We start from the raw sequence: 283279 nt of genomic DNA, 5'->3' as shown, positions 1-283279 counted from the left end.
CAGCAATGTGAGGAGAGCCCAGATGAGAACATGAGGCAGGAAACAGAGGGCCTGTGTGAGGACGCTCAGAGGCACGGGCTGGCCAGGGTGGGTCTAGGGTAGTGCTCCCAGCCCTAGATGGCCCTGGTAGAGTGCTCCACCTCCTCCAGAGACACCCTCCTGCCTCCTGACAGCTCTAGCTCCACAAGCATGAGGAGAGGAAAAAAAAAGGAAGGGATCTCCCTCTATCTGCTCATTGTCCCCAAGGCCCAATCAGAATACAGAGGGTGTATAATGACTAAATAGCTCAATTGCTTTAATTAGATTAGGGAAACAAGGTTAGTCAAAGAAAACGTCCTTTTAGTGATCTTTTCTTGACCAACACAAGGATGCCTTTTTTGATGGCATCATCTGGACCCCAAACAAGTCAATATAAATGTTGCTTTTCTACAGGGGCGGAAAACAGCACGCACAAAAGACCTCACAGACATGACTGACCCCTGCATTTCCTTTGTCAACTCATTCCCCATCATTCAATCATTATAAGAAGACCTTTCACAAATTCCCTATGCACTCTGTTCTGCAGAAGCAATTTATATATATTGTGTAATTTAATTCTACCAGGTGGAATTGTCATCTCCGTTTACAGAAGAAGGCTTCAGGGATGTTAAATACTCTTCTCCAATTGGACACGGGGTCAGACCAAAGGTTTCTCTGCCCCAGGTCTGCGCTGTCTTCACCCTCTTCAGGAAAGCAGCCCTGCTAGATCCTGCAGGCATGAGAGCTGCTGGCTTCTTCCAGGGGCAGCATCCCCTGCCAGTGCTCTGTGCTGCTTCTGTCTCCACCTGATAGCCTCTGACCTGTTTGGAGCCAGTGTGAAATAAATCTATCTAAAGCCAAGGGGAAGAGATCCCTCTCACTTTGTTAAGTCGTGCTCCCTTTGTAGGTCATTTAAAAAAATTGACAAATCAAATGCTTTAAAAATAAAAAATAAAACTATTTCATTCATATAGCCTCCAATTGTACAATGCCTTGTTTTTCATTGTTCTAAAGGGGGAGAGGTGGAGATATTTGGAGTTTCAAACCTGATGGATTAGATGTGGGACAGAGTAACTGGATGGAAATTGCTCAGCAGGCATGGCGCCTGCAGGAGCTCATAAGGCACTGGTAGTTTCTCCCAGGTGCTTGACCACTAACTCATCACCAGGGCATGCTGGTACCTGCTGAGGAGTAAACCAAGTCTTGTGTGTTGAGTCCTTTTCTTCTCCTGGCTATTGGTGGTCATTGTCTTCTCTTCTGAACTAGTATCTTATGACTGGGATTGAGAAAGAGCAACTTAATCATTTTCCCTTTCTTCCTTATCAATCAAACCCAGATTTAATCCAGGAAAGCAATGTGTCCTACTAAAGAGCTACATTTTCCAGCCACAATGCTGTGTGGTCCTCTGACAGTTTTTAAAAGAAAATTAAATGGAAGACCTTGGGTGAAACTTCTAGGAAATCTCCTTCTGCCCTTTAATGTTTCCTTTCTTTCTTCCTGGAACAGGGGTAGGATGGCTGGAGCTCCAGCAGCCATCCTGTGACTACAAAGGGCAAAAAAAACACCCATGCCAGGGATGGCTGTAAGGAAGCACAGACGGGTCTCTGACCAGCTGCCAAATCCATTATGGAATGCCCTTTACTGGACTTCTTTTGCCTAATATAAACATACATCCCAGTCTTCTTTAAGTTACTGTTATTTATATTATCTGTATATATAAACAACATTACATTAAGGAGACATCAAAATGATAATACCATATTAAATAGAAAAAGGGGAGATTACAAACCCTAGATGTTGTTCCTCAATCTTGGAGCCATCATCTGTAACTGGCTCTTCCATTGACTCTCTTGGCTTCAGGTTAGCTTCCAGGATGACTCCTTCCCTCATACCTCACAAGTAGGGGAATCTCAAAGGGAGTACTTGAACACTCCCCAGGGTATGTGGGAGCCAGGATGCAGCCACTTGCCAGAGCCAGTGGTGTGCCTCTCTCCCCACTATATGTTCAATAGGTGGGTAGCCTGAAATCAGTTGTGGTGGGAGCATTTGTGCCACAGCAATGGAAAAGGCTTCACATCAGGGCTGTTTCCTGGGAGAACTATTCATAAACATTTACCAGCACACCACCAGCTGCTCCTCTCCGTAGATCACCAATATGACCATAAATGGTCTTTGGAAACAACACTCAGATAGTGGTTTCCAAACTTGGCCATGCAACAGAATCTGAGGAGCTGTTTGAAGACAGCATCCTCAATCCTGCCTCTAGTAGTTGTGAACCAGCAGGCTCCATCCATGCGCCACAGACAATGACAAAATGGGGATCATTTTGGGTGTGTGCTTGAGTGGATGAATGGGTGGAAGAAACTTTGAATAATGCTGCAGTTCCTTGGAGGAGTTATACAGCATCACCAAACTCTCCACCTATTATGATAATTGTACCTTCCTGAGCTCTTCTAGAAGTAGACAAAGCTCCTTCCATTTGGCAAAGATGAGATATACCTAGGGAAATTCTTTGCTCAAGCTATCAAAGCATGACAAGTTGAAATAGATTTTCCTGCAAAAGCGTTATGGAAGAGGAAGACCCCATTAGTTCAGATTAGAACAATTAAAAGCGTACTTCCTTCACATGTCCCAGTTGTAGTCTGACTACATAAGAAGCTTCATCTGGGACCCAGGACATTGGACTTCCCCCGGGAACTGGTTCCATCCAGTGGCCACATATACCATATATTTGATCCTCCTCTTTATCTCACAGACCCTACACAGGATAAAAGTGCTCACGGGAATTCAAAGGATAGAATAATCAAGCAGAAGAAGTGGGCCTCATCTTTCATGGAAGAGGTGACTTTAAAGGATGGTAACAGTGTCCAGGAAGAGGGAACCACTAGGGCACATTGAGGGTCCTGGCCCGGATAAGGTAAATAATGTTATTTGGGGCTAGACTGGTGTGGGTGTAATTTGTGTAAAATAATGCTGTCCTTTAACTTGCATAATCTCCCCCTACCCCCAAAACATAGAATCTTAGACTACTAGAGTTTCAGGTTTAGATATTTTATTTCAGCATTGTCACAGACAAACTGCATGTTTTATTGCTGGGCCGGCCATGCAGGGGCTGAGAGGCTGTCACATGGCCAGGGCCACACGGCCAGTCAGTGATGGAGCCAGGCTGGCCCTCAGGTTTCTTGAGGCCTCCTTAGCTCAGGTTTCTTTCCTCTGTCTAACAGCAGTGGCTTCATGCCTGTTCCCTCTGTGAAGCATCAGCTTCAAACTCTATCCTGTGAGGACCTTGAATGTCTTGAATGTGCATGAACTTGGAGTGAACTTGGTCTATGCATGGAGGTTTGTGGCTCAGCCTGCCTGCTGGGCAGGCTGTCTCTAGAGGGGACAGTGATGCTTTCCCCATATAGTAATTTTCATTCGGTGTCTAATGGATTTCATACTGATAAACTGGAGCCACGTACTGGGGTTTGTCCTATGCTTAGATGGACAGTAATTTGTGGGCTATTATAAGGCCCTGTCTGCTCCACATTATCCTTAGGAGTTATTAAGATTGTCCTGTAGGAAAGATTGCTGAGGTCCTGTGGATAATTCCTGGGAAGGAAGTGACAGGCTGACTCGTCACACAGGCTCCGTATCTGTGACTTAGCAGGGTGGAGCATGCACACGGTGGTGTGGAGGACAGAGAGTTCACAGCCTGTGTGAGGGCGGGTGCTGGGCTGGGGTTTCTGGCACTGGCTAAATGCCTGTTCATCCCCTCACACTGCAGGCAGGTATACCCGGGCTGGTAGTGGAGCTGGACACAACGCCATCCAAAGAGAAGGACAGGGCCTCCTAAGGATGCTGCAGAGGATCCCCGAGGGGCATGGCCAGAGAGAGGCCAGCCTGAAAACACTCTTGTAAGTTTCTAAATTTTTGCTTTGGGCCGATCTTGCTCAGGATCTGTGAGAAGAGTGTAGGAACATTGGGCTGCCTTCTCCTGCCCATCAAAATGCTTCATGCCATGGCAGAAGGAGGACAGGGTTTAGGGTCAAGTCTGGGTGGACATCTCTTCCCATCTGTCTCATTTTCTTATTTGGAAAATTTACTTACTCACTTGAGCCTCAGTTTTACCATCTGTAACATGAGGAAAATAATACCTACCTCAATTGCTTCATAGGGTTTTATAAAACTAAAACGAAATGCATGATCTCCGTAGGGGCAGAAACTCTGAATCATTTTCAGCATTTAACATGCTGACTGACACAAAGTGGGCATGTAATGTTTATTGGCTAAAACTCTGTAAACTGTAAGGAATGTTACACACATAGTAATTATCAGTGATAATTCAGCTAATGGTATTTGACCACAGACTTCTTGCCTAGGCACGGGGAAAGAGAAGGAAGAAAGAAGATCTTTGCTCTGTTTTTCCTAGGGCACACAGAGTTTCTCATGATGCCCCAGGTACCACGCATGACTTTGGAGATGAGAGTGGGGGATTAAGGATGCCAGACACAGGACCCTTGGGCAGGGAATGGGGCCCTGGATCTTTAATCATTTACGAAGGCCTGGAAGATATAGAGTGCTTTCTCATTCCTCAGGGGCTACAAAAAGATGCAGGGCACATTACATGGCCCCCAGGGAGAATGCAGCATGGTGGTCTTTCATTCAAACCAAGGCCACAAGTAACTATCAGATGAGGTTGGAAGCAGAAAGCAGAAAGCACCCAGAGAGGAACAAGGAAAGGGCTATGGAGCTCAGGAACTCAATCAGAACCAGGATGGAGTGGAGGTGTCTCCATCTCTGAGATATTGCAATCTTCTGTTAATCTGCCTGATAGAATTAAAGTATAATTATTGGAGCGGAAAAGGGTCAAAGAGATGAAATTCAGCACAGCCACCATGGGCCAGCTGTGAGCAGTGCTGGGTCCAGCAGAGTGGAAATACAGAAATAGAGAAGACAAAGGCCTTACCTTCAGGGAACTTAAAACAGTAAGCTATAAAAAAGGCAAGGTGACAGTTGTATTTCTTATGGAGACATGATGGGATCCGAGAGCAAGTAGGCTGACCAAAGAGGTGGCATTTGGATGGATCTTGAAGGATCTGTAGAGTTTCAGTTGGAGACAGATTAGAAGTGAGAAAATGCACTGTGTGTGGAAGCCCACGTGTTCTTCAGGGAATAAGAGGATGCGAATGGAGTGTGGATGGCTGACAAAGGGATTGTGAAGGAGAGTTGGGAAGGAGGAAAAGGGCCAGAGTGTTCATTGTCACATCAGGAGTTCATTCTGGGAGCAGAGGTGGGCCTTGGTGCTTTCCCTCCATTCACTGGATTTAAAGAGAAGGGGACTGAGGCCACGAGGCCGAGGTGGCGCTCGACTTCAGTCCTGCTCCTCCCCACCTTCCGGGCTCCATCTGGCTCAGTGCTCACCTGTGGCAGCCGTAGGGGACCTGTCCTCCCCATGGGTGCCCAGACCTCAGGAATCTGGCTGAGGCTGGCTGGCTTGCTGTGTGGGTCTGGGCACAAACATGTGGAAAAATTGAGAATCTCGAAGCAGAACAGCTATCCCTAACGTCCATCAAGTGGGTTTCATATGTTTAATGAATAGGGATAACTTATGCATTTTGGGCTTTGGAATGCATGACCTCATCTGATTTTCCCTTTCCTCCATCCAAGCTGGTGGGTCCGGGACTCACTGACCCTTTGGAGGAGGTGAAGGGAGCAATGAGGGAGCTCACCTGGTTGAATTCCTGGGGTCTTTCCTAGGGACCTTTGATTTCGTGATGGGGAAGTAGAATGGCTGGGAGGACAGCGTGGCAAATGGGTTGCCTTCGGGAATGACACAGGAGGAAGGTGGCTGTGGCCGAGGGTGAGGAAAACTGCCAGGAAGGAAGACTGAGTGGGAGTTTCCTGGCAGTGATAAACAGGAGCAGAGATGGGCCTGAGGCCACTGAGAGGAGGCTTTAAGAATGGGAAGTGTCCCCATCTCTACTAAAAATACAAAAATTAGCCCTGTGTGGTGGCAGGTGCGCATCGCCTCACCCGGGAAGCGCAAGGGGTCAGGGAATTACCTTTCCTAGCAAAGGGAAGCCGTGACAGATGGCACCTGGAAAATCGGGACACTCCCACCCTAATACTGTGCTTTTCCAACGGCCTTAGCAAATGTCACACCAGGAGATCATATCCCGTGCCTGGCTCGGAGGGTCCTATACCCACGGAGACTCCCTCACTGCTAGCACAGCGGTCTGAGATGGAACTGCAAGGCAGCAGCAAGGGTGGGGGAGGAGCGTCCGCCATTGCTGAGGCTTGAGTAGGTAAACAAAGCCTCCAGGAAGCTCGAACTGGGTGGAGCCCACCACAGCTCAAGGAGGTCAGCCTGCATCTGTAGACTCCACCGCTAGGGGCAGGGCATAGCTGAACAAAAGGCAGCAGAAACTTCAGTCTTAAACGTCCCTGTCTGATAGCTTCTCCCAGCACAGACTTTGAGATCTGAGAATGGACAGACTGCCTCCTCAAGTGGGTCCCTGACCCCCGAGTAGCCTAACTGGGAGGCACCTCCCAGTAGGGGGCTGACTGACACCTCATAAGGCTGGGTGCGCTCTGAGATGAAGCTTCTGGAGGAAGGGTTAGGCAGCAACATTTGTTGTTATGCAGCCTCCGCTGGTGATACCCAGGCAAACGGGGTCTGGAATGGATCTCCAGCAAACTCCAACAGACCTGCAGCTGAGGGTGCTGACTGTTAGAAGGAAAACTAACAAACAGAAAGCACATCCACACCAAAACCCCATCTGTATGTCACCGTCACCAAAGACCAGAGGTAGATAAAATGACAAACATGGGGAGAAACCAGAGCAGAAAAGCTGAAAATTCTAAAAATCAGAGCGCCTCTTCTCCTCCAAAGGAACGCAGCTCCTTGCCAGCAACGGAACAAAGCTGGACGGAGAAAGACTTTGACAAGTCGAGAGAAGAAGGCTTCAGATGATCAGTAATAACAAACTTCTCCGAGCTAAAGGAGGATGTTAGAACCCATTGCAAAGAAGCTAAAAACCTTGAAAACAGATTAGACGAATGGCTAACTAGAATAAACAGTGTAGAGAAGTCCTTAAATGACCTGATGGAGCTGAAAACCATGGCATGAGAACTACGTGACCCATGCACAAGCTTCAGTAGCTGATTTGATCAAGTGGAAGAAAGGGTATCAGTGATGGAAGATCAAATGAATGAAATGAAGTGAGAAGAGAAGTTTAGAGAAAAAAGAGTAAAAAGAAATGAACAGAGCCTCCAAGAAATATGGGACTATGTGAAAAGACCAAATCTACATCTGATTGTTGTACCTGCAAGTGACAGGGAGAATGGAACCAAGTTGGAAAACACTCTTCAAGATATCATCCAGGAGAATTTCCCCAACCCAGCAAGGCAGGCCAACATTGAAATTCAGGAAATACAGAGAAAGCCACAAATATACTCCTCGAGAAGAGCAACTCTAAGACACATAATTGTCAGATTCACCAAAGTTGAAATGAGGGAAAGAAAGTTAAGGGCAGTCAGAGAGAAAGGTTGGGTTATCCACAAAAGGAAGCCCATTGGACTAAAAGTGGATCTCTCAGCAGAAATTCTACAAGCCAGAAGAGAGTGGGGGCCAATATTCAACATTCTTAAAGAAAAGAATTTTCAACCCAGAATTTCATATTCAGCCAAGCTAAGCTTCATAAGTCAAGAAGAAATAAAATCCTCTACAGACAAGCAAATTCTGAGAGACTTTGTCACCACCAGGCGTGCCCTAAAAGAGCTCCTGAAGGAATCACTAAATATGGAAAGGAACAACCAGCACCAGCCACTGCAAAAATATGCCAAATTGTAAAGACCATCAATGCTAGGAAGAAACTGCATCAACTAACGAGCAAAATAACCAGCTAACATCATAATGACAGGATCAAATTCACACATAACGATATTAACCTTAAATGTAAGTTGGCTAAATGCTCCAATTAAAAGACACAGACTGGCAAATTGGATAAAGAGTCAAGACCCATCAGTGTGCTGTATTCAGGAAACCCATCTCACATGCAGAGACACACATAGGCTCAAAATAAAGGGATGGAGGAAGATCTACCAAGCAAATGGAAACAAAAAGAGGCAGGGGTTGCAATCCTAGTCTCTGATAAAACAGACTTTAAACCAACAAAGATCAAAAGAGACAAAGGAGACCATTACATAATGGTAAAGGGATCAATTCAACAAGAAGAGCTAACTATCCTAAATATATATGCACCCAATACAGAAGCACCCAGATTCATAAAGCAAGTCCTTAGAGACCTACAAAGAGACTTAGACTCCCAAACAATAATAATGGGAGACTTTAACACCCCACTGTCAACATTAGACTGATCAACAAGACACAAAGTTAACAAGGATATCCAGGAATTGAACTCAGCTCTGCACCAAGCGGACCTAATAGACATCTACAGAACTCTCCACCCCAAATCAACAGAATATACATTCTTCTCAGCACCACACCACACCTATTCCAAAATTGACCAGATAGTTGGAAGTAAAGCACTTCTCATCAAATGTAAAAGAACAGCAATTATAACAAACTGTCTCTCAGACCACAGTGCAATCAAACTAGAACTCATGATTAAGAAACTCACTCAAAACCGCTCAACTACATGGAAACTGAATAAACTGCTCCTGAATGACTACTGGCTACATAACGAAATGAAGGCAGAAATAAAGATGTTCTTTGAAACCAAGGAGAATGAAGACACAACATACCAGAATCTCTGGGACACATTTAAAGCAGTGTGTAGAGGGAAATTTATAGCACTAAATGCCCACAAGAGAAAGCAGGAAAGACCTAAAATTGACACCCTAACATCACGATTAAAAGAACTAGAGAAGCAAGAGAAAACACATTCAAAAGCTAGCAGAAGGCAAGAAATAACTAATCAGAGCAGAACTGAAGGAAATAGAGACACAAAAAACCCTTCAAAAAATCAATGAATCCAGGACTTGGTTTTTGAAAAGATCAACAAAATTGATAGACCACCAGCAAGGCTAATAAAGAAGAAAGGAGAGAAGAATCAAATAGATGCAATAAAAAATGATAAAGGGGATATCACCACTGATCCCACAGAAATACAAACTACCATCAGAGAATACTATAAACACCTCTATGCAAATAAACTAGAAAATCTAGGAGAAATGGATAAATTCCTCAACACATGCACCCTCCCAAGACTAAACTAGGAAGAAGTTGAATCCCTGAATAGACCAATAACAGGCTCTGAAATTCTGGCAATAATTAATAGCCTACCAACCAAAAACAGTCCAGGACCAGATGGATTCATAGCCTAATTCTACCAGAGGAACAAGGAGGAGCTGGTACCATTCCTTCTGAAACTATTCCAATCAATAGAAAAAGAGGGAATCCTCCCTAACTCATTTTATGAGGCCAGCATCATCCTGATACCAAAGCCTGGCAGAGACACAACAAAAAAAGAGAATTTTAGACCAATATCCCTGATGAACATCGATGCAAAAATCCTCAATAAAATACTGGCAAACCGAATCCAGCAGCACATCAAAAACTCATCCACCATGATCAAGGGGGCTTCATTCCTGGGATGCAAGGCTGGTTCAGCATATGCAAATCAATAAATGCAATCCAGCATATAAACAGAACCAGTGACAAAAACCACATGATTATCTCAATAGATACAGAAAACACCTTTGACAAAATTCAACAGTGCTTCATGCTAAAAACTCTCAATAAATTAGGTATTGATGGGACATATCTCAAAATGATAAGAGCTATCTATGACAAACCCACAGCCAATATCATACTGAATGGGCAAAAATTGGAAGCATTCCCTTTGAAAACTGGCACAAGACAGGGATGCCATCTCTCACCATTCCTATTCAACCTAGTGTTGGAAGTTCTGCCCAGGGCAATCAGGCAGGAGAAAGAAATAAAAGGTATTTGATTAGGAAAAGAGGAAGTCAAATTGTCCCTGTTTGCAGATGACATTATTGTATATCTAGAAAACCCCATCGTCTCAGCCCAAAATCTCCTTCGGCTGATAAGCAACTTCAGCAAAGTCTCAGGATACAAAATCAATGTGCAAAGATCACAAGCATTCTTATACACCAATAACAGACAAACAGAGAGCCAAATCATGAGTGAACTCCCATTCACAATTGCTTCAAAGAGAATAAAATACCTAGGAATCCAACTTACAAGGGATGTGAAGGACCTCTTCAAGGAGAACTACAAACCACTGCTCAAGGAAATAAAAGAGTATACAAACAAATGGAAGAGCATTCCATGCTCATGGGTAGGAAGAATCAATATCGTGAAAATGGCCATACTGCCCAAGGCAATTTATAGATTCAATGCCATCCCCATCAAGCTACCAATGACTTTTTTCACAGAATTGGAAAAAAACTACTTTCAAGTTTATATGGAACCAAAAAAGAGCCCAGATTGCCAAGTCAATCCTAAGCCAAGAGAACAAAGCTGGAGGCATCATGCTACCTGACTTCAAACTACATTACAAGGCTACAGTAACCAAAACAGCATGGTACTGGTACCAAACCAGAGATATAGACCAATGGAACAGAACACAGCCCTCAGAAATAATGCCACATATATACAACTATCTGATCTTTGACAAATCTGAGAAAAACAAGAAATGGGGAAAGGATTCCCTATTTCATAAATGGTGCTGGGCAAACTGGCTAGCCATATGTAGAAAGCTGAAACTGGATCCCTTCCTTACACCTTGCACAAAAATTAATTCAAGATGGATTAAAGACTTAAATGTTAGACCTAAAACCATAAAAACCCTAGAAGAAAACCTAGGCAATGCCATTCAGGCCATAGGCATGGGCAAGGACTTCATATCTAAAACACCAAAAGCAATGGCAACAGAAGCCAAAATTGACAAATGGGATCTAATTAAACTAAAGAGCTTCTGCATAGAAAAAGAAACTACCATCAGAGAACAGGCAACCTGCAGAATGGGAGAAAAATTTTGCAATCTACTCATCTGACAAAGGGCTTATATCCAGAATCTACAATGAACTCAAACAAATTTACAAGAAAAGAACAAACAACCCCATCAACAAGTGGGTGAAGGATAGAACAGACACTTCTCAAAAGAAGACATTTATGCAACCAACAGGCACATGAAAAAATGTTCATCATCACTGGCCATCAGAGAAATGCAAATCAAAACCACAATGAGATACCATCTCACACCAGTTAGAATGGTGATCATTAAAAAGTCAGGAAGCAACAGGTGCTGGAGAGGATGTGGAGAAATAGGAACACTTTTTCACTGTTGGTGGGACTGTAAACTAGTTCAACCACGTGGAAGTCAGTGTGGTGAATCCTCAGGGATCTAGAACAAGAAATACCATTTGACCCAGCCATCCCAGTACTGGGTATATACCCAAAGGATTATAAATCATGCTACCATAAAGATGCATGCACACGTATGTTTATTGTGGCACTATTCACAATAGCAATTACTTGGAAGCAACCCAAATGTTCAACAATGATAGACTGGATTAAGAAAATGTGGCACATATATATCACGAATACTATGCAGCCATAAAAAAGGATGAGATCATGTCATTTGCAGGGACATGGATGAAGCTGGAAATCATCATTCTCAGCAAACTATTGCAAGGACAAAAAACCAAACACTGCATATTCTCACTCATAGGTGGGAATTGAACACTGAGAACAAATGGACACAGCAAAGGGAACATCACACACCAGGGCCTGTTGTGGGGTTGGGGGACGGGAGAGGGATAGCTTTAGGAGATATACCTCATGTTAAATGATGAGTTAATGGGTGCAGCACACCAACATGGCACATGTATACATATGTAATAAATCTGCACGTTGTACACATGTACCCTAAAACTTATAGTATAATAATAATAAAAAAAGAACGTTCAATATTGGCCCTACTCTCTTCTGGCTTGTAGAGTTTCTGCCAAGAGATCTGCTGTTACTCTGATGGGCTTCCCCTTGGGGGTAACCCGACCTTTCTCTCTGGCTGCCCTTAACATTTTTTCCTTCGTTTCAACTTTGGTGAATCTCACAATTATGTCTCTTGGAGTTGCTCTTCTCGAGGAGTATATTTGTGGCCTTCTCTGTATTTCCTGAATTTGAATGTTGCCCTGCCTTGCTAGGTTGGGGAAGTTCTCCTGTATTATATCCTGCAGAGTGTTTTCCAATTTGGTTCCATTCTCCTCATCATTTCAGGTACACCAATCAGACACAGATTTGGTCTTTTCACATGGTCCCATATTTCTTGGAGGCTTTGTTCATTTCTTTTTACTCCTTTTTCTCTAAACTTCTCTTCTCGTTTCATTTCATTCATTTGATCTTCCATCATTGATACCCTTTCTTCCACTTGATCGAATCAGCTACTGAAGCTTGTGCATTCATCACATAGTTCTCTTGCCATGGTTTTCAGCTCCATAAGGTCATTTAAGGACTTCTCTACACTGGTTATTCTAGTTAGTCTTTCATCTAATCTGGTTTCAAGGTTTTTAGCTTCTTTGCAATGGGTTCGAACTTCCTCCTTTAGCTCGGAGAAGTTTGATCATCTGAAGCCTTCTTCTCTCAACTTGTCAAAGTCATTCTCCATCCAGCTTTGTTCCATTGCCGGTGAGGAGCTGCGTTTCTTTGGAGGGGGAGAGGCGCTCTGATTTTTAGAATTTTCAGCTTCTCTGCTCTGTTTTTCCCCATCTTTGTGGTTTTATCTACCTTTGGTCTTTGATGATGGTGACGTAGAGATGGGGTTTTAGTGTGGATGTCCTTTCCGTTTCTTAGTTTTCCTTCTAACAGTCAGGACCCTCAGCTGCAGGTCTGTTGGAGTTTGCTGGAGGTCCACTCCAGACCCTGCTTGCCTGGGTATCAGCAGCGGAGGCTACAGAACAGTGAATATTGTTGAACAACAAATGTTGCTGACTGATCGTTCCTCTGGATGCTTTGTCTCAGAGGGGTACCCGTCCATGTGAGGTGTCAGTCTCCCCCTACTGGGGGGTGCCTCCCAGTTAGGCTACTCAGAGGTCAGGGACTCACTTGAGGAGGCAGTCTGTCTGTTCTCAGATCTCAAACTCTGTGCTGGGAGAATCACTACTCTCTTCAAAGCTGTCAGATGGGGACATTTAAGTCTGCAGAGGTTTCTGCTGCCTTTTATTTGGCTATGCCCCCGGAAGTGGAGTCTACAGATGCAGGCAGGCCTCCTTGAGCTGCAGAGGGCTCCATCCAGTTCAAGCTTCCTGGCTGCTTTGTTTACCTATTCAAGCCTCAGCAATGGTGGGCGCCCCTTCCCCAGCCTCGCTGCCGCCTTGCAGTTCGATCTCAGACTGCTGTGCTAGCAATGAGCGAGGCTCTGTGGGCGTGGGACCCTCCAAGCCATGTGCGGGATATAATCTCCTTGTGTGCCATTTGCTAAGACAGTTAGAAAAGCGCAGTATTAGGTTGGGAGTGACCTGAGTTTCCAGGTGCCATCTGTCACAGATTCTCTTGGCTAGGAAAGGGAATTCCCTGACCCTCACGCTTCCCAAGTGAGGTGATGCCTCACCCTGCTTCAGCTCATGCTCGGTGGGCTGCACCCACTGTCCTGTACCCACTGTCCGACAATCCCTAGAGATGTACCCAGTACCTCAGTTGGAAATGCAGAAATCACCCATCTTCTGCATTGCTCCCACTGGGAGCTATAGACTGGAGCTGTTCCTATTCGGCCATCCTGGAACTGCCTGTAAGAAATTATTTTAAGCAGATAGTAAGTGTCAAGGTTCTTGGTGGAAATTTTCCTGTAATAAGAGACAACCCCCAAACCATCCTTTTCTAACAGAAATGGCAGCTTGAAGGGCCAGGCCAGCAAGCTTTGATATGTAAATGCCAACCCTTTGAAAATGGGTTTACTTAATATGGTAATTTCTGCCATCTTCTCTTTGTCACCAAGGTGTACCAAGTGTCATGACCACCTCCAGATAACACCATGTGTTCAGAACGTCATGGCGATCCACATTTGCATATTAAAGAGCTAAGGTGGGAGGACCAGGTTTGTCATGGGCTACGTAAATAACACACCTGGTGAAACCAATCCCTTGGACCCTATGCAAGCCAGACACCGCCTCTTCCAGTGTCCCAATATAATCAACTACTTTTCTGCTGCACACAGGGTTTTCTCTTTGACTGAATCTCTCCTCCCTCTGTCTCTGTGGGGAGAGCTGTTTTCTTCTTCCTTCCTCCTATCTTGCCTATTAAACTTTTTGCTCCTTAAAAACCACTCCTTGTGTCTCTGTGTTGTTAATCCTATTGACTTGAGACCAAGGACCCTGGTGTTCCCCCAGTCATCAGAGCCATATAAACAACATTCTGGCTAAGAAACAGACAAGCTTCACTTTTATGGTTATGCCTTCTATCTTTATTTCTCTGTTTTCTTCCCTTCACTCCTCAGACTGAACACATAGCAGCATTAAATCTTGTCTTTGTTTTTAGGACTCAGCATTTTGGAGTATGTAGGTCCATTCTTATTGTGCCTGCTGATGGGGTCCTCATGCCCTTTAGTGAAGTTTCTGGGATTGCAGTCTCTAAAAGTCACGTGATCTTGTTTGCATCCTTGTGCTCCTTTTTTAGAAAACAATCCCTGCTGCACACAGAGATTGGCTTTGTGTGGCTCCTCAGCAACAGGAACTGAGACACAAATGCCGAAGAAATAGCAAGACTAAAGATAGCAGTGCTTTCAAAAACCTAGGACATTCATGTCTCAGTTCCTGTTTCCCATCCAAAATACTTGGCCCTATTCCCCTATGATGGAATGGGAAGCAGAGAGGAGAAAAACCCAGAATGGGGAAGGGAGAAGAGAGGCAGGAAGGAACCACCAGTCTTGCTGAGGAGCGACACAAAGCCAATCTCTGTCTTCCTGCTTTGGCCATGCCTGCTCCCACTTTGCCTTCTGCCACAACTGAAAGTTCCCTGAGGCCTCCCCAGAAGCTGCTATTCTTCTTGTACAGCCTGCAGAAAGTGAGCCAATTGAACCTCTTTTCTTTATACATTATCCAGTTTCAGATATTTCTTTATAGCAATGCAAAAACAGACTGATACACATTTGAAATGGTTGAAAACAATTATTTTCCTCGGAAATACTTGAGACACATCCTCACCTCTTGTTTTTGTGAAAAACCTACTCTGTGAAACTTATTTTACAATCTGAAGGTCTGCCTTAGATTGTTCCTCAGAATTAATGAGGAACAATTTAATGAGGTTTGGCCAGAATTAATGAGGTTAATTTAATGAGGTTCCTCAGAATTAATGAGGAACATTAAATGAGGTTCCTCATTTAATGAGGTTTGGCCAGATGTGGGCTGCTGTGCAGGTCCTGCTCAGGTCTTCATGATCCGTTAGATTCTTGCCTTTGTTTAAAGTTTTCACATGAAATTTCTGGTAAAGTCACCTTTTCCTGCCTCTCCTAGCTTGAGTGCAATTTTCATTTTGGGAGCAGGTGTAGGTGAGTGCCTGGTCTGCTTGGAGATCTCAGCCTAATGGATAGACACCTTTGCTTCCTGGAGACTCTCAAGCTTTGTTATTTTTCATTGCTCTAAGATTTCAGTGCTGTTTTTTAAAATTTATTTTTTATTTTTGTGGGTACATATTAGGTGTATATATTTATGGGGCACATGAGGTATTTTAATATAGGCATGCAATGCAAAATAATCACATCAGGATAAATGGGGTATCTTTAACCTCAAGCGTTTATTCTTTCTTTGTGTTACAGACATTCCAATTATAAATTTTTTCATTATTTTTAAATGTGCAATAAGGTATTGCTGACTGTAGTGTTGTGCTATCAAATACTAGGGCTTATTTATTCTATTTAACTATATTTTTGTACCCATTAACCATCCCTACTCTCCCCCTCCCATCCCCACCTCAACTACCATTCCCAGCCTGTAGTAACCATCCTTCTACTCTCTATCTCCATGAGTTCAATTGCTTTAATTTTTGGCTCCCACAAATAAGGGAAAACATGCAAAGTTTTTCTTTCTGTGCCTGGCTTAATTACCTTAACATATTGATTTCCAGTTCTATCCCTGCTGTGGCAAATGACAAGATCTCATTCTTTTTATGGCTGAATAGTACTCCATTGTGCATAAGTACCACATTTTCTTTATCCAGTTATCTGTTGATGGACACTTAGGTTGCTTCCAAATCTCGGCTATTGTGAATAGTGCTGCAATAAACATGGGAGTGCAGGTAGCTCTTTGATACACTGATATCCTTTCTTTTGAGTATATACTCAGCAGTAGGATTGCTGGATTCTGTGGTAGTTCTATTTTTTGTTTTTTGAGGAAACTCCAAACTCTTTTCCATAGTGGTTGTACTAATTTACTAATTTACATTCCAACCGACAGTGTACCAGTGTTCCCTTTTCTCTACATTCTCACCAGCATTTGTTATTGCCTGTCTTTGGATGTAAGCCATTTTAACTGGGGTGAGAAAAGTTCATAAGAATTTTTCATAAACCTGTTTGCCATTAGTATGTCTTCTTTTGAGAAATGAGTATTCAAATTTTTGGCCCATTTTAAAATCCAATTATTAGATTTTTTATTGAGTTGTTTGAGCTCCTTATGTATTCTGGCTATTAGTTTCTTGAAATAGAGATAGTTTGCAAACATTTTCTCCCATTCTATGGGTTGTCTCTTCACTTTTTTGACTGTTTCCTTTGCTGGGCAGAGGCTTTTTTAACTTAATGTGAACCCGTTTGTCAGTTTTTTCTTTGATTGCCTGTGCTCATAGGGTATTACTCAAGAAATTTTTACTCAGACCAGTGTCCTGAAGAGTTTCCCCAATGTTTTTTTGTAGTGGTTTCATAACTTGAGGACTTAGATTTAAGTTTGTAATCTTTATTGATTTGATTTTTGTGTATGGTAAGAGATAGGGTTGTAGTTTTATGCTTGTGCATGTGGATATCCAGTTTTTCCATCACCATTTATTGAAGAGACTGTCTTTCTCTCAATGTATGTTCTTGTCACCTTTGTTGAAAATGAGTTCATGGTAAATGTATGGATTTACATCTGAATTCTCTGTTTTATTGGCCAGTGTGTCTGTTTTTATGCCAGTACCATGCTGTTTTGATCGTTGTAGCTCTGCAGTATAAATTTAGGTAATGTAATTCCTCCAGTAGTGCTCTTTTTGCTCAGGGTAGCTTTGGCTATTCTGGATCTTTTGAGGTTCCAGATAAATATTTGGATTATTTTTTATATTTCTGTGAAGAACATCATTGGTATTTTGATATAGATTGTATTGAATCTGTAGGTTGCTTTGGGTAGTATGGACATAGTAACAATATTGAATCTTCCAATCCCTGAATATGGAAGATCTTTCCATTTTTTTGGTGTCTTCTTTAATTTCTTGCATCAATGTTTTATAGTTTTCATTGCAGAGCTCCTTCATTTCTTTGGCTAAGTTTATTCCTAGGTATTTTATATTATGTGTAGCTATTGTAAAAGGCATTATTTTCTTGATTTCTTTTCCAGATTGTTCACTGTTGGCATACAGAAATGCTACTGATTTTCATATGTTGATTTTGTATCCTGAAACTGTAATGAATTTATTTATCAGTTCTAACAGTTTTTTGGTAGAGTCTTTAGATTTTTCCCAATATAAGATCATGTCATCTGCAAACAAGGATAATTTGGCTTCTTCTCTTCCCATTTGAATGCCATTTATTTCTCTATCTCATTTTTATAGCTAGGTCTTCCAGTGCTGTTTATAAATATAGTTGGAATAAGAGTTTTTCTAGCACTCAGTCTTTTTTTTAAATTTAAGTTCTGGGATACATGTGCAGAATGTGCAGGTTTGTTACATAGGTATACATGTGCCATGGTGTTTTGCTGCACCTATCAACTCATCATCTAGGTTTTAAGCCCTGCATGCATTAGGTATTTTTCCTAATGCTCTCCCTCCCCTTTTCCCCCATGCCACGACAGGCCCCAATGTGTGATGTTCCCCTCCCTGTGTCCATGTGTTCTCATTGTTCAACTCCCACTTATGAGCACTCAGTCATAAACAATCATTCTAGCTTCCCCTCCTGACCAAGTTTAATCTTAAGTATCTATAAATATGCAGCATAACGAAGTGTGTGTTTCTTAGTAGGGAGGCAATTGTTCTTCCTGCTTGCAATTTTAATTAAAAATTACCTCTGTCACCTACGACACCTCTATTTCCAATCTATTTAACAATGTAGAAAAGCAACAGTTAATGTTTATGCATGCCTCCCTGAGTTCAGGAAACCTCCTTTCCCTTTAGTAACAAAGGTAGAAAAATCCATAAGGTGACATATATTTATAAGATGTTTATGCAGTAAATGATCAGGGAGGAGTGTATCCCATGATGTAATATGGGAGGAATTTTGTCAGAGTTCACTTGTGTTAAGTGCATGTTGTCTCTGATCAGCTTTCCACATTGAAATATACCACCATTTCCAGTTACATGTTTTTTGTTTGTTTGTGTGTGTGTGTGTGTGTTTGTTTGTTTTTACAGGAAGGGTCATTCTCTGTCATCCAGTCTAGAGGGCAGTGATGTAACCATGGCTCAGTGCAGCCTTGAACTCCTGTGTTCAAGCAATCATCCCATCTTAGCTTCCTGAGCAACTAGGACTACAGGTGCATGCCCCCATTCCTGGCTAATTTTTATTTTGATTTTTTGTAGAGAAGGGGTCTCACTATGTTGCCCAAGCTGGTCTCAAGCTCCTGTCCTCAAGCATTCTTCCTACATTGGCCTTCCAAAGTACTTGGATTACAGGTGTGAGCCGCCACACCTAGCCTTGTCCTCATGTTTTTTTAGCATGGTTGAGCCAAACTCCTATAGGGACAAGATCACTCTGTCACCTATAGGAGTATCAGAGGCAGGATAGCAGAAATTTGGCAGAGAAAGGCAGAACATATCTCCGTGGTTGGCTTTTCCAGAGTGTCTGCTGTCTGGCATTAGCATCAAATGGCTTTTGAAGCATGGGTTCCAGCCATTTTCCTTATCTGTGGGTAGCCTCTCCCTGAATGCTTTTCCTACTCTCCTGATCTGTTACTCTCCCAGTGGCCTGAGTAACCTTCAAGCACAGCTCTGCCCTCTCCCATCTGGGTGGCACCATTGCCTGGAATTTGAGTCCCTGTCTGTGTTTTGGGCTCATATTCCTTTACTTAACTACTTCTTGAGTCCTGTTCTATGGCAAGGTCTCTAGTAGGCATTGGGGATACAATGAAAAAACATCAGTTGCTGACCTTAGAGTAGAGCATAAAAAAAAAAAGAAAAACTAAAAAGAAGCAGTAAAATTAATTTTATTGATAATTTCTGCAACCTAAGATATCTGATATAGTATTTTATCATGGGCCACTAAACACATTCCAAGTGCTCAGAGGACACATGTGCTAGTAGCTATTATAGTGGACAGAGCTGGTCTAGAGGCAGAGCTGGACAAGTGAAAAAGCAGTGCAGCATATGTGGTGAGTGCTGGACTTTTGTTTTCCTAGTGAATTTGTGTTTGTGTAGGAGATCATTTTTTGCTACATTGTGAACTCCATGAAGGCATGGGCATTGTCCTTTTTCCTCACCCTGTATCATTAATACTTGGTGCATAGTAGGTGTTCAGTCAATTTTATTATATGAAAGTGCTAAGCACAGGGCATTATAGGATAATCTGGGATGAGTACCTGCCTACTCTGGAGTGGGAGAAGGGTGGCATCAGAGACATTCTCAGAAGGAGGAGACACCTCTGAGTCAACTTGCAAAATCAGAGTATGAGTCTGGGGTCAAGAGGAGGCAGGAAGGATATTCTAAGGAGAGAGGAGTGTGTACAAATGCTGGGAATTAAAAGAGAAGACAACAAGTTGAGGGGAACCCCAAGAGTTCATTATGAGGAAAGCTCAGGAAAGTGGAGGAGAACATCAGAAGATGACATTGGAGAAGCAAGCAGTGCTCAGATGATGTATTAGTCCATTCTTATATTGCTATCAAGAACTACCTGAGAGTGGGTAATTTATAAAGAAAAGATGTTTAATCGGCTCACACTTCTGTAGGCTGTACAGGCTTCTGCTTCTGGGAAGGCTTCAGGAACCTTACAATTATGGCAGAAAGCAGAGGGGAAGCAGACATGTCTTACGTGGCCAGAGCAGAAGGAAGAGAGTGAAGTAGGAGGTGCTAAACACTTTTAAACAACCATATCTTGTGAGAACTCACTCATTATCATGAGAACAGCAAGGGAAAAGTCCAACCCCATGATCCAATCAACTCCCACTAGGCGTTTCTTTGACATGGGATTTGGACAGGCACACAAATCCAAACTATTTATTCTGACCCTGGCCCCCTACAAATATCATCTTCCTCTTACATTACAGAACACACTTATCCCTTCTCAACAGTTCCCCAGTATTAACTCATTTAATCATCAACTCAAAAGTCCACAGTCCAAAGTTTCATCTGAAACAAGGTAAGTCCCTTCTGCCTATGAGCCTGTAAAATAAAAAACAAGTTAGTTACTTTCAAGATACAATGGGAGTATGGGCACTGGGTAAACATTCCCTTTCTAAAAGGGAGAAATGGGCCAAAACAAAGGTGCTACAGGCCCCATGCAAGTCCAAAACCCAGCAAGAAAGTCATTACATAATATCCTTTGACTCCATGTCTCATATCCAAGCAACACTGACCGAGGGGTGGGCCCCTAAGGACTTGGGAAGCTCTACCCCCATGGCTCTGCAGGATTCAGCCCCCATGGCTGCTATCAAGGGCTGGTGTTGAGTGCCTGTGGCTTTTCCATGCTCACAGTGCAAGCTTTTGGTGAATCTACTAGTCTGGGGTCTGGAGAATGGTGGCCCTTTTATCACAGCTCCACTGCGCAGTGCCCCAGTGGGGACTGTGTGGGGGCTCCAACCCCACATTTCCCCTCTGCATTGCTCTTATAGAGGTTCTCCAATGAGGGCTCCACCCCTGCAGCAGACTTTTGCTGGACATCCTGGCATTTCCAGTTCTGTTGTCAACCATGCAATTTTCTCAGCGGTTACTTCTGAAATTTTCTCAGCAGTCTTCTGAAATTTTCTTTCTGTGAAACAGTCTATTGTGACAGAAGTTTCTTTTGACATTCACACTTGTTAGATATTCCTTCTATCAAGCATTCAACATTGTCAGATGTCTAATCTTCTTTCTGTTGAACATGCAATCTTCTTAGATAGGAGTTCTGCCAAACATTCCATTGAGGCCTGTGTTTCTTTTCCAAAACATGTAAGCATGTTAGATATTCTTTCTGCCAAACCTGCAATATTGTCAGATGTTTCTTCTGCCAAAGCTGCCATCTTGACAGATGTTTCCTATGCCAAACATGCACTCTTGTCAGATTTTCCTTCTGCCAAATGTGTACCCTTGTCAGGTGTTCTTTATCTATAATATGCAATATTCTTACATGGAACTTCTGCCAAACATTCCATTGCATCGGATGTTTTTTTTTTTTTTCTTTTTTTTTTGGCCAAGATTCAAAACTCTCTGATGTCTCTTTGTCAATCTCGCCACGTAATTTGTGGATCAAACACCCAGGCTTTCAAGTGTTACTTTTGTAAGACATTGAATGTTGTCAGATGTTACTGCTGCCAAACATGCAAGCTTGTCACAAGTTCTTTATGCTAAGCCTGCAATCTTCATAAGTGTGAGTTCTACCAAACATTCCACTGTGGCACATGTTTCTCTTGCCAAACATGCAAGTATGTCAGATGTTCCTTCTGCCAAATCTGTAGGTTGGTAAGTTCTTTCTTCTGCCAAAAACAATCAATCTTGACAGATGTTTCTCCTGCCACACATGCCATTTTGACAGATGTTTCTTCTGCCAAACACACAACCTTGTCACATATTCCTTATCCCAAACATGCAACATTCTTAAATAGAACTTCTACCTAATAGTCAATTGGATTAGATGTTTTTCTTCTTTTTGGCCAAACTTTCAAAATTCTCTGATGTCCTTTTATCAAACTTTCAATCTTGTCACATGATCCTAGTGTGAAACACTCAGAATTGTCAGACAGTACAACATTCCACGTTGTCAGATGCTACTGGTGCCCAACGTGTAACCTTGTCATATGTTCCTGCTACCAAACATGCATGCCTATCTGATGTTCTTTTTGCTAAACAGGCAATCTTATTAAGTGTGAGTTCTACCAAACAGTCCATTGAGGCACATGTTTCTCTTGCCAAACATGCAAGTAAGTCAGATGTTCCAAACCTGCAAGCTGGTAAGATGTTTCTTCCACCAAACATTCAATCTTGACAGATGATTCTTCTTCAAAGGAGATTGAATGTTTGGCAGAATATGTTCAACTTGCAGTCTTGTGACATATTTCCTCTGCCAAACATGCAAGCTTGTCAGATGTTTCTTTGGCATAATATTCAACCATGTCAGGTATTTATTGTACAAAATATACAGCTTTGTAACATGTTCTCTCTGCCAAACATGCAACGTTGTCAGATTTTCCCTCTGCCAAACACACAATCTCCTCAAATTTTCTTCTGCCAAACTTCCAACCTTTTCAGATGTCTTTTCTGCCAAACGTGACATCTTGTCACAAGGTCCTTCTGCCAAACATGTAACTTTGTTGGATATTCCTTGTCCCAAGCATGCAATATTCTTAAATAGAACTCCTGCCAAACATTCAACTGGATCACATGTGTTAATTTTTTTCTGTCAGACATTCAAAATTGCCTGATGTCCCTGACTCAAACTTTCAATTTCTTCACCTGAGCTGTGTGCCAAACATTCAGCCTTGTCAGATGTTAATTCTGATAAGCATACAACCATGTCAGATGTTCTTTCTGCCAAACATGCAAGCATGTCAGGTGATCTTTCTATAGAATATTAAAACCTTTCAGCTGTTTTTTCTCTCAAACATTAAAACTTGTTAGATGTAGTTACTGCAAAACATGCACTCTTGACACATATTATTTTCTACCAAACATGTACATTTCTCATTTTTTCTGCCAAATATGCCATTTTGTCAGGTGTTTCTTCTGCCAAACATGAAACCTTGTCAGATATTCCCTTTGCCAAAGATGCAATCTTCTCAGATGTGCCTTCTGCCAAACATACAAGGTTTTCAGTTGTTCCTTCTGCCAAACATGCAAGCTTTTCAGATGTTTCTTCTGCCAAACATTCAGTCTTGGCAGATGTTTCTCTTACCAAACATAAAATCTTATAAGATTTTTCTTGTGCCAAATGTTCAATTGAGTCAGAGATTCTCGTGCTAAATTTTTAATCTCATCAGATGTTGCTTTTGCCAAAAATTCAACCTTGGCATATAATTCTTCTGCCAGAAATTCAGCCTTCTCAGATGTTTCTTCTGCCAAACATGCAGCCTTGTTAGGTATTTCTTTTGCCAAGCATGCAAGTTTGTCATATTTTTTTTTCTGCCAAACATGCAACCTTGTCAGATCTTCCTTCTTTCAAATAAGGAACTCATTGTCTCCTGCATGGCAGAATGGAAACTCAATGTCTGCAGTCTTGCAGAAGAAGACCTCAACCTCTCCAGCCTCTCAGAGGAAGAGATCGCCATCTCCAGCATCTCAGTGGAGTACCTTGCTGTGTGCAGCATCACAGAAGTGGACCAGGTCCGTGGGGCCAGGACAGTGCACTTGCTCCCACCCTACTTTTATATGTTCTCCCCTCATCCTCACTCCTCCATAGTTCCCAAGCTGTGAATTTGGTGCTTCTCTCACAGCTGCCAGCTACTCCTGCCATCCCCAGCCCCCAACAGGCAGTTCCTTTTACCTCTTTCCATTGTCTGTTTCATTCAAGTGCTTCTATTGAGGACAAGGATCTGCTGCACCTTCCATAGTTTCCCCTGGATGGCAGCTTTGTGAAGCTTCCCAAGATCCTGATCTAGGCTCCACAACCAGGGGTCTAAGTAGACACAATTACTGAAGAAGTTCAGGGGCACCTGGCTTTTCTGGCTTTCCACAGCAAAGATATTCTTTGTGGCTTTGGCTACCAGCTGAAGACTCTGCAAACTCACCCTCCCCTTCACCACACTATCTCCAACCAAGCATCAGCAATCAAAGCTCTCTGGCCAATAGCTCCAACAGAAACATTGATCATGTCTATCCTTTCAGAGAAAAGAGTCATCATCAAAACCCTCTCAGAGGAGGATCTTGTTGTTAGAGGAGACTCTCAGAAGAGAAACCTTTTGTTTCCAGCCTCTGACATTAGGACCTCACCACCTCCAGTCTCTTAGAGAAGAAATTCACCATGTCAAGCATCTCAGAAAAGGACATCAGGGTCCTCAGCATCTCACGGGAGAAACTCAGCATGTCCAGCCTCTCAGACTAAGACCTCACTGTCAGTCTCCTGTCTCTCAGAGAAAGACGTCATCATCACCAGCCTCTCAGAGGAGCACCTTGTGGATCTTCCATCCTGGAGGTAAAATTTACCATCTCCAGACTCTTAGAGGAGAACCTCATTGTCTCTGCCCTCTCAGGGAAGCAACTCCCTCTCTACAGTTTCCTAGAGAAAGACTTCAACCTCTACAGGCTCTCAGAGGAAGACTTCACCATCTCCAGGACTTTGCCATCTCCAGGCCCTCAGAAGAGTACTTTGCCATCTTTAGCCTCTCAACAAAAGACCTGGCCATGTGCAGGATCTCAGAAGAGAATCAAAGCCCCGGAGGCCAGGAGTGCTTCCCTGCCTCCACCCCGTTTTTCCACATCCTTCCCTCACCACCACTCCCCAAGAGACCCCCAACTCTGAAAAAGGTGTTTCTCACACATCTGCTCACCTCTTTCAGTCCTCAGTGCTCAGCACACAGTTCCTGTTATCTTTTATTATTGTCTGTTTCATTCCAGGGCTGTCTTTGGCACATACAATTGTGTACCCTCCGTATTTTCTCCCAGACGACACTTTTGTGACTCTTCCAGAGATTATCAACACAGCTCTAGTACAAAGGGTCTCAGAAGACATGGTAACTGAAAAAGCTCAGAGGCAACTGGTCCTTTTGGTCCTCCACAGCAAATAACTTTTTTATGGCTGTGACTACTGGCTTCAGAGACACCACACTCACCCTCGGCCTTCCCATCTCCCCCACCCTGTCAAGCACCAGCAGAAACCCAGTCTGGCCAAGACATTTGACAGGGACATTCACCATCTCCAGGCTCTCAGAAAAGGACCTTGCAGTCTCCAGTCTCACAGAGAAGGACCTCACCATCTCCAGCCTCTCAGAGAAAGACCTAGACATCTCTAGCCTTTTGAAAGGGAACCTCACCTTCTCTACACTCTCAGAAGGGGGACTCCCAGTCTGCAGCATCTCAGCAGAAAAACCTGCAGTCTCCAGGCTCTTGGAGGAGGACCTCACAGTCCCAGGCTTCTCACTATGTCCAGCTTCTTTCTTTCTGCAAACATCAAACCTTCTCAGATGTTGTCTCTGAGGAGAAACTCACTGTTTCCAATTTTTCAAAGGAGGATCTCACCAGATTCTCACAAGAATGTTTTGTGGGGTTTTTTTTTTCATCTCTGAATATGACTTCACTGTCTTTTGCTTTTTGGCAGGGAAACTTCCTTTCTCCAGGCTTTTAAAGCATGATTTTTTTTTCTTTCACATCTCAGGAGAGTCTCACCACCTCCAGCCTCTCAGAGGAAGACCTCACTTTCTCCTGCCTCTCAGATGAGAAACTTGCCATCTCCAGTTTCTAAGAAGAACTCACAGTTATCAGTTTCTAAGAGAATGACCTCTTATCTCCAGTTGGTTAGAGAAAAAACTCACCTTTTACAGCCTCTCAGAAATAGACTTCATTATCTCCAGACTCTCAGCAATGAAACTTGCCATCTGCACCTTTTCAGAGCAGACGTTAATTATCTTCCACCTTTCACAGGACAATTCAAAATTTTTCAAATAATTTATGGGAAACATGCAACCTTGTGAGATACTTTTTGTGCTAAACATAAAAGCTTGTCAGATTTGTCTACTGCCAAACATGTAAGCCTGTCAGATTTTATTTCTTCCAAACATGCAAGCTTGTCAGATGTTTCTTTGGCCAAACATGCAATTTTTGTCTATTTTTGTTTTTTTGTCTAATTGTTTTTCTGCCAACATAAAAGCTTGTCACATTTTCTACTGCCTAACATGCAATCCTGTCAGATGTTCTTCCTGCCAAACATGCAATCTTCTCAGATGTTTCTTTTGGGTAACATTGAAACTTGTCAGATGTTACTTCTGCCAAACATGTAATTTTTTCTTCTGCCAAACATGCGACTTTATCAGATATTACTTCTGCCAAACATGTAATATTATCAGATGTTCATTCTGCCAAACATGTGATCTTTTCAGATATTTTTTCTGCCAAACTTATGCAATGTTTTCACATGTTCATTCTGCTAAACCTGCAAACTTATCAGTAGCTCCTTCTGTCCAACATGCAAGCTTGTCAGAAATTCTTTCTGCAAACATCAAACCTTCTCATATGTTGTCTCTGCCAAACATGCAGTCTTCTCAGATGTTTTGTTTTCTGTTAAACATGCAAGTTTGGGAGATGTTTCATTTGCCAAATATTCAATCTTGACTTTTTTCTGCCAAACATGCAGACTTGTTAGAAGTTCCTTCTGCCAAACATGCAACCTTCTCAGATGCTCCTTTTGCAAAACGTTCAAACTTGTCACATGTTCTTTCTTCCTAACGTGCAGCCTTGTCAGATGTTCCCTCTGCCAAATGTGCAATCTTCTGAGATGTTCCTACTACCAAACATGCAGTTATTCTGATAAACATGCAGTCTTGTAAACAAATTTTGTGCCAAATATTCAGTTGAATCAGATCTTTCTCTTGCTAAATATTCAAACTTCTTACATATTCCTTTTGCCAAACATTCAACCTTGTCTGATGATGTCTGCCAAATATTCAGCCTTATCAAATATTTATTCTGCCAAACAGAAACCTCATCAGATGTTTCTTATGCCAGACGTGCAAGCTTGTCAGATGTTCTTCCTGCCAAATGTGGAAACTTTTCAGATGTTCCTTCTGCCAAACATACAACCTTGTCAAATATTTCTTCTTACTAACATTTTTTATCAGGTGGTTTCTTATGTCAAATATTTTATCTTTTAAGTTGTCTATTTTGCAAGCCATGTAATCTTCTTAGGTCTCTCTACTGCCCACCACACAATCTGCTTAAATGTTTCTGCTGTCAACCATGCTATGTTTTAATATGTTTTTTTTTTCTGCCAAACCTGCAGTCTTCTTAAATGTTCCTTCTGCTAAACCTGAAATTTTCTAAAATGTTTCTTCTGCCACACATTCAGTTGTATCAATTGTTTCTTTTGTCAAACATTCTAATTTGTCAGATGTTTCTTCTGCCAAACATGCAACCTTTGTCAGATGTGATTTTTTGCCAATCATTTAAACTTTTCAGATGTATTTTCTGCCAAATATTCAAACTTTTCACTTTTCAGATGTTCTTCCTCTTTAACATGCAATCTAATCAGTTGTTTCTACTTCCAAACATGTGAGTTTGTCAGATGCTTCTTCTCCAAACATTCAACCTTTACAGATGTTTCTTCTGTCAGACATTCAATCTTGTTTGCTGTTTCTGTTACAGTAGTTAGCTAGTCAGATGTGATCGGACAAAAAAGCTTTTTCATCCCCACCAAAAATGTCGGTTGTCCATGAGTTGATGGTCAGGTAGTTGTTAAACTGCTTCTATGAAATAATAGTTAGTCGCACCAAGGAAAAGCAGTGTTTCAATAGATAGAAACACCTACACTTGTTGATCAGCAGTTTCCCAATAATCTCAAGAGTTGAGTGAATAGGCTTATGCATGCACACTAAGGGGCAAAATGGTGGAGTTTAAAACATTTATGACCTTTCTCTGGGAACATTCAACTGGCAAAAAAAATCAATAAAAATGATTAAAAAAGAATAAAGAAACTTAATTGAACGTGCATACAACTCCAGTAAACACACTGTACATGTGCTGATAGGCCACTATGCATGCAGACAGACTGGTCCAAGAAAAGAGTCAGAAAAGTAATGCAACTTCAGAATCCTGCCAACCTATACATCCCCAAGTAAAAGGTCAAATCATGAACTTGATATCTAAAGTCACATGTTTGGCCCTCTTTAAGTGTACTTTACTTCGTTTCTTTCTTGCTCTTACTTTTTAATAAATTTTACTCCTGCTCTAAAACTTGCCTAGGTCTCTCACTTTGCCTAATGCCCCTCAGTTGAATTATTTCTTCTAAGGGGGCAAGAATTGAGGCTTCAGCAGGCTTCTACTGATCCACAATCACTAAAATTCCTATTGCCAAACATTAGATCTTGTCAGCATTTTTCTTGGGAAAATATTCAATCTTGTCAGATGTTTTCTTCTGCCAAATATTGAATTATTTTACATGTTTCTTTTACAGGTCATGCACATTTTCAGGTTTTCTCTCTGCCAACCATGCAGTCTTCTTGGATACTATTTCTGCCCACCATGAAATCTGTTTAAATGTTTCTGCTGTGACCATGCAATCTTCCCAGATGTTCCTTCTGCCAAATGTGCAATCTTCTTAAATGTTCCCTCTGTCAACCATTCTATTGTCAGTTGTTTCTTCTGCCATGTGTTAAATTTTATCAGAAGTTTCTTCACCCCAGCATTCAATCTTGTCAGATTTCTTTTAGACCAAACATACAATCTTGTCAGCTGTTTCTCTTGCCAAACATTCAATCTTGTCCAATGTTTCTTCTAACCAACATTCAGTCTTGTCCAGTGTTTCTTTGGTCAAACATTTAATCTTGTCAGATGTTTCTTCTGCCAAACATTCAATCTTGACCAATGTTTTTATTACAGTAGGTAGTTAGTCAGACATTAGCAGGGCAGAGAGGGCCTCTTCTCACTAGGAATGTCAGGCAACCATGAAGTGATGGTCAGGCCTCTCTAAAATAATAATGGGTTGCCACCAGCACCAGTAAAAGGCAGATTCCCAATAAAGGGAAACATCTGAAGCTAGTGATCAGTTTCCTGATAAGATTTCAAGAGTTGGGCTAATGGGCTCATGCATGCACATTAAGAGGCAAAATGGCAGAGTTTAACTGGTATATGACAATTTTCAGAAAAATTTCAACAGGTAAAGGTGGAATGCCTCAAGTGAGCATGCATAAATCTCTAATAAAGACTCTGTACAAGTGGCCCCTTCCAAGTACTGACAGGCCACTGCACATGTGAGAGCCTGCTCTGAGGGAAGGATCAGAGAAGTAATGCATCCCCCAAAGTCTACCAACCTATAAAAACCCATGTCAAGGGTCAAACTGTGCACTTGGATCTCTCAGGTTGCATGCCTGGACCTCTTCCAAGTGTACTTTACTTCCTTTCATTCCTTCTCCAATACTTTTTAATAAACTTTCACTCCTGCTCTAAAACTTGTCAGTGTCTCTCACTCTGCCCTATGCTCCTCAGCTGAATTCTTTCTTCTAATAAGGCAAGATTTTAGGTTAGGGCAGACCTTTATCCATCCACAGACACTAAAATTCCTCCTTCCAAACATTCAGTCTTTTCAAGTGTTTTCTCTGCGAAGTATTTAATCTTATCACATGCCTTTTCTCCTAAGTCTTCAATCTATTCAGGTGTTTCTTTTGTAGACCGTGCTATTTTCCTAGGTCTTCCTCCTGTTAACCATGCAATCTTCTAAGATCTATATACTCCTTCTGCCAAACAATGACCCTTTTCAGGTGTTTTTTTTTTTCTCTCAGTCATTCAATATTGTCAGCTGTTTCTTTTGTCAAAAAATTACTCTTGTCAGATGTTCTTTCTGACAAACATTCAATCTTGTCAGCTTTCTTTTGCCAAACATACATTCATCTCAAATGTGAGCCCCTCTAGTGTAACACCAAACCTGGAGGTGGTCTTAGGAAACCCTGACAAAATTACATTATGTCAGATTTCTTTATTTAATTAATTTGATGTGTTAAATGTGACTACAATCAGAAGGCTATTTCACATAATACTTTTAAAATCCGTTTTTCTTGATATTTGCCTCTCAAATTTCTGCCTTTCTATATTTATTGCAATAGCAGAATAAAAGGGATAAATGAAACAATGATGTATAAAAAAAGGGAAACATGCACAAATCCTATTTCAACCAGAAAAAAAATTTTCCTAATGCACAGTATGTTCTACAGTATAAACATTTGTACTAAAAAGTGTGAAGATTAAGTCAATATTTTACAACTCAGCAGGGTTAATTTCCTTTTCATAATAATTGTGCATAAGAGCAGGCATGGTGGCACATGGCTATAGTTTCAACTACTTGACTGGCTTAGTTTGGGGAATGGCTTGACTTTAGGAGTTGAAGGCTATAGTGCCCTATGATCACTCCTGTGAATTGCCACTGCACTCCACCCTGGGCAACATAGCAAGATCCTGTCTCTTAAATAGTAAATAAATAAACACATACATACCTACATATGTACAGCAATAAGTGTGCTTAATTTAGATAAGTGAGATAATTGTAGAAAAACATATATCCACGGAATAAAGTATAATAGTGTTTAACTAATAATAGAAATCACTGTTTTTAATTTTTTTCTTAATTTTTTATAACACTAAAAACACAGTGGACCTGTTTAAGGCAGTTCTTCTCAGAAAAGTCAAAGAGTCAAAAGAATTCCTCCCACAATGTAAGATGATTTATCTACTGTTCCCCATAAATTGTGGATTTAACCATCAAAAATCAATCAAACTTTCAACTTATTTATAAATATGGTAATTGAATTTTACCTCATAATCTAGTTAAATCACAGATTACCAATTTCTGAAGAAATATAATACCAGAAAAAAACTTCATATTAAAACTATTTCAGATAAAACAATTTGAGCTTGACAATTGAGAAGACACTTAAAATCTTGGCAGAGCATTATCAGTGACACTGTCACTATGGTATGCATATAAAGAAATTCAGTTTCAGAAACATAGAATACCAGATATACTTTAGGATATGGAGTATATTATTTTAAAAGGAAATAATACACATTTGTCAAACATACATATCTTAAAAATGTGTTCTAAAAGTACTTTCTTTAAGGATGAAATTCAAAAGGAAGCAGTAAAAGCAGAGATAACAGAAGATAGCAAAATAAAGGGGAGTTGCACTAACAAAAAGACAGGTACTAACTTTTCTACAGATATCCCTAAAATTCCCAGAATACTGAAAACTAGTATATAAAGCATATCTCCATATTTCCCTCCATATCTCCCCATATGACATTATATTAGTTGTCTGCAATATATTATTATTAAAATGTCAATTTCTCCAAGCTGCTGGTTTGTAAACTACTTCTGATTCAAATGTGAAACTCTCAAAACACGGTTGTATTGAGGAGGGGTATATGTGCATCTGACAGTAGCTTCTAGTTGTTGGTACCAGGTTTTTCTTTTAGAGTGACTGAAAGCATTCTTTCTTTCAGGAAATACAAATGAAGTATTTCCACAAGAAGCAGCTAAGAAAGACAAGATCTTTCTTCACACCTGACCCTTAGGTTTTGACAGTCCTGGAAAATGTTGACACATGTACTCATTAGTCTAGATAACATTCTCTGACCCTGCATGTAGCTGCAAAGAAGTTGGTAACTTTTGGCATCTTGGTAGATTCTTGACCACCAGAAGTATCAATCATATTAATAGTACACCTAAGAACTCTAAATTTTTTTTAAAAAAGGGTACCACCAAAGAGCTTTTAAAAGCTACATCCAATTTACTTATTGCTGTTAGTATTGATACTTCGTGCTTGAAATACTCATCTTTCCAAAAATGTTTGCAACATCACTCCCTCTGACTTTGCTCCTACTTTTCTCTTGCCACTGCTCAGTCTCTTTTACCAACTCTTTTTCCTCTGAAAAATGTTAATATTCCCTGGGTTTTGTCAAGGGCTTTCTTCTACTTCTTCTACATATTCTGCATTATGGACAAGCTCATTAAGATCTATGGCTTTGTCTAATAATTATAATAAAATCATTCTAAGTCTGCAACTTCAACCATAGAGTCTAGCTTCAGCTCTAAATGCCTATTATCCAATTACCAGCTGAAAATATCCTACATGAATATTTCTTTGACCTCAACATGTATAGAAATAAGTTAATCTATCACATTGTACCAATTATTATTCATATTTCTTAAGTTAAAAAAATTCAGCAAAAAAAATGAAGATAGAATAATGCCAAGAAAAAATCCCACATGTTTAAATGTGTAATCTTAGCTTCTAACTTATTTATTTTACCCTGGATGGGTCAAAATTTTATAATAGATTGATACTAATGCACAAACTGGTGACACAAAACAAACAAACTACAGCATGAACTACTGCAAAACTTCCTTTGTTTCTCAACCTCTTTACATGGCTACCCTCCATATGAAGAGTCAGAAAACTACAGGCCAAAGGTCAAATGCAGCCTTCAATATAGCCTTGTATATGAAGTTTTACTGGAGTACAGTTATGCTTATTTGCTTACTACACTTTATGATTTTTTTCACACTGCAATGGCAGAATTGAATAGATATGACAGAGACCGAAAGGTCTAAAATGTTTCCTATTGAGCCCTATATGGGTAAAGCTTGCCAATCCCTACTTTATACAATGCCAAGAATGCCTTAATACTCAAACCTAATCTTGTGACTCCGCTGCTTAGCATTTTATTAGATTATTCTTAGCTAATTAAAGTGACTACATTTGCTTTCATATTGACTGGTTTAGGAATTAGCATATTGTGCACTAAATTGTTACAGGAAGATCACTGCAAGCTTCTGACTTTACTCCCTATTTAAAAGAAACATGAAGAAAAGCAGACTTTCCAGCCTTTACATATTGTCTTGAGAGAACATGATGACTGGAGTCATTGCTAATTAGCCAACCATGGACAAAACACTGCCAATAGCACAGCTGAAAGAGGAAAAGTAAGTGCTATGCTATGATATCCTTGAACCACCAAAATAACTTTGGTTCCCATGGTTTTAGCCACTGTTATTATAGTTGGGTCAGCTAGTATTCACAGCCAGAATTCACAGAGAATTTTTCCCTGGCCCACAGAATAAGGTCTACTCATTTATATACTCTTAAAAGGCTTTCTGAAGCTTGCCTTATGTAGATATTCATTCCACACCACTCCCATGCCACATTATTTCCACTAGCAAAGTGTAACTGCTCATAAACACTACAAAGTTGAATCAAGCATACAACACTTTGCACTTGCTCTTCCTTCTGTCAAACGTGAAATCATCTCAGATGTTTATTCTGCTTAACATGCAAACTTACCAGATGTTTCTTCTGCCAAACAGTCAATCTTGTCCGATGTTCCCATGACATTGGGTACCTAGTCAGATATGAGCAGGACAGAAAAGCCCCCCTCCCACCTTCACCAGCAATATAAGAAAACCATGAAGTGAAGATGAGGTGGTTATTAAAGTACTTTTTTAAAATAATAATTAGTTGCAGCCAGCCCAGGGAAAGGCAGTTTTCCAATAAATAGAAACACCTAAAATTGGTGATCAGCAGCTTCATAATAATATCTCGGGATTTGAGCTGGTGGGCTTAGATGTGTGCAGTAAGAGGCAAAACGGTGATTTTAATTGATTTGTGACCTGTCTCTGAGAACACCTTACATTTTGAAAAAACAACACCCTATCGCTTCTCAGCCTTTTGGCTAAGATCAAGTGAAAAAACAACACCTTAAGTGAGCAGGCATACAACTCCAAAAAACACACTGCAAATGCATTCTCCCAAGTGCTGGCAGGCCACTGCATGTACGGACAGCACACCGTAAGGGAAGAATCAGGGGAGAAATAACGCAGCCTGAGAAGGCTACCAATGTATAAAACCCCAAGTCAAAAGTCAACCATGGACTTGATCTCTCAAGCCACCCACTTTGCCTTCTTCCATGTGTACTTTATTTTCTTTTGTTTTGCTCTAATGCTTTTTAAGAAACTTTCACTCCTGCTCTAAAACTTGTCTTTGTCTCTCACTCTGCCATATGTCCCTCAGTTGAATTCTTTCTTCTGGGGAGGCAAGACTTCAGTTTGCTGCTGACACATGCAAATCTGCCACCGCTAACCTTTTTACTACCAAACATTGAACCTTGTCAGATGTTTCCCCTGCCAAATATTTAATCTTTTCAGATGTTTCTTTTGCAGGCCATGCACTCGTCCTAGGTCATCCTTATGCAGACCGTGCAATTTTCAGATACTCCCTCTGCCTACAATGCCATCTCCCTTGGGGTTCCTGCTGACCATGCAATCCTCTTAGATGTCTCTTCTGGCAAATATGACATCTTAGATGTTTATTCTGCCAAAAGTTCAAATATGTCAGATGTTCTTCTGCCAAGCCTTCAATCTTGTCAGATGTTCTTGTTACCATAGGTAGCTAGTCAGGCATGAGCAGGGCAAGAAAGGGTGTCCCACCACCAGGAGTGTCAAGCAACTATGAGATGATGGTCAGGCAGTTTTTAAGCTGCCTCTCCAAAATAATAATTGGTCACACTCAATGCCAAGGAAATGCAGTCTCCCAATACACAGAAACACTGGAAGCTGTTGACCAGCAGCTTCCCCATAAGATCTTAGGAGTTAGTTGAGTGGGTTCACACATGTGCCCTAAAAGGAGAACTGCCAGAGTTTAACTGCTCTCTGACTTTTCTCTGGGAACATTCTACCAGTACAAGAATGTTTCAAGTGAGCAGGCATACAACCCAGTAAACACGCTGTACATGTGGCCCCTCCCAAGTGCTGACAATCCACTGTGCATAGGGACAGCCTGTCCCAGTGGAAGAATCAGGGGAAAAATAACACAAACCTAGGAGCCTGGCAATGTATAACACCCCATCAAAGGTCAAGCCATGCAATTGATCTCTCAAGTTGCCTGTGTTGCCCTCTTCCAAGTGTATTTTACTTCCTTTCATTCCTGCTCCGAAAATTTTAAGAAATTTTACTCCTGCTCTTAACTTTGCCTCAGTCTCTCACTCTGCCTTACACCCCGCCGTTGAATTCTTTCTTCTGAGGAGGCAAGAATTGAAGTTGCTACAGAACTTTACAGATTCACTGCTACTAACAATGCTGTGTTGTTTTGACTCAAGTACAGTCCCCTATGGTGAGACACTTCTACACCTCATCTTCTTCGGACAAAGGAATTCAGCTCATATACTTGGGTTTTGTCTCTCCTTTCAATCTCCTGCTTTCTAAACCACCCCTAGAACAATTCCACTGGCCACAAGTGGCTCTGCTCCTCCCGGCCAATCTCAGCTCACGCTGATAAGTGGCTTACAGGAGTGGGAAGGTACTCGGAGTCTGTACCACGTAGAACCAAGGCACTAATGGCCCTCCTGGACAGGATGCTCATGAAAGCTGTGAAGCTAAAACCTAAGACTGTGCAATGTCTGGGGCTTCCTCTCAGCTTTTACAACTAAAATCAGCTCTTTCCAAAAAGTCCACACCACCTATTCCCTCCTTTCTCTGTGTGTATTCTGCAATGGCCTTGTCACCCACCATACCTTTTCCAATGGAGGCCAGTCTGCCTTTTCTCTGGTTTCACTTTGCATACCATGTGACTTCTCTGCCTGAAATACACATGCTCCTGGTCACTTGCATGCCCATGACTCTTGCTGTGTTGGCTCAAAAGCAGAGACATGAGCTCTGCTCATGAGATATTCCCTTGTGAATATTCCCTGAGATTTATATTTGTTTTCACCAGCTCAGATGATGTTCAAGCCTTTCCCTATCTGCTGGCACATTGCTGGGAAAGATGTTAACTGGAACCCCGGGGCTCTGCCAGTTTCTTATGACTTACCACATGCTTTTCCTTGCTGTTATGCTCACGGCCCAGTTCTTCAGTGGCTTTTGAAGCCATTTGTTCACCTGCATACAGCCTCATTCTGTGGCCTTTTAAGAACCCTACCTACTTGCTTTTTTTGGAAATAGTACCCCTATGGGAGGAGGGAAATTCTTCCTCTACCCTTTCGGAGTTTTTACCCTAAGGCCCAAATCCTCTGGAGGTTACTACCTTACGTCAAGAGGGCAAATACATATAGCCCTCTCAAATTCAAGGGTGGCTGTTTTGGGGAGCACAGGGAGGCTTTCCACGAGTATTCCTCACTTGCTTCCTCCCACTTGCTCCTGTAGCATCCATTTCTCTAATCACTTCTATGCCCTTCTCGATATGCATCAAGGTCTTCAAGGTCAAATTCAAATGGAGTAAAGTCAAGCCCCCTTGCAGCAGTTAGCTGAAAAACAGGCTTCTCATCTGGTGAAAGAAGATGAGAAATGGGAATTTGAGTAAAGAGATCATCATTTTCCTGCTAGAATGCTCTGAGTGAGAGTCACTCTAAGGTCACGGAGACATGGATAGAGGCCAGGCCAAGATTGAGGGCATTGGTCCCAGGCTAGAAGATGAAGGCAAGGTTAGTGGTACACAGTAAAACTGGTTCATTCTGGAACCCCAGGAATAAACAGGGAGTCCTCTGTTCACTTCATATGTTTTATGTTCTCAAGGGGGTAATTGTGATGAGATGGGACCAAGGTTAGGGACACACAGTAATAACGATTTGCTCCAGAATACTAAGGATGAATGGGGGGATGCCCTATTGAGGATCATAGGAAATTTAAGAAAGTTCAAGCATCTTGTAGATGGTCTGTGTGAGTCATGAGAAAGCTTTGTGAAAGGAACCTTAGGAAAGAAATACAACTTTAAATGTTGTTATGTCTATCAAATGCTTCAGGAAAGGAAGCTTTACTGGAGCACAATCATGCCTATTTGCTGCCATATTATTTCTGACTCCTTTCACACTGCAACAGCGTGAAAGGGTTGAAAACATACAACAGAGACCACAAGGCCTAGAAATGTGTGCTATCTGGCCCTTTACAGGAAAAGCTTGCCAATCCCTGTTTTATACCGTAACCAGAATGCCCTAATACTCACACCTCCTCTTGTGACTCCCCTGCCCAAAATCTTCCCATGAATCCCTGCAGAAAACCTCACTGGCTCCCTATCTATGGCCATTCTTCCTTCTTTCTCACTGGAGAAACACAAGTTTATTTGGATACTTATCATTCCATTATCCCACCTCAGTTCCAAAAAAAAAAAGAAAGAAATGATTGTTCTAAGCTAATCATAGGAATTATGTTTGTTTTCCTACTGACTGGTTTAGGAATGAGCATGTGGTGTCATCTGGCCACTAAAGTGTTACAGGAAGATCACTGAAAACTTCTGAGTTGGCTCCCTGTTTTAAAAATAAAAACAAACAAAAAAATCATGAAACAAAGCAACCCTTCCAGCCTTCAGATATTGTCTTGAGAGAACATAATGACTGGCTACTCATTGGCTACTTAGCCAACCATGAAAAGAGACATTAACAAAATACTGCCAATAGCACAGCTAAAAAAGGAAACATACATGTGACACTATGATATCCCTGAACCAACAGAACAACTTTGGTGCCTATGGTTTTAGCCATTGTTAGTTAGGTCATCTAGTATTTATAGCCAGATGTATTCTGGGAACTTTTCAATGGCCTACTGAATAAGATCTACTCCGTTCTATACTATTCAAAAGTCTTTCCTAAGCTTGCCATATCTAGATATTCACTTCATTTCCAACAACTCCTATACCACACTATTTCCACTAGCAACACTGAATTTAACATAAACCCTACAAAACTCACTCAAGAGTCTGACCTTTCGTACTTGCTGTTCCTTTTGCCAAACATGCAATCTTGTCAGATGTTCCTTCTGCCTAACACACAATCTGGTTAGATTTTCCTTTTGCCAAATTTTGTTCTTCTGCCTCCTTACCTGGAAAACTTCTACTTACACTGCATGCTTTCCTTAAATCCTACCAATCTTTTTAAATCTTTAATTCTTTGCCTTGGACATAAAGTGTCTGTCCCACATTAAATATGACAAATACACAATAAATAATAATTGTAAACTCCCAGCAAGCAACTGACAGAGTAAGCACTGAATATGGTAGTAAATAATAAAAAATGACACTGATAGTAACAAGATAAAAATGCTTAGTACCTTAAAGATACTTTACAGTTATGTCTACGCAGAGAAGTGGATAGATGAATAAAGGCATTTCCTTTGACAATTCTATTGAAAAAACATGAAAATTAAATAGGGAAAGCTCTATTGCATTATGAGCACATTAAAGATTCAGACTATGTGTATTCTTTATCCCCGTGACATGCAAAACCTTACTTACAGAAGTTTCTTTGATAAATATATAATAGAGGTATGGTCATACAGTTCATATTGTACAATGTACATTGTATATTGTACATTGTATTACTTCCAGGCAGTATAATACCATTTTTCTTATTGTAAAATATTTTGTACTTTTATTGTAATTTATTGAGCCTAGAGTTGGGCTATTTTAATATTCATTATAATAATATTTTGGCTAATAGTAACAGAACATATCTTGTTGTAACAAAATTACTATTATGACAATTACCCACCAGATAAAACAACACACCTTGTTTTAATGAAGTAAATATTATCTTAGTTGGTTTCAACTGAGGGGTAATGAAGCCAATAATAATGAGACCTTCTTGGTACAAGAGTATGTAACACAACCTGTGCTTCTCAACAAAATATTGCTCTTCTGACTTCTGCACTAAGCAGGTATCTTTAAAAACTAATTTCTTATTGGTACTTATGTACCCTGAATAAGTTTTACAATTCTTACTGACATATGATTATGGTACCAGAAAATTATTATTAAGTTCCAAGCTCTAAAGAAATTTCCTTTTTTAGTGACACAAATCATGATGTCATACAGTTGATCCTTGAACAAGGGTTGGCATTGCAGGACCCCCCTTATAATATATAGATTTTCTTCACTCCCACAGCCACACTAAGAAAGCAAGACAAATTTCTCGTCTTCCTCATCCTTCTCAGCCTACGCAATGTGAACACAATGAGAATGAAGACCTTTACGTATGATAATGCACTTCCACTTAGTGAACAGTAAATATATTTTTTCCACCTTATAATTTTCTTCATAAGTTTCTTTTCTTCAGATTGCTTTATTGCAAGAATACAGTGTACAATACATATGACTTTATTGCAAGAATACAGTATACAATACATAACTGTTTATGTTTTCAGTGAAGCTTTAGGTCAATACTAGGCTATTAGGAGTTACATTTTGGGAGAGTCAAAAGTTAAATGCAGATTTTCAGCTACACTGGGGATCAGCACCCTAATCCCCATGTTGTTCAAGAGGTTACTTGAACATTTGTAATTCTCATTTGTTAAACACTTGTAATTCTCATTTGCTAAATGTAAACCATTTATTATAAAAATTAAATAGAAGATATATTGTACAACAAGCCTAATTTTTTATGACTATAGAGGAAACATACAACATGATAACTTAAAATTTTTTATTTATACAAAAAAACTATATAGAATTTTAGGTACCATAATTAAATATTTTTTTCAGACAATACTGCTTGAGATTATAAACTACCTAAAACAACATTGTTAACTAATTGTGAATTGTAAGCAAAAAATTAAATCAAAGAAATTTTTATATATCTATATATATTTAAATTTACACACCCACATGCTATTTATACATTTTTAATTGCTCTTCTGTGATCAAAACTTCCATAATATTATGGTAGTGTCACAAAGAGTAGTTTACTGTCAGAAGTCTTACCTGGGTTGAAATTTTGAGGATGTTTAGACATATTTTATATTCCAAAAGTTGTTGGTGAATACTATGTAAAACTGTCTCTCAGACCACAGTGAAATCAAACTAGAACTCAGGATTAAGAAACTCACTCAAAACCATTCAACTACGTGGAAACTGAACAATCTGCTCCTGAATGACTACTGGGTACACAACGAAATGAAGGCAGAAACAAAGATGTTCTTTGAAACCAATGAGAACAAAGACACAACATACCAGAATCTCTGGGAAACATTTAAAGCAGTGTGTAGAGGGAAATTTATAGCACTAAATGCCCACAAGAGAAAGCAGGAAAGACCTAAAATTGACACCCTAACATCACGATTAAAAGAACTAGAGAAGCAAGAGAAAACACATTCAAAAGCTAGCAGAAGGCAAGAAATAACTAAGATCAGAGCAGAACTGAAGGAAATAGAGACATAAAAAACCCTTCAAAAAATCAATGAATCCAGGACCTGGTTTTTGAAAAGATCAACAAAATTGATAGACCACTAGCAAGACTAATAAAGAAGAAAAGAGAGAAGAATCAAATAGATGCAATAAAAAATGATAAAGGGGAGATCACCACCGATCTCACAGAAATACAAACTACCATCAGAGAATACTATAAACACCTCTATGCAAATAAACTAGAAAACCTAGAAGAAATGGATAAATTCCTCGACACATACACCCTCCCAACACTAAACCAGGAAGAAGCTGAATCCCTGAATAGACCAATAACAGGCTCTGAAATTGAGGCAATAACAGCTTACCAACCAAAAAAGCCCAGGACCAGATGGATTCACAGCCAAATTCTACCAGAGGTACAAGGAGGAGCTGGTACCATTCCTTCTGAAACTATTCCGATCAATAGAAAAAGAAGGAATCCTCCCTAACTCATTTTATGAGGCTAGCATCATCCTGATACCAAAGCCTGGCAGAGACACAACAAAAAAAGAGAATTTTAGACCAATATCCTTGATGAACATTGATGCAAAAATCCTCGATAAAATACTGGCAAACCGAATCCAGCAGCACATCAAAAAGCTTATCCACCATGATCAAGTGGGCTTCATCCCTGGGATGCAAGGCTGGTTCAACATACGAAAATCAATAAAGGCAATCCAGCATATAAACAGAACCAAAGACAAAAACCACATGATTATCTCAATAGATGCAGAAAAGGCCTTTGACAAAATTCAACAACCTTCATGCTAAAAACTCTCAATAAATTAGGTATTGATGGAATGTATCTCAAAATAATAAGAGCTATCTATGACAAACCCACAGCCAATATCATACCTAATGGGCAAAAATTGGAAGCATTCCCTTTGAAAACTGGCACAAGACAGGGATGTCCTCTCTCACCACTCCTATTCAACATAGTGTTGGAAGTTCTGACCAGGGAAATCAGGCAGGAGAAGGAAATAAAGGGCATTCAATTAAGAAAAGAGGAAGTCAAATTGTCCCTGTTTGAAGATGACATGATAATATATCTAGAAAACCCCATCGTCTCAGCCCAAAATCTCCTTAAGCTGATAGGCAACTTCAGCAAAGTCTCAGAATACGAAATCAATGTGCAAAAATCACAAGCATTCTTATACACCAATAACAGACAGACAGAGAGCCAAATCATGAGTGAACTCCCATTCACAATTGCTTCAAAGAGAATAAAATACCTAGGATTCCAATTTACAAGGGATGTGAGGGACCTCTTCAAGGAGAACTACAAACTACTGCTCAAGGAAATAAAAGAGGATACAAACAAATGGAAGAACATTCCATGCTCAAGGGTAGGAAGAATCAATATCGTGAAAATTGCCATACTGCCCAAGGTAATTTATAGATTCAATGCCATCTCCATCAAGCTACCAATGACTTTCTTCACAGAATTGGAAAAAACTACTTTCAAGCTCATATGGAACCAAAAAAGAACCCGCATTGCCAAGTCAATCCTAAGCCAAAAGAACAAAGCTGGAGGCAAAACACTACCTGATGTCAAACTATACTACAAGGCTACAGTAACCAAAACAGCATGATACTGGTACCAAAACAGAGATATAGATCAATGGAACAGAACAGAGCCCTCAGAAATAATGCCGTGAATCTACAACTATCTGATCTTTGACAAACCTGACAAAAACAAGCAATGGGGAAAGGATTCCCTATTTACTAAATGGTGCTGAGAAAACTGGCTAGCCATATGTAGAAAGCTGAAACTGGATCCCTTCCTTACACCTTATACAAAAATTAATTCAAGATGGATTAAAGGCTCAAATGTTAGACCTGAAACCATAAAAACCGTAGAAGAAAACCTAGGCAATACCATTCAGGCCATAGGCATGGACAAGGACTTCATGTCTAAAACACCAAAAGCAATGGCAACAAAAGCCAAAATTGACAAATGGGATCTAATTAAACTAAAGAGCTTCTGCACAGCAAAAGAAACTACCATCAGAGTGAACAGGCAGCCTACAGAATGGGAGAAAATTTTTGCAGTCTACTCATCTGACAAAGGGCTAATATCCAGAATCTATAGTGAACTCAAACAAATTTACAAGAAAAAAACAAACAACCCCATCAACAAGTGGGCAAAGGATATGAACAGACACTTCTCAAAAGTAGACATTTATGCAGCCAAAAGACACATGAAAATATACTCATCATCACTGGCCATCAGAGAAATGTAAATGAAAACCACAATGAGATACCATCTCACACCAGTTAGAATGGTGATCATTAAAAAGTTAGGAAACAACAGGTGCTGGAGAGGATGTGGAGAAATAGGAACGCTTTTACACTGTTGGTGGGACTGCAAACTAGTTCAACCATCGTGGAAGTCAGTGTGGCGATTCCTCAGGGATCTAGAACTAGAAATACCATTTGACCCAGCCATCCCATTACTGGGTATAAACCCAAAGGATTATAAATCATGCTGCTATAAAGACACATGCACACGTATGTTTATTGTGGCACTATTCACAATAGCAAAGACTTGGAAGCAACCCAAATGTCCAACAATGATAGACTGGATTAAGAAAATGTGGCACATATACACCATGGAATACTATGCAGCCATAAAAAATGATGAGTTCATGTCCTTTGTAGGGACATGGATGAAGCTGGAAATCATCATTCTCAGCAAACTATCACAAGGACAAAAAACCAAACACCGCATGTTGTCACTCATAGGTGGGAACTGAACAATGAGATCACATGGACACAGGAAGGGGAACATCACACACCGGGGCCTGTTGTGGGGTGGGGGGAGGGGGGAGGGATAGCATTAAGAGACATATCTAATGTTAAATGACGAGTTAATGGGTGCAGCACACCAACATGGCACATGTATACATATGTAACAAATGTGCACGTTGTGCACATGTACCCTAAAACTTAAAGTATAATTTAAAAAAATTCAGTGAAAAGGCTGAGAAAAAAAGAAATATGCAATCAATAAAAGTACTATTTTAACACTGATATGAAAAAATTTACTGAATATGTTAAATTATTAGAGTATTCCAGACAATATTAGAGCTAATCTGAGAACTTTACTCATTTCATAGGCTTCAAATTTGTGAGCTCTGTGAACTTCTTAAACTTTTAGTTAAAGAAGAAAGTAAGGTGAAATACTCATGAATTGAGGGCAATATAGCTCAGTAAATGAACTAGAGTTAGGCTGACATAACGGAAAATGTCCTCAACTCAGAATAAATCTCAGCTCTGCAACCAATTGGTTCTTGATTAAGTTGCTTCTCTTAGGCTCAATGTCTTCCTCTAAAAGTGAGACTTGTAGTGCCTTATTTAACTAGGTTATTATAAAGACTTCACAAGACAGCATTTGAAAAAATGCTCAGAGAAGTAGTGAAGCGATGGAATAATTTATTCTTGAACCTTACTGCTGAAACTATTTTAAAATCCCAAATAAAACCCAATGTGTTTGTCAGATGCAGAGGCTCATGCCTGTGATGCCAGCACTTTGGGAGGCTGAGACAGGAGGACTGCTTGAGCCCAGGAGTTCAAGACCAGCCTGGGCAACATAGAGAGACCCTATCTCTACAAATTAAAAATAAATTTTAAAAAAAGTGTATTTCTTCATAGGTTCTAGTATTCAAATGTTGCAGTTTTCAGAAAATGTTATTAAGTCCTACTCTTGATTATTAGATGTTCTATTTTTATGGCTTGTAATTCAGGGCATCTATTTCATAATTTGTAATAAAAATTATTTATAAATATGTTAATTCATCAAATCAGACAACATGATTATCTCCTGTTGCTGAGTTCATCAATCACACCCAGGGCAGAAAACTGTTGAATGTCAAGACCTGGCTTGGACTCCTAATATTCTTTACCAAACTTCCCAAACTCTGAACCAACAAATCTTTGTTGAAATAGTGCTTACTCCCCATGTTCATCTCCAACTGCTGTGGAAGAAAAAACCTTACCTTTATTTTTTTTAAGTTCCATGATGGGGATGGAAGCTGATATTTTCTCATTTCCTAGATGCCTACTAGCAATATATTGCACACAACATCCCATGTGTTTCCCGGCACAATCTCATTCCATAGATCATCTTACATAAATATTTTTGTGTGAAAATCACAGTTTCAATATTGGGTGTCACCATTTTTCATTGACTCACACCATTTCCTTGGAGCTAGTAAGATAGTAGTCCAAGGTCCTTTTGGGGACTGCAAGAAATATAGAACACCTCACAAATTTGTGTGTCACCCATGTGCAGGGATCATGCTGATCTTCTCTATATTGTTTCAATTTTAGTGGATGTGCTGCCATCTATTTTTTTTTTAGAAGGAGTCATGCTTTTATTGCTCAGGCTGGAGTACAACGGCACGACCTCAGCTCACTGCAACCTCCACCTCCTGGGTTCAAGTGAATCTCCTGCCTCAGCCTCCCGAGTAGCTGGGATTACAGGTGCCCACCACCATGCTTGGCTAATTTTTGTATTTTTAGTAGAGACAGTGTTTTGCCATGTTGGCCAAGCTGGTCTCGAACTCCTGACCTCATGATCCACCCACCTTGGCCTCCCAAATTCCTGGGATTACAGGCGTGAGCCACTGTGCCCAGCCACAGACTTCTACTTTCATACATGGATACTGATGTGTCATGGATGAGGCTTAGCTCTGTTAAATCTAACTTACTTGAGATTTCGTGAATTCTTTCGAATGGCTTCATTGTGAGGTAGAATTTTAAAATATTTTAAAAACTCAAGATACAAACACAAGTAGTTTGGGAGATTTTTACTTTTACGGAAAACAGATCACTTGAGGGAAGAACCACTACTCTGGGGAAGCAGAATATTGGTCCTTCCAGAATAATATGGGACCCTCCACTACCTACAAAATGGTGCCACACAGAATCTAAAGGGGCCAAGGGCATAGATCTGGTAGGAAAGAAGAAAGGAATCTCTGATTTCTTCCTGTAACATTATTTAGACCTCACAGTTTCAAACTATTCCAAGGGATTCAGAGGATAATTTACCTTGAAGGTCCAGGACAAGTCCAAGCTAAAACGTGGGTTTCATATCAGGTTTTGAGTGTGAGAAGAAGGGTCACTATGAGTGTGGCTAAAGCTAGGAGGCCCAACTGTCAGAGCAGGCGTACAGGCACTTTGGAAATAATGGCTGAGAATATCTATGTGAACTAAAACAAAAAGTAATAACTTTGAAGTCTATATGTGAATCACCAGGAAGACTGAGGGATCCAGATAAGTGAGGTCATCCTGGTAGCAAAGGTCAATTGTTAACAGACTGAAGAAGCAATTTCAATGGCAACGATGCAGCAACAGAATCAGAGGGAGCAACACAATGATTAGAAGGGTCTTTTCTCCCCCCTCATCCTGACTGTAAAAGAAGGCTGTCTTCCTTGGACTTAGGGAACCCCTTAAGTTCCTTTAAAAATTCAAGGAGGAAGGGTATAGAGGATAGCGCCCAGAGGCAGTACTAAATTTTTTTGCTAAAGTGGACGTTTTAAGACCCAAATTACTAATTACAAAAATTAAAAATGTGACACTATGTTTATCCCATGCATTGGGATTATACTTGGGATCAAATAGACAACATTGGTATCTGTAGGGATAAATGTGTTAAAAGCCCTAAAATAAAGAATCCTGGACCCGCTGCTCCTTCTAACTAGTCTAGCTTTTTGCCTGATTTCTGGCTGATGAAGTGAATTAACTCACTGCCCTTCAAAAACTACTTGAGCCAAGCTATGAAATCTCACCTAGACTTTACATGTACAAACATAGATTAAAAATATTAACAACAGCGTAATCTTCTGCAGTCATTCCACAAATACTTGAGTAAATATGTCAATATTTTTCTGAAGAAGAATGCTATCCCTGATGATCCATGACATACTGCAAGCATCAGGGCTGTGCTAAACAGAGAGAGAACTTCATTCTTAGAAACTTTACAAACTTAATATGTGCCTGTCAGTGTAGAATTAAACATTTACATGAACTAACAAACATAAGCATCCTGGGTGCTCAAGTGTTCATCTTTGTAAATAACCACAAAGGCTTAAAGGAAGGGACAAAAAAAATTCATGTCCCACTGGGGTATGGCATAGTAGAAGTGATTAACATAAAATCCTTTGATGGGCAAAAGACTATGCTCAGGTCACTCATCTACAGGAGGCAAAGATTTAAGTGAAGAATTATCCATTTCTTCTCTAGTCTGATATATTGTAATTCAAAATCAGTTAGGAGTCAGATAAATAAGAGCAATCTGCAGGCTGAAAACAATAATGTAAAGAATAATGATATTAGTAGTAGTTGTTCAGTTAATGATACTGATAAGCATGTGTGAAGAACTGAATTAAATGCTGTATACACATAATCTAATTTCCACACAATCACCCCTGAAAGAAATATTATTATCCTCATTTTCATATAGGAAAGCATACTTGGTACTAAGTAATGTATGCAAGGTCACCCCTAACAAATGAAGAAGCTAGAAATTAAAACCTGTCTTTTGTGAATCTAAGGCCTCTTTTCTATCACTCACCTACAGCTTATCTTCATTAAATAAAAAGTTAATTTAATTAAACATATCTTTCTTCCCTCTACACATACCGATTACAAATTAAAAAATTAAAATACACCATAAGTTAAAAAGAAATAAAATGATGAATTCACAGTGGTGGTAACAATTAATAGTCACTTAGGGATAACCTAACATTAATATTTTTCAAATAAATCACCTTAAAGCAAACAGTCATCCAAAACACAAAATAATTTTCAATTCCTATTTATGATTCATATTACATTTTATAGAAAAAGTATATAAAAAGCAGAAGGTAGAGAAATACTATAAAATACTTAATAATTCAATATTGAATCAATAAGCAAACTGAAAGTTAAAGTTCATATTTTATAAAACTAATACAAAACCCTTTACTAATAGAAGATAATGTGACCAAAAACAGATTGCAAATAACATCAGCCAATATAATAAGAGAATATAAATCCTATCATATACATATGTTCTTTATGTTGCCCAGTCCAAGTAATTGCTTTTCTACCTAACTGGTGATTTGTTTTGATATTTTCCACTATAATCCAATAAATATAAGCTAATCTGCTGATTAATTTAATATTTCCAACTTGAATGTTACGACTCTAGAACAACACTCACTTTAAAAAAATGACTAAACCTTTATCAATTGCATTTACATTTGCATTTTTTGTTAGTAAAAATTATACCATTTGCTGTCTTCTTTTAGTTATGGCAAGTAAAAGTGGTACGAGGCCATCCTGTAAAATGGCAAAAACAATTTATAATTCATAAAATTACATATTTGTCAGCTGAGCTGAATACCTTATATAAGGTCTTATGAACTTAACACATAAAATAGAAAGCAAATAAAATCTGTCCCTTCCTTCTCACTCCTCTGTGCTTTCCCATGCACTCCTCCTCCACTTGAAAACATCCGGCCTCTGACTCACATTAACTCTGGTCAGCTCCAAAAATGATTTGAAACAGTCACTGGTTTCAATAATCTTTGTTTCTAGCACAGCATTTCACATGGTATATTGTAATAATTTTATTGATTTCTATCTAAACCAACAGATTCTTGAGGGCAGCTGCTGTATCTTTTATCTGTTTATCCTCAAACCCTATGACATCGTAGTAAATACTTTAAGTATTTTTATTAAATTAATGATCTAAATTATTACCTCTAGAGTAGTACTTCTTAAACTATATTCCAAAGAATATTTACTTTGCCAGAATTTAAAGACTGTACCTGAATAGGAAGATCCTATGATCATCTATGTTTGAGAAATATTATAAAACTGTGAATTATATGTCCAGTATTCAAGAAATGTCTTGAACTTTGCCTAATCCTTATTTGACAATAGGTTTTGTGGCAATATTAACATTTGAGGAATTAAAGTTTCAGGATTACAGTTTTTAAAGCTTTCCAATAAAGGTAGAGGTTTCCTCCAAGTGATACAAACTCACTTGATTATTTTCTATCAATGGGCCCAGGATCCCAGCTGCCAAAGTCAGGTGCTCCTGCTCCAAGTAGGTCACTAAGGAAATGGGCTCTAAATTAAAAGAGATAGGCTTCAAATGAATTTTGATTGCTTATTATTAAATGGTCCATTGGGTTTCTCCTATTACAGGGTCACAGAATTTTAGCTGTTACAAAGTTCAGTATGAAATTTTATTCTCAATTATAATGATATTTATAATCCTAGGACCCTAATGCAAATCTACTTCTTAAAATGCATTAATCCATTTTTATTCTGGTTTCCATTTTCATTGCTACTTAAAATTATTTTTTATTTTTGGCAAAATATCAGAAATACAAATGCAATGGCTTATCAATACAATTTCTAGCTGAACTATATGGGTTATTTTAGCATAATAAAAGCCACTAAATCACTTCCATTTTCAGAGACAATGCTGAGGAGAAAGATAAAATGTGTTCTGCAATATGCATAACCTATCCAAATATAACCATAATTAACCTAAAAAGGCCTATAGGCATTTCAATGTGATTATTATTTATGGTATATATAAAGAAAAATCATTATTTAAAAAACAACTTCTAAATTCTATAAGTCAAACCCATTATTAAGGAATTAATACAAAATATAGGCTATATATTATAAATAACTATCAACTGTCTTGAAAACCTTGAAATCTTTATCAAAATATACTATATGACAGGAGTTGTTAACTAAAATATTTACAGAGGCAAAGGGTATGACCTGAGTAAGTCCCTAGGTGGGCACAACGGCAAACTGGAGACCACAGACTTTGCGTGAAGCTACAGCCTCTTCATAGCACACCAAACAGTAATATGGGCTCAAGGGAAACCAGATTTCACTATTTAAGAGGAGCCTGAAATACAGATTTTTGCAGGTCTCCTAAATTTTACACGTTGGCTTAATTTATGCAGGCCAACTTTGCTTTCCTGTGTTGTTGTACACTACTTTGAAAGAAAAAAAATACTTCAGTCAAAAAAAAATTGAAAACAAAAGTTTTACCTATAACAAATTCAAATATGTACCATAAATGCATAAAAGAAAGCCATACTCTCTAATACTTTTTTAAAGATATTAGTATTTAAGGTAAAATCTTAGACCATTATTTCAAATTATTTTTATTCAGGGATTGCTTAAGCTTCCAAATAGGAAAAACTGACCCTTACATATGTCAATGTTAAAACAAGTGGATTTCAAATATTTTGAAAATAACGTTGGTTGCTCTACATTGTTTTTCACTTTGATGTTTGTCTTGTGTGAAAACAGTTTTGCTACCATTGACATATTCTCATTATAGAGAGCATATGGAGAGCAGTGTTGCCATAGACATCGGTAATATTTGGATCAGCACCAAGGTCTAGCAGAATAGTTTCACATCTTCTTGGCATGTTATAGCCTGTCAGTATTAGAACAAGAAATAAATTGTAAATTGTAGGAAATTAAAATAAGTATTCCACAGGTTTCACAAACTAGTTATATTTCAATGAGACAAATTCATTTTTATTCTATGTATTTAAGCCAAATCCATCTCATGCTGAAAGAACTGGCTACTATATACCTTCGTTAGAGGTGTCTTGTTTTCACTGTCACGGATGTTAAGCTGGCATTTTCTGTGCACCAGAAAAGTTACCACTTCTGGGCAGCCATTGGCACAGGCCAAATGTGGAGCCATCCTACGAAATTGAGAAGACATTGAGAGAAGTTTAGTCCACTATCTCAAAACATACAATGATTCACGTAATTGCAAACAACAAATAGCATGCTATTCCTCTGCTTTCAAAACAAATATTAATTTCCTCCTGAAAAGGGACAATATTTATTAGCTCTTATTATTCACTGCATCAATGAAAGAGTGACCTATTTGGATAGAAAGAGCTTGGCCTGTCGGTTTAGTTGACCTTGCACTTGAATACTATTTTAAGATCTTTCGCTTGCTAGATATTCTAATTATTACTACTACTTAATAAAGACAACATTTTAATTAGGTAAAATGGTACCATTATACTTCCTTTGTGCTATGATTTAATGGTTCGAGATAAGACTGTATTTCAATGATTCTAAGATTCTCATTTTCTCATATTTCAACAACTCTGACATTGAAATGCTACTTATAATTCATTATTTATTACAACTATATTTTTCAGCATTTTAAACATTATTTTATTGATACATAAAATAAGGCAGCATCACACAATCCATGGTGGCTACATCAAGTGGAATACGGTATATACAATAGGACAATGGAAGTCCTAGTCGTATGATTAACATTTAAATCAATTTTAAGCACTTAAATGTACTATGGAAAAGGAGCGTTGAAATAAAAGCAAATTTTTAAAACAAAGCAATTCCTTCATTTTTAAAAACTTTAAGCCTAATAGAAGACAGGATTCAAATAAATAAATATGGCTCATTTAATTAAATATTTAGATTTACAGAATCTAAATGTATGCATGTATGTAAATTAGTATTTACATGTATAAAATGCATGTAGGGTAAGTATTTATGATAATTAATATCACTGTTTAAGACCTATACATTTTCAAAGTGGCTGCTGATGTTATCTTGCACTACTTTCCCACATCAGAAATGATTTTTTTTTTTTTTTTTGAAAGATGAGAGGACAAGCTTCAGTTGAGATTCAGTCCTAATTCTCTAATTTTAAATCTCTCAGCTTGCTCAGGCTGGGCAGGTACACATGAAATTTTTAAGAATGGAAGGGTCTTGATAGTTAGTATAATGTGTCTTTTACATAACAGGTATTCAGCTTGTATTTGATGAATAAATAGATTTTAAAAATGAATAAATACAGTTGGGAAGTTTAATATTTTTAAAACAGCTACAAATAAAGTGGTATTTTTGCAATGGTAATAGTTACTTATATTCACTATTTTTATTTTCATAATAATAACACTAAACTAAAATGATTAATATATAATTATTGGCATATATGTAATAAATCTATACATAATAAAAATATGTTTAATAAAATATGTACATATATAAAACCACTATCACAGATAAAGTTTATCTTCACTTCTGAAGACACTGAAAGTTCACAGACTATACTAATCCATAGAAATAAAAATCTAAAAATAGAAAGTGAGAAATTACTTTTATCTGCAAAATTCATATTTCTGCTCTTCCTAAGGATTATTTTATTAGTAATAATTATGCTATATGCTATATACCACAGATCCCCAATCCCCTGCTCAGTGAAGAAATCACAAATCTTAAAAAGGAAAAACAGTTCATTATAATACAATTGTCCCCAAATAACAAATTTGATCACATTTGGCACATATTTTCAGATAAAGCAAGAACATAGTCAGTTTGTATGTGTAATCAAACTGAATGTTATCTTCACCTGATACACCAAAATACATTTTCATATGTCAACATACTTTTGTAGATATTACTTTCAGTGGTCTCATATTATCCCATACTATATATTCACTGAAATTTATTTATGAAATTTGTTATATGGATTCTCTTTAATACAATCATATTTTAAGCACTGCTGAGAAAAACAAATTGCATGTATCTCTCGCTTCCTAAATGTATTTTACTATAATGGAATTGATCAAGAAAGGGCATACGCATAGTTTAAACATGGTACTTACCACCAAATTGTCTTTTTGAAAAGTCATCAGCAACTTAACTTTAAGCAGAAGTGTAAATATCACTGCTCCTCATCCTCACAAACTTAGGATAGAAAACGGCATTTCATTCCTTTTTTAAATTAAATTCCTTCTCTTATCAGACACATTAAGTATTTTTTCCTATGTGCATAGGTGACTTGCAGAGCTGGAAAAGGTACTTTGCCCAGTTTTAGAGGTATTTTCATATTGATTTGGAATAATTCTCTGTAAAATGAATAGCCATTTTTAATATGTACACACACAAAAACACGTGGTAAATATTATATAAGTATAATGTCTTTTATTTTATCTTTTTCTCATAAGCAGTGTGATTTAATTTTAATTTTGCAAATAAACTTTCAGAATGCTTGCTTGAGAGGTTCCTAGGAAGGTCTTTGTCAACACAAAATTGTATTTGTATAAATAGGCATTTGCGTTTTCTTCTGGTATTTTTCTCATTTTGCATATTTAAAATAATCTATATTCAATGAGAAACTTATTTTTGTGACATAAAAATCTAGCTAGTTTCTTCCAAAAAGCAGGCATTTCATTTATAAAAATAACTCTTTTCTTACTAGTATAAAGTCTCACCGTTACCCTGTTATACATTCTTACATATATTTGGGTGTTCCTGGATTTTATATTCTCTTGCATTGATTTATCTATCTTTTCAGCTGTTAGCAAACTATTTATGCAAATTAATAGCACATTTTGAAAGGCAAGACTTTTTTTCTCCATTACAAAAATGTTAAGCCATCTTAATATTAAAAGACAGCATGTGTAATTCAAAAATATTAACTTTGATAACTGTGATTTATGTAAAATTAATAAAGATCTCACACCTCGAGAAAAATGAATCTTCTTATTTAAGAACGTGAAACTTCTTCCTACTTCAAAGTTTCCTTCTAAGGTCTTTCAGCAAAGAACATATTTACGTAGGTATTCATTGATATAAAATATTGGATTTTAGCCAAAAAATTCTTAGCCCAGAAGGTGATATATTATGGGAATTATTTCTTTCATTATGTACCTTTCTATAATGTATCTAACATTATCTTTTAAAATGTGTGCATTAAAAATAAAACGATATATACTTAATTTTGTTAAATCACTTTAAAGTTCTCTCTAAAGTGCTCTGTAAGAGAAACTGTGGGTGAAGGAACCAGCTAAAGTTTTGGGTTTATTTTGCTGCTCATAAAGATGGCCTGGGCCCTCCACCCCCAAGGCGTCCACATCCCAGGCGCTGCGGAGTCCTCCTAGGAAGAAAGCCCAGCGCCCTGGGGACGAGGACGGCCCACCCCGCACACACTATTCTTTCCACGCCTCCCCTGGCCCCCACTCCCCAAGCCCCCAACTCTGAAGGAGGTGCTTCTCCCCACCTGCCCACCTCCTTCCTCAACCCCCAGCCCGCAGCCCGCAGTTCCCGACACCTGTTCTTGTAGATTTCAGACTGGTCTTTTCTCTTCAGCGGGAGCCTCCGCTGCAGCTCCCACGCGTTCCCCTGGACGCAGCTTTGTGTATCATCCCGACATCCTCATCTGGGGTCTGGTACAAGGGGTCAGAGAATATGCAGTTACTCCAGGAGCTCAGGCGCACCTGGCCCTTCTGGCTCTCCACAGCCAAGATCATCTTCATGGCCCAGCTATTGGCTTCAGAGACGCCACAACTCGCCCTCGCCCTTCCCCCAGTCCAGCCCCCACCCCGCCCCCATCCGGCCCAGCACCAGAAAGCAAGGCAGTCTGGCCCAGACCTCAGACAGGGACCCTCCAACTTCTCGGACAGGGACGTCTCCAACCTCTCGGAGAATAAATAATATACGGAGCAGAGCAGTTGGGCCCCAGCGCCCATGGGACCTCAAAAGGCAACCGCCTTGCGCGTGGCCAGAAACTGCGTGTGGCCAGAAACCGCCCTGAGCCGAGCACTGGCCGGCACCGCATGCAGGTGGCAGCTGCTGCTGAGACGCCTGTGGACTGGCCGAGCTCCCTAGAGCGGAGCGCGCGGTCCCAGCTGTCTCAGGGCCCGCCTAACGACGCTGCCCCCTGCAGCTGCTCCTCCCTTGCCCTCTTTTGAGCACGAGCTCTTGAGTGTTGGGCACTGTGCAGCCGCCTACATGGGGCTGAGCCACTGGTTCCCCCCTCCTGCAGCTGAAGGGCCGGCCGCCCGAATTAGGCGCTGCTGGAGCATCTGGCCAGGGGTCCGCGCTGCTGGTGGCTCGGGCAGCCTTGAGGGTTGCCACCCCTGCTGCCGCGCGACATATGCAGATGACAGCTGCAGCTGAACCCAAAGCGGAGGCTGGCAAGGCTGGTCCCAGAGGGCCTTCAGGTCTCCGAGTGCACCACCCTCCCAACTGGGGTCCTCTCTTCCTTGCCCTGCGCCCGGAGAACGAGGTCGCCAGTGCTGGGGACTGTGCAGCAGCCTAAATCCGATGGCTGAGCAGCAAGTTCCCGCCCTGTAGCTGCCGGGCCAATCGCCTGAATTAGGCTCCTGGTGACGTCTGGCCCTGGGTTTCACGCTACTGGTGGCGTGGGCACGGTGAAAGGTTGCCATCGCTGCTTCCCCGCACCGTGTGCAGGTGGCAGCTGCAGCTGAGCCCACGATGGAAGTTGGCAGGGCTGGTCCCACACAGCTGAGGATCGCTTAGTGTACATCCCTCCAACCCCAGGTTCCACTCTTTTTTGTCCCACGCACAGAGTGTGAGGTCCTGGGAGCTGGGCAATATGCAGCAACCGGGATGGGGCTGAGTGGACATTTCTCACTCTCCTGAAGCTGCAGGGCCCACCGGGTGAATTATGCGGCCGACCCTGGGATCCTCATTGGTGGTGGCAGTGGGCAGGGCAGCGGTTGCCACCGCTGCTGCAGGGTGCCATGTGCAGGTGGCAGCTGCAACTGTGCCCATGGTGGAGATTGACTGGGCTGGTCCCAGAGGTCCTGAATGTCACCGACTGCATGGCCCTTTCATCATAGGGTCCGATATGGAATCTTGGCCAGCTCCGAGAGCTCGGCGTCATGGGTCCTGGGCACTGTGCAGCCACTGGGATGGGGCTGAGCACCGGTTCCCATCCTCCGGCAGCTGCGGCACGGACCGCCTGAATTAGTTGAAGTGGCAGTGTCTTTCCCTGGGGTCCAGGGCTGGTGGTGCGGGCAGGGTATTGGATTGCCATCTGTGCTGCCGTGCGCCATGTGCAGGTGGCAGCTGCAGCTGAGCCCAGGCGGAGGCTGGGAGGCCTGGTCCCAGAAAGCCTGAGGGTCGCCGAGTGCACCTCCCTCCCACCCTACGGTCAGCTCCTCTTTCTCCCGCGCCCTGAGCTCCGGGTCGTGTGCGCTGGAAACTGTGTGGCCGCCAGGTTCTCTTCCTGCAGCTGCCGGTTCCCTTCTTGCAGCTGTCCTGCCAACCTCCTGAATTAAAGCCCTGGTAGCCTCTGGCCTTGTATTTTTCACTGCTGGTGGCGCGGGCAGTGTTGGGGGTTGCCATCTCTGCTACCGAGCCCTATGTGCAGGTGACAGCTGCAGCAGAGTCCTTGGTGGAGGCTGGCAGGGCTGGTCCCAGACAGCCTTAGGGTCCCCGAGGACACCAGCCTCCCATTCTAGGCTCTGCTGCTCCTCCCATTCTAGGGTGTGCCTAACCTCCCATTCTAGGGTGTGCTCTTCCTTGGCACGAGGTGGCGGGTTCTGGGCACTGTGCAGCTGCCAGTATGAGGCTGAGTGGCCTTTTCCCGCCCTCGTGCTGCTGCAAGGCGGACCACCTGACTTAGGCGCGGCAGTGGCATCTGACATGGGAGTCTGCGCTGCTGGGGTCCAGAGGGGAAGCGGGAAGTTGGAGGCTGCAGGGCCACTTCTATCAGTGCGCAACCTGCACGTAGCGGCTGTAGCTCAGGTACTGGCTCCGGATATGGGGCTTCACTCAGAAGGCCTCCAGGTAGCTAAGTGTGCGTGCTGCCAGGCCTCAGGGTCCACTCCTCCTTGACCTGCATCTGGAGAGCGGCCCTGTTGCTGGGTAATCTGCAGCCAAAGACAATGGGGCTGAGCTGTGATTTTGCCCATTGTTCCACAGCCCAGCCAGCTACCTGACTTAGCAGCCTCCATGGCATCTGGTCAGGGGATCAGTGCTCCTGGGGATCACTGAAACTAAAGTAACAATTGAATATGAGTTACCACCTACCTGCTTGGAGGTGTGAAAGAATGTTTATAAAGCAGTTAGGAGATCTCCAGAGAAAGCCAACTTAATATAAAGCAAGACTTTCTTACTAATGGGTCAGAGCCTCACCTTTAGGAAGTCCATGAATTTTCTCTGCAGTGATGCAAGAAGGGAAAAACAAGGCAGCTCCAGAAAGGTGAGATGTGTGAAATTAAACTGGTTATGAAGTCAGCCCAGTTTCAGGAGTTCTTTTCCTCTTCGCAGATGGATGTGAAAATCCTGGAAAGACTCCAAGGGCCACCTCTGTACTGAGAAGTGGCTTTCTAATGGACAGGTTTCGGAAAGGTTCATTATAGATATGTAGTCTCTGTCTCTGATGTCAGAGATTTTTAGTGAAAAATGTCCTTTGATCTGCAGAACCTGCTCTACCTGAAGACCAGCAACCGTTTGAAAGCAGGGGCCAGTGGGTGTTGAGCTAAGGATGGAGTTGCAGCATGAGATCCGAGGTGACAATGGGCTGAGGAATTTCCTCAACTACATGGAAAGAGGAACCTGAAAGCTCTACCAACCAACATGTGTATCAGTCATCATCTGTTTCTTTCTTTTTTTAATACAAATGATGTGAGTTAGAAGACATTATAGCTAACCTTACCAGGGAACTAGTAAGATTCTATTGGGATGACCCATAGCTTGTGGCTTTGTCCATATGTGCTGTGTCTAGCAGAGAGGCATCCTTGCCTGGCTCCACTGGTAGTGGTACAGCAAGACTCTCTGCCCAGCACTGTCAGGCTTAGGTTAAGTATGAACTGATTCTCATTTTTAATAAAGCTTATCTCATCACTTAATATAGAGATCTAGCTAGCAGAGATTCTCACCCTCAATACTTCCACAGACTTTTTAACTTCTTTTATTAAAAATGTCTTATATTTTTAATAAAAGACCATCCAGCCCCATACTGGCAGCTGCACCGAGCCAGGTGTGGGGGCTCACAGCTGTAATCCCAGCACTTTGGGAGGCCGAGGCAGGTGGATCATCTGAGGTCAGGAGTTTGAGACCAGCCTGGCCAACATGGTGAAACCCCATCTCTACTAAAAATACAAAAAATTAGCCAGGCGTGGTGGTGGGCACCTGTAATCCCAGCTACTTGGGAGGCTGAGACAGAAGAATTGCTTGAATCTAGGAGGGGGAAGTTGCAGTAAGCCGAGATCTCACCATTGCACTCCAGCCTTGGTGACAGAGTGAGACTCTGTCTCAAAAAAAAGTCTTATATTTTTTAATGTATTACATTTTATATTGAACAATAATCACAAGTTCATCTTTTTGGGAGGAAGATTTAAGTCACTGTTTTGGGCATAAACTAATGAACTATGCTGAAATCTAGAGACATCCCAATGGCTTATTGTATATGGTAATATCTGCCCTTAGATTAGTCCTGGACTATTTGACTTCCATTTCTGACAGTTGTTTGTTAATATTCTGACTCTTTCCTAATGGTTGCCCTTTTTACTGCTATCAATGCTTGCCTCTAATGTCTCCTGTTTCACAGTGCTGTGAACTGAAAAACAAGATGATGTGGCTTGTTAGACTTGTGTGCAAATTAGGAGTCCATAGGCTTCGAGTGAGGAGGACTTGAGGGCTAGGGCACTTCTATAGGAAGAGAGAGACAGAACATGAATAAACTTGCTGACAGTCACTTTGGACACCGAGGATACCCAGAAACCTCTGCCATTTATGTTTTAGTATGGCTTCATTTATAGTTGGAAATTCCTTGTCTAAGACTCAAAAGACTTAAACACTAAGCTGTGTCCTATACTCATGAATCTCTTAACTAAAGATGAAAGCACATGCTTACCTTGATCAACACAATGAAGAACAATAAGGCTGACGTCAGAGATCTATGTTTTGATTGTAGCACAGCCACGTAATTAATAGGTTTACATTGGACTTCGATACTATTTCTTTTGCGGGTTGGGGCAATGCTATGCCATTGTAACCCCACTGTCTCCACTGAGAGGCTGGAGGTGGGGAGCTTCTTCTCTGAGTAGCAGGAGATGGCTACTCAGCCATCTTTGGCTACTTCAGCCTACTTTGAGAGGCTGAAGACAGTGAGCTCCTCCTCTGAGAAACTGGACATGGTGACTCTCTCCTCTGAAAGGCTGGAGACAATGAGTTTCTCCTGAGAGGCTGGAGATGGCAAGTCTTTTTTTTTTTCCTGAGAGGCTGGAGAAAATTACGCCCTTCTATGAGAGACTGGAGATGGTGAGTTCCTCCTTTGAGAGGCCGGAGGCAGCAAGTTTCTTCTTTCAGAGGCTGGAGATGGTAAGTTTCTTTCCTGAGTGACTGGAGATGAAGATTTCCTCATCTGAGAGGCTGCAGACAGTTTCTTCTTTGAGAGGCTGGAGATGGCAATTTTCTCCTTTGAGAGACTGCAGACTGCAAGGTACTCTTCTGAGAGGCTGTAGATGGTGAGTTTCACCTCTGAGAGGCTGAAGATGATTAATTTATTTTCTGAGAAGCTGGAGATGGTGAGGTCCTACTCCGAGAGGCTAGAGACAAAAAGTTTCTCCTCTGAGAGGCTGGAGACAGCCAGTTTCCCTTCTGAGAGAAGGCTGGAGATGATGAGTTTCTCCTCTAAGAGGCTAAAGACTACAAGTTCCACCCTCTGAGAGGCTGGAGAAGGAGAAGTGCTCCTCTGAGATGCTGGAGATGACCAGATTTTCTTCTGAGAGGCTGGAGACTGTGAGCTTTTCTTCCAATAAAGTGGAGATGGTGAGTGTCTTCTCTGAGAAGCTGAGAATGACAAGTCTCTCTTCTGAGAGTCTGGAGATGGTGTATCCTCATTCTGAGAGGCAGGAGATGGCCAGTTTCTTTACTGGGAGGTTGGAGATGGTAAGCTTCTCTTCTCAGAAGCTCAGCTTAGTGAGTTTCATCTCAGAGAGCCTGGAGACTGTGAATTCCTCCTCTGAGAGGCTGGAGACATTGAGGTCCTCCTCTGAGAGGCGGGAGATGGCCAATTCCATTTCCGAGAGGCTGGAGATGGTGAGGTTCTTTTCTGAGAGGTAGAAGATGGCCAGTTTCTTTGCTGGAAAGTTGGAGATGGTCAGTTACTCTTCTGAGAGACTCAAGATGATGAGTTTCTTCTCTTAGAGCCCAGAGACTGTGAGTTCCTCATCTAAGAGGCTGGAGAAAGTGAGGTCATCCTGTGAGAGGCTAGAGACATGAAGTCCCCCTGTAAGAGGCTGGAGATAGTGAGATCCCTCTGCAAGAGACCGGAGATGGTTAGTTTCTTTTCTGAGAGGCTGGAGACAGTGAGTTTTTTCTCTGAGAGGCGAAGACAGTGAGTCTCTCCTCTGAGAGGCTGGGGAGTGTGAGTCTCTGTGATTGGCTGGATACGGTGAGTTCTTCCTCTGAGAGGATGGAGTTGGTGAGTTCTTTTTCTGAGAGGCTGAAGACAATGAGGTCCTCTTCTCAGAGGCTGGAGATGGCCGTTTTTTTCCAAGAGGCTGGAGACAGCAAGGTTTTCTTCTTCTAAGAGGCTGGTGACCGTTTCTCCTCTGAGAGGCTGGAGACAGCAAGTTTCTGTCTAGGAGGCTGGAAACAGTAAGTTTCTTCTCTGAGAGGCTCAGGATGATAAGTTTGTCCTCTGAGATGCTAGAGACTGTGAATTCCTTTTCTGAGAGGCTAAAGACAACCAGTTTCTCCTCTGAGAGGCTGCAGATGGTGAGTTATTTTCCAGAAGCTGGACATGGTGAGTTTCTCTTGTGAGAGGCTGGAGATGGAAAGGTCATTCTCTGAGAGGCTGGCGACAGCCAGTTTCTCCTCCAAAAGCTGGTGATGATGAGTTTCTCCTTTGAGAGGCTGGAGACATTGGGGTCCTCTTCTTAGAGGCTGCAAAAGGTAAGTCTCTCATCTGACAGTCTGGAGACAGTGAGTCTATTCACTGCGAAGTAGGAGATGGCCAGACTCTCCTCGAGAAACTGGAGATGGTGAGGTTTATTTATTTATTTATTTATTTATTTATTTATTTTTTTCTGTGAGAGGCTGGAGACTGTGTGTTTCTGCTCTGAGAGGCTGGAGATGGTGTGTTTGTTCTCTAAGAGTCTCAAGACGATGAGACCTCTGTCAGAGATCTTGGCCAGAGAAAATTGCTTGCTGGCATTGGGGTTGGAGGGAAGGTGAGGAAGAGTGAGGGTGAGCTGTGGTGTTATTGAAGTTGGTAGTCACAGCCATGAAAAAGATCTTTGCTGTAAAGAGCCAGAAGTGCCAGGTGCCCCTGAGCTCCTTCTGTGATAACATCTTCTTATAACATCAGTGCAAAATTCCAGTTGAGAACTTCAGGAAGATTCACAAATCTTCCATCCAGAAAAAAAAGTATGGAAGCTGAAGCAGATCCTTATGCTCAAGAGAAAAAACTTGTATGAAACAGACAATAAGAAGAGGTAACAGGAACTGCCAACTGGGGGCTGCAGACAACAAGAGGAGCTGGGTGGATGTAAGAAAAGCACCCCATGGAGGCTTTGTGGGAAGAAATAGAAAAAGAAACATCTGACAAGATGCAATATTTGGCAGAAAGAACATTTAAGAAGATTGCATGTGTGTCAGAAGAAACATCTGAGAAGACTGAATCGTCAGCAGAAGAAATATCAGACAAGATTGAACATTTGGCAGAAGACACATCAGATTAAATATTTGGCAGGAGAAAAACCTGACAATATTGAATGCTTGGGAAAAGAAACATCTGACATAATTGAATGTTTGGCAGAAGAAGGGCATCCGCCATTGCTGAGGCTTGAATAGGTAGTTTTATCCTCACAGTGTAAACAAAGCCACTGGGAACTTTGAACTGGACAGAGGCCACCACAGCTCAGCAAGGCCGCTAAGGCCAGACTACCAGATTTCTCCTCTCTGGGCAGGGCACCTCTGAAAAGAAAGGCAGCAGCCCCAGTCAGGGACTAATAGATAGAACCTCCATCTCCCTGGGACAGAACACCTGGGGAAAGGGGTGGCTGTGGGCACAACTTCAGCAAACTTAAACGTCCCTGCCTGATGACTCTGAAGAGCGTGCAGTGAACCTCCCAGCTCAGCGTTCGAGCTCTGCTAAGGGTCAGACTGCCTCCTCAAGTGGGTCCCTGACCCCTGTGTATCCTGACTGGGAGACACCTCCCAGTAGGGTCTGACAGACACCTCATACAGGAGAGCTCTGGCTGGCATCTGGCATGTGCCCCTCTGGAACAAAGCTTCCAGAGAAAAGAACAGACAGCAATCTTTGCTGTTCTGCAACCTCCACTGGTGATGCCCAGGAAAACAAGGTCTGGAGTGGATCTCCAGGAAACTCCAGCAGACCTGCAGCAGAGGGGCCTGACTGTTAGAAAGAAAACTAACAAACAGAAAGGAATAGCAGGTCCACTCAGAGGCCCCATCTGAAGGTCACCAACATCAAAGACCAAAGGTAGGTAAATCCAAAAAGATGGGGAGAAACCAGCACAAAAAGTCTGAAAATTCCAAAAGCCACAACATTTCTTCTCCTCCAAAAGATCACAACTCCAGCAAGGGAACAAAACTGGATGGAGAATGAGTTTAATGAATTGACAGAAGTAAGCTTCAGAAGGTGGGTAATAACAAACTCCTCCTAGCTAAAGGAGCATGTTCTAACCCAATGCAAGGAAGCTAAGAACCTTGATAAAAGGTCAGAAGAATTTCTAACTAGAATAACCAGTTTAGAGAAGAACACTAATGACCTGATGCAGCTGAAAAACACAGCATGAGAAATTTGTGAAGCATACACAAGTATCAATAGCTGAATTGATCAAACAGAAGAAAGGATATCAGAGATTAAAGGCCAACTTAATGAAATAAACTGAGTTGTGGAGAATGGAACCAAGTTGGAAAACACTCTTCAGGAGATTATCCAGGAGAACTTCCCCAACCTAGCAAGACAGGCCAACATTCAGATTCAGATTCATGAAATACAAAGAATACCACAAACACACTCCTTGAGAAGAGCAACCCCAAGGCACATAATCATCAGATTCACCAAGGTTGAAGTGAAGGAAAAAAGGTTAAGGGTAGCCAGAGAGAAAAGTCAGGTTACCCACAAAGGGAAGCCCATCAGACTAACAGCAGATCTCTGCAGAAACCCTGCAGCCAGAATAGAATGGAGGCCAATATTCAACATTCTTAAAGAAAATAATTTTCAACCCAGAATTTCATATCCAGCCAAAGTAAGCTTCATAAGTGATGGAGAAATAAAATCCTTTACAGACAAGCAAATGCTCAGAGATGTTGTCACCAACAGGCCTGACTTACAAGAGTTCCTGGAGGAAGCACTAAACATGGAAAACAACTTGTACCAGCCACTGCAAAAACATACCAAATTGTAAAGATCATCAACACTATGAAGAAATTGCATCAACTAGTGGGCAAAATAACCAGCTAGCATCATAATGACAGGATAAAATTCACACATAACAATATTAACCTTAAATGTAAATGGGATAAATGCCCCAATTAAAAGACAAAGACTGGCAAATTGGACAGAGTCAAGACCTATCAGTGTGCTGTATTCAGAAGATCCATCTTACATACAAAGACACACATACGCTCAAAATAAAAGGATGGAGGAATATTTATCAAGCACAAGGAAAGCAAAAAAAAAGCAGGAGTTGCAATCCTAATCTCTGATAAAACAGACTTTAAACCAATAACGATCGAAAAAGACAAAGAAGGGCATTATGTAACAGTAAGGGGATCAATGCATCAAGAAGAACTAACTGTCCTAAATACATATGCACCCAATGCAGGAGGACCCAGATTCATAAAGCAAGTTGTTAGAGACCCACAAAGAGACTTAGACTCCCACACAATAACAATGGGAGACTTTAACACCCCACTGTCAATATTAAACAGATCAATGAGGCAGAAAATTAACAAGGATATTCAGGACTTGAACTCAGCTCTGGAGCAAGCAGACCTAAAAGACATGTACAAAACTCTCCACCTTAAATCAACAGAATATACATTCTTCTCAGCGCCTGATTGCACTTATTCTAAAGATGACCACATAAGTGGAAGTAAAACACTCCTCAGCAAATGCAAAAGAACAGAAATCATAATAAACAGTCTCCCAGATCACAGTGCAATCAAATTAGAACTCAAGATTAAGAAACTCACTCAAAACCACACAACTACATGGAAACTGAACAATCTGCTCCTGAAGGACTATTGGGTAAATAACGAAATGAAGGCACAAATAAAAATGTCCTTTGAAATCAATGAGAACGAAGACCAGTGTACCAGAATCTCTGGGACACATTTAAAGCAGTGTGTAAAGCGAAATTTATAGCACTAAATGCCCACAAGAGAAAGTAGAAAAGATCTAAAATTGACACCCTAACCTCAAAATTAAAAGAACTAGAGAAGCAAGAGCAAACAAATTCAAAAGCTAGCAGAAGACAAGAAATAACTAAGATCAGAGCAGAACTGAAGGAGATAGAGACATGATAAACACTTCAAAAAAATCAGTGAACCCAGGAGCTGCTTTTTTGAAAAGATCAACAAAATACAGCACTAGCCAGACTAATAAGGAGAAAAAAGAGAAGAATCAAATAGATGAAATAAAAAAGGATAAAGGGGATATATCATTACTGATCCCACAGAAATACAAACTACCATCAGAGAATACTAGAAAACTCTCTATGCAAATCAACTAGAAAACCTAGGAGATATGAATAAATTCCTGGACACATACACCCTCCCAAGTCTAAACCAGGAAGAAGTTGAATCCCTGAATGAACCGATAATGAGATCTGAAATTGAGGCAGTAATGAATAGCCTACCAACCAAAAAAAGTCAAGGACCAGAAGGATTCACAGCCGAATTCTACCAGAGGTACAAAGAGGAGCTGGTACCATTCCTTCTGAACTATTCCAAACAATAGAAAGAGATAATCCTCCCTAACTCATTTTATGAGGCCAGCATCATCCTGATACCAAAATCTGGCAGACACACAACAAAAAAGAAAATTTCAGGCCAATATCTCTGATGAACATCGTGGGAAAATCCTAAATAAAATACTGCAAACCTAATCCAGTAGTGCATCAAAAAGCTTATCCACCACAATCAAGTTGGCTTCATTCCTGGGATGAAAGGTTGGCTCAACATATGAAAATGAATAAATGTAATCCATCATTATATGATAGAATCAATGACAAAAACCACATGATTATCTCAATAGATGCAGAAAAGTCCTTCAATAAAATTCAACACCCTTTCATGCTAAAAACTCTCAATAAACTAGGCGTTGATGGAATGTATCTCAAAATAATAAGAGCTATTTATGACAAATCCACAACCAATATCATACTGAATAGGCAAAAACTGGAAGCATTGCCTTTGAAAACCGGCATAAGACAAGGATGCCCTCTCTCACCACTCCTATTCAACATGGTGTTGGAAGTTCTGGCCAGAGCAATCAGGCAAGAGAAAGAAATAAAAGGTATTCAAATAGGAAAAGAGGAAGTCAAATTGTCTCTGTTTGCAGATGACATGATTGTATATTTAGAAAACTCCATCGTGTCAGCCCAAAATCTCCTTAAGCTGATAAGTAACTTCAGCAAAGTCTCAGGATACAAAATAAATGTTTTAAAATTACAAGCATTCCTATACACCAATAATAGACAAACAGAGATTGAAATCACGACCAAACTCCCATTCATAATCGCTACAAAGAGAATAAAATACCTAGGAATACCACTTACAAAGGATGCGAACAACCTCTTCAAGGAGAACTACAAACCACTGCTCAAGGAAATAAGAGAGGACACAAACAAATGGAAAAACATTCTATGCTTATGGATAGGAAGAATCAATATTGTGAAAATGGCCATACTGCCCAAAGTAATGTATAGATTCAATGCTGTCCCCATCAAGCTACCATTGACTTTCTTCACCGAATTGAAAAAAAAATTACTTTAAACTTCATATGGAACCAAAAAAGAGCTCACATAGTCAAGATAATCCTAAGCAAAAAGAACAAAGCTGGAGGCATCAGGCTACCTGACTTCAAACTATACTACAAGGCTACAGTAACCAAAACAGTATGGTACTGGTACCAAAACAGATATATAGACCAATGAAACAGGACAGAGGCCTCAGAAATAACATCACACATCTACAACCATTTGATCTTTGACAAAACTGACACAAACAAGCAATGGGGAAAGGTTTCCCTATTTAATAAATGGTGCTGAGAAAACTGGCTAGCCATACGCAGAAAACTGAAACTGGACCACTTCTTTACACCTTATACAAAAATTAACTCGAGATGGATTAAAAACTTAAACATATGACCTAAAACCACAAAAATCCTTGAAGAAAACCTAGGCAATACCATTCAGGGCATTGGCATGGCCAAAGACTTCATGTCTAAAACACCAAAAGCAACGGCAACAAAAACCAAAATTGAAAAATGGGATCTAATTAAACTAAAGAGCTTCTGCACAGCAAAAGAAACTATCATCAGAGTGAACAGGAAACCTACAGAATGGGAGCAAATTTTGCAATCTACCCATCTGACAAAGGGCTATTGAAACACTGCTCTCCATTATGCTGCCTATAATGAAAATGTGTTAATGGCAGTAAGACTATTTTCATACAATGCAAACATTGAAGTGAAAGGAAAATGTTAGAGATCAACCAATGTTATCTTCAAAATATTTTTCTTAATATTGACATACGAAAGAAACAGTTATTCATATTTTGAAGCCCAAACATTACCTAAATGAAAACATTTTGAAATAACTTAATTTCAAAGATTTTACTTTAAAGATTAATATTTTTAAACAAGTATTAGAGAGCATGGCTTTCTTTTATGAATTATATAAAATATTTAAATTTGTTAAAGGTAAAACATTTTTTCAAATATTTTTTACCACTCAATTTTTTTCTTTCAATTTAGTTTAAAACAACACAGGAAATAAAAATTTGCCTGCATAAACAGAGTCAAAATGTGAATATTTTGATATTCATTATTAATTAAATACATTGTTTGGCAATTTATGAAAATTTTTAGTGTGTGTGCCCTTTGACCTAGAAATTCTTTTCCCAGGAATTTATTCTAAGAAGATAATCACAAAAGTTTACAAACATGAATAGAAAAGAAGAGTCACTGCAGAGGAGTCACTTGTAAAAGTGAAAAATAGCAACAGCCCAAATGTCATGAATAGGGAATTAATATATGGTACATCTATGCAAAAATACTGTGCAGCTATTAAGCCTATAAACCCAAAGTTTCTGACACGGATAGCAACAGACTAGAGAGTGAAAGCAATCAGGTTATAAAGCATCAGCATAAAAGATCTATTTATACAGATTAATTTTTTGAGTGCATACATAGGGATATATAAAATATATCTAGTTAAATGCCAAAGTGGTTATCTTCACTTAAGTAAAATTTAGGGACAATTTTACATTTCTTTTATATATATTTTCTTATATTGACCAGCTTTCTTAAAAAGTATGTGGTATTTTTATGATCATAAAGGAGCAACAGAGGATCTCTCACACATTCCTCATTCACAGAAGGTCTGTATTACATAGTTGACATAGTGAATTTCTTTACAAAATTAATATTGAAGAAAAGGTTTCATGGCTTCAAAATAACAACCTGAAGGCTACTCTTCTAAATTAGATTCTGGGCAACTAAAATTTTAGACACGTAAACAACAGCAAGCACTTACGGCTTGAGAGCTTTAGTTTGAGAAAAATGGCTGAACAACTTTTTGTCTTCACCCTTGAAATCTGGATGATTGAACAATTTTAAATATTTTTTTTTTTTGGTAGACATGGGGTCTCACCATGTTGCCCAGGTTAGTCTTGGATCCCAGGGCTCAAGAGATCCTCCCGTTTCAGCCTCCCCAAGTGCTGAGATCACAGGCATGAGCCGTGGTGCCTGGCCTTTTAAAATGACTTAATGGAGCCAATCTAATTCACTTCAGAGTTGGATTCTCAAGTAAGTGCATTTCAAATGCACTTTCTCACCTATGGAAAGCTCTTCACAGCTCATGACCATTTGGCTAACTTCTACATTTTATATCAGATGTCTTCTCCTCTGTAAACTCCAAGTTCACTGTTAGATTAGCTCATCTCAGCTTTTTTGCTGCATATAGCACGTCTCTCATTAAACTAAAACATTAGTGCCTGATCCCTCCAGCTGTCAGCTCTGCAGAAACAGGGGCCCACACTGCTTGGGGAATGCTGAAAAGTTTGCCAAAGTCTATGACTTATCGGCACCATCTACGTGGTGTGTTTTCATTAAAATAAATTACCTAATCAGTCAACAGTATCCAGTCACCTGGACACAGAAGAGGAGAAGTAATCACTGCAAGGTGCATAACACAGAAAGCAATGATCGGGAACCAGTTATTTCTCAAGTCAAGGCTATGATCCTAACATGTTACATGAATTTCAAAATTTAATAAACATTTTAAGTAGTCTTACAGAATTTAGGTAAATAGATTTCATACTAACTAGCCCAAAAAAGCATGACCTAAACACGTACACACACCCTTTCAAAATTCATTTTTTGTGAAACACTACTACTTAATTTCACCCTAATTTTTTTTTTGAGATGGAGTCTCACTCTGTTGCCCAAGCTGAAGTGCAGTGGCACTATCTCGCCTCACCACAACCTCCGCCTCCCAGGTTCAAGCGATTCTTCTGCCTCAGCCTCCCAAGTAGATGGGATTACAGGCGTGCACCACCATGCCTAATTTTTGTATTTTTAGTAGAGATGAGGTTTTACTACGTTGGCCAGGCTGGTCTCGAACTCTTGACCTCATGATCCACCCTCTTCAGCCACTCAAAGTGCTGGGATTACAGGCGTAAGCTGCCATGCCCATCTCACACTGATTTTTAAACATTGCTCCAGTACTTAATTAGAAACAATACTTTGTGTTTGTATAACACACAGTGGTTTCTCAGTCTCTGTCTCATACTGTCTCACTGATTTCCACATCATTCTGTGAAGTAGGCCAGGAAGGTAGTATTATATGTGATGTACGTTTACCAAAAAAGTATAAAAACATCCATTCTCCTAAGTACAAGAATCTTTGAGTTTAGTTAACTTTTTAAATATTCACTTGATGAAAAAGCAGTAAAGGAGGAATAAAAGAATAAAAAAATACATGAAACGTTAAAAATAAAAAGGAAAATAGAAGTAAATCCAAGCATATCATAGTAACATTAAATGTAAATGGATTAAACAATACAATCAAAAGGCAGAGATTGTCAGACTGATAAGAAAAATGTGATCCAACTATATATATTATTTATAAGAGACACACTATAGATTCAAAGATATACATGGATTGAACGTAAAAGGTGCAGATAGTAGCCAAGACAGCTAAAGTGGTGATATGGTTTGAATGTGTTCCCCAAAAGTTCATGTGTTGAAAACTTGGTCCCCCAAGGTAGCAGTGTTGAGAGGTAGAACCTTTGCAAAGTGACTGGTAGAACCTTTGGGAAGTGACTAGTAGAAACTTTGAGAGGGAGAACTTTTGGGAGGCAGAACCTTTGGGAGACCAAGCCCTTATGAATGGATTAATTCATTCCTGGTTGTCTCTTGTGAGGCCACCACCAAGTAATACCCAGCACTACCTTGAGACTCTGTAGAGTCCCCACCAGGGAAAAGATCCTCACCAGATAAGCCCTGTAACCTTGGATTTCCCAGCCATCAGAGCTGTAAGAAATAAATTTATTTATAAATCACTTAGTCTCAGGTATTCAGTTATAGCAACAGAAAACAGAGTAAGTCAATATAGTCAATCTTATAAATATGTTTAAATATAAATATATAACACATATATATTTATATTACCATAAAAATACATGATAAATATGTATATATATATAAAGGCTAAGCTACTCTAGCCCTTAAAAAACCAAGCTCCCCAAATCAAAAAGTGCCTCCTGGATTCGTTTTGCCACTAATTGCTCACAGTGAATCAAGAACTGGACAAAATCAGTTTCAATGCCTGTCACTGATATCACCTATGCATTTTGTAGGTAAAATCTAGGTTTGTTCTCAACAAATGCAAAAGAACTGAAATCATAACAAAAAGTCTCTTGAACCACATCACAATCTAATTAGAAATTAAGACTAAGAAATTCACTCAAAACTACATCATTACATGAAAACTGAATAACCTGCTCTTGAGTGAACATAGGGTAAATATTGAAATTAAGGAAGAATGCAAGAAGTTCTTTGAAACTAATGAGAACAAAGATGCAACCTACCAGAATCTCTGGGACACAGCTAAGGTAGTGTAAAGAGGGAAATTTATAGCCCACAAAGAGGGAAACGAAATGCCCACATCAAAAAGCTAGAAAGATCTCGGGTCAACAACTTAACATCACAACTAAAAGAGCTAGAGAACCAAGGGTGAACAAATCCTAATGCTAGCAGAAGACAAGAAACCAAAATGAGAGCTGAACTGAAGAAGATAATGACATAAAAAATCTTTCAAAAGATAAAAAAATCCAGGAGATACTTTCTCGAAAAAGTTAATAAAATAGACAGACTTGCTAGCTAGTCTAATAAAGAATAAAAGAGATAAGATTTGAATAAACACGATCAAAAACAAGGGGGATATTAACAGTTACCCCAAAATATGCAAACAATGATCAGAGAATATTATGAACACCTCTTTGCACATGAACTAAAAAATCTAAAAGAAATGGATACATTCCCGGACATATACGCCCTCCCAAGGCTGAACAGGAAGAAATTAAATCCTTTAATGGACCAAAAACAAGCTCTAAAATTGAGGAAGTAATAAATAGCCTACTAAGTAAAAAAAGCCCAGGAATAGATGAATTCACAGCTGAATTCTATCAGTTGTACAAAGAAGAGCTGGCATCATACCTACTGAAAGTATTCCAAACAATTGAGGAGGAGAAAAATCCTCCTTAACTCATCATCCTGATACCAAAACCTTGCAGAGATAACAAAAAGAAAAAAGAAAACTTCGGCTAGTATCCTTGATGAATGTCAATGCAAACATTCTCAACAAAATACTGGCAAACTGAATCTAGTAGAACGTCAAAAAGCTTATCCACCAAAAGCAAGTAGGCTTTATCCCTGAGATGCAACAACAGTCAAGCTAAGAGCCAAATCAGGAATGAACTCACATTCACAATTGCCACCAAAAGAATAAGATACCTAGGAATACAGCTAACTAGGGAGGTGAAAGGTATCTGCAAGGAAAACTACAAGGCACTGCTCAAAGAAATCAAAAATGACAAAAACAAATGGAAAAATATTCCATGCTCATGCATAGGAAGAATCAATATCATTAAAATGGCCATACTGCCAAAAGCAATTTATAGATTCAATGCTTTTACTATTAAACTACCATTGAGACTCTTCACTGAACTAGAAAAAAATATTTTAAAATCTATATAGAACCAAAAAAGAGCCCAAATAGTCAAGCCAATCCTAACCAAAAAGAACAAAGCTGAAGGCATCATGCTGCCTGACTTCAAACTACACTACAGGGCTACAGTAACCAAAGCATAGTACTGGTACAAAAACAGAAACGCAGGCCAATGGAACAAAATAGAGAACTCAGAAATAAGTACACATACCTACAACTATCTGATCGTTGCCAAACCTGACAAAAACAAGCAATGGGGAAAGGATTCCCTATTCAATAAATGTTGCTGGGATAACTGGCTGACCATATGCAGAGGATTGAAACTAGACCCCTTCCTTACATCATATACAAAAATTAACTCAAAATAGATTAAACACTTATTGTAAAACCCCAAACTATAAAAACACTGGAATTCAAGACCTTCAAATTATGAAATCGCATGTATCTCTCATTGTCTTCTAAACAGATTTTAGTATAATGGAATTGATCAGTAAAAGGAATATACATTTTAAAAATGTAATGCTTACCACCAAATTGTCCATTTGAAAGGCCATCAGCAACTTTAAGCAGCAGTATAATATCACTGCTTTTCATCTTCACAAAATTTGTGGACAGAAAACAATATTTTATACCTCTTTTAAATTCCTTCTCTTACCAAGAACACAAAATATTTTTTCCTATGAGCATAGGTCACTTGCAGATCTGAAAGAACTGCTTTGCTTAATGTTAAATTAGAGTCTTTTTTTTTTCAGGCAGATTTGAAATAATTCTCTGTAAAATGAAAATCCGTATTTAATCTAATATGTGTACACGTATATGGTAAATATTTTATAAGTATGTTACCTTATGTTTTGTTACTTTTTGTTATATATAGGGTGATTTAATTTTATTTTGCTAGATCAACCTTCAGAAGGCTTGCTTGTGAGCTTCTTAGACAGGTTTTTGTCAACACAAAAATGCTTCTGTATAAATAAGGCATTTGTGTTTTCTTCTGATGTTTCTCTCAACTTACATATTTAAAATTTTCAGTCTATATTGTATGAGGAACTTATTTTTGTGGCATAAAAATCTAGCTAGTTTCCTCCAAAAAGCAGGCCTTTCATTAATGAAAATAATTCATCTTTTCCTACTAGTACAAAGTATCACCGTTATCAAGTTCTGAATTCTTACATATATTTGAGTGTCCCTGGATTTTCTATTCTCTTATATTCATTTATCTATCTTTTCAGCTGTTAGCAAACTATTTGTGGAAATTAATAGCACATTTGATATCTAGAAAGGTAAGACTTTTTTAACCGTTACAAAAATTTTCTTAATGTCATCACAAACGTAATTCAAAAACGTTAAAAATTTTGATAGCTTTATTTGGTTTATGTAAAATTGATAAAGAGCTCACATCTTGAGAAAAATGAGTCTTCTTAATTCAAGAACATGAACCATCTTCCCACTTCAAAGTGTCCTTCTAAGGTCCCTCAGTAAAGAACATATTTATGTAGGCATTCATTAATATAAAATAAATATTGGGTTTTAGCCAAAGAATTTCTAGCCCAGAAGGTGATATATTATGGGAATTATTTCTTTCATTACGTTCCTTTCTATAATGTATCTAATATTATCTTTTAAAATGTGTACATTAAAAATAAAACACTGTATATACTTAATTTTGTTATACCTCTTTAAAATTCTCTCTGAAGTGCTCTGTAAGAGGAACTGTGGGTGGAGAAACCAGCTAAAGTTTTGGGTTTGTTTTGCTGCTCATAAAGATGGCTTGGGCCCTCCGCCTCCAAGGCGTCCACATCTCAGGCGCTGCGGAGTCTGCCAGGGAGAAAAGCCCAGCGCCCTGGGGACCAGGATGGTCCGCCCCACACACTCCATTCTTTCCAAGCCTCCCCTCGCCCCCACTCCCCAAGCCCCCAGCTCTGAAGGGGGTGCTTCTCCCCACCTGCCCACCTCCTCCAATAGCCCCCAGCCCACAGCCCGCAGTTCCCGACACATGTTCTTCTTGTAGGTTTCAGACTGGCCTTTTCTCTTGAGCAGGAGGCTCCGCTGCAGCTTCCACGCGTTCCCCTGGACGCAGCTTTGTGGATATTCCAGATCCTCATCTGGGGTCTGGTACCAGGGGTCAGAGAAGATGCGGTTATTCCAGGAGCTCAGGGGCACCTGGCCCTTCTGGCTCTCCACAGCCAAGATCTTCTTCATGGCCTGGCTATCGGCTTCAGAGACGCCACAACTAGCCCTCGCCCTTCCCCCCGCCCAGCCCCCACCCTGACCAGCACCAGAAAACAAGACGGTCTGGCCCAGACCTCAGACAGGGACCCTCCAGCTTCTCTGAGAGGGACGTCTCAAACCTCTCGGAGAAGAAATATACAGAGCAGAGCCATTGAGCCCCAGCGCGCACTGGCACCTCGGAAGGTAATGGCCCCGCGTGTGGCAGCAAACTGCGCGTGGCCAGAAACTGCCCTGAGTCGCGCTCTCATGGGAACAGCATGCAGGTGGCAGCTGCAGCTGAGGCGCCCACCACAAAACTGAGCTCACGGTGCGGTCTGCCCCAGGCCCCAAGTGACTGAGCAGCCCCAGTCCACTGCTCCTGCTCGACCCGCACCCAAAGTTGGGGGTCCCTGGAGCTGGGCACTCTGCAGCCACCAGGATGGGACTGGGCACTGCTTTCCACCTTCCTGCAGCTGTGGTTGCAACTGCGTGACTTAGGCGCCACGGCAGCGTCTGGCCCTGTGGACCGCGATAGTAGTCACGGAAATAGCCCGGGTTGCCCCAATTGCTGACCCCGCCATGTTCAGGCGGCAGCTTCAGCTGAACCCATGGCAGAGGCTGGCAGGAATGGACCCAGATGGCCTGAGGGTCGCCGAGTGCTCAGTGCCCCAACCTAGGGTCCGCACTTTCTTGGCCCCCCGCCCATATTGTTAGGTGGCGGGTGCTGGGCTTTGAGCAGCCACAGGAATGGCGCTGAACGTCAGTTGTAGCCCTACTGCAGCTGCGAGGCTGACCGCCTGAATTAGGCGCCTAGAAGGTATCTGGCCCTGTGGTCCCTGCAGCTGGTGATGCCTGCAAGGTCAGGGGTTGCCAGCTTTGCGGCTGCCCGCCATGTGCAGGTGGCAGCTACAAATGAGCCCACGGCAGTGTCTGGCATGGCTGGTCCCAGATGGCCTGAAGGAGGCCGAGTGCTCAGCCCTCCCACAATAAGATTGGCCCTTTCTTGGCCCGCGCACCAAGCATGGGGTCACGAGCATTGGGCACTGCTCAGCCGCTGGGTTGGGGCTCAGCAGTCACTTCCCGCCCTCCTGCAGCTATTGGGCCGAACGCCTGAGAGGCAGGGTCTGCCTGCCGGCAGTTGGGGGTTGCCACTCCCACGGCCCCGTGCCATGTGCAGGTGGTAACTGCACATAAGTTCAGGGCGGAGGCTGTCAGGGCTAGCCCAGACGTCCTGAGTTTCGCCAAGTTCACTGGGCCGAGCCCAGAAGTCTGAGCCCAGGGCGCTGGGTTCCTTGCAGCCATCGCGATGGGGATGAGGGCCGGTTCCCGCCCTCCTGCACCTGCGGAACAGACTACCCAAATCAGGCGCAGTGCCTAGCCCAGCCAAGCCGAGCCTATAGCCGAGCCGAGCCTATAGCCGAGCTGAGCCTATAGCCGAGCCGAGCCGAGCCTATAGCCAAGCCGAGCCTATAGCCGAGCCAAGCCGAGCCTATAGCCGAGTCGAGCCAATAGCCGAGCGGAGCCTATAGCCGAGCCGAGCTGAGCCTATAGCCGAGCCGAGCCTATACCCGAGCTGAGCCGAGCCTATAGCCGAGCCGAGCCTATAGCCGAGCCGAGCCGAGCCTATAGCCGAGCCGAGCCTATAGCCGAGCAGAGCCTATAGCCAAGCCGAGCCTATAGCCGAGCCGTGCCGAGCCTATAGCCGAGCCGAGCCTATAGCCGAGCGCACCCGAGCCTATAGCCGAGCCGAGCCTATAGACGAGCCGAGCCGAGCCTATAGCCGAGCCGAGCCTATAGCCGAGCCGAGCGTATAGCCGAGCCGAGCCGAGCCTATAGCCGAGCCAAGCCTAAAGCCGAGCCGAGCCGACCCTATAGCCGAGCCGAGCGGAGCCTATAGCCGAGCCGAGCCTATAGACGAGCCAAGCCTATAGCCGAGCCGAGCCTGTAGCCGAGCCGAACCGAGCCTATAGCCGAGCCGAGCCTATAGTCGAGCCGAGCCGATCCTATAGCCGAGCCGAGCCGAGCCTATAGCCGAGCCAAGCCTATAGCCGAGCTGAGCCTATTGCCGAGCCGAGCCGAGCCTATAGCCGAGCCGAGCCTATAGCCAAGCTGAGCCGAGCCTATAGCCGAGCCGAGCCTATAGCCAAGCTGAGCCGAGGCTACAGCCGAGCCGAGCCTATAGCCGAGCCGAGCCTATAGCCGAGCGCAGCCAAGCCTATAGCCGAGCCGAGCCTATAGCCGAGCCGAGCCTATAGCCGAGCCGAGCCGAGCCTATAGCCGAGCCAAGCCTATAGCCGAGCCGAGCCGAGCCTATAGCCGAGCCGAGCCTATAGACGAGCCGAGACGAGCCTATAGCCGAGCCGAGCCTATAGCCGAGCCGAGCCGAGCCTATAGCGGAGCCGAGCCTCTAGACGAGCCGAGCCGAGCCTATAGTCGAGCCGAGCCTATAGCCGAGCCGAGCCGAGCCTATAGCCGAGCCGAGCCTATAGACGAGCCGAGCCTATAGCCAAGCCGAGCCAAGCCTATAGCCGAGCCGAGCCGAGCCTATAGCCGAGCCGAGCCTATAGCCGAGCAGAGCCAAGCCTATAGCCGAGCCGAGCCTATAGCCGAGCCAAGCCGAGCCTATAGCCGAGACGAGCCTATAGCCCAGCCGAGGCGAGCCTGTAGCCAAGCCGAGCCTATAGCCGAGCCGAGCCGAGCCTGTAGCCGAGCCGAGCCTATAGCCAAGGCGAGCCGAGCCTGTAGCCGAGCCGAGCCTACAGCCAAGGCGAGCCGAGCCTGTAGCCGAGCCGAGCCTATAGCCGAGACGAGCTGAGCCTATAGCCGAGCCGAGCTGAGCCTATAGCCGAGCCGAGCCTATAGACGAGCCGAGCCTATAGCCGAGCCGAGCCTATAGCTGAGCCGAACCGAGCCTATAGCCAAGCCGAGCCGAGCCTATAGCCGAGCCGAGCCTATAGCCGAACCGAGCCTATAGCCGAGCTGAGCCTATAGCCGAGAGGAACCGAGCCTATAGCCGAGCCGAGCCGAGCCTATAGCCGAGCCGAGCGTATAGCCGACCCGAGCCGAGCCTATAGCCGAGCCGAGCCTAGAGCCGAGCTGAGCCGAGCCTATAGCCGAGCCGAGCCTATAGCCGAGCGCAGCCGAGCCTATAGCCGAGCCGAGCCCAAAGCCGAGCCGAGCCGAGCCTATAGCCGAGCCGAGCCTATAGCCGAGCCTAGCCGAGCCTATAGCCAAGCCGAGCCTATAGCCAAGCCGAGCCGAGACTATAGCCGAGCCGAGCCGAATCTATAGCCGAGCCGGGCCTATAGCCGAGCCGAGCCAAGCCTATAGCGGAGTCGAGCCTATAGCCAAGCCGAGCTGGGCCTATAGCCGAGCTGAGCCTATAGCCGAGCCGAGCCGAGCCTATAGCCGAGCCGAGCCTATAGCCGAGAGCAGCCGAGCCTATAGCGAAGCCGAGCCTATAGCCGAGACGGGCTGAGCCTATAGCCGAGCCGAGCCTATAGCCGAGCCGACCCGAGCCTATACCCGAGCCTAGCCTATAGCCGGGCCGAACCGAGCCTATACCCGAGCCGGGCCTACAGCCGAGCCGAGCCAAGCCTATAGCCGAGCCGGGCCTACAGCCGCGCCGAGCCGAGCCTATAGCCGAGCCGGGCCTATAGCCGGGCAGAGCCGAGCCTATAGCCGAGCCGGGCCTATAGCCGAGCCGAGCCTATAGCCGAGCCGAGCCTATAGCCGAGCTGTGCCTATAGCCGAGCCGAGCCGAGCCTATAGCCGAGCCGAGCTTATAGCCGGCCCAAGCCTATGGCCGAGCCGAGCCTATAGCCGAGCCGAGCCTATAGCCGAGCCGAGCCGAGCCTATAGCCGAGCCGGGCCTATAGCCGAGCCGAGCCGAGCCTATAGCCGAGCCGGGCCTATAGCCGAGCCGAGCCTATAGCCGCGCCCGGCCTATAGCCGAGCCGAGCCTATAGTCCGGCCGGGCCTATAGCCGAGCCGAGCCGAGCCTATAGCCGAGCCGAGCCTATAGACGAGCCGAGACGAGCCTATAGCCGAGCCGAGCCTATAGCCGAGCCGAGCCGAGCCTATAGCGGAGCCGAGCCTCTAGACGAGCCGAGCCGAGCCTATAGTCGAGCCGAGCCTATAGCCGAGCCGAGCCGAGCCTATAGCCGAGCCGAGCCTATAGACGAGCCGAGCCTATAGCCAAGCCGAGCCAAGCCTATAGCCGAGCCGAGCCGAGCCTATAGCCGAGCCGAGCCTATAGCCGAGCAGAGCCAAGCCTATAGCCGAGCCGAGCCTATAGCCGAGCCAAGCCGAGCCTATAGCCGAGACGAGCCTATAGCCCAGCCGAGGCGAGCCTGTAGCCAAGCCGAGCCTATAGCCGAGCCGAGCCGAGCCTGTAGCCGAGCCGAGCCTATAGCCAAGGCGAGCCGAGCCTGTAGCCGAGCCGAGCCTACAGCCAAGGCGAGCCGAGCCTGTAGCCGAGCCGAGCCTATAGCCGAGACGAGCTGAGCCTATAGCCGAGCCGAGCTGAGCCTATAGCCGAGCCGAGCCTATAGACGAGCCGAGCCTATAGCCGAGCCGAGCCTATAGCTGAGCCGAACCGAGCCTATAGCCAAGCCGAGCCGAGCCTATAGCCGAGCCGAGCCTATAGCCGAACCGAGCCTATAGCCGAGCTGAGCCTATAGCCGAGAGGAACCGAGCCTATAGCCGAGCCGAGCCGAGCCTATAGCCGAGCCGAGCGTATAGCCGACCCGAGCCGAGCCTATAGCCGAGCCGAGCCTAGAGCCGAGCTGAGCCGAGCCTATAGCCGAGCCGAGCCTATAGCCGAGCGCAGCCGAGCCTATAGCCGAGCCGAGCCCAAAGCCGAGCCGAGCCGAGCCTATAGCCGAGCCGAGCCTATAGCCGAGCCTAGCCGAGCCTATAGCCAAGCCGAGCCTATAGCCAAGCCGAGCCGAGACTATAGCCGAGCCGAGCCGAATCTATAGCCGAGCCGGGCCTATAGCCGAGCCGAGCCAAGCCTATAGCGGAGTCGAGCCTATAGCCAAGCCGAGCTGGGCCTATAGCCGAGCTGAGCCTATAGCCGAGCCGAGCCGAGCCTATAGCCGAGCCGAGCCTATAGCCGAGAGCAGCCGAGCCTATAGCGAAGCCGAGCCTATAGCCGAGACGGGCTGAGCCTATAGCCGAGCCGAGCCTATAGCCGAGCCGACCCGAGCCTATACCCGAGCCTAGCCTATAGCCGGGCCGAACCGAGCCTATACCCGAGCCGGGCCTACAGCCGAGCCGAGCCAAGCCTATAGCCGAGCCGGGCCTACAGCTGCGCCGAGCCGAGCCTATAGCCGAGCCGGGCCTATAGCCGGGCAGAGCCGAGCCTATAGCCGAGCCGGGCCTATAGCTGAGCCGAGCCTATAGCCGAGCCGAGCCTATAGCCGAGCTGTGCCTATAGCCGAGCCGAGCCGAGCCTATAGCCGAGCCGAGCTTATAGCCGACCCAAGCCTATGGCCGAGCCGAGCCTATAGCCGAGCCGAGCCTATAGCCGAGCCGAGCCGAGCCTATAGCCGAGCCGGGCCTATAGCCGAGCCGAGCCGAGCCTATAGCCGAGCCGGGCCTATAGCCGAGCCGAGCCTATAGCCGCGCCCGGCCTATAGCCGAGCCGAGCCTATAGTCCGGCCGGGCCTATAGCCGAGCCGAGCCGAGCCTATAGCCGAGCCGGGCCTATAGCCGAGCCGAGCCGAGCCTATGGCCGAGCCGGGCCTATAGCCGAGCCGAGCCGAGCCTATGGCCGAGCCGGGCCTATAGCCGAGCCGAGCCGAGCCTATGGCCGAGCCGGGCCTATAGCCGAGCCGGGCCTATAGACGAGACGAGCCGGGCCTATAGCCGAGCCGGGCCTATAGCCGAGCCGAGCTAGCCCTATAGCCACGCCAGGCCTATAGCCGAGCCGGGCCTATAGCCGAGCCGCGCCGAGCCTATAGACGAGCCGGGCCTATAGCCGAGCCGAGCCAGGCCTATAGCCGAGCCGGGCCTATAGCCGACCCGAGCCGGGCCTATAGCCGAACCGAGCCTATAGACGAGCCGAGCTGAGCCGAGCCTGTAGCCGAGCCGGGCCTATAGCCGGGCCAAGCCGAGCCTATACCCGAGCCGGGCCTATAGCCGGGCCAAGCCGAGCCTATACCCGAGCCGGGCCTACAGCCGAGCCGAGCCGAGCCTATAGCCGAGCCGGGCCTACAGCCGCGCGGAGCCGAGCCTAAACCCGAGCCGGGCCTACAGTCGAGCCGAGCCGAGCCTATAGCCGAGCCAGGCCTAGAGCCGAACTGAGCCGAGCCTATAGCCAAGTCGAGCCTATAGCCGAGCCAAGCCGAGCCTATAGCCGAGCCGTGACTATAGCCGAGCCGAACCTATAGCCGAGCCGAGCCGAGACTATAGCCGAGCCGAGCCTATAGCCGAGCCGAGCCGAGCCTATAGCCGAGCCGTGACTATAGCCGAGCCGAGCCGAGCTGATAGCCGAGCCGAGCCTATAGCCGAGCCGAGCCTATAGCCGACCCGAGCCTATAGCCGTGGCGGGCCAAGGCTATAACCGAGCCGAGCCTATAGCCGAGCCGAGCCGAGCCTATAGCCGAGCCGAGCCTATAGCCGAGCCGAGCCGAGCCTATAGCTGAGCCGAGCCTATAGCCGAGCCGAGCCGAGCCTATATCCGAGCCGAGCCTATAGCCGAGCCGAGCCGAGCCTACATCTGAGCCGAGCCTATAGCCGAGCCGAGCCGCGCCTATAGCCGAGCCGAGCCTACAGCCGAGCCGAGCCGAGCCTATAGCCGAGCCGAGCCGAGCCGATAGCCGAGCCGAGCCTATAGCCGAGCCGAGTCGAGCCGATAGCCGAGCCGAGCCTATAGCCGAGCCGACCCGAGCCTATAGCCGAGCTGAGCCTATAGCTGAGCCGAGCCTATAGCCGAGCCGGGACTATAGCCGGGCCGAGCCGAGCCTATAGCCAAGCTGAGCCTATAGCTTACCCGGGACGAGCCGAGCCTGTAGCCGAGCTGGGCCTATAGCCGGGCCGAGTTGAGCCTATACCCGAGCCGGGCCTACAGCCGCGCGGAGCCGAGCCTATGGCCGAGCCGGGCCTATGGTCGGGCTGAGCCGACCCTATAGCCGAACCAGGCCTATAGCCGAGCCGAGCCTACAGCCGAGCCGAGCCTATAGCCGAGACGGGCCTATAGCCAAGCCGAGCCTACAGCGGAGCCGAGACGAGCCTATAGCCGAGCCGAGATTATAGCCGACCCAAGCCTATGGCCGAGTCGAGCCTATAGCCGAGCCGAGCCTATAGCCGAGCCGAGCCGAGCCTATAGCCGAGCCGAGCCTATAGCAGACCCAAGCCTATGGCCGAGCCGAGCCTATAGCCGAGCCTATAGCCGAGCCGAGCCGAGCCTATAGCCGAGCGGAGCCTATAGCCGAGCCGAGCCTATAGCCGAGCGGAGCCGAGCCTATAGCCAAGCCGGGCCTATAGCCGAGCCGAGCCGAGCCTATAGCCGAGCCGGGCCTATAGCCGAGCCGAGCCGAGCCGAGCCTATAGCCGAGCCGGGCCGAGCCTATAGACGAGCCGGGCCTATAGCCGAGCCGAGCCGGGTCTATAGCCGAGCCGGACATATAGCCGGACCGAGCCGAGCCTATAGTCGAGCCGGGCCTATAGCCGGGCCGAGCCGAGCCTATAGCCGAGCCGGGCCTATAGCCGGGCCGAGCCGAGCCTATAGCCGAGCCGGGCCTATAGCCGAGCCGAGCCTATAGCCGAGCCGAGCCTATAGCCGAGCTGTGCCTATAGCCGAGCCGAGCCTATAGCCGAGCCGAGCCGAGCCTATAGCCGAGACGAGCTTATAACCGACCCAAGCCTATGGCCGAGCCGAGCCTATAGCCGAGCCGAGCCTATAGCCGAGCCGAGCCGAGCCTATAGCCGAGCCGGGCCTATAGCCGAGCCGAGCCGAGCCTATAGCCGAGCCGGGCCTATAGCCGAGCCGAGCCTATAGCCGAGCCTGGCCTATAGCCGAGCCGAGCCTATAGCCCGGCCGGGCCTATAGCTAAGCCGAGCCGAGCCTATAGCTGAGACGGGACTATAGCCGGGCCGAGCCGAGCCTACAGCCGAGCCGAGCCTATAGCTTAGCCGGGACGAGTCGAGCCTGTAGCCGAGCCGGGACTATAGCCGGGCCGAGTCGAGCCTATACCCGAGCCGGGCCTACAGCCGCGCGGAGCCGAGCCTATGGCCGAGCCGGGCCTATAGTCGGGCTGAGCCGACCCTATAGCCGAACCAGGCCTATAGCCGAGCCGAGCCTACAGCCGAGCCGAGCCTATAGCCGAGACGGGCCTATAGCCAAGCCAAGTCTACAGCCGAGCCGAGCCGAGCCTATAGCCGAGCCGAGATTATAGCCGTCCCAAGCCTATGGCCGAGCCCGGCCTATAGCCGAGCCGAGCCTATAGCCGAGCCGAGCCGAGCCTATAGCCGAGCCGAGCCTATAGCCGACCCAAGCCTATGGCCGAGCCGAGCCTATAGCCGAGCCTATAGCCGAGCCGAGCCGAGCCTATAACCGAGCGGAGCCTATAGCCGAGCCGAGCCTATAGCGGAGCCTATAGCCAAGCCGAGCCAAGCCTATAGCCGAGCCGGGCGTATAGCCGCGCCGGGCCTATAGCCGAGCCGAGCCGCGCCTATAGCCGAGCCGGGCCTATAGCCGAGGCGAGTCGGGCCTATAGCCGTGCCGGGTCTATAGCCGAGCCGGGCCTATAGCCGAACCGAGCCTATAGCCGAGCCGGGCCTAAAGCCGAGCCAAGCCTATAGTGGAGACGAGCCGAGCCTATAGCTGAGCCGAGCCTATAGCCGACCCAAGCCTAAGGCCAAGCCGAACCTATGGCCGAGCCGAGCCTATAGCCGAGCCGAGCCGCGCGTATAGCCGAGCCGAGTCTATAGCCGAGCCGAACCGAGCCTATAGCCGAGCCGGGCCTATAGCCGAGCCGGGTGTATAGCCGAGCCGAGCCGACCCTATAGCCGATCCGGACCGGGCCTATAGCGGAGCCGGGCCTATAGCCGAGCCACGCCGGTCCTATAGCCGAGCCGGGCCTACAGCCGAGTCGAGCCGAGTCTATAGCCGAGCCGGGCCTACAGCCGCGCCGAGCCGAGCCTATAGCCGAGCCGGGCTTATAGCCGAGCCTAGCCTATAGCCGAGCCGAGCCGAGCCTATAGCCGAGCCGGGCCTATAGCCGAGCCGAGCCTATAGCCGAGGCGAGCCGAGCCTATAGCCGAGCCGAGCCTATAGCCGAGCCGAGCCGAGCCTATGGCCGAGCCGGGCCTATAGCCGAGCCGAGCCGAGACTATGGCCGAGCCGGGCCTATAGCCGAGCCGAGCCGAGCCTATAGCCGAGCCGGGCCTATAGCCGAGCCGGGCCTATAGCCGAGCCGAGCCGGGCCTATAGCCGAGCCGTGCCTATAGACGAGCCGAGCTAGGCCTGTAGCCATGCCAGGCCTATAGCCGAGCCGGGCCTATAGCCGAGTCGGGCCGAGCCTATAGACGAGCAGGGCCTATAGCCGAGCCGAGCCGGGCCTATAGCCGAGCCGGGCCTATAGCCGAGCCGAGACGAGCCTATAGTCGAGCCGGGCCTATAGCCGAGCCGAGCCGAGCCTATCGCCGAGCCAGGCCTATAGCCGAGCCGAGCCGAGACTATGGCCGAGCCGGGCCTATAGCCGAGCCGAGCCGAGCCTACAGCCGAGCCGGGCCTTTAGCCGAGCCGAGCCGAGACTATGGCCGAGCCGGGCCTATAGCCGAGCCGAGCCGAGCCTATAGCCGAGCCGGGCCTATAGCCGAGCCGAGCCGAGCCTATAGAGGAGCCGGGCCTACAGCCGAGTCGAGCCGAGTCTATAGCCGAGCCGGGCCTACAGCAGCGCCGAGCCGAGCCTATAGCCGAGCCGGGCCTATAGCCGAGCCTAGCCTACAGCCGAGCTGAGCCGAGCCTATAGCCGAGCCGGGCCTATAGCCGAGCCGAGCCTATAGCCGAGCCGAGCCGAGCCTATGGCCGAGCCGGGCCTATAGCCGAGCCGAGCCGAGCCTATGGCCGAGCCGGGCCTATAGCCGAGCCGGGCCTATAGCCGAGCCGAGCCGGGCCTATAGCCGAGCCGTGCCTATAGCCGAGCCGAGCTAGGCCTGTAGCCGTGCCAGGCCTATAGCCGAGCCGGGCCTATAGCCGAGCCGGGCCGAGCCTATAGACGAGCAGGGCCTATAGCCGAGCCGGGCCTATAGCCGAGCCGAGCCGGGCCTATAGCCAAGCCGAGACAATAGCCGAGCCGAGCCGAGCCGAGCCTGTAGCCGAGCCGGGCCTATAGCCGAGCCGAGCCGAGCCTATAGCCGAGCCGGGCCTATAGCCGCGCCGGGCCTATAGCCGAGACGAGCCGGGCCTATAGCCGAGCCGGGCCTATAGCCAAGCCCCGCCTATAGACGAGCCGAGCCGAGCCTATAGCCGAACCGGGCCGGGCCTATAGCCAAGCCGGGCCTAAAACCGAGCCACGCGGGGCCTACAGCCGAGCCGGGCCTACAGCCGAGCCGAGCCGAGTCTATAGCCGAGTCGGGCCTACAGCCGCGCCGAGCCGAGCCTATAGCCTAGCCGGGACTATAGCCGGGCCGAGCCGAGCCTATAGCCGACCCGGCCCTATAGCCAAGCATAGCCTATAGGCGAGCCGAGCCGAGCCTATAGCCGAGCCGGGCCTATAGCCGAGCCGAGCCTGTAGCCGAGGCGAGCCGAGCCTATAGCCGAGCCGAGCCTACAGCCGAGCCGAGCCGAGCCTATAGCCGAGCCGTTCCTACAGCCGAGCCGAGCCGAGCCTGTAGCCGAGCCGGGCCTATAGCCGAGCCGAGCCGAGCCTATAGCCGAGCCGGGCCTATAGCCGAGCCGAGCCGAGCCTATGGCCGAGTCGGGCCTATAGCCGAGCCGAGCCGAGCCTATGGCCGAGCCGGGCCTATGGCCGAGCCGGGCCTATAGCCGAGCCGGGCCTACAGCCGCGCCGAGCCGAGCCTATAGCCGAGCCGGGACTATAGCCGGGCTGAGCCGAGCCTATAGCCGAGCCGGGCCTATAGCCGAGCCGAGCCTATACCGGAGCCGACCCGGGCCTATAGCCGAGCCGAGCCTATAGCCGACCCAAGACTATGGCCGAGCCGAACCAATGGCCGAGTCGAGCCTATAGACGAGCCGAGCCGAACGTATAGCCGAGCCGAGTCTATAGCCGAGCCGAACCGAGCCTATAGCCGAGCCGGGCCAATAACCAAGCTGAGCCGAGCCTATAGCCGAGCCAGGCCTATAGCCGAGCCGAGCTGAGCCTATAGCCGAGCCGGGCCGGGCCTATAGCCGAGCCGGGCCTATAGCCGAGCCGCTGCGGGCCTATAGCCGAGCCGGGCCTATACACGAGCCAAGCCGAGCCTATAGCCGAGCCGGGCCTATAGCCGAACCGAGCGGAGCCTATAGACGAGCCGGGCCTATAGGCGAGCCGAGCCTATAGCCGAGCCGGGCCTATAGCCAAGCCGGGCCTATAGCCGAGCCGCGCCGAGCCTATAGCCGACCCGGGCCGGGCCTATAGCCGAGCCGGGCCTATAGCCGTGCCACGCCGGGCCTATAGCCGAGCCGGGCCTACAGCCGAGCCGAGCCGAGTCTATAGCCGAGCCGGGCCTACAGCCGCGCCTAGCCTATAGCCGAGCCGAGCCGAGCCTATAGCCGAGCCGGGCCTATAGCCGAGCCGAGCCTATAGCCGAGGCGAGCCGGGCCTATAGCCGAGCCGAGCCTATAGCCGAGCCGAGGCGAGGCTATAGCCGAGCCGGTCCTATAGCCGAGCCGAGCCGAGCCTATAGCCGAGCCAGGCCTATAGCCGAGACGAGCCGAGCCTATAGCCGAGACGGGCCTACAGCCGAGCCGAGTCTATAGCCGAGCCGAGCCTATAGCCGAGCCGGGCCTATAGCCGAGCCGAGCCTATAGCCAAACCGGGCCTATAGCCGAGCCGAGCCTATAGCCGAGCCGGGCCGGGCCTATAGCCGAGCCGGGCCTAAAGCCGAGCCAAGACGGGCCTATAGCCGAGCCGGGCCTACAGCCGAGCCGAGCCGAGTTTATAACCGAGCCGGGCCTACAGCCGCGCCGAGCCGAGCCTATAGCCTGGCCGGGACTATAGCCGGGCCGAGCCGAGCCTATAGCCGAGCCGGGCCTATAGCCGAGCCTAGCCTATAGCCAAGCCGAGCCGAGCCTATAGCCGAGACGAGCTTATAGCCGACCCAAGCCTATGGCCGAGCAGAGCCTATAGCCGAGCCGAGCCTATAGCCGAGCCGGGCCTATAGCCGAGCCTATAGCCGAGCCGGGCCTATAGCCGAGCCGAGCCTATAGCCGAGCCCGGCCTATAGCCGAGCCGAGCCTATAGCCCGGCCGGGCCTATAGCTGAGCCGAGCCGAGTCTATAGCCGAGACGGGACTATAGCCGGGCCGAGCCGAGCCTATAGCCGAGCCGAGCCTATAGCTTAGCCGGGACGAGCCGAGCCTGTAGCCGAGCCGGGTCTATAGCCGGGTCTATAGCCTATAGAGGAGCCGGGCCTACAGCCGAGTCGAGCCGAGTCTATAGCCGAGCCGGGCCTACAGCCGCGCCGAGCCGAGCCTATAGCCGAGCCGGGCCTATAGCCGAGCCGAGTCAGGCCTATAGCCATGCCGGGTCTATAGCCGAGCCGGGCCTATAGCCGAACCGAGCCTATAGCCGAGCCGGGCCTATAGCCGAGCCAAGCCTATAGCGGAGACGAGCCGAGCCTATAGCCGAGCCGAGCCTATAGCTGACCCAAGCCTATGGCCGAGCCGAACCTATGGCCGAGCCGAGCCTATAGCCGAGCCGAGCCGCGCGTATAGCCGAGCCGAGTCTATAGCCGAGCCGAACCGAGCCTATAGCCGAACCGGGCCTATAGCCGAGCCGACCCGAGCCTATAGACGAGCCGGGCCCATAGCCGAGCGGAGCCGATCCTATAGCCGAGCCGGGCCTATAGCCAAGCCGGGTGTATAGCCGAGCCGAGCCGAGCCTATAGCCGATCTGGGCCGGGCCTATAGCGGAGCCGGGCCTATAGCCGAGCCACGCCGGTCCTATAGCCGAGCCGGGCCTACAGCCGAGTCGAGCCGAGTCTATAGCCGAGCCGGGCCTACAGCCGCGCCGAGCCGAGCCTATAGCCGAGCCGGGCCTATAGCCGAGCCTAGCCAATAGCCGAGCCGAGCCGAGCCTATAGCCGAGCCGGGCCTATAGCCGAGCCGAGCCTATAGCCGAGCCGAGCCAAGACTATAGTCGAGCCGAGCCGAGCCTATAGCCGAGCCGGGCCTATAGCCGAGCCGAGACGAGCCTATAGCCGAGGCGGGCCTATGGCCGAGCCGAGCCGAGCCTATGGCCGAGCCGGGCCTATAGCCGAGCCGAGCCGAGCCTATGGCCGAGCCAGGCCTATAGCCGAGCCGGGCCTATAGCCAAGCCGAGCCGGGCCTATAGCCGAGCCGTGCCTATAGCCGAGCCGAGCTAGGCCTGTAGTCATGCCAGGCCTATAGCCGAGCCGGGCCTATAGCCGAGCCGGGCCGAGCCTATAGACGAGCAGGGCCTATAGCCGAGCCGAGCCGGGCCTATAGCCGAGCCGGGCCTATAGCAGAGCCGAGCTAGGCCTAAAGCCGAGCCGGGCCTATAGCCGAGCCGAGCCGGGCCTATAGCCAAGCCGTGACAATAGCGGAGCCGAGCCGAGCCGAGCCTGTAGCCGAGCCAGGTCTATAGCCGAGCCGAGCCGAGCCTATAGCCGAGCCGGGCCTATAGCCGCGCCGGGCCTATAGCCGAGCCGGGCATATAGCCGAGCCGAGTCGGGCCTATAGCCGTGCCGGGTCTATAGCCGAGCCGCGCCTATAGCCAAACCGAGCCTATGGCCAAGCCGAACCTATGGCCGAGCCGAGACAATAGCCGAGCCGAGCCGCACGTATAGCCAAGCCGAGTCTATAGCCGAGCCGAACCGAGCCTATAGCCGAGCCGGGCCTATAGCTGAGCCGAGCCGAGCCTATAGAGGAGCTGGGCCTACAGCCGAGTCGAGCCGAGTCTATAGCCGAGCCGGGCCTACAGCAGCGCCGAGCCGAGCCTATAGCCGAGCCGGGCCTATAGCCGAGGCTAGCCTACAGCCGAGCCGAGCCGAGCCTATAGCCGAGCCGGGTGTATAGCCGAGCCGAGCCTATAGCCGAGCCGAGCCGAGCCTATGGCCGAGCCGGGCCTATAGCCGAGCCGAGCCGAGCCTATGGCCGAGCCGGGCCTATAGCCGAGCCGGGCCTATAGCCGAGCCGAGCCGGGCCTATGGCCGAGCCGGGCCTATAGCCGAGCCGAGCCGAGCCTATGGCCGAGCCGGGCCTATAGCCGAGCCGGGCCTATAGCCGAGCCGAGCCGGGCTTATAGCCGAGCCGTGCCTATAGCCGAGCCGAGCTAGGCCTGTAGCTGTGCCAGGCCTATAGCCGAGCCGGGCCTATAGCCGAGCCGGGCCGAGCCTATAGACGAGCAGGGCCTATAGCCGAGCCGAGCCGGGCCTATAGCCGAGCCGGGCCTATAGCCGAGCCGAGCCGGGCCTATAGCCAAGCCGAGACAATAGCCGAGCCGAGCCGAGCCGAGCCTGTAGCCGAGCCGGGCCTATAGCCGAGCCGAGCCGAGCCTATAGCCGAGCCGGGCCTATAACCGCGCCGGGCCTATAGCCGAGCCGAGCCGGGCCTATAGCCGAGCCGGGCCTATAGCCAAGCCCAGCCTATAGACGAGCCGAGCCGAGCCTATAGCCGAACCGGGCCGGGCCTATAGCCAAGCCGGGCCTAAAACCGAGCCACGCCGGGCCTATAGCCGAGCCGGGCCTACAGCCGAGCCGAGCCGTGTCTATAGCCGAGCCGGGCCTACAGCCGCGCCGAGCCGAGCCTATAGCCTAGCCAGGACTATAGCCGGGCCGAGCCGAGCCTATAGCCGAGCCGGCCCTATAGCCAAGCATAGCCTATAGCCGAGCCGAGCCGAGCCTATAGCCGAGCCGGGCCTATAGCCGAGCTGAGCCTGTAGCCGAGGCGAGCCGAGCCTATAGCCGAGCCGAGCCTATAGCCGAGCCGAGCCTATAGCCGACCCAAGACTATGGCCGAGCCGAACCTATGGCCGAGTCGAGCCTATAGACGAGCCGAGCCGAACGTATAGCCGAGCCGAGTCTATAGCCGAGCCGAACCGAGCCTATAGCCGAGCCGGGCCAATAACCAAGCCGAGCCGAGCCTATAGCCGAGCCAGGCCTATAGCCGAGCCGAGCTGAGCCTATAGCCGAGCCGGGCCGGGCCTATAGCCGAGCCGGGCCTATAGCCGAGCCGCTCCGGGCCTATAGCCGAGCCGGGCCTATACACGAGCCGAGCCGAGCCTATAGCCGAACCGGGCCTATAGCCGAACCGAGCGGAGCCTATAGACGAACCGGGCCTATAGCCGAGCCGAGCCGAGCCTATAGCCGAGCCGGGCCTATAGCCAAGCCGGGCCTATAGCCGAGCCGCGCCGAGCCTATAGCCGACCCGGGCCGGGCCTATAGCCGAGCCGGGCCTATAGCCGTGCCACGCCGGGCCTATAGCCGAGCCGGGCCTACAGCCGAGCCGAGCCGAGTCTATAGCCGAGCCGGGCCTACGGCCGCGCCTAGCCTATAGCCGAGCCGAGCTGAGCCTATAGCCGTGCCGGGCCTATAGCCGAGCCGAGCCTATAGCCGAGGCAAGCCGAGCCTATAGCCGAGCCGAGCCTATAGCCGAGCCGAGCCGAGGCTATAGCCGAGCCGGTCCTATAGCCGAGCCGAGCCGAGCCTATAGCCGAGCCAGGCCTATAGCCGAGACGAGCCGAGCCTATAGCCGAGACGGGCCTACAGCCGAGCCGAGCCTATAGCCGAGCCGAGCCTATAGCCGAGCCGGGCCTATAGCCGAGCCGGGCCTATAGCCAAACCGGGCCTATAGCCGAGCCGAGCCGAGCCTATAGCCGAGGCGGGGTGGGCCTATAGCCGAGCCGGGCCTAAAGCCGAGCCAAGACGGGCCTATAGCCGAGCCGGGCCTACAGCCGAGCCGAGCCGAGTTTATAACCGAGCCGGGCCTACAGCCGCGCCGAGCCGAGCCTATAGCCTGGCCGGGACTATAGCCGGGCCGAGCCGAGCCTATAGCCGAGCCGGGCCTATAGCCGAGCCTAGCCTATAGCCGAGCCGAGCCGAGCCTATAGCCGAGACGAGCTTATAGCCGACCCAAGCCTATGGCCGAGCCGAGCCTATAGCCGAGCCGAGCCTATAGCCGAGCCGAGCCGAGCCTATAGCCGAGCCGGGCCTATAGCCGAGCCGAGCCGAGCCTATAGCCGAGCCCGGCCTATAGCCGAGCCGAGCCTATAGCCCGGCCGGGCCTATAGCTGAGCCGAGCGGAGTCTATAGCCGAGACGGGACTATAGCCGGGCCGAGCCGAGCCTATAGCCGAGCCGAGCCTATAGCTTAGCCGGGACGAGCCGAGCCTGTAGCCGAGCCGGGTCTATAGCCGGGTCTATAGCCTATAGAGGAGCCGGGCCTACAGCCGAGTCGAGCCGAGTCTATAGCTGAGCCGGGCCTACAGCCGCGCCGAGCCGAGCCTATAGCCGAGCCGGGCCTATAGCCGAGCCGAGTCAGGCCTATAGCCATGCCGGGTCTATAGCCGAGCCGGGCCTATAGCCGAACCGAGCCTATAGCCGAGCCGGGCCTATAGCCGAGCCAAGCCTATAGCGGAGACGAGCCGAGCCTATAGCCGAGCCGAGCCTATAGCCGACCCAAGCCTATGGCCGAGCCGAACCTATGGCCGAGCCGAGCCTATAGCCGAGCCGAGCCGCGCGTATAGCCGAGCCGAGTCTATAGCCGAGCCGAACCGAGCCTATAGCCGAACCGGGCCTATAGCCGAGCCGACCCGAGCCTATAGACGAGCCGGGCCCATAGCCGAGCGGAGCCGATCCTATAGCCGAGCCGGGCCTATAGCCAAGCCGGGTGTATAGCCGAGCCGAGCCGAGCCTATAGCCGATCTGGGCCGGGCCTATAGCGGAGCCGGGCCTATAGCCGAGCCACGCCGGTCCTATAGCCGAGCCGGGCCTACAGCCGAGTCGAGCCGAGTCTATAGCCGAGCCGGGCCTACAGCCGCGCCGAGCCGAGCCTATAGCCGAGCCGGGCCTATAGCCGAGCCTAGCCAATAGCCGAGCCGAGCCGAGCCTATAGCCGAGCCAGGCCTATAGCCGAGCCGAGCCTATAGCCGAGGCGAGCCGAGCCTATAGCCGAGCCGAGCCTATAGCCGAGCCGAGCCGAGCCTATAGTCGAGCCGAGCCGAGCCTAAAGCCGAGCCGGGCCTATAGCCGAGCCGATACGAGCCTATAGCCGAGGCGGGCCTATGGCCGAGCCGAGCCGAGCCTATGGCCGAGCCGGGCCTATAGCCGAGCCCAGCCGAGCCTATGGCCGAGCCGGGCCTATAGCCGAGCCGGGCCTATAGCCAAGCCGAGCCGGGCCTATAGCCGAGCCGTGCCTACAGCCGAGCCGAGCTAGGCCTGTAGTCATGCCAGGCCTATAGCCGAGCCGGGCCTATAGCCGAGCCGGGCCGAGGCTATAGACGAGCAGGGCCTATAGCCGAGCCGAGCCGGGCCTATAGCCGAGCCGGGCCTATAGCAGAGCCGAGCTAGGCCTGTAGCCGTGCCAGGCCTATAGCCGAGCCGGGCCTATAGCCGAGCCGAGCCGGGCCTAAAGCCGAGCCGGGCCTATAGCCGAGCCGAGCCGGGCCTATAGCCAAGCCGAGACAATAGCCGAGCCGAGCCGAGCCGAGCCTGTAGCCGAGCCAGGCCTATAGCCGAGCCGAGCCGAGCCTATAGCCGAGCCGGGCCTATAGCCGCGCCGGGCCTATAGCCGAGCCGGGCATATAGCCGAGCCGAGTCGGGCCTATAGCCGTGCCGGGTCTATAGCCGAGCCGCGCCTATAGCCAAACCGAGCCTATGGCCAAGCCGAACCTATGGCCGAGCCGAGACAATAGCCGAGCCGAGCCGCACGTATAGCCAAGCCGAGTCTATAGCCGAGCCGAACCGAGCCTATAGCCGAGCCGGGCCTATAGCTGAGCCGAGCCGAGCCTATAGAGGAGCCGGGCCTACAGCCGAGTCGAGCCGAGTCTATAGCCGAGCCGGGCCTACAGCAGCGCCGAGCCGAGCCTATAGCCGAGCCGGGCCTATAGCCGAGCCTAGCCTACAGCCGAGCCGAGCCGAGCCTATAGCCGAGCCGGGCCTATAGCCGAGCCGAGCCTATAGCCGAGCCGAGCCGAGCCTATGGCCGAGCCGGGCCTATAGCCGAGCCGAGCCGAGCCTATGGCCGAGCCGGGCCTATAGCCGAGCCGGGCCTATAGCCGAGCCGAGCCGGGCCTATGGCCGAGCCGGGCCTATAGCCGAGCCGAGCCGAGCCTATGGCCGAGCCGGGCCTATAGCCGAGCCGGGCCTATAGCCGAGCCGAGCCGGGCCTATAGCCGAGCCGTGCCTATAGCCGAGCCGAGCTAGGCCTGTAGCTGTGCCAGGCCTATAGCCGAGCCGGGCCTATAGCCGAGCCGGGCCGAGCCTATAGACGAGCAGGGCCTATAGCCGAGCCGAGCCGGGCCTATAGCCGAGCCGGGCCTATAGCCGAGCCGAGCCGGGCCTATAGCCAAGCCGAGACAATAGCCGAGCCGAGCCGAGCCGAGCCTGTAGCCGAGCCGGGCCTATAGCCGAGCCGAGCCGAGCCTATAGCCGAGCCGGGCCTATAGCCGCGCCGGGCCTATAGCCGAGCCGAGCCGGGCCTATAGCCGAGCCGGGCCTATAGCCAAGCCCAGCCTATAGACGAGCCGAGCCGAGCCTATAGCCGAACCGGGCCGGGCCTATAGCCAAGCCGGGCCTAAAACCGAGCCACGCCGGGCCTATAGCCGAGCCGGGCCTACAGCCGAGCCGAGCCGTGTCTATAGCCGAGCCGGGCCTACAGCCGCGCCGAGCCGAGCCTATAGCCTAGCCGGGACTATAGCCGGGCCGAGCCGAGCCTATAGCCGAGCCGGCCCTATAGCCAAGCATAGCCTATAGCCGAGCCGAGCCGAGCCTATAGCCGAGCCGGGCCTATAGCCGAGCTGAGCCTGTAGCCGAGGCGAGCCGAGCCCATAGCCGAGCCGAGCCTATAGCCGAGCCGAGCCGAGCCTATAGCTGAGCCGTTCCTACAGCCGAGCCGAGCCGAGCCTATAGCCGAGCCGGGCCTATAGCCGAGCCGAGCCGAGCCTATAGCCGAGCCGGGCCTATAGCCGAGCCGAGCCGAGCCTATGGCCGAGCCGGGACTATAGCCGGGCTGAGCCGAGCCTATAGCCGAGCCGGGCCTATAGCCGAGCCGAGCGTATACCGGAGCCGACCCGGGCCTATAGCCGAGCCGAGCCTATAGCCGACCCAAGACTATGGCCGAGCCGAACCTATGGCCGAGTCGAGCCTATAGACGAGCCGAGCCGAACGTATAGCCGAGCCGAGTCTATAGCCGAGCCGAACCGAGCCTATAGCCGAGCCGGGCCAATAACCAAGCCGAGCCGAGCCTATAGCTGAGCCAGGCCTATAGCCGAGCCGAGCTGAGCCTATAGCCGAGCCGGGCCGGGCCTATAGCCGAGCCGGGCCTATAGCCGAGCCGCTCCGGGCCTATAGCCGAGCCGGGCCTATACACGAGCCGAGCCGAGCCTATAGCCGAACCGGGCCTATAGCCGAACCGAGCGGAGCCTATAGACGAACCGGGCCTATAGCCGAGCCGAGCCGAGCCTATAGCCGAGCCGGGCCTATAGCCAAGCAGGGCCTATAGCCGAGCCGCGCCGAGCCTATAGCCGACCCGGGCCGGGCCTATAGCCGAGCCGGGCCTATAGCCGTGCCACGCCGGGCCTATAGCCGAGCCGGGCCTACAGCCGAGCCGAGCCGAGTCTATAGCCGAGCCGGGCCTACAGCCGCGCCTAGCCTATAGCCGAGCCGAGCCGAGCCTATAGCCGTGCCGGGCCTATAGCCGAGCCGAGCCTATAGCCGAGGCGAGCCGAGCCTATAGCCGAGCCGAGCCTATAGCCGAGCCGAGCCGAGGCTATAGCCGAGCCGGTCCTATAGCCGAGCCGAGCCGAGCCTATAGCCGAGCCAGGCCTATACCCGAGACGAGCCGAGCCTATAGCCGGACGGGCCTACAGCCGAGCCGAGCCTATAGCCGAGCCGAGCCTATAGCCGAGCCGGGCCTATAGCCGAGCCGGGCCTATAGCCAAACCGGGCCTATAGCCGAGCGGAGCCGAGCCTATAGCCGAGCCGGGCCGGGCCTATAGCCGAGCCGGGCCTAAAGCCGAGCCAAGACGGGCCTATAGCCGAGCCGGGCCTACAGCCGAGCCGAGCCGAGTTTATAACCGAGCCGGGCCTACAGCCGCGCCGAGCCGAGCCTATAGCCTGGTCGGGACTATAGCCGGGCTGAGCCGAGCCTATAGCCGAGCCGGGCCTATAGCCGAGCCTAGCCTATAGCCGAGCCGAGCCGAGCCTATAGCCGAGACGAGCTTATAGCCGACCCAAGCCTATGGCCGAGCCGAGCCTATAGCCGAGCCGAGCCTATAGCCGAGCCGAGCCGAGCCTATAGCCGAGCCTGGCCTATAGCCGAGCCGAGCCGAGCCTATAGCCGAGCCCGGCCTATAGCCGAGCCGAGCCTATAGCCCGGCCGGGCCTATAGCTGAGCCGAGCCGAGCCTATAGCCGAGACGGGACTATAGCCGTGCCGAGCCGAGCCTATAGCCGAGCCGAGCCTATAGCTTAGCCGGGACGAGCCGAGCCTATAGCCGAGCTGGGACTATAGCCGGGCCGAGTCGAGCCTATACCCGAGCCGGGCCTACAGCCGCGCGGAGCCGAGCCTATGGCCGAGCTGGGCCTATAGTCGGGCTGAGCCGACGCTATAGCCGAACCAGGCCTATAGCCGAGCCGAGCCTACAGCCGAGCCGAGCCTATAGCCGAGACGGGCCTATAGCCAAGCCGAGTCTACAGCGGAGCCGAGCCGAGCCTATAGCCGAGCCGAGATTATAGCCGTCCCAAGCCTATGGCCGAGCCCGGCCTATAGCCGAGCCGAGCCTATAGCCGAGCCGAGCCGAGCCTATAGCCGAGCCGAGCCTATAGCCGACCCAACCCTATGGCCGAGCCGAGCCTATAGCCGAGCCTATAGCCGAGCCGAGCCGAGCCTATAACCGAGCGGAGCCTATAGCCGAGCCGAGCCTATAGCCGAGCCTATAGCCAAGCCGAGCCAAGCTTATAGCCGAGCCGGGCGTATAGCCGCGCCGGGCCTATAGCCGGGCCGAGCCGGGCCTATAGCCGAGCCGGGCCTATAGCCGAGCCGAGTCGGGCCTATAGCCGAGCCGGGCCTATAGCCGAGCCGAGCCTATAGCCGAGGCGAGCCGAGCCTATAGCCGAGCCGAGCCTATAGCCGAGCCGAGCCGAGCCTATAGCCGAGCCGAGCCTGTAGCCGAGCCGAGCCGAGCCTATAGCCGAGCCGGGCCTGTAGCCGAGCCGAGCCGAGCCTATGGCCGAGCCGGGCCTGTAGCCGAGCCGAGCCGAGCCTATGGCCGAGCCGGGCCTGTAGCCGAGCCGAGCCGAGCCTATGGCCGAGCCGGGCCTGTAGCCGAGCCGAGCCGAGCCTATGGCCGAGCCGGGCCTATAGCCGAGCCGGGCCTATAGCCGAGCTGAGCCGGGCCTATAGCCGAGCCGTGCCTATAGCCGAGCCGAGCTAGGCCTGTAGCCGTGCCAGGCCTATAGCCGAGCCGGGCCTATAGCCGAGCCGAGCCGAGCCTATGGCCGAGCCGGGCCTATAGCCGAGCCGGGCCTATAGCCGAGCTGAGCCGGGCCTATAGCCGAGCCGTGCCTATAGCCGAGCCGAGCTAGGCCTGTAGCCGTGCCAGGCCTATAGCCGAGCCGGGCCTATAGCCGAGCCGGGCCGAGCCTACAGACGAGCAGGGCCTATAGCCGAGCCAAGCCGGGCCTACAGCAGCGCCGAGCCGAGCCTATGGCCGAGCCGGGCCTATAGCCGAGCCTAGCCTACAGCCGAGCCGAGCCGAGCCTATGGCCGAGCCGGGCCTATACCCGAGCCGAGCCGAGCCTATGGCCGAGCCGGGCCTATAGCCGAGCCGGGCCTATAGCCGAGCCCAGCCGGGCCTATGGCCGAGCCGGGCCTATAGCCGAGCCGAGCCGAGCCTATGGCCGAGCCGGGCCTATAGCCGAGCCGGGACTATAGCCGAGCCGAGCCGGGCCTATAGCCGAGCCGTGCCTATAGCCGAGCCGAGCTAGGCCTGTAGCCGTGCCAGGCCTATAGCCGAGCCGGGCCTATAGCCGAGCCGGGCCGAGCCTATAGACGAGCAGGGCCTATAGCCGAGCCGAGCCGGGCCTATAGCCGAGCCGGGCCTATAGCCGAGCCGAGCCGAGCCGGGCCTATAGCCAAGCCGAGACAATAGCCGAGCCGAGCCGAGCCGAGCCTGTAGCCGAGCCGGGCCTATAGCCGAGCCGAGCCGAGCCTATAGCCGAGCCGGGCCTATAGCCGCGCCGGGCCTATAGCCGAGCTGAGCCGGGCCTATAGCCGAGCCGGGCCTATAGCCAAGCCCAGCCTATAGACGAGCCGAGCCGAGCCTATAGCCGAACCGGGCCGGGCCTATAGCCAAGCCGGGCCTAAAACCGAGCCACGCCGGGCCTATAGCCGAGCCGGGCCTACAGCCGAGCCGAGCCGAGCCTATAGCCGAGCCGGGACTATAGCCGGGCCGAGCCGAGCCTATAGCCGAGCCGGGCCTATAGCCGAGCCGAGCCTATACCGGAGCCGACCCGGGCCTATAGCCGAGCCGAGCCTATAGCCGACCCAAGACTATGGCCGAGCCGAACCTATGGCCGAGTCGAGCCTATAGACGAGCCGAGCCGAACGTATAGCCGAGCCGAGTCTATAGCCGAGCCGAACCGAGCCTATAGCCGAGCCGGGCCAATAACCAAGCCGAGCCGAGCCTATAGCCGAGCCAGGCCTATAGCCGAGCCGAGCTGAGCCTATAGCCGAGCCGGGACTACAGCCGAGCCGAGCCTGTAGCCGAGGCGACCCGAGCCTATAGCTGAGCCGAGCCTATAGCCGAGCCGAGCCGAGGCTATAGCCGAGTCGGTCCTATAGCCGAGCCGAGCCGAGCCTATAGCCGAGCCGGGCCTATAGCCAAGCTGAGCCGAGCCTATAGCCGAGCCGAGCCTATAGCCGAGCCGAGCCGAGCCTATGGCCGAGTCGGGCCTATAGCCGAGCCGAGCCGAGCCTATGGCCGAGCCGGGCCTATGGCCGATCCGGGCCTATAGCCGAGCCGGGCCTACAGCCGCGCCGAGCCGAGCCTATAGCCGAGCCGGGACTATAGCCGGGCCAAGCCGAGCCTATAGCCGAGCCGGGCCTATAGCAGAGCCGAGCCTATACCGGAGCCGATCCGGGCCTATAGCTGAGCCGAGCCTATAGCCGACCCAAGACTATGGCCGAGCAGAACCTATGGCCGAGTCAAGCCTATAGACGAGCCGAGCCGAACGTATAGCCGAGCCGAGTCTATAGCCGAGCCCAACCGAGCCTATAGCCGAGCCGGGCCAATAGCCGAGCCGAGCCGAGCCTATAGCCGAGCTGAGCCGAGCCTATAGCCGAGCCGGGCTGGGCCTATAGCCGAGCCGGGCCTATAGCCGAGCCGCTCCGGGCCTATAGCCGAGCCGGGCCTATACAGGGGCCGAGCCGAGCCTATAGCCAAGCCGGGCCTATAGCCGAGCCGAGCGGAGCCTATAGACGAGCCGGGCCTATAGCCGAGCCGAGCCGAGCCTATAGCCGAGCCGGGCCTATAGCCGAGCCGGGCCTATAGCCGAGCCGCGCCGAGCCTATAGCCGAGCCGGGCCGGGCCTATAGCCGAGCCGGGCCTATAGCCGTGCCACGCCGGGCACTATAGCCGAGACGGTCCTACAGCCGAGCCGACCCGAGTCTATAGCCGAGCCGGGCCTACAGCCGCGCCGAGCCGAGTCTATAGCCGAGACGGGACTATAGCCGGGCCAAGCCGAGCCTATAGCCGAGCCGGGCCTATAGCCGAGCCTAGCCTATAGCCGAGCCGAGCCGAGCCTATAGCCGAGCCGAGCCTGTAGCCGAGCCGAGCCGAGCCTATAGCCGAGCCGGGCCTGTAGCCGAGCCGAGCCGAGCCTATAGCCGAGCCGGGCCTGTAGCCGAGCCGAGCCGAGCCTATGGCCGAGCCGGGCCTGTAGCCGAGCCGAGCCGAACCTATGGCCGAGCCGGGCCTGTAGCCGAGCCGAGCCGAGCCTATGGCCGAGCCGGGCCTGTAGCCGAGCCGAGCCGAGCCTATGGCCGAGCCGGACCTATAGCCGAGCCGGGCCTATAGCCGAGCCGAGCCGGGCCTATAGCCGAGCCGTGCCTATAGCCGAGCCGAGATAGGCCTGTAGCCGTGCCAGGCCTATAGCCGAGCCGGGCCTATAGCCGAGCCGGGCCGAGCCTACAGACGAGCAGGGCCTATAGCCGAGCCGAGCCGGGCCTATAGCCGAGCCGGGCCTATAGCCGAGCCGAGCCGCGCCTATAGCCAAGCGGAGACAATAGCCGAGCTGAGCCGAGCCGAGCCTGTAGCCGAGCTGGGCCTATAGCCGAGCCGAGCCGAGCCTAAAGCCGAGCCGGGCATATAGCCGAGCCGAGTCGGTCGTATAGCCGTGCCGGGTCTATAACCGAGCCGGGCCTATAGCCAAACCGAGCCTATAGCCGAGCCGAACCTATGGCCGAGCCGAGCCACTAGCCGAGCCGAGCCGCACGTATAGCCAAGCCGAGTCTATAGCCGAGCCGAACCGAGCCTATAGCCGAGCCGGTCCTATAGCCGATCCGAGCCGAGCCTATAGGGGAGCCGGGCCTATAGCCGAGCCGAGCCGATCCTATAGCCGAGCCGGGCCTATAGCCAAGCCCAGCCTATAGACGAGCCGAGCCGAGCCTATAGCCGAACCGGGCCGGGCCTATAGCCAAGCCGGGCCTAAAACCGAGCCACGCCGGGCCTATAGCCGAGCCGGGCCTACAGCCGAGCCGAGCCGAGTCTATAGCCGAGCCGGGCCTACAGCCGCGCCGAGCCGAGCGTATAGCCTAGCCGGGACTATAGCCGGGCCAAGCCGAGCCTATAGCCGAGCCGGCCCTATAGCCGAGCATAGCCTATAGCCGAGCCGAGCCGAGCCTATAGCCGAGCCGGGCCTATAGCCGAGCCGAGCCTGTAGCCGAGCCGAGCCTATAGCCGAGCCGAGCCGAGCCTATAGCCGAGCCGCTCCTATAGCCGAGCCGAGCCGAGCCTATAGCCGAGCCGGGCCTATAGCCGAGCCGAGCCAAGCCTATGGCCGAGCCGGGCCTATGGCCGAGCCGGGCCTATAGCCGAGCCGGGCCTACAGCCGCGCCGAGCCGAGCCTATAGCCGAGCCGGGACTATAGCCGAGCCGAGCCTGTAGCCGAGGCGACCCGAGCCTATAGCCGAGCCGAGCCTATAGCCGAGCCGAGCCGAGCCTATAGCCGAGTCGGTCCTATAGCCGAGCCGAGCCGAGCCTATAGCCGAGCCGGGCCTATAGCCGAGCCGAGCCGAGCCTATAGCCGAGCCGAGCCTATAGCCGAGCCGAGCCGAGCCTATGGCCGAGTCGGGCCTATAGCCGAGCCGAGCCGAGCCTATGGCCGAGCCGGGCCTATGGCCGATCCGGGCCTATAGCCGAGCCGGGCCTACAGCCGCGCCGAGCCGAGCCTATAGCCGAGCCGGGACTATAGCCGGGCCAAGCCGAGCCTATAGCCGAGCCGGGCCTATAGCAGAGCCGAGCCTATACCGGAGCCGACCCGGGCCTATAGCTGAGCCGAGCCTATAGCCGACCCAAGACTATGGCCGAGCAGAACCTATGGCCGAGTCGAGCCTATAGACGAGCCGAGCCGAAAGTATAGCCGAGCCGAGTCTATAGCCGAGCCCAACCGAGCCTATAGCCGAGCCGGGCCAATAGCCGAGCCGAGCCGAGCCTATAGCCGAGCCGGGCCTATAGCTGAGCTGAGCCGAGCCTATAGCCGAGCCGGGTTGGGCCTATAGCCGAGCCGGGCCTATAGCCGAGCCGCTCCGGGCCTATAGCCGAGCCGGGCCTATACACGAGCCGAGCCGAGCCGATAGCCAAGCCGGGCCTATAGCCGAGCCGAGCGGAGCCTATAGACGAGCAGGGCCTATAGCCGAGCCGAGCCGAGCCTATAGCCGAGCCGGGCCTATAGCCGAGCCGGGCCTATAGCCGAGCCGCGCCGAGCCTATAGCCGAGCCGGGCCGGGCGTATAGCCGAGCCGGGCCTATAGCCGTGCCACGCCGGGCCTATAGCCGAGCCGGTCCTACAGCCGAGCCGACCCGAGTCTATAGCCGAGCCGGGCCTATAGCCGAGCCTAGCCTATAGCCGAGCCGAGCCGAGCCTATAGCCGAGCCGGGCCTATAGCCGAGCCGAGCCGAGCCTATAGCCGAGCAAGGCCTATAGCCGAGACGAGCCGAGCCTATAGCCGAGACGGGCCTATAGCCGAGCCGAGTCTATAGCCGAGCCGAGCCTATAGCCGAGCCGGGCCTATAGCCGAGCTGGGGCGATCCTATAGCCCAGCCGGGCCTATAGCCAAACCGGGCCTATAGCCGAGCCGAGCCGAGCCTATAGCCGAGCCGGGCCGGGCCTATAGCCGAGCCGGGCCTAAAGCCGAGCCAAGATGGGCCTATAGCCGAGCCGGGTCTACAGCCGAGCCGAGCCGAGTTTATAACCGAGCCGGGCCTACAGCCGCGCCGAGCCGGGCCTATAGCCTGGCCGGGACTATAGCCGGGCCGAGCCGAGCCTATAGCCGAGCCGGGCCTATAGCCGAGCCTAGCTTATTGCCGAGCCGAGCCGAGCCTATAGCCGAGCCGAGCCTATAGCCGAGCCGAGCCGAGCCTATAGCCGAGCCGGGCCTATAGCCGAGCCGAGCCGAGCCTATAGCCGAGCCGGGCCTATAGCCGAGCCGAGCCGAGCCTATAGCCGAGCCGGGCCTATAGCCGAGCCGAGCCGAGCCTATGGCCGAGCCGGGCCTATAGCCGAGCCGAGCCGAGCCTATGGCCGAGCCGGGCCTATAGCCGAGCCGAGCCGAGCCAAGCCGAGCCTATAGCTGAGCCGGGCCTATAGCCGAGCCGAACCGGGCTTATAGCCGAGCCGAACCGGGCCTATATCCGAGCCGCGCCTATAGCTGAGCCGAGCCAGGCCTATAGCAGAGCCGGGCCTGTAGCCGAGCCGAGCCGAGCCTATAGCCGAGTCGGGCCTATAGCCGAGCTGAGCCTATAGCCGAGCCGAGCCGGGCCTATAGCCGAGCCGGACCTGTACCCGAGCCGAGCCGGACCTATAGCCGTGCCGGGCCTATAGCCGAGCCGGGCCTATATACGAGCTGGGCCTATAGCCGAGCCGGGCCTATATACCAACCGAGCCTATAGACGAGCCGGGCTGAGCCTATAGACGAGCCGGGCCTATAACCGAGCCGAGACGGGCCTATAGCCGAGCCGGGCCTATAGCCGAGCCGAGCCGGGCCTATAGCCGAGCCGGGCCTATAGCCGAGCCGAGCCGGGCCTACAGCCGAGATGGGATATAGCCGAGACGAGCCTATAGCCGAGCCGAGCCGAGCCGGGCCTATAGCCGAGCCGAGCCGGGCCTACAGCCGAGCCGGGCCTATAGCCGAGCCGAGCCGGGCCTATATCCGAGCCGGGACTATAGCCGGGCCGAGCCGAGCCTATAGCCGAGCCGGGCCTATAGCCGAGCCAAGCCGGGCCTATAGCCGAGCCGAGCCGAGCCTATGGCCGAGCCGGGCCTATAGCTGAGCCGAGCCGGGCCTATAGCTGAGCCGACCCGAGCCTATAGCCGAGCCGGGCCTATAGACCAGCCGGACCTATAGCCGAGCCGAGCCGGGCCTATAGCCGAGCCGAGCCGGGCCTATAGCCTAGCCGAGCCTATAGCCGACCCAAGCTTATGGCCGAGCCGAGCCTATAGCCGAGCCGAGCCTATAGCCAAGCCGAGCCGAGCCTATAGCCGAGCCGGGCCTATAGCTGAGCAGAGCCGAGCCTATAGCCGAGCCGGGCCTATAGCCGAGCCGAGCCGAGCCTATAGCCGAGCCAGGCCTATAGCCGAGCCGAACCTATAGCCGAGCCGGGCCTATAGCCGAGCCGAGCGGAGCCTATAGCCGAGCCGGGCCTATAGCCGAGCCGAGCCGAGCCTATAGCCGAGCCGGGCCTATAGCCGAGCCGAGTCGAGCCTATGGCCGAGTCGGGCCTATAGCCGAGCCGCGCCGAGCCTATGGCCGAGCCGGGCCTATAGCCGAGCCGGGCCGAGCCGGGCCTATAGCCGAGCCGAGCCGGGCCTACAGCCGAGCCAGGCCTATAGCCGAGCCGAGCCGAGCCTATAGCTGAGCCGGGCCTACAGCCGAGCCGAGCCGGGCCTATAGCCGAGCCAGGCCTATAGCCGAGCCGAGCCGGGCCTATAGCCGTGCCGGGCCTATAGCCGAGCCGGGCATATAGCCGAGCCTATAGCCGAGCCGGGCCTATAGCCGAGCCGAGCCGGGCCTATAGCCGAGCCGGGCCTATAGCGGAGCCGAGCCGGGCCTATAGCCGTGCCGGGCCTATAGCCGAGCCGGACCTATAGCCGAGCCGGGCCGAGCCTATAGACGAGCCGGGCCTATGGCCGAGCCGTGCCGGGACTATAGCCGAGCCGGGCCTATAGCCAAGCCGAGCCGGTCCTATAGCCGAGCCGAGCCTATAGCTTAGCCGAGCCGAGCCGAGCCTGTAGCCGAGACGGGCCTATAGCCGGGCCGAGCCAAGCCTATAGCTGGGCCGGGCCTACAGCCGCGCTGAGCCGAGTCTATAGCCGAGCCGGGCCTATAGCCGAGCCGAGCCTATAGCCGAGCCGGGCCTATAGCCAAGCCGAGCCTACAGCCGAGCCGAACCTATAGCCGAGCTGGGCCTATAGCCAAGCCAAGCTTACAGCCGAGCCGAGCCGAGCCTATAGCCGAGCCGAGCCTATAGCCGACCCAAGCCTATGGCCGAGCCGAGCCTATAGCCGAGCCGAGCCTATAGCCGAGCCGAGCCTATAGCCGAGCCCAACCGGGACTATAGCCGAGCCGGGCCTATAGCCGAGCCCGGCCTATAGCCGAGCCGAGCCGAGCCTATGGCCGAGCCGGGCCTATAGCCGAGCCGAGCCGAGACTATGGCCGAGTCGGGCCTACAGCCGAGCCGCGCCGAGCCTACGGCCGAGCCGGGCCTATAGCCGAGCCGGGCCTATAGCCGAGCCGAGCCGAGCCTATAGCCAAGCCGGGCCTATAGCCGAACCGAGCCTATAGCCGAGCCGAGCCGAGCCGAGCCTATAGCCGAGCCGGGGCGATAGCCAAGCCGAGTCGAGCCTATAGCCGAGCCGGGCTTATAGCCGAGCCGAGCCGAGCCTATAGCCGAGCCGGGCCTATAGCCGAGCCGAGCCGGGCCTATAGCCGAGCCGGGCCTATAGCCGAGCCGAGCCGGGCCTATAGCCGTGCCGGGCCTATAGCCGAGCCGGACCTATAGCCTAGCCGGGCCGAGCCTATAGACGAGCCGGGCCTAAGGCCGAGCCGTGCTGGGCCTATAGCCGAGCCGGGCCTATAGCCAAGCCGAGCCGGGCCTATAGCCGAGCCGAGCCTATAGCTTAGAAGAGCCGAGCCGAGCCTGTAGCTGAGACGGGCCTATAGCCGGGCCGAGCCAAGCCTATAGCTGAGCCGTGCCTACAGCCACGCTGAGCCGAGTCTATAGCTGAGCCGGGCCTACAGCCGCGCGGAGCCGAGCCTATGGCCGAGCCGGGCCTATAGTCGGGCCGAGCCGAGCCTATAGCCGAGCTGGGCCTATAGCCAAGCCGAGCCTACAGCCGAGCCGAGCCTATAGCCGAGCCGGGCCTATAGCCAAGCTGAGCCTACAGCGGAGCCGAGCCGAGCCTATAGCCGAGCCGAGACTATAGCCGACCCAAGCCTATGGCCGAGCCGAGCCCATAGCCGAGCCGAGCCTATAGCCGACACAAGCCTATGGCCGAGCCGAGCCTATAGCCAAGCCTATAGCCGAGCCGAGCCGAGCCTATATCCGAGCCGAGCCTATAGCCGAGCCGAGCCGAGCCTATGGCCGAACCGAGCCGAGCCTATGGCCGAGTCGGGCCTATAGCCGAGCCGAGCCGAGCCTATAGCCGAGCCGGGCCTATAGCCGAGCCGGGCCTATAGCCGATCCGAGCCGGGCCTATAGCCGAGCCGAGCCGAGCCTATGGCCGAACCGAGCCGAGCCTATGGCCGAGTCGGGCCTATAGCCGAGCCGAGCCGAGCCTATAGCCGAGCCGGGCCTATAGCCGAGCCGGGTCTATAGCCGATCCGAGCCGGGCCTATAGCCGAGCCAGGCCTATAGCCGAGCCAAGCCGGGCCTATAGCCGTGCCGGGTCTATAGCCGAGCCGGGGCTATAGCCGAACCGAGCCTATAGCCGAGCCGGGCATATAGCCGAGCCGAGCCTATAGCCGTGCCGGGCGTATAGCCAAGCCGAGCCTATAGCGGAGCCGAGCCGAGCCTATAGCCGAGCCGGGCCTATAGCCGAGCCGAGCCTACAGCCGAACCGAACCTATAGCCGAGCCGGGCCTATAGCCAAGCCAAGCTTACAGCCGAGCCGAGCCGAGCCTATAGCCGAGCCGAGCCTATAGCCGACCCAAGCCTATGGCCGAGCCGAGCCTATAGCCGAGCCGAGCCTATAGCCGAGCCGAGCCTATAGCCGAGCCCAACCGAGAGTATAGCCGAGCCGGGCCTATAGCCGAGCCGGGCCTATAGCCGAGCCGAGCCGGGCCTATAGCCGAGCCGAGTCGAGCCTATGGCCGAGTCGGGCCTATAGCCGAGCCGCGCCGAGCCTATGGCCGAGCCGGGCCTATACCCGAGCCGGGCCTATAGCCGAGCCGAGCCGGGCCTATAGCCGAGCCGGGCCTATAGCCGAGCCGAGCCGGGCCTATATCCGTGCCGGGTCTATAGCCGAGCCGGGCCTATAGCCGAGCCGGGCCTATAGCCCAGACGAGCCGGGCCTATAGCCGACCCGGGCCTATAGCCGAGCCGAGCCTTTAGCCGAGCCGAGACGAGCCGAGCCTGTAGCCGAGCCGGGCCTATAGCCGAACCTAGCCGGGCCTATAGCCGTGCCGGGCCTATAGCCGAGCCGGGCCTATAGCCTTGCCGAGCCGGGCCTATAGCTGAGACGAGCCTATAGCCGAGTCGAGCCTATAGCCGAGCCGAGCCAAGCCGAGCCTGTAGCCGAGCCGTGCCTATAGCTGGGCCGAGCCGAGCCTATACCCGAGCCGGGCCTACAGCCGAGCAGAGCCGAGCCTATAGCCGAGCCGGGCCTATAGTCGGTCCGAGCCGAGCCTATAGCCGAGCCGGGCCTGTAGCCGAGCCGAGCCTACAGCCGAGCCGAGCCTATAGCCGACCCAAGCCGAGCCTATAGATGAGCCGAGCGTATAGCCGAGCCGAGCCTATAGCCGAGCCGGGCCTATAGATGAGCTGAGCCTATAGCCGAGCCGAGCCAAGCCTATAGGCAAGCCGAGCTTATAGCCGAGCCGAGCCGAGCCTATAGCCGAGCCGGGCTTATAGCCGAGCCGAACCGAGCCTATAGCCGAGCAGTGCCTGTAGCTGAGCCGAGCCTATAGCCGAGCCGGGCCTATAGCCGAGCCGAGCCGAGCCTATAGCCGAGCCGGGCCTATAGCCGAACCGAGCCTATAGCCGAGACGAGCCGAGCCGAGCCTATAGCCGAGCCGGGCCTATAGCCGAGCCGAGCCGGACCTATAGCAGAGCCGGGCCTATAGCCGAGCCGAGCCGGGCCTATAGCCGAGCGGGGCCTATAGCCGAGCCGAGCGGGTACTATAGCCGAGCCGGGCCTATAGCCGAGATGAGCCGGGCCTATAGCCGAGCCGAGCCGGGCCTATAGCCGTGCCGGGCCTATAACCGAGCCGAGCCAAGCCTATAACCGAGCAGGGCCTATAGACGAGCCTAGCCGGGCCTATAGCCGTGCCGGGCCTATAGCCGAGCCGGGCCTATAGCCTAGCCGAGCCGGGCCTATAGTTGAGCCGGGCCTATACCCGAGCCGAGGCTATAGCCGTGCCGACCCAAGCCGAGCCCGTAGCCAAGCCGGGCCTATAGCTGGGCCGAGCCGAGCCTATACCCGAACCGGGCCTACAGCCGAGCCGAGCCGAGCCTATAGCCGAGCCGGGCCTATAGTCGGGCCAAGCCGAGCCTATAGCCGAGCCGGGCCTATAGCCGAGCCGAGCCTACAGCCGAGCCGAGCCTATAGCCGAGACGGGCCTATAGCCAAGGCGGGCCTATAGCCGAGCCGAGCCGACCCTATAGCCGAGCCGAGCCTATAGCCGACCCAAGCCTATGGCCGAGCCGAGCCTATAGCCGAGCCGAGCCTATAGCCGAGCCAAGCCGAGCCTATAGCCGAGCCGAGCCGAGCCTATGGCCTAGCCAGGCCTAGAGCCGAACCGAGCCGAGCCTATAGCCGAGCCGGGCCTATAGCCGAGCCGGGCCTATAGCCGATCCGAGCAGGGCCTATAGCCGAGCCGGGCCTATAGCCGAGCCGAGCCGGCCCTATAGCCGTGCCGGGTCTATAGCCGAGCCGGGCCTATAGCCGATCCGAGCCTATAGCCGAGCCGGGCCTATAGCCGAGCCGAGCGTATAGCCGAGCCGGGCCTATAGCCGAGCCGAGCCTATAGCCGAGCCGGACCTATAGCCTAGCCGAGCTGAACCTATAGCCGAGCCGGGCCTATAGCCGAACCGAGCCTATACCCGAGCCGAGCCAAGCCGAGCCTATAGCCGTGTCGGGCCTACAGCCGAGCCGAGCCTATAGCGGAGCCGAGCCGAGCCTATAGCCGAGCCGAGCCTACATCCGACCCAAGCCTATGGCCGAACCGAACCTATAGCCGAGCCGAGCCTATAGCCGAGCCGAGCCAAGCGTACAGCCGAGCCCAGCCTATAGCCGAGCCGAACCGAGCCTATAGCCGAGCCGGGCCTATAGTCGAGCCGAGCCGAGCCTATAGCCAAGCCGGGCCTACAGCCGAGCCGAGCCGAGCCTATAGCCGAGCCGGTCCTATAGCCGAGCCGGGCCTATAGCCGAGCCGAGCCGAGCCTATGGCCGAGCCGGGCCGGGCCTATAGCCGAGCCGAGCCGGGCCTGTAGCCGAGCCTGGCCTATACCCGAGCCGAGCCGGGACAATAGCCGAGCCGGGCCTACAGCCGAGCCAGGCCTATAGCCGAGCCGGGCCTATAGCCGAGCTGAGCCGAGCCTATAGCCGAGCCGGGACTACAGCCGAGCCGAGCCGGGCCTATAGCCGAGCCGAGCCGAGCCTATAGCCGAGCCGGGCCTACAGCCGAGCCGAGCCGGGCCTATAGCCGAGCCGGGCCTATAGCCGAGCCGAGACGAGCCTATAGCCGACACAAGCCTATGGCCGAGCTGAGCCTATAGCCAAGCCTATAGCCGAGCCGAGCCGAGCCTATAGCCGAGCCGAGCCGAGCCTATGGCCTAGCCAGGCCTATAGCCGAACCGAGCCGAGCCTATAGCCGAGCCGGGCCTATAGCCGAGCCGGGCCTATAGCCGATCCGAGCCGGGCCTATAGCCGAGCCGAGCCGAGCCTATAGCCGAGCCGGTCCTATAGCCGAGCCGGGCCTATAGCCGAGCCGAGCCTATAGACGAGCCGGGCCGGGCCTATAGCCAAGCCGAGCCGGGCCTATAGCCGAGCCTGGCCTATAGCCGAGCCGAGCCGGGCCGATAGCCGTGCCGGGCCTACAGCCGAGCCAGGCCTATAGCCGAGCCGGGCCTATAGCCGAGCCAAGCCGAGCCTATAGCTGAGCCGGGCCTATAGCCGAGCCGAGCCGGGCTTATAGCCGAGCCGAACCGGGCCTGTATCCCAGCCGCGCCTATAGCCGAGCCGAGCCAGGCCTATAGCAGAGCCGGGCCTATAGCCGAGCCGAGCCGAGCCTATAGCCGAGCCGGGCCTATAGCCGAGCTGAGCCTATAGCCGAGCCGAGCCGGGCCTATAGCCGAGCCGGACCTGTACCCGAGCCGAGCCAGGCCTATAGCCGTGCCGGGCCTATAGCCGAGCCGGGCCTATATACGAGCCGGGCCTATAACCGAGCCGGGCCTATATACCAGCCGAGCCTATAGACGAGCCGGGCTGAGCCTATAGACGAGCCGGGCCTATAACCGAGCCGAGCCGGGCCTATAGCCGAGCCGGGCCTATAGCCGAGCCGAGCCGGGCGTATAGTCGAGCCGGGCCTATAACCGAGCCGAGCCGGGCCTACAGCCGAGACGGGATATAGCCGAGACGAGCCTATAGCCGAGCCGAGCCGAGCCGGGCCTATAGCCGAGCCGGGCCTATAGCCGAGCCGAGCCGGGCCTACAGCCGAGCCGGGCCTATAGCCGAGCCGAGCCGGGCCTATATCCGAGCCGGGACTATAGCCGGGCCGAGCCGAGCCTATAGCCGAGCCGGGCCTATAGCCGAGCCAAGCCGGGCCTATAGCCGAGACAGGCCTATAGCCGAGCCGAGCCGAGCCTATAGCCGAGCCGGGCCTATAGACGAGCCGAGACGAGCCTATAGTCGAGCCGAGCCGAGCCTATGGCCGAGCCGGGCCTATAGCTGAGCCGAGCCGGGCCTATAGCCGAGCCGAGCCGAGCCTATAGCCGAGCGGGGCCTATAGCCGAGCCGGACCTATAGCCGAGCCGAGCCGGGCCTATAGCCGAGCCGAGCCTATAGCCGACCCAAGCTTATGGCCGAGCCGAGCCTATAGCCGAGCCGAGCCTACAGCCAAGCCGAGCCGAGCCTATAGCCGAGCCGGGCCTATAGCCGAGCAGAGCCGAGCCTATAGCCGAGCCGGGCCTATAGCCGAGCCGAGCCGAGCCTATAGCCGAGCCAGGCCTATAGCCGAGCCGAACCTATAGCCGAGCCGGGCCTATAGTCGAGCCGAGCGGTGCCTATAGCCGAGCCGCGTCGAGCCTATAGCCGACCCGGGCCTATAGCCGAGCCGAGCCGAGCCTATGGCCGAGCCGGGCGTATAGCCGAGCCGAGCCGCGCCTATAGCCGAGCTGAGCCGAGCCTATAGGCGAGCCGGGCCTATAGCCGAGCCGAGCCGGGCCTATGGCCGAGCCGGGCCTATAGCCGAGCCGAGCCGGGCCTATAGCCGTGCCGGGCCTATAGCCGAGCCGGGAATATAGCAAAGCAGGGCCGAGCCTATAGACGAGCCGGGCCTATAGCCTAGCCGAGCCGGGCCTATAGCCAAGCCGAGCCGGGCCTATAGCCCAGCCGAGCCTATAGCTTAGCCGAGCCGAGCCGAGCGTGTATCCGAGCCGGGCCTATAGCCGGGCCGAGCCGAGCCTATACCCGAGTCGGGCCTACAGCCGCGCCGAGCCGAACCTATAGCTGAGCCGGGCCTACAGCCACGCGGATCCGAGCCTATGGCCGAGCCGGGCCTATAGTCGGGCCGAGCCGAGCCTATAGCCGAGCCGGGCCTATAGCCGAGCCGAGCCTACAGCCGAGCCGAGCCTATAGCCGAGCCGGGCCTATAGCCAAGCCGAGCCTACAGCGGAGCCGAGCCGAGCCTATAGCCGAGCAGAGACTATAGGCGACCCAAGCCTATGGCCGAGCCGAGCCTATAGCCGAACCGAGCCTATATCCGAGCCGCGCCGAGCCTATAGCCGAGCCGAGCCTATAGCCGACACAAGCCTATGGCCGAGCCGAGCCTACAGCCAAGCCTATAGCCGAGCTGAGCCGAGCCTATAGCCGAGCCGAGCCTATAGCCGAGCCGAGCCGAGCCTATAGCCGAGCCGAGCCGAGCCTATGGCCGAGTCGGGCCTATAGCCGAGCCGAGCCGAGCCTATAGCCGAGCCGGGCCTATAGCCGAGCCGGGCCCATAGCCGATCCGAGCCGGGCCTATAGCCGAGACGAGCCGGGCCTATAGCCGTGCCGGATCTATAGCCGAGCCGGGCCTATAGCCGAGCCGGACCTACAGCCGAGCCGAGCCGGGCCTATAGCCGAGCCGAACCTATAGCTGACCCAAGCTTATGGCCGAGCTGAGCCTATAGCCGAGCCGAGCCTATAGCCAAGCCGAGCCGAGCCTATAGTCGAGCCGGGCCTATCGCCGAGCAGAGCCGAGCCTATAGCCGAGCCGGACCTATAGCCAAGCCGAGCCGAGCCTATAGCCGAGCCGGGCCTATAGCCGAGCCGAGCCGAGCCTATAGCCGAGCCAGGCCTATAGCCGAGCTGAGCCTATAGCCGAGCCGGGCCTATAGCCGAGCTGAGCGGAGCCTATAGCCGAGCCGGGCCTATAGCCGAGCCGGGCCGAGCCTATAGACGAGCCGGGCCTATAGCCGAGCCGAGACGAGCCTATGGCCGAGTCGGGCCTATAGCCGAGCCGAGCCGGGCCTATAGCCTAGCCGAGCCAGGCCTATAGCCAAGCCGGGCGTATATCCGAGCCGAGCCTATAGCCGAGCCGAGACGAGCCGAGCTTGTAGCCAAGCCGGGCTTATAGCCGGGCCAAGCCGAGCCTATACCCGAGCCGGGCCTACAGCCGAGCCGAGCCGAGCCTATAGCCGAGCCGGGCCTACAGCCGCGCGAAGCCGAGCATATAGCCGAGCCGTGCTTATACTCGGGCCGAGCCGAGCCTATAGCCGAGCCGGGCCTATAGCCGATCCGAGCCTACAGCCAAGCCGAGCATATAGCCGAGCCGGGCCTATAGCCAAGTCGAGCCTATAGCCGAGCCGAGCCGAGCCTATATCCCAGCTAAGCCTATAGTCGACCCAAGCTTATGGCCGAGCCGAACCTACAGCCGAGCCAGGCCTATAGCCGAGCAGAGCTGAGCCTATAGCCAAGCCAGGCCTATAGCCGAGCCGAGCCTATAGCTGAGCCGGGCCTATAGCCGAGCCGAGCCAAGCCTATAGCCGAGCCGGGCCTATAGCCAAGCCGAGCGGAGCCTATAGCCGAGCCGGGCCTATAGCCGAGCCGAGTCGAGCCTATAGCCGAGCCGGGCCTATAGCCGAGCCGAGTCGAGCCTATGGCCGAGCCGGGCGTATAGCGGAGCCGAGCCGGACCTATAGCCGAGCCGAGCCGAGCCTATAGCTGAGCCGGGCCTACAGCCGAGCCGAGCCGGGCCTATAGCCGAGCCAGGCCTATAGCCGAGCCGAGCCGGGCCTATAGCCGTGCCGGGCCTATAGCCGAGCCGGGCATATAGCCGAGCCTATAGACGAGCCGGGCCTATAGCCGAGCCGAGCCGAGCCTATAGCCGAGCCGGGCCTATAGCCGAGCCGAGCCGGGCCTATAGCCGAGCCGGGCCTATAGCCGAGCCGAGCCGGGCCTATAGCCGTGCCGGGCCTATAGCCGAGCCGGACCTATAGCCGAGCCGGGCCGAGCCTATAGACGAGCCGGGCCTATGGCCGAGCCGTGCCGGGCCTATAGCCGAGCCGGGCCTATAGCCAAGCCGAGCCGGGCCTATAGCCGAGCCGAGCCTATAGCTTAGCCGAGCCGAGCCGAGCCTGTAGCCGAGACGGGCCTATAGCCGGGCCGAGCCAAGCCTATACCTGAGCCGGGCCTACAGCCGCGCTGAGCCGAGTCTATAGCTGAGCCGGGCCTACAGCCGCGCGGAGCCGAGCCTATGGCCGAGCCGGGCCTATAGTCGGGCCGAGCCGAGCCTATAGCCGAGCCGGGCCTATAGCCGAGCCGAGCCTACAGCCGAGCCGAGCCTATAGCCGAGCCGGGCCTATAGCCAAGCTGAGCCTACAGCGGAGCCGAGCCGAGCCTATAGCCGAGCCGAGACTATAGCCGACCCAAGCCTATGGCCGAGCCGAGCCCATAGCCGAGCCGAGCCTATAGCCGACACAAGCCTATGGCCGAGCCGAGCCTATAGCCAAGCCTATAGCCGAGCCGAGCCGAGCCTATATCCGAGCCGAGCCTATAGCCGAGCCGAGCCGAGCCTATGGCCGAACCGAGCCGAGCCTATGGCCGTGTCGGGCCTATAGCCGAGCCGAGCCGAGCCTATGGCCGAGTCGGGCCTATAGCCGAGCCGAGCCGAGCCTATAGCCGAGCTGGGCCTATAGCAGAGCCAGGCCTATAGCTGAGCCGAGCCGGGCCTATAGCCGAGCCGGGCCTATAGCCGAGCCGAGCCGGGCCTATAGCCGTGCGGGGTCTTTAGCCGAGCCGGGCCTATAGCCGAACCGAGCCTATAGCCGAGCCGGGCCTATAGCCAAGCCGAGCCTATAGCGGAGCCGAGCCGAGCCTATAGCCGAGCCAGGCCTATAGCCGAGCCGAGCCTATAGCGGAGCTGACCCGGGCCTATAGCCGAGCCGAGTCTATAGCCGACCCAAGCCTATGGCCGAGCCGAACCTATGGCCGAGCCAAGCCTATAGACGAGCCGAGCCGTGCGTATAGCCGAGCCGAGTCTATAACCGAGCCGAACGGAGCCTATAGTCGAGCCGGGCCGATAGCCGAGCCGAGCCGAGCCTATGGCCGAACCGAGCCGAGCCTATGGCCGTGTCGGGCCTATAGCCGAGCCGAGCCGAGCCTATGGCCGAGTCGGGCCTATAGCTGAGCCGAGCCGAGCCTATAGCCGAGCTGGGCCTATAGCAGAGCCAGGCCTATAGCTGAGCCGAGCCGGGCCTATAGCCGAGCCGGGCCTATAGCCGAGCCGAGCCGGGCCTATAGCCGTGCGGGGTCTTTAGCCGAGCCGGGCCTATAGCCGAACCGAGCCTATAGCCGAGCCGGGCCTATAGCCAAGCCGAGCCTATAGCGGAGCCGAGCCGAGCCTATAGCCGAGCCAGGCCTATAGCCGAGCCGAGCCTATAGCGGAGCTGACCCGGGCCTATAGCCGAGCCAAGTCTATAGCCGACCCAAGCCTATGGCCGAGCCGAACCTATGGCCGAGCCGAGCCTATAGACGAGCCGAGCCGTGCGTATAGCCGAGCCGAGTCTATAACCGAGCCGAACCGAGCCTATAGTCGAGCCGGGCCGATAGCCGAGCCGAGCCGAGCCTATAGCCGAGCCGGGCTTATAGCCGAGCCGAGCCGTGCCTATAGCCGAGCCGGGCCTATAGCTGAGCCGAGCCTATAGCCGAGCCGGGCCTATAGCCGAGCCGAGCCGTGACTATAGCCGAGCCGGGCCTATAGGCGAACCGAGCCTACAGCCGATCCGAGCCGCGCCGAGCCTATAGCCGAGCCGGGCCTATAGCCGAGCCGAGCAGGGCCTATAGCCGAGCCGGGCCTATAGCCGAGCCGAGCCGGGCCTATAGTCGAGCCGGGCCTATAGCCGAGCCGAGCGGGGACTATAGCCGAGCCGGGCCTATAGCCGAGAAGAGCCGGGCCTATCGCCGGGCCGGGCATATAGCCGAGCCGAGCCGGGCCTATAGCCGTGCCGGGCCTATAGCCGAGCCGGGCATATAGCATAGCCGAGCCCGGACTATAGCCGAGCCGGGCCTATAGCCGAGTCGAGCCTATAGCCGAGCCGAGCCGAGACGAACCTGTAGCAGAGCTGGGCCTATAGCCGGGCCGAGCCGAGTCTATACCCAAGCCGGGCCTACAGCCGAGCCGAGTCGAGCCTATAGCCGAGCCGGGCCTACAGCTGCGCGTAGCCGAGCCTATAGACGAGCCGGGCCTATAGTTGGGCCGAGCCGAGCCTATAGCCGAGCCGGGCCTATAGCCGAGCCGAGCCTACAGCTGAGCCGAGCCTATAGCCGAGCCGGGCCTATAGCCAAGCCGAGCCTATAGCCGAGCCGAGCCGAGCCTATAGCCGAGCCGAGCCTATAGTCGACCCAAGCCTATGGCAGAGCGGAGCATATAGCCAAACCGAGCCTATAGCCGAGCCGAGCAGGGCCTATAGCCGAGCCGAGCCTATAGCCGAGCCGAGCCGAGCCGAGCCTATAACCGAGCCGGTCCTATAGCCGAGCCGAGCCGAGCCTATAGCCGAGCTGGGCCTATAGCCGAGCCGGGCCTATAGCCAAGCCGAGCCGGGCCTATAGCCGAGCCAGGCCTATAGCCGAGCAGAGCCGGGCCTATAGCTGTGCCGGGCCTATAGCCGTGCCGGGCCTATAGCCGAGCCGGGCCTATACCCGAGCCGAGCCGGGCCTATAGCCGTGCCGGGCCTATAGCCGAGCCGAGCCTATAGCCTATCCGAGCCGGGCCTATAGCCGACCCGGGCCTATAGCCGAGCCGAGCCTATAGCCGAGCCGAGACGAGCCGAGCCTGTAGCCGAGCCAGGTCTATAGCCGGGCCGAGCCGAGCCTACACTCGAGCCGGGCCTACAGCCGAGCCGAGCCGAGCCTATATCCGAGCCGGGCCTACAGCCGCGTGGAGCCGAGCCTATAGATGAGCCGGGCCCATAGTCGGGCCGAGCCTAGCCTATAGCCGAGCCGGGCCTATAGCCGAGCCGAGCCTACAGCCGAGCCGAGCCTATAGCTGAGCCGGGCCTATAGCCAAGCCAAGCCTATAGCCGAGCCGAGCCAAGAAATAGCCGAGCCGAGCCTATAGCCGACCCAAGCCTATGGCCGAGCCGAGCCTATAGCCGAGCCGAGCCTATAGCCGAGCCGAGCCGAGCCTATAGATGAGCCGGGCCTGTAGCCGAGCCGAGCCTATAGTCGAGCCAGGCCTATAGCCGAGCCGAGCCGAGCCTATACCCGAGCCGTGCCTATACCCGAACCGAGCCTATAGCCGAGACGAGCCGAGCCGAGCCTATAGACGAGCCGGGCCTATAGCCGAGCCGAGCCGAGCCGGACCTATAGCCGAGCCGAGCCTACAGCCGAGCCGAGCCGGGCCTATAGCCGAGCCGGGCCTATAGCCGAGCCGAGCGGGTACTATAGCCGAGGCGGGCCTATAGCCGAGACGAGCCGGGCCTATAGCCGAGCCGGGCCTATACCCGAGCCAGGCCTATAGCCGAGCATAGCCGGGCCTATACCCGTTCCGGGCCTATAGCCGTGCCGGGCCTACAGCCGAGCCGGGCCTATAACCGAGCCGGGCCTATACCCGCGCCGAGCCGGGCCTATAGCCGAGCCGAGCCTATAGCCGAGCCGAGCCTATAGATGAGCCAGGCCTGTAGCCGAGCCGAGCCTATAGTCGAGCCAGGCCTATAGCCGAGCCGAGCCGAGCCTATACCCGAGCCGGGCCTATACCCGAACCGAGCCTATAGCCGAGACGAGCCGAGCCGAGCCTATAGACGAGCCGGGCCTATAGCCGAGCCGAGCCGAGCCGGACCTATAGACGAGCCGGGCCTACAGCCGAGCCGAGCCGGGCCTATAGCCGAGCCGGGCCTATAGCCGAGCCGAGCGGATACTATAGCCGAGCCGGGCCTATAGCCGAGACGAGCCGGGCCTATAGCCGAGCCGGGCCTATAGCCGAGCCAGGCCTATAGCCGAGCATAGCCGGGCCTATACCCGTTCCGGGCCTATAGCCGTGCCGGGCCTACAGCCGAGCCGGGCCTATAACCGAGCCGGGCCTATACCCGCGCCGAGCCGGGCCTATAGCCGTGCCGGGCCTATAGCCTAGCCGAGCCGGGCCTATAGCCGACCAGGGCCTATGGTCGAGCCGAGCCTATAGCCGACCCGAGATGAGCCGAGCCAGTTGCCGAGCCGAGCCTAAAGCCGAGACGAGACGAGCCGAGCCTGTTACCGAGCCGGGCCTACAGCCGAGCCGAGCCGAGCCTATAGCCGAGCCGGGCCTATAGCCAAGCCGAGCCAATAGCGGAGCCGAGCCGAGCCTATAGCCGATCCGGGCCTATAGCCGAGCCGAGCCTATAGCCGACCCAAGACTATGGCCGAGCCGAACCTATGGCCGAGCCGAGCCTATAGATGAGCCAAGCCGAGCGTATAGCCGAGCCGAGTCTATAGCTGAGCCGAACCGAGCCTATAGCCGAGCCGGGCCGATAGCCGAGCCGAGCCGAGCCTATAGCCGAGCCGGGCCTATAGCCGAGACGAGCCGAACCTGTAGCCGAGCCGGGCTTATAGCCGAGCCGAGCCGGGCCTATAGCCGAGCCGAGCCTATAACCGAGCCGGGCTATAGACGAGCCGAGCCGGGCCTATAGACGAGCCGGGCCTATAGCCGAGCCGAGCCGAGCCTATGGCCGTGCCGGGCCTATAGCCGAGCTGAGCCGAGCCTATAGCCAAGCCGGGCCTATAGCCGAACCGAGCCTATAGCCGAGCTGAGCCGAGCCGAGCCTATAGCCGAGCCGGGGCGATAGCCGAGCCGAGTCGAGCCTATAACCGAGCCGGGCTTATAGCCGAGCCGAGCCGAGCCTATAGCCGAGCCGGGCCTATAGCCGAGCCGAGCATATAGCCGAGCCGGGCCTATAGTCGAGCCGAGCCGAGCCTATAGCCGAGCCGGGCCTATAGGCGAACCGAGCCTATAGCCAATCCGAGCCGAGCCGAGCGTATAGCCGAGCCGGGCCTATAGCCGAGCCGAGCCGGGCGTATAGCCGAGCCAGGCCTATAGCCGAGCCGAGCCGGGCCTATAGACGAGCCGGGCTTATAGCCGAGCCAGGCCTATAGCCGAGCAGAGCCGGGCCTATAGCCGAGCCAGGCCTATAGCCGAGCAGAGCCGGGCCTATAGCTGTGCCGGGCCTATAGCCGTGCCGGGCCTATAGCCGAGCCGGGCCTATACCCGAGCCGAGCCGGGCCTATAGCCGTGCCGGGCCTATAGCCGAGCCGAGCCTATAGCCTATCCGAGCCGGGCCTATAGCCGACCCGGGCCTATAGCCGAGCCGAGCCTATAGCCGAGCCGAGACGAGCCGAGCCTGTAGCCGAGCCAGGTCTATAGCCGGGCCGAGCCGAGCCTACACTCGAGCCGGGCCTACAGCCGAGCCGAGCCGAGCCTATATCCGAGCCGGGCCTACAGCCGCGTGGAGCCGAGCCTATAGATGAGCCGGGCCCATAGTCGGGCCGAGCCTAGCCTATAGCCGAGCCGGGCCTATAGCCGAGCCGAGCCTACAGCCGAGCCGAGCCTATAGCTGAGCCGGGCCTATAGCCAAGCCAAGCCTATAGCCGAGCCGAGCCAAGAAATAGCCGAGCCGAGCCTATAGCCGACCCAAGCCTATGGCCGAGCCGAGCCTATAGCCGAGCCGAGCCTATAGCCGAGCCGAGCCGAGCCTATAGATGAGCCGGGCCTGTAGCCGAGCCGAGCCTATAGTCGAGCCAGGCCTATAGCCGAGCCGAGCCGAGCCTATACCCGAGCCGTGCCTATACCCGAACCGAGCCTATAGCCGAGACGAGCCGAGCCGAGCCTATAGACGAGCCGGGCCTATAGCCGAGCCGAGCCGAGCCGGACCTATAGCCGAGCCGAGCCTACAGCCGAGCCGAGCCGGGCCTATAGCCGAGCCGGGCCTATAGCCGAGCCGAGCGGGTACTATAGCCGAGGCGGGCCTATAGCCGAGACGAGCCGGGCCTATAGCCGAGCCGGGCCTATACCCGAGCCAGGCCTATAGCCGAGCATAGCCGGGCCTATACCCGTTCCGGGCCTATAGCCGTGCCGGGCCTACAGCCGAGCCGGGCCTATAACCGAGCCGGGCCTATACCCGCGCCGAGCCGGGCCTATAGCCGAGCCGAGCCTATAGCCGAGCCGAGCCTATAGATGAGCCAGGCCTGTAGCCGAGCCGAGCCTATAGTCGAGCCAGGCCTATAGCCGAGCCGAGCCGAGCCTATACCCGAGCCGGGCCTATACCCGAACCGAGCCTATAGCCGAGACGAGCCGAGCCGAGCCTATAGACGAGCCGGGCCTATAGCCGAGCCGAGCCGAGCCGGACCTATAGACGAGCCGGGCCTACAGCCGAGCCGAGCCGGGCCTATAGCCGAGCCGGGCCTATAGCCGAGCCGAGCGGATACTATAGCCGAGCCGGGCCTATAGCCGAGACGAGCCGGGCCTATAGCCGAGCCGGGCCTATAGCCGAGCCAGGCCTATAGCCGAGCATAGCCGGGCCTATACCCGTTCCGGGCCTATAGCCGTGCCGGGCCTACAGCCGAGCCGGGCCTATAACCGAGCCGGGCCTATACCCGCGCCGAGCCGGGCCTATAGCCGTGCCGGGCCTATAGCCTAGCCGAGCCGGGCCTATAGCCGACCAGGGCCTATGGTCGAGCCGAGCCTATAGCCGACCCGAGATGAGCCGAGCCAGTTGCCGAGCCGAGCCTAAAGCCGAGACGAGACGAGCCGAGCCTGTTACCGAGCCGGGCCTACAGCCGAGCCGAGCCGAGCCTATAGCCGAGCCGGGCCTATAGCCAAGCCGAGCCAATAGCGGAGCCGAGCCGAGCCTATAGCCGATCCGGGCCTATAGCCGAGCCGAGCCTATAGCCGACCCAAGACTATGGCCGAGCCGAACCTATGGCCGAGCCGAGCCTATAGATGAGCCAAGCCGAGCGTATAGCCGAGCCGAGTCTATAGCTGAGCCGAACCGAGCCTATAGCCGAGCCGGGCCGATAGCCGAGCCGAGCCGAGCCTATAGCCGAGCCGGGCCTATAGCCGAGACGAGCCGAACCTGTAGCCGAGCCGGGCTTATAGCCGAGCCGAGCCGGGCCTATAGCCGAGCCGAGCCTATAACCGAGCCGGGCTATAGACGAGCCGAGCCGGGCCTATAGACGAGCCGGGCCTATAGCCGAGCCGAGCCGAGCCTATGGCCGTGCCGGGCCTATAGCCGAGCTGAGCCGAGCCTATAGCCAAGCCGGGCCTATAGCCGAACCGAGCCTATAGCCGAGCTGAGCCGAGCCGAGCCTATAGCCGAGCCGGGGCGATAGCCGAGCCGAGTCGAGCCTATAACCGAGCCGGGCTTATAGCCGAGCCGAGCCGAGCCTATAGCCGAGCCGGGCCTATAGCCTAGCCGAGCATATAGCCGAGCCGGGCCTATAGTCGAGCCAAGCCGAGCCTATAGCCGAGCCGGGCCTATAGGCGAACCGAGCCTATAGCCAATCCGAGCCGAGCCGAGCGTATAGCCGAGCCGGGCCTATAGCCGAGCCGAGCCGGGCGTATAGCCGAGCCAGGCCTATAGCCGAGCCGAGCCGGGCCTATAGACGAGCCGGGCTTATAGCCGAGCCGAGCGGGGACTATAGCCGAGCCGGGCCTATAGCCGAGAAGAGCCGGGCCTATAGCCGAGCCTGGCCTATAGCCGAGCCGGGGTTATAGCCGGGGCGATCCGAGCCTATACCCGAGCCGGGCCTACAACCGAGCCGAGCCGGGCCTACAACCGAGCCATGCCGAGCCTATAGCCGAGCCGGGCCTACAGCCGCGCCGAGCCGAGCCTATAACCGAGCCGGGCCTATAGCCGGGCCGTGCCGGGCCTATAGACGAGCCGGGCCTACAGCCGAGCCGAGCCGAGCCTATGGCCGTACCGGGCCTATAGCCGAGCTGAGCCGAGCCTATAGCCGAGCCGGGCCTATAGCAGAGCCGGGCCTATAGCTGAGCCGAGCCGGGCCTATAGCCGAGCCGGGCCTATAGCCGAGCCAAGCCGGGCCTATAGCCGTGCAGGGTCTATAGCCGAGCCGGGCCTATACCCGAACCGAGCCTATAACCGAGCCGGGCCTATAGCCGAGCCGAGCCGATCCTATAGCCAAGCCGGGCCTATAGCCGAACCGAGCCTATAGCCGAGCCGAGCCGAGCCCATAGCCGAGCCGGGCCTATAGCCGAGCCGAGCCGGGCCTATAGCCGAGCCGAGCCGGGCCTATAGCCGAGCCCGGCCTATAGCTGAGCCGAGCCGGGCCTATAGACGAGCCGGGCTTATAGCCGAGCCGAGCGGGGACTATAGCCGAGCCGGGCCTATAGCCGAGAAGAGCAGGGCCTATAGCCGAGCCGGGCATATAGCCGAGCCGAGCCGGGCCTATAGCCGTGCCGGGCCTATAGCCGAGCCGGGCCTATAGCCGAGCCGAGCCTATAGTCGAGCCGAGCCGAGACGAGCCTGTAGCAGAGCTGGGCCTATAGCCGGGCCGAGCCGAGCCTATATCCGAGCCGGGCCTACAGCTGAGCAGAGCCGAGCCTATAGCCGAGCCAGGCCTATAGCCGAGCCGGGCCTATAGCCGAGCCAGGCCTATAGCCAAGCCGAGGCGGGCCTATAGCCGAGCCAAGTCTATAGCCGTGCCGGGCCTATAGCCGAGCCGAGCCTATAGAGGAGTCGAGCCAAGCCTATAGCCGAGCCGAGCCTATAGCCGACCCAAGCCTATGGCCGAAGCGAACCTATAGCCGAGCCGAGCCTATAGTCGAGCCGAGCCGAGCCTATAGCCGAGCCGGGCCTATAGCCGAGCCGAGCCTATAGCAGAGCCGGGCCTATAGCCGAGCCGGGCCTATAGCCGAGCCAAGCCGAGCGTATAGCCGAGCCGGGCCGGGCCTATAGCTGAGCCGGGGCTATAGCCGAGCCGAGCCGGGCCTATAGCCGAGCCTGGCCTATAGCCGAGCCGAACCGGGCCTATAGCCGTGCAGGGCCTATAGCCGAGCCGGGCCTATATCCGAGCCGGGCCTATAGCCGAGCCGAGCCGAGCCTATAGCCGAGCCGGGCCTATAGCCGAGCCGAGCCGGGCCTATAACCGAGTCGGGCCTATAGCCGAGCCGAGCCGGTCCTATATCCGAGCCTGGCCTATAGCCGAGCCGAGCCGAGCCTATTGCAGAGCCGAGCCAATAGCCGAGTCGAGCCGGGCCTATAGCCGAGCCGGGCTTATAGCCGGGGCGATCCGAGCCTATACCCGACCCGGCCTAAAACCGAGCCGAGCCGGGCCTACAACCGAGCCATGCCGAGCCTATAGCCGAGCCGGGCCTACAGCCGCGCCGAGCTGAGCCTATAGCCGAGCCGGGCCTATAGCCGCGCCGAGCCGAGCCTATAGCCGAGCCGGGCCTATAGCCGGGCCGTGCCGAGCCTATAGCCGAGCCGAGCCTATAGCCGAGCCGGGCCTATAAACGAGCTGAACCTATAGCCGAGCCGAGCCGAGCCAATAGCCGAGCCGAGCCTATAGCCGAAACAAGCCTATGGCCGAACCGAACCTATAGCCGAGCCGAGCCTATAGCCGAGCCGAGCCGAGCCTATAGCCATGCCGGGCCGATCCTATAGACGAGCCGGGCCTATAGCCGAGCCTAGCCGGGCCTACTACCGAGCCGGGATATAGCCGAGCCGAGCCTATATCCGAGCCGAGCCAAGCCAGGCCTATAGCCGAGCCGGGCCTATAGCCGAGCCGATCCTATAGCCGAGCGGAGCTGAGCCGAGCCTATAGCCGAGTCGGGCCTATAGCCAGGCCGAACCGAGCCTATAGCCGAGCCGCGCCTACAGCCGAGCCGAGCCCGGCCTATAGGCGAGCCGGGCCTACAGCCGCGCCGAGCCGAGCCTATAGCCGAGCCGGACGTATAGCCGGGCCGAGCCGAGCCTATATCCCAGCCGGGCCTATAGCCGAGCCGAGCCGAGCCTATACCCGAGCCAAGCCTATAGGTGAGCCGAGCCTATAGCAGAGCCGAGCCAAGCCTATACACGAGCTGAGCCTATAGCCGAGCCGAGTCGAGCCTATAACCTAGCGGGGCCTATAGCCGAGCCGAGCCGAGCCTATAGCCGCGCCGGGCCTATAGCCGAGGCAGGCCTATAGCCAAGCAGAGCCGGGCCTATAGCCGAGCCAGGCCTATAGCCGAGCAGAGCCGGGCCTATACCCGTGCCGGGCCTATAGCCGTGCCGGGCCTATAGCCGAGCCGGGCCTATAACCGAGCCGGGCCTATACCCGAGCCGAGCCGGGCCTATAGCCGTGCCGGGCCTATAGCCTAGCCGAGCCGGGCCTATAGCCGACCCGGGCCTATGGCCGAGCCGAGCCTATAGCCGAGCCGAGATGAGCCGAGCCTGTTGCCGAGCCGAGCCTAAAGCAGAGACGAGACGAGCCGAGCCTGTTGCCGAGCCGGGCCTACAGCCGAGCCGAGCCGAGCCTATAGCCGAGCCGAGACTATAGCCGAGCCGAGCCTATAGCCGAACCGGGACTATAGCCGGGCCGAGCCTATAGCCGAGCCGGGCCTATAGTCAAGCCGAGCCAATAGCGGAGCCGAGCCGAGCCTATAGCCGAGCCGGGCCTATAGCCGAGCCGAGCCTATAGCGGAGCCGATCCGGGCCTATAGCCGAGCCGAGCCTATAGCCGACCCAAGACTATGGCCGAGCCAAACCTATGGCCGAGCCAAGCCTATAGATGAGCCGAGCCGAGCGTATAGTCGAGCCGAGTCTATAGCTGAGCCGAACCGAGACTATAGCCGAGCCGGGCCGATAGCCGAGCCGAGCCGAGCCTATAGCCAAGCCGGGCCTATAGCCGAGCCGAGGCGAGCCTGTAGCCGAGCCGGGCTTATAGCCGAGCCGAGCCGGGCCTATAGCCGAGCCGAGCCTATAACCGAGCCGGGCCTATAGCCGAGCCGAGCCGGGCCTATAGACGAGCCGGGCCTACAGCCGAGCCAAGCCGAGCCTATGGCCGTACCGGGCCTATAGCCGAGCTGAGCCGAGCCTATAGCCGAGCCGGGCCTATAGCAGAGCCGGGCCTATAGCTGAGCCGAGCCGGGCCTATAGCCGAGCCGGGCCTATAGCCGAGCCAAGCCGGGCCTACAGCCGTGCAGGGTCTATAGCCGAGCCGGGCCTATACCCGAACCGAGCCTATAACCGAGCCGGGCCTATAGCCGAGCCGAGCCGATCCTATAGCCAAGCCGGGCCTATAGCCGAACCGAGCCTATAGCCGAGCCGAGCCGAGCCTATAGCCGAGCCGGGCCTATAGCCGAGCCGAGCCGGGCCTATAGCCGAGCCGAGCCGGGCCTATAGCCGAGCCCGGCCTATAGCTGAGCCGAGCCGGGCCTATAGACGAGCTGGGCTTATAGCCGAGCCGAGCGGGGACTATAGCCGAGCCGGGCCTATAGCCGAGAAGAGCAGGGCCTATAGCCGAGCCGGGCATATAGCCGAGCCGAGCCGGGCCTATAGCCGTGCCGGGCCTATAGCCGAGCCGGGCCTATAGCCGAGCCGAGCCTATAGTCGAGCCGAGCCGAGACGAGCCTGTAGCAGAGCTGGGCCTATAGCCGGGCCGAGCCGAGCCTATATCCGAGCCGGGCCTACAGCTGAGCAGAGCCGAGCCTATAGCCGAGCCAGGCCTATAGCCGAGCCGGGCCTATAGCCGAGCCAGGCCTATAGCCAAGCCGAGGCGGGCCTATAGCCGAGCCAGGTCTATAGCCGTGCCGGGCCTATAGCCGAGCCGAGCCTATAGAGGAGTCGAGCCAAGCCTATAGCCGAGCCGAGCCTATAGCCGACCCAAGCCTATGGCCGAAGCGAACCTATAGCCGAGCCGAGCCTATAGTCGAGCCGAGCCGAGCCTATAGCCGAGCCGGGCCTATAGCTGAGCCGAGCCGAGCCTATAGCAGAGCCGGGCCTATAGCCGAGCCGGGCCTATAGCCGAGCCAAGCCGAGCGTATAGCCGAGCCGGGCCGGGCCTATAGCTGAGCCGGGGCTATAGCCGAGCCGAGCCGGGCCTATAGCCGAGCCTGGCCTATAGCCGAGCCGAACCGGGCCTATAGCCGTGCAGGGCCTATAGCCGAGCCGGGCCTATATCCGAGCCGGGCCTATAGCCGAGCCGAGCCGAGCCTATAGCCGAGCCGGGCCTATAGCCGAGCCGAGCCGGGCCTATAGCCGAGTCGGGCCTATAGCCGAGCCGAGCCGGTCCTATATCCGAGCCTGGCCTATAGCCGAGCCGAGCCGAGCCTATTGCAGAGCCGAGCCAATAGCCGAGTCGAGCCGGGCCTATAGCCGAGCCGGGCTTATAGCCGGGGCGATCCGAGCCTATACCCGACCCGGCCTAAAACCGAGCCGAGCCGGGCCTACAACCGAGCCATGCCGAGCCTATAGCCGAGCCGGGCCTACAGCCGCGCCGAGCCGAGCCTATAGCCGAGCCGGGCCTATAGCCGCGCCGAGCCGAGCCTATAGCCGAGCCGGGCCTATAGCCGGGCCGTGCCGAGCCTATAGCCGAGCCGAGCCTATAGCCGAGCCGGGCCTATAAACGAGCTGAACCTATAGCCGAGCCGAGCCGAGCCAATAGCCGAGCCGAGCCTATAGCCGAAACAAGCCTATGGCCGAACCGAGCCTATAGCCGAGCCGAGCCTCTAGCCGAGCCGAGCCGAGCCTATAGCCAAGCCGGGCCGATCCTATAGACGAGCCGAGCCTATAGCCGAGCCGAGCCGGGCCTACAACCGAGCCGGGATATAGCCGAGCCGAGCCTATAGCCGAGCCGAGCCAAGCCGGGCCTATAGCCGAGCTGGGCCTATAGCCGAGCCGAGCCTATAGCCGAGCGGAGCTGAGCCGAGCCTATAGCCGAGTCGGGCCTATAGCCAGGCCGAGCCGAGCCTATAGCCGAGCCGGGCCTACAGCCGAGCCGAGCCCGGCCTATAGGCGAGCCGGGCCTACAGCCGCGCCGAGCCGAGCCTATAGCCGAGCCGGACATATACCCGGGCCGAGCCGAGCGTATAGCCGAGCCGGGCCTATAGCCGAGCCGAGCCGAGCCTATACCCGAGCCAAGCCTATAGGCGAGCCGAGCGTATAGCAGAGCCGAGCCAAGCCTATACACGAGCCGAGCCTATAGACGAGCCGAGCCGAGCCTATAGCCGAGCCGAGCCCAGCCGAGCCTGTAGCCGAGCCGTGCCTATAGCTGGGCCGAGCCGAGCCTATACCCGAGCCGGGCCTACAGCCGAGCCGAGCCGAGCCTATAGCCGAGCCGGGCCTATAGTCGGGCCGAGCCGAGTCTATAGCCGAGCCGAGCCTATAGCCGAGCCAACCTATGGCCGAGCCGAACCTATAGCCGAGGCGAACCGACCCTATAGCCGAGCCGGTCCTATAGCCGAACCGAGCCGAGCCTATAGCCAAGCCGGGCCTATAGCCGAAGCGAGCCTATAGCCGAGCCGAGCCAAGCCGAACCTAGAGCCGTGCCGGGCCTATAGCCAAGCCGAGCCTATAGCGGAGCCGAGCCAAGCCTATAGCCGAGCCGAGCCCATAGCCGACCCAAGCCTATGGCCGAACCGAACCTATAGCCGAGCCGAGCCTATAGCCGAGCCGAGCGGGGACTATAGCCGAGCCGGGCCTATAGCCAAGAAGCCCGGGCCTATAGACGAGCCGGGCATATAGCCGAGCCGAGCCGGGCCTATAGCCGAGCCGGGCCGATAGCCGAGCCGGACCTATACCCGAGCCGTGCGGGCCTATAGCCGAGACGAGCCTATAGCCGAGCCGAGCCGAGCCTATAACCGAGCCGGGCCTATAGCCGAGCCGAGCCGAGCCTATAGCCGAGCCGGGCCTATAGCCGAGCCGGGCCTATAGCCAAGCCGAGCCGGGCCTATAGCCGAGCCAGGCCTATAGCCGTGCAGAGCCGGGCCTATACCCGTGCCGGGCCTATAGCCGTGCCGGGCCTATACCCGAGCCGAGCCGGGCCTATAGCCGTGCCGGGCCTATAGCCTAGCCGAGCCTGGCCTATAGCCGAACCGGGCCTATAGCCGAGCCGAGCCTATAGCTGAGCCGAGACGAGCCGAGCCTGTTGCCGAGCCGAGCCTATAGCCGAGCCGAGACGAGCCGAGCCTGTTGCCGAGCCGGGCCTACAGCCGAGCCGAGCCGAGCCTATAGCCGAGCTGAGCCTATAGCCGAGCCGAGCCTATAGCCGAACCGGGACTATAGCCGGGCCGAGCCTATAGCCGAGCCGGGCCTATAGCCAAGCCGAGCCTATAGCGGAGCCGAGCCGAGCCTATAGCCGAGCCGGGCCTATAGTCGAGCCGGGCCTATAGCCGAGCCGAGCCAATAGCCGACCCAAGCCTATGGCCGAGCCGAAACTATGGACGAGCCGAGCCTATAGAAGATCAGAGCCGAGCGTATAGCCGAGCCGAGTCTATAGCCGAGCCGAACCGAGCCTATAGCCGAGCCGGGCCGATAGCCGAGCCAAGCCGAGCCTATAGCCGAGCTGGGCCTATAGCCGAGCCGAGCCGAGCCTATAGCCGAGCCGGGCCTATAGCCGAGCCGAGCCTATAGCCCCGTCGGGCCTATATCCGAGCCGAGCCGAGCCTATAGCCGAGCCGGGCCTATAGCCGAGCCTATACTATAGCCGAGCCGAGCCGAGCCTATAGCCGAGCCTGGCCTATAGATGTGCCGAGCCTATAGCCGAGGCGAGCCGAGCCTATGGCCGTGCCGGGCCTATAGCCGAGCCGAGCCGAGCCTATGCCCGAGTGGGCCTATAGCCGAGCCGAGCCGAGCCTATAGCCGGGCCGGGCCTATAGCTGAGCCGAGCCGAGCCTACAGCCGAGCTGGGCCTATAGCAGAGCCAGCCCTATAGCTGAGCCGAGCCGGGCCTATAGCCGAGCCGGGCCTATAGCCGAGCCGAGCCGGGCCTACAGCCGTGCGCGGTCTATAGCCGAGCCGGGCCTATAGCCGAACCGAGCCTATAGCCGAGCCGGGCCTATAGCCAAGCCGAGCCTATAGCGGAGCCGAGCCGAGCCTATAGGCGAGCCAGGCCTATAGCCGAGCCGAGCCTATAGCGGAGCCAACCCGGGCCTATAGCCGAGCCGAGCCTCTAGCCGACCCAAGCCTATGGCCGAGCCGAACCTATGGCCGAGCCGAGCCTATAGACGAGCCGAGCCGAGCCGAGTCTATAGCCGAGCCGAACCGAGCCTATAGCCGAGCCGGGCCGATAGCCGAGCCGAGCCGAGCCTATAGCCGAGACGGGCCTATAGCCGAGCCGAGCTGAGCCTATAGCCGAGCCGAGCTTATAGCCGAGCCGAGCCGAGCCTATAGCCGAGCCGGGCCTATAGCCAAGCCGAGCCTATAGCCGAGCCGGGCCTATAGCCGAGCCGAGCCGTGCCTATAGCCGAGCCGGGCCTATAGGCGAACCGAGCCTATAGCCGATCCGATCCAGGCCGAGCCTATAGCCGAGCCGGGCCTATAACCGAGCCGAGCAGGGCCTATAGCCGAGCCGGGCCTATAGCCGAGCCGAGCAGGGCCTATAGACGAGCCGGGCCTATAGCCGAGCTGAGCGGGGACTATAGCCGAGCCGGGCCTATAGCCGAGAAAAGCCTGGCGTATAGCCGAGCCGGGCATATAGCCGAGCCGAGCCGGGCCTATAGCCGTGCCGGGCCTAAAGCTGAGCCCGGCATATAGCATAGCCGAACCGGGCCTACTGCCGAGACGGGCCTATAGCCGAGCCGAGCCGAGCCTACTGCCGAGCTGGGCCTATAGCCGACCCGAGCGGAGCCTATAGCCGAGCCGGTCCTATAGCCGAGCCGAGCCGAGCCAATAGCCGAGCCGTGTCTATAGCCGAGCCGGGCCTATAGCCGGGCCGAGCCTAGCGTATAGCCGAGCCGGGCGTATAGGCGAGCCGAGCCGGGCCTATAGTCAAGCCGAGCCTATAGCCAAGCCGAGACTGGCCTATAGCCGAACCGGGCCTATAGTCGAGCCGGGCCTATAGCCGAGCCGAGACTGGCCTATAGCCCAGCCGTGCCTATAGCCGAGCCGGGCCTTCAGCCGAAACGAGCCTATAGCCGAGACGAGCCGAGCCGAGCCTATAGCCGAGCCGGGCCTATAGCCGAGCCGAGCCGGGCCTATAGCCGAGCCGGGCCTATAGCCGAGCCGAGCCGGGCCTATAGCCGAGCCGGGCCTATAGGCGAGCCGAGCCTATAGCCTAGCCGAGCCAAGCCGAGCCTGTAGCCAAGCCGGGCCTATAGCCGGGCCGAGCCGAGCCTATACCCGAGCCGGGCCTACAGCCGAGCCGAGCTGAGCCTATAGGCGAGCCGGGCCTACAGCCACGGGGAGCCGAGCCTATAGACGACCCGGGCCTATAGTCGGGCCGAGCCGAGCCTATAGCCGAGCCGGGCCTATAGCCGAGCCGAGCGGGGACTATAGCCGAGCCGGGCCTATAGCCGAGACGAGCCGGGCCTACAGCCGAGCCGGTCCTATAGCCGAGCCGAGCCGGGCCTATAGCCGAGCCGGGCCTATAGGCGAGCCAAGCCTATAGCCGAGCCGAGCCAAGCCGAGCCTGTAGCCGAGCCGGGCCTATAGCCGGGCCGAGCCGAGCCTATACCCAAGCCGGGCCTACAGCCGAGCCGAGCTGAGCCTATAGGCGAGCCGGGCCTACAGCCGCGGGGAGCCGAGCCTATAGACGAGCAGGGCCTATAGTCGGGCCGATCCGAGCCTATAGCCGAGCCGGGCCTATAGCCGAGCCAAGCCAACAGCAGAGCCGAACCTATAGCTGAGCCGGGCCTATAACCAAGCCGAGCCTATATCCGAGCCGAGCCGAGACGAGCCTATAGCCGAGCCGAGCCTATAGCCGACCCAAGCCTATGGCCGAGCCGGGCCTATAGCTGAGCCGAGCCGAGCCTACAGCCGAGCCGGGCCTATAGCCAAGCCGAGCCTATAGCCGAGCCGAGCCGAGCCTATAGCCAAGCCGTACCGGGCGTATAGCCGAGCCGGGCCTATAGCCGAGCCGCGCCGGGCCTATAGACGAGCCGGGCCTATACCCGAGCCGAGCCGAGCCAATAGCCGAGCCAGGCCTTTTGCCGAGCCGAGCCGAGCCTATAGCCGAGCCGGGCCTATAGCCGAGCTGAGCCGAGCCTATAGCCGAGCGGAGCCTATAGCTGAGGCGAGCCTATAGCCGAGTCGGGCCTATAGACGAGCCGAGCCTATAGCCGACCCGAGCCAAGCCTATAGCCAAGCCGAGCCTGTAGCCGAGCCGATCCGAGCCTATAGCCGAGCCTGGCCTATAGCCGAGCCAAGCCGAGCCTGTAGCCGAGACGGGCCTATAGCCGAGCCGAGCCGAGCCTATAGCCGAGCCGGGCCTATAGCCGAACCGAGCCTATAGCCGAGACGAGCCGCGCCAAGCCTATAGCCGAGCCGGGCCTATAGCCGAGACGAGCCAGGCCTATAGCCGAGCCGGGCCTATAGCCGAGACGAGCCGGGCCTATAGCCGAGCCGGGCCTATAGCCGAGCCGGGACTATAGCCGAGACGAGCCGGGCCTATAGCCGAGCCGGGCCTATAGCCGAGCCGAGCGGGGACTATAGCCGAGCCGGGCCTATAGCCGAGCAGAGCCGGGCCTATAGCCGTGCCGGGCTTATAGCCGAGCCGGGCCTATAGCCTAGCCGAGCCGGGCCTATAGCCTAGCCGAGCCGGGCCTATAGCCGAGCCGGGCCTATAGGCGAGCCGAGCCTATAGCCGAGCCGAGCCAAGCCGAGCCTGTAGTGGAGCCGGGGCTATAGCCGGGCTGAGCCGAGCCTATACCCGAGCCGGGCCTACAGCCGAGCCTAGCCGAGCCTATAGCCGAGCCGGGCCTATAGTCGGGCGGAGCCGAGCCTACAACCGAGCCGGGCCTATAGCCAAGCAGAGCCTACAGCCAAGCCGAGCCTATACCCGAGCCGGGCCTATAGCCAAGCCGAGCCTATAGCCGAGCCGAGCCGAGCCTATAGCCGAGGCGAGCCTATAGCCGACCCAAGCCTATGGCCGAGCCGAGCCTATTCCCGAGCCGAGCCTATAGCCGAACAGAGCCGAGCCTATACCCGAGCCGTACTGGGCCTATTGCCAATCCGAGCCTATAGCGGAGCCAAGCCGGGCCTATAGCTGAGCCGGGCCTATACCCGAGCCAAGCCGAGCCTGTAGCCGAGCCGGGCCTATAGCCGAGCCGAGCCGAGCCGAGCCTATAGCCGAGCCGGGCCTATAGTCGAGCCGAGCCGAGCCTATAGCCGAGCCGGGCCGATAGCCGAGCCGCGCCGAGCCTATAGCCGAGCCGGGCCTATAGCCGAGCCGAGCCGAGCCTATAGCCGAGCCGGGCCTACAGCCGAGGCGAGCTGAGCCTATAGCCGAGCCGGGCCTATACCCGAGCCCAGCCGAGCCTATAGCCGAGCCGGGCTTATAGCCGAGCCGATCGGAGCCTATAGCCGAGCCGGGCCTATAGCCGAGCCGAGCCTATAGCGGAGCCGAGCCAAGCCTATAGCCGAGCCGGGCCTAAAGCCGAGCCGAGCCTACAGCCGAGCCGAGCCTATAGCCGAGTCAGGCCTATAGCCAAGCCGAGCCAATAGCAGAGCCGATTCGAGCCTATAGCCGAGCCGAGCCTATAGCCGACCCAAGCCTATGGCCGAGCCGAGCCTATAGCCGAACCGAGCCTATAGCCATGCTGGACATATAGCCGAGTCGGGCCTATAGCCGAGCCGAACCGTGCCTATGGCCGAGCTGGGCCTATAGCCGAGCCGAGCTGAGCCAATAGCCGAGCCGGGCCTTTAGCCGAGCCGAGCCGAGCCTATAGCCGAGCCGGGCCTATAGCCGAGCCGAGCCGAGCCTATACCCGAGCCGAGCCTATAGCCGAGCAGAGCCTGTAGCCGAGCCGAGCCGAGCCTATAGCCGAGCCGGGCCTATAGACGAGCCGAGCCTATAGCCGAGCCGAGCCAAGCCTATTGCCAAGCCGAGCCTATAGCCGAGCCGAGCCGAGCCTATAGCCGAGCCGGGCCTATAGCCGAGCCGAGCCGAGCCTATAGCCGAGCCGGGTTATAGCCGAGCCGAGCCGAGCCTATAGCCGACCCGGGCCTATAGCCGAGCCGAGCCTATAGCCGAGCCGGACCTATAGCCGAGCCGAGCCGAGCCTATAGCCGAGCCGGGCCTATAGCCGAACCGAGCCTATAGCCGAGACGAGCCGAGCCGAGCCTATAGCCGAGCCGGGCCTATAGCCGAGCCGAGCCAGGCCTATAGCCGAGCCGGGCCTATAGCGTAGCCGAGCCGGGCCTATAGCCGAGCCGGGCCTATAGCCGAGCCGAGCCTATAGCCGAGCCGAGCCGAGCCGAGCCTGTACCCGTGCCGGGACTATAGCCGGGCCGAGCCTAGCCTATACCCGAGCCGGGCCTACAGCCGAGCCGAGCCGAGCCTATAGCCGAGCCGGGCCTACAGCCGCGCGGGGCAGAGCCTATAGATGAGCCGGGCCTATAGTTGGGACGAGCCGAGCCTATAACCCGGCCGGGCCTATAGCCGACCCGAGCCTATGGCCGAGACGAGCCTATAGACGAGCCGAGCCTATAGCCGAGCCGAGCCGAGCCTATAGCCGAGCCGGGCCTACAGCCGAGCCGAGCCGAGCCTATAGCCGAACCAGGACTATAGCCGAGCCGAGCCTATAGCCGAGCCGGGCCTATAGCCGAGCCGAGCCAAGCCTACTGCCGAGGCGGGCCTATAGCCGAGCCGAGCGGAGCCTATAGCCGAGCCGTTTCTATAGCCGAGCCGAGCCGAGCCTATAGCCGAACCGGGCCTATAGCCGAGCCGGGCCTATAGCCGGGCCGAGCCTAGCCTATAGCCGAGCCGGGCGTATAGCCGAGCCGAGCCGGGCCTTGAGTCGAGCCGGGCCTATAGCCGAGCCGAGACGGGCCTATAGCCAAGCCGGGCCTATAGCCGAGCCGAGCCTATAGCCGTGCCGGGCCTATAGCCAAGTAGGGCCTATAAACGAGCCGAACCGTGCCTATGGCCGAGCCGGGCCTATAGCCGAGACGAGCCGAGCCAATAGCCGAGCCGGGCCTTTAGCCGAGCCGAGCCGAGCCTATAGCCGAGCCGGGCCAATAGCCGAGCCGAGCCGAGCCGAGCCTATGGCCGAGTCGGGCCTATAGCCGAGCCGAGCCGAGCCTATGGCCGAGCCGGGCCTATAGCCGAGCCGGGCCTATAGCCGAGCCGAGCCGGGCCCATAGGCGAGCTGGGCATATAGCCGAGCCGAGCCTAAAGGCGAGCCGAGCCGAGCCTATAGCCGAAACGGGCCTATAGCCGAGCTGAGCCTATAGACCAGCCGAGCCGAGCCTATAGCCGAGCCACGCCTATAGCCGAGCCGAGCCTACAGCCGAGCCGAGCCGAGCCTATAGCCGAGCCGAGCCTATAGCCGACCGAAGCCTATGGCCGAGCCGAGCCTATAGCCGAGCCGAGTCTATAGCCGAGCCGAGCCGAGCCTATAGACGAGCCGAGCCTATAGCAGAGCAGAGCCGAGCCTATAGCCGAGCCGGGCCTACATCCGAGCCGAGCCGCGCCTATAGCTGAACCAGGCCTATAGCCGAGCCGAGCCTATAGCCGAGCCGGGCCTATAGCCGAACCGAGCCGAGCCTACTGCCGAGCCGGGCCTATAGCCGAGCCGAGCGGAGCCTATAGCCGAGCCGGTACTATAGCCGAGCCGAGCGGAGCCTATAGCCAAGCCGGGCCTATAGCCGAGCCGGGCCTATAGCCGGGCCGAGCCTAGCCTATAGCTGAGCCGGGCCTATAGCTGAGCCGAGACGGGCCTATAGTCGAGCCGGGCCTATAGCCGAGCCGAGCCGAGCCTACTGCCGAGCTGGGCCTATAGCCGAGCAGAGCGGAGCCTATAGCCGAGCCGGTCCTATAGCCGAGCTGAGCCGAGCCTATAGCCGAACCGGGCCTATAGCCGAGCAGGGCCTATAGCCGGGCCGAGCCTAGCCTATAGCCGAGCCGGGCGTATAGCCGAGCCGAGCCGGGCCTATAGTCGAGCCGGGCCTATAGCCGAGCCAAGACGGGCCTATAGCCGAGCCGGGCCTATAGCCGAACCGAGCCTATAGCCATGCCGGACATATAGCCGAGTCGGGCCTATAACCGAGCTGAACCGTGCCTATGGCCGAGCTGGGCCTATAGCCGAGCCGAGCCGAGCCAATAGCCGAGCCGGGCCTTTAGCCGAGCCGAGCCGAGCCTATAGCCGAGACGGGCCTATAGCCGAGCCGAGCCGAGCCTATACCCGAGCCGAGCCTATAGCCGAGCAGAGCCTGTAGCCGAGCCGAGCCGAGCCTATAGCCGAGCCGGGCCTATAGACGAGCCGAGCCTATAGCCGAGCCGAGGCAAGCCTATTGCCAAGCCGAGCCTATAGCCGAGTCGAGCCGAGACTATAGCCGAGACGGGCCTATAGCCGAGCCGAGCCGAGCCTATAGCCGAGCCGGGTTATAGCCGAGCCGAGCCGAGCCTATAGCCGACCCGGGCCTATAGCCGAGCCGAGCCTATAGCCGAGCCGGAACTATAGCCGAGTCGAGCCGAGCCTATAGCCGAGCCAGGCCTATAGCCGAACCGAGCCTATAGCCGAGACGAGCCGAGCCGAGCCTATAGCCGAGCCGGGGCGATAGCCGAGCCGAGTCGAGCCTATAACCTTGCCGGGCTTATAGCCGAGCCGAGCCGGGACTATAGCCGTGCCGGGCCTATAGCGTAGCCGAGCCGGGCCTATAGCCGAGCCGGGCCTATAGCCGAGCCGAGCCTATAGCCGAGCCGAGCCGAGCCGAGCCTGTACCCGTGCCGGGACTATAGCCGGGCCGAGCCTAGCCTATACCCGAGCCGGGCCTACAGCCGAGCCGAGCCGAGCCTATAGCCGAGCCGGGCCTACAGCCGCGCGGGGCAGAGCCTATAGAGGAGCCGGGCCTATAGTTGGGACGAGCCGAGCCTATAGCCCGGCCGGGCCTATAGCCGAGCCGAGCCTACAGCCGAGCCGAGCCTATAGCCGAGCCGGGCCTATAGCCGAGCCGAGCCTATAGCCGAGCCGAGCCGAGCCTATAGTCGAGCCGAGCCTATAGCCGACCCGAGCCTATGGCCGAGCCGAGCCTATAGACGAGCCGAGCCTATAGCCGAGCCGAGCCGAGCCTATAGCCGAGCCGCGCCTACAGCCGAGCCGAGCCGAGCCTATAGCCGAACCAGGACTATAGCCGAGGCGAGCCTATAGCCGAGCCAGGCCTATAGCCGAGCCGAGCCAAGCCTACTGCCGAGCCGGGCCTATAGCCGAGCCGCGCGGAGCCTATAGCCGAGCCGGTCCTATAGCCGAGCCGAGCCGAGCCTATAGCCGAACCGGGCCTATAGCCGAGCCGGGCCTATAGCCGGGCCGAGCCTAGCCTATAGCCGAGCCGGGCGTATAGCCGAGCCGAGCCGGGCCTTGAGTCGAGCCGGGCCTATAGCCGAGCCGAGACGGGCCTATAGCCGAGCCGGGCCTATAGCCGAGCCGAGCCTATAGCTGTGCCGGGCCTATAGCCAAGTAGGGCCTATAGCAGAGCCGAGCCGAGCCTATAGCCGAGCCGGGCCTATAGCCGAGCCGAGCCGAGCCTATAGCCGAACCAGGACTATAGCCGAGCCGAGCCTATAGCCGAGCCGGGCCTATAGCCAAGCCGAGCCGAGCCTATAGCCGAGCCGGGCCTATAGCCGAACTGAGCCTATAGCCGAGACGAGCCGAGCCGAGCCTATAGCCGAGCCGGGCCTATAGCCGAGCCGAGCCGGGCCTATAGCCGAGCCGAGCCTATAGCCGAGCCGAGCCGGGCCTATAGCCGAGCCGGCCCTATAGCCGAGCCGAGCGGGGACTATAGCCGAGCCGGGCCTAGAGCCGAGACGAGCCAGGCCTATAGCCGAGCCGGGCCTATAGCCGAGCCGAGCCGGGCCTATAGCCGAGCCGGGCCTATAGGCGAGCCGAGCCTATAGCCGAGCCGAGCCAAGCCGAGCCTGTAGCCGAGACAGGCCTATAGCCGGGCCGAGCTGAGCCTATACCCGAGCCGGGCCTACAGCCGGGCCGAGCCGGGCCTACAGCCGCGCGGAGCCGAGCCTATAGACGAACCGGGGCTATAATCGGGCCGAGCCGAGCCTTTAGCCAAGCCGGGCCTATAGCCGAGCTGAGCCAACAGCCGACCCGAGCCTATAGCCGAGCCGGGCCTATAGCCAAGCCGAGCCTATAGCCGAGCCGAGCCGAGCCTATAGCCGAGACGAGCCTATAGCCGACCCAAGCCTATGGCCGAGCCGGGCCTATAGCTGAGCCGAGCCGTGTCTATAGCCGTGCCGGGCCTACAGCCAAGCCGGGCCTATAGCCGAGCCGAGCCGAGCCTATAGCCAAGCCGTGCCGGGCCAATAGCCGAGCCGGGCCTATAGCCGAGCCGAGCCGGGCCTATAGCCGAGCCGGGCCTATAGCTGAGCCGAGCCTATAGCCGAACCGAGCCGAGCCGGGCCTATAGCCGAGCCAGGCCTATCGCCGAGCAGAGACCGGCCTATTGTCGAGCCGGGCCTATAGCCGAGCCGAGATGGGCCTATAGCCCAGCCGGGCCTGTAACCGAGCCGAGCCTATAGCCGTGCCGGGCCTATAGCCGAGCCGGGCCCATAGCCGAGCCGAACCGAGCCTATGGCCGAGCCGGGCCTATAGCCGAGCCGAGCCGAGCCAATAGCCGAGCCGGGCCTTTTGGCGAGCCGAGCCGAGCCTATAGCCGAGCCGGGCCTATAGCCGAGCCGAGACGAGCCTATAGCCGAGCCGAGCCTTTAGCCGAGCCGAGCCTATAGCCGAGTCGGGCCTATAGACGAGCCGAGCCTATAGCCGAGCCGAGCCAAGCCTATAGCCAAGCCGAGTCTGTAGCCGAGCCGATCCGAGCCTATAGACGAGCCGGGCCTATAGGCGAGCCAAGCCGAGCCTATAGCCGAGACGGGCCTATAGCCGAGCCGAGCCGAGCCTATAGCCGAGCCGGGCCTATAGCCGAACCGAGCCTATAGCCGAGCCGGGACTATAGCCGAGCCGAGCCAGGCCTATAGCCGAGCCGGGCCTATAGCCGAGACGATCCGGGCCTATAGCCGAGCTGGGCCTACAGCCAAGCCGAGCCGAGCCTATAGCCGAACCAGGACTATAGCCGAGCCGAGCCTATAGCCGAGCCGGGCCTATAGCCGAGCCGAGCCGAGCCTATAGCCGAGCCGGGCCTATAGCCGAACTGAGCCTATAGCCGAGACGAGCCGAGCCGAGCCTATAGCCGAGCCGGGCCTATAGCCGAGCCGAGCCGGGCCTATAGCCGAGCCGAGCCGGGCCTATAGCCGAGCCGAGCCTATAGCCGAGCCGAGCCGGGCCTATAGCCGAGCCGGCCCTATAGCCGAGCCGAGCGGGGACTATAGCCGAGCCGGGCCTATAGCCGAGACGAGCCAGGCCTATAGCCGAGCCGGGCCTATAGCCGAGCCGAGCCGGGCCTATAGCCGAGCCGGGCCTATAGGCGAGCCGAGCCTATAGCCGAGCAGAGCCTGTAGCCGAGCCGAGCCGAGCCTATAGCCGAGCCGGGCCTATAGACGAGCCGAGCCTATAGCCGAGCCGAGCCAAGCCTATTGCCAAGCCGAGCCTATAGCCGAGCCGAGCCGAGCCTATAGCCGAGCCGGGCCTATAGCCGAGCCGAGCCGAGCCTATAGCCGAGCCGGGTTATAGCCGAGCCGAGCCGAGCCTATAGCCGACCCGGGCCTATAGCCGAGCCGAGCCTATAGCCGAGCCGGACCTATAGCCGAGCCGAGCCGAGCCTATAGCCGAGCCGGGCCTATAGCCGAACCGAGCCTATAGCCGAGACGAGCCGAGCCGGGCCTATAGCCGAGCCGGGCCTATAGCCGAGCCGAGCCAGGCCTATAGCCGAGCCGGGCCTATAGCGTAGCCGAGCCGGGCCTATAGCCGAGCCGGGCCTATAGCCGAGCCGAGCCTATAGGCGAGCCGAGCCGAGCCGAGCCTGTACCCGTGCCGGGACTATAGCCGGGCCGAGCCTAGCCTATACCCGAGCCGGGCCTACAGCCGAGCCGAGCCGAGCCTATAGCCGAGCCGGGCCTACAGCCGCGCGGGGCAGAGCCTATAGATGAGCCGGGCCTATAGTTGGGACGAGCTGAGCCTATAACCCGGCCGGGCCTATAGCCGACCCGAGCCTATGGCCGAGACGAGCCTATAGACGAGCCGAGCCTATAGCCGAGCCGAGCCGAGCCTATAGCCGAGCCGCGCCTACAGCCGAGCCGAGCAAAGCCTATAGCCGAACCAGGACTATAGCCGAGCCGAGCCTATAGCCGAGCCGGGCCTATAGCCGAGCCGAGCCAAGCCTACTGCCGAGGCGGGCCTATAGCCGAGCCGAGCGGAGCCTATAGCCGAGCCGGTTCTATAGCCGAGCCGAGCCGAGCCTATAGCCGAACCGGGCCTATAGCCGAGCCGGGCCTATAGCCGGGCCGAGCCTAGCCTATAGCCGAGCCGGGCGTATAGCCGAGCCGAGCCGGGCCTTGAGTCGAGCCGGGCCTATAGCCGAGCCGAGACGGGCCTATAGCCGAGCCGGGCCTATAGCCGAGCCGAGCCTATAGCCGTGCCGGGCCTATAGCCAAGTAGGGCCTATAAACGAGCCGAACCGTGCCTATGGCCGAGCTGGGCCTATAGCCGAGACGAGCCGAGCCAATAGCCGAGCCGGGCCTTTAGCCGAGCCGAGCCGAGCCTATAGCCGAGCCGGACCAATAGCCGAGCCGAGCCGAGCCGAGCCTATGGCCGAGTCGGGCCTATAGCCGAGCCGAGCCGAGCCTATGGCCGAGCCGGGCCTATAGCCGAGCCGGGCCTATAGCCGAGCCGAGCCGGGCCCATAGGCGAGCTGGGCATATAGCCGAGCCGAGCCTAAAGGCGAGCCGAGCCGAGCCTATAGCCGAAACGGGCCTATAGCCGAGCTGAGCCTATAGACCAGCCGAGCCGAGCCTATAGCCGAGCCACGCCTATAGCCGAGCCGAGCCCATAGCCCAGCCGAGCCGAGCCTATAGCCGAGCCGAGCCTATAGCCGACCGAAGCCTATGGCCGAGCCGAGCCTATAGCCGAGCCGAGTCTATAGCCGAGCCGAGCCGAGCCTATAGACGAGCCGAGCCTATAGCAGAGCAGAGCCGAGCCTATAGCCGAGCCGGGCCTACATCCGAGCCGAGCCGCGCCTATAGCTGAACCAGACCTATAGCCGAGCCGAGCCTATAGCCGAGCCGGGCCTATAGCCGAACCGAGCCGAGCCTACTGCCGAGCCGGGCCTATAGCCGAGCCGAGCGGAGCCTATAGCCGAGCCGGTACTACAGCCGAGCCGAGCGGAGCCTATAGCCAAGCCGGGCCTATAGCCGAGCCGGGCCTATAGCCGGGCCGAGCCTAGCCTATAGCTGAGCCGGGCCTATAGCTGAGCCGAGACGGGCCTATAGTCGAGCCGGGCCTATAGCCGAGCCGAGCCGAGCCTACTGCCGAGCTGGGCCTATAGCCGAGCAGAGCGGAGCCTATAGCCGAGCCGGTCCTATAGCCGAGCTGAGCCGAGCCTATAGCCGAACCGGGCCTATAGCCGAGCAGGGCCTATAGCCGGGCCGAGCCTAGCCTATAGCCGAGCCGGGCGTATAGCCGAGCCGAGCCGGGCCTATAGTCGAGCCGGGCCTATAGCCGAGCCAAGACGGGCCTATAGCCGAGCCGGGCCTATAGCCGAACCGAGCCTATAGCCATGCCGGACATATAGCCGAGTCGGGCCTATAGCCGAGCTGAACCGTGCCTATGGCCGAGCTGGGCCTATAGCCGAGCCGAGCCGAGCCAATAGCCGAGCCGGGCCTTTAGCCGAGCCGAGCCGAGCCTATAGCCGAGACGGGCCTATAGCCGAGCCGAGCCGAGCCTATACCCGAGCCGAGCCTATAGCCGAGCAGAGCCTGTAGCCGAGCCGAGCCGAGCCTATAGCCGAGCCGGGCCTATAGACGAGCCGAGCCTATAGCCGAGCCGAGGCAAGCCTATTGCCAAGCCGAGCCTATAGCCGAGTCGAGCCGAGACTATAGCCGAGACGGGCCTATAGCCGAGCCGAGCCGAGCCTATAGCCGAGCCGGGTTATAGCCGAGCCGAGCCGAGCCTATAGCCGACCCGGGCCTATAGCCGAGCCGAGCCTATAGCCGAGCCGGACCTATAGCCGAGTCGAGCCGAGCCTATAGCCGAGCCAGGCCTATAGCCGAACCGAGCCTATAGCCGAGACGAGCCGAGCCGAGCCTATAGCCGAGCCGGGCCTATAGCCGAGCCGAGCCGGGCCTATAGCCGTGCCGGGCCTATAGCGTAGCCGAGCCGGGCCTATAGCCGAGCCGAGCCTATAGCCGAGCCGAGCCGAGCCGAGCCTGTACCCGTGCCGGGACTATAGCCGGGCCGAGCCTAGCCTATACCCGAGCCGGGCCTACAGCCGAGCCGAGCCGAGCCTATAGCCGAGCCGGGCCTACAGCCGCGCGGGGCAGAGCCTATAGAGGAGCCGGGCCTATAGTTGGGACGAGCCGAGCCTATAGCCCGGCCAGGCCTATAGCCGAGCCGAGCCTACAGCCGAGCCGAGCCTATAGCCGAGCCGGGCCTATAGCCGAGCCGAGCCTATAGCCGAGCCGAGCCGAGCCTATAGTCGAGCCGAGCCTATAGCCGACCCGAGCCTATGGCCGAGCCGAGCCTATAGACGAGCCGAGCCTATAGCCGAGCCGAGCCGAGCCTATAGCCGAGCCGCGCCTACATCCGAGCCGAGCCGCGCCTATAGCTGAACCAGGCCTATAGCCGAGCCGAGCCTATAGCCGAGCCGGGCCTATAGCCGAACCGAGCCGAGCCTACTGCCGAGCCGGGCCTATAGCCGAGCCGAGCGGAGCCTATAGCCGAGCCGGTACTATAGCCGAGCCGAGCGGAGCCTATAGCCAAGCCGGGCCTATAGCCGAGCCGGGCCTATAGCCGGGCCGAGCCTAGCCTATAGCTGAGCCGGGCCTATAGCTGAGCCGAGACGGGCCTATAGTCGAGCCGGGCCTATAGCCGAGCCGAGCCGAGCCTACTGCCGAGCTGGGCCTATAGCCGAGCAGAGCGGAGCCTATAGCCGAGCCGGTCCTATAGCCGAGCTGAGCCGAGCCTATAGCCGAACCGGGCCTATAGCCGAGCAGGGCCTATAGCCGGGCCGAGCCTAGCCTATAGCCGAGCCGGGCGTATAGCCGAGCCGAGCCGGGCCTATAGTCGAGCCGGGCCTATAGCCGAGCCAAGACGGGCCTATAGCCGAGCCGGGCCTATAGCCGAACCGAGCCTATAGCCATGCCGGACATATAGCCGAGTCGGGCCTATAGCCGAGCTGAACCGTGCCTATGGCCGAGCTGGGCCTATAGCCGAGCCGAGCCGAGCCAATAGCCGAGCCGGGCCTTTAGCCGAGCCGAGCCGAGCCTATAGCCGAGACGGGCCTATAGCCGAGCCGAGCCGAGCCTATACCCGAGCCGAGCCTATAGCCGAGCAGAGCCTGTAGCCGAGCCGAGCCGAGCCTATAGCCGAGCCGGGCCTATAGACGAGCCGAGCCTATAGCCGAGCCGAGGCAAGCCTATTGCCAAGCCGAGCCTATAGCCGAGTCGAGCCGAGACTATAGCCGAGACGGGCCTATAGCCGAGCCGAGCCGAGCCTATAGCCGAGCCGGGTTATAGCCGAGCCGAGCCAAGCCTATAGCCGACCCGGGCCTATAGCCGAGCCGAGCCTATAGCCGAGCCGGACCTATAGCCGAGTCGAGCCGAGCCTATAGCCGAGCCAGGCCTATAGCCGAACCGAGCCTATAGCCGAGACGAGCCGAGCCGAGCCTATAGCCGAGCCGGGCCTATAGCCGAGCCGAGCCGGGCCTATAGCCGTGCCGGGCCTATAGCGTAGCCGAGCCGGGCCTATAGCCGAGCCGGGCCTATAGCCGAGCCGAGCCTATAGCCGAGCCGAGCCGAGCCGAGCCTGTACCCGTGCCGGGACTATAGCCGGGCCGAGCCTAGCCTATACCCGAGCCGGGCCTACAGCCGAGCCGAGCCGAGCCTATAGCCGAGCCGGGCCTACAGCCGCGCGGGGCAGAGCCTATAGAGGAGCCGGGCCTATAGTTGGGACGAGCCGAGCCTATAGCCCGGCCGGGCCTATAGCCGAGCCGAGCCTACAGCCGAGCCGAGCCTATAGCCGAGCCGGGCCTATAGCCGAGCCGAGCCTATAGCCGAGCCGAGCCGAGCCTATAGTCGAGCCGAGCCTATAGCCGACCCGAGCCTATGGCCGAGCCGAGCCTATAGACGAGCCGAGCCTATAGCCGAGCCGAGCCGAGCCTATAGCCGAGCCGCGCCTACAGCCGAGCCGAGCCGAGCCTATAGCCGAACCAGGACTATAGCCGAGGTGAGCCTATAGCCGAGCCAGGCCTATAGCCGAGCCGAGCCAAGCCTACTGCCGAGCCGGGCCTATAGCCGAGCCGCGCGGAGCCTATAGCCGAGCCGGTCCTATAGCCGAGCCGAGCCGAGCCTATAGCCGAACCGGGCCTATAGCCGAGCCGGGCCTATAGCCGGGCCGAGCCTAGCCTATAGCCGAGCCGGGCGTATAGCCGAGCCGAGCCGGGCCTTGAGTCGAGCCGGGCCTATAGCCGAGCCGAGACGGGCCTATAGCCGAGCCGGGCCTATAGCCGAGCCGAGCCTATAGCCGTGCCGGGCCTATAGCCAAGTAGGGCCTATAGCCGAGCCGAACCGTGCCTATGGCCGAGCCGGGCCTATAGCCGAGCCGAGCCGAGCCAATAGCCGAGCCGGGCCTTTAGCCGAGCCGAGCCGAGCCTATAGCCGAGCCGGGCCAATAGCCGAGCCGAGCCGAGCCGAGCCTACGGCCGAGCCGGGCCTATAGCCGAGCCGAGCCGAGCCTATGGCCGAGCCGGGCCTATAGCCAAGCCGGGCCTATAGCCGAGCCGAGCCGGGCCCATAGGCGAGCTGGGTATATAGCCGAGACGAGCCTAAAGGCGAGCCGAGCCGAGCCTATAGCCGAAACGGGCCTATAGCCGAGCCGAGCCTATAGCCCAGCTGAGCCAAGCCTATAGCCGAGCCACGCCTATAGCCGAGCCGAACCTATAGCCGAGCTGAGCCGAGCCTATAGCCGAGCCGAGCCTATAGCCGACCGAAGCCTATGGCCGAGCCGAGCCTATAGCCGAGCCGAGTCTATAGCCGAGCCGAGCCGAGCCTATAGACGAGCCGAGCCTATAGGAGAGCAGAGCCGAGCCTATAGCCGAGCCGGGCCTACATCCGAGCCGAGCCGCGCCTATAGCCGAACCAGGCCTATAGCCGAGCCGAGCCTATAGCCGAGCCGGGCCTATAGCCGAACCGAGCCGAGCCTACTGCCGAGCCGGGCCTATAGCCGAGCCGAGCGGAGCCTATAGCCGAGCCGGTGCTATAGCCGAGCCGAGCGGAGCATATAGCCAAGCCGGGCCTATAGCCGAGCCGGGCCTATAGCCGGGCCGAGCCTAGCCTATAGCTGAGCCGGGCCTATAGCCGAGCCGAGACGGGCCTATAGTCGAGGCGGGCCTATAGCCGAGCCGAGCCGAGCCTATAGCCGAGCTGGGCCTATAGCCGAGCCGAGCGGAGCCTATAGCCGAACCAGGCCTATAGCCGAGCCGAGCCGAGCCTATGGCAGAGTCGGGCCTATAGCCGAGCCGAGCCGAGCCTATGGCCGAGCCGGACCTATAGCTGAGCCGGGCCTATAGCCGAGCCGAGCCGGGCCCGTAGCCGAGCCGGGCCTACAGCCGAGCCGAGCCTAAAGGCGAGCCGAGCCGAGCCTATAGCCGAGACGGGCCTATAGCCGAGCCGAGCCTATAGCCGAGCCGAGCCGAGCCTATAGCCGAGCCGCGTCTACAGCCGAGCCGAGGCTATAGCCGAGCCGAGCCGAGCCTATAGCCAAGCCGAGCCTATAGCCGACCGAAGCCTATGGCCGATCCGAGCCTATAGCCAAGCCGAGCCTCTAGCCGAGCCGAGCCGTGCCTATAGACGAGCCGAGCCTATAGCAGAGCCGAGCCGAGCCTATAGCCGAGCCGGGCCTACAGACAAGCCGAGCCGAGCCTATAGCCGAACCAGGACTATAGCCGAGCCGAGCCTATAGCCGAGCCGGGCCTATAGCCGAGCCGAGCCGAGCCTATAGCCGAGCCGGGCCTATAGCCGAACTGAGCCTATAGCCGAGACGAGCCGAGCCGAGCCTATAGCCAAGCCGGGCCTATAGCCGAGCCGAGCCGGGCCTATAGCCGAGCCGAGCCTATAGCCGAGCCGAGCCGGGCCTATAGCCGAGCCGGCCCTATAGCCGAGCCGAGCGCGGACTATAGCCGAGCCGGGCCTATAGCCGAGAGGAGCCAGGCCTATAGCCGAGCCGGGCCTATAGCCGAGCCGAGCCGGGCCTATAGCCGAGCCGGGCCTATAGGCGAGCCGAGCCTATAGCCGAGCTGAGCCAAGCCGAGCCTGTAGCCGAGACAGGCCTATAGCCGGGCCGAGCTGAGCCTATACCCGAGCCGGGCCTACAGCCGAGCCGAGCCTAAAGGCGAGCCGAGCCGAGCCTATAGCCGAGACGGGCCTATAGCCGAGCCGAGCCTATAGCCGAGCCGAGCCGAGCCTATAGCCGAGCCGCGTCTACAGCCGAGCCGAGGCTACAGCCGAGCCGAGCCGAGCCTATAGCCAAGCCGAGCCTATAGCCGACCGAAGCCTATGGCCGACCCGAGCCTATAGCCAAGCCGAGCCTCTAGCCGAGCCGAGCCGTGCCTATAGACGAGCCGAGCCTATAGCAGAGCCGAGCCGAGCCTATAGCCGAGCCGGGCCTACAGCCAAGCCGAGCCGAGCCTATAGCCGAACCAGGACTATAGCCGAGCCGAGCCTATAGCCGAGCCGGGCCTATAGCCGAGCCGAGCCGAGCCTATAGCCGAGCCGGGCCTATAGCCGAACTGAGCCTATAGCCGAGACGAGCCGAGCCGAGCCTATAGCCGAGCCGGGCCTATAGCCGAGCTGAGCCGGGCCTATAGCCAAGCCGAGCCTATAGCCGAGCCGAGCCGGGCCTATAGCCGAGCCGGCCCTATAGCCGAGCCGAGTGGGGACTATAGCCGAGCCGGGCCTAGAGCCGAGACGAGCCAGACCTATAGCCGAGCCGGGCCTATAGCCGAGCCGAGCCGGGCCTATAGCCGAGCCGGGCCTATAGGCGAGCCGAGCCTATAGCCGAGCCGGGCCTAGAGCCGAGACGAGCCAGGCCTATAGCCGAGCCGGGCCTATAGCCGAGCCGAGCCGGGCCTATAGCCGAGCCGGGCCTATAGGCGAGCCGAGCCTATAGCCGAGCCGAGCCAAGCCGAGCCTGTAGCCGAGACAGGCCTATAGCCGGGCCGAGCTGAGCCTATACCCGAGCCGGGCCTACAGCCGGGCCGAGCCGGGCCTACAGCCGCGCGGAGCCGAGCCTATAGACGAACCGGGGCTATAATCAGGCCGAGCCGAGCCTTTAGCCAAGCCGGGCCTATAGCCGAGCTGAGCCAACAGCCGACCCGAGCCTATAGCCGAGCCGGGCCTATAGCCAAGCCGAGCCTATAGCCGAGCCGAGCCGAGCCTATAGCCGAGACGAGCCTATAGCCGACCCAAGCCTATGGCCGAGCCGGGCCTATAGCTGAGCCGAGCCGTGTCTATAGCCGTGCCGGGCCTACAGCCAAGCCGGGCCTATAGCCGAGCCGAGCCGAGCCTATAGCCAAGCCGTGCCGGGCCAATAGCCGAGCCGGGCCTATAGCCGAGCCGAGCCGAGCCTATAGCCGAGCCGGGTCTATAGCCGAGCCGAGCTGAGCCGAGCCTACAGCCGAGCCGGGCCTATAGCTGAGACGAGCGGAGCCTATAGCCGAGCCGGTCCTATAGCCGAGCCGAGTCGAGCCTATAGCCGAGCCGGTGCTATAGCCGAGCCGGGCCTATAGCCAAGCCGAGCCTGGCCTATAGCCGAGCCAGGCCTATAGCCGAGCACACCCGGGCCTATAGCCGGGCCGGGCCTATAGCCGTGCCGGGCCTATAGCCGAGCCGGACCTATAGCCGAGCCGGGCCGAGCCTATAGCCGAGCCGGGACTATAGCCGAGCCGAGCCAGGCCTATAGCCGAGCCGGGCCTATAGCCGAGACGAGCCGGGCCTATAGCCGAGCCGGGCCTATAGCCGAGCCAAGCCGGGCCTATAGCCGAGCCGGGCCTATAGCTGAGCCGAGCCTATAGCCGAACCGAGCCGAGCCGGGCCTATAGCCGAGCCAGGCCTATCGCCGAGCAGAGACCGGCCTATTGTCGAGCCGGGCCTATAGCCGAGCCGAGATGGGCCTATAGCCCAGCCGGGCCTGTAACCGAGCCGAGCCTATAGCCGTGCCGGGCCTATAGCCGAGCCGGGCCCATAGCCGAGCCGAACCGAGCCTATGGCCGAGCCGGGCCTATAGCCGAGCCGAGCTGAGCCAATAGCCGAGCCGGGCCTTTTGGCGAGCCGAGCCGAGCCTATAGCCAAGCCGGGCCTATAGCCGAGCCGAGACGAGCCTATAGCCGAGCCGAGCCTTTAGCCGAGCCGAGCCTATAGCCGAGTCGGGCCTATAGACGAGCCGAGCCTATAGCCGAGCCGAGCCAAGCCTATAGCCAAGCCGAGTCTGTAGCCGAGCCGATCCGAGCCTATAGCCGAGCCGGGCCTATAGGCGAGCCAAGCCGAGCCTATAGCCGAGACGGGCCTATAGCCGAGCCGAGCCGAGCCTATAGCCGAGCCGGGCCTATAGCCGAACCGAGCCTATAGCCGAGCCGGGACTATAGCCGAGCCGAGCCAGGCCTATAGCCGAGCCGGGCCTATAGCCGAGACGATCCGGGCCTATAGCCGAGCTGGGCCTACAGCCAAGCCGAGCCGAGCCTATAGCCGAACCAGGACTATAGCCGAGCCGAGCCTATAGCCGAGCCGGGCCTATAGCCGAGCCGAGCCGAGCCTATAGCCGAGCCGGGCCTATAGCCGAACTGAGCCTATAGCCGAGACGAGCCGAGCCGAGCCTATAGCCGAGCCGGGCCTATAGCCGAGCCGAGCCGGGCCTATAGCCGAGCCGAGCCGGGCCTATAGCCGAGCCGAGCCTATAGCCGAGCCGAGCCGGGCCTATAGCCGAGCCGGCCCTATAGCCGAGCCGAGCGGGGACTATAGCCGAGCCGGGCCTATAGCCGAGAGGAGCCAGGCCTATAGCCGAGCCGGGCCTATAGCCGAGCCGAGCCGGGCCTATAGCCGAGCCGGGCCTATAGGCGAGCCGAGCCTATAGCCGAGCCGAGCCAATCCGAGCCTGTAGCCGAGACAGGCCTATAGCCGGGCCGAGCTGAGCCTATACCCGAGCCGGGCCTACAGCCGAGCCGAGCCTAAAGGCGAGCCGAGCCGAACCTATAGCCAAGACGGGCCTATAGCCGAGCCGAGCCTATAGCCGAGCCGAGCCGAGCCTATAGCCGAGCCGCGTCTACAGCCGAGCCGAGGCTATAGCCGAGCCGAGCCGAGCCTATAGCCAAGCCGAGCCTATAGCCGACCGAAGCCTATGGCCGACCCGAGCCTATAGCCAAGCCGAGCCTCTAGCCGAGCCGAGCCGTGCCTATAGACGAGCCGAGCCTATAGCAGAGCCCAGCCGAGCCTATAGCCGAGCCGGGCCTACAGCCAAGCCGAGCCGAGCCTATAGCCGAACCAGGACTATAGCCGAGCCGAGCCTATAGCCGAGCCGGGCCTATAGCCGAGCCGAGCCGAGCCTATAGCCGAGCCGGGCCTATAGCCGAACTGAGCCTATAGCCGAGACGAGCCGAGCCGAGCCTATAGCCGAGCCGGGCCTATAGCCGAGCCGAGCCGGGCCTATAGCCGAGCCGAGCCGGGCCTATAGCCGAGCCGAGCCTATAGCCGAGCCGAGCCGGGCCTATAGCCGAGCCGGCCCTATAGCCGAGCCGAGCGGGGACTATAGCCGAGCCGGGCCTATAGCCGAGACGAGCCAGGCCTATAGCCGAGCCGGGCCTATAGCCGAGCCGAGCCGGGCCTATAGCCGAGCCGGGCCTATAGGCGAGCCGAGCCTATAGCCGAGCCGAGCCAAGCCGAGCCTGTAGCCGAGACAGGCCTATAGCCGGGCCGAGCTGAGCCTATACCCGAGCCGGGCCTACAGCCGGGCCGAGCCGGGCCTACAGCCGCGCGGAGCCGAGCCTATAGACGAACCGGGGCTATAATCGGGCCGAGCCGAGCCTTTAGCCAAGCCGGGCCTATAGCCGAGCTGAGCCAACAGCCGACCCGAGCCTATAGCCGAGCCGGGCCTATAGCCAAGCCGAGCCTATAGCCGAGCCGAGCCGAGCCTATAGCCGAGACGAGCCTATAGCCGACCCAAGCCTATGGCCGAGCCGGGCCTATAGCTGAGCCGAGCCGTGTCTATAGCCGTGCCGGGCCTACAGCCAAGCCGGGCCTATAGCCGAGCCGAGCCGAGCCTATAGCCAAGCCGTGCCGGGCCAATAGCCGAGCCGGGCCTATAGCCGAGCCGAGCCGAGCCTATAGCCGAGCCGGGTCTATAGCCGAGCCGAGCTGAGCCGAGCCTACAGCCGAGCCGGGCCTATAGCTGAGACGAGCGGAGCCTATAGCCGAGCCGGTCCTATAGCCGAGCCGAGTCGAGCCTATAGCCGAGCCGGTGCTATAGCCGAGCCGGGCCTATAGCCAAGCCGAGCCTGGCCTATAGCCGAGCCAGGCCTATAGCCGAGCAGAGCCGGGCCTATAGCCGGGCCGGGCCTATAGCCGTGCCGGGCCTATAGCCGAGCCGGACCTATAGCCGAGCCGGGCCGAGCCTATAGCCGAGCCGGGACTATAGCCGAGCCGAGCCAGGCCTATAGCCGAGCCGGGCCTATAGCCGAGACGAGCCGGGCCTATAGCCGAGCCGGGCCTATAGCCGAGCCGAGCCGGGCCTATAGCCGAGCCGGGCCTATAGCTGAGCCGAGCCTATAGCCGAACCGAGCCGAGCCGGGCCTATAGCCGAGCCGGGCCTATCGCCGAGCCGAGACCGGCCTATTGTCGAGCCGGGCCTATAGCCGAGCCGAGATGGGCCTATAGCCCAGCCGGGCCTGTAACCGAGCCGAGCCTATAGCCGTGCCGGGCCTATAGCCGAGCCGGGCCCATAGCCGAGCCGAACCGAGCCTATGGCCGAGCCGGGCCTATAGCCGAGCCGAGCCGAGCCAATAGCCGGGCCGGGCCTTTTGGAGAGCCGAGCCGAGCCTATAGCCGAGCCGGGCCTATAGCCGAGCCGAGACGAGCCTATAGCCGAGCCGAGCCTTTAGCCGAGCCGAGCCTATAGCCGAGTCGGGACTATAAACGAGCCGAGCCTATAGCCGAGCCGAGCCAAGCCTATAGCCAAGCCGAGCCTGTAGCCGAGCCGATCCGAGCCTATAGCCGAGCCGGGCCTATAGGCGAGCCAAGCCGAGCCTATAGCCGAGACGGGCCTATAGCCGAGCCGAGCCGAGCCTATAGCCGAGCCGGGCCTATAGCCGAACCGAGCCTATAGCCGAGCCGGGACTATAGCCGAGCCGAGCCAGGCCTATAGCCGAGCCGGGCCTATAGCCGAGACGAGCCGGGCCTATAGCCGAGCCGGGCCTATAGCTGAGCCGAGCCGGGCCTATAGCCGAGCCGGGCCTATAGCTGAGCCGAGCCTATAGCCGAACCGAGCCGAGCCGGGCCTATAGCCGAGCCGGGCCTATGGCCGGGCCGAGCCTACCCTATAGTCGAGACAGGCCTATCGCCGAGCCGAGACCGGCCTATTGTCGAGCCGGGCCTATAGCCGAGCCGAGACGGGCCTATAGCCGAGCCGGGCCTGTAGCCGAGCCGAGCCTATACCCGTGCCGGGCCTATAGCCGAGCCGGGCCCATAGGCGAGCCGAACCGAGCCTATGGCCAAGCCGGGCCTATAGCCGAGCCGAGCCGAGCCAATAGACGAGCCGGGCCTTTTGGCGAGCCGAGCCGAGCCTATAGCCGAGCCGGGCCTATAGCCGAGCCGAGCCAAGCCTATAGCCGAGCCGAGCCTTTAGCCGAGCCGAGCCTATAGCCGAGTCAGGCCTATAGACGAGCCGAGCCTATAGCCGAGCAGAGCCAAGCCTATAGCCAAGCCGAGCCTGTAGCCGAGCCGAGCCGAGCCTATAGCCGAGCCGGGCCTATAGCCGAACCGAGCCTATAGACGAGACGAGCCTAGCTGAGCCTATAGCCGAGCCGGGGCTATAGCCGAGCCGAGCCGGGCCTATAGCCGAGCCGGGCCTATAGCCGAGACGAGCCGGGCCTATAGCCGAGCCGGGCCTATAGCCGAGCCGAGCAGGGACTATAGCCGAGCCGTGCCTATAGCCGAGCCGAGCCGGGCCTATAGCCGTGCCGGGCTTATAGCCAAGCCGGGCCTATAGCCTAGCCAAGCCGGGCCTATAGCCTAGCCAAGCCGGGCCTATAGCCGAGCCGGGCCTATAGCCGAGCCGAGCCTAAAGCCGAATCGAGCCAAGCCGAGCCTGTAGCGGAGCCGGGCCTATAGCCGGGCCGAGCCGAGCCTATACCCGAGCCGGGCCTACAGCCGAGCCGAGCCGAGCCTATAGCCGAGCCGGGCCTATAGTCGGGCCGAGCCGAGCCTATAACCGAGCCGGGCCTATAGCCAAGCCGAGCCTACAGCCGAGCCGAGCCTATAGAGGAGCCGAGCATATAGCCAAGCCGAGCCTATAGCCGAGCCGAGCCGAGCCTATAGCCGAGGCGAGCCTATAGCCGACCCAAGGCTATGGCCGAGCCGAGCCTATACCCGAGTCGAGCCTATAGCCGAGCAGAGCCGAGCCTATAGTCGAGCCGTACTGGGCCTATAGCCGAGCCAGGCCTATAGCGAAGCCGCGCTGGGCCTATAGCCGAGCCGGGCCTATACCCGAGCCGAGCCGAGCCTATAGCCGAGCCGGGCCTATAGCCGAGCCGAGCCGAGCCGAGCCTATAGCCGAGCCGGGCCTATAGTCGAGCCGAGCCGAGCCTATAGCCGAGCCGGGCTTATAGCCGAGCCGCGCCGAGCGTATAGCCAAGCCGGGCCTATAGCCGAGCCGAGCCGAGCCTATAGCCGAGCCGGGCCTATAGCCGAGGCGAGCTGAGCCTATAGCCGTGCCGGGCCTATACCCGAGCCCAGCCGTCCCTATAGCCAAGCCGGGCTTATAGCCGAGCCGAGCGGAGCCTATAGCCGAGCCGGGCCTATAGCCGCGCAGAGCCGAGCCTATAGCCGAGCCGGGCCTATAGCCGAGCCAAGAAGAGCCTATAGCCATGCTGGGCCTATAGCTGAGCCGAGCCGAGCCTATAGCCGAGCTGGGCCTATACCCGAGCCGAGATGAGCCGATAGCCGAGCCGAGCCAAGCCTATAGCCGAGCCGGGCCTATAGCCAAGCCGAGCCGAGCCTATAGCCGAGCCGGGCCAATAGCCGAGCTGCGCCGACCCTATAGCCGAGCTGGGCCTATAGCCGAGCCGAGCCGGGCCTATAGCCGAGCCGGGCCTATAGCCGAGCCTAGCCGGGTCTATAACCGAACAGGGCCTATAGCCGAGCCGAGCCGGGCCTATAGCCGAGCCGGGCCTATAGCCGAGCCGAGCCGGGACTATTGCCGAGCCAGGCCTATAGCCGTGCTGGGCCTATAGCCGTGCCGGGCCTATAGCCGAGCCGAGCCTATAGCGGAGCCGAGCCGAGCCTATAGCCGAGCCGGGCCTATAGCCGAGCCGAGCCTACAGCCGAGCCGAGCCTATTGCCGAGCCGAACCGAGCCTATAGCCGAGCCGGGCCTATAGTCGAGCCGACCGAGCCTATAGCCAAGCCGAGGCTACAGCCGAGCCGAGCCGAGCCTATAGCCGAGCTGGTCCTATAGCCGAGCCGGGCCTATAGCCGAGCCGAGCCGAGCCTATAGCCGAGCCGGGCCAGGCCTATAGCCGAGCCGGGCCTATAGCCGAGCGGGGACTATAGCCGAGCCGAGCCGGGCCTATAGCCGAGCCGGACCTGTACCCGAGCCGAGTCGGGCCTATAGCCGTGCCGGGCCTATAGCCGAGCCGGGCCTATATACGAGCCGGGCCTATAGCCGAGCCGGGCCGAGCCTATAGACGAGCCGGGCTTATACCCGAGCCGAGCCGGGCCTATAGCCGAGCCGGGCCTATAGCCGAGCCGAGCCCGGCCTATAGCCGAGCCGGGCCTATAGCCGAGCCGAGCCGGGCCTACAGCCGAGACGGGATATAGCCGAGCCGAGCCTATAGCTGAGACGAGCCGAGCTGGGCCTATAGCCGAGCCGGGCCTATAGCCAAGCCGTGCCGGGCCTATAGCCGAGCCGGGCCTATAGCCGAGCCCAGCCGGGCCTATATCCAAACCGGGACTATAGCCGAGCCGAGCCGAGCCTATAGCCAAGCCGGGCCTATAGCCGAGCCTAGCCTATAGCCGAGCCGAGCCGAGCCTATAGCCGAGCCGGGCCTATAGCTGAGCCGAGCCGAGCCTATAGCCGAGCCGGGCCTATAGCCGAGCAGAGCCGCGCCTATAGCCGAGCCGGGCCTATAGCCGAGCCGAGCCGGGCCTATAGCCGAGCCGGGCCTATAGCCGAGCCGAGCCTATAGCCGAGCCGGGCCTATAGCAGAGCCGAGCGGAGCCTATAGCCGAGCCGGGCCTATAGCCGAGCTACGTCGAGCCTATACCCGAGCCGGGCCTATAGCCGAGCCGAGCCGAGCCTATGGCCGAGCCGGGCATATAGCCGAGCCGAGCCGGGCCTATAGCCGAGCCGAGCCGAGCCTATAGCCGAGGCGGGCCTATAGCCGAGCCGAGCCGGGCCTATAGCCGAGCCGGGCCTATAGCCGAGCCGAGACGGGCCTATAGCCGTGCCTGGCCTATAGCCGAGCCGGGCCTATAGCCAAGCCGGGCCGAACCTATAGACGAGCCGGGCCTATAGCCGAGCCGAGTCGGGCCTATAGCCAAGCCGAGCCGGGCCTATAGCCGAGTCGAGCCTATAGCTTAGCCGAGCAGAGCCGAGCCTGTAGCTGAGCCGGGCCTATAGCCGGGCCGAGCAGACCCTATACCCGAGCCGGGCCTACAGCAGCGCCGAACCGAGCCTATAGCTGAGGCGGGCCTACAGCCGCGCGGAGCCGAGCCTATGGCCGAGACGGGCCTATAGTCGGGCCGAGCCGAGCCTATAGCCGAGCCGGGTCTATAGCCGAGCCGAGCCTACAGCCGAGCCGAGCCTATAGCCGAGCCGGGCCTATAGCCAAGCCGAGCCTACAGCGGAGCCAAGCAGAGCCTATAGCCGAGCCGAGACTATAGCCGACCCAAGCCTATGGCCGAGCCGAGCCTATAGCCGAACCGAGCCTATATCCGAGCCGCGCCGAGCCTATAGCCGAGCCGAGCCTATAGCCGACACAAGCCTATGGCCGAGCCGAGCCTATAGCCAAGCCTATAACCGAGCCGAGCCGAGCCTATAGCCGAGCCGGGCCTATAGCCGAGCCGGGCCTATAGCCGATCCGAGCCGGGCCTATACCGAGCCGGGCCTATAGCCGAGCCGAGCCGGGCCTATAGCCGAGCCGGGACTATAGCCGAGCCGAGCCGAGCCTACAGCCGAGCCGGGCCTATAGCCAAGCCGAGCCTATAGCCGAGCCGAGACGAGCCTATAGCCGAGCTGGGCCTATAGCCGAGCAGAGCCGAGCCTATAGCCGAGCCGGGCCTATAGCCGAGCCGAGCGGAGCCTATAGCCGAACCGAGCCTATTTCCGAACCGCGCCGAGCCTATAGCCGAGCCGAGCCTATAGCCGACACAAGCCTATGGCCGAGCCGAGCCTATAGCCAAGCCTATAGCCGAGCCGAGCCGAGCCTATAGCCGAGCCGAGCCTATAGCCGAGCCGAGCCGAGCCTATAACCGAGTCGAGCCGAACCTATGGCCGAGTCGGGCCTATAGCCGAGCCGAGCCGAGCCTATAGCCGAGCCGGGCCTATAGCCGAGCCGGGCCTATAGCCGATCCGAGCCGGGCCTATAGCCGAGCCGGGCCTATATCCGAGCCGAGCCGGGCCTATAGACGAGCCGGGCCTATAGCCGAGCCGAGCCGGGCCTACAGCCGAGACGGGATATAGCCGAGCCGAGCCTATAGCCGAGACGAGCCGAGCCGGGACTATAGCCGAGCCGGGCCTATAGCCAAGCCGAGCCGGGCCTATAGCCGAGCCGGGCCTATAGCCGAGCCCAGCCGGGCCTATATCCGAGCCGGGACTATAGCCGAGCCGAGCCGAGCCTATAGCCGAGCTGGGCCTATAGCCGAGCCTAGCCTATAGCCGAGCCGAGCCGAGCCTATAGCCGAGCCGGGCCTATAGCCGAGCCGAGCCGAGCCTATAGCCGAGCCGGGCCTATAGCCGAGCCGAGCCGAGCCTATAACCGAGCCGAGCCGAGCCTATGGCCGAGCCGGGCCTATAGCTGAGCCGAGCCGAGCCTATAGCCGAGCCGTGCCTATAGCTGAGCCGAGTCGCGCCTATAGCCGAGCCGGGCCTATAGCTAAGCCGGACCTATAGCCGAACCGAGCCGGGCCTATAGCCGAGCCGAGCCTATAGCCGACCCAAGCTTATGGCCGAGCTGAGCCTATAGCCGAGCCGAGCCTATAGCCGAGCCGAGCCGAGCCTATAGCCGAGCTGGGCCTATAGCCGAGCAGAGCCGAGCCTATAGCCGAGCCGGGCCTATAGCCGAGCCGAGCCGGGCCTATAGCCGAGCCAGGCCTATAGCCGAGCCGAGCCTGTAGCCGAGCCGGGCCTATAGCCGAGCCGAGCCGAGCCTATAGCCGAGCCGGGCCTATAGCCGAGCCGAGCGGAGCCTATAGCTGAGCCGGGCCTATAGCCGAGCTGCGTCGAGCCTATACCCGAGCCGGGCCCATAGCCGAGCCGAGCCGGGCCTATAGCCGAGCCGAGCCGAGCCTATAACCGAGGCGGGCCTATAGCCGAGCCGAGCCGGACCTATAGCTGAGCCGGGCCTATAGCCGAGCCGAGACGGGCCTATAGCCGTGCGGGGCCTATAGCCGAGCCGGGCATATAGCCGAGCCGGGCCGAGCCGATAGACGAGCCGGGCCTATAGCCGAGACGAGTCGCGCCTATAGACAAGCCGAGCCGGGCCTATAGCCGAGTCGAGCCTATAGCTTAGCCGAGCAGAGCCGAGCCTGTAGCCGAGCCGGGCCTATAGCCGGGCCGAGCCGAGCCTATACCCGAGCCGGGCCTACAGCAGCACCGAGCCGAGCCTATAGCTGAGCCAGGCCTACAGCCGCGCGGAGCCGAGCCTATGGCCGAGCCGGGCGTATAGTCGGGCCGAGCCGAGCCCATAGCCGAGCCGGGCCTATAGCCGAGCCGAGCCTACAGCCGATCCGAGCCTATAGCCGAGCCGGGCCTATAGCCAAGTCGAGCCTACAGCGGAGCCGAGCAGAGCCTATAGCCGAGCCGAGACTATAGCCGACCCAAGCCTATGGCCCAGCCGAGCCTATAGCCGAACCGAGCCTATATCCGAGCCGCGCCGAGCCTATAGCCGAGCCGAGCCTATAGCCGACACAAGCCTATGGCCGAGCCGAGCCTATAGCCAAGCCTATAGCCGAGCCAAGCCGAGCCTATAGCCGAGCCGAGCCTATAGCCGAGCCGAGCCGAGCCTATAGCCGAGCCGAGCCGAGCCTATGGCCGAGTCGGGCCTATAGCCGAGCCGCGCCGAGCCTATAGCCGAGCCGGGCCTATAGCCGAGCCGGGCCTATAGCCGATCCGAGCCGGGCCTATAGCCGAGCCGGGCCTATAGCCGAGCTTAGCCGGGCCTATAGCCGAGCCGGGCCTATAGCCGAGCCGAGCCTATAGACGAGCTGAGCCGAGCCTATAGCCGAGCCGGGCCTATAGCCGAGCCGAGCCGAGCCTATAGCCGAGCCGGGCCTATAGCCGAGCCGAGCCGAGCCTATAGCCAAGCCGAGCCGAGCCTATGGCCGAGCCGGGCCTAGAGCTGAGCCGAGCCGAGCCTATAGCCGAGCCGTGCCTATAGCTGAGCCGAGCCGAGCCTATAGCCGAGCCGGGCCTATAGCTGAGCCGGACCTATAGCCGAACCGAGCCGGGCCTAAAGCCGAGCCGAGCCTATAGCCGACCCAAGCTAATGGCCGAGCCGAGCCTATAGCCGAGCCGAGCCTATAGCCGAGCCGAGCCGAGCCTATAGCCGAGCTGGGCCTATAGCCGAGCAGAGCCAAGCCTATAGCCGAGCCGGGCCTATAGCCGAGCCGAGCCGAGCCTATAGCCGAGCCAGGCCTATAGCCGAGCCGAGCCTATAGGCGAGCCGCGCCTATTGCCGAGACGAGCGGAGCCTATAGCCGAGCCGGACCTATAGCCGAGCTGCGTCAAGCCTATACCCGAGCCGGGCCTATAGCCGAGCCGAGCCGAGCCTATGGCCGAGCCGGGCGTATAGCCGAGCCAAGCCGCGCCTATCACCGAGCCGAGCCGGGCCTATAGCCGAGCCGAGCCTATAGCTGAGACGAGCCGGGCCTATAGCCGAGCTGGGCCTATAGCCGAGCAGAGCCAAGCCTATAGCCGAGCCGGGCCTATAGCCGAGCCGAGCCGAGCCTATAGCCGAGCCAGGCCTATAGCCGAGCCGAGCCTATAGCCGAGCCGCGCCTATTGCCGAGACGAGCGGAGCCTATAGCCGAGCCGGGCCTATAGCCGAGCTGCGTCAAGCCTATACCCGAGCCGGGCCTATAGCCGAGCCGAGCCGAGCCTATGGCCGAGCCGGGCGTATAGCCGAGCCAAGCCGCGCCTATCACCGAGCCGAGCCGGGCCTATAGCCGAGCCGAGCCTATAGCTGAGACGAGCCGGGCCTATAGCCGAGCCGGGCCTATAGCCGAGCCGAGCGGGGACTATAGCCGAGCCGCGCCTATAGCCGAGCCGAGCCGGACCTATAGCCGTGCCGGGCTTATAGCCAAGCCGGGCCTATAGCCTAGCCGAGCCGGGCCTATAGCCTAGCTGAGCCGGGCCTATAGCCGAGCCGGGCCTATAGCCGAGCCGAGCCTAAAGCCGAGCCGAGCCAAGCCGAGCCTGTAGCGGAGCCGGGCCTATAGCCGGGCCGAGCCGAGCCTATACCCGAGCCGGGCCTACAGCCGAGCCGAGCCGAGCCTATAGCCGAGCCGGGCCTATAGTCGGGCCGAGCCGAGCCTATAACCGAGCCGGGCCTATAGCCAAGCCGAGCCTACAGCCGAGCCGAGCCTATAGCCGAGCCGGGTCTATAGCCAAGCCGAGACTATAGCCGAGCCGAGCCTATAGCCGACCCAAGCCTATGGCCGAGCCGAGCCTATACCCGAGTCGAGCCTATAGCCGAGCAGAGCCGAGCCTATAGCCGAGCCGTACTGGGCCTATAGTCGAGCCGGGCCTATAGCGAAGCCGCGCTGGGCCTATAGCCGAGCCGGGCCTATACCCGAGCCGAGCCGAGCCTATAGCCGAGCAGGGCCTATAGCCGAGCCGAGCCAAGCAGAGCCTATAGCCGAGCCAGGCCTATAGTCGAGCCGAGCCGAGCCTATAGCCGAGCCGGGCCTATAGCCGAGCCGCGCCGAGCCTATAGCCGAGACGGGCCTATAGCCGAGCCGAGCCGAGCTTATAGCCGAGCCGGGCCTATAGCTGAGGCGAGCTGAGCCTATAGCCGAGCCGGGCCTATACCCGAGCCCAGCCGAGCCTATAGCCGAGCCGGGCTTATAGCCGAGCTGGGCCTTTAGCCGAGCCGAGCCGGGCCTATAGCCGAGCCGGACCTGTACCCGAGCCGAGCCGGGCCTATAGCCGTGCCGGGCCTATAGCCGAGCCGGGGCTATATACGAGCCGGGCCTATAGCCGAGCTGGGCCGAGCCTATAGACGAGCCGGGCCTATACCCGAGCCGAGCCGGGCCTATAGCCGAGCCGGGCCTATAGCCGAGCCGAGCCGGGCCTATAGCCGAGCCGAGCCGGGCCTACAGCTGAGACGGGATATAGCCGAGCCGAGCCTATAGCCAACCCAAGCCTATGGCCGAGCCGAGCCTATAGCCGAACCGAGCCTATATCCGAGCCACGCCAAGCCTATAGCCGAGCCGAGCCTATAGCCAACACAAGCCTATGGCCGAGCCGAGCCTATAGCCAAGCCTATAGCCGAGCCGAGCCGAGCCTATAGCCTAGCCGAGCCGAGCCTAGAGCCGAGCCGAGCCGAGCCTATAGCCGAGCCGAGCCGAGCCTATGGCCGAGTCGGGCCTATAGCCGAGCCGAGCCGAGCCTATAGCCGAGCCGGGCCTATAGCCGAGCCGAACGGAGCCTATTGCCGAGCCGGGCCTATAGCTGAGCCGGACCTATAGCCGAACCGAGCCGGGCCTATAGCCGAGCCGAGCCTATAGCCGACCCAAGCTTATGGCCGAGCCGAGCTTATAGCCGAGCCGAGCCTATAGCCGAGCCGAGCCGAGCCTATAGCCGAGCTGGGCCTATAGCCGAGCAGAGCCGAGCCTATAGCCGAGCCGGGCCTATAGCCGAGCCGAGCCGAGCCTATAGCCGAGCCAGGCCTATAGCCGAGCCGAGCCTATACCCGAGCCGGGCCTATAGCCGAGCCGAGCCGAGCCTATAGCCGAGCCGGGCCTATTGCCGAGCCGAGCGGAGCCTATAGCCGAGCCGGGCCTATAGCCGAGCTGCGTCAAGCGTATACCCGAGCCGGGCCTAGAGCCGAGCCGAGCCTATGGCCGAGCCGGGCGTATAGCCGAGCCGAGCCGCGCCTATAGCCGAGCCGAGCCGAGCCTATAGCCGATCCGGGCCTATAGCCGAGCCGAGCCGGGCCTATTGCCGTGCCGGGCCTATAGCCGAGCCGGGCATATAGCCGAGCCGGGCCGAGACTATAGACGAGCCGTGCCTATAGCCGAGCCGAGTCGAGCCTATAGCCAAGCCCAGCCAGGCCTATAGCCGAGCCGAGCCTATAGCTTAGCCGAGCTGAGCCGAGCCTGTAGCCGAGCCGGGCCTATAGCCGGGCCGAGCCGAGCCTATACCCGAGCCGGGCCTACAGCCGCGCCGAGCCGAGCCTATAGCTGAGCCGGGCCTACAGCCGCGCGGAGCCGAGCCTATGGCCGAACCGGGCCTATAGTCGGGCCGAGCCGAGCCTATAGCCGAGCCGGGCCTATAGCCGAGCCGAGCCTACAGCCGAGCCGAGCCTATAGCCGAGCCGGGCCTATAGTCGAGCCGAGCCGAGCCTATAGCCAAGCCGGGCCTACAGCCGAGCCGAGCAGAGCCTATAGCCGAGCCGGTCCTATAGCCGAGCCGGGCCTATAGCCGAGCCAAGCCGAGCCAATAGCCGAGCCGGGCCGGGCCTATAGCCGAGCTGAGCCGGGCCTATAGCCGAGCCTGGCCTATACCCGAGCCGAGCCAGGCCAATAGCCGTGCCGGGCCTACAGCCGAGACAGGCCTATAGCCGAGACGGGCCTATAGCCGAGCCGAGCCGAGCCTATAGCCAAGCCGGGCCTACAGCCGAGCCGAGCCGGGCCTATAGCCGAGACGAACCAGGCCTATATCCGAGCCGGGCCTATAACCGAGCCGAGCCGAGCCGGGCCTATAGCAGAGCCGGGCCTATAGCCGAGCCGAGCCGAGCCTATAGCCGACACAAGCCTATGGCCGAGCCGAGCCTATAGCCAAGCCTATACCCGAGCCGAGCCGAGCCTATAGCCGAGCCGAGCCTATAGCCGAGCCGAGCCGAGCCTATAGCCGAGCCGAGCCGAGCCTATGGCCTAGCCAGGCCTAAAGCTGAACCGAGCAGAGCCTATAGCCGAGCCGGGCCTATAGCCGAGCCGGGCCTATAGCCGATCCGAGCCGGGCCTATAGCCGAGCCGGGCCTATAGCCGAGCCGAGCCGGCCCTATAGCCGTGCCGGCTCTATAGCCGAGCCGGGCCTATAGCCGATCCGAGCCTATAGCCGAGCCGGGCCTATAGCCGAGCCGGGCCTATAGCCGAGCCGGGCCTATAGCCGAGCCGGGCCTATAGCCGAGCCGGACCTATAGCCGAGCCGAGCCGAGCCTATAGCCGAGCCGGGCCTATAGCCGAGCCCAGCCTATAGCGGAGCCGAGCCGAGCCTATAGCCGAGCCGAGCCTATAGCCGACACAAGCCTATGGCCGAACCGAACCTATAGCCGAGCCGAGCCTATAGCCGAGCCGAGCTGAGCGTACAGCCGAGCCGAGCCTATAGCCGAGCCGAACCGAGCCTATAGCCGAGCCGGGCCTATAGTCGAGCCGAGCCGAGCCTATACCCAAGCCGGGCGTACAGCCGAGCCGAGCCGAGCCTATAGCCGAGCCGGTCCTATAGCCGAGCCGGGCCTATAGCCGAGCCGAGCCTATAGTCGAGCTGGGCCGGGCCTATAGCCGAGCCGAGCCGGGCCTATTGCCGAGCCTGGCCTATAGCCGAGCCGAGCCGGGCCGATAGCCGTGCCGGGCCTACAGCCGAGCCAGGCCTATAGCCGAGCTGGGCCTATAGCCGAGCCGAGCCGAGCCTATAGCTGAGCCGGGCCTATAGCCGAGCCGAGCCGGGCTTATAGCCGAGGCGAACCGGGCCTATATCCGAGCCGCGCCTATAGCCGAGCCGAGCCTGGCCTATAGCAGAGCCAGGCCTATAGCCGAGCCGAGCCGAGCCTATAGCCGAGCCGGGCCTAAAGCCGAGCTGAGCCTATAGCCGAGCCGAGCCGGGCCTATAGCCGAGCCGGACCTGTACCCGAGCCGAGCCGGGCCTATAGCCGAGCCGAGCCTACAGCCGAGCCGAGCCTATAGCCGAGCCGGGCCTATAGCCAAGCTGAGCCTACTGCGGAGCCGAGCCGAGCCTATAGCCGAGCCGAGACTATAGCCGACCCAAGCCTATGGCCGAGCCGAGCCTATAGCCGAACCGAGCTTATAGCCGACACAAGCCTATGGCCGAGCCGAGCCTATAGCCAAGCCTATAGCCGAGCCGAGCCGAGCCTATAGCGGAGCCGAGCCTATAGCCGAGCCGAGCCGAGCCGATGGCCGAACCGAGCCGAGCCTATGGCCGAATCGGGCCTATAGCCGAGCCGAGGCAAGCCTATAGCCGAGCCGGGCCTATAGCCGAGCCGGGCCTATAGCCGATCCGAGCCGGGCCTATAGCCGAGCCGGGCCTATAGCCGAGCCGATCCGGGCCTATAGCCGTGCCGGGTCTATAGCCGAGCCGGGCCTATAGCCGAACCGAGCCTATAGCCGAGCCGGGCCTATAGCCGAGCCGAGCCTATAGCCGTGCCGGGCGTATAGCCGAGCCGAGCCTATAGCGGAGCCGAGCCGAGCCTATAGCCGAGCCGGGCCTATAGCCGAGCCGAGCCTACAGCCGAGCCGAACCTATAGCCGAGCCGGGCCTATAGCCAAGCCAAGCTTACAGCCGAGCCGAGCCGAGCCTATAGCCGAGCCGAGCCTATAGCCGACCCAAGCCTATGGCCGAGCCGAGCCTATAGCCGAGCCGAGCCTATAGCCGAGCCGAGCCTATAGCCGAGCCCAGCCGAGCCTATAGCCGAGCCGGGCCTATAGCCGAGCCGGGTCTATAGCCGAGCCGAGCCAAGCCTATGGCCGAGCCGGGCCTATAGCCGAGCCGAGCCGAGCCTATGGCCGACTCGGGCCTATAGCCGAGCCGCACCGGGCCTATGGCCGAGCCGGGCCTATAGCCGAGCCGGGCCTATAGCCGAGCCGAGCCGGGTGTATAGCCAAGCCGGGCCTATAGCCGAGCCGAGCCGGGCCTATAGCCGTGCCGGGTCTATAGCCGAGCCGGGCCTATAGCCGAACCGAGCCTATAGCCGAGCCGGGCCTATAGCCGAGCAGAGCCTATAGCGGAGCCGAACCGAGCCTATAGCCGATCCGGGCCTATAGCCGAGCCGAGCCTATAGCGGAGCCGACCCGGGCCTATAGCCGAGCCGAGCCTACAGCCGACCCAAGCCTATGGCCGAGCCGAACCTATGGCCGATCCGAGCCTATAGCCATGCCGAGCCGAGCGTATAGCCGAGCCGAGTCTATAGCTGAGCCGAACCGAGCCTATAGCCGAGCCGGGCCTATACCTGAGCCGAGCCGAGCCTTTAGCCGAGCCGGGCCTGTAGCCGAGCCGAGCCGAACCTATAGCAGAGCCGGGCCTATAGCCAAGCCGGGCCTATAGCCGAGCCGAGCCGAGCCTATAGCCGAGCCGGGCCGGGCCTATAGCCGAGCCGGGCCTGTAGCCGAGCCGCCCCGGGCCTATAGCCGAGCCGGGCCTATACCCGAGCCGAGCCGAGCCTATAGCCGAGCCGGGCCTATAGCCGAGCCGGGCCTATAGCCGGGCCGAGCCGAGCCAATAGCCCAGCCGGGCCTATAGCCGAGCCAAGCCGAGCCTATAGCCGAGCCGGGCCTATAGCCTAGGTGAGCCGAGCCTATGGGCGAGCCGGGCCTATACCAGAGCACAGCCGAGCCTATAGCCGAGCCGGGCCTATAGCCGAGCCGAACTGAGCCTATAGCCGAGCCGGGCCTATAGCCGAGCAGAGCCGAGCCTATAGCCGAGCCGGGCCTATAGCCGAGCCGAGCCGAGCCTATAGCTGAGCCGGGCCTATAGCCGAGCAGAGCCTATAGCCGAGCCGGGACTATAGCCGAGCCGAGCCGAGCCTATGGCCGAGCCAGGCCTATAGCCGAGCCGGACCTATAGCCGTGCCGAGCCGGGCCTATAGCCGAGCCGAGCCTATAGCCGACCCAAGCTTATGGCCGAGCCGAGCCTATAGCCGAGCCGAGCCTATAGCCGAGCCGAGCCGAGCCTATAGCCGAGCTGGGCCTATAGCCGAGCAGAGACGAGCCTATAGCCGAGCCGGGCCTATAGCCGAGCCGAGCCGAGCCTATAGCCGAGCCAGACCTATAGCCGAGCCGAGCCTATAGCCGAGCCGGGCCTATAGCCGAGCCGAGCCGGCCCTATAGCCGAGCCGAGCCGGGCCTACAGCCGAGACGGGATATAGCCGAGCCGAGCCTATAGCCGTGCCGAGCCGAGCCGGGCGTATAGCCGAGCCGGGCCTATAGCCGAGCCGAGCCGGGCCTATATCCGAGCCGGGACTATAGCCGGGCCGAGCCGAGCCTATAGCCGAGCCGGGCCTATAGCGGAGCCGAGCCGAGCGTATAGCCGAGCCGGGCCTATAGCCGAGCCGAGCCGAGCCTATAGCCGAGCCGAGCCGAGCCTATGGCCGAGCCGGGCCTATAGCTGAGCCGAGCCGAGCGTACAGCCGAGCCGAGCCTATAGCCGAGCCGAACCGAGCCTATAGCCGAGCCGGGCCTATAGTCGAGCCGAGCCGAGCCTATAGCCAAGCCGGGCCTACAGCCGAGCCGAGCCGAGCCTATAGCCGAGCCGTTCCTATAGCCGAGCCGGGCCTATAGCCGAGCCGAGCCGAGCCTATAGCCGAGCCGGGCCGGGCCTACAGCCGAGCCGGGCCTATAGCCGAGCCGAGCCGGGCCTATAGCCGAGCCTGGCCTATAGCCGAGCCGAGCCGGGCCTATAGCCGTGCCGGGCCTACAGCCGAGCCAGGCCTATAGCCGAGCCGGGCCTATAGCCGAGCCGAGCCTATAGCCGAGCCGGGCCTATAGCCGAGCCGAGCCGGGCCTATAGCCGAGCCGAACCGGGCCTATATCCGACCCGGGCCTATAGCCGAGCTGAGCCGGGCCTATAGCAGAGCCGGGCCTATAGCCGAGCCGAGCCGAGCCTATAGCTGAGCCGGGCCTATAGCCGAGCTGGGCCTATAGCCGAGCCGAGCCGGGCCTATAGCCGAGCCGGACCTGTACCCGAGCCGACCCGGGCCTATAGCCGTGCCGGGCCTATAGCCGAGCCGGGCCTATATACGAGCCGGGCCTAAAGCCGAGCCGGGCCGAGCCTATAGAGGGGCCGGGCCTTTACCCGAGCAGAGCCGGGCCTATAGCCGAGCCGGGCCTATAGCCGAGCCGAGCCGAGCCTATAGCCGAGCCGGTCCTATAGCCGAGCCGGGCCTATAGCCAAGCCGAGCCGAGCCTATAGCCGAGCCGGGCGGGCCTACAGCCGAGCCGGGCCTATAGCCGAGCCGAGCCGGGCCTATAGCCGAGCCGGGCCTATAGCCGAGCCGAGCCGGGCCTATAGCCGTGCCGGGCCTACAGCCGAGCCAGGCCTATAGCCGAGCCGGGCCTATAGCCGAGCCGAGCCGAGCCTATAGCCAAGCCGGGCCTATAGCCGAGCTGAGCCGGGCCTATAGCCGAGCCGAACCGGGCCTATATCCGAGCCGGGCCTATAGCCGAGCCGAGCCGGGCCTATAGCAGAGCCGGGCCTATAGCCGAGCCGAGCCGAGCCTATAGCCGAGCCGGGCCTATAGCCGAGCTGGGCCTATAGCCGAGCCGAGCCGGGCCTATAGCCGAGCCAGACCTGTACCCGAGCCGAGCCGGGCCTATAGCCGTGCCGGGCCTATAGCCGAGCCGGGCCTATATACGAGCCGGGCCTATAGCCGAGCCGGGCCGAGCCTATAGACGAGCCGGGCCTTTACCCGAGCCGAGCCGGGCCTATAGCCGAGTCGGGCCTATAGTCGAGCCGAGCCGGCCCTATAGCCGAGCCGAGCCGGGCCTACAGCCGAGACGGGATATAGCTGAGCCGAGCCTATAGCGGAGCCGATCCGAGCCTATAGCCGAGCCGAGCCTATAGCCGACCCAAGCCTATGGCCGAACCGAACCTATAGCCGAGCCGAGCCTATAGCCGAGCCGAGCCGAGCGTACAGCCGAGCCGAGCCTATAGCCGAGCCGAACCGAGCCTATAGCCGAGCCGGACCTATAGTCGAGCCGAGCCGAGCCTATAGCCAAGCCGGGCCTACAGCCGAGCCGAGCCGAGCCTATAGCCGAGCCGGTCCTATAGCCGAGCCGGGCCTATAGCCGAGCCGAGCCAAGCCTATAGCCGAGCCGGGCCGGGCCTTCAGCCGAGCCTGGCCTATAGCCGAGCCGAGCCGAGCCTATAGCCGAGCCAGGCCTATAGCCGAGCAGAGCCTATAGCCGAGCCGGGCCTATAGCCGAGTCGAGCCGAGCCTATAGCCGAGCCGGGCCTATAGCCGAGCCGAGCGGAGCCTATAGCCGAGCCGGGCCTATAGCCGAGCCAGACCTATAGCCGAGCCGAGCCGGGCCTATAGCCGAGCCGAGCCTATAGCCGAGCCAAGCCGGGCCTATAGCGGTGCCGGGCCTATAGCCGAGCCGGGCCTATAGCCGAGCCGGGCCGAGCCTATAGACGAGCTGGGCCTATAGCCGAGCCGAGCCGAGCCTATAGACGAGCCGGGCCTATAGCCGAGCCGTGCCGGGCCTATAGCCGAGCCGGGCCTATAGCCAAGCCGAGCCAGGCCTATAGCCGAGCCGAGCCTATAGCTTAGCCGAGCCGAGCCGAGCCTGTAGCCGAGCCGGGCCTATAGCCGGGCCGAGCCGAGCCTATACCCGAGCCGGACCTACAGCCGAGCTGAGCCGAGCCTATAGCCGAGCCGGGCCTACAGCCCCGCGGAGCCGAGCCTATGGCCGAGCCGGGCCTATAGTCGGGCCGAGCCGAGCATATAGCCGAGCCGTGCCTATAGCCGAGCCGAGCCTACAGCCGAGCCGAGCCTATAGCCGAGCCGGGCCTATAGCCAAGCCGAGCCTACAGCGGAGCCGAGCCGAGCCTATAGCCGAGCCGAGACTATAGCCGACCCAAGCCTATGGCCGAGCCGAGCCTATAGCCGAGCCGAGCCTATATCCGAGCCCAGCCTATAGCCGACCCAAGCCTATGGCCAAGCCGAGCCTATAGCCGAGCCTATAGCCGAGCCGAGCCGTGCCTATAGCCGAGCCGAGCCTATAGCCGAGCCGAGCCTATAACCGAGCCGAGCCGAGCCTATGGCCGAGTCGGGCCTATAGCCGAGCCCAGCCGGGCCTATAGCCGAACCGGGCCTATAGCCGAGCCGAGCCGGGCCTATAGCCGAGCCGGGCCTATAGCCGAGCCGAGCCGGGCCTATAGCCATGCCGGGTCTATAGCCGAGCCGGGCCTATAGCCGAACCGAGCCTATAGCCGAGCCGGGCCTATAGCCGAGCCGGGCCTATAGCCGAGCCGAGCCTATAGCCGAGCCGGGCCTATAGCAGAGCCGAGCCGAGCCTATAGCCGAGCCGGGCCTATAGCCGAACCGAGCCTATAGCCGAGCCGAGCCAAGCCGAGCCTATAGCCGTGCCGGGCCTATAGCCGAGCCGAGCCTATAGCGGAGCCGAGCCGAGCCTATAGCCGAGCCGAGCCTATAGCCGACCCAAGCCTATGGCCGAACCGAACCTATAGCCGAGCCGAGCCTATAGCCGAGCCGAGCCGAGCGTACAGCCGAGCCGAGCCTATAGCCGAGCCGAACCGAGCCTATAGCCGAGCCGGGCCTATAGTCGAGCCGAGCCGAGCCTATAGCCGAGCCGGGCCTATAGCCGAGCCGAGCCGAGCCTATAGCCGAGCCGGGCCTATAGCCTAGCCGGGCCTATAGCCGAGCCAAGCCGAGCCTATAGCCGAGCCGGGCCGGGCCTATAGCCGAGCCTGGCCTATGGCCGAGCCGTACCGGGCCTATAGCCGTGCCGGGCCTATAGCCGAGCCGGGCCTATAGCCGAGCCAAGCCGAGCCTATAGCCGAGCCGGGCCTATAGCCGAGCCGAGCCGGGACTATAGCCGAGTCGGGCCTATAGCCGAGCCGAGCCGGGCCTATATCCGAGCCGGGCCTATAGCCGAGCCGAGCCGGGCCTATAGCAGAGTCGGGCCAATAGCCGAGCCGAGCCGGGCCTATAGCCGAGCCGGGCCTATAGCCGAGCCGAGCCTATAGCCAAGCCGAGCCGAGCCTATAGCCGAGCCGGGCCTATAGCCGAGCCGAGCCTATAGCCGAGCCGAGCCGAGCCTATAGCCGAGCCGAGCCTGTAGCCGAGCCGAGCCGTGCCTCTGGCTGAGCCGAGCCTATAGCCTAGCCGAGCCGAGCCTATGGCCGAGCCGAGCCTATAGCCGAGCCGAGCCGAGCCTATGGCCGAGCCGAGCCGATAGCCGAGCCGAGCCGAGCCTATGGGGGAGCCGAGCCGAGCCGATCCTATGGCCGAGCCGAGCCTATAGCCGAGTCGAGCCGAGCCTATGGCCGAGACAAGCCTATAGCCGAGCCGAGCCGAGCCTATGGCCGAGCCGAGCCTATAGCCGAGCCGAGCCAAGCCTATCGCCGAGCCGAGCCTGTAGCCGAGCCGAGCCGAGCCTATGGCCGAGCCGAGACTGTAGCCGAGCCGAGCCAAGCCTATGGCCGAACCGAGCCTGTAGCCGAGCCGAGCCGAGCCTATGGCCGAGCCGAGCCCGTAGCCGAGCTGAGCCGAGCCTCTAGCCGAGCCGAGCCGAGCCTGTAGCCGAGCCGAGCCTATAGCCAAGCCGAGCCTATAGCCGAGCTGAGCCTATAGCCGAGCCGAGCCGAGCCTATAGCCTAGCCTAGCCTATAGCCCAACCTAGCCTATAGCACAGCCTACCCTATAGCCCAGCCGAGCCTATAGCCTAGCCTAGCGTAGCCTAGCCTATAGCCCAGCCTAGCCTATAGCCCAGCCTAGCCCCGCCCAGCCCAGCCCAGCCCAGCCCAGCCCAGCCCAGCCCAGCCTAGCCCAGCCCAGCCTCGCCTAGCCTCGCCTAGCCTCGCCTAGCCTCGCCTGGGGTTGGGTGAATGGGCTCACACATGCACCCTGAAACGCAAACTGGCGGAAGGTTCACTGATCTAGGATGTTTTCTCCTGGGCACATTCATCTGCTTGTGGGAGGAACGCCTAAAGAGAGTATGAGAACAACTCCAGTAAGCACATGGCGCCTCCGCGCCCTCATGAGGTGGTGACAGGCCACTGTGCTAGTGAACAGCCCCTTCTTCCCCGCCAAGGGATGCATCAGAGGACACGCAGCGATGCTGCCGACGCTGGAGACCCTGAGTCCAAGGTCCTGTCCTGTACTCCACCTCTCAGGTCACCGCCCACCTGGGCCTCTTCCAAGCCTCCTTGACTTTCTTTGGCTCCTGCCACAATACCATTTCAGGAACTTTCACCCCTGCTCTAATGCGTGTCTTGGTCTCTCACTCTACCGTGTGCCACTCGATGTCTTTCTTCTCAGGAGGCAGGAACTGAGGTTGCCACAGGCCCATACGCGTCTGCCGCCGCTCACGGGTCTGCTGCCAAACGTGGAATCTTGCCCAACGTGTCCTCTGCCAGACATGCCATCCCTTCAGATGCTTCTTTTGCAGGCCACGCACTTGCAAGCTTCCTATGATTTCCTTCCCACCGCTGTGCCATTGGCTGCAATTTTTCTGCTGTCCACCATGGCAACCTTCTCACGTGTTCCTTCTGCCACACATGCAATCTCCCTAAGTGTCTCTTCTCCCCAACACTCCGCTCTGTGCCTTGTTCCCCTTGCCAAGCATCCCATCTTCTCAGGTGTTTCTCCTGCCACATATTTAATCGTCTTCACATGTTGCCTCCCCAGGCTTTGCATCCTTCCCAGCTCATCCTCCCTCCCACCCCACAATCCTCTCAGATGCTACCACCGCCCACCGGGCAATCTCCAGAGGCACTCCTTCTGCTGTCTGTACAACGTTCTTAGCTCTTCCTTCTGCCCAGTGTGCAAACTTCCCAGATGGGCCTTCTGCCACACATTCACATCTGATCTGGTAGGTGTTTCTCCTGCCAAACCTTCATCCTTCTCGGATGCTCTTCTGCCACATTTGCAATCCTGTCAGACGTTCCTGCCACTCGAGGTAGCTGGTCTGATGTGAGCATGGAGCCAGGGGGTCCCCCTACCACCACCAGGAATGTCAGATGACCACGAGGTGACGGTTGGGCGGTTCTTGAACCCTATGTATGGAGGATAACCGCTCACGGCCGGCCGGCACCAAGGAAGGGCAGGCTCCCAATGGACGGAAGCACTGGAAGGTGGACATCAGCAGCCTCCCTGTCAGATCCCAGGAGTCGGGCACATGGGCTAACGCGGGACACCCTGACAGCCACACCGGCAGGCTTGAGCAGCTCAGTCTCCTTCCTCCGAGATCAGTCGACGGGTAGGGGAAGAACGCCTCAAGTGAACATGCCTAAGACTCTAGGAACTGCACTGTGCCTGCAACGCCCCCCGCCCACAGTCTGACAGTCCGTGGCGCCAGTCGACAGCCCCACCCAAAGGAAGGATCGGCAGAGAGGCAACAACGCCACCCCGGAAGCCTGCTAATGGAGGAGATCCAGAATCGAAGGTCAAACCCTGCACTCCATCCCTCAGGTTGCCCGCTTCGCCCTCTTCCAACTGTATCTCGCTTCCTTTCCTTCCTGCTCCAAAGTGCTGAAGCACCTTTCACTCCTGCTCTTCACTGTGCCTTCCACTTACGCCCCAGGACCAACTTCTCAGGGGGCTTTTGGGGCAGTCTGTACCGACACCTGCACAGGGCCTCGTTCTGTGGCCCTTTAGGGACCCCACCTTCATGCTCATTTCCAGTCAGTGCCCCTCTGGGAACAGAGAAGACTCTTCCTTCAATCTGGCTGTGTTTTTGCCCCAGGCCAAGAGTGCTCCAGAGGTGACTACCTTGTCAGGTTGGCATTGAACGTGGCCCTCTTGAGTCCGAGGGCAGCTCTTTTGGCGAGTGCAGCAAGGCTTTCCATGAGTCTTCCTCTCTCGCTTCCTCTCACTTCTGCCTGTAGCCTCGATTTCTCTACTCGTGGCCACGCCCTTCTCCAGATGCTTCCAAGCCTTCCAGGTCCACTCTGAAGGGAGAAATTTCCAGCCCCCTTGCGGCAGCTAGCTGAAAAACAGGCTCCTCGTCTACTGTGAGAACATGGGAAGCCGGAATCAGACAGTGGAGATCATCATTGTCTTGCTGGAATGCTCTCAGGCACAGTCACTCTCATTTCACAGAGACAAGGACAGAGGCCAGACCAAGGCCACAGGCGCAACAGACCCATAGCACCCAGACCAAAACTGATCTCTAGGTAACACATGGCCATTAGAGCAGGGAGGAAGGCAAGGGCAGGGGTACATGGTAACACTGCTTCATTCTGGGACCCTGGGGATGAACGGGGCTCCCCTGACCCTGTTCATTCTAGCACCTCCTGTCTTCTGCAGTGGGTGATCATGACGAGATGGGACCAGGGTTGGCAGGGACACGGTAAGAACGAGACATCCCGGAGCCCTAAGGATGAATGGCGGATACCCTACTCAGGATCCTAGGAAAGTTAAGAGAGCCTAAGCATGCTGGAGACGGTCCTTGTAAGCCACCAGAAACATTCCTGAAACGGGATCTGGGAAAGAAACGCCATGCGGTTTGAAAGGTTGTTATGTCTGTTAAATGCTTCCGGAATCAATGCTTTACTGGAGGTCAGTCGGGACCATTTGCTTACACGTCATCTCTGACTGCTTCCACGCTACTACGGCAGGCTTCAGCAGACACGACAGAGACCACGGGGCCTACGAGTGTTTCCCACCTGGCCCTTTACAGGAAGAGCTGGCCAATCCCTGTGTCACGCCGTGACCGGAAAGCCCTAATACTCACCGCTCATCTTCTGACTCCCCTGCTCAAAAGCTTCCCATGATTTTCTGCAGGAAACCTGGCTGGCTCCCTATCCACGGAATTTCTTTCTTCTTTCTCGCTGGAGAAATGCAAGGTTATCGGGATCTTTATCATTCCCTCAACCCACCCCAGCTCCCGAAGGAGGAATGATCATTCTAAGCTCATCACAGCAATCACATGGTTTTCCCCAGTGACCGGCTTAGCAGTCAGCATGTGCCGTAACCCAGCCCATACGATGTTACCAGAAGGTCACTGCGAGCTGCTGACTTGACTGCCTCTTCAAAAGACACCTGGGAAGAAAAGCAACCCCTCCAGCTTTCAGATACTGCCTTCAGAGAACACACCAACTGCAGCTGTTGCTACTCGGCCCGCCAGCAAAGCAGACATGAACTAAACACTGCCCACAGCACAGCTGGAAGGGAAAACGTGAGCATGACACGAGGATGCTGCCACAATTCTGGTGCCTATGGCTTCAGCCACTCTTACTTGGGTCATCTACTATTTACAGCCACGAGCATCCTGAGAATGTGGCTGTGGCCCACAGAATACATCCTCTACCCCTTCTGCTCTGGACTGCTCAAAAATATACCCTCAGCTCACCTTTTCTAGACATTCAAACCACACCCAACCATTCCCGTACCACACTCTTGCCAGCAGCAACACTGAGCTGCTCCTGAACCTGACAGAGTTCACGCGAGCCTCTGACCTTTGGAACTTGCCATTCCTTCGGGCAAATAGGCAATCTTTTCCCGATGCTCCTGCGAATCCTGCGACCTTCTCAGACGTTCTCTCCACCATACCTGTTCTCTCCATTCCACCCTGCCAGATGTCTGTTCGGACAAAACGCTCCGTCTTCTCGCATGTCTCCTCTGCCAAACCAGAGATCCGGTCACATGGCTCTTCTGCAAAACATTCCATCTCGTCAGATGTGTCTTCCGCCAACCACTCCATCCTGCCAGATGTTTCTGTGTTACCGTGGGCGGCTGGTCACACAGGAGCAGCGCAGGAGGGCCACGCCCACACCCCACCAGACAGACCAGGAGGTGACGGGTCAGGCTGCCACTAAACTACCTGTCTCAAATAACAAATGATTGCCGGGAGCCGGTGCCAGGGACGGGCGGTCCCCCAGACAGACAGGAAGGTGGCGATTAGCAGCTCCCTGAGAAGATCTCAGGGGGCGGGTAAGGGGGCTCACGCTTGCACCCTCACAGGCAAACCGGCCGGGTTTTACTGTCCTATGACCCTCCCCAGGCAACAGCCGACTGCCAAGGGAGGCACGCCTCATGTGAGCGCCCCTATGACTCCAGGAAACACGCCACGCCTGCGGTCCCTCCCAGGTGACGACAGGCCACTGCCCATGTGGATGGCCCACCCTGCGAAAAGGCTCAGGGGAGGAAGCAATGCAACCCCTGGCTCTTGGAAGCCTGCCAATCTGTGAGACCTCACCTCAAAGGTCGAACAAAGTGTGCCCCTGACCTCTCCAGTTGCCCACATGGCCCTCTTCCAAGTATACCTTACTGCCTCATCTTTCTGCTCTGGTACTATCTGGGAGACCTGCACTCCTGCGCTCAAAGTGGCCTCGGTCTCTTTCACCCCGCCTCACGCCCCTCAGTTAAACTCCCTCTGATGAGGCGAGAGCTCGGGTTGCTGCGTGCAGGCCCCTATGGATCTGCCACCGCTGACATCCCTACCGCCAAACGCTCCACCTTGGTGGATGTTTTCTCTCCCAGATGTTCCCTCTTTCCAGATGCTTCCTTTGCAAGCCACGCACTCTTCCTACGCATTCCATCTGCCCACCATGGAATCTGCTCAGAGGTCCCTTCCGCCCACCGTGCGACCTGCTGAAGGGTTTCTGCTGTCTACCATGTCATCTTCGCACTTGGGCCTTCTGCCAAACGTGCAATCTACCTGAGGGTTCCTTCTGCCAAACAGCCAGTTGCGTCCACTTCTTCCCCTGACAAGCACTCAGTTTTGTCTGGCGCACCATGGGCCCAGTACTTCCTCTACCCAGATGTCTCTTGGGCAGGCCTTGCAATCTCCCTAGGGCATCCAACTGCTGATCCTGCAGTCTTCTCACGGGTTCCCTTGCCCCCCAGCCCCCCTGCAATCACCCTACCCTACGGTTTCCTCCTGCTGACCATGCGACATTCTTAGCCGTTCCTTCTGAAATCGCTGCAGTCTGCTTAGATGTTCCCTCTGCCACACGCTCAGGGCTGTCAGATGTTCCTTCCACCAGACACTCCATCTCGTCGGATGATCTGCCACGCGTTCAATCCTGTCAGGTGTCCCTCTCAGTCACATGTGTGGAGCGGGGCCCGAGAGGGTTCCCCACCACCAGTAAACATCAGGCAGCCGCAAGGTGACGGCCCGGTGGTCACGAAGCAGACTCTCTAGAGAAATCACTGATCACAGGCAGCGCCAGGGAAAGGCAGTCCCCCTCCCCCACAGCAGTCACGAACCTCAGAAGCCTCCCCAGCACACCTCGGGAGTTGGGTGAATGGGCTCACACATGCGCCCTGAGACGCAAACTGGCGGAAGGTTCACTCATCTAGGATGTTTTCCCCTGGGCACATTCGTCTGCTTGGGGGAGGAACGCCTCAAGAGAGCACGAGAACAACTCCAGTAAGCACACGGCGCCTCCGTGCCCCCAGGAGGTGGTGACAGGCCACTGTGCTAGCGAACAGCCCCCTCTTCCCCGCCAAGGGAAGCATCAGAGGACAGGCAGTGATGCTGCCGACACGAGAGACCCTGAGTCCAAGGTCCAGTCCTGTACTCCACCTCTCAGGTCACCGCCCACCTGGGCCTCTTCCAAGCCTCCTTGACTTCCTTTGGCTCCTGCCACGATACCATTTCAGGAACTTTCACCCCTGCTCTAATGCGTGCCTCGGTCTCTCACTCTACCGTGTGCCACTCGATGTCTTTCTTCTCAGGAGGCAGGAACTGAGTTACCACAGGCCCATACGCGTATGCCGCCGCTCACGGGTGTGCTGCCAAACGTGGAATCTTGCCCAACGTGTCCTCTGCCAGACATGCCATCTCTTCAGATGCTTCTTTCACAGGCCACGCACTTGCAAGCTTCCTATGTTTTCCTCCCCACCGCTGTGCCATTGGCTGCAATTTTTCTGCTGTCCAACACGGCAACCTTCTCACATGTTCCTTCTGCCACACATGCAATCTTCCGAAGCGTCTCTTCTCCCCAACACTCCGCTCTGTGCCTTGTTCCCCTTGCCAAGCATCCCATCTTCTCAGGTGTTTCTCCTGCCACATATTTAATCGTCTTCACATGTTGCCTCCCCAGGCTTTGCATCCTTCCCAGCTCATCCTCCCTCCCACCCCGCAATCCTCTCAGATGCTACCACCGCCCACCGGGCAATCTCCAGAGGCACTCCTTCTGCTGTCTGTACAACGTTCTTAGCTCTTCCTTCTGCCCAGTGTGCAATCTTCCCAGATGGGCCTTCTGCCACACATTCACATCTGATCTGGTAGGTGTTTCTCCTGCCAAACCTTCATCCTTCTCGGATGCTCTTCTGCCACATTTGCAATCCTGTCAGACGTTCCTGCCACTCGAGGTAGCTGGTCTGATGTGAGCATGGAACCAGGGGGGCCCCCTACCACCACCAGGAATGTCAGGTGACCATGAGGTGACGGTTGGGCGGTTCTTGAACCCTATGTATGGAGGATAACCGCTCACGGCCGGCCGGCACCAAGGAAGGGCAGGCTCCCAATGGACGGAAGCACTGGAAGGTGGACATCAGCAGCCTCCCTGTCAGATCCCAGGAGTCGGGCACATGGGCTAACGCGGGACACCCTGACAGCCACACCGGCAGGCTTGAGCAGCTCAGTCTCTTTCCTCTGAGATCAGTCGACGGGTAGGGGAAGAACGCCTCAAGTGAGCATGCCTAAGACTCTAGGAACCACACTGTGCCTGCAACGCCCCCCGCCCACGGTCTGACAGGCCGTGGTGCCAGTCGGCAGCCCCACCCAAAGGAAGGATCGGCAGAGAGGCAACAACGCCACCCCGGAAGCCTGCTAATGGAGGAGATCCAGAATCGAAGGTCAAACCCTGCACTCCATCCCTCAGGTTGCCCGCTTCGCCCTCTTCCAACTGCATCTCGCTTCCTTTCCTTCCTGCTCCAAAGTGCTGAAGCACCTTTCACTCCTGCTCTTCACTGTGCCTTCCACTTACGCCCCAGGACCAACTTCTCAGGGGGCTTTTGGGGCAGTCTGTACCAACCCCTGCATAGGACCTCGTTCTGTGGCCCGTTAGGGACCCCACCTTCATGCTCATTTCCAGTCAGTGCCCCTCTGGGAACAGGGAAGACTCTTCCTTCAATCCGGCTGTGTTTTTGCCCCAGGCCACGAGTGCTCCAGAGGTGACTACCTTATGTCAGGTTGGCATTGAACGTGGCCCTCTTGAGTCCGAGGGCAGCTCTTTTGGCGAGTGCAGCAAGGCTTTCCATGAGTCTTCCTCTCTCGCTTCCTCCCACTTCTGCCTGTAGCCTCGATTTCTCTACTCGTGGCCACGCCCTTCTCCAGATGCTTCCAAGCCTTCCAGGTCCACTCTGAAGGGAGAAATTTCCAGCCCCTTCCCGGCAGCTAGCTGAAAAACAGGCTCCTCGTCTACTGTGAGAACATGGGAAGCCGGAATCAGACAGTGGAGATCATCATTGTCTTGCTGGAATGCTCTCAGGCACAGTCACTCTCATTTCACAGAGACAAGGACAGAGGCCGGACCAAGGCCACAGGCGCAACAGACCCATAGCACCCAGACCAAAACTGATCTCTGGCTAACACACGGCCATTAGAGCAGGGAGGAAGGCAAGGGCAGGGGTACATGGTAACACTGCTTCATTCTGGGACCCTGGGGATGAACGGGGCTCCCCTGCCCACCTGGGCCTCTTCCAAGCCTCCTTGACTTCCTTTGGCTCCTGCCACCATACCGTTTCAGGAACTTTCGCCTCTGCTCTTATGCGTGCCTCGGTCTCTCCCTCTGCCTTGTGCCCCTCGGTTGATGACTTTCTTCTCAGGAGGCAGGAACCGAGACTGCCGCAGGCCCATACGCATCTGCCTCCGCTCATGGGCCCACTGCCAAACGTGGAATCTTGCCCGACGTGTCCTCTCCCAGACATGCCACGTCTTCAGATGCTTCTTCAGCAAGCCATGCACTTCCATGCTTCCTACGTTTTCCTCCCCACTGCCGTGCCATCGGCTGCAACGTTTCTGCTGTCCGCCATTCACCCTTCTCATGTGTACCTTTGGCCACACGTGCAATCTACCTAAGCATCCCTTCTCCCAAACACTCCACTCTGTCCCTTGTTTCCCCTGGCAAGCATCCCATCTTCTCAGGTGTTTCTCCTGCCACATATTTAATCGTCTTCATGTGTTACCTCCCCAGGCCTTGCATCCTTCCCAGCTCATCCTCCCGCCCACCCCGCAATCCTGTCAGATGCTACCGCCACCCCACCGGGCAATCTCCCGAGGCGCTCCTTCTGCTGTCCGTCCAACGTTCTCAGGTCTTCCTTCTTCCCAGTGTGCAATCTTCCTGGATGGGCCTTCTGCCACATGTTCACGTCTGATCTGGCAGGTGTTTCTTCTGCCAAACATGCAATCCTGTCAGACGTTCCTGTCACTCACGGTAGCTGGTCTGACGTGAGCATGGTACCAGGGGTTCTCCCTACCTCCATCAGGAATGTCAGACGACCATGAGGTGACTGTCGCGTGGTTCTTGAACCCTATCTATGGAGGAAAACCGCTCACGGCCAGCCAGTGCCAAGGAAGGGCAGGCTCCCAATGGACGGAAGCGCAGGAAGGTGGACATCAGCAGCCTCCAAGATCCCAGGAGTCAGGCATGTGGGCTCACACAGGACCCCCTGACAGCCACACTGGCGGGGTTGAGCAGCTCTGTCCCCTTCCTCTGGGAACACTCGACGGGTAGAGGATGTACACCTCAAGTGAGCACACCTAAGCCTCCAGGTATGGCATTGCGGCTGTCACACCCCCCACCCACAAGCTGACAGGCCGCGACGCCAGTCAACAGCCCCACCCAAGGGAAGGATCAGTGGAGACGCAACAATGCCACCCCCAAAACCTGCCAATGGAGGAGACCCCAAGTTGAAGGTCAAACCCTGCACTCTGTCCCTTAGGTTGCCCGCTTCGCCCTCTTCCAACTGTATCTTGCTTGCTTTCCTTCCTGCTCCAAAGTGTTGAAGCAGCTTTCACTCCTGCTCTTCACCCTGCCTTCCTCTTACGCCCCAGGGCCAACTTCTTAGGGGGCTTTTGGGGCAGTCTGTCCCGCCACCTGCATAGGGCCTCGTTCTGTGGCTCTTTGGGACCCCATCTACTTGCTCATTTCCAGTCAGCACCCCTCTGGGAAGAGCAAAGATTCTTCCTTCACGCCAGGTGCGTTTTCACCCCAAGCCACAAGTGCTCCAGAGGTTACTACCTTTCTTCAGGTAGGCATTAAACATGGCCCTCTCGAGTGCGAGGGCCGCTCTTTTGGCGAGCGCAACAAGGCTTTCCATGAGTCTTCCTCTCTCGCTTCCTCCTGCTTCAGTCTGTAGCCTGTTTCTCTACTCCCAGCCGCGCCCTTCTCCAGATGCTTTCAGACCTTCTAGGTCCTATCTGAAGGGAGAAATTTCCAGCTCCCTTGCAGCAGCTAGCTGAAAAACAGGCTCCTCATCTAGTGTGAAAATCTAGGAAACAGGAATCAGACAGCGGAGATCATCACTGTCTTGCTGGAATGCTCTCAGCCACAGTCACTCTCATGTCACGGACACAAGGACAGAGACCGGACCAAGGCCGCAGGCGCAACAGATCCATAGCACCGAGACAAAGGCTGATCCCAGGCTAACACACGACCGTTAGAGCAGGGATGTAGGCAAGGCCAGGGGTACACGGTAACACCGGTTCATTCCGGGCTCCCAGGGATGAACAGGCCTCCCCCGATCCCATTCACTCCAGCACCTCCTCTCTTCTCCAGTGGGTGATCATGACAAGATGGGAACGGGGTTAGCGGGGACACAGTAAGGCCAATACTTCCCGGAGCCCTAAGGCCAAATTGGGGACGCCGTATTCAGGATCCTAGGAAAGTTAAGAGAGCCCAAGCACGTTGGAGAAGGTCCTTGTAAGCTGCCAGAAACATTCTCAAAAGGGGACCCGGGAAACAAATGCCATGCGGTTTGAAAGGTTGTTAGGTCTGTTAAACGCTTCCACAATGGACGCTTTACCAGAGGCCGGTCGGGAGTATTTGCTTACGTGTCATCTCTGACTGCTTTCACGCTGCTACAGCATGAACGGCGACCATGATACCTATGAGTGTTTTCCACCTGGCCCTTTACAGGAAGAGCTAGCCAATCCCTGCATCGTGCCATGACCAGAATGCCCTAATACTGACTGCTCATCTTCTGACTCCCCTGCTCAAAAGCTTCCCATGAATCTCTGCAGGAAACCTGGTTGGCTCCCTATCCATGGCCATTGTTTCTTCTCACTGGAGAAACACAATTTTATTTGGATCTTTATCATTTCCCCAGATCCAAAAGTAGAAATAATCATTCTAAGCTCATCATAGGAATCATCATGTATTCACAAACCTCATTCGTTATAACATGCCAGTAAAGGAAAAATATAACTCACTTACTTAAATTGTTATTTATTCAAAAATATTTTTTAAAATTGTAGGCAACAAAATTCAATAAAGGATTGTTTTTAAGACAATAGGTTTTGAGATTATAAACTATCTACAAACTAAATTCTTAACTGTGAATACTGAACTATTCAAAGAAAAAATTTTATATAAATACAAACATATTTACACACACATGCACAGCCACACAGACATACCATTGACACACTAAATTTCTTTTTTGTGATCGAAACTCAATAATCTTATGCTAGCACCACCAAGAGTAGCTTAGTATTAAAAGTCTTACCTGGATTGCTGTTTTGAGGACTTTTATGTATCTTTTTTTCAGATTCCAAACATTCTTGGTAAATGCTATGTATCAAATATGTAATAAATTGAGGTATTATTTCAACACTGATATTAAAAATTTACCCAATGTGTTAAATTCCTAGGGTATTTCAGAGTGTCGGGGTAATATCTGAAATCTACTTATTCCACAGACTTCTAACTTATTAGCTCTATGCACTTATTAAGCTTCAAATTAAAGAAGAAAGTAAAGTGAAATACTCATGAATTCAGGGCAGTATAGCTCAGGAAATTAACTAGAGTTAGCTTGACATAATGGAAAATGTCCTGATCTCCTAAGTTTGAGTTCTGTAACCAACACCTATTTGTTCTTCAACAAGTTGCTTCTCTTAGGCTCAATGTCTTCTTCTAAAATGAGGGTTTTAGTGCCTTATTTCAGTAGGTTATTACAAAGTTTTAACAACGTAACATTTGAAAAACTGCTCAAAGAAATAGTAATGGAATACTTAATCTTGAAGCTTATAGCTGAAACTATTTTAAAATCCCAAATAAAACCCAATGTGTTGGCCAGATGCCGTGACTCGCCTGTGATACCAGCACTTTGGGAGGCTGAGACAGGAGGATCACTTGGGCTCAATACTTCAAGACCAGCCTGGGCAACACAGGGAGACCCTTAACTACAAAAAATAAAAGATAAATTATAAGAAACCAATGTGTGTTTCTTCATAGGATCTAATATTCAAATGTTGTAGTTTTCAGAAACTTATTAAGTCCTACTTTTGGTTATTAGATGTTCCATTTTTTTGTGGCTTGTGATTCAGGGCATCTAGGCTATTTGATAATTTGTAATAAAATTTATTTATAAATTAATTCATCAAATTAGATAACATGATTATCCCCTATTTCTGAGCTCATCAATCACACCCAGGGCAGAAAACTAATAGATTTCAAGACCTGGCCTGGACTCCTACTTTTCTTTACTGATCTCCTCGAACTTTGAACCAACAAATCTTTGTTACAATGATGCTTAAACCCCAGTTATTTTAAAATATTTTCACTCAGGGAGCTTGAGCTTCCAAGTATGAAAAACTGACCCTTACATATGACAATGTTAAAACAAATGGATTTCAAATATTTTGAAAATAACATTGGTTGATCTCTACCTTGTTTTTCACTTCAATGTCTGGGTTGTGTGAAAGCGGTTTTGCTACCTTTTGTATATTCTCCCTATAGACAGCGTCGTGGAGAGCAGTGTTGCAACAGACATCTACAACATTTGGATCAGCACCAAAGTCGAGCAGAATAGTTGCAAAAACATCTTATTGGCATTGAATAACCTATCAGTATTAGTCCAAGAAATTTTAAGTTCTAAAAAATCAATATACACATTCCACGTTTCATAAACTGTGGATATTTCGGTGAGATAAATTCATTTTTATTCTGTGTATTTCAGCCAAATTCATCTCATGCTGAAAAAATTGGCCACTATGTACCTTCACCAGAGGTGCCCTGTTTTCACTATCACAGATGTTAAGCTGGCACTTTCTATGTGCCAGAAAAGTTACCACTTCTGGAACATCATTGGCACAGGCCAAATGTAGAACAGTCCTACAAGACTGAAAGAATTTTCCGGGGAAGTTTAGCCTACTATCTCAAGACATACATACATGATTCATGTAATTGTAAACATTAAATAGCATGCCCTTCCTCTGCCTTCAAAACATCTAATTTGCCCCTGAAGAAAGTGCAACACTTATTAGCTTGTATTAGTCACTACACTAATAAAAGAGTAGCCCATTTGACTAGAAAGTTTTTGGCTTTTGGATTCAGTTCAACTTGAGCTTGAATACTACATTAAAGTCTTTCATTTATGAGCTATCACTTAACCTTTCTGTGCCTCAATTTTCTCATCAATAACGTGGAGATGAATATAGTAGTTATCTCACAGGACATCACTGTGATACCTAATTGGGAATCTATGCCAAGTATTTGTAACTGTTCCTGGCACAAATAATGGCTCAATAATTGTTAGATATCATAATTATTACTACTACTTAATGAAGACAACATTTTAATTAAGTAAAATGGTACAATTATACCTCCTTTGAGGTATGTTTCAAAGGTTAGAGATAACACCGTATTTCAATGATTCTAAGGTGCACAGTTTCTCGTATTTTAACAGATCTGATGCTGAAATCCTATTTATAATTATTTTTACAACTATATTTGGCAGCATTTAAACATTCTTTTATTGATACATAAAATAGAGGCATCACATAATCCATGGTGACATTAAGTAGAGTACAGTATACACAACAGGACAATAGCAGTCCTAGTCATATGACTAACATTTAAATCAATTTTAGCTCTTAAAAGTGCTATGGAAAAAAAAGGGTTGAAATACTGAAACAAATTTTTAAAACACAGTCATTTTTACTTTAATTTTTTAAAAACTTTAAGCCAAAGGAAAGTCAGGATTCGAATGAATAAGAATGGCTCATTTTATTCAGTAGATTTACAGAATGTATGCAAATTAGTATTTAGATGTATAGAATTCATATAACGTATGAGATTAATATTACCATTAAGACAGTTATAAATTTTCAAAATGGCAGAAGTTTACTTTACCAGAAGTTAAAGACTGTACCCCAACAGAAAGATCCTATGATCATCTACGTTTGAGAAATATTGTAAAACTGTGAATCATTTGTTCAGTATTCAAGGAATGTCTTGAACTTTGCCTATTCCCTATTTGAAAATACTTTTTTTGTGGCAAACATTACTATTTGAGGAATTAAAACTTCAGGAAAACAATTTTAAAGCTTTCCAATAAAGGTGGAGGTTTCCTCCAGGTGACACAAACTTGCCTGATTCTATCAATGGTCCAGGATCTCAAATGCCAAAGTCAGGCCCTCCTGCTCCAAATAAGTCGCTAAGGAAATGGGCTCTAAATTAAAAGAGTCTGGCTTCAAATGAACTTCGATTGCTTATAAATAATTGAATGGTCCATGGGATTTGTTCTATACAAGATGACAGAATTTTCTCTTAGCTGTTAGAAAGTTCAGTATGAAATTTTATTCTCAATTATAATGATAATCCTAAGACCCCAATGCACATCTACTTCTTCAAATGCATTAATCCATTTTTATTCTGGTATCTATTTCCATTGCTACTTAAAATTACTTACTATTTTTGGCAAAATATCAAAACTACAAATACAATGACTTATCAATAAAAATTCTACCCTATCTATATGGATTATTTTGACATAATAAAAGCGACTAAATCACTTCGATTTTAAGGGACAGCGCTCAGGAGAAAGATATCTTTTCTGCAATATTCATAACCTACCCAAATATAACAACGATTAACCTAAAAAGGCTTATAAACATTCTAATGAGATGATTATTTATGGCATAAAGAAAAATCGTTGTTTTAACAAACAACTTCTAAATTCTAAAAGTCAACTCCATTATTAAGGGATTAATATATAACTACATACTATAATTTTCAACTGTCTTAAAAACCTTGAAATCTTTACAATACGACAGGAATTGTTAACTAAAATATTTACAGAGGTAAAGGGTGTGACCTGAGTAAGTGACGTACCTAGGTGGGAACAGTGACAAACTAGAGAACATAGACTTACTTTAATCTACAGCCTCTTCATAGCACACCAAACAGTAATATGGGCTCGAGGGAAACCAGAATTGATTGTTTAAGAGGAGCCTGAAATACAGATTTTTGCGTGTCTCCTAAATTTTACATGTTGATTCAATTTATGCCGGCCAATTTTGCTTCCCTGTGTTGTTTTACAGTAGGTTAGAAAGAAAAAAAAATCCTGGGTGAAAAACTGTTTGAAAAAAATGTTTTAACTCTAACAAATTCAAATATGTATCGTAAATGCATAAAAGAAAGGCATACTCTCTAATACTTCTTTTAAAATATTGATATTTAAAGTAAAATGTAGACTGCTTTCTCACATCAGAAATGCTTTTGTTTGAAAAACAAGGAAAAAAGCTTCAATTGCGATTCAGTCCTAAAACTCCAATTTTAAACCTCTCAGCTTGCTCTCAGGCTGGGAAGGTAAACATGAAATTTTTAAGGATAGAAGGGTCTTGAGAGTTAGCAGAATATGTCTTCTATACAACAGGTATTCAGCTTATAGGTGATGAATAAATGGATTTTCTTTTTTCTTTTTTTTTTTTTTCTTTTTTTGAGACAAAGTCTCACTCTGTCACCAGGCTGGAGTGCAGTGGCGTGACCTTGGCTCATTGCAACCTCTGCCTCCCGGGTTCAAGCGATTCTCCTGCCTCACCCTCCAGAGTAGCTGGGACTATAGTCACACGCCACCACGCCAGGCTACTTTTCGTATTTTTAGTAGAGATGGGGTTTCACCACGTTGGCCAGGATGGTCTAGATCTCTTGACCTCGTGATTCACCCGCGTCGGCCTCCCAAAGTGTGGGATTACAGGCATGAGCCACCACTCTTGGCCGAATAAATGGATTTTTAAAAATGGATAAATACCGCTGTGACGTTCGATATTTTAAAAAACTACTACAAATAAACCAATATTTGTGCAATGGTAATAATCACTTATACTTGCTATTTTTATTTTCATAATAAAACTAAACTAAAATTATTAATCTATAATGATTGGCATATAGGAAATAAATCTATATATAATACAAACATATGTGTCTAATAAAATGTATATATAGGTTGGGCGCAGTGGCTCACGCCTGTAATCCCAGCACTTGGGGACGCCGAGGCGGGTGAACTGCTTGAGGCCAGGAGTTCAAAACCAGTCTGACCAACATGGCAAAACTAAAACTACATCTCCACTAAAAATAAAAAAATTTAGCTAGGCGTCATAATGTATGGCTGTAATCCCAGCTACTTTGGAGGCTGAGGCATGAGAATAGCTTGAACTCGGCAGGCAGAGGTGGCATTGAGCCGAGAACGTGAGACTCTGTCTCAAAGAAAGAAAGAAAAAAAAAGTATATAAATCAACAAACACAGATAAAAAGGTTCTCTTCACTTCTGAAGGTGCTAAAAGTTCACAGAATACTCTAATCCACAAATTTATGACTTCCACTATATGGACTCTTTTTAATACAATAATATTTTAAGCACTGCTGAAAAAATCAAATTGCATGTATCTCTGTTTCCTAAATATATTTTAGTATAATAGAATTGATTGGTAAGGGGCATAAACATTTTCTAAATGTGCTACTTACAATCAAATTGTCTATTTAAAAAGTCATCAGCAACTTAAACTTTAAGCAGTAGTGTAAATATCACTGCTCTTCATCCTTACAAACTTTGTAGATAGAAAACAGTATTTCATTCTGCTTTTAAATTAAATTCCTTCTCTTACCAGGAACACTAATTTTTCCTATGTGCATAAATCACTTGCAGAGCTGAAAAAACTACTTTGCCCAATTTTAGAGTTCTTTTCACGTCGATCTGAAAGAATTATCTGTAAAATAAAGATCTATTTCTGATATAATATGTATACACACACACGGTAAGTATTTTACAAGTATGTTGTCTTTTGCTTTTTTTCATATACAGACTTAATTTTAATTTTGCTAAATTAAACCTTCGGAATGCTTGCTTGTGAGGTTCTTAGGAAGGTCTTTGTTAACATCACAATCTATCTATATAAATAGGCATTTGTGTTTTCTTCTGGTATTTTTTATAATTTTTTCTAATTTTGTATATTTAAATTTTTTAATCTAAATTCCATAAGGAACTCGTTTTGTTGACATAAAAATCTAGCTTGTTTTCTCCACAAGGCAGGCATTTCATTTATAAACATAATTCATCTTTTCCTACTTGTATAAAGTCTCACCATTACCATGTTATAAATTCTTACACATATTTGGGTGTTTCTGGATTTTCTATTCTCCTGCATTCATTTACCTGTCTTTTCAGCTGGTAGCAAACTATTAGTGAAAATTGATAGCATATTTTGATATACAGAAAACTAAAATTTTAACTCCATTACAAAAATGTTCTTAATGCTACCACAATACTAAAAGCATGTGTATTTCAAAAATGTTAACTTTGATAAGTTTATTTATGTAAAATTGATAGAGAACTCACACCTTGAGAAAAATGAGTCGTCTTATTCGAGAACATGAACAATCTTCACACTTCAAAGTTTCCTACTAAGGTCCCTCAGCAAAGAACATATTTACATAAGAATTCATTGATATAAAATATTGGATTTTACCCAAAATGTTCTTAGCCCAGAAGGCGATATATTATGGAAATTATTTCTTTCATTATGCTTCTTTCTATAATGTATCTAACATTATATTTTAAACTGTATACATCAAAAATAAAACACTGTACATACTTTTATTAACTAAATCACTTTAAAATTGTCTCTGAAGTGCTCTGTAAGAGGAACTGTGGGTGAGTCAGAAACCAGCTAAAGTTTTGGGTTTATTTTGCTGCTCATAAAGATGGCCTGGGCCCTCCGCCTCCAAGGCGTCCACATCCCAGGCGCTGCGGAGCCCGTCCGGGAAGAAAGCCCAGCACCCTGGGCACCAGAACGGCCCGCTCCGCACACCCATTCTTTCCATGCCTCCCCTCGCCCCAAGCCCCAACTCTGAAGGGGGTGCTTCTCCCCAACCGCCCACCTCCTCCCGCAGCCCGCAGCCCGCAGCCCGCAGCCCGCAGCCCCCAGCCCCCGACACCTGTTCTTGGAGGTTTCAGACCGGTCCTTTACTCTTGAGCAGGAGGCTCCGCTGCAGCTTCCACAGGTTCGCTCCCCTGGACGCAGCTTTGTGGATCTTCCCGAGATCCTCATCTGGGGTCTAGTACCAGACGTCAGTAAAGATACAGTTACCCAAGTTGCTCAGGGGCACCTGGCCCTTGTGGCTCTCCACAGCCACTATCTTTGTGGCCCCGCTACCAGCTTCAGAGAGGCCACAACTTGCCCTCGCCCTTCCCCCTGCCCAACCCCCACTCAGACCCCACCCAGCCCAGCACTAGAGAGCAAGGTGGGCTGGCCCCGACCTCCGACAGGCGCACTCCAACCTCTCTGAAGACTTGGCAGAGGTTGGAGAAGACATGGAATCTCCAACCTCTGAGAAGACTCGAAGAAGAGCCGTTAGGTGCCAGTGCGCATGCGCACCTCAACCAGCCGCCCCCGCGCGAGGCGAGAATCTGCGCATGGCGGAAAAACCGCCCCTGAGCCACGTTCTCGCGGCACCACGTGCCTGCCGCAGATGGGCCTGTGGGCTGGCGGGGCTCCCAAGAACGGAGCACTGGGCCAGGCCTGCCCCAGGGCCCGCTTGACTGCACCACCCCCTTCTTCCTCCTGGACAAGCGCCCAAAGCGAGGGATCCTGGCACTGGGCACTGTGCAGCCACTGGGATGGGGCTGAGCACCAGCTCCCGCCCTCCTACAGCTGCTGGGCTGACTTCCTGAATAAGGTGCCCGGCAGCATCTGGCCAGGGGTCCATGCTCCTGGTGGCGGGCAGGGTCGGGGGTTGCCACAGCTGCTGATGCACACACACCACATGCAACCAAGTGTCTAAAGTTATCACTGTTTCCCAAAAGATAAATAAATTGACATTTAGGGTCAACATGGAATACTAAGGATAGTTGAGACATAAAGTCATCTTAAGCAAGGTTTCTTCCCTTAATCGCATAAAATCAATCACTAAGGCCACCACACGTAAGTCAGAGTTTGAATTCAATCTTTTTTCATGTTCTAGTCCACTGTTCCATTTTATCATCAATAAAGCAGACTTCCGAGGAAAATATCACAATATGCCCCAATATGTTAAATATATGTTACCGGAATTCTACTTAATACCAAATATCTGTACTCTGTTTCCAACTGTTTTATTCTACTAAATACACAGTCAGTGGCTGATACATAGTCTGGGTTTTACTGCTTTCCACATTAGTTGGTCCCTCCCAGATCCCCCCCCCCACCCCTACCCCAGCTTATGGTCTACCCCTCTTTTGTAACAGTAATCATGTGTTGGAGGAATCACTGTCTTAATGTTCTCAACTGTGTGTTTCAAAGAATAAGCGCCCCATCTCCTTTGAGTTTCTGGAAATACTGTGGCACATAGTATTTGTTCAAATTGGTGGGCAGCTAAGCCACACGATGGTATGTTTAAAATCACTTTAAAATTACAGTTCTCATAATATAATCCCACACACAGCTTAGCAACCCATTAGATTTATGCAATTTTGCTGCATATACTTCCATCTTTTACATGTTTTCTTTGGGTCATTTACATCATTAAAAATTACTTCCAAGTTATAAGGAAAGTATTTCAGCTTAACTTCCCAAGGTTAATAGGTGTCCACTCTTCCCACTTTAACCATCCCATGTTTCTGCTGTTTATATTTGAATATTGGCAGTTCTCTCGTGCTGTGTTCCAGAAATATGAGACTAACTTTTGGAACTCAAAACAAATTTTTCCCATAGAAAAGTTAGAAAACAAAGAACAAAATACACAAAGGTCACCTGCGTTTCCACACCCATCCACAAAAACTTGTTTAACACACTCCAATATAAAAGAACCTGGCCACACTGTGCTATCTTCTCTAGAAAAAATGTCTTTTTCCAATTGGGTATGCCTGAAACACATTTCTCTTCCCTCTCCTCTTCCACAACCTAAGTGGTGAGGCTCCCTACATTCAGCCCTTCCCTCCTTTCCAGCCCTATGCTTCTTCTCTAGGAACAGAGAGTGAAGTATAGTCCAGCAACAGATATTCCAGGTACAAGAATCAGAGAGGAGACATTGTTCCGGGGCATAGAAAAGAAACAAGAGAGAATTTATAGTGCTACGGTGGCTGTTCACAAGATCCCCATGGGGCAGGCCCTGAGGTGCACCCAGCGTTCTAAGGGAGACAGAGGCTATAGCTGGGAGGCAAGAGCTCTAGGAGGCTCCTTGGACAGGGTGTGTTCTCATGCAGAAGCACATCATCACTCATTCATCCACCAGTAAACACTGAGAACATACAATCTCTTAGTACTGACTATATTCAGAAAATAAAATAGGCGCATAGAAGTTGCAGTCAATGGGGGCAGAACACATTACTCAAGTAACTCTCTCAAACATTTATCATTAAAAACTGAGATAAATTCACAGAAGGAAAGGAAAACAATTCCATGAGAGTGTGTGTAAATCATCTGTCCTAGCTTGAGAGATCAAGGCAAGATTCACTAAGGGTGTAATACTTAAGGTGAAATCTGAAAGATCAGGAAGAGAGAGGGGATGGAGAAGACAGGAGAAACTCTAGGCAGAGGGAACAGGATGAAAAACGCCTGTGGAAAAAAAGAGACAATATTTTCCAGAGAGGAAGAAAGAACAGTCATGGAGAACAAGGCAAAGGGGGTGGTAGAGGGTAAACAAAAACAGGCTGTCTCATAAACTCATTCTTTACAAGTATTCAGTGAGAAGCTACCATATACCAGGCACTCTGTGAGGCCCTTGGGATGGAGCAGTACCTAAGACAAGCAGGACCATCCCTCCCACAGCACTCACAGTGCATGGAAAGGACAGACTAAAAAGTAAGCAAGATAATGTCAAACAACGATGTACCAGTGAGCTGAATTTCTATGTGAGCAAAGTCCATGCACACAGATTATACCTACCCATGGAGCCTTATTTAAATGTTGCTGGTTGTGGCACACATCAAGATGCATGCAGGAATTGTTCCCAAAGCCAGACCATACTTTTTTTATAGGCAAGGCACACCTGTGTCCATTTTTAAAACATATATACTAAATAACAGTCAGATAAAAGAAGAATTTAGCCCTATGTCGATATCCCTTAGCACATGAAACATATTTGATATATTTGTTTCTCATTTGACAGGAAAGGGAAACTATCACCCAAACAATATACTTCACCAAAGGAGAAGGAAGGACTGGGAAAGCGTGCCTTGAGATGTGTCATCCCACCCCCACCAGCTCACACGCTTGCCTGTTCTTTTCTCTCTCTCTCTCTCTCACACACACACACACACACACACACACACACACAAACTGCCCCCTCTAATCAGGCTATTTATTAAGCTGCTAGTGCTTCCACGCCATGCTGTTTCATGCCTCCATGCCTTTGCCTGTGCTGTCCACCCTGCAGTAAAATCCTCCCATGTTACCTCTTCAGCTCCTTGGGGTCCTCGTATCTAATTCACGCATGACATCCCGCAGGAAGCTGTTGCCTGAGTTGCTTGCTGCTAGTTGGGTTAGTTATTCTTACAAACTCTCTCCTACCAGAGCTCTTAGCACACAGTATTAAAATGTGTGTTCACATGCCTCCCACCATACTGAACTCCTCAGCGGGGAAGCTGCCAGACATTGCCTAGGACATAAGAGAGGGGTGCGAAGTTGGTCTAATAAATAAGATGAATAAATGAATGAACAAATAAACAAATGGCCTGATTTCACAATTCACAGCCTTTACTGGAATTCTGTCTACCACAAAAGAGTGAAGAGATCTTTCTATAAATTGAGACTGATGTTCATGCATCTCAGGGATTTAACCTCAATTCTGTCCTTTCCTACTCTGACACACTCCACTTGTCCACCACGCCCACATTCTGTGCCTGAGGAACACACTCCACAGCTGAATCTGATGGAGGACCGAAGCTCCAGCGAAGTGGCCCTCAAGTAAATCCTGCTGCTCACTCCTCCTGGCCTGGAGTCAGATATCCTGTGGCCTGGAGTCCGATATCCTGTGAGTGCTGAGGCCAAAGAAAATGGAATGACAGAGTCAGATGGCATCAACCACAGTGGGGAGCACAGGTGAAAGATGTCTTGTGAAAGAGGGATGAAGGGAGGCTCTAGGACAAGGTGATCAGGGCTGGGGCACAGCTTCAGGATGTACGCTGAAGCAAGCAAGCTTATGCCAGGCTGCAGTGACAGAGAGACAGGCCAAAAACGCTCTCAGACCCTCCGCACCACACAGGTCCTAGGAAAAAGGCTCTGGTGGATGCTTTTCAGAGGACACAATCCCCTGGGGAATTCTGAGGCCAGAAAAGACACATGGCTAATCATTTCCCCTGAGTAATCTTAAAACACATACAAACACACCATAAACTTTACACAGCATGTTCTCAAAATCAAGAAAAAGAAACTGACTTGTACTTCCTCATCCTACCTCTCAAGAAAGATTCTGTCTGCTGATACCTTTAATTCCTTTAACAGCAATAGTTTTTCATTTCATAAAAAGAAATACAGGGCAAACTGCCTGTGACACACAGTTTGAATAAATTTCAGCCAAATGAAATTAGATTACTTAAAAACACCATGCTCAGAGTAGAACAGATACAGATTCAAATCCAGTTTCCACTGTTTCCTAGCTATACCACCGGACCCCGGCCTTTTTGGCACCAGGGACCAGTTTCGTGGAAGATAATTTTTCTTCATTGTTGGAGGGGATGGTTTTGGGATGATTCAAGCACATTACATTTACTGTGCACTTTGTTATTATTACATTGTAATATATAATGAAATTATACAACTCACCATAATGTAGAATCAGTGAGAGGCATCAGCTTCTTTCCCTGCAACTAGACTGTCCCATCTGGGGGTGATGGGAGATAGTGACAGATCATCAGTCATTAGATTCTCATAAGAAGCACACAACCTAGATCCCCTGCATGCACCACAAGCATGTTCACAACAGGGTTCACGCTCCTGTGAGAATCTAATGCCACTGCTGATCTGACAGTAGGCAGAGCTCAGGCCGTAATGCGAATGACGGGGAACAGCTGTAAACACACATGAATCTGCTCTAATGCCCACTCACCACCTCCTGCTGTACAACCAGGTTGTTAAAAGGCCAGGGACCAGGACCCCTAAGCTACATGGCCTCAAAATACATAATAACTCAGTCTCCATTTGTTTATTTATACAATGAGGTGCCACCACCTCTCCAGGAGTAAAGCCGTCAGCAGGACACACAATCGGCTACCACTCCCCTTCCACATGTTTTGATGGGGGATAAAAAACAAAGAGAAAGAATGGATGAACTAAGGCATAAAAGGCAGAGAAAAGGGAAAAAACCAATATTGAAATGATCGAACTTTTCAATTTTCTTTATGGATTTAAGGGAAAGGCACTCTTGAACAGATGACATCGGCGGCTCAGCAACTCCCCCTGTGGCTTGTTAGGAATGACCACCAGAAGAGAATGTAGAAGCCACCTGGCAAAACCTCCTACGGCATCCAAAACAAAATGTCCCCTCAGCATCTATTTACATATTTCCAATGACAAATGCAATATTCTACAAATCACATTGTTAAATATTCTCACTGTAACTAAGGTCATCCTTCCTCGGGCCATGTGTACCTTTTCTTATTTCATCAGGTGGTACTCCATCTCAGCACACCAAAGAACTACTCCCTTCCAACATGTGAAGGATCATGCCTCCCCCTCAACATCTACATCTCCTTCCTTCAAGGGCACCCTCTTTTGAAGGTCAATGTTCCTTTTGATCCCTCATTCTTAAAATTAAACTCAAAAAAATACAGATGCATATAAACCTCTATACATTTGCTTAAATGAGCAAATATACAAAATCCTTAAACCAACATTCAAGCTGTGCCTCAATTTTATTTTAGTACTGATATTCCTCGTTACATCTCCCTTTATAATATTTATCTTTTATTCTTCAGCTTCAAGGTAGATTTACATGTCATAAAACTCACCTAATTTAAGTGTACAACTCAATGTGTTTTAGTGAATTGACACTGCAGTCCAGGTTTAGAATCCTCCCATCACCCCAAAAGTTCCTTCATTCCCATCCACAGTTAATCCTCTCTCCTACCTCTAGCCCCTGGGCAGCCACTGACTTACTTGCTGTCACTAGTTTTGTCATCTGTAGAAATTTCATATAAATGGGATCATATAAACTAGTCTTGTGTCTAGCTTCTTTCACTCAGCATGTGGAGTTGAGCATTTATCCATGTTGTGGCACGTGGCACATTCCTTGTCACTGTTCACTAGTATTCCACTGTGTGGATGTACCACAGTTCACTCACAGCTGACGAACATTTGGGTTGTTTCCAATTTGGGCTATTATGAACAATACTGCCATAACCATTCACATACAAGTCTTCATGAGGATATGTTTCCATTTATTTTGGAGTAGAATACTAGGTTTTATGGTAAGTAAAAGTTTAACTTTTTAAGAAACTACAAACTCTTTCCCTCAGTGGCTGCCCCATTTTGTATTCCCACCAGCAACATGTGAGGGTTCCACTTTCCCACAGCATCACCCACACTTGGTACTGCCACTCTTTCTGGATGTGAAGTGGTATCTCACTTTCGTTTCTATTTGCATTTTGCCAATCACTAACGGTGCTGAGTATATCTTTTCATAAGCTTACTTTCCATTTATATATCTTTTTTGATAAAATGTCGATTCAAGTCTTTTGCCGTCTGCTTCCTGGGTTGCTTATTTAGTTCTTTAAATATTCTGGGTACAATACTTTATCAGATATGAATTTTTCAAGTATTTTATCCTAGTCTATGGCTTGTTATTTTTCATTTTGTTAATGGTGTCTTCTTCGTAAGAGTATTTTTTTTTATTTTAATGAAGTCCAAACTACTAATTTTCCTTTTATTTTGTCATATCTTCAAAAAAATAATGTCATATCTTTTAATGTCATATCTTTGCTAATCCAATGTCAAAAATATTTACTCCTATTTTTTCCTACAGATTGTACAGTTTTTTCTCACTTGTAAGTTTCTGGTCTATTTTGAGTTAATTTCTGTGTATGTTCTGAGGTGGAACTCAAGATTTATTATTTATTTGTTTGCATGTGTATATATACAATTATTACCACATCATCTGTTGAAAAGATAATCCTTCCCCCAGTGACTTGTCCTAGCACATTTGTCAACAATCTTTGACCATATTTTACTCAACTAATTAACATGTCTATCTCTACACTATTAGCACACTGTCTTGATGACTGTAGCTTTATGGTAAGTTTTGTAATGTGGTAGTGTAAGCCCTTCAACTTTTTTCCTCTGTTTTTTTTTTTTTTTTGACTATCCTAGATCCTTTGTGTTTCCATTTAAGTTTTAGAATCAGCTTGTTCATTTCTATAAAATCACTTGAAGCCAGGGGAGGTGGAGGTTGCAGTGAGCTGAGATCCTGCCCCTGCACTCCAGCCTGGGTGACAGAGCAAGACTCTGTCTCAAAAAAAAAAAAAAAAAAATCCTGCTAGAATTCTGCCAGGGATTACATTGATCCTATTGCTCAAATGTGGAAGAACTGCCGTCTTAACAAGATTTGAGTCCCCCATAAATATGGTGTATGCCTCTGTTTATTTATTAATAGATCTTTAATTTCTCTCAGCAATGCTTTTTATTTCCAGTGTAGCTCTTGCACTTCTTTTTAAAATTTATTCCTAAGCATATTGTTCTTTTTGATGCTATTGTGAATAATTTTTAAAAATTTTAGACTATTCATTTCTTTTATATGGACACAACACTGATTTTTGCATATTGCTCTTACATCCTGTGATTTAACTACTTCTTTCATATTGTTTTGAATAAATACATCTCACTTGAAATGTTAAACTTCATGCCCTGCATTATTTTACTTCCCTTTTACACAAAAGCTATACCAAGAGGAAGGCAAACATTTCAACCACCTTTTTAGAAATCACCTGCTTTGGAACAATAATTCATAATACGTCATTAATAAACAAACTTCATATATTTCATTATTTGTGCTAAAGCAGGTTTAAAATTTCCACTTAGCAAACTTAAACTTATATTTTTAAAGCTAGTAGGAAAAGTGACTGTCTGCCTCCTGCTCTTTTTAAAAATCCCTGTGGCAGGAGTCTACTTATAATACAGATTTGCCAAATCCAATCCACCTTCGGTTTTTGTAAACAAAGTTTTCCTGAAACACAGCCATGCTCCTTTGCTTACATATTGTATATATATACATTTGCACTATGACAGCAGACCGGAACAGTGACACAGACTGCATGTCCTGCAAGGCTAACAGTTCAGTATCTGGTTCTTTACAAAGATAGTTTGCCAAACCTCCTCTCAGAAATGCTGGGTGAATATGGTGAGAGTTAAATTCCTGCTTTGTTACTTAAGAAGAATTAATGTCTTAATATATAGTGCCACAGAGTGTTTGTGTTCCCTTAAAATTTATATTTGAAACCTAATCCCCAATATGAGGATACCTGGAGGTGAGTCCTTTTGGAGGTGATTAGGTCATGAGGGCAGAACCCTCACGAGTGGAATTAGTGCCCTTAGAGAAGACACCCAGAGCTATTCTGCCCCTTCTACCATGTGAGGTTAAAGAGAAGATGGTGACTATGTAAAAAGAAGCAGGCCTTTGCCGGACACCAAATTGCTCAGCACTTTGATCTTGGAGGGTCCACACTCCCAAACTGGGAAAGACAAATTTCTTTAGTTTCTCAGACACACAGTTTATATTTTGTTATGGCAGCTCAAACTAAGGCATATAGGATATTCTATTCCTAAATACTCTTTTCTTTGTCTCTAATACCTAGATTGTTCAATTTTTTTCCCCAAAAATCTCAAAACTTACATGAAAATACAGACTAGGAAAAAGCACTGAATTCTAAAGTAGACTATAGATTAGAGGTAAATTATCCAGATATGGATCAGAAGAATAAAGCATACATATAAGCACTAAAGGGAGCTATAAAAATTAAGTTTATATGTATTAAAATATTTTAATTTGCACATGGGTCTGTTATAGCACATGCATTAACTACATTATGAACATCTCATAAAGAACATAAAGCAAAAACTATCATAAAGCAGAGAGAGGCCAGAATGTAAAAACTGTTCAGTACTTACAGAAGTCCAAATCCTTCATCTGAAATATTTAAACCCTGCTGGTCAAAGAAATATATTATATATACCATGTAAAACTAGGCTAAAATAAATAGACAGATGGTATTGTACATAAAAAATAACTGGACAATACATAGTAATGCTCTAAGTCCCATCTTGTGTATTTGGGTGAAATTCTTAAGGTCTGACCCATTAAACATTTTTAATTACTACCAAGGCCTAAGTAGAAAGAAAATGAGCATATACAGATAAGAAGAACATAAGAAAGAAAAAGTCAAACAGAAAAATATATATATGGCTATAAACTAAAATAGAAAAGACATCAAAAAGATATTAAAATATACACTTTTCAGCTGGGCGCGGTGGCTCACACCTGTAATCCCAGCACTTTGGGAGGCCAAGGTGGGTGGATCACCTGAGGTCAAGAGTTCAAGACCAGCTTGACCAACATGGTGAAACCCCATCTCTACTAATACAAAATTAGCCGGGCATGGTGGTAGGTGCCTGTAATCCCAGCTACTCAGGAGGCTAAGTCAGGAGAATTGCTTGAACCTGGGAGGCAGAGGTTACAGTGAGCCGAGATCACGCCATTGCACTCCAGCCTGGGCAACAGAGCGAAGACTCTATCTCAATAAATAAATAAATAAATAAATAAATAAATAAATAAATAAATAAAATATACACTTTTCAAATTAATTATCCACCTGCTATTTATTGCTAACACAAGCAATTCATCCATATGGCAAATCTTACCTACCCTAATCTGTTCCATCAACAGTCAAATCCCAACACGGAGATTCTATTCTAAATATCAGCAGCATATAAACAAGTAGCATTTTCTCCCTGAATACTTACTGTAAAAGAGTAACATTAATTTTATACAACTGTAAGTCTCTAGAGCAGCACTATCCAATATCGTTTTCCGCAATGACAGAAGTGTTCTCTATTTGCACTGACCAATGTAGCTGCTAGCCACATGTGGCCAGTGAGCACCTGAAATGTGGCTGGTGTGACTAAGAAACCGATTTTTTTTTTTTGAGACAGGGCCTCACTCCTGTTGCCCAGGTGGGAGTGCAGCGGCATGATGACAGCTCACTGCAGCCTCGACCTCCAGGGATCAAGGGATCCTCCCACCTCACTTTTTGATTTTCTTGTAGAGACGAGGTCTCACTATGTTGTCCAGGTTGGTCTCAAACTCCTGGGCTCAAGTGATCCTCCCGCCTTGGCCTCCCAAAGTGCTAGGATTACAGGTATGAGCCACTGTGCCCGGCCTGAGTTTTAAATTTTAATTAATTTAAATTTACACAGTCCCATGTGGCTGAGAACTGTCATACTGAACAGTGTAGGTCTAAATTATTATAAAGTTAACTTCACAGACTGCAATTGCCTTTCAGAAAAAGAAATAATTTCCTATTCCTAAACAAGAATTTACTAGCCTTCCAACTGAAAAGCATGATGTTACTTTTGCTTTAGCCAGTAATATATAAATCCTCCGTTTACAGTAATCTAATCTAAACCTGATTAATAACTTTTTCATCAGATATTAACTGCAGCATCACCGTGAACCTGTCATCTGTACAAGATTTTAAAAATAGGGTCATAATGGTATAAAAATTGCTTCCTCTGAAATGACATCTAAATATTCTTTCTCCTCTTATAAATATTAAAATCAAAATATCAAAAACTTGTAAGTGTTGGTTTACAGAAGAGAAAAGTCATTACAGGCAGTATCAATGGAAATTGAGAAGACAGTACATTACAACAGAGGGGGTGACTAACAGTGCCAAACACAGAGGATGCAAACTAGAATGAGACTGAAAGGCTAATAAAAGCCATAGGTCTGATTCCTTATGCAAAACTCTTACAGATATATGTGTTTCAGAATTCAGAAATATGGTGCACATGTCATATATCACAGCTCAGGTACTACAGAATACTCCAGTAGGGTCTGCTGGTATACCCTATCCCTGAGTTTTCAACCAAGTACATTTACCCATCTCTATTCCCAAATTTACATCTCTGGTCCAGCTACCTAGCTCCTACTGCATGATTCCTTAGCTACCTATCTCCTATTTTATGTCTCACACATACCTTAAAGTCAGCCTTCACTTACTCAGCAAAAATTGAGTGTTTACTACATACCAAGCACTGTTTAGGGACTACATATTTACCACCTTGAAATACTCTATCCCCTGAACAAGCTCTCCACTTTTAGGGCTCCCTACCTCAGAAAACAGTGCTTCCATCTACCCTGTTGTTCAAGCCAGAAACACAGGAGTCATCCTTGACACCTTATTTTCTATCTGTACTTTCCCAGCCATCACTCAGTCCTTTTAAATCTCTCTCCAATCTAGTAACTTCACTACATCTCTCCACTGCCATCGCCTACATACTGTAAGTCTGTGGTTCTTAACAGGACGCAATTTTGCTCCTCCAAGGCACATATGAAAATAACTAGATGCATTAATGGTTGTTACAATTCCAAGTGCTACTACCATCTAGTGAGTAGAAGCTAGTAATGCAACTTAACGTCCTACAATGCACAGGTTAGTCCTAAATGTCAAATTATCCATTCCAAAATATCAACAGTGCTGAGGTTAAAAACCTCTGCTTTAAGTAAAAAGAGGAATGATACATACCAATGAGTTTATTTTTGTATTTATGGCAATTCTTCTTTAAAAAGTTATCACAGCCGGGTATGGTGGCTCACACCAGTAATCCCAGCACTTCGGGAGGCCGAGGCAGGCAGATCACCTGAGGTCAGGCGTTCAAGAACAGCCTGGCCAGCATGGTGAAACACCATCTCTACTAAAAACACAAAAATTAGCTGGGCGTGGTGGCAGGTGCCTGTAATCCCAGCTACTCAGGAGGCTTACGCAGGAGAATCGCTTGAACTCAGGAGGTGGAGGTTGCAATGAGCTGAGTTCACGCCACTGCACTCCAGCCTGGATGACAAGAGTGAAACTCCATCTCAAAAAAAAAAAAAAAAGTTATCACAATTCAGAATTACTTTAATGTAATAAAATTCTACTCTGATCCAATTATATCAAAGTGAAATACATATTTCTATGTGAACAAAGTAAATACTTATATATGTTCTCCACTCCTATTAGGATCATGATACAGTAGGAAATTCCACTTTGTACAAGAAAATGTAAGGCATGCCTGTAAAAAGAAAGCACAATTAGAAGAGAGATACCCAGTCACAAACATCAAGTTAATGATTTAGGCTAAAGAATATTTATAGGAGCATTCCCAGATAAAAATAAAAAATAAAACCTCCAAAGCCTAAAATTCTGTGAACACCCAACAAAGGGGTCCCATACCACAGGCTCCAGAAGATCTGGGAACAAAAAAACAAAAAACAAAAATACCAAGCCCTAAAGCCTTGCACAGCACTACACAGCACTGTCTCTTGGCTGCATGGAAGCTGTGCAGCATTACGTGGCTCAGGGATTACAGCTTTCTTCATAACTCAAGGCACAAAGATAAAAACAAACAGTAATTAGGATGAATTTCAGAACAGCCCTGACAGAACATCAGTTGTTCTCCCAAACTAATTTCTCCAATACGAGCCTTGTACTCTTGTCTTTACCTTTTTAACAATGACTCAAAAAACAACAAAAACTACTAAATATTAGAATTTACTAAAAAAAAAAATGTACTCAAATCTATTCTCAACACATGATGACTCAAGTCAAATAAACTTGCTTATATAAATCTAGTCATTTGTTAATTTGCTGTGATGTATCTACAAAACATTCTGGCTAACATGACACAATATTTTCTATTATTTAAATATTCTAAAAATCTGCCATTAAATGAGAGAACTAATTTATCCACTCATTTCACAAAATGCAGGCAAAACACGGTTAGGATGTCTCTGATTAAAATAAATCAAAACTATCCCAGAGATTATATGTATCTGTGCATGTGCACACAGACACACACGCACATATACACGTGTATGAACACGCACACTCTCTTTCAACTTTCCCCTTTGGTGACAAGAACAATGTATAATAAAATTTTCAAATCATTATGTACTATTTACATTATTAATAAGGATGTTAACCTACGATTAAAATTACTTCTAAATTTAAACCTTATGGAATAACTGGCACCTTCAATGTAGAACATTTATTAAAAATTTTGAACACATTTTTTCCACGGAAATATTATAAATCAGTAATAGGCTCCAAGGCAGGCCAGTAGAAGAAACTTATTTGATCCACTGTACAGAATAGGTCAGTCTATCTATCTCTCTCCCCCCAACACACATGTGTACACACATACACACACACTGAGAACATAACATTGGCCTGGAGTACTATTAATCAGAGGGCTTTGAGGAAGCAGAATAACCTAAGTGAGTATAAATGGAAACAAAAGACAGCTTAAAACACAGAGTTAAAGTACACTTTTCAAAACTAATGATCCACCTTCTATTTATTGCCAACACTATCAGTTCACCAACAGCCCTTATGTGAAAATGCTGACAAGGACTTCTAGATACCTTTAAGGGCTTTTTAAATAGAGAGAACTCATTCCAGGTACTTATCTTAAAGAAGGAAAAAACACTTTTGAGGACTCCAGGAGGAAAAATTTTCCTTCATTATGAGTCAATTTCTTGGAACATAAGGGATATATCCCAAGTTTAGAAGTTAAGGGTCTTATTTCTCAAACAATGCTTTGGTGCTTTATTTCACCTTAAGGTGATGCCCCCTTTTTCTGGTGTCACCACTCAGATGATAGGTTTGGCCATCTTTGGGGTGCAGCATAATATCTGGACAGCCTCCTTCTGTGTAAGTCTTTGTTACTGCAACAATCCAAGTTTAGCAGTAGAGAGTGAATCTGCATTCGCCTCTATTTCACTGACCTCCACGACAAGCATCAAGTTATTTTCTACTCAATGATTGCGCTGGTGATATTCTTCATAATTTCCTGTCCTGAGCTACTCTGCTTGTTCGCATTGGTAAAATGCCTGTAATAAACATAGTAGTCACTAAAGATTTTTCAGAATTAAGACATAATACATGAAAAGTGTTGACTGGGTTAGCTGACACGCAGTAAGCACTCTATTATTAATTATTATTAGTAAGGCAAAAATTAAAGAGAGTAATATCTTAAAAGTCTATTATAAGTCAATTTTTATCATTTCCAAGGTGAGGAAACCTAAGGTCATATATTAGTCAGTATCCTAACTGACATCAAAACTCAACGTTGTTTCCGGGCAATTTATCCACTGGCTGATTCTCCAAGGAATGCAGTCAGGTAGAATGAAACCCCATGGGCTATGCATCATAATCTTTTAAGTTATTTAATAAGCACTTTGAAAATGAGACAGTGCTTTATTAGAAAACATCAGCTTGTTTTTAGATACCACCTTTTACTTTATTTTAAACTTCAAGTAACAAAGGCAGGTATAAAATTTACTTTTAGCAAAAAAGAGTACAGGTTTAACAAAGGTTGAAAAACATCTCAATTATTCAAGTAATCTTTACTGAATATCTACTTTCTGAAAGACACTATACTGAACACTAGAAATACAAGAGTCAATAAGACAGTCTACCCTCAGAGAGCTTCCCGTCTAGAGAAAAAGACATAAATACGTTATTTCAACATTGTATGATAAATGCTAAAAAAGAGACTAAAACACAAAAATTTCCAATCTGAATTAGCAATTGGATGATGGTATTAACAGACGACTGACCCTGAGCAACTTTCCACGTCCACAATGACTAGCTTTTGTGTCATGGACTTCCTGTAGTTTAGTGGATTTCAGTCCTCACAGTTATCACCAGTTCTACTTCACAGATGAAGCTAAGAGGCGCTACATAACATGTGCAAAGTCATACAGCCACTAGACCAACACACTCACAGTGGAATACAGGTCTGTCTGACTTCACAGTTTAAGCTCTATTCCATTACCCTATACTGTTATCAAGAGTATTTAAATGAATAAAAGAGTAAATTAATTCTCACTTAAAAGAAACTTGCATATATAGATATATATGTGTATGTATATACATATACATATATATGTATATATATACATATACATATATATGTATATATATACATATACATATATATGTATATATATACATATACATATATATATATGTATATATATATATTTTTTTAAGTGAAGACCAACCCGGGCGCGGTGGCTCATGCCTGTAATCCCAGCACGTTGTGGGGAGGCCAAGGTGGGCAGATGACCTGAGGTCAGGAGTTCATGACCAGCCTGGCCAACATGGTGAAACCCTGTCTCTACAAAACTACAAAAAGTAGCTGGGCGTGATGACGGGTACCTGTAATCCCAGCTACTCAGGAGGCTGAGGCGGAAGAATTGCTTGATCCCAGGAGGCGGAGGTTGCAGTGAGCCAAGATTGCGCCACTGCACTCCAGCCTAGGCGACTGAGCAAGACTCTGTCTCAATAAAAAACATTAAAATAAAATAAAATGGAAAGAAAAGCAAAGACCAAACAGAAGCAGGTAAAAATAGTAATACAAGCATAACTTGTTTCATTGCACTGTGCTTTGCAGATACTGAGTTTTTTCCAACTTGAAGGTTTGTGGCAACCCTGCACTGTGTCAGACTGTTAGCCCTATTTTTCTAGTCCCATGTACTCCCTTCAAGTCACATTTTGGTAATTCTCACAATATTTCCAATTTTTACTATGATTATGCCTGTTATAGTAGTCTGTGATCAGCAATCTTTGAAGTTATGACTGTAATTATTTGCGGTGGGACCGCAAACTTTGCCCATCTGAGATAGCAAACTTAATTGATCAATGTCGTGTGTGTTCTGACTGCTCCACCGACCAGCCAATTCCCCATCTCGCTCCCTCTTTTGGGGCCTCCTCATTCCCTGAGACACAACAATCATTAAAATTAGGCCAATTAATAACCCTACAATGGCCTCTGTGTGTTCAAATGAAAGGGAAGAGTCCCAGGTCTCACGTTAAATCAAAAGCTAGAAATCATTAAGCTTGGTGAGGAAGGCATGCCAAAAGCAGAGACAGGCTGAAAGCTAGGCCTCTTGCACCAGTCATGTTGTGAATGCAAAAGAAAAAGTTCTTGGAAAAAATTAAAAGTGCTATTCCACTGAACACACAACAGATAAGAAAGCAAAACAGCCTTATTGCTAATATAAAGTTTAATCATCGGATAGAAGCTCAAACCAGCCACAACATTCGCTTAAGCTAAAGCCTAGTCCAGATCAAGACCCTAACTTCTTCAATTCTATAAAGGCTGAGAGAGGTGAAACTGCAGAAGAAAATTTTGAAGCTAACAGGTGCTGTTATGACATTTAAGGAAAGAAGCTATCTCCAGAACACAAAAATGCAAGGTGAAGCAGCAAGTGCTGAGGTAGCAGCTGCAGCAAGTTATCCAGAAGATCTTACTAAGATGACAGATAAAGGTGGCTACACCAAATAACGGATTTTCAATGTAGATCAAACAGCCTCCTATTGGAAGAAGACGCCATTCAGATGTTTCCTAGCTATAGAAGAGAAGTCAATGCCTGGTTTCAAAGCTTCAACAGACAGGCTGACATTCTTGTTAGAGGCTATCTTGAGTTGATTTTTGCAGGTGAAAGGCAGGTATCCAGTTTCATTCTTCTGCAGATGGCTGGTCAGTTTCCTAGCACCACTTATTTTTGTCAATTTTGTTGAAGACAGCTATAGATGTGTGGCTTTATTTCTGGGTTCTCTGTTCTGTTCCATTGCTCTATTTGTTTTTGTACCGGTATCATGCTGTTTTGCTTACCGTAACCTTATAGTATATGTGAAGTCAGGTAATGTTATGCCCCTGACTTTGTTCATTTTGCTTAGGATTGCTTTAGCTACTCAGGCTCTTTTTTGGTTCCATATATGTTTTAGCATAGTTTTTTCCAATTCTGTGAAAAATGACATCAGTAGTTTGACAGGAACAGTGTTGAATCTGTAGATTGCTTTGAGTAGTATCGCCATTTTAATGATATTGACTCGTCCAATCCATAAGCTGAGAGGTTTTCCATTGGTTTGTGACATCTATGATTTATTTTAGTAGTATTTTGTAGTTCTCCATGTAGAGTTCTTTCACGTCCTTGGTTAGGTATATTCATAGGTATGTTTTGTCTGTGTGGCTATTATAAATGAGATTACGTTCTTGATTTGGCTCTCAGCTTGAACATTATTGGTTTATAGAAATGCTGTTTTTTTATACATTGGTATTATGTCCTGAAATCTTGCTAAAATCATTTATCAATTTTAATAGCCTTTTGGCAGAGTCCTTAGATTTCCTAAGTATACAATCATGCCATCAGCAAAGAACAACAGTTTGACTTCTTCTTTTCCTATTTGGATGCTTTTTCTTTCTTTCTCTTGGCTAACTGCTGTGGCTAGCACTTCCAGCACTACGTTTAATAGGAGTGGTGAGAGTGTGCATCCTTGTCCTATTCTCAAGGGGAATACTTCCAGTTTCTGCCCATTCAATATAGTGTTGGTTGTGGGTTTGCCATAGATGGTTCTTAGTATTTTGAGGTATGTTCCTTTGATACCTTGTTTCTTGAGGGTTTTTATCATGAAGAAATGTTAGATTTCATTGAAAGCTTCTGCCACATCTATTGAAATAATCACATAATTTTCATTTTTAATTCTACTTATGTGGTGAATCATATCTACTGATTTGCATAAATCAAACCATCTTTGCAAATCTGAGGAATAAAGCCTACTTGATCATGATGAATTAACTTTTTGATGTGCTGTTGAAATTTGGTTTGCTAGTATCTTGTTGAGCACTTTTGTGTCTATGTTTATCAGGAATCCTGGCCTGTAGTTTTCTTTTTTCGGTGTCTTTACCAGGTTTTGGTATCAGAGTGATGATGGCTTCATAGAATGAGTTAGGGAGAGATCCCTCCTCCTCAACTTTTTTGAATAGTGTCTGGAGAATATTGGTACCAGTTCTTCTTTACACCTTGGGTAGAATTCGGCTGTGAATCCATCTGGTCCAGGGATGTTTTGTTGTTTGCCAGGTTTTTCATTACACACTCAATTCTGGAACTCAATAATGGCTGTTCAGTGTTTCAGTTTCTTCCTGATTCAATCTTGGGAGACTGTATTTCCAGGAATTTATCCATTTCCTGTAGATGTTCTAGTTTGCGTGCATAGAGGCATTCATAATAGTCACAGAAGATCTTTTTGTATTTCTATGGAATAGGTTGTAATGTCACCTTTGTTGGTTCTAATTGTGCTTATTTGATTTTCTCTCTTTTTTTTTTGTTACTATAGCTAGCAATCTATCGATTCACTTTATCCTTTCAATAAACAAACTTTTGGTTGTGTTGAGTCTTTGCCAGGGTTTGGGGGTCTTACCTTCATTCTGGTCAGCTCTGGTTTTGTTATTTCTTTCCTTCTGCTAGCTTTGGGGTTAGTTCGTTCTTGTTTTTCTAGTTCTTCTAACTGTGATGTTAGAACGTTAATTTGAGATCTAACTTTTTCAGGGAGGTGTTTAGTGCTATATACTTTCCTCTCAACACTGTTTTTGCTGTACCTCAGAGATTTTGATGTGTTGTGTCTCTGCTGTCACGTATTTCAAAGAATTTTTATGTTTCTGCCATGATTTCCCTGTTTGCCCGAAAGTCATTCAGAAGCAAATTGTTTAGTTTCCATGTAATTGTGTGGTTTTCAGAGATATTCTTGATATTGGTATCTATTTTTATTCCACTGTGGTCCAAGAGAATGGCTGGTATGAGTTTTGGCTTTCTGAATTTATTGTGACTTGCTTTATGGTTGAGTGTGCAGTTGATCTTGGAGTATGTTCCATGTGCAGATGAGAAGAATGTATATTCTGTGGTTGATAAGTGGAGTACTCTGTAGATGTCCATTAAGTCCAACTAGTCAAGTGCTGAGTATAAGTCCAGCATTTCTTTGTTAGTTTTCTGCCTCAATCTGTCTAATGCTTTCAGTGGACATAGAGTCCCCTGCTACTACTGTGTGGCTAAGCCTTTTTGTAAGTCTAGAAGTACTCATTTTATGAATCTGGGTACTCCAAAGTTGCGTGCGTATATATTTAAGATACTTAAATTTTCTGTTGAATTGAACCCTTTATCATTATGTAATGCCCTTCTCAGTCCTTTTTTACTGTTGCTGATTTACAATCCATTTTATCTTACCTAAGAATAGTGACCCCCTGCTCTTTTTTGTTTTCTGTTTACATGGTAGATCCTTCTCTAGCCATTTACTTTGAGCCTATGGGTATCATTATTTGTGAGATGGGTTTCTTGAAGACAGGAGATGGACAGGTCTTGTTTTTTAGTTCGACTTGCCATTCTGTGCCTTTCAAGTGGGCTATTTAGGCCATTTACATTCAAGATTAATATTGATATGTGAGATTTTGATCCTATCCTGAAGTTGTTAGCTGGCTGATTTACAGTTTCTATTGTGTGGTTGCTTTGTAGAGTCTGCAGGCTATGCACTTATGTGTGTTTTTGTGGTAGCAGATATTGTTCTTTTGTTTCTAGTTTAGAACTCTCTTAAGGATCTTTTGCAAAGCTCCTCTTGTGGTAATGACTTCTCTTAGTGCTTGCTTGTCTAGAAAAGATTGTCTTTTTCCTTCACTTATTAAGCTTAGTCTGGTGGGATATGAAATTCCTGGCTGGAACTTCTTTTAAGAATGCTGAAAATAGGCCCCTAAACTGTCCTGGCTTCTGAGGTTTCCGCTGAGAAGTCTACTATTGCCTGATGTGGTTTCCTTTGTATGCGACTTGCCCTTTTTCTCAAGCTGCCTTTATGATTTTTTCATTGATTGACCTGGGACAGTCTGGTGATAATATGCCTTGGTGCTGTTCATTTTGTGTAGTATCTTGCAAATGTCTTCTGGATTTCTTGTATCTGGACACTTACATCTAGCAAGATTAGGGAAATTTCCTTAAATTATTCCCTCGAATATAGTCTCCAGGTTGTCTGCTTTTTCTCCTTCTCTTGCAGGAATGCCAGTAATTCGTAAGTTTGTTCACTTTACATAATCCCATATTTCTTGAAGATTTTGTTAATTTATCAAAATTCTTTTTCATTTTTGTCTCACTGGGTTAGTTAAAAAAAATTGGTCTTTAAGTTCTGAAATTTGTCCTTCTGTTAAGTCCAGTCTATTAATCAAAATTTCAATTATATTTTGAAATTCACTGAGTGAGGTTTTCAATTTCAGAAGCTCTGACTAATATCTTTTTTTGTTTGTTTGTTGAGATGGAGTCTCACTCTGTCGCCAGCCTAGAGTGCCGTGGCATGATCTCAGCTCACTGCAACCTCTGCCTCCTGGGTTCAAGCAATACTCCTGCCTCAGCTTCCCGAGTAGCTGGGATTACAAGTGCCCAACACCACACCCAGCTAATTTTTGTATTTTTAGTAGAGACGGGATTTCACCATGTTGGCCAGGATTGTCTCCATCTCCTGACCTCGGGATCCACCTGCATCAGCCTCCCAAAGTGCTGGGATAATAGGCATGAGCTCTAATATCTTTTTAAGATATTTATCTCTTCCTTCATTTCCTGGATTGCTTTAGAAATTTCTTTGTGTTGATTTTCAACTTTGTGTTGATCTCACTGAGCTTCTTTGCAACCCACGCTTTGAATTCTTTATCTGTCATTTCTGAGTTTCCATTTTGCTATTTAAAAACCTTGTTTCAAATATCTCTCCTTTTTCTTCCAAATAGCTCTTAATTAACAAAAATTCACTGAGCATCTACTATGGGCAAACACGGGAAACCTAAACATGCACAACTCTCAATCATAGCTTAGGATGACTCAAGAATATAACAGAAAACACAAGCATATACAGAAGAAACTCAACCCAACATTACAGCGCCTTTTTAAAGGTTATGCAGAAAGTCCTTGGAGACACCACAAAGGGCCGGGTGCAGTGGCTCACGCCTGTAATCCCAACATTTTGGGAGACCGAGGCAGGCAGATTACTTGAGGTCAGGAGTTCGAGACCAGCCTGGCCAAAATAGCGAAACCTTATCTCTACTAATAATACAAAAATTAGCTTGGCATTGTGGCACATGCCTGTAATCCCAGCTACTCGGGAGGCTGAGGCATGAGAATCACTTGAACCTGGGAGGCGGAGGTTGCAATTAGCCGAGGTCGCGCCACCATACTCTAGCCTGGGCGACTGAGGGAAACCATGTCTCACAAAGGAATGCCTGAAGGAGTGCATGGCGAGCACACTGGGTCAAAGCAGCAGATTCCACTCCAGTTGATCTCCGTAACCACTGGAGGAGCTGCTCTCCCTCCCACTATCAATTTCTGTATATTTTTACACTACAAAACAAAGTGTAATTACTTAGAAGCATTCTAGGACAACGTATCTGTAGAATTTTTTTTTTTTTTTATTATACTTTAAGTTTTAGGGTACATGTGCACATTGTGCAGGTTAGTTACATATGTATACATGTGCCATGCTGGTGCGCTGCACCCACTAACTCGTCATCTAGCATTAGGTATATCTCCCAATGCTATCCCTCCCCCCTCCCCCCTCCCCACCACAGTCCCCAGAGTATGATATTCCCCTTCCTGTGTCCATGTGATCTCATTGTTCAATTCCCACCTATGAGTGAGAATATGCGGTGTTTGGTTTTTTGTTCTTGCAATAGTTTACTGAGAATGATGGTTTCCAATTTCATCCATGTCCCTACAAAGGATATGAACTCATCATTTTTTATGGCTGCATAGTATTCCATGGTGTATATGTGCCACATTTTCTTAATCCAGTCTATCATTGTTGGACATTTGGGTTGGTTCCAAGTCTTTGCTATTGTGAATAATGCCGCAATAAACATACGTGTGCATGTGTCTTTATAGCAGCATGATTTATAGTCATTTGGGTATATACCCAGTAATGGGATGGCTGGGTCAAATGGTATTTCTAGTTCTAGATCCCTGAGGAATCGCCACACTGACTTCCACAATGGTTGAACTAGTTTACAGTCCCACCAACAGTGTAAAAGTGTTCCGTATCTGTAGAATTTTATAAAATTTTTGTAATCACCTCTTTCAACATTGCCATCTTTCAGATAAAATGAGAACAGGCCTCAACCCAGATACTGAATCAAAATCTTTGGGGGAATAGGACCGAAAGTATATATTAAAAAATAAAACACAAGTTCCCATAATCCTCAAGGTGTGAGAACCACTGTGTTGGACAATAAAGGAAAGAGCATTCTAATGAAGCAAACAACATGAAGGAAGCACTTGGACATGAAAGCTCAAATGAGCACAGAGTGGAAAGGGATCTTGAAAGATGAGGCTGGAAGGTGGATGGTTCAGAAGTGAGGGGCTTTGTATACCACGCCAAGGCATTTGAGCCCTTAGTGATGACAAAACCATTGAAGATTTTTAAAATAAGAAAGTGATGTGACTGGCCCTCTGCTTCCACAAAGGAAGGAACGGGACACTGAGTGTGCAGGAGCAGCAGGTCAGGAGGCTGCCATTCCAGTCCCCATGAGAAAGGAAGGCCTGGAGCTGCTGGAGGATGGAAGAGAGGACAAATTCAAAGAGTACTTGGGACTGGATCTGTCAGGACCAGTCACCAGATGAGGGGGGATTAAAAAATGGGAACGTTCATGGATGATGACAACATTAATCGAGATTGGGAAATGCAGGGAGGAAGAGTAGTTCCAGGGGAAGAATGAATTCCACCTCGGATATGCTTAGTTTGAGAGCACCCAGGGGACACGTGTGCACACTCCACATGTGGTTTGGGAAGACTGGTCTGGAGTCATCAAGACAAATGTGAATCTGGAAGTGATGGACACAGCTGAAGTAAAGCTACAGAAAGACAAGACATAAGGCAGAATCCTAAAGACCTGCAAAGGACACATCCAAGGCCAAGTACCAAGAGTGGCAGAGGATCAATCTTTTAAGAAGCATAAGAATGAGTAGACCTGGAGGGTCAAGAAGCAGTGGTCACTGTCTAATGTCATAGGACACAAAGTCCAAACCCAGCCATCTGATTTGGCAACTGCAACTTTATTGACGATGTTAGTGAAAGTCAAGAGGCAGAAAGCCACATTTTAAAGCTTAGGAGACTAGGTCTCAGTGCTTAAGTGACCTATCTAAAGTCATGAAGCTTAAGTCACACATTTATCCAGTAACTGCCAGGATAACTGTACAGGAGATACAAAGACATGGTTCTGAAAGAACAAGGGGACGAAGTCACAGACACAAAGCTGGAGTATAACTTATTAAATGCTAGCCAAGCAAAGACCTGGGAGCAACCCAGAGGAAGTAGCAGTCAATTCCCTGACAGGAAGCGGGTCGGCAGGGAGCAAGGGAGCCTCCCAAAAGCATACCTGGTACTGGGCCTTGTAACTGAGCTAGGAAGGACAAGGAGAGCCAGACCATGGCAGGGGCTCTAGGAAGAGGGAGCAGCATCATTCATATCAAGAAAAAAATCTATAGGACATTCAGATGAAGAAGTCAAGACTGTTACTTCACTGGAAAAGATGAGAAGAAATACAAACCCAGACATTCAAATAACTTCTGAAAGGTCTTCAATGTAAAACTTTCCCAAACAAAAGTATCTTAATCATCCTTTTATGGGTGGGGCAGGACTGGGGAGGCAAATGCATGCAGGAGAGAGAGAGACAGACAGTGAGAGAGAACACAGGAAAGTGTACCTCCAAAAATCGAAAGGGAAGCTTTTTGCCCTGAAGACTAACACACAGCTACGGTTTATATATATATATAATATTATATAAAATTTATAATAGACAAATGTTATTACTTTTCATGAAATCTAAGTTAACCTCAATGCTCATGTGAGATCAGTGCTATTTCCACTTTAAAAGGAAACAGCAAGGATGGCAGATTTGAGACCTCAACCTCTGGGCTCTCCATCTTACACAGCTTTCCTTTTAGCTCCAAAGTTGAACCTGATCTTACTATTTTCTTATTTTTACTAAAGGTGCTTACACTTTAATTAAAGTGTGGCTGAGAAAATATAAAAATGTTATTCCCAAATTCACATTCTGTCTCTACAATAGATTATATATTTTCTCTATCTTTTTAGGCTTTAAATTTCCTCCCTCTTACTTGAGAAGGGAGTTTCTGGCATGTTCAAAATCCATATCAAACCACCCACTTATACTTAGCTGAGCAATTTTCTGAGCACATTGAACGCGTATCACTGTTCAACATGATAGCCTCTAGCCACATGCCCAACAACTTTCACATATGCCCAACAAAAGCTTGCTAATTACCTCTACATCAGAATTAAGCATTCTACAATAAGCCAAAAATTAACATAATAGACTAAAAAGACTTTAAATTTCAAGATAGCTCAAAGTGATTACAATCTTCAACAAATCAATAAAAGCAGCCAAAAAAAATCAATTGTTACATCCACATCCCTACTGATGAAATGCAAAATGTGGTTAATGTTATTTTTTTAATAACATAAATGGATTTTGGATAACATACATTCTTAACCAGTCCCTCCCAAGGTGAATGGCCAGTCTTTGTGAGACCCTGCTTTGATGGGAAGGGGAGTGGGGAGGCATGAAGTATACAACCTGATGCCAAAGATCAAATTGCATATCAAAAGTTCAAAATGCACACCAAACTAAACACTGATCATTGAGCAATTTTCTAAACAGATCTGTACTATTCAATATAATAGCCACTAGCCACACGGGGCCATGAGCACTTGTATGTGGCTATTACAAATTCAGGTGTGTTTTAAATGCTAAATACATGACAGACTTGGAAAAAATAGTATAGATAGACAGAACAACCATCAGTTTCAAGGGCCCTGTACTGGAATCTATCTAAGTCTAGCTGTTTAATAATCACTCAGACAGCTAATTAGAAATAGATTATTGGATACTAGCTCCAAAACTTTTTATTCCCCAAGTTTGAAATGGGAGTCTGAATTATTTTTAAATTTCCCAGGCAAAACTCTTGTGTAACTATGTTTAGAAAACAAGTGTCCTCATCAACAAAGCTCTTGCCCACAAACCAACCTCAAAGTCAACAAGAGATGATAGGACCCAAAGGCAAAGGAATGAACCACTTTTTAAATCTTTATAATACAAATATACAAATTAAACAGAAATAAGACACCATTATACACCCACCAGATTGTCCAAATTTTAAAGTCTCACAATACCAAGATAGACTATGATGCAGAGCAATGGGATTTCTCACACATGGCCAAAAATTACTTTAGAAAAAAGCTCAGTATTTTCTTACAGGATTGAAAATAGTGACCAACCACTCCAATACCCACATGTTTAACATGGGGTAGGAGATACATGTACAAGAATATTCAACACGATGTTGTTCATCATAGCCAAATGCAAAAAGAAAAAAAAACATTAACAGCAAAATGGCTAAATATATTGTGGTATATCCACACAACGGGAAACTACACAGAAAAATGAAAGCGAAAGAACTATAACTCCTTATAAAAATATGAACTGAATTCAACACATAATGTTGTGCAGAAGAAACCATACATCCATTGAATCAATTCAGAATACATTATAACATATAAACCTATTTCACAGAAGTTCCGAAAAGCAAGTAATAAACCATTTGTCTAGGAATGCCTACAAAATTCATAAAATTATAAAGAAGAACATGAAAGTGATTATCACTGAAGTCACTAAAGTATTACCTATGAAAGGAGAGAACAGGTTACAATAGTGACAGACAAACAGGGAAATTTTGTGGGCTGGTAATACTCTACTTTTTGCCCAGGGTGGTTACACAAATACTGGCTTTTTAGTTTTTTGTTAAATCTTATGTATTAGACTCAAATATAGGTAATGGCTATAATGAAACAGAGGTTCACATAACTGTCCAAAGCAGGTACCCCTGCTCAAAGAGCTTCACTTGAATAAAGGGAAAAAGCACACCATTCTTGGACAGGAAGACTCAGAATCATAAAGATGTTCATTTCTCCCTATGTTAATCATTAAATATAAGTCCATACAATAAAAATGTCAATAGGCTTTTTCAAAAAGAAAAGTCAATTTAAAAATTAATAGAGAAATATAAACATGTGAGACAGCCAAGAAATTTGTAATGACGGTGGATTGACTGCACTTTCAGAGACTAGAACAAATCTTTTTAAAAGCTAGAATGATGAGCAAATAAGCAGATAGATCAATAAAATATAACTGGAATTCCTGAGATAGAGCCAAACACATAACAGGTATTCAGAATATGATAAAGGTAATATCTGAAATGTTTTGAGTGTAACACAAAATTTGGAAGCAATTTTTAAAATTAGTACAATTCCATTACATAAATATAAAAATATCCCTCATGGCAAAACACGGTAAGCAAAGTCAAAGGACAAACTTAAAAGCAACAGTATGTCACATCGCCAAGAGCTGATTTCCTTAATATATCTAAAGTTCTACATATCAATAATAAAACAGTAACCACATAATAGAAAAATAGGTAGAGTATAGGCACAGCCAGCTCTGAGAAAAAGAATTACAAATGACTCATTCATATGAAAAGATGCCCGAACTCTATAATAAGAGAAATGGAAGTTAAAAATCAGAATAAAATAACATTTTCACCTATCAGATAAACTTCAGTAGCACTCTGCACTGGTGAGGGTATAAGGAAACAGGCACACTAAAACATTGTTGGTAAAAGTATATATCGATATAATATTAATGGAGAATAATTTAGAAATATGAGAGATGACGTATTTACATTTATGCATATGTACTTCAGCACTGATATAATAGGAAAACTGGAAAAGACGGGGACTACTAAAGCATGTTACATTCAGTTGATGGAATGAATGCTCTACAGCCAACACAAAGAATGAGGCAGTCCAATAAGTACTAACATGAAATGGTCTTTTAGATATCCATAGCAGCAGATCTTTTTCCTTGTTGGCTTCACTACTGGTAGAGTCAACTTTGGTAAGGTAATGCAGAACATCTAATTCAAGAACTATGACTTCCCCATAAATACTGAAGATGAATTCAAAGCTACCAATTGGGGAAAGAGCTTTTTATAAACCAGCATAAAAATCTACAAATTACCTAGAAAAAAAATAACATTCTGCAGAAAAATCAAACTAAAATCACCCAAAACTGAATTCTTACTGCAGTTGCACCCTAACCTGTCTCCTCATCCTATCAAATCTGCCTCCTTTCCTCCTGGATCTCCTATTTTACTTAATGGGGTCACTTCTACCCAGCTCCTCAAGCTAGAAACAAGAGCCTTTATTCATATTTTCTGGGCTCCCAAAATACTTTTAAAATAATTTCTGTAAGTGCTTATATTAAATTGTCACTGGCCTATAAGGTTGACTTTCCATTTAGACTGTGAGCTTCTTAAGGCTTGGGAACAATTTTATTCATCTTTGCATTCCTACCAATCCCTGAGTGGAAGCCCTGGCTCCATTTGTGCTTTTCATTCACTGAAAGAAAAAATGAGGGAGGGGGAGAATCATGCCTCAAGAATTTGCTTAAAGTCAAGGGGAGCAGACTAATAAACAGTTCATATTTACCTTCCATCTTTCCTAAAGGGCTTAAAGCTGTTAATATTAATTCCTACAATTAGAAACTCTATAACTACAAATGTAAAATAAATACAAGAAGCATAAAGACACCTTATGCAACATTCAGTAAGTACTTCTTGTATAAGTACAATGGATGAACACACACATGGTTGTCCCTGCACTCACAAAACTTACAGGCTAGTAAAAGGACAATTAAATGAACAATACAAATGATGATCACTAACTCTTTTATTACATAGAGAACAAGCATCATGAGTACACAAAGTAGAGAGATTTATTTGACATTCCTCTCAAGGCTCTTTCTTGTCTCCTGAATTATATGGCCACTGTGCATTCTAATCCCACATAAACCAAACACACTCAGTTCAGCCAGTGAGAGGCCCTATTCTGCCAGGACAGGCCTGTAGATATCAGACACAACATCCTCTCTTCCTCCCCAGACAACCCCAGACAATGGCACAGAGAACTGCCAGGCTAAAGCCCAAACATCCTTAAACTCCATGGTAAACTGATGATGTTAAAAACAGCCATAGAGTAATTAACTCACAAATCCCCAAGTGTATTCTCAGATCATCCACATGAACCAAAAAGCAGTGAACTTTTCCAAATGCACAAAAACAGAAGCAGAAAGCAAGTGATTTAATTAAGACAACACAGTGATTAAAGGTAGGCATCTACCTACCACCTGAATGAGTGTTTGTCTCTTTTTGATCTGTGTCTTAACCAACTATACAAAATTCCTATGAACTGAGAAAAAAATTTATTTATACTCCCTTGTGAAATTAAAGGTACTAGATTAACTGCATTCACAACTGCTAAACTATGAATCCCAAGTAAAGGCTAAACTATGAAGCTTCAGTTTTATTTCAGGTGACCTCCTGAACTAAACACAATCCAGATAAAAAATAAAGCTCAACAACATACACACATCCCCAAAAATCACACAGAACACCTACACATAGAAAGGGTGGGCCTGCTTCTTATCCACAACACTGTCAAGCTTGCTCTGGTAAATGAAAGCCAGGAAGCTCATCCCTGAACAGGATGAAGGGGGATAAATACAACAAGGAAGCCCTTCTATAAAGACAGTTCGGAGTGTGTCTCTGTGTGTATACATACTCACACATTTAGTCTCTTAGGTGTGTGAAAGGAAAATAAATACTGGGGCCCCTAAATCACCAAGCTAAAGGGAAAAGTCAAGCTGGGAACTGCTTAAGGCCAACCTGCCTCTCCTTCTATTCAACGTCACCCCTCTATTCACTAAGATAGATGCATATCTGACTGCCTCCTTTGGAAAGGCTAATCAAAAACTCAGAGAATGCAACCATTCCTCTCTCACCTATCTGTGACCTAGAAGTTCCTTCCCAGCTTCAAGTCTTCCTGTGTTTGCTTCAAGTTGTCCTGCCTTTCCGGACCCAACCAATGTACTTCTTACATATGTTGACTGATGTCTCACGTCTCCCTAAAATGTATAAAACTAAGCTGTGTCCCAGCCACCCTGGGCACATGTCATCGGGACTTCCTGAGGCTGTGTCAGGGGCATGAATCCTCAACCTTGGCAAAATAAGCTTTCTAAATTAACTGAGACCTGTCTCAAATTTTCTAGATTCACAGGTGGTTACAAATAATGCCAGCAAATCAGAAGACCTGCTGAAGGGAAAAAGAAGGTAGTCTAACCTCATTATGACTCCAAAAATGAATCTGGTATATCCATACAATAGGATATTACTTAATGAATTAAAAAAATGAACTATTGACACACAAAACAGCATGGATAAATCTCAGAATAATTATGTTGAGTGAAAGAAGCCAGAATAAAAGAAGATTACCCACCGCATGATTCTATTTATATAATATATAAATTAGAAAATGCAAACTAATCTACAGTTACAAAAACCTTATCAGTGGCTGGCTGTGGATCAGAGGCAGGAGGGAGACAGTACTGAAGGGTACGAGGAAACTGTCGGGGTGACAAATATGTCTATTATCTTCAGTGGTGACAGCTTTACGGGTGGATACCTATGTCAAAACATCAAACTTTACACTTCTAATATGTGCAGCTTGGGTGTCACTTACTCCTCAATAAAGCTGTTTAAAATTTTTTTAATAAAAAAAAGTTCACATTGACCACCATTTGGGTTTAACTGAAAATTTACAATACGAAGGAGATTATTTTCACTTTCAGAAGGATATTTTATCACAGTTACATACCATGCTTTGTGGGCAAGCAATTTCAGAATGAATACAGATGTGGAATATTTAAATGTCTGTATTTCTTCCCATTCATCCTTTTCATGATTTAAAAGAAGCTAAAGCATTTTACAGAAAATTCCCATCAATTTCAAGTTTCTTACAGAGACTCTCTAAAATTCAATAAACATCTCACTTTTTGGAAAAGATGGGACCTTAAAGACCATCCTGGGGAGGAGCCAAGATGGCCGAATAGGAACAGCTCCAGTCTACAGCTCCCAGCGTGAGCGACGCAGAAGACAGGTGATTTCTGCGTTTCCATCTGAGGTACCGGGTTCATCTCACTAGGGAGTGCCAGACAGTGGGCGCAGGCCAGTGGGTGTGCGCACCATGTGCGAGCCGAAGCAGGGCGAGGCATTGCCTCACTTGGGAAGTGCAAGGGGTCAAGGAGTTCCCTTTCCTAGTCAAAGAAAGGGGTGACAGACGGCACCTGGAAAATCGGGTCACTCCCACCCGAATACTGTGCTTTTCCGACGGGCTTAAAAAACAGCGCATCAGGAGATTATATCCCACACATGGCTTGGAGGGTCCTACGCCCATGGAGTCTCGCTCATTGCTAGCACAGCAGTCTGAGATCAACCTGCAAGGCAGCAGCGAGGCTGGGGGAGGGGTGCCCGCCATTGCCCGGCTTGCTTAGGTAAACAAAGCAGCTGGGAAGCTCCAACTGGGTGGACCCCACCACAGCTCAAGGAGGCCTGCCTGCCTCTGTAGGCTCCACTTCTGGGGGCACAGACAAACAAAAAGACAGCAGTAACCTCTGCAGACTTAAATGTCCCTGTCTGACAGCTTTGAAGAGAGCAGTGGTTCTCCCAGCACGCAGCTGGAGATCTGAGAACGGGCAGACTGCCTCCTCAAGTGGGTCCCTGACCCCTGACCCCCAAGCAGCCTAACTGGGAGGCACCCCCCCAGCAGGGGCAGACTGACACCTCACACAGCCGGGTACTCCAACAGACCTGCAGCTGAGGGTCCTGTCTGTTAGAAGGAAAACTAACAAACAGAAAGGACATCCACACCAAAAACCCATCTGTACATCACCATCATCAAAGACCAAAAGTAGATAAAACCACAAAGATGGGGAAAAAACAGAGCAGAAAAACTGGAAATTCTAAAAAGCAGAGCGCCTCTCCTCCTCCAAAGGAACGCAGTTCCTCACCAGCAATGGAACAAAGCTGGATGGAGAATGACTTTGACGAGCTGAGAGAAGGCTTCAGACGATCAAATTACTCCGAGCTACGGGAGGACATTCAAACCAAAGGCAAAGAAGTTGAAAACTTTGAAAAAAATTTAGAAGAATGTATAACTAGAATAACCAATACAGAGAAGTGCTTAAAGGAGCTGACGGAGCTGAAAACCAAGGCTCGAGAACTACGTGAAGAATGCAGAAGCCTCAGGAGCCAATGCGATCAACTGGAAGAAAGGGTATCAGCGATGCAAGATGAAATGAATGAAATGAAGCAAGAAGGGAAGTTTAGAGAAAAAAGAATAAAAAGGAACGAGCAAAGCCTCCAAGAAATATGGGACTATGTGAAAAGACCAAATCTACATCTGATTGGTGTACCTGAAAGTGACGGGGAGAATGGAACCAAGTTGGAAAACACTCTGCAGGATATTATCCAGGAGAACTTCCCCAATCTAGCAAGGCAGGCCAACATTCAGATTCAGAAAATACAGAGAACACCACAAAGATACTCCTCGAGAAGAGCAACTCCAAGACACATAATTGTCAGATTCACCAAAGTTGAAATGAAGGAAAAAATGTTAAGGGCAGCCAGAGAGAAAGGTCGGGTTACCCTCAAAGGGAAGCCCATCAGACTAACAGTGGATCTCTCGGCAGAAACTCTACAGGCCAGAAGAGAGTGGGGGCCAATATTCAACATTCTTAAAGAAAAGAATTTTCAACCCAGAATTTCATATCCAGCCAAACTAAGCTTCATAAGTGAAGGAGAAATAAAATACTTTAGAGACAAGCAAATGTTGAGAGATTTTGTCACCACCAGGCCTGCCCTAAAAGAGCTCCTGAAGGAAGCGCTAAACATGGAAAGGAACAAGCGGTACCAGCTGCTGCAACATCATGCCAAAATGTAAAGACCACCGAGACTAGGAAGAAACTGCATCAACTAATGAGCAAAATAACCAGCTAACATCATAATGACAGGATCAAAGTTAAATGTAAATGGACTAAATGCTCCAATTAAAAGACACAGACTGGCAAATTGGATAAAGAGTCAAGACCCATCAGTGTGCTGTATTCAGGAAACCCATCTCACGTGCAGAGACACACATAGGCTCAAAATAAACGGATGGAGGAAGATCTACCAAGCAAATGGAAAACAAAAAAAGGCAGGGGTTGCAATCGTAGTCTCTGATAAAACAGACTTTAAACCAACAAAGATCAAAAGAGACAAAGAAGGCCATTACATAATGGTAAAAGGATCAATTCAACAAGAAGAGCTAACTATCCTAAAGATAATATGCACCCAATACAGGAGCACCCAGATTCATAAAGCAAGTCCTGAGTGACCTACAAAGAGACTTAGACTCCCACACATTAATAATGGGAGACTTTAACACCCCACTGTCAACATTAGACAGATCAACGAGACAGAAAGTCAACAAGGATACCCAGGAATTGAACTCAGCTCTGCACCAAGCAGACCTAATAGACATCTACAGAACTCTCCACCCCAAATCAACAGAATATATATTTTTTTCAGCACCACACCACACCTATTCCAAAATTGACCACATACTGGGAAGTAAAGCTCTCCTCAGCAAATGTAAAAGAACAGAAATTATAACAAACTATCTCTCAGACCACAGTGCAATCAAACTAGAACTCAGGATTAAGAATCTCATTCAAAACCGCTCAACTACATGGAAACCGAACAACCTGCTCCTAAATGACTACTGGGTACATAAGGAAATGAAGGCAGAGATAAAGATGTTCTTTGAAACCAACGAGAACAAAGACACAACATACCAGAATCTCTGGGACGCATTCAAAGCAGTGTGTAGACGGAAATTTATAGCACTAAATGCCCACAAGAGAAAGCAGGAAAGATCCAAAATTGACACCCTAACATCACAATTAAAGGAACTAGAAAAGCAAGAGCAAACACATTCAGAAGCTAGCAGAAGGCAAGAAATAACTAAAATCAGAGCAGAACTGAAGGAAATAGAGACACAAAAAACATTTCAAAAAATTAATGAATCCAGGAGCTGGTTTTTTGAAAGGATCAACAAAATTGATGGACCGCTAGCAAGACTAATAAAAAAAAAAAAAGAGAGAGAGAAGAATCAAATAGATGCGATAAAAAATGATAAAAGAGATATCATCACTGATCCCACAGAAATACAAACTACCATCAGAGAATACTAAAAACACCTCTACGCAAATAAACTAGAAAATCTAGAAGAAATGGATAAATTTCTGGACACATACACTCTCCCAAGACTAAACCAGGAAGAAGTTGAATCTCTGAATAGACCAATAACAGGAGCTGAAATTGTGGCAATAATCAATAGCTTACCAACCCAAAAGAGTCCAGGACCAGATGGATTCACAGCCGAATTCTACCAGAGGTACAAGGAGGAACTCGTACCATTCCTTCTGAAACTATTCCAATCAATAGAAAAAGAGGGAATCCTCCCTAACTCATTTTATGAGGCCAGCATCATCCTGATACCAAAGCCTGGCAGAGACACAACAAAAAAAGAGAATTTTAGACCAATATCCTTGATGAACATTGATGCAAAAATCCTCAATAAAATACTGGCAAACCGAATCCAGCAGCACATCAAAAAGCTTATCCAGCATGATCAAGTGGGCTTCATCCCTGGGATGCAAGGCTGGTTCAATATACGCAAATCAATAAATGTAATCCAGCATATAAACAGAACCAAAGACAAAAACCACATGATTATCTCAATAGATGCAGAAAAGTCCTTTGACAAAATTCAACAAGCCTTCATGCTAAAAACTCTCAATAAATTAGGTATTGATGGGACGTATTTCAAAATAATAAGAGCTATCTATGACAAACCCACAGCCAATATCATACTGAATGGGCAAAAACTGGAAGCATTCCCTTTGAAAATGGGCACAAGACAGGGATGCCCTCTCTCACCACTCCTATTCAACATAGTGATGGAAGTTCTGGCCAGGGCAATTAGGCAAGAGAAGGAAATAAAGGGTATTCAATTAGGAAAAGAGGAAGTCAAATTGTCCCTGTTTGCAGACGACATGCTTGTATATCTAGAAAACCCCATTGTCTCAGCCCAAAATCTCCTTAAGCTGATAAGCAACTTCAGCAAAGTCCCAGGATACAAAATCAATGTACAAAAATCACAAGCATTCTTATACACCAACAACAGACAAACAGAGAGCCAAATCATGAGTGAACTCCCATTCGCAATAGCTTCAAAGAGAATAAAATACCTAGGAATACAACTTACAAGGGATGTGAAGGACCTCTTCAAGGAGAACTATAAACCACTGCTCAAGGAAATAAAACAGGATACAAACAAATGGAAGAACATTCCATGCTCATGGGTAGGAAGAATCAATATCATGAAAATGGCCATACTGCCCAAGGTAATTTACAGATTCAATGCCATCCCCATCAAGCTACCAATGACTTTCTTCACAGAATTGGAAAAAACTACTTTAAAGTTCATATGGAACCAAAAAAGAGCCCGCATCACCAAGTCAATCCTAAGCCAAAAGAACAAAGCTGGAAGCATCACACTACCTGACTTCAAACTATATTACAAGGCTACAGTAATCAAAACAGCATGGTACTGGTACCAAAACAGAGATATAGATCAATGGAACAGAACAGAGCCCTCAGAAATAACGCTGCATATCTACAACTATCTGATCTTTGACAAACCTGAGAAAAACAAGCAATGGGGAAAGGATTCCCTATTTAATAAATGGTGCTGGGAAAACTGGCTAGCCATATGTAGAAAGCTGAAACTGGATCCCTTCCTTACACCTTATATAAAAATCAATTCAAGATGGATTAAAGACTTAAACATTGGACCTAAAACCATAAAAACCCTAGAAGAAAACCTAGGCATTACCATTCAGGACATAGGCATGGGCAAAGACTTCATGTCTAAAACACCAAAAGCAATGGCAACAAAAGCCAAAATTGACAAATGGGATCTAATTAAACTAAAGAGCTTCTGCACAGCAAAAGAAACTACCACCAGAGTGAACAGGCAACCTACAAAATGGGAGAAAATTTTCACAACCTACTCATCTGACAAAGGGCTAATATCCAGAATCTACAATGAACTCAAACAAATTTACAAGAAAAAAACAAACAACCCCATCAAAAAGTGGGCGAAGGACATGAACAGACACTTCTCAAAAGAAGACATTTATGCAGCCAAAAAACACATGAAAAAATGCTCACCATCACTGGCCATCAGAGAAATGCAAATCAAAACCACAATGAGCTACCGTCTCACACCAGTTAGAATGGCAATCATTAAAATGTCAGGAAACAACAGGTGCTGGAGAGGATGTGGAGAAACAGGAACACTTTTACACTGTTGGTGGGACTGTAAACTAGTTCAACCATTCTGGAAGTCAGTGTGGCGATTCCTCAGGGATCTAGAACTAGAAATACCATTTGACCCAGCCATCCCATTACTGGGTATATACCCAAAGGACTATAAATCATGTTGCTATAAAGACACATGCACACGTATGTTTATTGCGGCATTATTCACAATAGCAAAGACTTGGAACCAACCCAAATGTCCAACAATGATAGACTGGATTAAGAAAATGTGGCACATATACACCATGGAATACTATGCAGCCATAAAAAAGGATGAGTTCATGTCCTTTGTAGGGACATGGATGAAATTGGAAATCATCATTCTCAGTAAATTATCGCAAGAACAAAAAACCAAACACCGCATATTCTCACTCATAGGTGGGAATTGAACAGTGAGAACACATGGACACAGTAAGGGCAACATCACACTCTGGGGACTGTTGCAGGGTGGGGGGAGGGGGGAGGGATAGCATTGGGAGATATACCTAATGCTAGATGACGAGTTAGTGGGTGCAGCGCACCAGCATGGCACATGTATACATATGTAACTAACCTGCACATTGTGCACATGTACCCTAAAAGTATAATAATAATAATTAAAAAATAATAAAATAAAATAAAATGAATTAATGCAGGAAAAAAAAAAGACCATCCTGTCCAACTTTCTCAATTTAAGGAAGTAAACTGAAGAGCCCATCCCCTTAGGGAGTTCATCCAGTCTTATGGCTTTGAAGTCAGCTCTACTTTGCTGACACCTACCTTTGTCATTTTAGTCGATGTCGCCACTGAACTACAGACATTTATTCAACTGCCCACTAAGCTACCTCACTTGACTATCTAATAAGTATCTAAAACCTATTGTGTCCGAAAGGGATCTTCTGATTCCCCTCACCACCAACTTCTCCTCCAATTTTCCCCATCTCAGTAACTGAACCATCACACGTTCAGTTGCTCAACCAAAACCTAGAAATCAACTCTTGACTACTCATCTCCTGCCTTCCACATAGAATCCACACTTAAGTTCTTTAGCTCTGTCTGCAAAGTACATTGCCAAAGCTGACCCAGGCTCCATCTAGACGGCTGCTATGGCTTCTTACCCAGACAACAGCTCAGAAAGGTCCCCATTTCCTCTTCTGCCTCTATGCAGTAGCCACAGTCATGAGGCCATCAATCCCCAGACCTAGAACACTCTACAGACTTAATGCCATGATTAAAGTGAAATCCTAACTCCTTATTCTGTCCTAAAAGATCAAGGCCGCTTCCACCTCTCTAGCCTGACATCTACCACTATCTCTTTTCTGGCTACATTTCAACATTTCATACTGACTGTCTCCAACACACTAAACTCATTTCCACCCCTAAGCCAATGCTTCCCCACCTCCATACCTGGAATGCACACAGATACTTCACCATTCACATCTCAACTCAAATAACATCTTCAAAAGCTTCCCAGACCTCACAATCTACAGAAGCATCCCCTGATGAGAAGCTGGTGGTGAGGGGAATCAGGAGTTCCCTTTTGGCCACAATAAGTTTAGATATTTACTAGGTATTCAAGTGAATAGCTAATTCGCTTATCATAGACCCCATTTTACTGACTCTACAGTACTTATCACTAACTAAAATTATCTTGTAAAGTTTTTACTTATGTATTATATATGCTAATAAGATTCATTCATTCATTTATTCATTCATTCATTCCTGCTGTGCCTATCAGAAGCATTAGCCCAAATAAGAATTGTGATGCTTTCTTATTTCACTTGAAAGCATTCATCTCCAGGTGCCTGGTACTACTGGGTAAAAAGTACCCACATCCATTTAAAAAAAAAAGGTCTATTTTGATCCTTTTGTAATTCCTAAGTGTGATGATAACTTATGTGACAACATGTGATGATAAATATCACATGGGATAACTCACATGTGAGTGTGGAAACCCAAACTTTTTTACAATATCAGCACATTACCTGTGTGATGTTTAAAAATAAAGGTCAATTTCAACTGTCCTATTAATTTTACAAGATTCCAAATCTTCTTCCTCAACCTTTTTACATCAGCACATTACCTGTCTGATGTTTAAAAATAAAAGTCAATTTCAACTGTCCTATTAATTTTACAAGTCTTCAAATTATGCTTCTAAAGAACTGAAAAATTCAAATACTGACCTGCCTCATTATCATGAAATTTCTATTTGATACAACATCAACTTATCAATTTAGAGGTATGATGTTGATTTTGAGATTGCACTGCCTCTCACTAAAATAATACACTATTCAATAAGGATCAGGTCAATATAAAAAGTGTTAACTTTTAATGATTAGATTGGGATCTGTAATACCTTGCCTTTGGGGTACTTAGCCAATAATCACTTACATAATATACTAGCTAAATGCACCAATTTAAACATTTTAATTCCTTACTTTTCTTTTTTAGAATTTTAAAGTGTTCAGACACTGCTACCAAAAAAAAATCACAATAGTTTTTTTATCTGGATGTTACACATTATAAATGATCTCACAGTAAATCATTAATCACTGGGATGTACATTTTATAAGGACAGAGATTTTTATCCATTTTGTTCATTGTATTCCCCAGCACTTATTCCTGGCACATTATCAGCTTTACAAAAATCTGTTGTTAAATACCTGCAAGCTCCTGTTTTATCTTATGGAGATCACCACATTATTCCAAGTTTAGAAGGTGCTGCCAATATGTGTAATCTCTTCTTGCTATTGCTTGATGTCATTAAAATGTTAAGCATGAGCTGAACAGCAATTCTAAATCACAAGTTCTTGACTTTCAAGCTATATAGTGATATGTGGCAAATCAGCGGCAAGAGATCAACATAGATTTTTGCATAATGTGTGATCAACATAGATTCTCTTATGTTGTGCTGAGAAGGCAAGACTCAATATGGAGTCTGGATACATGGACTGCTCTAGAGCTAGGGAGAAAGCCACCGATGGAAGACCATCTATGCATCTCTGAATACAGACTGCCAGAGTATCAAATTTTATACTGACTTCAAGGTGAATGTTAAATAGCCCTACAGGGCTGATAACAAAAGTCAGCATAATAAAGTAGTCAGAAGCAACAATTGTGAATCACAGAAAAGCAGCTCAGTTTTGGTGTGCTGCAAGTAATTTATACTAATGAAAATTAAAAGTCAAGTTTATGAACAATTTAATAAAGATTATTCCTAAAACATTACTCTTGCCCTCACATTTCTAGGAAAAAAAACAGTAAAGATACAACTAGTTTGCTGGGAACTACATATAACACAGTGAACACAAGTGAGAATGTGTGTCATATGAATGCCACCTATCGTATCAAAGTAGGCTGACACTGCAGATCTGAAGCAAGCAGCTCTCTAACACCTAATAAATCCTAAATACAAATCCCTGTTCCTACCTCCACCAAGTAACCTCTGGCATTTACAACTTCTTTCTTAATATGAAAATGAGAATAATCCCTGTCTAGGTTTGTAAATCATGAAATTTATAAAGAAAAAGAAAAACAAACAAACATACACTTCTGATCCTTTGATCAACATGGTCTGCTTACCTGGACAACTGGATGAGGTGGAGCAGATTCAGAACCCACTGGGAGAACTCCAATACAAGGCAAGAAGACAAGTAAACATGCCATTATTTAATGTAAAGAAACTGGAACCATCACACATTGATGGTGAGAATGTAAAATGGTACAGTCACTTTGAAAACAGCTCCTCAAAATGTTAGGCACAGTTATCCTATGACCCAGCAATTCCACTACCAGGTATACACACAAAAGAACTGAAAACTTAAGCTTCTACACAAATGTTCACAGTGGCATTATTCATAATTGCGAAAATGTGAAAACAACCCAAATGTCCATCAACAGACAGACAAATAAAATGTGGTATATTCATATAATGGAATGTTTGGCAATAATAAGAAATGCATGATGATATGCAAAGATAGATAAACCTTGAAAACATGCTAATGAAAGAAGTCAGACACAAAAGACCGCATGTCGTATGATTCCCACTCATATAAAATGTCTGAAATAGGCAAATCTATAGAGACAGAAAGTAGATGAGTGGTTGCTTAAGGCTGAGGGGCTTGGGAAAAATGGGGAGTGACTGCTAATAGGTGCAAGGTGTCTTTTGGTGATGGAAATGTTACAGATTAGACAGTGGTGATAGCTGCACAACTGTGAATACATTACAACCATTGAACTGTAAACTTTAAATGGGTAAGTCCTATGGTGTGTGAATTATATCTTGATAAAGCTATTAAAATCTATTGTGTATTATCTTAAAATAATTACAGCTTTCAACCATCAAATGATATGTCTTATCAAGATGAAGTATGGATATGTTGTCACCCCAACAGCTACAATCCATGTAGTTCACAAAGTCCTGTCACAGCGCCCAGTCCCCATGACCAAGAGTCTTCCCCAGGGCATTTCTTCCCAGAGAAGATGCTCTCTCTTCCTAGGATCACAAGTGGAGCTGGTTTCAATTGGGGCTGCTTCTGTTACAAGAAAGAATGGGCCAACACTCAAAGAAAAGCAGAATGAGAGAGGGAATGGGGCAGTGGGATAAGGAGGGAGGGGGAAAGAGGAAGGGGAGAAAGGAGGAGACACAGAGAAGAGCACAGTATTTATTGTTGGAACATCTGCATCCAGCCATGCCGGCTAGTTTAAAGTGGGTTTCTGTAATTTGCCTTTAGGGGAGTCTTAATATGTTATTTCACAACAAACTCTTTCCTCATTTAACTGATGAACTTTCTAAGGATCTATACACAAGTAAAATGAAATCCTGGGCCTTTTTTGTTTAACAATAAGACATATGAAACATTGGAAAGAGCATATATAGCTTAGTGGTTAAATGAAGTCAGACAGACTTAGATTCAAATGTGAGTCCTAGGCTTACCTAAGTGACCTTGGGTACACACTATTTAACTTCCCCAAAACTTAGTTGCCTCTTCTGTAAAATGGGAGCCCTAGGTTTGGTTTCCTTACACACAGGCCACTGTGCGGATTAAATGAGATAACCCATGGCAGGGTCTCAATACAGTACCTGGCATATGAAAACACAAATATATGACCCACCATTATTAGTGGTAAACTCATGATTTATCACAGATATATTTAGAGCATAGAAAAGTTTTGTTTTAAAGCAAAGATAATATGAATAAGACTAGTAGTTAAGACCTGGAGAAAGCTGTACCATGCTTCACAAAAAATACTTCTCATTCATTTGAAGATCATTATTTTTAAGATATGTTAAAAACTAAACCTAGCAATGGTAAATACAACAGCCAGAACCAAAAATGCTAATTCATAAAATCAATTCCGGTTCTCACCTAACCTTGTCCAATACATACTTTAGTCAGAGTTACTTCTGCTTAGCCTTCGGTCTGCAATCACTTTTGAAAACCACTCCCCACTTGCAAATAAGACAGCTTTAGATAACTATTTAGATTGCTAAGCTTTGTGTTCTTCTATGACACTGAATTTTATTGCATCCACATGAGAGAATTCCCTCCATTCATTTCCTGCCTGTAGATATCAATAACTTGGCTCAGACATAAGTTTTCCCCAAAAGTGACCCTGTGATCACCCAGCTGAGTTTATTCATTCATTCAACAAAGATTTAGTGAGACCCTACTATGTGCCAGGTACTGTACTAGGTACTAGAGATGCAGAGAATAAAACAGATACCTCTTCTCTCTGTTCTCATGAGGACCTGTTGCCTCCTCATCAGAACATTAACCACACTGATTTCCGATTTCCTAATTACTTCTCTGTAACCCCTGCAGAGACTCTAAGCAAACCTGAGGTCAGGGACCATAGCAAATCTGATTTTTATTGTATCACATTATTTTGAATAATAAGTCATGGAAAAAAATTGAAATAGAATGAGTTGTCTGCACAGTATAGCCACAATATAGCTATTTGCATGGTCAGAGACTCATGCAGAGCAAACTAGGAAGTGTGTAGAGAGACATAGGCTTTACAGGTCACTGAGACTCCCATCAGTGCTGAATATAGCCTGCCACTGATGTCCTGGCTACATTTAGAGCTTGATCCAAATTATATGATACAGGCCGGGCGCGGTGGCTCATGCCTGTAATCCCAGTACTTTGGGAGGCTGAAGTGGGCGGATCACAAGGTCAGGAGATCGAGACCATCCTGGCTAACACGGTGAAACCCTGTCTCTACTAAAAAAATACAAAAAATTAGCCAGGTGCGGTGGTGGGTGCCTGTAGTCCCAGCTACTCAGAAGGCTGAGGCAGGAGAATGGCGTGAACCTGGGAGGCGGAGTTTGCAGTGAACTGAGATCGCACCACCACACTCCAGCCTGGGCGATAGAGTGAGACTCCGTCTCAAAAAAAAAAAAAAGAAAAGAAAAAAAACAAGTTATATGATATAGATGTAAAATTATATGATATAGATATAAAATATACATTTATTTTTATAAATACATAAATCAGATTATCTTTTCATTGAAAATATGTCTATATAAGGTAAGGAAGAATAAAACTCCCCATAGATTAGCTAATATAGAATTTCTTAGGTGAAACGCACCAATTCCAGAAAAAGCATGAACTACTACAACTCACCCAATATGAATTTAAATAGCCCTATGACTAACTGTTAAGAAAACTGAATTTGTAATATAGAATCTCATGGAAAACAATCTCTAGGCCAGCCGGGCGCAGTGGCTCACACCTGCAATCCCAGCACTTTGGGAGGCTGAGGCAGGTGGATCACTTGAGGTCCAGAGTTCGAGACCAGCCTGACCAACATAGTGAAACCCCGTCTCTACTCAAAATACAAAAAATTAGCTGGGTGTGGTGACACACACCTGTAATCCCAGCTACTGAGGCTGAGGCAGGAGAATCACTTGAACCCAGGAGGCAGAGGTTGCAGTGAGCCAAAGTTGTGCCATTGCACTCCAGCCTGGGCAACAAGAGCAAAACTCCATCTCAAAAAAAAAAAAAAAAAAAAAAAACTCTAGGACCAGAGTTTTACTGGAGAATTCTATCAAATGTTTAAAAAAGAATTAACACTGGTTTTATACAATCCTTTCCAGAAAACAGAAGAGGAAGGAATACAGCTCACTTCAATAAAGGGAGTGTTCTAGACTTAAAGAGACTAAAGAGACATGAGAACTAAATGCAACCTGTAATTCTGAACTAGATCCTGTTGCTAAACAGAATTTGATGAGATAACTGGTAAAACTTGAATAAAGTCAAAGATGTGATTATGGAAATGTATTAATTTTCTCATTTTGATGGTCATTTTGATATTACACAGCAGAATGTCCTTTTTGTAGGAAAATACCACAAAATATTCAGAAGCGATGGGTCACCAAGTCAGCAACTTACTCTCAAATGGTTCAGGAAAAAGAAAATGTTCTCGGAATTGTACTCATAACCTTCCTGTAAATTTAATATTGTTTTAAAACAAAAAAAATTACTTCTTAAAAATATAGAAGGCTATCTTTATGATCTCAGGATATAGAAGAATTTCCTAACCTAGGTATAAAAATATTGCAAATCATGAATGTTATAAATTCAGTAACATGAAAATTAAGAACTTTATAAATGGAACATTATTCAGCTGTTCAAAACGAAAGAAATTCTGGTTTTTATGAGTCACATAACATACATCATATGTGACAACATGTGTGAACCCTTAAGACATATACTAACTCAAATATGCCTCTCACAAAAAGACAAACACTGTAAATTTCCACTTATATGAGGTATCTAGAACAGTCAAATTCATAGAAACAAAAGGCCAGCAGCTGGGCCTGGGGGAAAATAGGGAGTTGTTTAATTAATATATGGTTTCAGTTCTGTAAGATGAAAAAGTCCTGGAGATCTACTACTCAACATTGCGAATACACTTATCACTACTGAACTGTGCACTTAAAGATGGTTAAGATGGCAAATTTCATGTTTATTACCACATACATATATATATTTGTTGACAACACTATGAAGAAAGAAAGGAAATAACACAATATAGCAGAAGTCACTCCTCTCCGGGATGGGATCTAAAAAGGGCACACAGGGAACTTAAAAAATTATTTTCCTTAAGTTTGAGTACAAGTGGCTTACATCATCCTCTAAAAGGATACCTCTTGCAAATCTAATTTTTAAAATCAACTCCCCAGGAAAGGGAAGATGTACCAGTACAAAGAGCTCTAAAAATAAATAAAGAACTAAAAGAGAGGGAAGGGAAAAGGAAAGAACCAGGAATTCTCCCAATATTATTAACTTTAAAGTCTATTTTCTAAATAATAAAGGATCAATTTCTGTACAACAGCTTAAAGTTATAAGTGGTACTGATCAAATTAGACGTAATTTTACATAAACTACCAAATATCTTTTTAAAATATGGAGCCAAATAATATCAAACCCTCAGCCTCCCTATATTACTCACCAAAACAGGAGGAGTCAGACAGGACAGCGGCAGTTCTCGGTGGTCTGACCGAGGGGAAGCAGAAAGATGTGCTGAGGGCCAGAGTTCTGCCTGGAGAAAGATGGAAGCTGGCGGCTACACAAAATACAGCCTGTTCAGAGGCCTCCCACTCCTGACTGCTTTCCCTCTAAGAAAAAAAAAAAAGGTAAGGCTCAAAAATATATGCACATAGTTCCTTAGGGGGAAAAAATTAAATGTCTAATTTTTCTTCTCAATAGCTTTAAGACATGCAAATCAAATTCTGAATTTTCTACTATTCAACTGGCTATATCAGCTGGGACTCAGGTCAGATACAGATGCGTCACTGATGCTGATTGAAAATCACCTATATTTTACTGTTATCTTTATTCACAATGCTTTCAGGAAAAAAACAAGTTTGATTTAAATTTTTCTCATCATTCTACTCAAATGACCACAGGCTCTTTATTCTATCAAACGAAATTCTTACTCTGAAAAATACAACAGAATCCTTTAAAGATAAAATGTGCAACCTCCAAATAGAATCTTGAGTCCTGCCCCATACCCTGAACTCCAGACTCACATTTTCAATGGTCTCCACATTTCGACTTCAAAGTCTAGCAAGCATCTGAAACTTAACACAGTCGAAAGGAAAATCTTTCATATTCACCGTTTCTCATATTCCACAGCCACTTCTCTTCCAGGCAGGTGCAAAAAGGCTGTCACATTCACCTTCCACTAAGCTGTTAACATTTAAACTGTCCATGGATGGCAAAGCTAAAAGAGCACTGACTGTAACACTCCTTCTGGGGCCACGGGGCCCACACAGAGTTTTGCTCCTGCCGGCACCCAAAAGCACTCAACCCGGCTCCTGCACTCACTTACCTGTGTGTTCCCTCCCACGGGGGGTTGAGCACAGGGGGTTCCAGTGAGTGGGGTCTGCCCCTGCCAGCACCTAAGTGGCCGGCTACTTCCGGCACCCACATCTCAGTTCCCACCAGCAAAGGGGTCAGGGAAATTATCCTGCTTCACTACCTCAGCCAGGTGACCAAATTAACATCAACAATGATCAGTCACACTGAAAGCACATACCCTTTGTATGATGTGATGAAAACGACACTTCATCTTTGTGGTCTTCCTCCCAAACACCCATAAGACCAGACATATCATAAGAAATACATTTGATAAATCCCACTTGAGGGACATTCTACAAAATGCATGACCAGTAGTCCTCAAAGCTGACAAGGTTAACAAAAAAGAAAGGAAAGTCTGAGAAACTGCCACAGTCTAAAGGAAGCTAAGGAGATACAACGACTAAATGTAATATGGTAACCTACATAAGATACAGGAACACAAAAAGGACCTTGTTATAAACTGCATGTTTGTGGCCCGCCCAGAATCTTCATATGTTGAAGCTTTAACTCCGAATGTAATGGCATTTGGAGATGGGGCGTTTGGGAGGTAATCAGGATTCAATAAAGTCCTGAGGGCAGGGCCTTGGCCTGAAGGGATTAGAGCCCTTATAAAGAGACACAGAGACCTTGTTCTTTCTCTCTTTCAGCAAGAACACACCTAGGAAAGGGGACTGTGCCCCTCTGCAAGCCAGGAAGAGAGTCCTCACTGGAACCCAATCATGCTGGCACCCAGATCTCAGAGTTCCAGCCTCCGGATCTGTGAAAAAATAAATTTCTGTTGTTTAATCCACACAGTCTATGGTATTTTGTTACGGCAGCTAACTAATACAGACCTTAAGTAAAAACTAAAGAAATCAATCAAGTATAGAATTTAGTCAATAATAATGTATCACAAGTTGCGACAAATGACAATACTAATGTAACACGTTAACAATAGCAAAAACTGGATGTAAGTTATTTGGGAAGTCTCTCTACTATTTTCACAACTTTCTGTAAATTTAAAACTTTTCTAAAATACAAAGTGTATTTCTAAAAATCCGATGGCTTCCTATGATATTTTTATTATAACCAAAGGCCTCCCAATCTCTTTCACTCATCATCTAATACTTACACCTTGCTCACTCTGGTCTACTATGTTCACCTTTACAAGGGTTACAAAGTGCTAGTTACGCAAGTGTACACATTTGTCAAAATTGATCAAACTACACACTTAGGGTCTATGCATTTCACCATATATGTTATAATTCAATTACAATTATTTTAAAATATATGATTGCAAAATGAATACTCTGATGACCTAAGAAGTACCCTTGAATTTGGTGGCTGCAAACACTAAGATTTCTTTTGCTCTGGAATCTGCAATTTGGCATGGTTCAGCATGGATAACTCTTTGCTTCTCTATTTGCCATCAGCCAGGGACTGGTATTATCTAAAGGCTCACTAACTCATATATCAGATGGTGGATGCTGGCTGTCACCTGAGACTTTGGCGGGGCCTGGAGGTTCAAACACCTATACAAGGCATCTTTTTATGCCCTGAGGTTCCTCACAATATGGTGGCTGTATTACAAAAACTTTATATTCAGTGTGACTCTAATTTTGTTTCAATATACACACGCATTCTAAAAAAATTAACAAAAGTTTTCTCTGGAGTGAAGGAAAATGAGTGATTTTTAAACTTTCAGTTATATGTTTTTATTTCATAAATTTTATACAATAAAATGTATTACCTTATCAATCAGATGAAAAAAATTCAGTTCCCTATTAGGGTACATAATACATTAGTGAAAACACAAATGAAATTGGATATGCAGAAGTATCAAATACATTTACATGCTATAAAAAAAAGAATCCACTCATAAACAGTAAAAACATTATGAAATACTTCACTCCACCTTACTTTTTTTTTTTTTTTTTTTTTTTTTTTCTGAGGTGGAGTTTCACTATTGTTGCCCAGGCTGGAGTGCAATGGCATGATCTCAGCTCACTGCAACCTCCGCCTCCCGGGTTCAGGCGATTCTCCTGCCTCAGCCTCCTGAGTAGCTGGGATTACAGGCCTGTGCCACCACGCCCAGTAAATTTTTGCAATTTTAGTAGAGACAGGGTTTCACCATGTCGGTTAGGTTGGTCTTGAACTCTCGACCTCAGGTGATCCTCCTGCCCCAGCCTCCCAAAGTGCTGGGATTATAGGCATGAGCCATTGCGCCCAACCCACCTTACTTTTTAAGTTACAGATGAACTGAACATCAGCACATCAGAAACTAATAAAAAATACAAATATGTTCAATGATACTGGTGTCTTCTAAATTGCATATCTGGCCCTTTTTCATGGCACAGGTCTCCCTTAGTCCAATTCCTTCCTCAAAACCTTCTCTCCATATATTCCTTTAATCATAACCACCTACTAAACATTACCCTAGAAATAAAATCATCTGGAAAGCAAGGCCTACAAAGGCAAACCTCAGATGCTAGATACTTCCTATCTTAAAGCATGGTGTAACCTCACTTAATAATAGATTCTATATTTTTCTTAAGATTTAAGGCCTAATGAACAAATACTATGGCTACCTCAGGGTCACTCTGGACTTCTCAGTAATGATTAAACAATCCAGGAGTCTATGGCAAGATCTTTTGCTCCTTTTCCTTCCCCGGCCTCAGGCTTATTGCAAAACACTCCCTCCTTTCTGCTACCTGGCCCTGCAAGGCATATTCTTAACATTCCACACAGACCAATAATTTCTATCATCTCATAAATTCTACACTTACTCTAGTAAAAAGTTAACTGTTTTTCTTACACTAAAGTTCTTTTCTTCATCTGACATCAAATAACTACTTTTATAATTTCCTAATTTTTGAAAACACTGTTAATTTGCTCGTACCAAATTAATATACTGATGTTATATTTTTGCACTTTTCATTTCCTGATGTGTCTTTTTCCTGTTAACTCACACTATCTGATTACAACAAATTCATAAGCTTTCTCTCAACCTGGACTATTTACATTATAAAAATGTTCTATGTTCTATAAAATGCTCAACTTTAAAATGATAGCTAAATGATTTTATTCATCCAATTTTATAATGTGAGTTTTCAGTTATTCCAAGAACTTCATCAACTAGAAAGTCAATTCTTAGGTGCTTCAAAGAAACAATTTATTATCGGTATGAAAAGTTAAGGCTTGAGTGGTATTAATCAAATATTCCCAAGACTTGCTCAAATAGAAAACAACTGAAAATATACTCATGTGTTGTTTAATGATGGGGATACATTCTTAAAAATGCATCATTAGGCAATTCCGTTTCTGTGTGGACATCACAGTGTATTTACATAAATCTGGACAATCTAGCCTACGACACACGCAGGCTAGATGGTACACACGCAGGCTAGATGGTACAGTCTGTTACTCCTAGGTTACAGACATATACAGCAGCTTACTGTACTGAATACTGTAGTAACTAACACAATAGTATGTGTGTATCTAAACTTGGAAAAGGTACAGTAAAGATACAGCATAAAAGATAAAAAATGGCATAGCTATACAGGGCACTCACCATGAATGAAGACTGCAGGACTAAAAGTTGTTCTGGGTGAGTGAGTGGTGAGTGAGTGTTAAGGTCTAAGACATTACTGTACACTACTATAGACTTTATAAACACTCTACATTTAGGCTACACTAAATTTATTTTTTAAAAGTTCTTCTTTCTTCAATAATAAATTAACCTTGGCTTACTGTAGTTTTTTTACTTTATAAACATTTTAACTCTTCTGTAATTGCACTTAGCTTAAAACACATATTGTACAGCTGTACAAAAGTATTCTTTCTTTATATCCTAATTCTATAAGCTGTTTTCTATTTACTTTTAATTTTAAAACTTTTTGTTAAAAACTAAGACACAAACAGGCCGGGCATGGTGGCTCACACCTGTAATCCCAGCACTTTCGGAGGCCGAGGCACGCAGATTGCCTGATGTCAGGAGTTTGAGACCAGTCTGGCCAACATGGTGAAACCCCGCCTCTATTAAAAACACACAAAAAATTAGCTGGATGTGGTGGCGTGTGCCTGTAATCCCAGCTAGTCGGGAGGCTGAGGCAGGGGAGTTGCTTGAACCAAGAAGGTGAAGGTTGCAGTGAGCCGAGATCGTGCCACTGCACTCCAGCCTGGGCGACAGAGAGAGACTCTCATCTCAAAAAAAAAAAAAACCTAAGACACAAACACACCCATTAGCCTAGGCCTACACAGGGTCCAGATCATTTATATCACTATCTTCCACCTCTAATCTTGTCCCACTGAAAGGTTTTCAGGGGCTATAACATGCATGTAGCTGTCATCTGCTATTATGACAGTGCCATCTTCTGGAATATTTCCTGAATATTGTAGTGTAATTGCACTTAGCCTGCCTCAGGCTGTTCCATAGTTAACTTTTCTTTAGTCAACAGGAGCACGCTCTAAAACAATGATAAAATGTATAGAAACTACACAAACCAGTAATGTATTTAACATTATCAAGTATTATGTACTGTACATAATTGTATATGTTAGACTTTTACAGGACTGGTTGCACAGTAGGTTTGTTTACACCAGCATCACCACAAAAACATGAGTAATGTGTTGCCCTAAGACACTATGAATACTGCAGCTTCACTAGGCAACGGGAATTTTTCAGTTCCCTTATAATCTATGGGACCAGCATCATATATGGGGTCTAATGACCTCACTGGCACTATGCAGTACATGACTGTACTACACAAATTAGGGCTATACGTGGCTGTACAAATTTATAGTAGTCCCAAGGTACCAACTCAAGACCTTTGACTAAATAAAGAAGGATGTCAAAAATTTTTAAGTCCTGTCTCCTTCTCTTGATTCTCCTGCTTATTTCAGTACTGAAAAAGAACTTCCTCTGGTTGCTGATATGTTTAAATGAGTTCATTACTATCAAATCACTTTTAAAAACTTATACACATTATATAAATTAAAAGGTGTTATTAGCACAGTCAAGAAAATATTTCGGCATGGGACGGAGGGTAAGCCTATGGCAGACGTGGGGTTGGGAGAAGGGAAAGTAAGAGGGGGAAGAGAAAGACAGAATGTGAATATATGCTTGTCTCCCTAAAAGAAATGTAAATATATACGCCTATCTCCCTTGCCCCTCATCAGCAAAATGTTTGCATTTGCTGATACATTGTCAGCAGCCTATTTAATCAGGAGTGTGATATGCTAAAAGGTCATACACTGCATGTCAGTGTGGAAAACAAAGAGGATCCTCCACAGTGCTGAGAAGATGAAAAACTCTAAATTCTGATCAATTTATTAATAAACAGAGAATAGTGTTTTCTTCAAATACACGATTAATTTCACTACCAATACTTTATTCGCATGATACACATTATAACTGCTGTTGAAGGTAGGTGGGGATAGGTACTTTACTATTTAACTGGAAGTTATGACAGCAATATGAGATTTCAACAGAAGGCAGAATTATTTTATACTCCTTCCACATACTTTATTTTATTTTAAACAGTAAAGCACACGGCAACCTGTACCCTAATGTCAGGTTTCCAGCTTGCTGCTAGGAAAAGTCGTCTGGAGAAGGGGGAATCCTGTATTATAAATGAAATCCCTGAAGATTAAACAACAGGAGCACATTCTAGCTAAGGACCTTGAACCAGTATCCCGTGTAAAGTGCAAGTATGCTTGAAATAATTGTAAGCAAAATTTCCAAAGTCAACTACCTTTAGCCTGAGGCTACAGCAATCACCTAACTCTACCCCCACACACCCCATCAACAACTTCCTTAAATCTTATCCTCAGTTCTCACAATAAAATACTTCCAAACTTTCTTTGCTGAATAAAAATGGCGCTGCTTTTCCCATCACAATACTGTTGATTTCTCAGTAACCGTTAGGCCCTTTCACCATCAGACTCGATTGGCTTCATTTAAATGCCACCCTTCCATAGGCACTGCCAAGTGCTTTTTTGAGGGTTGGGCCAGGAGGTAAAAGTGGCTGCTTCTATCTACAAGGTTGCAACTTTCTCAGCTAGAATCCTGGGAATAAATCCCTCTGACTTTTCTTCATAACCTCTCTGCCCTCCTCGAAACTGTTGCCTCTGTGTCCCTTAAACCACACTCCAATGCAAACTGTCCCCAAAGTGCAGCAGCACTTAGGCCTCTCTGTGCCCCCTCGCACCCATCAACGCCATCTCTAATGCACCGTTCTCACCTAGACCCATGCATCAGCCTCTCCAGTGGTCGCTCAGAGCCACGCTCGGGGCAGGCACCACCACGCAGGCCTCCGCGAAGCACAGCCTTCCGCGCCCCGTCTACACCCCAGCCCGTGCGCGCCCATGCGCACCAAAGGCAGCTCCGGGACCCTACTGCTGAGTCCCAGCCCCGCTGCGGCGGAGGGCAGGGACCAGCATGCACACCCTCAAGTCTGTATGAAGACCCTCCCCGGGGGCTGTCGCCGGCACCAACGCCCGGCCCACCCCGGCCCCGGCGGCGGATGAAGGTCTTGGGGCGCAAGCCGCAGAAGGAGGGAGGAGACACTTCCGAGCGAAGGCTCTCCCGGGAAAAAACAAAGTTGTCTTCGCCTCCCTGTTCAACTCTCAGTGAACAGTATTTTTACCCAAATTACAAACTGCCAAACCCTTAAGTCTTGAGCTTTCAAGGAGAGTTAGGAACCCTCCTATGGCATTGTCTTCTAAAAATCTGCTGCACAAAGTTGATGTTTGCATCAACTTTGGAGCTCAAATGGATTACTTTTATGAAGTTTGGGGCAAATGGATTATATACACATAGGAACCCCTCCCCCAACACACAGAAGGTACGTGGACACGCAGAATTCCCGGCGGCGGGAGGAGGGCACCGAGAGACCGGCCCCAATCCCCACACCTCTCCCAGGCCCCCCTGCTCTGGCAGTACCGCGGCCGCAAAGGGCGGCGAAGGCGCGATGACCGACGCCCGGGTGCCTCGGCGTACCTACCTGGTCGAGTGGCAGGTGCACTGGGTTGCTGAGGGGCCGCAGCAAGGTGGAGTCCGTGGTACTGATGATACTGGAAGGCGATTGAAAGGCTCAGACTAGAGACTGCTCTCAACTTTGCGCCCTGGCCGCCGCCCGGCTCGCCGCGAGTGACAGCTCCCCTGCCTCCGACTGCCAGCAACTTCTAACGTCCGCTCCGCACCTGGCGCTCGCTGGAGGCAGACGGTCTTAGGGAACAACTGTGGCGTGGATCGCCGACGAGGCAGCCAATCAGAGAGCGCCGGCCGCACCGCGCCCCTCCCCCCTGCCGAGGATGAGGCAAGAGGAGGAAGCGCGGTGAGGGCTGTAGCCAGAGGGGGCCTCGCGGGCGTGGTGGGACGCGTTCTCAAGATGGGAGATTAGTAGGGCGTCTTTGCCCTCCTCGCCCCTCCATTTCTCCTCCCTGAAATGTCGCGGCAATCCACCTCTGTTTAGGAGGGACGGAAGACAACCTAGAGGCGCGGGGTGGCCACCCCAAAAAAGGGGAGAACTAAGGGACGTCCCAAGCATCGCTGGGGACATTGGGGAACAAGCTTGGGCCTGGGAGGAGGAGGGCGGCAAACCAAACCTAGGTGAAAAGCCCCTTTGTCTTTGAAACTGCTGTGTAAAAGCCCAAAGTTGAGAACAGTCACATGGTCTTGACCCTTTCAGTCGCCCTCCAGTCACACCAGGGCCTTCCAGGCGGTGGGAGGTGGGCCTGGGTTGGACGCCTGTGGTCGCAGGGAGAGCGACTCACCTTTTCTGTGTTAAAGTTTAGTTCTTTGGTAGCCAGCCACTCTCATTGAAGGTCCCGCCTTCCTCCTAGGAGAAAAAGGCAGTTTTTGTTTGTTTGTTTTGAGACGGAGTCTCGCTCTGTTCCCCAGGCTGGAGTGCAGTGGGAAGATCTCGGCTCACTGCAACCTCCGCCTCACTGGTTCAAGCAATTATCTGCCACAGCCTTCCGAGTAGCTGGGATTACAAGCGCCCACCACCATGTCCGGCTAATTTCTGTATTTTTAGTAGAGATGGGGTTTCACCATCTTGGCCAGGCTGGTCTTGAACTCCTGACCTCGTGATCCACCCGCTTCGGCCTCCCAAAGTGCTGGGATTACAGGTGTGAGCCACCGCGCCCGGCCAAAAAAGGCAGTTTTCTAAGCATCCCTTTACCCCTTGAGCACAGCCACCCTCAGACTTTTGAATTCTGCGTGTCCACATACTTTCTGTGTGTTGGGGGAGGGGTTCCTATGTGTATATAATCCATTTGCCCCAAACTTCATAAAAGTAATCCATTTGAACTCCACAGTTGATGCAAACATCAACTTTGTGCAGCAGATTTTTAGAAGACAATGCCATAGGAGGGTTCCTAACTCTCCTTGAAAGCTCAAGATTTAAGGGGTTTGGCAATTTGTAATTTGGGTAAAAATACTGTTCACTGAGAGTTTAACTGCATGTTATAATACTTTTGGTAGAATAGCTCACTTAATCCTCACAATTACAGTGTGAGATAGATACTATTACACACCCTCTTTCAAAGAAATTGAGGCACAAAAAAGTTATGTAATTTGCCTAAGAACAAACTAAGTTGATTGGAATCCAAGTAATCTACCTCCAGAGCTGACCTTACCACTAGGCCTTTGTCTTCCTCACACTTAAATCCATTCCTGAAATTCCCATCAGCTAGCAGTTATACCATTTGCTTTATGACTAGTCTGGAATCTTGAAAAATAAGACAGCACGGATAAGAATACACCCTCTTTGGTAAATCGGCTCGTGGGCTTTAGTTTCTCTGAAAAGGAGGCAGTTGAGCTAATCAGTGCAGTCCCTTCCTGCCTAAAATTGATTGGTCACCGTAATCTTAGATTCTCAACTGAAACTGATTAGAGGTTGGAAAGAAGAATTAGAAAAAACACCTGGACCTTCATTCAACCTGGAGAAGTGTTCCAGTGGGAATTATAATCAATTAGAGAGCAACCCGTTCTGTTCAACTCGGTGCTTATTAAACAATATTAATCCAAAAATCTAGATTTCTCTATTAATACAATATTAGAAAAAAAATTTCCTTTCCTTCACTTTGGAAACGTGCAGAGGAAACATACAGGTGGCTAAGCATACAAACTGAAGGAAAAATTGAAATACCATTTTAAAACCATTAAAATGTGTTGGGAACATACTGCAACCTAGAGTAAGCAGCATGGAGATACAATCTCTGCGCACCACCACGCCCGGCTAACTTTTGTACTTTTTGTAGAACAAATAATGTCTACAAAAGGAGTTTCCTTAGGGTGAATTTTTATTTTAGTCAGACATGACAGAACATAGCCTATTATTTGGGCCTACTTCACCTAAAAGCATTAACAGAGTTTTGCATTTACAGAAATAAATAGGATAACAACTAGTTTTGAACTTTTTCTTCTTAAATGCTGAAATATACCGTGGTTAGATTATTTTACTTTTAGCTGTCAGTATCTATTTTGAGCTTTTACAAACTACATAGTAGGAAAGGATTTCAAAAGTACAAGCAGTAATTATATAAAGATTTCATGGGTGAAAGTTAAGCAAATGAATGCATAACTTATTTGGAATACAGTATCACTTTGTAGCACATTTAAAATTATTACTCTGACAATTTTGAAAATGTTGCTTATTATTTCTTCAGTTTTACTCAAATATATGATAAAGTCAATAGTCTATTACACACGCACAGCATCTTTGCACATGGACAAATTACGCATACTCTACAAATACAAATAAGCTGAATAAGAATGACAAGTGTAGAAAGAGGGAAATATGCAGCCTTTTCAATCTTGTATTTGTAAAAAACATAGTCACTATGTTCCGAAATGATAATTCTTAATGTATGTAACATGGATAGACATTAGAAGAAAAATAAGAGATATAAATAAGAGACATCAGCAAACACCCTCCTTTTTATATTGCTGTTAACAGCCCATGCCCCACTGTGAGCTTGCAGGGCCCTGGCTGTCCCTGTAACACACCGTCATGGTCTCTGCCTTCTCCAACTCTGCAGAAACTGACCCAGCACCCTTGCCAGTCTATCCAGAGAAGATGCCCTCACTTATCTCAGCTCATGGATGGAGGAGAGGAGCCTCCACTTCCTCAGTTCACAGAACCATTTTCATCTTGGTTCCATTGCTGCCTCTTAATCACCTTTTTGCCAATTATACTGCACTCCCTTCTTTCTCTTCAGTTCATCCACTGGACTTAGCTCTCAGGGAAAATAAGGGCCGAGGCAAGAGTGATGACTGATGCAGAAAGATAAATATTCCTCAAGGGAGAACACCTGCATGAGCACAGGAATGAGCTGGAGGAGTCTATGCAAATATTTTCTTTTCAGCATAATATTTAAATTTAGGTATCACATGTTCTCATTCATATGTAGGAACTCAGAAAGTAAATCTTATGGAGACAGAGAATAAAACGTGGTTACCTAAGGTTGGGAAGGGAAGAGGGGGATGAAGAGAAGTTGGTTAAGGGGCACAAAAATACAGAAGGAATAAGTTTTAGTCTTCAATAGTACAGTAGGGAAATTATAGTTAACAATAATTTATTTTGTATTTCAAAATAGCTAAAAAAGAAGAATTATAATATTAATATTCCACACACACACAAAAGATAAATGTTTGAGGTGATGGATATTCCCGTTACCCTGATTTCTTCATTATACCTCCTATATAGCTATAAAAATATCACATGTACCCCCAAAATATGTACAGATATTTTATAATAAAATCTTTTTTAAAAATTAAATTTAGGTGTTATAAATAAACTTGAGTCTAACCACTGATTATTAAGAAACAACATAAATTTAGTATCTATAAATATATAGTTAAATAATATTTTACTAAATTTTCTACAACTACTTCTATTTTAATGGCAGTGATTTAAGAGTTAGAAATAGTAACCAGAACTCTTATGACTCATATCTGCATTCTACCATAGTATCTACTCTAAACAGCATATACTGAGAAAGAATACCGTCTATCTGGAAGTGTATTACTAGCAACTCATAATCCTTAAGAAGGCAGATATTAGTTGAGAACCATAAAGTCTTTCTCTCTTGAGAATAGTTGAGTTTGATCTCTTAGACCAGTGTCGATTACATTTATAACAATTTCATTGCCAGAGAGATGGCTCCATCTTCTTTAATATTTGAAGTGAAAAATGATCGCCAGTGAAATGAACAATTGTATAAATGTGCTCATAACCTGCAAAAGAATTTTTTTCTAAATTCCTCTTATAGCTTTCAAAAAGTGAAAGTGTAAGCAATATTATATGCTAAAGGATCTCATTTTTTTGCCTCCTACTATGTCATACTGTAAAAATGTGACTAATAGTATTAATAAACAGCATCTGTTTAAATAAACTTTATACCGGAAGCAACGTTGTTATATATACACTGCATGTACTAAGAAAATCTGAGATGTCACTAAAGAGTGCTCTAACTTACCTGAACGTCAAATGTCCATCTATATATTCAACTAAAAGAAGTAATAACACAATTACATTAATAGTAAATTTAGTTATCAGTTTTTGAAAAATACTAATTAGATAATTGACCCTTAGTGAAGATATTTTAATTAAAAGTAATTTAAATTTTACCACTAAAAATAAATGACTCATTTGCTGTAATGATTTACACTTGCAAATAGTATTTTTCTCCTTATTTCAATGCCCATTTTGTACTATTTAAACATAAAGGTATCTGCTGCCCTTTGAAAGGAAAAAGATCATAATGAGCACAGGGTTTACATATATTAGAGAACATTGACCAACATACATTTAGGAACTCACCAGCAGATTTCTGTGCACATCCAGAGACAGTGGTGTTTGTTCTGACATCTGCTTATACCAGTTATGCTTTTGATAATAGTTATGTAAACTAAAAAATTAGCACATAATCCATGAATTATGAGGATGAAAAGAGAGATGTTTCTAATGAAACTGAATGCATTGGAAAGACTGAATGAATGCAAGACATTTAAAAACATGTTTATTTGGTGTGGACAAGACCATTCTCTAAGTTTGGAGAAAAAAATACGAAAAACAAAAAACATTCTCTTCTAAATACAGGTTATTTGAAAAAAATTAGCTAGTTATTTATCTTAAAAAAATGGAGACTGGAAATAATAGAATTTAGTTGCATAAAAGAGAAACCTAAGCCACTCCAAAAAGATGATGGGGAACTAAAATCTGCCTAATCTAAGTAATGGCTGTGGCTATGCATCCCAAGATTGTAAACAAATATCCTTTCTATGTATAAAATTAAAATAAAATGTTTAAGATGTATGTGTGTGCTTACTTTTAATTTTCCCTTCAGCCTGATTTTTCTATTAATTAACTATCCACCCTTAACACACAGTTTCTACCATAACATAAACATGCCTACAGTTCGATAACAAAACTGTACATTTCTGGGTTTTTCTCATCATCATACCACAGGAGAGTAATAGTACATGTCTTATTCTGCAAAAAAGAGAAAAAAAGGCATATCAGAGAGACAATATGATGTGCAAAAATAGGATGTGCATGACGTTCTTAGGTAACTGTGGATAGTGAAATGTGGTTAGAATAAATATGTGAAAAGCTACAGAAGAAGTTCTATGAGTGAATAAGAACTTTATTATATAGAATTTGATTGTTGGCACAGAGATTTTTTTTGTAGACAAAATAAGCAACTAATTATTTTTTGAGTATGTGGCAAAGAGAGGAAGAGGGGTTGGAGAAAGAGCTATAGAGTTGTACTGTGTACAAATTGTGTATTAGGAAGTTGGACTGACAGTGGAAATTAAAGTGGTGTGGAACGTACATATCTAAGTCAGGCAGGTCAGTTAGGAAGATATTTCAGTGAATGGCCAGCATGAGGTGAAGCTGGCATTAGGAGTAGCAATGCTGCTGGTAAGGCAAGAAAAATGAAGACTGAGCAGTACCCATTGGGTTTAATGTAGCTGTCAGGAAACTAAGAACAGAGAGGTACTCAGTGACTGAGTAGAGATCATTGCAGGGAATGGAAAGAACAGATGGAGTTAGATTTTGAGAAGGAAAAAAAGTCAAGCTTTGCTGAATTGCTGGATGTTGAAACTTTGAGGAAAAAAAAGATGTTAAATATTTGTGATTAGAGAATGAGGATATCATGGAAGATCAAGATAGGTTTGGCAAGGAAACCTAAGAGGTAGCAAAACTGATGTTGGGGTTGGATGCTAAGAGATCAAATAATATGAGGACTCAAAATCACCCTTTGCTTTTGGTAATGTGAAAATATGGATTGAAGAATGAATGAAATCAGAGGAAATGGAAAAATCAAGTGTCAACAACTTACTTTAAAAGTTTGGCTATAAAGGAAATCGATACAGCAGTAAGTGGGGAGAAACATGGGGTCCAGGGAGAATTTTATATCAGAGCGTGTTGGATTTTTATAGGAAGTCTCAAGTTGAGAACAAGAAACTAAGGTACAAACTAGTAAGGATTACAGATGAATGGAGCCCCTGAGAGTTGATGGAATGGAACCCAGAGCTGGTGTCGAAGGACTGGCCTATGGAAAAAGGGATATTTTCTGCATTATCAGGAGGGTAGAAGGAGAGAATGGGAACATGGAGGTAGATTTGTTGACATGGCACTGGAAAATGAGGAGAATGCCATTTGAAAGCTTCTGTTTTCTCAATGAAGTAAAGGATATTGCCACCTCTGAAGAGTAGCGGGGGGAAGTATTGGAGATTTGGAGAAGGTAGGAAGGATTTACATATATGAATACCTAGGGTTGCAAGAGTGAGATCCCAAATGGAGCTGGTGAACACTAATTTTTAGTACTATCAAGATGATTGGAAGATTTTCTCCAGCAACCCTCTGCTGACTGGATACAGGTAATAGGAATGTGTGTGGTTGAGTGCATTCAAGGTTAGAGTTTTATGGGTAGGTGGGGAAAAAAAGCAGAGGAAGTCAATAGAGGTGATGATATTTGCAAAAGGGTGATCGCGATAGGGAATTATAGAAAGCAAATCAGTCAAAGAATGATAACAAGGGGCAGGGGGCTAGTGAATAGAACATTGTGGGGTTAATGGATCAGAATTCATAATGACGGTGAAAAATTGTTGCTGCAACAGTACTCAACATGTGAGCTGAAATGATAGGAAGCTGTGATTTTAATGGTTTTAAAATCATCGTTTTTTAATAGTTTTAATTCAGGATTTCAGAGATGGTTTTTTAATGGTTTAATAATGGTTTTTTAATGGTTTTAATTCAGGATTTCAGAGATGGTGCCATTTCTAGTGATGACACAGCCCAAGACTTGACTATGGGAGATGGGTGGATACAGTACAATTGTAAAGAGGAAAATTGAAAATGAGGTGGTCTGGGAATGGAGAGACAAAAATGTTAAGGCATCTTCATGGTTGTTGAAGTCATCTGAAATGATGGCAAGAGTTTGGGTGGGAAAAGAAGGCTGCCCTCTGGGGATACCTAGATTGTTGACAAAGGGATCAATGAATAAAGGTATGTCCACAGAATTTTGATTGTTAAAGGGGAGAAGAAGCTTATACAAATGAATGTGTAAGTTTCACAAAAGCAAGGTTCATTTTATTTTTTAAATTCCATTTTATTTTGTTATTTTTTCATTTCAAGGGAAAAGGGATACCTAGTATCTGACAATAACAGTTGGGGATGAGAACTTGGGGAGAGGGGTAACATCTAAGACAAGTGGGATATGAGAAAAAGAACACAAGCCAATCTTCAGAAGACCTCAGGGGAAATGTTCTTAGAAACAATCTGGCTTTCAGGCAAGAAGATGGTGAGAAGTTTCATTGAAGAAGAAGAAGATGCTGAAGATTTTAAGGATGTAGGGACAGTTACTCATTGAAGAGTAAGAGTTACTTGCTCAAGACGAGAGAGCTAGTAAGCAGATTGGTCAGAATTTAAACCCAAGTGTGTCTGACTCCCAAGCTGGAGCATGTTGCTTACCAGAGAGAGAAAATTCACCCAGATAAGTGAATTGGATATTGAATGTGAGGAAACACATTTTCAAAATGATTTCATTCATCTCTTTTATCCTTGACAATTTCAAGGACATTAGGACTGTCATATTGGCATTAGATCAGAAAATGTAACAGAGAACAGAGAATAACTATGCAGTTTCAGAAAAGAGTTTTTAGAAACTCCACTTAACTCCAAAAACCCAATGTAAATATAACAACTCAGGTGAGCCTTGTTGAGCTGGCAGAAATGTTGTATCTATTGAGACTGAAATGCTATTTTAGAGCTTATGAAGCACTTTTGCCAGCAGATATAAATCCTGTTACCCTCTGATCCATAATCTACTTTTCTTAGTGATCCACATTGTCTTTGTTTTCCTAAAGTAACATCTAAGAAAAGCATTTTCCCTGGCTTTCCAAGCATGTGGCTGCCTATTGTTTTATCTGCTCAGTACCTTCATGGCTTTTTCTTGAAACTCCACTGCTCTTAGGCTAGGCGCAGTGGCTCACGCCTGTAATCCCAGCACTTTGAGAGGCTGAGGTGGGTGAATCACGAGGTCAGGAGTTCGAGACCATCCTGGCCGACATGGTGAAACTCCGTCTCTACTAAAATACAAAAAGCTAGCCGATGTGGTGGTGCACGCCTGTAGTCCGAGCTACTCAGGAGGCTGAGGCAGGGGAGTCACTTGAACCTGGGAGGCAGAGGTTGCAGTGAGCCGAGATCACACCACTGCACTCCAGCCTGGCAACAGAGCAAGACTCTGTCTCAAAAAAAAAAAAAAAAAAAACTCCTCTGCTTCTAATCATATAATGTGTGAAGCAGAAAGAGCCACAGGAAAATGTAACCCTGGCCACCTTTGATTGATTCAGGGCTGGACACCTGACCTAAGTTGAACCAGTCGGAGCCCTCCAGGGATTTCAGAACTGCTTGGATGCTGGATCTAATATGTAAAGCTTGGACACTGTCACTATCATCTCTTCTGCCATGGGAGACCAAAGAAGTGAAGGAAGGTGATCTGCAGGACAAGAAAGGTAAAAAATATACATAAATGTGTTTCAGTGATGCTGCTGCTATTTAGAAAGCAGAGACAAACATGTAGAATAAAACCATTATGTCTTCCTATGCCAATTGTTCCTAACATCCATCTGCATAGGAATGCAGAGTTCTGTGAGACACTCCAGTATCTTGTATCTTTTTTTTTTTTTTTTTTTTTTGAGACGGAGTCTCACTCTGTCGCCCAGGCTGGAGTGCAGTGGCACAATCTCGGCTCACCGCAAGCTCCACCTCCTGGGTTCAAGCCATTCTCCTGCCTCAGCCTCCCGAGTAGCTGGGACTACAGGCGCCCGCCACCAAGCCCGGTTAATTTTTTGTATTTTTAGTAGAGACGGGGTTTCACTCTGTTAGCCAGGATGGTCTCGATCTCCTGACCTCGTGATCCACCCGCCTCTGCCTCCCAAAGTGCTGAGATTACAGGCGTGAGCCACTGTGCCCGGCCAGTATCTTTGTATCTTTATACCAACTCTGCCTTCCCTAATTCACCACAGCAACTCTACCTTGGAATTTTCTATCTAAGCAAACAAACAAAATACTAGGTATTCAAGAAGTTGTTACAGCTATAAGTTATTTAAGAAGCACTTCTGAATAATTTTTGATGCTGAAAGCATTTCTGTCTGAGCAGATACTGTGAAAGTACCTGTCCCAACTGCTACCTTTTGAGTAACAATAATCATAGTGTTTTTTGTAAGGTAATGAAGTTCTAAGCACTAGGCTATGTATATTACAGGCATCGAATTCAGTCTTCAAACAGTATTTATAAGAAAACTGAAGCTCACAGAAGTCAAGTGGGATGGATAGATATTACCCTACCTGGGTCCACCGTCAAGAAAGGACTCACCCCAGCTTCAGAGGGAATTTGTCAGCAAGCGATGTTCAGCTGTGGGTCCCTTCAGAAATAGCCTCAGATGCAGGCCAGGCATGGTAGCTCATGCCTGTAATCCCAGGACTTTGGGAGGCCGAGGTGGGCAGATCACTTGAGGTCAGGAGTTCGAGACCAGCCTGACCAATATGCTGAAACCCCGTCTCTACTAAAAATACAAAAATTAGCCGGGTGTGGGCACCTGTAATCCCAGCTGCTCAGGAGGCAAAGGCATGAGAATCACTTGAACCCAGGAGCCAGAGGTTGCATTAAGCCGAGATTGCGCCACTGCACTCCAGCCTGGGTGGCAGAGCAAGACCCTGTCTCCAAAAAAAAGGAAAAAAGAAATAGCCTCAGGTACAAAAAGCTGCCTTCCTGAGGTCACACCCTCCCAGTTTGTATCCTGCACCCAGTAACTGAGTAAGAGGTATAAAGGTCCAACATAGGATAAATCTGCGGGAACGTTGTAGCTCCAGAGCTGCAGTGGGGTAGTTGAGGCTATCAGGTACATCTCAGCTCAATTGCTCCTCTTCCCAATCCTGTTTCCTTCCCCTCCCTTCCACAGCTGCTCATCCCAACGTGCTCCCTAATAAACGCCTGAACACTAACATCTGTCTTAGAGTCTGTGTCCTGGGAAACCCAACCTACAATACCAATTGAATTATTCAAGTTCCTCCAGCCAGGAAGGACATAGCTGGAACATAGATTCGTCTTTCTGACCCTACGTAAATATATTTTTCCACTGTGCTAGCCATAGTATATATAATACATCTGTACAAAATTATTGAGAAACTGAGTCATAACTACTTCGTTCACAATGTCACAATGCTTGCTTTGTCAATGGAAATGCCATCTTTTTCTCAGTTATCCCGGAAAGCGAGCTCTTTGAGATTTGTAAAAAAATAAACAGGCCGGGCGCGGTGGCTCACGCCTGTAATCCCAGTACTTTGGGAGGCTGAGGCGGGCAGATCACGAGGTCAGGAGATCGAGACCATCCTGGCTAACACGGTGAAACCCCATCTCTAGTAAAAATACAAAACAAATTAGCCGGGCGTGGTGGCGGGCGCCTGTAGTCCCAGCTACTCGGGAAGCTGAGGCAGGAGAATGGCGTGAACCCGGGAGGCGGAGCTTGCAGTGAGTCGAAATCGGGCCACTGCATTCCAGCCTGGGGACAGAGCGAGACTCTGTCTCAAAAAAAAAAAAAAAAAAGAGAGATTTGTAAAAAAAAAATTTTTCCTTACTGAAAATACTCTTCTAAGTATATAAAATCCAAAACTGGAAAATGAAAGACTTATTCTGTAATGATTCCCATGGACTGCAAAGACAGATTAATTCATTTGTGACAAGAAATGGTGTTCTACATTTCCATTATTGCTGCAAAATATACCTATATATGATATAGTACATTTTAATCTCAATTCCAAATAAAAATTATACTAACAGCTTCCCACAAGTTATTGCTTTATTAATGCTGAAAAATTCAGACCCTAAAACTGGTGGGAAAAAAGCAGGAAAAACCACCCACCCAGACCGTCTTCAACCCTTAGGGCTACTTAGAAATGACCTCTCTGTGTACGAAGATTACAGAAAACCCTTTACCAAGAATTCGACCTAGCTAGAAAATGAAACGAAATAATTTGAAAAACTCTTCCGGGATTTTTCCCACAAAGTGATAGACATTAAAGGTTAACGGATAGAACACTTTTAATGAATCCCATTTTTTATTGTCTAATAGACCTGTAGGCAACGGAGAGCTGGCAGAAGAACCAAGGTGAATGAGCCCCGCTCTGAGTCAGGGATCCCTCCCTCATTGTGGAGGAGGCCATCCTGGCAGATTTCATCCCAATTAGAGAAAGGTTTTGCTTCCTTCATGTGGATTAGTCCACACTGCCCACTGAGAAGCACTTCTTGACTTTAGATGTGGGTGTGTTGTTTAATTGATACGTACCTCCTAGGTGGCCCTGAAGAATGAAGAGATGCATCTTCATCAAAGGATCCTGAACTGGATTGTAAAAGCCTCCTGGGAGCTTTGCACTGACTTAGAACTGTGTTGCTGAAGCCCACTTGGAAGCATTCTGCTGAAGGCCTTCCCTTCCCACTCCCTACCAACCAGCACTCTAATCTAGTCTCTCATTTCCTCCTCTCCCCACAGGGGTCTCTGAATAGGATCTTGTCAGAATGACCCAGACATGGGGAAATCCACAGCCGGATTCTCACCTCACTTTGCTTGCTGAGGGAGGGGAAGGAGCAGAGAAGATGGTATCTGTGGAAGAAAGGAGAGGCTTCCCGGAGTGGGAGTCCCACCATCAAGTTCTGGACGAGAGCACCCACTGAGAATACAGCAGATGAAATAGCAACCCATTCCATGGCGCATTTCACTGTCTTGCATTTGCTCTTTGAACTATGAAGGCATTCATAAAAGTGTATAGTTTATAAAAATATGTACATAAATAAGCTGGGCGCGGTGGCTCAAGCCTGTAATCCCAGCACTTTGCGAGGCCAAGGTGGGTGGATCACGAGGTCAAGCGTTCGAGACCAGCCTGACCAACATGGTGAAACCTCACCTCTACTAAAAATACAAAAATTAGCCAGGCATGATGGCACGTGCCTGTAATCTCAGCTACTCAGGAGGCTGAGGCAGGAGAATCTCTTGAACCTGGGAGGCAGAGGTTGCAGTGAGCCGAGATCACGCCATTGCACTCCAGCCTGGGCAACAGAGTGTGACTCCGTCTCAAAAAATATATATATATATGTGTACATAAATATATAGTTTATAAAAAGAACAAAATCTTTCTAAATTCTAATCCCTTTAGTCCATCACCTCTCTCCAGTACAATTGGGTGTCACGTACCTGGGTGGTAACAATGAGGAGAGTCAAGGAAGGGAAAGTGAGGGGGTGGTGGCCTCATAGTTGCCCCGGGGCTGCAGCATCCTCTCAAGGTGGCTGATAGCCAACAGCTCCGGACAGTGGTTCCTAGTGGACAAGTGAGGATAAAGTGAGAAAAGAAATAGCTGGAAACACCTTGAAGCAGGTATGAGACCATCTTCCTTTCACAAACAGATTAGAAGCCGACCCTTCCAGGGTGAGGAAGTTGGCTGCTTCTCACAGCTCCTTCTTGGGATGGACTGTTCAGCACCTGGGCCAGCATGTCAAACGTTGAACTCCTGTTGGATTTTATTTCATGGCCGGGATATCGTGTTTTGGAGTCAGTTTGTGTTTTTCAAAATTATAATTAGTTGCTGATATTGGAAAATCATGAGGTTTCGATGGAAATTGAGATTTCTAGCTTTTATAAACCTATTAATGACAATATCAAGCCCACATTCTAGAATGACAGCACTCAGCCAGACACCAGTAGCCACTGCTGCTGTAGAGGAGGGATCACCCTTCACAGTCCCACCTGGCCCTTCTGGTGTGTGCACACCCCCTGACCCAGATGAAGCATGGGAGGGCACCCTGCTCTGTCACCTGAGGGAAAAGTGAGTAAATCATACTAACTGGTTCATTTTTCCATTTTGCTTTTTTTTTTTTTCCTATTCACTTCTGTGATTTAAGGGAAAGGACTTTGCGATATGACTAAATGGGAATGTCTGGCTTGGAGCTAAGACCATAGATTTCAAATACGCAGTCTCAAAACACCATACACACACATACGTACACACACACACACACACACACATTGCTTACAATGTAAACTAATGCAACTTTTGAGTTGCAAAATTGGCAAAAGCAGTGAGAAATTGGGAATGCAATTTCCAACACACTGAGCATCAGAGTCTAAGGGCTTTGAGGTAAATATCTTAGAGCATCATCCCTCAAGTAATAAATGTACTTATTTATAAACATAGGGAGAGAAAAAGAAAAAACTATTCCCTGGTATTATTCTCCTACACATCGCTTTTCTGGTTAAGGCAAGATATCAGCAAGTTAAGTTACACAATCCAGAACACACCCATTTCATCTTGCCAGACTTTTCTCAGTACTTTGGGGTTATACATAGTAAAAAATTGAAATAAAATTGTATTGCACATGTCCCCATGAACTGCAGAATATAAACTGTCCAAATCCATGGTTTACATTCTGTGGCTATAACATATTTACAAAAATATGTGAACTTTTTCGTTATATCTATAAACAGATTTTAGAAAAGTATCTTCATAGAGTATATTTCCTAAACGTTTTGTTTCGAATGCTTTCAAAGTGACATCTCTTTTCTTCTGTCCCCACTTCTTTGGTTAATATGTGAAAGGAATTGCATTTTAATTGTGTTGGTTTTTTCAGTGACATCACGTAGAACTGCTTCGCAAATATCTTCCCAGTTTTGGTCTACCTAGTAGTCAGTAGCAGAGAAGGTAGGTATTTAGAGAATAATCTGCCCTAAGTAAGTCATTGTTATTTGAAGAATTCTATATAATAAAAACAAGCACGTATATGCTGATCTTATTTAGTTTTCTAGCTTCTTGGGGCATTTCCTTAACTATTTCACTCTCACAATCTAGAAGCTCAGCAAACAAATTCAGAAAGGGGGAGCTGGCAGGGTGGATGACCCCAGACCAAGGGGTTAACCTAGCTCCATTTTGCAGTTGAGGGTCACCATACATATGCTGCTAGCATAGGACATAATCAGAAACAAAAAGCAGCCAGGTCAACCTCTAAAAGAAGTGACTCAGATACGTGGTAAAGAGACACCCAGCAAAAGTCACCTGCCCACAGTGTCATCCGCTTAGTCCCTCTCCCCAAGCCCGAGCACCAGACCCTTGACTTTACTTTCTGCTTTTCTGGAAACAGCAATGGGCTCAGACTCAGAGCACTGAATTTTAATCCAGATCCACCACCTGTTTTATGACTTTGTCTGTTTTTCCAGTCTCCAGTTTTGCTGTCTGTTCAATGAGGATAAAAATGATAATCCTGAAAAATTATTGTAATAATCCATTTATTCACTGAACAGATATTATTGAATTCTTACTGAGTGCCAGGGACTGTTCCAGGTGCTGGAAATACAGCAATGGGGAAAAAACTAAGTTCTTGTGCTCCTGTTGCTTATTTTCTAGGAAAGAGATTATAGTAACACAGTATAACATAATGTAATGTTGTAGTACAAGAAATGTAATAAGGTAGTGATAACCAATAGGAAGAAAAAGACAAAGTAGAGGAAAAGGACAGAGATTGACAAACAGGTGATTTTTAGAGATGACTGATCAAAGACAAAACTGCATGTGTGAGAAGAGAATGCCAGGAGCCCAGCTGTGAGCCTGATGCTGGGGAGGCTTGCTGCATGAAAACTAATTCTTCTATATGTGGCTCACCCTACTGTTAAAAGGAAAAGCCTCACTAAGTTAGAAATACGTAGTTAGAGGAATTCAGACTTTTCACTGAAGCCCCAAAAAGTTCACATAATAAGGACAAGTTCACTATTTTATAGCTGTAGTTCAAATACATTATAGAAAACACTAGTGCAAAGATATAGAACCAACCTAAGTACCCATGGACCAAAGAGTCAATAAAGAAAATGTGGTATATATACACCGTGGAATACTACTCACCATAAAAAAAAATGATATAATGTCTTTTGCAGCAACTTTGATGGAGCTGGAAGCCATTATTCTAAGTGAAGTAACTCAGGAATGCAAAGTCAAATATCATACGTTCTCACTTATAAGTGGGAGCTAAGCTATGAGGACGCAAAGGCATAAGAATGACATAATGGACTTTAGGGACTCAGGGAGGAAGGTTGGAAGAAGAGTGAGGGATAAAAGACGACATATTGGGTACAGTGTACACTGCTCGGGTGATGGCTGCAATAAAATCTCAGAAATCACCACTAAAGAACTTACCTGTGTGACCAAAAACCACCTGTACCCAAACAACGATTTAAATTTAAAAATTTTTTTAAATCCTTCAAATCTAAAAACAAACAAAAAAAGGGAAAACACTTGTGCTAATTAATCCCAGGACTAATTAAGGACCAAAACCTTAAAACTAAGGACAAAACTGGAATAGACTAACCTTAGCAAAGCTTAAAACAAGTTTTGAAATAATCAAAGTGAGGTGCCAGGAATTTTTAAAAACTTTTTACTTTTAAATAATTCTAGATTTATAGAAAAGTCACAGACATAGTACAAAGAGTTCTCATAGTCTACCATACCACTCTGAACACACCTGATCTTGTCTGATCTCGGAACCTACGCAGGGTTTGGTCTGGTTAGCACTTGGATGAAAGAGTTCTCATATACACTTCACCCAGCTTCCCTAATACTAGCATCTTGCATAATCACAGCACAGTTAATGAAATCAGAAAATTAACATGAATATAATGCTATTAACTAAACTTCAAGCCAGACTTTGTTCAAACTTCACCAGTTTTTTGCTAATCTTCTTTTCTGTTCCCACAGTGTATTCAGTTATATCTTTTTAGTCCCCTCCAATTGGCAATACCTCCTCCAATCCTCATTCTTTCCTTGTTTGCTATGACCTTAATACTTTTGATAATTGCTGATCAGTTATTTCATAGAATGGTCCTTACTTTAGATTTCTCATGATTAGACTGAGATTGATTAGACTGAGATTATGCATTTTATGTGAGAATGGCACAGAAGTGATGTTGTGCCTTTCTTAGTGCAGTATATCAGGTCATACATGCTGTCAATGTGCCTTATTACTGATATTTCTAACCTTGAACACTTGATTAAGACAGTGTGTGCAGTTTCTCCACTGTAAAATTACTATTTTTCTTTTATAATTCACCAATATTTTGTGAGAAATAATTTGAGACTACATATGCTGTTTCTCCCCAACATTAATTTTAGTATCCATTGGTGAATCTTGCCTACAGCAATTATTCTTGTGGTATTTGCCTAATAGTAATTTTGTATTTCCTCCATATCTTCTTCATATATTAATTGGAATTATTCTGTAAGGGAAAGCCTTCTCTTTTCACCCATATATGTGTTTATTCAATCACTTATTTATATCCACATGGGGTCATGGATACCTGTTTTATTCTATAAGTTATAATCCACACTATTATTGAGATGGGGGAATTCCCTGATATTCCATGCAGGACATGTGGCAGAGGTGTGGCTACTGTGTTCAGCCACCGCATGCTCAAACCCCCTATGGAAGGGGGAGCAAGCAGATGGGCAGGTGCAGGAGTCGGGGCACGTGCTGTGGGGCACCAGTCCCATGGTAGCCTCTAGGAGTGGGTGGCTGCCCAAGTGGTGTGATGTGTGTTACAGTGTGCTCTTTCAGCTTTGTCTTAAATAAAATAAAGTAAAATAAAATAAAATATAAATATACCCATGGCTAGTATTCTACAGTGACAAAGGGAATAAACCAAAAGCTTACTTTTAGAAATGCCATTAGTTCTGTGGCTTAGTGTACCTTTTAAATCAATAAAATCATATAAGAGAATCATATATTTCATATCCTCTTCAGCTTATAGGAAAAGTGGCATACTCCTTTCCTTGGCCCTTTACCTGACATCTTCAGAATGCCAGAAGTATAACTTAAGTTCTTGTTTGGCACTCATTTATGCTTCCTCTGAGCAAAGAACTCAGAGATCAGCATTTCCATAATAATTTGTCAAAGACAAAAAAAAATTAGCACCTTGACTTCAAATGTAATTCTAAGAAAGCTTAATCTTTGCACCCCAGGGAGGAGTTGATCCTGCCACACTGGGGCTTCACAATCTCAATTTGGACATTTCACATTGCCCAAGACCTCAGTTGCACATGGAAGTCACAAAAATACTTAGGAATGTTATTGCTGTTTAGGAATGTTAAAATCTGGACTAATGGAAGGAAAAAAAGTCCAGCCCTGGGTACCATTGTGCTTGATCCAAATAGTTGTTCCTACCCTGCATTCAGAGTAGCAACAGGTATGCAGCTATAATTTACCTGGTAGTCAAGGGACAAATACATCTCTGCTAGACCGGAATGAAGTAGTTATGGAAAACACTATTAAAGGTTATAACAATACAATAACAACTGCCACCACCGTTGAATGATTTCTATGTGCTGGAGACTGTTTTAATTTTTAAAATTAATTCATCTCAATTATCACTGAGAGATAATAACAATTGCAAACACTTTGCATAGTCACTTATCTGCCAGGGGCAATTATTTGTTAACTCATTTAATTGCCACAGGAACTCTCTGGAGGCACTATACGTATTCTTGTGTAAAGCATGAGGAGCACGAAGCACAGAGTGAATAAGTAATTGCCTGCAGTCTAACAATTGTTAAGTGGAGGAGCAGGCTTTGATCCCAGGCTGGTCCCAGAGTCCACACCCTCCAGTATGATGCCATCCACCTCTATGTCCATTTCAATATCACAGATTTACAAACCTGAAGCTTCCAGAGGACACGATTAAGGCCCAGAGAGAGTGGCTTGCCCAAGATCCCACAGTGAAGGTGCTGCAATTTGAGCCTGGGGTTGACAGAGCCAAAACCTGTATTCTTCATGGCTGTTGGGAAAACATCCAGGCAGACAGCTGCTGCTCTACTATCTGGAGGTGGCCCCTGAGGGTTGTCCAGAATCCACAGTTTGTTACGCAGATAGAAATATCCATTCTCTAATCACGTACAACATATGGTTAAAGACCACTGCCATCTGGCAGAATCAGAAGTCTGGTGCAGAGTATATGTGATGGTCCTTCTTTTCTTCTGTTCAGAGCAGATGCAGTAGTGAAGGTGATGGTCTTTCATGTGAATGGCTAATGGACAGTGATGGGGAGCACTCATGGGACACTCATGGGGCCTGGGCACATAGGCTGATACAGGATAGCTGGCTAATGCTTTTTTCTGTTTCCTCTACTTTAGCCCACTATGTGCAAATGTGAGAGATGGATTGATTTGCTGAAGGATAATTCAGCTCCCATAGTGAAATGGAAGAAAATATCATTGTGGGCATTTACAAGTTGCATGCATCATGCCATGTTTTGGAAGCCACATCCAAGCTGTTTTGAATGTATTGCCCTATTATAGTCCAAGCAATATAATTAAAAGCTATGGCTAGTATGTAATTGCTAATTGTACAATAACCAGCAGTTTCTTCTGGATTTTAATATTTATTCATAATTTCCCTCACTAAATCAAATTAACCATTTTGGATAGCCAAGGGCTAATTCTGTTGTCATTATTTTTGTCCTACAAATAGACTTCTTACATTCCAGCTGGCCAACTGATATTTGAAGAAAGAACCGACTCAATTGTGTTCATTTTATGCTTAGTTAAATAAAAGACACGCAACTTGGGGTTAAATATTGAGTAACTAGATCTATCAAGCCAGCCCAGCATTTCATATTCAATAAACAATGGATGAATCTATGAAGATTGATATATTCTTCATGGGATCCAAACCAGTGAGTAAGTTAGGTGAAATCCTTCTGGAATCAGTTGGACAAGATAGTAATAGAGATAGGGATAATGATTACTTACAGGTATACCTATTTTAATGGCACTCTTCCTCCATAAGATGCTGAATTTCTTAAAGACAATGTTCTTCTTTAGTTACTAATCTTCCTGAGCCAAGCACAGTGCCTAGGGAATACGGAGTGCTTAATAAATGCTTGTTGAATGAATGAATAAATGAGGTATGTGTGATATATTTGTGTCAAATAGAGGTCGCTAATTAGCTAGAAGTGTTAGCTGTTACAGGAGACAAACTCAGACAGCAAGAAGTCTTTTGAGGTTTATTCTGAAAAGTATAAGATGGAAATTATATAAAATTTACTAACCGTTAACTTCTCCATGTATATGTAGTTATTCATTTTTTTTCACAGAGATATTTACATGCAATAATATAACAACTTACACATAGCGTTCAGCAAGGTTTCAGTGTTGACTTGCAATGTCTTCTTATTAACGAGGTGGGGAGAACCCTGTGCTAACTGTGACTGTTGTCTATGCTCTGATTCTATCGGAGCCCTCATCAGCCTGTGTCATTACTGATTTTCTGCTATACTCTGCTACTCCGAGGGCTATGCCTATCCTTATTTGAAAGGATGCTTCCATTTTTATATTTACACTAATTGGAAAAAACATTTCAAAACTTATTTTGAAAACTGGACCAGATTTATCCCTGATCTCACTGATTCATTTCTCTTGTTCTAGTTAATTTGCTGCTTCAGAGAGTTGTCTTTCCTTTTCAAAGTATTCTCTGCAAAATAACTGCCCTCCCCCCACTATTTTTCTTTCTCTCTTTTCCTCTTCCTCTTAATGAAAACCTTCTATGCTTTGATGCTGAGAAGATATTAAGTAGATTTTCTTGGATTTTAGTGGGAACACAATAGTTTCCCAAGAAAAATGTCTACCCCATTGCATGTAAGCATTGAGTTTATGAAAAGTGATTTGTGTTATTCAGACTTTCTACCCAGTTTAGCAGTCTGCGCTTTTACTGTTGTTTTACTCTTTCCCATTCACCAAGCACAGGCTATATATACACACAATCAAAATACTATAGGTAAAATGTTAATCATTTTTGTAGCCCTCCACAATAAAATTATTTCTGATTATTTGCCTGATTTGCTTCCCTATAAAGTCCATCTTGGAAACCAAGCCCAGGATTGCTATGTGAACTGCCTTGGATTACCTTATCCGTAAGTGACAGGGCTTATTGTCTCCAAGTCAAGATTGTATTTTATTCTTCTAAAGTTTTTGTAAAATAGTTAAAAAGATTTCTCCCAGTTTAACATCAACACCTACTGATGGCAGGATTTTCTAGTGATTTCATCAAATAACTTCTCAATGGGACTTGGATTTTCTACGCTTAGCCTGCATCTCTCACTAACAGGTGACCCTCAGCCATCATACGGGAAGTTTCACTCTCTGTAGAATGATGCAGAGGACATCTAAAGCATTCTTGTCCCAGAAGCCTGTGTTTGCAATCGTTTCTGTTGCTCTCTAAGCACCCTTCAATCTTTGAAATGTCTTCCTACAAGGGAGTGATCCACATACCACCATACAATTTTAAAATGGTTCTGAAGACTGATTGCTTATTTGTGTATAGAGAGTCATTCTTTGTTTTTTGTTTTTTTGTTTGTTTCATTCCAGTCAGCTTTCAATGATCCCAGGGCTGCTCCTCAAGTTTGTGGATTATCCGGGCCACTGGCTCTGTCCTTTCCATCTTCTGTTTGAAGTATTTTGCAATTTCAGTGCATGTGACTTTGTTTGCAGTGTACCAGGGTAGAAAGGAAATAAAATAAAATGAGCCCAGTTTGCTACTTTACATAGTTCTAATATATATTTTATTTAATTCCTTGTTTATTTAGTTTTGTTGTTGAAGTTTTGTAGGGTGAAGAAGGCAGGGTAGAAGATTTGAAAATATTGATTAAAATTGTTTTGCTACTTTCTGTTATGTAAAATTATATATATTCATTGTAATTAGATACAAGAAAAGCCTAATCTCTTTTAGGTTAACCGTTTTAGTTATTTTATTTTATATGTTATAGTTGTTTTTTAGGATAAATTGGAATATGGATATTATTAACTTTTGGATAATGATACAATTTTCTATGTTAAATTCCATTAGTTACCACTTGCTGAGAATATCTAACAGGCTAAACTGACTGCCCCTAGTGGTTTTACATTTTATTATTAAGCTGAGAATTAAAGCAAAGCTCAAAGACTTCCTGAACAGGTGCATGGCTCCACCATACTGCTGAGCTCATGTGCTGGTTTTCGCCATTATTTCTAGCATGGAATGAAGAGTTTAATGGAGAGAAGTCTCTCATTTATAATGACTAAAGCAGATGAAGAGGAAAGATGCCACTGCCACCAGTGTTTGCTCCTCTGCAGTTCTCTTAGAAGAGCAGCCCACTTTGAATATTATATCTAGAAGACAATTTTTTAACCTAACAAATTAGGAAATATTTTAAAATCAACGATAGCATCAGAGAGGAATAAACAAAAATTTATTTTATACAAGCAGAAGTATAAACTTCATAAACTTTTTGGCTTACCAAGCAGATGAAGAACCTTAAAAATGTTCCTCCTAGTCTTTGGTCCAATATTCCACTTCGAGGAATAATATTGGAAAAAATTAGAGATGCAACAAAATCCAAGATGATCCAGAGAGCATTATTTATAACGGTAAAGAACAAAATTGAAATAACCTGAATATTTAGCAGGAAAAAGGAAAACTATTTTGTAATTAAAGGAATCATACCATGGAATTTTAGGCCATCATTTAACATAATGTTTTTGAAAAACTGCTAGAAACATAGGAACCTATTGATAGGACAGAATTGAATGAGTAAAGAAGAAAATAAAATGTGTAAGAAATATGATAGCAATCACATCTAATATAAATTAGATATATGCATAGAGAGAATAGTTAGAAAAGGTACTGAAAGAAAATATACTAACATATTGAACAGCATAATGAATTATTTTTGTTTTCTTCTTTGTTCTTTTCTACCATTAAAAAATGTTTTAACATGAACATATTGTCTTCATAGTAGGAGTATAACATATATAAATGCAAATATGGATTTTAGTCAACAGAGGCTCAAAACAAAGGTTTTGGTGTGAGAATTACTTGAGTTTGTGTCCTGCTACTACCACTTACAAGATGGGGAAACTAATCTTTTTAAGACTCAATAAAGAGATTGAGTTAGTAATCAGAAAACTTCCCACAAAGAAAAGCCTAGGATGAAGTGGCTTTACCTGTGAATTGTACCAAAATAAACCTAATAAAGAATTAACATCAATTGGTCACAGATTCTTCCAAACTATAGTAGTGAAGGGAACACTTCTTAACTCAACTTATAAGGCCAATATTTCCTTGATACCAAAACTAAAGACATCACAAGGAAAAAACTATGGACCAATTTTTTTATTAATATAGATGTCAAAATCCTTAGCTAAATACTAGGAGAGGCCAGCAGCATATAAAAAGGATTTTGCACTGCAACCAAGTGGGATTTATCCCAGAAATGCAAGCGTGTTTCAACCTATGAAAATCAATCAATCATATTAATAAAATAAAGGAAAAAACCATGATCATTTCAACAGATAGAGAAAAATCATTTGACAAAATATAGTGTCTTTTCATGATAAAAAACATCATAAAACCAGGAATAAAGAGGAACATCCTCAATATGATAAAGCGCATTTAAGACAAACCAATAGCAATAGTGAAAGGAAACTTAAAAATTTAATAGTGAAAAGAAAGCTTCCGTCTTCCTTAAGACCAAGAACAAGAAAAGAATGTTCACTTTTGCCGGTTCTATTCAACACTGGGGTAGAGGTTCTATCCACACAATTAGGCAAGAAAATGAAAAAAGGTCATAAAGTTTGGAAAGGAAGAAGTAAAACTACTACCTCTATTTACAGATGATATGATTCTATGTGGAATACCCCAAAGAACACACACACACACAAAAGAGTTAATAAACAAATTCACCAAGGATGCAAAATGCATGTCAATATACAAAAATCAACTGTATTACTATACATTAGCAATGATAGTCTGAAAATTAAATTAACGAAATGCTTTTATTTGTAATAGTATCAAAAATAATGAAATATTGAGAGATGAATGTAACTAAAGAAGTGAAATGCTTGTACACTGAAAACTATAAAACATTGTTGAGAAAAATAAAAGAATCATAAACAGAAATATATTCCTTGTTTATGAATTAAAAAAGGAATATTGTTAAGAAGGCAAGATTTTTCAAAATTGAGATACAGATTCAATGCAAAACCTAACAATATTTCAATTACCCTTTTTTACAAAAATGGAAGGGTTGACCATAAAATTGATATGAATAAAAGGGACTCAGAATAGCAAAGATAATCTTGAAGAAGAAAAACAAAGTTGAAAGATTCACATTTCTTAATTTCAAAACTTACTACAAAGCTACACTAGTCAATAAAGTGTGGTAATGGCATAAAGATAGACATGTAGACAAATGGAATGGAATTGAGAGTTTAGAAATAAACTCATACATCTCTAGTCAACCAATTTTCAACAAGGATGTAAAGACCATTCAATGGGAAAATGATAGTACTTTCAACAAATGATTCTAGGACAACTGGATATCCACAGGTAAAGGAGAATTTTTACCACTATCTCACATCATATGATGAAATTAATTTAAAAGGGACCAAATCAGGGTATTTCATGTATCCCATAATATGTACACCTACTATGTACCCACAAAAATTAAAAAAAAAAAAACAAAAAATGGATCAAAAACTTAAAGGTCAGTGATAAAACTATGAAATTCTTGGAAGGAAATACAGGAGTAAGTCTTCATGATCTTGCATTAGGCAGTAGTTTCTTATATCTGACATTAAAAGCACAAGTGACTGAAGAAAAACATATTAATAAAATTTCATTAAAGTTGAAAACATTTGTTTGTCTAAGGGTACTGTCAAGAAAATGAAGAAGGGCTGGGCACAGTGGCTTATGCCTGTAATCTTAGGACTTTGGGATACCAAGGCAGGAGGATGTCTTGAGGCCAGGAGTTGAAAACAGCCTGGGCAACAAAGCAAGACCCTGTCTCTACCAAAATAAAATAAAAATAAGTTAGCTTGGCATCGTGGCTCATGCCTGTAGTCCCACTTACTGGCAAGGTTGAGGCAGGAGTATCAGTTGAGCCCAGGAGTTCAAGGCTGCAGTGAGCTATGATTGTGCCACTGCACTCCAACCTGGGTGACAGAGTGGGGGATCTTGTCTCCAATAAATAAATAAGTGAATAAGAAATTGAAGAGACAATCTCCAGAATGGAAGAAAATATTTGTAATCATATATCTGATACTTTACAGCCACTAGGATGTCTATAATCAAAGAAACAGAAAATAGCAAGTGTTGGTGAGGATGTGGAGACATTGGAACCCTCATACACTACTGGTGGGAATCTAAAATGATGCAGGCACTGTAGAAAACAGCTTGGAAGTTTCTCAAAATGTTAAATATAGAGTTCATATACTGCTGAACAATTCTACTCTTGGTATATATTCAAGAGAATTTAAAACATATCTACATTAAAAAAAACTTGTGCATGAATTTTCATAGCAGCATTATTTTAATGATATTATTCATGATAACCAAGAACTGGAAGCAACTCAAATGCCTAATAACTGATAAATGTATAAACAAAACGTCGTATAACCACACAATGGAATACTATCCAGTCATACAAAGGAATAAAGTATTGATACATACTACTACAACATACTGTGAAAATACTGTGCTAAATGAAAGAAGCCAATCACAAAAAGTCACCTGTTATTGATTCCCTTTATATGAAATATTCAGAACAGGCAAATCCAAAGACAGAAAGTAGGTTACTGGTTTCAAGGACTACGTGAGTGGGAATGACCGTTAATGGATACAGGGCAGGGCTTCTTTTGGGGGTGATGAAAATGTTGTGGAATTAGATAGTGGTGATGGTTGCTTAACCTTATTAATATAATTTAAAAAGCACTAAAGTTTACACATTCAAGTGGTGATTTTATGATATAAGAGTTATAACTCAATTTTTCAAAGTATTTTAAAAAAGCACCCAAGTCCAGAGAGCTCAGCTGCTAGATGGCCACAACAGAACTAGTCAACCCCAACTCTCCTGTTTCCCCTACCACTTCTCACCCTACCTTGCTCTATTCCTAAAGGGGCCAGAGTCCCTTGCAGTTAGATGAAAGAGAAATGATAGAAGCACAATGTGGAAAATGAGGAAAGATATTGATTAAGTGCATTCTTCCAGATTGCAACAGGATCAAGCTGAGGGAGAGGGAGAAGACTCAATTTCAAATCAAGATTAAAATTTGACTCTTTCATGGGCTGGGCATTTAATTCTCTAATTAAAACTATCTTTTATGATTTGAAATGCGATATTTATTTCCTAAGGGGTACAGAAAAGTTAGGATATCTACTGGACTTCCCTTGTAGAGACAGGGAAAGAGCCGCACAGAGTATTTCAAAGTACAATGGGAGGCAAAACTGAATGTGCTACTGATTTCATTCTAAGAATCATGCTTGTTCAATGTGTAAACCAAAAATAAACTTCTAAGCCTCCTGACTGACTGAACGGAACCCCCTCTTGGCCAAGGGGACCCAAAGAAACCTGAAAACTAGTTAAAGTCATGATGGAATGAGGGTGTCAGACATGCCTCATTATACTCTTCTTTTGGAGTACAGACCCAATTGTCCAGCATATACATGAAAACAGAGATCTGCAAAAAGATATCAAATTCCAGACTGACTCTAGCAAAACATCACATGAAAAATAATGAAGGAAATCAAAAATATTTTACCCCAAAATATGTTTCTTTGCCAAATTTTAAAATGGCCTTGCAAAACCGTCTTTTGTGGGGGAAAATTTGCATCTGTAAATAATCTCTATTAACATAATTAGATCTTCCACCTTTCAGGCCCTCCTAATCTTGATGAGATTAACAGTCTAGCACCGTTTAAAGGTCTAAATAGGAAATATTTGCCATCTATTGTCTCTAAAGACAGCCAACTATGAGACTTTATCTACATAATTAGAACCTTAGTCTCCACAACCCTTTTTCTTAACCCAGATACTCCCTTGTATTCCAGGTATTTAAATAATAACCTAACTCTTTCAATCAATTGCCAATCAGAAAAATCTTTGAGTCCACTTATGACCTGCAAGCACCCCCTCCCCCACTTCATGTTGTCTGGCATTCCAGACCAAATCAACGTATACCTCATATGTATTGACGAATGTCTTCTGTCTCCCTGAAACATACAGGAACAAGCTGTATCCCAACAAACTTTGGCACATGTTCTCAAGACCTCTTGAAACTGTGCTTTGGGACATGGTCACTCATATTTGGCTCAGGGTAAACCTCTTTAAATATCTTATAGAGTTCAGCTTTTTTGTCAACAAATGTAAGAGTTACAAGTGATTAAACAGCAGTTCTTAGAGAATGTGGAGAGATCTAGAACTCCTCATGTAAAGCTAGAAAGGAATAGGGTAATATTTAATGAAGTAAAAAACCTGATGATCCAGCAGGTTCACTTCTGGGTATATATCATAGGAGCTTCTCTGTAAGGGGCTTATGCTCCACAACTGAAGATCCCTTGAGACACTTACGGTAATTTATTTCTACATTTAAACAGTAAAGATCATATATATATTTGTATATATTTGATTTTTAATTATATTTGATGTGTGTATATATGTGTGTATATATATACACACACACACACATATATACATATATATGTATCTCACCAAGTGGAGACTTGAGAACAGAGTTGGAAGTCAAACATAAAAGAGGATGTCACCTCTCTCCCTGGTGTGAGTGTGAAGGTCATCAATGATAGTTGTACTTTTCACTGTGCTTGGATTCAGACTCAGAATCCTTCTCAACACAAATCTTCTCCAGGTAGCCATTAACAAATGAACATCACTGAGTACAAGATAAAACTTTTTTTGCAGCCCCTGGCTTATAATTTAGTTAAGAAAACAGAACATGCATATGTTAAAAATGCAAGGCAGAATAGTTATACGTCCAATTTGGTAATACAGACTAGCATTGATTCTGGGAGAAGGCCAAGCTGAAGGCCTGAGCAGGAGAGGAAATTGTGTAAGAAAGAACAGCACTGCTCTGGGTAGATTTGTAGGAGACAAAGACAGTAGAGAGCAATACTTTCAGCAGAAATAGTTGGAGCTGTGACGAAGCTACATTTTGGGATCAGCAAGAAGATTGTTTATGAAAGGTGGAAATGGATTGAGTTTCTTTGTTCCCTTGTCTTCGAGACACTGTGGTAGACATGGAGACCTGCCCCTAGACTTCTTTCCAAAGAAAGAGTTGCTGTGGCTTCTTCACAGTTAGCCTCAGCTGTAGAAAGCCCCTTGGCCAGGCAGAAGCATAAAGGTCCAGCCATTTGGGCCTAACTTGGGACATGAGTTGGGTTATCCTCTATTTAGAGCTCCTTGCTGGAGTAGGTGAGGCTTTCTTGGTCCTATATCTGTCAGTGGGCTTCTCCTTCTGCCCAATCCTGCATCATCTCATTTCCTCTCTGCGTATGTATTGATCCCTAACAAACATCTTGCACTGCAAATTCCCTCAGTGCTTGTGTCTAGAGAACTGACCTACAATCCCCACTTTCCCGCATGACTTCCACACCAAATGGGAAGCACACTGAGAAAATGACAGGGAAACTTCTGTTGCACCATCTGAACCAGGAATTACATACTTTCTTCCCTTCATTTTTATACCTCCTATAAGATTTTGCAGCATAAGAGAATATTTGCAGTGTTACTTTGTTATGAGAGAATTTTGAATTTGGATGGGGGCGGGGGGGCAAATGTTTGGATTTCGTTTTAACTATAAATAAATAAATTACGAGGTATACAGACTGTATTTTCACAAAGCTGTTACAACTAGAATAACAGGGCATTAAAGTTCATCTATCAAACCTTTTATCTCATAGCTTCAGAAAGAAAAGGTGGGAGAGAAGACACACTGATTGAAAGTTTACCATGTAACAGCAGTGTTCTTATATTATTCATACACTACTTTAAAAATACATTTGGGCTGAAGCTGCCACTACCGAGGAACAGCAGCGGCTCTCTGGAATGACATAGTCTGATGTGGTCAACATATACAAACACATTCTGTGCACAGCTTCCATCAACCCCCTCACTGTCAGCATTGCCTCCACCCAGGAGACTGCTGGGTCTGCAGCAAATGTTTAAAGCTGAAGTAGTCCAGGCCGGGCGCGGTGGCTCATGCCTGTAATCCCGCACTTTGGGAGGCCGAGGCGGGCGGATCACCTGAGGTCAGGAGTTCGAGACCAACCTCAACATGGAGAAAAAACGTCTGTACTAAAAATACAAAATTAGCCGGGCATGGTGGTGCATGCCTGTAATCCCAGCTACTCGGGAGGCTGAGGCAGAAGAATTGCTTGAACCTGGGAGGCAGAGGCTGCGGTGACCCGAGATCGCGCCATTGCACTCCAGCCTGGGCAACAAGAGGGAAATTCCGTCTCAAAAAATAAATAAATAAATAAATAAAGCAAGCTGAAGTAGTCCTAGCAAAGGGTTATAGCCTGTAGCCACCACTCTTTGCCACAAGGGGTCAGCCTTTGCATCTACTGTAATTAAGTAAAAGCTTCCAAGAAAAAAGCGAACCCTCCATTTTATGTTTATGAGTTTACTGCAATGTCTTGGTCAAATAAAGATCCATGGAACTGAAAAAACAATAAAAACAAAACAAAAACAAAAAGCACTTACCTTCCACATTTCCTAAAAATTGGTTTACTCTTATTGAAATCAAATCATGAATTCTAAGAATGTTAGAACTAGAAGGGATGTTAGAGATTTGAAGAGCACCAGCTGCTTGATTTTCTGCTTTCTTTGTGATGAGCACAACAGGAACCAAATCACATAGAACATCTCAATGATCTTTTCACAACCAGTTGAGCCAGGTATTGCCACTCCCATATTCCAGATTAGGTAACTAAGCCTTGGAGAGACTAAGTAACTCCCACTAACAAGTATTTATTAAACACAAAAGACATGTCAGCAAGTCAGTGGGCAAGCTGGCTTGACACTGAGGTCTGTCTGATGCGAAAGCTTGTGTTTGTCTGTATATGACCCTGCAGTTCTTTCTTTTACAATATCGGAGAGGCTGAATAAATTGTCCAAAGGAAGAAAGCTCCTTGAAGACTAGAAGATAGAAGTTACCACTTTGCTCTTCAACCACATTGACACCTCCTCAAATGAGTACTAAATAGAGGTGATTACCATCCTTAGTGACAGAAGGTAAGCTATGTGGAGTTTATTACAAAACCAGCTTTTAAAAAAATTGAGATGTATCAAAAGAGATACAGATTTCATGGAATGCCTAATTTTCATAAAGTCAACAAGAAAGCTAAAAATTCTGAATAAATTATTTTAGTTAATGTCATTAAAATTTTCGTTTCACTGCAGTTTTCCCTCAGAAATGTAACAATATTATTCTGTTGTCTTCTGACCTCTATTATTGCTGTTGAGAAGATTAATGTAAATCTAGTCATTGTATCATCATTTATCTTTAGTTGCTTCCAAGATGTTATCTATGTCATTGATATTTTGCAACCACATTACACTGTGCTGGGTGTCATTGTATTTTTTTATGTATTCTGCTCAGGAGACATTTCATATTTCACTTTATGAATCTGAACCGTATAGAACATTTCAGTCATTACTTTTTGACTATAGTTTCTCCTCCATTCCTTCTATTTTCCCCTTCCAGCATTTCTCATGTATACGGGTTCTTCTCATTCTATCACCCATGTCTCTTAACATCACTTTTACAGTTTTCATTTATTACCCCTTGATACTAAAATCTGTATAATTTTCACGTACTTATCTTTAAGCTTTAATTTTTTACCATCTCTAATTTGCTATTTAATTGATCCATTTGTTTTCTTAATTTCAAAGACTATGTTTTTAGTTTCTACAAATTCTTTCATTGCTAAATTTATGCCTATTTGTTTTTCATAGTATGTTAATCTTTTCTTAATATACCAGTGCCTTCATTTACATCTTAACCATTTTAAACATGCTTATATTATGTTCTACTTCCGATTGCTATTCTAATTTTTTAATTTCTCAAAGTTCTAATAATGCTCTCATTCATGGTAGATCATTCCCTCATTTGTTGTATATTTTATAAATTGAGATATGAAAATTAGTAAGGCTATATTTTTCTGTGAGAACCCACTGTGGTTTGTGTTGTGGAATCAACCCCTGTATTAGTCTGCTGGGGCTGCCATTACAAGGTACCACAGAGCAGGTGGCTTAAACACAGACGTCTATGTCTTATAATCTGAGGGCCAGAGTCTGAAATTAAGGTGTTCGCAGAGTTGTTTTCTTCTGAGGCCTCTCTCCTTGGCTTGTAGATGGCGGTCTTCTCCCTGTGCCTTCATACAATCTTTTCTCTATGTGTTGTCTGTGTCCAAATATCCTCTTACAAGGACACCAGTCATGTTGAATTAGAGCCCATCCTAACGACCTCATTTTAATTGAGCTACCTCTATAAAGACCTGATCTCCAAATAAGGTCTCATTCTGAGGTACTGGGGAGTATATGACTTCAACATATGCATTTCGATTGAGGACATAATTCTGCCTATTAACAACCTCCAAAAGCAGTTTTGCTTGTAAATCTGGGCATGTCACCAGCCCAAATGAAATCTGTATGATAGTTTCTTGGCTTGCTTGTTTCTGAATCCACAGGCAGTATAAATACAACCCTCAAATTCCTGGAGAAGCAAGCCAATAGTTTCTGATTCCAAAGAGGGGGGCCCCCATATCCCTACCCCCTCCATTCACACATCTAGAGCTCAGAAAAAAACCTTAATGCATTCTTTTCACTTCCTTTTTTCACTGGGTGAAAGTTTTTCCTACATCATTTGGAGGTGCATATATCCACGGTCTCTTACTTTGTGTGAATAATTTTACCCCCAAAAAACTATTGGCTTTTTATACTCAGTCGTTTCTTTACTAAGTTTCTTATTACATTCCATGTCTTAATTACTAAACAATTCTTTTTATCATTACATGGTTTGTAAGTTTAGACTCCTAAAACTCTGGAAAAACCCCAGCAAACCATTTTCTGTGGCATAATAATGTGGAAGTAAAGCAGAACTTGAGGACATACAAAAAAGGCAATTTTAATCAAATAAAAAATAGTGATCCTGTGTAAATTCTAATTATAGGATTAACTGTGACAAACTCAGTTTTGAAGTTAAAAAGCCCAAATAAATATTTCATCGATGACATTTGTAGCTAACTCAAATCTATAAATCTTAGTTCTGAAGAAGGCAGTATAATTTTATTCTCCTAACCAAGAGTGACTACTTCTAGAATAATCTTTTTCCTGATTTTTTAAAAAAAATCAAAAACGATCATGCTGGTGTTCTCTCAAGATACTGAAGTTCAGTGTGACTATGTTATCTTTCTTTTTTTATACATTTAATTTTCCCTGACAGGCCCCAGTGTGTGTTGTTCCCCTCCCTGTGACCATGGGTTCTCAATGTTCACCTCCCGCTTATGAGTGAGAACATGCTATGTTTGGTTTTCTGTTCCTGTGTTAGTTTGCTGAGGGTAATGACTTCCAGCTTCATCCATGTTCCTGCAAAGGACATGATCTCATTCCTTTTTATAGCTGCACAGTATTCCATGGTGTATATATAGCATGTTTTCTTTATCTACCCTATCCTTGATGGCCATTTGGGTTGATTCCATGTCTTTGCTATTGTGAATAGTGCTGCAGTAAACATATGTGTGCATGTATCTTTATAATGGAATGATTTATATTCTTTTGGGTATATACCTAGTAATGGGATTGCCGGGTCAAATGGTATTTTTGGTTCTAGATCCTTGAGGAATCACCACACTGTCTTCCACAATGGTTGAATGAATTTACATTCCCACCAACAGTGTAAAAGTGTTCCTATTTCTCCATAGCCTCACCAGCTTCTGTGGTTTCTTGACTTTTTAATAATGGCCATTCTGACTGGCGTGAGATGGTATCTCATTGTGGTTTTGATTTACATTTCTCTAAGAATCAGTGATGTTGAGCTTTTTTCATATGTTTGTTGGTTGCATGAATGTCTTCTTTTGAGAAGTGTCTGTTTATATCCTTTACCCACTTTTTGATGGGGTTGTTTTTCTTGTAAATTTGTTTAAATTCCTTGTAGATTCTGGATATTAGACCTTTGTGAGGTGGATCGATTGCAAAAATTTTTTCCCGTTCCATAGGTTTTCTGTTCACTCTGATGACAGTTTCTTTTGCTGTGCAGAAGCTCTTTAGTTTAATTAGATCCCATTTGTCAATTTTTGCTTTTCTTGCAATTGCTTTTGATGTTTTAGTCAAGAAATCTTTTCCCATGCTTATGTCCTGAATGGTATTGCCTAGATTTTCTTCTAGGGTTTTTCATGCTTTTGGGTTTTACATGTAAGTCTTTAATCCATCTCGAGTTAATTTTTGTATAAGGCGTAAGGAAGAGGTCCAGTTTCAATTTTCTGCATATGGCTAGCCATTCATTAACTAGGGAATCCTTTTCCCATTGCTTGTTTGCACCAGGTTTGTGGAAGATCAGTTGGTTGTAGTTGTGCGGTCTTATTTCTGAGAGCTCTATTCTGTTCCATTTGTCTATGTGTCTGTTTTTGTACCAGCACCATGCTGTTTTGGTTACTGTAGCCTTGTAGTACAGTTTGAAGTGGGATAACAGTATGCCTCCAGCTTTGTTCTTTTTGCTTAGGATTGTCTTGGCTATACAGGCTCTTTTTTGTTCTATATGAATTTTAAAATAGTTTTTTCTAATTCTGTGAAGAATGTCAATGGTAGTTTTATGGGAATAGCATTGAACGTATAAATTACTTTAGGCAATATGGCCATTTTTACTATATTGAGTCTTCCTATCCACGAGCGTGGAATGTTTTTCCATTTGTCTGAGTCTTCTCTTATTTCCTCAAGCAGTGTTTGTAGTTCCATTTGCAGAGGTCCTTCATGTCCTCTTTGTTAGGTGTATTCCTAGGCATTTTATTCTCTTTGTAGCAATTGTGAATGGGAGTTCATTCATGATTTGGCTCTCTGCTTGTCTATTGTTGGTGTATAGGAAGGATTGTGATTTTTGCACATGGATTTTGTGTCCTGAGACTTTGCTGAAGTTGCTTATCAGTTTAAGGAGCTTTTGGACTGAGATGAGGGGGTTTTCTAGATATAAGACCATGTTGCCTGCAAACAGAAACAATTTGACTTCCTCTCTTCCTATTTGAATACCTTTTATTTCTTTCTGTAGCCTGATTTCCCTGGCCAGAACTTGCAATACTATGTTGTGCAATACTATAGTATTGTGCCAGTTTTCAGAGGGAATGTTTCCTGCTTAACTATCTTATTTTTCTTTTGTGCACTTTACATGTGCATGAAGAGCTGAAGAGTACTTCGAAGAACGATCAATGTCTATAGTAAGAAGCATGCATGCAAAAAAAATTATTCTATGTGCAGCTAACCCTGCTGTTAACAGGAAAAGTAGATGTTATCTTGGAAAATCCTGGGCTGAGGAAAGAGGACACATGTTCAAATCCCATCTCTCACATTGACTAACTTGCTGCATGGCCTTTGATAAGTCACTCCCTCTGAGACTTGATTTCCTCCTCTTAAATAAAACCAGTCTCAGATGGTGGTGGATTTAAAATCAAATCATATATAGCGAATGTCTAAGAGTATATCTGGTGTACAGATTTTTCTCCTCTAGCTCAGCTCTTTAAACTTTACTCAAAACAAAAATTTTGCTCCTGATTGTTGCATATCAAATCAGTCAGTCTGGTAATTCCAGCATCTATAGCCACCAATCAACTAACACTGAGAATGCTGTGGCCGTTTCAGATTAAATGTAGTTTATCAGCAAAAAGCACAGATCTTCTTTGAGAGTCACAGCCTAAGATCACTTTGAAGATTGCCTTTTTTCTGAAGATGTCTCACTGGCCCTGGCCACATGACTGTAGTGGGCAGAATTCCAAGATGTGTGCCTGTCTTGCACATGTACTGAGAATCCCCTCGCCTCGAGTGTGGAATGGACTATAATGGAGTATCAGTATTATGATTTAACCAATAATCAATTAGCTTTGAGTTCAAAAGCAGTATAATCCTGGATAACACTGGCATAATGAAAGGAGCCTTTGAGAGAAGGTGAAGCATCCAAGACACACTCTCCTGGGGGCCTCAGGGAAGAAAGCAAACAGCCATGGTATGAACCACCTATGGAGAGGGGCTTTGTCTAGGCTGAAAGCCTCAATTGTATCACCACAAAGAACTTAAGTCCACCAACATGAAAATGAGCTTGGAGGAAGACCCCACACTCTAGGCAAGGACGACAGTGCAGCTGACACCTTCACTGCAGCTTTGGGAGACCCTGAGCAGATGACCCAATCAAGCCAGGCCCATTCCTGACCCATAGAAACAGGAAATTAAATGAGTGTTTTTATAAGCACTGAATTTATGACAATTAGTTATTCACAATAGCAAACCACTACAGTGCCCTACCTGTGGGATCCACATGCTGCCCTCAGTGGTAACAAAGGCTCATAACACCTGCACTGTATTGGTTTCTAACATCTGCGTGAAAGTTGCATATACCAGGATGGAATCCCTTTCATCAGATTCAGAAAATATAGGTCTGGGAAGGCCCAAAAGAGGGAAGACTCATGTTTATGTGTCTGAAATGAGAACCAAGGACTTTCTAAAAACTCTTTCATGTCCTTCATGCATATTTTGTTTGGATAAGCTTTATCACTAGACATTAGAACTGCAGTATTCAGATAAGATTTTCTTAGAACACTTGCCCAGTAAGGACATCTCCGCCAATGAACTGACAACCAGTCTGGCTTTGAACCTCTGGAACCAATGGACTCTGATTCTAAGCAGCTTAGTAAATCTCTTTTTAGCTGGTGAAAGGTCCCCATACAACCCTCTCACTGAATGGACTGGTGGCTTGCCATTTCGTGCATTTCAGATTATAATCCTTATTTTTACTTCTGAGTAAACCCAACATAGTTAGAGATAATTGTCCCTAGTGTAATTTTTAGATTGTCATTTGTTTATATGGGAGCACAGCAGAACCACTGAGCTGCCCAGGATGAAGAGCCCTATAGTCCCTTTCAACTCCATACTGTCAAAAAAATATTAAGTTGCGCCGAGTGTTGATTTGGTGCTATGGTTAAATATGCATAAATAGTCTTATATAGAAAAAGGAAAGTAATATTTACTGAATAGATCTAATGAGTCTTCATTTCACATATGCTAATTGCTTGTAATCCTCACAAAACCCTCTAAGACAACTTTTACTTTCCCTATGGTTCAAATGAGGTCATTAAACCTCAGAAAGTTTAAATAACTTACCCCATCATATAACTAGTAGGTAATCGAGCCAGTATTCAAATACTGAGATCCCCTGGACAGAATATCCTATGTTTTTTGGTCTATTTTATCAATAGTATGCTACAGGAATGCAGCTGCCAATTACAGTCCTTAGAACACTTTTGGTCTAAGTTTAAAGAAGGTCTCAAAATTCAAGCAGTTAAAAACTGCTGCATGACCTGTTAAAAGTGCATTCAAGCTTACCTGCCTTCCTTGAATGCTTTCTCATTAATGCCAGGAGTACATTACATTAGGGCATGACAAGATGATGTGTTAGCTTAGTGGATATTTCCTGTTAACATATTCATTACAATTAATTACAATATCTTTATTTCTTGGCAGATTTTCTGGAAGCCAAAACAGATGGATTGTTTTTTAAAAGAATATGAAAAGCACGTCATGACAATGATTCCTGTGGTGCATTTTTTTCTTTTTAATTTTCCTAAACAGAAAATAAAAATATAGATTTCACAGAGGAACACTTTCAGTGCAATACAACTTCCTTTGAACTTCACATAATAGCGTTACACTTATTATCACCTAACCAGCCATCTTTGACCTTATGCAATGGGCAGTGTCCATAAGAGTTCATTAAGTGCATCAATCAAGAGAGAAGAAAGAAAAATATACTTTGAGATATGAATTTATGTGCAATGATGCTGACACTCTTGCTACCTCTTTGTCATTTACAGTTGACCTTGCATACTTGTAGGGAGCATAGGGCATGTCCCATTTGTACCTTTAGAGTTTCAAGAAGTACTGTATCATTAAAATTATTTAAATGATGAGCCAAGAGATCAGTGAAAGAACTGTATTGTACATTTTTAAATGGTAGTATCATTATTATAACTGTGAAATTTATTCACAATTATTTTCTTTAAAAAATTTTTAAATTATTTTTAAAATGTTTTGTGGGCACATAGTAGATGTATATATTTATGGGGTACATAAGATGTTCTGATACAGGGATATAATGTGAAGAATGGGGTATCCGTTTCCTCAAGCATTTGTCCTTTGAGTTACAAACAATTTAATTACCTTCTTGAAATTATTTAAAAATATACAATCGAGTTATTGTTGACTATAGTCACCCATTGTGCTATCATATAGTAAGTCTTACTCATTCTTTCTATTTTTTATGTATCCATTAACCATCCCCACCTCTCCCTTAGTCCTCTACTACCCTTCCCAGCCTCTGGTAATTTCTTGCTACTCTCTATGTTCATGAGTTCAGTTGATTTGATTTATAGATCCCACAAATAAGTGAGAACATGCAATGTTCTTGTGCCTGGCTAATTTCACTTAACATGATGATCTCCAGTTCCATCCATGTTGTTACAAATGACTGGATCTCATTCTTTTTCTGTTTTTTTTTTTTTTTTTTTTTTTTTTTTTTTTTTTTTTTGAGAGGAAGTCTCGCTCTGTTGCCAAGCTGGAGTGCAGCGGTGCAATCTTGGCTCACTGCAACCTCCGCCTCCCAGGTTCAAGCCATTCTCCTTCCTCAGCCTCCCAAGTAGCTGGGACTACAGGGTGTGCCACCACGCCCAGCTAATTTCTGTATTTTTAGTAGAGACAGGGTTTCATCATGTTGGCCAGGATGATCTCAATCTCTTGACCTCGTGATCCACCCACCTTGGCCTCCCAAAGTGCTGGGATTATAGGCGTGAGCCACCATGCCAGCCTGGATCTCATTCTTTTTTATGGCTGAATAGCACTCCATTGTGTATAAGTACCACATTTTCTTTATCCATTCATCTGTTGATGGGCACTTAGGTGTCTACCGAATCTTAGCTATGGTAAACAGCGCTGCAACAAACATAGGAGTGCACATATTTCTTAAATATATTTATTTCCTTTCTTTTGGGGGTATTCCCAGCAGTGGGATCACTGGGTCATATGGTAGCTCTATTTTCAGTTTTTTTAGGAACCTCCAAACTGTTCTCCATAGTGGTTATGCTAATTTGTATTCCCACCAACTGTGTATGAGGGTTCCCTTTGCTCCACATCCTTGCCAGCATGTGTTATTGCCTGTCTTTTGGATATAATCCATTTTAACTGGAGTGAGATGATACCTCATTTTAGTTTTAATTTGCATTTCTCTGATGATCAATGATGTTCAGCAGCTTTTCATTTGCCTCTTTGCCATTTGTATGTCTTCCTCTGAGAAATGTCTCTTCAAATATTTTGCACATTTTTTTGTTTGGTTTATTAGGTTTTCTTCTGTAGAGTTGTTTGAGCTTCTTATATATTCTGCTTATTATTCCCTTGTCAACAGCTTGGTTTGCAAACATTTTCTCCCATTCTGTGGGTTGTCTCTCCCTTTTGTTGATTTTATCCTTCACTGTGCAGAAGCTTTTTAACTTGATGTGATCCCATTTGTCCCATGTTTGCTTTGGTTGCTTTGGTGCTTGTGGGGTATTGCTCAACAAATCTTTGCCCAGACCAATGTCCTGGGGATTTTCCCTAATGTTACCTTGTAGTAGTTTCATAGTTTGAGGCCTTAGATTTAAGTTTTTAATCTGTTTTGATTTGATTATGGCGAGAGATGGGGTTCTAGTTTAATTCTTTTGTATATGGATATCCAACTTTCCCAGCACCATTTATTGAAGAGGCTATTTTTTCTCCATAGTATGTTCTTGGCACCTTTTTAAAAAATGAGTTCACTGTAGCTATGTGGATTTGTTTCCAGGTTCTCTATGCTGTTACATTGGCCTATGTGTCTGTTTTTATGGCAGCACAATGCTGTTTTGGTTACTATTGCTGTATAGTATAATTTGAAATCAGGTGATGTGATTCCTCCAGTTTTGTTCTTTTTGCTTAGGACAGCTTCGGCTATTCTGGGTCCTTTGTGGTTACATTTAAATTTTAGGATTTTAAAAAATTTCTGTGAAGAATTTCATTGGGATTTTGATAGGGATTGCATTTGATCTGTAGATTGTTTTGGGTATTATGGATGTTTAAACAATATTGATTCTTCCAATTCATGAATTTTTCCATTTTTTGGTGTCCTCTTCAATTTCCTTTATCAGTTATTATAGTTTTCATTATAGAGATCTTTCATTTCTTTGACTGAATTAATTCCCAGGTATTTAATTTTACATGTGCCTATTGTAAATAGGATTACTTTTTAATATCTTTTTCCACATTATTCACTGTTGTCATACAAAAATGCTATTGATTTTTGTATGTTGATTTTGTATCCTGCAACTTTACTGAATTTGCTTATCAGTTCTAATTTCTTGTGGAGTCTAGGTTTTTTTTCCAAATAAAAGATCATATCATCAGCAAACAAGGATAATTTGACTTCTTCCTTTTCTATTTGGATGTCCTTTATATCTTTCTTTTGTCTGATTGCTCTAGTTAGGACTTGCAATACTATGTTGAATAACAGTGGTGACAGTGGACATCTATGACATGTTCCATGTCTCAAAGGAAAGGTGTTCAGTTTTTCCCATTCAGTATGTTATTAACTGTGGGTCTGTTGTATATGACTTTTATTATGTTGAGGTATGTTCCTATTATGCCCAGTTTTTTGAGGATTTTTATCATAAAGGGATGTTGAATTTTATCAAATGCCTTTTCGGTGTCAACTGAAATGGTCATATGGTTTTTATCCTTCATTCTGTTGATTGTATCACATTGATTGATTTGCATAGGTTGAACCATCCTTGCATCCCAGGAATAAATCCCATTTGGTCATGATGAATGATCTTTTTAATGTATTGTTGAATTCAGTTTCTTAGTATTTTTGCTAGTTGAGGATTTTTGCATCAGTATTCATTGGAGATATTGGCCTGTAGTTTTTCTTGTTTGTTTTTGTTTTTGTTTTGATGTGTCTTCGTCTGGTTTTGGTATCAGGGTAATACTGGCCTTGTAGAATAAGTTTGGAAGTGCTCCCTCCCCCTGGTATTTGAAGTAGTTTAAGTAGGATTGGTATTAGTTCTTAAATGTTTGGTAGAATTCAGCAGTGAAGGCATCAGGTCCTAGACTTTTCTTGACTGGAAGACTTTTTATTCTGGCTTCAATCTCATTACTTGTGATTGGTCTGTGTTGAGTTTGGATTTCTTCCTGGTTCAGTCTTGGAAGGTTGTATGTGTCTAGGAATTTGGCCATTTCTTCTAGATTTCCCAAGTTATTGGCATATAGTTTCTCATAGTAGCCACTAAAGATCCTTTAAATGTTGGCCGTATCAGTTATAATGTCTGCTTTTTCATTTTTGATTTTATTTATTTGGATCTGCTCTCTCTTTTTTCTTAGTCTGACTAAACATTTTTCAATTTTGTTTAACTTTTCAAAAAACCAACTTTTTGTTTCATTGATCTTTTGTATTGTTTGCTTCATTTTAATTTCATTTATTTCTGCTCTGATCTTTATTATTTATTTTATTCTCTCTAATTCTGGGTTTAATTTGCTCTCACTTTCCTAGTTCCTTAAGATGCATCGTTAGAATCAGCAAGAAAACAAAGAATCTCATCAAAAAGTGGGCTAAGGACATGAATTCTCAAAAGAAAATATACAAATGGCCAATAAACATATGAAAAAATGCTCAACATCACTAATGATCAGGGAAATGCAAAACAAAACCACAATTTGATACCACCTTACTGCTGCAAGAATGGCCATAATCAAAAAATCAAAAAATAATAGATATTGGCATGGATGTGGTGATCAGGGAAAACGTTTACACCGCTGGTGGGAATGTAAACTAGTACAGCCACTATGGAAAACAGTGTAGAGATTCCTTAAACAACTAAAAGTAGAACTACCATTTGATCCAGCAATCCCACTACTGGGTGAGGTAGAAGAAGTCATTATATGAAAAAGATACTTGTGCACACATGTTTATAGTAGCACAATTCACAACTGCAAAAATATGGAAACAGCCAAAAGACCCATCAATCAGAGAGTGAATAAATAAATTGTGATATATATATATGTGTATATATATACACATATATGTATATATGTATATATATACACACATATATGTATATATATACACACATATATATACACATATATATATATACACATTATATGTATATGTATATAATGTGTATATATATAATGGAATACTACTCAGTCATAAAAATGAATGAAATAATGGTATTTTCAGTGACCTGGATGGGACTGGAGACCATTATTCTAAGTGAAGTAACTCAGAAACAGAAAACCAAACATTGTATGTTCTCACTGATATGTGGGAGCTAAGCTATGAGGATGCAAAGGCATAAGAATGATACAAAGAACTTTGGGGACCTGGGGGAAAGAGCGGGAGTGGGTGAGGGATAAAAGACTACACACTGCATATAGTGTATAGTGTGATGGGTGATGGGTGCACCAAAGTCTCAGAAATCACCACTAAAGAACTCATTAGGTGTAACCAAGCACCACCTGTTCCCCCAAAACCTATTGAAAAATTTTTTTAAAGATGCACTGTTAGATTATTTAATTGAAGTTTTTCCACTTTTGTGATGTTGGCACTTATAGCTATAAACTTTCTACTTAGTACTGCTTTTGCTGTATCCCGTAAGTTTTGGTATGTTGTGTTTCCATTATCATTTGTTTCAATAAATTTTTCAATTTCCTTCTTAATTTTTTCACTGACCCACTGGTCATTAGAGCATATTGTTTAATTTCCATGTATGTGTACAGGTTCCAAAATTCCTCGTTATTAATTTCCAGTTTTATTCCACTGTGGTCAGAGAAGATGCTTGATATTATTTATATTTTTTTAATGTTTTAAAACTTTTTATGTGACCTAATATATGGTCTATCCTTGAGAATGATCCATGCATTGAGGAAAAGAATGCATATTTTGCAGCTCTTAAATGAAATGTTCTATAAATATCTGTTAGATCCATTTGATCTATAGTGCAGATTAAATCTGAAGTTTCTTTGTTGATTTTCTGTTTGGAAGATCTGTCCAATGCTGAAAGTAGGGTGTCGAAGTCTCCAGCTATTATGATATTGGGACCTATCTCTGCTGTTATCTCTAATAATATCTTTTTTATATATCTGGTGCTCCTGTATTGGGTGCAGGTATATTTAAAATTGTTATATCTTCTTGCTGAATTGACCCCTTTATTATTATACAGTGACCTTCTTTATCTCTTCTTATAGTTTTTGTCTTGAAATCTATTTTGTCTAATATAAGTATAGTGACTCCTGCTCTTTCCAGTCAAAACTAGAAGGAGAGTGTCATGAAGAATTTCAAAGTATTGTGATGGAGTCTGGGAGAAAATGTATGATTAATAAATATGGGGAAGGGCTTGGCCTTAAGCCAGGAGACTTGGGTTGTATCTGATGAGTGATAGGAACATACAAAATAAAGAATATAAGAAAGATTTATTTGGAAAGGTGCATACAATGGCCTGGATGACCCAGAAGAGAAAGTTTAGTTAAAACACTGTTGTGGGCTCAGCAGCTTCTAGCTTGAAAGCATGTCTTTCATACTTAATCCGTATAACCTCTGCACAAAACCTGGAGTAACATGCAAATGCATACATATTTACTGAGTGACTTAATATTTATTGGTAGACTTAAATGATAGCCATTGAAAAAGAACAATTTCATGCTGGGAAATCAGTTGAATTTGACAAAAGCCTGGATAAGGGTTAGGAAGTTCAGAGAAGTCACATAAGGCTATATGTTCGAAGCTCTGAAATTGGAAATCAGGAAAAACATGAGCCATTGAATAAATGAGTGAAATGGCTGTATGAATAGTAAAGGTAATGCTACCTGCTATAATGAAAACTCCCAGAACTCAAAAATATAACAATAAAAATTTAAGTGTCAATGAATGTTAACAAAATAACATCCAATAAGGATTATATGGGGAGGGGCAGTTAGAAAATGTCCAGTTCCCATGAAGCTATCCAGTGACTCAGACTGGCAGAGATTCTTCTATCTTCCACGTGTGGCTGCCAAGATCATCCTCAGCCTCCATGCAGCAGAGATCAAGAATCATGTGGGAGGTCTGATTGGCCATGCATATACCACTAACATTCTACTATTTTATCTAACACATGCAAAAGAGGCTGGCAAGGGGAATCTTGCTGAGTGGCCGGGAGGAAAAGGAAATGGTTTGTGGAACAGCCCATTCTTCTCTGTCAGGCCGGCTAAACAGGCCAGCAGATTTTCCCTACAAGAAATGCTAACAGGAGTTCTTCAGGCTGAAATGAAAGAACACCAGCAGGAACTCAAAGCCATTAGAGGAAATAAAGAACACCGGTAAAAGTAACCACATATAAGAGCCACTATTATTGCACTTTTGGTTTGCACTTTTTTCCTATATGATTTAAAGGGCAAATGCATAAAACAATAATTATAAATCCATGTTAATGAGTAGCCAATATATAACGACATAATCTGTGACAATAACAATATAGAGGGGAGGAAGGGAGATGGGGCTGGGCGCAGTGGCTCATGCCTGTAATCCCACCACTTTGGGAGGCCAAGGTGGACGGATCACGAAATCAGGAGTTCAAGACCAGCTGGCCAACATGGTGAAACCACATCTCTACTAAAAATACAAAACTTAGCCTGGGGTGATGGTGGGTGCCTGTAATCCCAGCTACTCGGGAGACTGAGGCAGGAGAATCACTTGAACCCAGGAGGCAGAGGTTGCAATGAGCTGAGATCGTGCCACTGCATTCCAGCCTGGCCAACAGAGCAAGACTCTGTCAAAAAAAAGAAGAAGAAAAAAGAAAGAAAGAGAGAAAGAAAGAAAGAAAGAAAGAAAGAAAGAAAGAAAGAAAGAAAATGGATAGAAGAAGAATGTTTCTATACTATTGAAACTAAGTTGGTTATAAATTGATTTATTATTAAAACTAGGTTCTACAAGTTTTGCTACTTATGAGGCAGAAATTGGCAGAATGAACAAAAAAAGATCCATCTACATATTGTTTGCAAAAGAGTCATTTCAAATACAAAAACATGAAAATTTTGAATGAAAACAATGGACAAATATATTTCATGCAAATTGCATCCAAAAGAGAGTTGGGTGGCTAAATTACTATCATACAAAATAGAATTAAAATCAAAAAGTTTACAAGAGTCAAATAAAGACATTATATATTGATAAAAAGTGCCCTACCTCAAGAAAATATAACAATTATGTACGCATCTAATGACAACACCCCCTAAACATAAGAATTGAAAACTGACAAAATTGAAGGGATAGTTTTACAATAATATCTGGAGACTTCATTACTCCATTTTCAATAGTGAATAGGATAACCAGACAGAAGATTAATAAGGGTACAGGACTTAAACAACACAATAGATCAATTGTATCTAAAACTCGGGAGAGCACTTCACTCAACAGTAGCAGAGTATACGTTTTTCTCAAATGCACATGGAACATTCTTTAAGATAGATTGTATGTTAGTCCACAAAACAACTAAATAAATTTAAAAAGATTGAAATCATACAAAGTTTTTTTCTGACTACTGTGCAACGAAACTACCATCAATAACAGAAAGAAAACTTTTGAAAAACTCACAAATATGTGGAAATTTAAAAAACACACTCAACATTAGATCAGAGAAGAAATCACAATGGAAATGAGAAATAAATTAAGGTAAAAACGAACCATAAACCACCATAACCTACTCAAGAAGAAATAGGGTATATGAATAGACCTAAAATAAATAAAGAGATTTAATCAATGACCAAAAACCTCTTAACAAAGAAAAACTCAAGACCAGAAGGTTTTATTGGTGAATTGTACCAAACAATTAAAGAAGAGTTAACACCAATCCTCAAAAGTTTCCAAAAATAGAAGAGGAGGAAACACATCCTAACTCCTTCTGTGAAAATAGCACTATCCTAATACAGACAAAGCCTTAACAAGAAAAGAAAACTACAGACCATTATTCCTATGAATATAGATGCAAAAGTCCTCAAAATAATAAACTGAATTCACAGATTGAAAGGATTATACACTATGACCAATTGGGATTTTTCTCAAATAATATTTGCAGTCAGAGCAAATATGCAGGAAAGAGAAGTAAAAATATCCAAATTGGAAGTCAATCTTATATGTAAAAAACTGTAAAGAATACACACACATATACATACATACACACAAAGCTGTCAAAACCAATACATGAACACATAAAATTTCAAGATATTAAATCATTACACAACTAATTTAGTTGGATTCCTATATACAATAAATTGAATGGAGATAAAAAATGATTGCACTCACAATAACCTAATAAAAATAAAATACTTAGGAATACATTTAACAAAGGAGGCATAAGACTTGTATACTGAAAACTATAAACCATTGTTGAAAGATATTAAAGAAGGCCTAAATAATTGGAAGACTGAAACCTGATTCATGAATCAGAATCATATGTCATGATTTTGTTCATATATCTGAAAAGGGGTTAATATCCAGTATATATATAAACTCCTACAGCTTAATAATGTGAAGATGACAATATTACTCAAATAATTGACAGATTTAATGCAATCCCTATCTAAATTCCAACAGCGTTTTTTGTAGAAATAAAGAAACCCATTGTAAAATTTATATAGAATTTCAAGGGACCCTGAACAGCTAAAACAATTTTGTAATAGAACAAAATTGGAGGTCTCAAATTTTCTGATTTCAAAACTTAATATAAAGCTATAACTAAAAAAAGCAATGTGGTACTGGCATAGGGATGGACCCATAAACCAATGGAATAGAATTGAGGGCCCAGAAATAAACCCTCAAACCCATGGCCAATTGATTTGTGACAATGATGCCAAGATCCTACAGAACAGTCTTTTCAACAAATGGTGCTGAGACAACTGAATCTTTACACGCAAGAAAATAAAGTTGGACTCTTACCTTATACCATACACAGATACTAATTCAATATGGATCAGAGACCTATATTTGAGAGCACAAATTATAAACTCAGAAGAAAACTGGGGCAAATCTTCATGATCATGGATTTAGCAATGTTTTTAAAATATGATATTAAAAACACAGGCAACAACAACAAAAAAGATAGATTAAATTTCATCAAAATTAAAAAATTTTGTCTATGGAAAGACACTATAAAGATAGTGAAGTACAATCCACACAATGGGAGAAAATAATTGCATGTCACATATCTGATAAGGGGTTAATATCCAAAATACATATGAACTATAAGTCAACCACAAAATACAAAAAAAGTAAAAAATGGCAAATAACTTGATACAAATGGCTAAGGAGCGGCCGGGAGCGGTGGCTCACGCCTGTAATCCCAACACTTTGGGAGGCCGAGGCGGGCAGATCACGAGGTCAGGAGATCGAGACCATCCTGGCTAATAAGCTGAAATCCCGTCTCTACTAAAAAAATACAAAAAATTAGCCGGGCGAGGTGGCGGGCTCCTGTAGTCCCAGCTACTCGGGAGGCTGAGGCAGGAGAATGGCATGAACCCCGGGGGCGGAGCCTTCAGTGAGCCGAGATGGCGCCACTGCACTCCAGCCTGGGCGACAGCGAGACTCCTTCTCAAAAAAAAAAAAAAAAAAAAAAATGGCTAAGGAGCACATTGAAGGATGCTCAAAATCGTTAGTCATTAGGGAAATGAAAATCAAAACCACAATGAGGTATCACTTCATACCAACATGTATGGTTATAATAAAAACCATAGAAAGAACTAGTGTTGGTGAGGATGTGGAGAACTTGGAACCTTTGTATACTGCTGGTAGTAATGCAAAATTGTGTGGCCACTGTGGAAAACAATTTGCTGGTTTCTAAAACTGTTAAATATAGAATTACTGTATAAGCCAATAATCCACTCCTTGATACATACCCAACAAAATTGTAAACAAGGACTCAAGCAGTTACTTGTATGCCAGTGTTCCTAATGGGATTATTCACAATAGCCAAAAGGTAGAAATATCACACGTCCATCAACAGATACATGAATAACCAAAGTGCACTCTATATGGAGTATTATTCGGCAATAAAAAGAATGAAGTTCTGACATATGCAACAATACGGATGAACCCTGAAAAATTACATTAAATGAAATAAGCCAGATGCAAAATGACAAATATTATATGACTCCATTTATATTAAATACCTAGAATAGGCAAATTCATGAGAAAGAAAGTAGATCAGAAGTTGCCAGTGGCTGAAGAAAAGGGAAAATGGGGAGTCAGTGGGTGGAGAATTTCTATTTGAGACAATGAAAATAGTCTGTAAATAGAAGGTGGTAATAGTTGTATAACATTGTAAGCATTCTTAATGTCACTGAATTGTACTCTAAAAAATTGTTAAAATGATACATTTTATATATATTTTCCCACAAGCTTTTTAAAAAAGACACACAAAATGCAAGCATTTTTTAAATTATTCAATTCAACAATCACAAATGTTTCTAACACTAACTCATTATGGATCAGTGACCATTATGGATCAGTTAGTGACAGTTCACTAACCAGCATCATTTTTGGGACCACTTTGAGTAGCACCGATCTGGAGCAAGATATTTCATCTCAATAAGCCTCAGTTTCCTCACATATAAATAATAAATAATTATACTGTTTACCTCCTCTGGTTTTCATGGAATTAGATAATGCATGGAAATGACTCAGTCGTGTGCCTGGTACAATGATCATTAGCTTTTATTTGATGATGTTTGTGCCTACTTGTATGTTGCATTCTAAGTTTTAGGGAATTGATATATATTTTTGCTGATTTTTCAGATTTGTAGGCTCAAAAACTGCTTCAGCCATTCTTTTTAATATGTGCACTGTACCCTGCATTTTATAGTACATACTATACTGCATGGTACTTATTTTATATACATATATGTGTGTGTGTGTATATATATATATGTGTATATACAGACTACACATTTATTGAAAGCAAGGATTGTGCTACCCCATGGGTAATTACCAATGCTCAGCAAAGTTTCTGCCATGGAATAGCCCTCAGTGAATGCTTACTAGACACAGTTCATGAGCCCCACCTCCTCATCTGCACTCAATAGTACTGAAAACAATCTTCTACTCTGAAGAGGCCCCCAAATACACATGGATAATCTAACCATAACCTCGATTTAGAATGGTTGTCATCTTTCTACAACAGTTTGGTATTATATAAAGTGTGGCATTAAAGATCAGTCACTTAGAATTTGAGTCATCCATGAAAAAATGCCTGGTAGCATATTACACTGAAGCTCCTTTCATTCCCATTACCAAATAGCAGAGAACATTAGCCACCTATGCTTAACTTCCCACCACAGTAAGCATGGCACAGCCTTCTACATGTCTCCTGAAGATTACTATGGACAATAGCAAAGTTAAACTAAGCAATACCACTATGTGGTTTGGAAGTTGCTTATTCATGGAGCCTGAAGACTAAAAAAAATTCTGCCAAAAAAAAAAAAAGATTTTATCTGCCCCCATTCACAGTTCAACCTTGTACCTCACAAAAATATAAAATAAATTCAGCAACAACAATAAATCATACACAGACCCTAGAAAAATTAGTCTCAGGGAATATAGATAATGCAGGTGGGATTAAACTCAACAAAGTTAATTTGCATATATAGAATATTGACAGAAGTGAATGATTCATGAAATCAAATGTGGCAGATTATTAATATTTAATGAAAAAAACTAAATTAGATGTACTTAAAACAAACCAATAAAACTCTTCCTTTAATCCTCCAGTGGAACATAGATAAGGCGAATTGTCACCTTTTAAAACTATAAACATTTGGAAATCAGAAAGAAAAAAACAAATTTCCTCTTTGTTATTTATTTATTTATTTATTTTGAGACAGAGTCTTACACTGTCACCCAGGCTGGAGTGCAGTGGTGCAATCTTAGCTCACTGCAACTTCTGCCTCTTGAATAGCTGGGATTACGGGCCCGTACCACCATGCCCAGCTAATTTTTGCATTTTTAGTGAGACAGGGTTTCACCATGTTGGTCAGGCTGGTCTCGAACTCCTGACCTCGTGATCCAACTACCTCGGCCTCCCAAAGTGCTGAGATTCTGTAATCTCAGTGGCGTAAGCCACTGCGATTTTTTTTTTACCAACAAGTACTATTTAAATATAAATAAGAAAATTATTTAGCAGGTTTCCAATAGTATCTTCATCAAAGCGAGGCTATAGAAAATGTTAGCTGGATGTAATAATTTTCAAAAACTGAGAAGTCTTTACACCTTCTGCATATAAGTGCCATGCAAACATCCCACCCAATAGCTAGTGGGGAAAATGAATTAATTGACTCTGCCTTAACGTTAACAG

The 283279-nt window shown here is 48.7% G+C and overlaps 1 long non-coding RNA gene and 1 pseudogene across 7 annotated transcripts; both read right to left on the bottom strand.

Annotated features, from left to right (window-relative positions):
* Positions 1-44425: 44425 nt before the first annotated feature.
* LOC112204239 (U6 spliceosomal RNA) lies at positions 44426-44524 on the bottom strand (annotated as a pseudogene).
* A 4702-nt stretch (positions 44525-49226) lies between these two features.
* Positions 49227-234415, bottom strand: LOC129135716 (uncharacterized). Of its 7 annotated transcripts, XR_008536737.2 has the most exons (9): positions 182712-182850; positions 182390-182509; positions 175680-175744; positions 72121-72557; positions 57869-59904; positions 53312-53426; positions 51864-52106; positions 49802-49916; positions 49227-49639 (listed from the first exon to the last, which is right to left on the bottom strand). It is a non-coding gene; the product is annotated as an uncharacterized LOC129135716 (long non-coding RNA). The 7 variants fall into 7 exon arrangements; XR_008536739.2 differs by lacking the exons at positions 72121-72557; positions 175680-175744; positions 182712-182850 and adding exons at positions 226325-226490; positions 234219-234415; XR_008536736.2 differs by lacking the exon at positions 175680-175744.
* Between the last annotated feature and the right edge of the window lie 48864 nt (positions 234416-283279).

The sequence above is a fragment of the Pan troglodytes genome, chromosome 7, assembly GCF_028858775.2.
Source record: "Pan troglodytes isolate AG18354 chromosome 7, NHGRI_mPanTro3-v2.0_pri, whole genome shotgun sequence".
Classification (NCBI taxonomy): domain Eukaryota; kingdom Metazoa; phylum Chordata; class Mammalia; order Primates; family Hominidae; genus Pan; species Pan troglodytes.
This window is presented reverse-complemented; position numbering and strand designations above follow the sequence as displayed.